The sequence below is a fragment of the Amphiura filiformis genome, chromosome 17 (assembly GCF_039555335.1).
Source record: "Amphiura filiformis chromosome 17, Afil_fr2py, whole genome shotgun sequence".
NCBI lineage: Eukaryota > Metazoa > Echinodermata > Ophiuroidea > Amphilepidida > Amphiuridae > Amphiura > Amphiura filiformis.
Genome location: NC_092644.1, coordinates 59,656,778 through 59,900,452, shown reverse-complemented (window position 1 = coordinate 59,900,452; position 243,675 = coordinate 59,656,778). Strand labels below are relative to the sequence as shown.

The 243,675-nt window shown below is 36.4% G+C and overlaps 2 protein-coding genes across 2 annotated transcripts; one reads left to right on the top strand and one right to left on the bottom strand.

Annotated features, from left to right (window-relative positions):
- Positions 1 to 2,371: 2,371 nt before the first annotated feature.
- Positions 2,372 to 181,266, top strand: LOC140138079 (scavenger receptor cysteine-rich domain-containing protein DMBT1-like). Its single transcript, XM_072159951.1, has 20 exons — positions 2,372 to 2,983; positions 160,549 to 160,610; positions 162,008 to 162,275; positions 168,106 to 168,185; positions 168,642 to 168,909; positions 169,707 to 169,863; positions 170,297 to 170,481; positions 170,668 to 170,775; positions 171,311 to 171,526; positions 171,900 to 172,041; positions 172,205 to 172,395; positions 172,693 to 173,028; positions 173,153 to 173,509; positions 173,933 to 174,268; positions 174,563 to 174,692; positions 175,990 to 176,222; positions 176,863 to 177,198; positions 177,770 to 177,914; positions 179,752 to 179,957; positions 180,535 to 181,266. Exons 1-20 carry the CDS (start codon positions 2,917 to 2,919, stop codon positions 181,014 to 181,016), a joined length of 4,305 nt encoding a protein of 1,434 aa, XP_072016052.1. The 5' UTR covers positions 2,372 to 2,916; the 3' UTR covers positions 181,017 to 181,266.
- Positions 181,267 to 195,474: 14,208 nt separating this feature from the next.
- LOC140138078 (glutamine synthetase-like) lies at positions 195,475 to 205,010 on the bottom strand. The gene is made up of 6 exons (XM_072159949.1): positions 204,670 to 205,010; positions 201,701 to 201,862; positions 199,319 to 199,465; positions 198,265 to 198,592; positions 197,217 to 197,397; positions 195,475 to 195,767 (listed from the first exon to the last, which is right to left on the bottom strand). Exons 1-6 carry the CDS (start codon positions 204,836 to 204,838, stop codon positions 195,651 to 195,653), a joined length of 1,104 nt encoding a protein of 367 aa, XP_072016050.1. The 5' UTR covers positions 204,839 to 205,010; the 3' UTR covers positions 195,475 to 195,650.
- Between the last annotated feature and the right edge of the window lie 38,665 nt (positions 205,011 to 243,675).

The following is a 243,675-nucleotide window of genomic DNA, read 5'->3' as shown; positions in this document are numbered from 1 at the left end:
ATGTATATATTACATGTAGGCTAAAAACTGAGTAGGTGGGGCATCTGCAAATGTTCGTACCTCCCTGATATGTAAGTGACAAATAACAGCAAAAAATTGGCCTCTTTTAGCCTTGAATTCAAATTAGTAGAGTATCGAGTATAGTATATGAACGATTTGAAATTATCCGGGGAAATTAATAGAAGACATGATATATGCTCTGTTAATGCTAAAATGTATGAAGGACGAATGGAGTTAAAGGATCTCATTTATTACTTCTCAAAATAAAACAAACAAGAACCAGAAATTGGGCTATGAAGTCGGAAGTATCATATTAAAATATAGGCCTAGGCCTAATAAATAACGTTCAAGCTCAGAGCTGCCGGCTGATTTCAAACTTGCAATGAGGGTCTGCAAACTTCAGGGCAATGACATAACGCCATCTATTGAAACCATGCACAGTGCACTACTCCAAAGCAGCAACAGATGTTTGGTATGATTTGTAATAGTTTTCATCAATTATATTTGTAGCTCTGATATGAGTGCATACTGCTTGTTTGCATGCAGTGGAAGCCCGGGAGTGGAAGTGCGCATATAAATGATTACCACCCAAATTAACATAATAACAATACACATGAGTCTACACAGACGATTGAAAAATGTATCATTTGGGTCATCAATATTTTTATATTATGTTGTGGTACTTATAAAACTGAAACATAGGATGTTTTATTGCTCATTAATAGTGATCAGTCGTGCAGTCGTGCCAGTTCCGCTTTTGATCAAATTGTAGCACATGACAAAATAAGAATTTATAGTTATATATTTGTGAAGTATAATTATGTATAATTATGTTGGCTTGGTTACCGCAAGTGATAAGACCAAAAGTTATTTAGATATATATATTTCTGACTTATGGAAACACATGAAATATGACTGCCACAGGTTCACATTTTTTTGGCACAAATCCCCTCATTTCTTGAACTTTATGCTTTACGAACCGCGAAAGCCGCATAAGGTTATATAGGCCTGGGCGATGCATGGAAATACGACGATGAACTATTTGTTCGTGTGGCATCTGAAAAGACTGCTCTAAAATCACTGAAATTTACCAAATTATATAGCCAAAAAAGTACATTTCGGGTTTTGATGCTTCGAAATGGTATATTTTCCCTCATTACATATGACATTAACTTGTAGGGGAAAGTGGGGTAATGCCGGACTGTGGGGAATCCCGGACACGTCGATTGCAGCTAAACGTAGAAGGGTGGCACTATAATACTACCTTAGGGTATTAGCTACCTCAAGGTGTACCTCACGTGTACTACTACCAGCGCTTTAGGTTTCGTCTTTCTTTGTGAAAATTACGAAAAAACAGAAATTGTCATTTTTTTGACTTTTTATCTGGAAAGTGATTTATTAGCTGGGTGACAGTTAATGCGACAAGGGACACAGATTAAGTATGGATGAAAATTATGTTTGATACTTGATTGTTAGCTGGATGTATGAATTCTGGTATCTTAAAAATGGATTAGTAGAACAAGCACTGAAAAAATAAATCGAGACCGTGAGGGGTAATCCCGGACACACGTGCGTCTCTATACAGATGGGGTAATGCCGGACACTTGTTATTTCGAAAATATAGACAACAACAACAGCCCCCATAGTTGTATGCTTGAGGTAACAGAAGTACCTAATACATTCAGGGGATTATCATCCTACTCCACTTTCCCTCTTAGCAACAATCATGTGTCCGGGAATACCCCGTGTCCGGCATTACCCCATCATTTTTTTCCATTTTGTTTTTTAATTATAACTTATTAACTATAGATGTTGAGTTATTAAAAACTGGTTGCTAGTTAAAACATTACTCCTTCTTTGCATTGATACGATTTTCACTGATGAACTTTATTTAATCTTGTACCTGTGTAGCCTTAACGAAAGGTGCCCGGGATTACCCCACTCTCCCCTAATATTACCAAAATTCATCCGCACGGGCACGGCATCGGTTTGTAGTAAATATTCGCCCTAATTGTAACTTTCAGCTTCGAGGGCGCGTGTCATTTCACTCATTTTAAGGTGTTTACGGTTCAGTGCGATAAAACAAGAAAAGTTTCAGGTCAACCTATGTTGAGTTTTTGATCATTTGGCATCTAAATCATTTAGCTTCTGAATATGAGAAAATTCCGCCCGAAATTAGCAAAGTTTCTCCTTGTGCAATATACATGATAGATAATTAGTGGTACTGAACCATAAGCCCCGTGGTCCAGCTTTGGTTCGCGCACCGCCCTTGTTCCTACTTCTTGGTTCAAACACCACTGAACGTAAAATGAAATGCGAAATTTTAGAGAAATAGAAAACAATGTGACTATCTATTTAAGACCATCAATGTCAATATTGTCTCCATTTATGGCACCAAATTCGATTGCACATCAGTTTCTTTCATGACTAAGAGTGTACACAGTAAGTCACTGTCAACGGCGACCTCGTTATTCTCCTGTGTTTGCTGTCTTTCATTATGGGCATCATGGTCATGTCACTTTTCTCCAAACGTATTGTCAAATAATTTAACTTGTAATATAATATTGGCATACAATATGAGACCAAGCTTTTTTCACACAAATGGGCTGGTTTGTCTAATAAGCGTGGCGCGCTAACATACCATGCCATCACACAATTACCAAGCTAATGGATGGACAGTTGTCCGCATGCACGGCTCGCTATTTCAAACGTACGGATTCACTCAGTGGTTTGGCATTCATGCATCAGTCAGGATGAGATACTGTGATGAGCTATAACTACAGGCTATAAAATTCGTCGGTCTACTTGAAAGATACTAGTGGAATTGCAGTTTTTGTTTGTTTCTTTGTTTTCTTCATGAACTATTCCGTGAAATATCTGCCTTAAACAGAATATTGTATCATTCTTGTTGCCAAGATGGGCTTACACCTTTTTTGGACCATCATATCAGTTTCCTGTCTTCTGACACGTATTATGGCACAAGGTAAGACAGTTTCTCCTCTGATTTAAGTTTTAATGTTTTTATATTATATTTGCTTATTTGGCGAGGAACAATATTTGCCCAGAGTGCAGACTTTGCCATTAATAAATTTCCGCCAATGTTATACGTTTACTAGAAGAACCACTAGGATTACTATAGTTACAATAGATGAGGTGACCTATGATGTCACATGTTTACATTCAGACCGCCCTCTGTTGATTCAAAGCAGGCAAAATAACACAGAAGTGTCTATGACAGACTACATAAATCTCTTTAAAACTCAACTTTTAAAAACCTTTGAAGTTTTGTGTGATATTATGTATATAGCTTGATGCATTTATAAACAAGATTGATACCATTTTTTGTATTATTTGCTTTGAAACCAAAGTTAATGAATAAAAATCAACTTCTTCCATGTAAACTATAGTGTTTTTTGCCTGACAATTTTGATCACAGACCAACAGAGGGCGTATCAAATGTAAACACATGTCACCTCATCTCAATGGGAAATATCTTTCTTTAGCAAACTATATTAGTTTGAGACGCTAAAAAATTAATTCCGTAAAAAGCTCGCGTGCGAACTGAAGGCCTATAAAAATCAAAAATATCACACTAAAAGACACAATTTGATGCTTAATTTTAACACCAGGATTTGTAAAAAAAATGTATATCCAAGCACCAAGTATATATCCTATTGTCATGATTGTTGTGATTTCAATGGGTGAAAACGAAAGAAGTTCCTCAGAGCGATTTGAATTAGAAATAAGAGTTAGAAGTTAGAAGTTTTTTCTTTTTAAAACACCGACTTACACACGTTAATAACATTAAAGCAAAGCAAAAGTAACATATATGTGTGTATTAATGAAGCTATATATTATTGATAAAGGTGATTGAAATTGCTGAAACGTAAAACTTCTTTCATCCCTAAGAAACGTTATCATCTGGAGGATTATTGGCAATAAGATTTATCACCGTTACCTGAGGGGCACATCAGTACATAGGCACCTCATATACCAGGTAATGGTGAAACCAGCCTAGCTGAACCTATGAATAATTTAGATATATAGATAGACTGTATCACATTCGACGTAGCCAACAACCATTAGAAATTATTTAGACACCACAGAGCGCTCAGCAGGTTGGTATATGTATAATAGAAAAGTCAGCCGTCTACCTTTGTGAGTGTTTGTGACACCACACTGACTATATGCATTAGTTTTAATTCCCATGAAATAATTGTATGTTTCCTGATGCAAACCGGGGATGCAAGAGATCTCGTTGTTTAAAAATAGTGCAAAGTGTCAATTTAACAAATCTAATGTCATGAATATGGTCTGTATGAGTATCTTAATGTAAAAAAAATGGCAAATAAATGTTTATAATTCAGGATAATAACACGTACAACATCTTACCTACTTTACCTACATAAACAGGAATTTTAACCTGTTCAAAAACTAAAACACACAAAATTAAGACACAATTGCGCATAAAGAGACGTTATGCATATACGTATATTCAGCAAGTCATCAAAGCAAAGTAGACTTTCCAGTACATGGATTTACTCGCAAAAATAACTCGGATGCAGTCATACACACACAATAAGTTAGATTTTGCCAAACTATTTTGAAATTTAGGCACAATTATTATTATCATTGTTAATATTTACTTGACAAACACACACCCACATACTGCTCAGATATATAGATATATCATTGATGTGCAGGAATTAATACACCTCCTGTACATATTCAGCAAACATGAAAGCGAAGTAGACTTTCCCGTTCTTGGATATACTCACAAAAATAACTTGTTGCGCGTATGTGTGATGCAATCATGTACAATGAATGGGATATTGTTGGAAAATCAATTTCGAGATATAAGGCTAAAACCAGCATGCCAGTTCTTTTGTTTTAGATATTATACACTATAAACGTTCACATCTCAGAAAGAAATGAGTCGATATTTAGTATTTACCACGTATGAATTAACAAGTGGATATTGAATGTGAACGACATCAATTATTTCGCTTAATCGCGCAAAGTTTAAAGGTTTTATAATAGTGTTCATTAAAATTCACCTCTGTCATATATAGAATGACAAATGAGACTGTATGAGAGAGTAAAGTTGACGCTGTATTTTGAGTACTTAGGAGAAAAGTGTATATCATCCATACTCAAATGCAAACCCCAGAAATGTGCGGCAACATATGATCTTCCAGAGATGCACTATATGCTATTATGTATAACATTGATGTACTTTGCCGCAAGGCTTAACAGAAAATGAGCAAACGACAGCAAGATGTGAATTTTTGCTTCCATAGAGACTTTCCTGATATAATTTACTGTTCCCTAGATAGTATCGGCACTTTATGAACCTCCCATTCACAATGGTAATTAACAGCTGAACTAGATTGCACAGCGAGCAAGGTGTGACATAGAGATTGAACTTAATGCTTCAAGATGTGAATGTGACTGATGATGTCATTCATTTCAAACATTCCTTATAATGCTTCCTTATAATTTCACTTTATTTTTATGCATTTTCTAACCCGCACATATAGTATAGTGAGGAAATATATAAAATCAACGAATTCACTAGAACTGTGTTAAGTAATTACACTTTTAAGCACCTTTTTTTCACGGTTGTTACTTTATGAACATTTTTCAATACTAAACATGTATAGAGTATATTGAGTACCGGTATTATTGAAAGTTTGTTTACGCAATCTGAGTATTTGGTTAAATGTAAGTTAAGCCTTTTTACGTGGTTACAAAGTGATAGCTAGAATGTGTTTAATTACTAAACACATTATTTGGACTATTAAAATGACTTAGTAACAGTATGATGATGCTAGGCCCCTTGTTCCGATTCTTGAGGCATCCCGGTCCCGTCTGCTGACTTTCCTGCGTTTACAAGGACGTGAAACACAATCTTATATAAAGTCATGCAAGATACCCAAGTATCACGCAATCGGTATAGACATGACACGTGCTAGTTCAAGATGCGACTGTATACTACAAATTGATGTCTTGCGAGCGTCACGTCACTTGAATATCAATTAACTATAGACAGAGAAGAGTACAAGGGAATTAAAAAGCAATGAACTACTCCCTCCAATATTTCGTCGCTCTGAATTATTTAGTTTATTAAATAATTATTGCTGTGAATGCTGTCGCGGGAAGGCGTAGATTCAATTCAGATTTAAGTCTGAAAGTCAGTGTAACATAAAGTACATTTTATTACCTTGTTCACTGTCTTCGATGTGCAACCCCAATACAACTGACGTACGTGTAGGCCTATACATACACATTCGTGCGATTATTATGATACATTTTGTCATGTCCAAGCGAGGAACATAGTCGCAAAATGAATGAGAAAAGAGTTGTTCTATAGGCTTCAAATAATGTAGATTTTCCAGTCACCGGATAAACTCCCAAAAATATGCAAGGTCTATATTTAAAATATATAATGTTCTTTACATTTATCAACACCAAAAACTATTTTGCTGTTTTTATGAGAAGAAGCTGCACATACATACTTTCAAACTCATCCCACCCCTACACACCCCACAGCACCCCCACAGGCACTCACCCCACCCACACACCCCCACCCCAGTCCACACCTTACTCACATCAGTCACGTGCACTCCACACAAAAATACATACCCGGTACCCTCTTACACACGCTCCGACATTTCAATATTACAAAATGGGCTTAACTTGCCAACATGTCCAACACACGTTCCGACATTTCAGCATTACTATTGAGCTTAAACTTGTCCGAAACGCTAAAAGATTCATACATGAGACATCTAAAAGTATGTCGTTCAACAAGCACGTACGTAAGGTAGACTTTCCTGTCACTTGAATTACCATGACAACATCGAGATAATCAGGGCCAAAGCTCATTGTTATTTATTATAAAAGGACATTTTCTCGTGATGTTAAATTATTTACCTGTATAATTTTATTCTTAATATTTCATTTATTTTTTTATTCCTTTCAAATGTGTCTAAAACATTGAGACTATATAAAGTCTTTATTTTACCTTTGCGTTGAAAATCACACTTTGCCTGTGTCTATCACTTGTCTAGTATCACTGTTAAAGTGTGTCTTTTGAGAGTGTTTGCTAGAAAAAATCTGACGTTGAAGTTGATGGTATTTATTCCCAAGCGTATATAATTTACTAAGAAGATACTTGTTGAATCCCCAGTTAGGTTAGGAACAACCAATATATAGGGCATATCAACCACTTTTAATCAATATTTACTGTATACCTTGCCATCAAAATTGACTTCAACTTCTTATCCTCCTACTCTTCCTAAGTATAAGTGGATTGTTTTACTACATGCATCAAGTGACCGTGTGTTGTTTCAATACATGCATCAAGTGACCGTGCTATCCGGACAGCTTTACAGGTGATCTTCCAATGATATCAAAGAAGAAATTGAGATGGATAAAAGTAATTTCAAGCTTCTTGAAAAATTATCTGATTAACTCGGCTTCACATTACATATGTCTTACACTTTATCTCATTATATCTACTTCCGAAAGTGTAACGTTACCCTGGCAAACTACTGTTATTACACGACACGACAGCCTGTCTTCCTTACTTAGAGTATGTTTTGTACTATAGAAAACGGGTTATATATCTCACCAAATAGTACGAATTGTTTTAACGTTGTTGTCAATCAAAATATTGTTCTGTTTGCTTGTTAAAATAAACCCGATTAATTCTATTATTTTCTGCAATTTTGCTTCACATACACACAAAACAACATCTTTCTCTCTCACACACACACCCACAGTGTGACCCACTAACCCACCCCGGCCCACCCCTCACACCCACACACCCCCATACCCCCGCACACGTATACATCATCCACCCCCTCTCTCCTCCCTTCTCCACCCCACAGACAAGCCATTTGAAGGGTCAAAATAAGTAAATACACAATACCTGTACCAGCGGACAATATTTACACCTCAAGCAAAGTCAGCGTTGTTTCATAGTCTTGTCACACACCCCTACTTGTATTTTATATGATGACTTTGAAAGTGAGCGTATATTTGTGCTTCAACTCAAACCATTAACTCACAGCTTGCTCATGTATTTGTTAGCATATTGCACTTATGTGTGATGGACCATTCTCCCTGGATTTTACTATGGAAGGAGCAATAGCGTTCTTGTGCGATTTTTGACAGACCCGAAAGAGTGAAGGCAAACACTCTTTTGAATGATAAAAGGGGGAAAGCGATCATTGGCGCAAAAACATCCACCTGTCTAGAAATTACTAGAATCTTGAGCCTCAATTTGAAATACAGCGCCTTTCCAATCAAACCAAGCAATAGATTCATACGATTGGGGAATACAAATAAATAACACATATCGACGGCACATATCAAAATGATGATAATGTACATTGTATAGAGGAATCGAAATTGGTCAGCGTCATCTAGATTCATGGTAACTTATATGAAATTTTGTTTCCCGAATGATCCCAAGTCAAGCAATGAAACTATTTCGAAGAGGCTATTACCATGATTACATGTCAACATGCGTAAAGCAAATACTCATGAAAAGAGGCAAATCTGTCTAATTTGGTGATGATGATGTTTATCGATGGCTCTAAGTTTTGGTAAAATCACCTGAAAATTATTATACTACTATACTTGATTCAGATAACACTTGTAAGGGTTACCCTTCAGAAAAAGTAGCACATATTAAAATATCATAATCTACGTTTCTAACCATTCAAAATTTGCTCACAAATTCTAAAAAATTCAAATATGGCCTATAATTATTGATCATGTGATCGAAACCGTGTAAGGAGACCTGCTCCATCGAGTAAATACTCACACTACTTAATATAAATGTATAAAGGAGATAGATGGAGCTGCGTGTTTAGTTTTATGCATTAGATTTCGACTCCTAAAACACCGATAGAAGGTCATGTGGCCAAGTGCCTTAAAACACGATCCTCAAACATTGAAGCCTCTTACATGGTTAACTAGTAAGTCAATTGTGGGGGTGAGAGTGGGTAATCAGTGGATGTAGGTGTCTCGTAAAGTGGTTAGGTAAAATAGAACATGACACTATCATTACGGTAGGTAATATGATCCGGCTAGTGCCGATAGGTTAGCTGTACAATTCAATTCAAATCAGAGGAAGATCTTCGATCATGATATATTACTATTGGACACAGTTATATATGATTAGGTGCATATATTTTACCAGTGAGTTAAAAGCTTGGTAAGATGAGAATATGAGCTGTAAAAATCATTACAACATTATCAATGATATAGACAATTTTGCATTATCTGTCGATTACAAACAGCGGAAGTCCAGGTTGAAATACCCTAGCATGCAAAACTCAACTTCAACAACTGTCACTGTCCAGTAATGTCCCTCCTACTATTTATTTTTGCTTTGGTCATTTATCGGACAAATCAATGCATCAAACTATATGTGATACTCAAATTGGTTTTCGTTTAGACAGAAATCAAGAAATGTTATTGCAAACTACGGCCTTATTTCTTGAAGCGCTTTTATGAAAAATACCGTCTGTCTCTCTCGTGATGATTAGAATAACATGATATTATTTGAAGTGCACTGTTGCCTTTCTTTAGATGGAAAAGTATACATTTCATATGACAATGAAGGATGTCATTGAGTATGTCCGTTCCGTAATATCAATATCTTTAATGTTTTTAGCTTGTACTTCATTGTTCAAAAGTCACCAAAATCTGCTATACATCAACGAAGTATTATACTGTTTAACTTAAAATCCTCTGGATCTACATTGAATATCATGGTACGTAACTGAATTACATTTTGATCATGCCGATTGTGGACTGTGGTTATTAAATTTTGGGAAAAGTTTACAATCTTCGCAAAGAAAATACAAAATGGGGTACCTATCTGTGCAAGGTATACATGATAGGCAACGGCTAATACGAGCGTAAGGGGTTAAACAGAAAGGGTACATCAAGTCATATCCTTCGAATATGACCCAAATAAAATATTGAATAACTAAACAAATATCATATGCCCATTTCCACACATATTTCATGTTCTTTACACGCACAAATCGTACTTATTTGAAACTAAAGTTCTCTCAATTTATGCATAAATTGAGTGAACTGTATACTTTCCCATAAAAAAGGTAACAGAGCGCTTCAAATAATATCATGTTATTCTAATCATCAGGAGAGAGACAGACGGGATTTTTCATAAAGCGCTTCAAGAAAAAAGGCCGTAGTTTGCAATAACATTTCTTGAATTCTGTCTAAACGAAAACCAATTTGAGTATCACATATAGTTGAAGTTTGATGCATTAATTTGTCCGAGAAATGACCAAAGCAAAAAATAAATACAGTAGGAGGGACAATCCAGTTCAGTGACAGCTATTGACTTTGAGTTTTGCATGAGGCCTACGGGTATTTCAACCTGGACTTCCGTTCCGCTGTTCGTAATACATCGACAAATAATGCAAAATTGTCTATATTGTTGTAATGATGTTTACAGCTCACATTTTCATCTTACCAAGCTTTTAACTCACTGATAAAATAAATAACATCACATATAACTGCGTCCAATAGTAATTTATCATGATCGAATATCTTCCTTTGAATCGAATCGTACAGCTAACCTATCGGATGGTAGTGGTATGTTCTATTTTACCTAACCACTTTACGAGACACCTTCATCCACTGATTACCCACTCTCACACCCACAATTGACTTACCAGTTAACCATGTAAGAGGCTTCAATGTTTGAGGATCGTGTTTTAAGGCACTTGGCCACATGATCTTCTATCGGTGTTTGAGGAGTCTAACAAGTAGATGAAGGGCATGTTTTACTTGAATTCTAACCAAAAACGCTTAGTGATTCTATTCAAAGATGGATGCTATTTAAGTGAACACCTTTCGACATTTTCACTAATGACACCCCTTTTTATATGTTAATTGTGTGTCATTATAAGACAAAGTGACAACTAAATAACAGAGTGGAATCGGCATTTTTTCGTAAAATCACTGCTTCCCTTTTCTAAAAACATATCACGTTTGAAGTTCATCTTCATGCAAATCGTCCTGACAAAAATCCAATAATTTAAGTCTTATTTGCTGGTGGTGATTTTGTTCGTTGCGTTAGTTTACTTTGTGAGATCAAGAAGAGTCCTTTGAGTGCTATACAGCGGTATGTACAGTACCTTAGAGCAGCGTATAACATGTATAACGTTAATCAATATCCCACTAATGGAGTAAGAAACGACAATCCGATGAGCCAGTGTGTTGGTCGTTGAAACACAAGAGACGATCTTAACATATGAATGGGATTGGTTTCAATGTGACACAAAGTCAGCTGTATGGGAGATTCTTTCTATCTACACGATAAACAACCACCTTCACCCACCTTGACCAATAATGAGCATTATTATGTTTTGATGGATCCAAGTTGTGATAATATTGGATCCAAAACATAATAATGATAAAATTGATGCTTTACGCCCAATATTTATTGGTCTCGCTATGAGTTGTAAAATATTGGACTCGACTACGTCTCGTCCAATATTTTAAAACTCATAGCTCGACCAATAAATATGGGCTCAACCGATCCAATTTTATATCATATTTAGACTCTGTAAGTGCATTTTTGTTCAATCAATGGTTTTATAGTTGGGTATATTAACAAATGCGTTTCAAATATGAGTTACTGATCCACACATTATTTTGGTAATATATAATTACATCATGGCGAGTACAATTCACTGTATATTATAATGAGACACATTTTGTCTGTATCTATTATAAGGCAATACACACTATAGCGGAAACAAAGCAGAGAAGTGAAGATATTATGAGTGCAAATAACACCCACAAAAACTACGCAAAGCTGTAAGAAAGTCACCAATTGAAAGACACTTGCCAAATCATCAAGCATTATATATGTGGGCAACAGAGAATATTGATTAAATTTGATACTCCTTTGAGGTTTGACTTCTTATTTAAATGTTCAGTTTTATTATTTCTTGTCTTTTTCCCCTTTCTTTAAAACAGTTTCTGTTAAAGGTCGACGTAAACTGGGTTTCGAGATTTCATTTATTTCACTTTCTTGTTTTCCATTTCCTCCAAAATTTTTTCTAGTTTGTGTAAGAATAGACGTTCAGACCATCTTAACTTTGATTTTCATTTGTTGTCACATATAATTACTAATTTGCGAAGCTCGCCAACAATGTCTACAGTTGAATTCGTTTTTGCGTCCACAGTAATTTACCAGTTCACCGATTCTCATTGTCATCAGTGAAATAATCGTAATCAGTTACACTGATTCTGGAAAGTTACACAAGTAATGAAATATTCATACTACATGTAGCAGTTTGCTTTATATTCACCGTTATTGCGTTCTTTCCTCACCTAACATGTAAATCGACCAGTAATCTGTAAATGCCTTTTAAGAAATCATTAGATGCCGATAGATTTCCACCAGATAAGACATGTCCATCAGACTTTACATTACAAGGCGACATTATAGCACGGTTGTTTGCCGTAATCCCTATCTAAAGCACAAGAATATTGTTTGTGTATAAACCCTTATCAAGGTGAATTACCACTAAGTTAAAAATGAAATATATAAGAATAAGGAATAAGGCATACAGCTAATAATTCCTACGATATTGCATTGCAATGTTGGTGATAGCAAACAATGTAAAACAGTTTGAAATCACTATCATGAATATAATTATTTCGAGATGGAAATCCGCTGCTTTTTCTCAATATAGGTCTACAGAATCATTGCTACACTGTAAAAAAATCTTGTAAATTTTACAGCAAAAGTGTGTGCAGCCAATCTGCCAACAAAACCCTGTAAAATTTACAGTATCCTGTAAAAATGAACACACTCAAAATGCTGTAAAATAGGTATATTTGGCGAGTTATTTTAGAGCTTGAGAATGTGTTTTAGGATAAAAAATGCTGACTGACTTCAAAAGTCCACCCTTCCCATAGAACAGTTTTTTTACATCGCCTAACTGTAAAATTTACAGTTTCATGTCAAGAAAATACAGTTGAAACCTGTAAAATTCATCTTTTTTACAGGATACTGTAAATTTTACAGGTTTTGGTTGGCAGATTGGCTGCACACACTTTTACTGTAAAATTTATTCACGTGATATTTAGTACTTAATCGTATAAGTGACCATTCTTACAGTGTAGTGATAATATTGATATTGCTTAAACGTTGAATTATAATTCCAATTTTAATTTCAGCTTTGATAGGCCTAGATAATTTAAACTACAAAATACAGTATTTGCCTGTTTTTATCAATTACAGCCAAATACTGTCAATAATTAGCCTTTTTTTACAGTATTTTACTGGAAATTTCACTGTTATTTTTTACAGTGTAGTAACGTTCCTTCCCACAGTATCACGATTTACGGCATCTTACCCTTCATTGCCTGAGTATCCACGATTTTAACAGCTACATTGGAACTCATCAACGGACAAGTTCTGATTTCAAACCAAACAATCTTATCTGCTCACGTAATAGTCTTTTTTGATCAACGTGTACGTAATTGTAGACAAAACAAGTGACAGCCGTTAGTAGGCTATAAGACTAACTGAAATATATTGCGGCGCCGAGTGTGAGATAACTCGGCAATCGATCTAGTGATAATCCACAGAGAAACACTGGTGATCTCTTGCAGGAAGGCTTCATATATATGATTACACATCCTATGGGTGACTACCAAACTACTTTATGTGCAACGTAATGTTCACAAGTACTACAATGTATGCGCAAATGCGCAATACATTTGATGATCATCAGCAACTAGTGTTACTTATATCTCAAGAACCACTGTACTAAAACTGGGAATATTTCAATTTATTTTGACAGTTTTAAGTGCAGTTTCGTTTGAAAAGTGTAAAAGACGGATTTGAATGAAAATAATTTTAAATGAATGGATTTTGTGGCAATGTGAGGTACCTGGCATGGGGAAGGTTATAATGTCTCTAATAGGCACATTATATATACAATCATTCAACCATGGATCCATGGATCCATGTGACTGTTTGCCTCGTATGACCATGAAAAACCGCCAGTTTGAAAATCCCTGAAGAAAAGAACATGTTGTTGAATCATGATTATGAAAACATCGCCGTATTTTTTGTCGGGGAATGGTTGCTTTGGAGTGTTTTGAGAGTATTGGTAAAGTGTGTTTTTAAAGTGTTTTCTGAAAGCATTGATTTTATTTCGTTTGACACGAAAACTGCTATATTACACCCGTCTTTAGTAGAAAACACACGTCAAACTATAATTCCTTTCGATATATGTGAATGAAATATCATATATTGTAACAAGAATATCACACATTTTTCAATTACAATTGTTTGATACAAAATACCAGAATTTCACATTTTCTCTGATAACACATCTCATGCTTTAGATGGAACCCTAAGCACGCAACGTTGCATAAATTGAGAGCACTTTAGGTTCAAATAAATACGATTTGTACGTGTAAAGAACATGTAATATGTATGGAAATGGGCATATGATATTTGTTTAGTTATTCAATATTTTATTTAGGTCATATTCGAAGGATATGACTTGATGTACCCTTTCTGTTTAACCCTTACGCTCGTATTAGCTGTTGCCTATCAGGTATACCTTGTACAGATATGTACCCCATTGTGTATTTGCTTTGCGAAGATTGTAAATTTTTCTCGAAATTTACCTTTCTTGTGTACCATTCAGTATAGACCCAGAGGATCTTAAGTTAAACAGTATAATACTTTGTTGATGTATAGCAGATTTTGGTACAAGCGCAAAACATTAAAGATATTGATATTACGGAACGGACAAACTCAATGACATCCTTCATTGTCCTATGAAATGTATACTTTTCCATCTAAAGAAAGGTAACAGTGCACTTCAAATAATATCATGTTATTCTAATCATCAGGAGAGAGACAGACGCTATTTTTCATAAAAGCGCTTCAAGAAATAAGGCCGTAGTTTGCAATAACATTTCCTGATTTCTGTCTAAACGAAAACCAATTTGAGTATCACATATAGTTGAAGTTTGATGCATTGATTTGTCCGATAAATGACCAAAGCAAAAATAAATACCGTGGGAGGGACACTCCAGGACAGTGACAGTTGTTGAATTTTACATGCTCTCCTGGGGGCATTTCAACCTGGACTTCCTTTCCGCTGTTTGTAATACATCGACAAATAATGCAAAATTGTCTATATTGTTGTAATGATGTTTACAGCTCATATTCTAATCTTACCAAGCTTTTAACTCACTGATAAAATACATAACATCACATATAACTGCGTCCAATAGTAATATACAATGGTCGAATATCGTCCTTTGAATCGAATCGTACAGCTAACCTATCGGCGCTAGCTGGATCATATTACCTACCGTTATGGCAGTGTTATGTTCTATTTTACTTAACCAGCAAAGACACCTACATCCACTGATTACCCACCCTCACACCCACAATTAACCATGTAAGAGGCTTCAATGTTTGAAGATCGTGTTTTAAGGCACTTGGCCACAGGACCTTCTTCTATCGGTGTTTGAAAAATAGAAATCTGATGCATAAAACTAAACACGCAGCTCCATCTATCTCCTTTATACATTTATATTGAGAAGTGCGAGTATTTACTCGATGGAGCAGGTCTCCTGACACGGTTTCGATCACATGATCAATGATAAGGCCACATTTGAATTTAAGACAATATTTGAGCAAATAGTAGTAAATGATTAGAAGACTATGAAATGGTCATATGTCCTATATAATTTTATGAAGATCAAACTTTTTTCTCTTTATATTCAGGTCAAGTAGTGTACTGATGTTCATATATGATTTAACCAAACCCTTGAGCCATCTTTCAACAACATCCGGATTAGACATGTTATCTTCAGTTTATTGCCTCTTTCCTTGAGTATTGCCTAACGCATGTTAACTTGTATAATTGTCTGACTTGGGATCATTCGGCAAGTAAAATGTTACATTTAGTGGCAATGAATTTAAAAACGCTTACCCCCTACTAGTAGTACTACTACATGTACTACCATTCTAACCATTTAAATGGCAGTGTGTGTGTATGTGGGGAGAGGAGGGGTAGGAATGGGTGATGATGGGTAGGGGTGAGAGTATTATGCACTAAACTTAACATACACAATGTTTCAACTTAATTTTCAGGAAAACAGTGTTATTCTAACAAGTAGATGAAGGGCGCATGTTTCACTTGAAATCTAACCAAAATTGAATTTACCAAACGATTAGTGATTCTATTCAAAGATAGATGCTATTTAAGTGAACAATTTTCGCCATTTTTTATATGTTAATTGTGTGTCATTATAAGACAAAGTGACCCATATGACACAACTAAACAACAGATTGAAATCGACATTTTTTCGTAAAATCACTGCTTCCCTTTTCTACAAAACATATCACGTTTGAAGTTCATCTTCATGCAAATCGACCTGACAAAATCCAGTAGTTGATGTCTTATTTGCTGGTGGTGATTTTTGTTCGTTGCGTTAGTTTACTTTGTGAGATCAAGACGAGTCCTTTGAGTGCTATACAGCGGTATGTACAGTACCTTAGAGCAGCGTTGATAACGTTAATCGATATCCCACTAATGGAATAAGAAATGACAATCCGGTGAGCCAGTTTGTTAGTTGTTGAAACACAAGAGGCGATCTTAACATATGAACTGGATTGGTTTCAATAATGGCACTAAGTCAACTGTTTGGGATATTCTTTCTATCTGAACACGCTTAACTGACACTTTGACCAATACGGAGCATATTTGAACTCTATAAGTGCGTTTTTGTTCAATTGATGGGTTTATAGTTTGGAATATTAACCAAATGTGTTTCAAATATACGTTACTGATCAACACATCTCGTGATGTTACTTCATTGCGCGTAACGGGAGCACGGTGGCCGAGCGGAACAGGCTCCGACTCATAATCGGAAGGTCGCGGTTTCGAGCCCCGGCGAAGCCATTGTGTTGTGCCCTTGAGTAAGGTACTTTATCTCGATTACTCCTTTCCACCCAGGTGTATAAATGGATACAGGCATTCTTAAATGCTGGGAAGGTAACATACTCGCTGTGGAGGAGGTGTAGCGATCCCCCTACAGCAACATTACATGGAGGAGTCTGGCCCAATTGCCAATGAAAGAGAGATGGGTACTCCGTTCACTGTTTATATACATGTTCGCATCCTTTACCTTTTTACTTTATTGTGAGTAAAATGCACTACATATGTAATAAAACACGTATGTCTGTATCTAAGAGACAATACAAACCATTAAAGTGCTTTAATTCTCCATACTAATCACATCTTGTAACACAATAGCGCATAAAATGCACATATACATATGAGACACATAATTGACACATTTGTCTGTGTCTATAAGATAATACAAACCATATCGAAAGCAAAGAAGGAAGTGAAGACAATATGCATACAAATAACACCCACGAAAACTACGCAAAGCCGTACGAAAGTCACCAAATTGAAAGACACTTGCCAAATCATATATGTGGGCAACAGAGATTCACTTCGCGAATATTGATTAAATTTGATACTCCTTTGGGGTTTGACTTCTTATTTAACAGTTCAGTGTTATTATTTCTCGTACTTACCCCATTTCTTTAAAACAGTTTTTGTAATGTTGACGTAAACAGGTTTCCGAGGTTTTTAAATCTCTTCTTTCCCCTTTAAAAAAACCTCAAAAACAAAAATGGTTTTTGGTTTCCGTAAGATTAGACGTTCAGACCATCTTAGTTTTGGTTTTCAGTTGTTGTCACATTATGCTAAGCCTATGTGAAGCTCGCCCAAAACTTCGGCTGCAGTTGAATTCATTTTCGCTTCCGCTCTGCTTTTAGTTTCATCACTGATTCTCATTGCCAAACAATCGTAATCCGTTACATTGATTATGAAAACTTATAGTAAGTAATGAAATATTTTTGTATACTGGTTGCTTTATATTAACAGTTATTGCATTCTTTCTTGAAGTCAGAAGTAAATCTACAAGTAATCTGCTAATGCCTTTAAGAAATCATTATGCCTATAGATTACAACCAGATAAGACGTGCCCATCAGACTTTACATTACAAGGCGGCATTTTGGCATGGAGACTTGCTGTAATCATTGTCTAAAACACTAGAATATTGCTTGCGTATAGACCCTTTAATATCAAGTCGAAATACCCCCAAACTAACATTACAATGGAACGAAATATAATTATAAATATAAGTAATAAGACACACAGCTAATAATACCAAGAAAATTGTAATATTAGTCATAGCGAACAACATAAACCAGTTTGAAATCACTGTCATGAATATAATTATCTCGAGATGTAATCCGGGGCTTTCTCCCAATAAGACAGAATCATTGCTTGTTCCTTCCCGTAGTAACAAGATTTACAGGATTTTATCATCCACTGCCTGCGTATCCACGATTTATGAACTACATTGAACCTCATCAACGCACAAGTTCTGATTTCAAACCAAACAATCTGATCTGATCATGTAATAGTCTTTTTGCGGATCAATGTGTACATAATTGTAGACAAAAACAAGTGATAGCAGTCAGTAGGCTATAAGACTAACTGATTTAGTCCTGCGTCGAGTACGAGATAACTCAGCAATCGACCTAGTGATAATCCATGGAGAAAAACTAGTGATCTCTTGCAGGAAGGCTTCGTAATATTTGATTACACATCCTATGGGTGACTTCTAAACTACTTTATGTGCAACGTAATGTTCACACGTACTATGCGCAATAAATTTGAAGATCATGTAATAACAATTTAGTGTTACTTAATTATCTCAAGAACCACTGTACTATTATTGGGAATATTTGTATTAGTTTTGACACATTTAGATGTATTTTGGTTTTGATAAGTGTAAAAGCTGGATTTGAATGAAAATATTTTTTAAATGAATGGACTTTGTGGCAATGTGAGGTACCTGGCATGGGGAAGGTTATAATATCTCTAGTAATAGGCACATATACAAATACAATCATTCAACCATACGGCTGGTTGCCTCGTATGACCATGAAAAACCGCCAGTTTGAAAATCCCAGAAGAAAATAACATGTTGTTGAATCATAGTTGTGAAAACATCTTCGTATTTTTATGTCGGGGAATGGTTGCTTTAGAGTGTTTTGAGAGTATCGGCAAAATGTGTTTTTAGAGTGTTTTCAGCATTGATTTTATTTCGTTTGACACAAAAACTTCAGTGTGTAGAAGAAAGAACACGTCAAACTATGTTATAAATTATAATAGAAAAGATAATGTATAAGATACTTTCTTAAATGTATTTATGATTATATACAGGAAAGAAATAGTATATATCGTAACAAGAATTTCACATACTTTTCAATTACACTTGTTTGATACAAAATAACAGAATTTCACATTGTCACTGATAACACATCTCATGCTTTAGATGGAACCCTTAGCACGCAATGTTGCAACATTGCGTGCTTAGAGTTTCATTTAAAGCATGGGATGTGTTATCAGTGAAAATGTGAAGTTCTATTATCTTTTATTAACCAAGTCTAATTGAAAATACGTGATATTCTTGTTACGATATATTCAATTTCTTTACTCGAAAGAAATGATCCTATACATAATGATATTATAATCTATACAGCATACATGTAGTTCGACGTATGTTTAGTTCTTCTAAACATTGGTGTAATATAGAAGTTTTTGTGTCAACATACGTTAGACAAATACTCAAGGAAAGAGGAAATAAACTGAAGATAACATGTCTAATCCGGATGTTGTTGAAAGATGGCTCAAGGGGTTGGTTAAATCATATGAAAATCAGTGCACTACTTGACCTAAATAAGAGAAAAAAGCTTGATTTCATAAAATTATATAGGACATTATGACAATTTCATAGTCTTCTAATTATTTACTACTAGTTGCTCAAATATTGTCCCAAATTCTAATTATTGATCATGTGATCGAAACCGTGTAAGGAGACCTGCTCCAGCGAGTAAATACTCGCACTACTCAATATAAATGTGTAAACGAGATAGATGGAGATGCGTGTTTAGTTTTATGCATCAGATTTCGACTCCTCATACACCGATAGAAGGTCCTGTGGCCAAGTGCCTTAAAACACGATCCTCAAACATTGAAGCCTCTTACATGGTTAACTGATAAGTCAATTGTGGGGGTGAGAGTGGGTAATCAGTGGATGTAGGTGTCTCGTAAAGTGGTTAGGTAGAATAGAACATAACACTACCATAATGATCCGGCTTGTGCCGATCGGTTAGCCGTACAATTCGATTCCAAGGAAGATCTTCGATCATGATATATTACTATTGGACACAGTTATATGTGATTGGGCTCATTTATTTTATCAGTGAGTTAAAAGCTTGGTAAGATGAGAATATGAGCTGTAGCAATCATTACACCATTATCAATGATATAGACAACTTCGTATTGTTTGTCGATGTGTTACAAACAGCGGAACTACAGGTTGAAATACCCTTAGGAGATCATGCAAACCTCAAATTCGAAAGCTGTCACTGTCCTGGAGTATTCCTCCCACGGTATTTATTTTTGCTTTGGTCATTTCTCGGACAAATCAATGCATCAAACTTCAACTATATATGTGATACTCAAATTGGTTTTCGTTTAGACAGAAATCAAGAAATGTTATTGCAAACTACGGCCTTATTTCTTGAAGCGCTTTTATGAGATATAGAGTCTGTCTCTCTCCTAATGATTAGAATAACATGGTATTGTTTGAAGTGCACTGTTACCTTTCTTTTGATGGAAAAGTATACATTTCATAGGACAATGAAGGATGTCATTGAGTTTGTCCGTTCCGTAATATCAATATCTTTAATGGTTTGCGCTTGTACTTCATTGTTCAAAAGTCACCAAAATCTGCTATACATCAACGAAGTATTATACTGTTTAACTTAAGATCCTCTGGATCTACATTGAATATCATGGTACGTAACTGAATTACATTTTGAACATGCCGATTGTGGACTGTGGTTATTAAATATCGGGAAAAGTTTACAATCTTCGCAAAGAAAATACAAAATGGGGTACCTAACTGTGCAAGGTATACATGATATGCAACGTCTAATACGAGCGTAAAGGGTTAAACAGAAAGGGTACATGAAGTCATATCCTTCGAATATGACCTAAATAAAATATTGAATAACAAAAGTTCTCTCAATTTATGCATAAATTGAGTGAACTATCAAATAAGTGCGATTTGTGCGTGTAAAGAACATGTAATATGTAATATGTATGGAAATGGGCATATGATATTTGTTTAGTTATACAATATTTTATTTAGGTCATATTCGAAGGATATGACTTGATGTACCCTTTCTGATTAACCACTTAAGCTCGTATTAGCCGTTGCCTATCAGGTATACCTTGCACAGATAGGTACCCCATTTTGTATTTTCTTTGCGAAGATTGTAAACCTTTCCCCAAATTTAATAACCACAATCGGGACGATCATGTAATTCAGTTGCGTACCATGATATTCATTGTCCTGTGAAATGTGTACTTTCCCATAAAAAAAGGTAACAGTGCACTACAAATAATATCATGTTATTATAATCATCAGGAGAGAGACAGACGCTATTTTTCATAAAAGCGCTTCAAGAAATAAGGCCGTAGTTTGCAATAACATTTCTTGATTTCTTTTTAAACGAAAACCAATTTGAGTATCACATATAGTTGAAGTTTGATGCATTGATTTGTCCGATAAATGACCAAAGCAAAAATAAATACCGTAGGAGGGACACTCCAGGACAGTGACAGTTGTTGACTTTGAGTTTAACATGATCTCCTAAGGGTATTTCAACCTGGACTTCCGTTCCGCTGTTCGTAATAAATCGACAAATAAAGCAAAATATTGTGTATAATGTTGTAATGATGTTTACAGCTCATATTCTCATCTTACCAAGCTTTTAACTCACTGATAAAATACATAACATCACATATAACTGTGTCCAATAGTAATTCACCATGTCGAATATCTTCCTTTGAATCGAATTGTACAGCTAACCTATCGGCACTAGCGGGAACATATTACTTTCCGTTATGGCAGTGTTATCTTCTATTTTACCTAACCATTTTACGAAACACCTACATCTACTGATTACCCACTCTCACACCCACAATTGACTTACCAGTTAACCATGTAAGAGGCTTCAATGTTTGAGGATCGTGTTTTAAGGCACTTGGCCACATGATCTTCTATCGGTGTTTGAGGAGTCTAACAAGTAGATGAAGGGCATGTTTTACTTGAATTCTAACCAAAATCGAATTTACAAAACGCTTAGTGATTCTATTCAAAGATGGATGCTATTTAAGTGAACACCTTTCGACATTTTCTCTAATAATGACACCCCTTTTTATATGTCAATTGTGTGTCATTATAAGACAAAGTAAACCATATGACACAACTAAATAACAAATTGAAATCGGCATTTTTTCGTAAAATCACTGCTACCCTTTTCTAAAAACACAACGCGTTTGAAATTCATCTTCATGCAAATCAACCTGACAAAAATCAATAATTTATGTCTTATTTGCTGGTGGTGATTTTTGTTCGTTGCGTTAGTTTCAGTGGCGTAACCAGTGGGGTGGCCGGGGGGGGCAAGCTGCCCCCCCCCCCCGGACACAAAAAAACTGGGAAGAAGACCAAAAAATTGGGAAGGGGAAAAGGGGGAAGAAGGAGAGAGAAAAAAGGGGAAAAAGAGGAAGAAGAGAAAGGGAAAGAAGAAAAGGAAAAGAGGGAAAAAGGGGAAGGAGAAGAGAAAAGGGAAGGAGAAGATAAAAGGGAAAGAAAGAGGAATTTGAAATTTGTACTCTGAAACACTGATTTTTTATCTTCTAATATGCCAAAAACCAGGAGCTTCAGGGGTTCCGCCCCCTTCACCCCCGCCGGGGCTTTGCCCCTGGACCCCACCAGGGCCCCTAAGGCGGGCCCCTGGACCCCACCTGTTTAACGCTTCGCGGCAAGCCGCTCGCGACTTTTGGTCAAGAATTGGGAAATTTTTCAAACTTGCCCCCCCCCGGAACGTTAGGTCTGGTTACGCCCCTGGTTAGTTTACTTTGTGAGATCAAGAAGAGTCCTTTGAGTACTATACAGCGGTATGTACAGTACCTTAGAGCAGCGTATAACGTTAATCAATATCCCACTAATGGAGTAAGAAACGACAATCCGATGAGCCAGTTTGTTGGTCGTTGAAACACAAGAGACGATCTTAACATCTGAATGGGATTGGTTTCAATGTGGCAGTCAACTGTTTGGGAGATTCTTTCTATCTACACGATAAACAACCACCTTCACCCACCTTGACCAATAGTGAGCATATTTAGACTCTGTAAGTGCATTTTTGTTCAATCAATGGTTTTATAGTTTGGTATATTAACAAATGCGTTTCAAATATGAGTTACTGATCCACACATTTGGTAATATATAATTACACCATGGCAAGTACAATTCACTATATAATATAATGAGACACATTTTGTCTGTATCTATAAGACAATACACACTATATATAACGGAAACAAAGAAGTGAAGTGAGGATATTATGAGCGCAAATACCCACGAAAACTACGCAAAGCTGTAAGAAAGTCACCAATTGAAAGACACTTGCCAAATCATCAAGCATTATATATGTGGGCAACAGAGATTATTGATTAAATTTGATACTCCTTTGAGGTTTGACTTCTTATTTAAATGTTCAGTTTTATTATTTCTTGTCTTTTTCCCCTTTCTTTAAAACAGTTTCTGTTAAAGGTCGACGTAAACTGGGTTTCGAGATTTCATTTCTTATTTCACTTTCTTGTTTTCCATTCCTCCAAAAATGTTTCTAGTTTGTGTAAGAATAGACGTTCAGACCATCTTAACTTTGATTTTCATTTGTTGTCACATATAATTACTAATTTGCGAATTTCGCCAACAATGTTTACAGTTGAATTTGTTTTTGCGTCCGCAGTAATTTAGTACGTTCACCGATTCCCATTGCCATCAGTGAAATAATCGTCATCCGTTACACTGATTCTGGAAAGTTACACAAGTAATGAAATATTCATACTACATGTAGCAGTTTGCTTTATATTCACCGTTATTGCGTTCTTTCCTCACCTAACATGTAAATCGACCAGTAATCTGTAAATGCCTTTTAAGAAATCATTAGATGCCGATAGATTTCCACCAGATAAGACATGTCCATCAGACTTTACATTACAAGGCGACATTATAGCACGGTTGTTTGCCGTAATCCCTATCTAAAGCACAAGAATATTGTTTGTGTATAAACCCTTATCAAGGTGAATTACCACTAAGTTAAAAATGAAATATATAAAAATAAGGAATAAGGCATACAGCTAATAATTCCTACGATATTGCATTGCAATGTTGGTGATAGCAAACAATGTAAAACAGTTTGAAATCACTATCATGAATATAATTATTTCCGCTGCTTTTTCTCAATATAGGTCTACAGAATCATTGCTACACTGTAAAAAAATCTTGTAAATTTTACAGTAAAAGTGTGTGCAGCCAATCTGCCAACAAAACCCTGTAAAATTTACAGTATCCTGTAAAAGTGAACACACTCAAAATGCTGTAAAATAGGTATATTTGGCGAGTTATTTTAGAGCTTGAGAATGTGTTTAGGATAAAAAATGCTGACTGACTTCAAAAGTCCACCCTTCCCATAGAACAGTTTTTTTACATCGCCTAACTGTAAAATTTACAGTTTCATGTCAAGAAAATACAGTTGAAACCTGTAAAATTCATCTTTTTTACAGGATACTGTAAATGTTACAGGTTTTGGTTGGCAGATTGGCTGCACACACTTTTACTGTAAAATTTAGTCACGTGATATTTAGTACTTAATCGTATAAGTGACCATTCTTACAGTGTAGTGATAATATTGATATTGCTTAAACGTTGAATTATAATTCCAATTTTAATTTCAGCTTTGATAGGCCTAGATAATTTAAACTAAAAAATACAGTATTTGCCTGTTTTTATCAATTACAGCCAAATACTGTCAATAATTAGCCTTTTTTTACAGTATTTTACTGGAAATTTCACTGTTATTTTTTACAGTGTAGTAACGTTCCTTCCCACAGTATCACGATTTACGGCATCTTACCCTTCATTGCCTGAGTATCCACGATTTTAACAGCTACATTGGAACTCATCAACGGACAAGTTATGATTTCAAACCAAACAATCTTATCTGCTCACGTAATAGTCTTTTTTGATCAATGTGTACATAATTGTAGACAAAACAAGTGACAGCCGTTAGTAGGCTATAAGACTAACTGAAATATATTGCGGCGTCGAGTGTGAGATAACTCGGCAATCGACCTAGTGATAATCCATAAAGAAACACTGGTGATCTCTTGCAGGAAGGCTTCATATATATGATTACACATCCTATGGGTGACTACCAAAGTACTTTATGTGCAACGTAATGTTCACAAGTACTATGCGCAAATGCGCAATACATTTGATGATTATCAGCAACTAGTGTTACTTATATCTCAAGAACCACTGTACTAAAACTGGGAATATTTCAATTTATTTTGACAGTTTCAAGTGCAGTTTGGTTTGAAAAGTGTAAAAGACGGATTTGAATGAAAATAATTTTAAATGAATGGATTTTGTGGCAATGTGAGGTACTTGGCATGGGGAAGGTTATAATGTCTCTATAATAGGCACATTATATATACAATCATTCAACCATCCATGTGACTGTTTGCCTCGTATGACCATGAAAAACCGCCAGTTTGAAAATCCCTGAAGAAAAGAACATGTTGTTGAATCATGATTATGAAAACATCGCCGTATTTTTTGTCGGGGAATGGTTGCTTTGGAGTGTTTTGAGAGTATTGGTAAAGTGTGTTTTTAAAGTGTTTTCTGAAAGCATTGATTTTATTTCGTTTGACACGAAAACTGCTATATTACACCCGTCTTTAGTAGAAAACACACGTCAAACTATAATTCCTTTCGATATATGTGAATGAAATATCATATATTGTAACAAGAATATCACACATTTTTCAATTACAATTGTTTGATACAAAATACCAGAATTTCACATTTTCACTGATAACACATCTCATGCTTTAGATGGAACCCGTAGCACGCAACGTTGCATAAATTGAGAGCACTTTAGTTTCAAATAAATACGATTTGTACGTGTAAAGAACTTGTAATATGTATGGAAATGGGCATATGATATTTGTTTAGTTATTCAATATTTTATTTAGGTCATATTCGAAGGATATGACTTGATGTACCCTTTCTGTTTAACCCCTTACGCTCGTATTAGCCGTTGCCTATCAGGTATACCTTGTACAGATATGTACCCCATTGTGTATTTGCTTTGCGAAGATTGTAAATTTTTCTCGAAATTTACCTTTCTTGTGTACCATTCAGTATAGACCCAGAGGATCTTAAGTTAAACAGTATAATACTTTGTTGATGTATAGCAGATTTTGGTACAAGCGCAAAACATTAAAGATATTGATATTACGGAACGGACAAACTCAATGACATCCTTCATTGTCCTATGAAATGTATACTTTTCCATCTAAAGAAAGGTAACAGTGCACTTCAAATAATATCATGTTATTCTAATCATCAGGAGAGAGACAGACGCTATTTTTCATAAAAGCGCTTCAAGAAATAAGGCCGTAGTTTGCAATAACATTTCCTGATTTCTGTCTAAACGAAAACCAATTTGAGTATCACATATAGTTTAAGTTTGATGCATTGATTTGTCCGATAAATGACCAAAGCAAAAATAAATACCGTGGGAGGGACACTCCAGGACAGTGACAGTTGTTGAATTTTACATGCTCTCCTAGGGGTATTTCAACCTGGACTTCCGTTCCGCTGTTTGTAATACATCGACAAATAATGCAAAATTGTCTATATTGTTGTAATGATGTTTACAGCTCATATTCTAATCTTACCAAGCTTTTAACTCACTGATAAAATACATAACATCACATATAACTGCGTCCAATAGTAATATACAATGGTCGAATATCGTCCTTTGAATCGAATCGAATCGTACAGCTAACCTATCGGTGCTAGCTGGATCATATTACCTACCGTTATGGCAGTGTTATGTTCTATTTTACTTAACCAGCAAAGACACCTACATCCACTGATTACCCACCCTCACACCCACAATTGACTTATCAGTTAACCATGTAAGAGGCTTCAATGTTTGAAGATCGTGTTTTAAGGCACTTGGCCACAGGACCTTCTTCTATCGGTGTTTGAGAAATAGAAATCTGATGCATAAAACTAAACACGCAGCTCCATCTATCTCCTTTATACATTTATATTGAGAAGTGCGAGTATTTACTCGATGGAGCAGGTCTCCTGACACGGTTTCGATCACATGATCAATGATAAGGCCACATTTGAATTTAAGACAATATTTGAGCAAATAGTAGTAAATGATTAGAAGACTATGAAATGGTCATATGTCCTATATAATTTTATGAAGATCAAACTTTTTTCTCTTTATATTCAGGTCAAGTAGTGTACTGATGTTCATATATGATTTAACCAAACCCTTGAGACATCTTTCAACAACATCCGCATTAGACATGTTATCTTCAGTTTATTGCCTCTTTCCTTGAGAATTTGCCTAACGCATGTTGACTTGTATAATTGTCTGACTTGGGATCATTCGGCAAGTAAAATGTTACATTTAGTGGCAATGAATTTAAAAACGCCTACCCCCTACTAGTAGTACTACTACATGTACTACCATTCTAACCATTTAAATGGCAGAGTGTGTGTATGTGGGGGGAGGAGGGGGAGGAATGGGTGATGATGGGTAGGGGTGAGAGTATTTGTACCAAAAGTGAAAAACCTGAGTGTTTGATTGGCCTACTTCCTAACTCCTAATATACTAAGTAAATCATCCTATGCACTAAACTTAACATACACAATGTTTCAACTTAATTTTCAGGAAAAACAGTGTTATTCTAACAAGTAGATAAAGGCTAACCAAAATCGAATTTACCAAACGATTAGTGATTCTATTCAAAGATGGATGCTATTTAAGTGAACAATTTTCAACATTTTCTCTAATGACAGCCCTTTTTATATGTTAATTGTATGTCGTTGAAAGAGAAAGTGAACCATATGACACAATTTAAATAACAGAGTGGAATCGGCATTTTTTCGTCAAATCACTGCTTCCCTTTTTTACAAAACATATCACGTTTGAAGTTCATCTTCATGCAAATCGTCCTGACAAAAATCAATAATTTATGTCTTATTTGCTGGTGGTGATTTTTGTTCGTTGCGTTAGTTTACTTTGTGAGATCAAGAAGAGTCCTTGGAGTGCTAATACAGCGGTATGTACAGTACCTTAGAGCAGCGTATAACGTTAATCGATATCCCACTAATGGAATAACAAAACAATCCGGTGAGCCAGTTTGTTAGTTGTTGTAACACAAGAGGCGATCTTAACATATGAACTGGATTGGTTTCAATATGGCACTAAGTCAGCTGTTTGGGAGATTCTTTCTATCTGAACACGCTAAACAGCCACTTTGACCAATACTGAGCATATTTGATCTCTTGAAGTGCGTTTTTGTTCAATTGACGGGTTTTATAGTTTGGAGTTCAAATATACGTTACTGATCAACACATCTCGTGATGTTAATTCATTGCGAGTAACGGGAGCACGGTGGTCGAGCGGAACAGGCTCCGACTCATAATCGGAGAGTATCGGCAAAATGTGTTTTTAGAGTGTTTTCAGCATTGATTTTATTTTGTTTGACACAAAAACTTCAGTGTGTAGAAGAAAGAACACGTCAAACTATGTTATAAATTATAATAGAAAAGATAATGTATAAGATACTTTCTTAAATGTATTTATGATTATGTACAGGAAAGAAATAGTATATATCGTAACAAGAATTTCACATACTTTTCAATTACACTTGTTTGATACAAAATAACAGAATTTCACATTGTCACTGATAACACGTCTCGTGCTTTAGATGGAACCCATAGCACGCAATGTTGCAACATTGCGTGCTTAGAGTTTCATTTAAAGCATGGGATGTGTTATCAGTGAAAATGTGAAGTTCTATTATCTTTTATTAAACAAGTCTAATTGAAAATACGTGATATTCTTGTTACGATATATTCAATTTCTTTACACGAAAGAAATGATCCTATACATAATGATATTATAATCTATACAGCATACATGTAATTCGACGTATGTTTAGTTCTTCTAAACATTGGTGTAATATAGAAGTTTTGTGTCAACATACGTTAGGCAAATACTCAAGGAAAGAGGAAATAAACTGAAGATAACATGTCTAATCAGTGCACTACTTGACCTGAATAAGAGAAAAAAGCTTGATTTCATAAAATTATATAGGACATTATGACAATTTCATAGTCTTCAAATTATTTACCACCAGTTGCTCAAATATTGTCTCAAATTCAAATGTGGCCTAATTATTGATCATGTGATCGAAACCGTGTAAGGAGACCTGCTCCAACGAGTAAATACTCGCACTACTCAATATAAATGTGTAAACGAGATAGATGGAGCTGCGTGTTTAGTTTTATGCATTAGATTTCGACTCCTCAAACACCGATAGAAGGTCCTGTGGCCAAGTGCCTTAAAACACGATCCTCAAACATTGAAGCCTCTTACATGGTTAACTGATAAGTCAATTGTGGGTGTGAGAGTGGGTAATCAGTGGATGTAGGTGTCTCGTAAAGTGGTTAGGTAAAATAGAACATAACACTATCATTACGGTAGGTAATATGATCCGGCTAGTGCCGATAGGTTAGCTGTATATTTCGATTCATGTGAAGATCTTCGATCATGGTAAATTACTATTGGACACAGTTATATGTGATTTTATGTATTTTATCAGTGAGTTAAAAGCTTTGTTTTAAAGATGAGAATATGAGCTGTAGCAATCATTACAACATTATCAACGATACAGACAATTTTCGTATTGTTTGTCGATGTGTTACAAACAGCGGAACTACAGGTTGCAATACCCTTAGGAGATCATGCAAACCTCAAATTCGACAACTGTCACTGTCCTGGAGTATCCTCCCACGGTATTTATTTTTGCTTTGGTCATTTCTCGGACAAATCAATGCATCAAACTGCAACTATATGTGATACTCAAATTGGTTTTCGTTTAGACAGAAATCAGGAAATGTTATTGCAAACTACGGCCTTATTTCTTGAAGCGCTTTTATGAAAAATACCATCTGTCTCTCTCCTGATGATTAAAATAACATGGTATTATTTGAAGTGCACTGTTACCTTTCTTTAGATGGAAAAGTATACATTTCATAGGACAATAAAGGATGTCACTGAGTTTGTCTGTTCCGTAATATCAATATCTTTAATGTTTTGCGCTTGTACTTCATTGTTCAAAAGTCACCAAAATCTGCTATACATCAACAAAGTATTATACGGTTCAACTTAAGATCCTCTGGATCTATACTGAATTTCACGGTGCTCAAGAATTACAGTTTGAAACGATAGTGGTTATTAAATTTCGAGAAATGTTTACAATCTTCGTAAAGAAAATACAAAATGGGGTGCCTATCTGTGCAAGGTATACCTGATAGGCAACGGCTAATAAGAGCGTTAAGGGTTAAACAGAAAGGTACATCAAGTCATATTCTTCGAATATGACCTAAATAAAATATTGAATAACTAAACAAATATCATATGCCCATTTCCATATTACATGTTCTTTACACGTACAAATCGTACTTATTTGAAACTATAGTTCACTCAAATAATGCAACGTTGCGTGCTTAGAGTTTCATTTAAAGCATGGGATGTGTTATCAGTGAAAATGTGAAATTCTATTATCTTTTATTAAACAAGTCTAATTGAAAATACGTGATATTCTTGTTACGATATATTCAATTTCTTTACACGAAAGAAATGATCCTATACATAATGATAATGTATTTGTCTATTATAATCTATACAGCATAGTTTGACGTTTGTTTTCTTCTAAACACTGGCAATACTCTCAAAACACTCTAAAGCAACCATTCCCCGACAAAAAATACGACGATGTTTTCATAATCATGATTCAACAACATGTTATTTTCTTCCGGGATTTTCAAACTGGTGTTTTTTCATGGTCATACGAGGCAACCAGTCGTATGGTTGAATAATTGTATTTGTATATAAATGTGCCTATTAGAGACATCATAACCTTCCCTATGCCAGGTTCCTCACATTGCCACAATATTCATTCATTAAAAAATATTTTCATTCAAGTCCGGCTTTTATACTTTTCAAAAACAAAATTCATTTAAATTTGTTAAAACTAATACAAATATTCCCAGTAATAGTACAGAGGTTCTTGAGATAATAAGTATCACTAAATATTTGTTGATGATCTTCAAATCTATTGCGCATAGCACTTGTGAACATTAAGTTGCACATAAAGTAGTTTGGTAGTCACCCATAAGATGTGTAATCAAATATATGAAGCCTTCCTGCAAGAGATCACTAGTGTTTCTCTATGGATTATCACTAGGTCGATTGCCGAGTTATCTCACACTCGACGCCGGACTAAATCAGTTAGTCTTATAGCCTGCTGACTGCTATTACTTCTTTAAGAAGATGTATTCAATTTATCACGTGTACAAATTGATCTAAAAGACTATTTATACGTGAGCAGATAAGATGTTTTGTTTTAAATCAGAACTTGTCCATTGATGAGTTTCAATGTAGCTGTTAAAAACGTGGATACGCAGGCAATGAATGGTACTGGAAATCGTGTTATGTAGACCTATATTGGGAAAAAGCAGCGGATTTCCATTTCGAAATAATTATATTCATGATATTGATCTGAAACTGTTTTACTTTGTTTGCTATCACCAATATTGCAATCTCATTGGAATTATTATCAGTATGCCTTATTCTTATATATTTCATTTTTAATGTTAACTTAGTGGTATTTCTCTTTGATAAGGGTTTATACACACAAACAATATTGTTGTGCTTTAGATAGGGATTACGACAAGCATCCATGCTAAATGTCGCCTTGTAATGTAAAGTCTGATGGACATGTCTTATCTGGTTGAAATCTATCGGCATCTAATGATTTCTTAAAAGGCATTTACAGATTACTGGTAGATTTACCTGTTGGGTGAGGAAAGAACGCAATAACGGTGAATATAAAGCAAACTGCTACGTGTAGTATGAATATTTCATTACTTGTGTAACTTTCCAGAATCAGTGTAACTGATTACTATTATTTCGCTGATGGCAATGAGAATCGGTGAACTTACTATTACTGCGTATGCAAAAATAAATTGAACTGTAGACATTGTTGGCGAGCTTCGCAAATTAACAATTATACGTGACAGCAAATGAAAGTCAAAGTCAATACTCTTACACAAACTAGAAACCGTATTTTTTGGGCCAAAATGGAAAACAAGAAAGTGAAATAAGAAATTAAAGCTCGAAATGCAGTTTACGTCGACCTTTAACAGAAACTGGTTTATAAAAGGGGAAAACACAAGAAATAATAACACTAATAATAACAAGAAGTCAAACCTCAGATGAGTATCAAATTTAATCAATATTTGCGAAGTGAATCTCTGTTGCCCACATATATAATGCTTGATGATTTGGCAAGTGTTTTTCAATTATGTGACTTCCTTACAGGTTTGCGTAGTTTTCGTGGGTGTTATTTGCACTCATAATATCTTCCCTTCCCTTCTTTGTTTCCGTTATAGTGTGTATTAGCTTGTATTGTCTTATAGATACAGACAAAATGTGTCCATATAGTGAATTGTACTCGCCATGGTGTAATTATATATTACCAAATGTGTGGATCAGTAACTCATATTTGAAACGCATTTGTTAATACACCAAACTATAAAACCATTGATTGAACAAAAATGCACTTACAGTCTAAATATGCTCATTATTGGTCAAGGTGGGTGAAGGTGGTTGTTTATCGTGTAGATAGAAAGAATCTCACAAACAGCTGACCTAGTGCCATATTGAAACCAATCCCATTTATACTGTTAAGATCGCCTCTTGTGCTTCAACGACTAACAAACTGGCTCATGTCATTTCTTACTCCATTAGTGGGATATCGATTAACGTTATCTACGCTGCTCTAAGGTACTGTACATACCGCTGTATTAGCACTCCACGAACTCTTCTTGATCTCACAAAGTAAACTAACACAACGAACAAAAATCATCACCAACAAATAAGACATAAATTATTGATTTTTGTTAGAAAGATTTGCATGAAGATGAATTTCAAACCCGATGTTTTTAGAAAAGGGAAGCAGTGATTTTACGAAAAAATGGCGATTTCAATCTGTTATTTAGTTGTGTCATACGGGTCACTTTGTCTTGTAATGACACACAATTAACATATAAAAAGGCTCTCATCAGAGAAAATGTCACATAGTGTTCACTTAAATAGCATCCATGTTTGAATAGAATCCATCACCATTTCGAACGTAGATAATGCTAAACTCGATTTTGGTTAGGATTCAAGTAAAAATGTCCTTCATCTACTCGTTTAAAAGAATAAGGTTGCCCTTTCCCTTGCAAAATAAGCTTAAACATTGTGTCTCAGTGATAAGGGCAGAGGTTGATATATTAGGGATAAGGAAAACGCATGGTATTTTTACGTTACATCATTGTTGGTTACAAACACACCCCACACACCCACTTCCTATACCCCCATAGACAAAGCCATTTTGATGGTTAGAATAAGAAATTGTAGAGTAAAAACTTTCTGACATGAATATATTTCGAGCAAAATGGGTTTGTGTGTGTTTCTTTTTTAGCCTTGTTAGTTTCAGATCATATTTGATATTATTGTCACATAGGTACTTGTATTTTATATGATGGCTTTGAACGCGAACGTTTATGGATACTTCAACTCAAACCATGCATCAATCACAACTATAACGCACAGCCTGCTGATGCATTTGTTAACATTGGTTTTTCATTGTACTTTAATATAAGTGATGGACCCTTCTACCATAAAAAGCAAAATAGCCATGTCAGGGAATAATGATTTTGTATCCACGAATGTTTCACAATGACATCTATTGTTATAATTTACATTTTTGTGATGGTGTAAGCATTTGGTCTCAGTAAAGGAGCCGAACACAGTAGTTTTACCACATTGTGCAATACCAAATATTGTACTTTGTACACAGTGCCTTTCCAATAAAACCAAGCAATAGAGGTACGTTTGATGAATATAAATAAAATATATTATATCTTATAAACTGGTGGAAATATACAATGTTTGGAGGAGCCGGAAGTGGTCAGCGTTGTCTAGATTCATGGCCACTAAATGTAACATTTTGCTTGCCGAATGATCCCAAGTCAGATAATTACACAAGTCAAGAGGCAATAACATGTCTAATCCGGTTTGATCTTAGAAGTAGGACATATGATAATTTCATAGTCTTCTGATTATTTACTATTACTTGCTCAAATATTGTTTCAAATTCAAATGTGGCCTAATTATTGATCATGTGATCGAAACCGTGTAAGGAGACCTGCATCAGCGAGTAAATACTGACACTACTCAATATAAATGTATAAAGGAGATAGATGGAGCTGCGTGTTTAGTTTTATGCATCAGATTTTGATTTCTCAAACACCGATAGATGTTAAGGTCCTGTAGGCAAGTGCCTTAATACACGATCCTCAAACATTGAAGACTCTTTATGGTTAACTGGTAAGTCAATTGTGGGTGTGAGAGTGGGTAATCAGTGGATGTAGGTGTCTCGTAAAGTGGTTAGGTGAAATAGAACATAACACTGCCATAACGGTAGGTAATATGATCCGGCTAGTGCCGATAGGGTAGCTGTACGATTCGATTCATGTGAAGATATTCGATCATTGTAAATTACTATTGGACGCAGTTATAATGATTATTGATTAGGTGTATCTATTTTATCAGTCAGTGAGTCAATTCAAAGCTTGGTAAGATGGAAATGTGAGCTTCAGAAAACATTCAATCATACATCAAAAGAATCAAAGAAAAAGGAGTGAAAGGAAGAAAGACAAAGAAAGACAAAGAAACAAGGAGAAGAGTGAATGAATGAGGAAAGGAGTCAGTGATTGAGATATACTCTTAAAACGATCACTTTTGAATAGAAACTGGTAAAATTTGCTAGGAAATCCATTCGAATGGGGATATAACAGATTTCTCTTCAAAATGAACACATTTGTCTTCAAAATGAATAAGATATTCTCATCAAAATGACAAGGAACTCATTAAATTTGCTTTGTCATTTAAAAAAATTAATAAGTACTTGTTAACAATGAACAGGTTCTTATCAAGAATGACTACAAAAATGAAATTTGAATAGTTTATCTTCTCCGAGGGGGATATAATAGAACCTTATTAAAATTGAAATGGATAATCTTGTCAAATAATGAGTTGGAGATCTTTTCAATTTAAATAGTTACTCGTTAAAATACTTTCAAAGTGATGATATACCTGAGAAAATGATCAATACATCTCGTCAAAACGAATAGTTTTGGGATCAAAATTAATGAATATTCAGAACAATGAATAGTGTGAAATTAAAGTGCACAGATAGTTAGACCGCAGACAGATATACAAAAAGCAGTATCGATATAAATCTTTGGCCACAACATTATCAATAATATAGACAATTTTGTCGATGTGTTACAAACAGCGGAAGTCCAGGTTGAAATACCCTTAGGAGATCATACAAACCTCAAATTCGACAACTGTCACTGTCCTGGAGTATCCCTCCCACGGTATTTATTTTTGCTTTGGTCATTTATCGGACAAATCAATGCATCAAACTTCAACTATATGTGATACTCAAATTGGTTTTCGTTTAAAAAGAAATCAAGAAATGTTATTGCAAACTACGGCCTTATTTCCTGTAGCGCTTTTATAACAAATACCGTCTGTCTCTCTTCTGATGATTAGAATAACATTATATTAATTAAAGTGCACTGTTACCTTTTGTTATGGAAAGTATTCATTTCATAGGATAATGAAAGATGTTATTGAGTTCGGCCGTTCCGAAATATCAATATCTTTAATGCTTTGCGCCATTGTCCAAAAGTCACTAAAATCTGCTATACATCGGCGAAGTATTAATGTTCTACCCAAGACCCTGTAGACCTATATTGAATATCAATTTGCTCAACTGAATTTAATTTTGATGATGATTTTAAATTTTTGGTCATTGTATTTTGGATCAATTTTCGCAAAGAGACTACAAAATGCTGTACCTATATCTGTGCAAGGTATACCTGATAGGCAACGACTAGTACGAGCTTAAAGGGTTAAACAGAAAGGGTACATCAAGTCATATCCTTCGAATATGACCTAAATAAAATATTGAATAACTGAACAAATATCATATGCCCATTTCCATACATATTACATGTTCTTTACACGTACAAATCGTACTTATTTGAAACTAAAGTTCTCTCAATTTATACAACACTGCGTGCTAAGGGTTTCATCTAAAGCATGGGATGTGTTATCAGTGACAATGTGAAATTCTGTTATTTTGTATCAAACAATTGTAATTGAAAAATATGCGATATTCTTGTTACAATATGTGACACTTCTTTCGCGTATATATATATATATATTTTATATATATATATATATATATATATATATATATATATATATCGAAAGGAATTATAATTTGACGTATGTTTTCTTATAACGACTGGTGTAATATAAAAGTTTTTGTGTCAAACGAAATATAATCAATGCTGAAAACACTCTAAAACACATTTTGCCGATACTCTTAAAGCACTCTAAAGCAACCATTCCCCGACATAAAAATACGACGATGTTTTCATAACTATGATTCAACAACATGTTATTTTCTTCTGGGATTTTCAAACTGGCGGTTTTTCATGGTCATACGAGGCAAACAGTCACATGGATGGTTGAATGATTGTATATATAATGTGCCTATTAGAGACATTATAACCTTTCCCATGCCAGATACCTCACATTGTCACAAAATCCATTCATTTAAAAATATTTTCATTCAAATCCGGCTTTTACACTTTTCAAAACCAAAATTCATCTAAATGTGTCAAAACTAATACAAATATTCCCAGTAATAGTACAGTGGTTCTTGAGATAATAAGTAACACTAAATTGTTGTTGATGATCTTCAAATGTATTGCGCATAGTACTTGTGAACATTACGTTGCATATAAAGTAGTTCGGTAGTCACCCATAGGATGTGTAATCAAATATATGAAGCCTTCCTGCAAGAGATCACTAGTGTTTCTCCATGGATTATCACTAGGTCGATTGCCGAGTTATCTCATACTCGACGCCGGACTAAATCAGTTAGTCTTATAGCCTACTGACTGATATCTCTTGTTTTTGTCTACAATTGATCAAAAAAGACTATTATAATTACATGATCAGATAAGATTGTTTGGTTTGAAATCAGAACTTGGCCGTTGATGAGTTCCAATGTAGTTGATAAATCGTTGACACGCAGGCTGTGGATGACAAAATCCTGTAAATCTTGTTATTACCATGACTACGGGAAGGAGCAAACAATGATTCTGTATTATTGGGAGAAAGATACGGATTACATCTCGAAATAATTATATTCATGACAGTGATTTCAAACTGGTATTTACGTTGTTTGCTATCACTACAGTCTGTCCACTTAGAAGTACAAACCAAATCTGTGGCATCGGGGGTCGATGCTTTGCGTCACACGCGAGCGCGACGCGACGCGTAAAGAGCGTGGTGCACAAATCGCGCAGCAGTTGGCGCGCCAAAGAAGCATTGCACTGAAATTATTATTCTCATACCTCCAGTTTCCGAGGTCTATTTACTTTGTACTTCTATGTGGACAGACTATAATATTACAATTTTCTTGGTATTAATAGCTGTGTGTCTTATTACTTATTCTTATATATTTCGTACTATTGTGATGTTAGTTTGGTGGTATTTCACCTTGATATTAAAGGCTTTATACAGAAACAGTATTCTGTGTTTTAGACAATGATTAAAGCAAGTCTCCGTGCCAAAATGCCGCCTTGTAATTTAAAGTCTATTGGGCATGTATTGCCTGATTGAAATCTATCGGCATCTAATGATTTCTTACAGGCATTAGCAGATTACTTGTAGATTTACTTGTTACTTGAAGAAAGAATGCAATAACTGTAAATATAAAGCAACCAGTATGCATGAATATTTCATTACTTGTAAGTTTTCATAATCAATATAACGTATTACGGTTGTTTCGCTGATGGCAATGAGAATGACACAGTGCAGAAACTAAAAGCAGAGCGGAAGCGAAAATGAATTCAATTGCAGCCGAAGTTTTGGGCGAGCTTCACATAGGCTTCGCATAATGTGACAACATCTGAAAACTAAATCTAAGATGGTCTGAACGTCTAATCTTACGGAAACCAGAAACCATTTTTGTTTTTTGAGTTTTTTTAAAGGGGAAAGAAGAGATTTAAAAACCTCGGAAACCTGTTTACGTCAACCTTATAAAAACTGTTTTAAAGAAATGGGGAAAGTACGAGAAATAATAACACTGAACCGTTAGATAATAAGTCAAACCTCAAAGGAGTATAAAATTTAATCAATATTCGCGAAGTGAATCTCTGTTGCCCACATATATAATGCTTGATGGTTTGGCAAGTGTCTTTCAATTGATGACTTACTCACATCTTTGTGCAGTTTTTATGGGTGTTATTTGTATGCATATTGTCTTCACTTCCCTTCTTTGTTTCCGATATGGTTTGTATTATCTTATAGATATAGACAAATGTGTCAATTATGTGTCTCACATATATGTGCATTGAAAGATGTGTTGATCAGTATGTAGAATTAAAGCACTTTATAGTTTGTATTGTCTCATAGATACAGACATATGTGTTTTATTACATATGTAGTGCATTTTCCGCGCAATGGTGTGACATTACGAGATGTGTTGATCAGTAACTCATATTTGAAACACATTTGGTTAACATAAAATTAACCCTAGCATGTAGATATGTAGGTTGAAAAATGAAAGTCTATATCTATCCTTCAACATCTCAAAATAATTATAATGTATGAAAGAATGGAAATTGGTTAGCGTCATCTAGATTCATGGTCACTAATATGAGATTTTTCTTGCTGAATGATCCCAAGTCAGACAATTAAGCTATTGCAAGTCGAGTCGACATGCATACGGCAAATTTACTCAAGGAAAGAGTCAAGAAACTGGAGATAATAGTCTAATCCGGATGCTGTTTATGGATGGCTCAAGGTATTGGTTAAATCATCTGAAAATCATTGTACTACTTGATTTGGTTAAGATGAAACTTTTGCTTGATCTTAGAATGGCAATTTTATAATCTTCTAATCATTTACTAGTACTACTATTTGCTCAAATATTGTCTCAAATTCAAATATGGCCTAATTATTGATCATGTGATCGAAACCGTGTAAGGAGACCTGCTCCATCGAGTAAATACTTGCACTACTCAATATAAATGTATAAAGGAGATAGATGGAGCTGCGTGTTTAGTTTTATGCATCAGACTCGACTCCTCAAACATCGATAGAAGGTCCTGTGGCCAAGTGCCTTAAAACACGATCCTCAAACATTGAAGACTCTTACATGGTTAACTGGAAAGTCAATTGTGGGTGTGAGAGTGGGTAATCAGTGGATGTAGGTGTCTCGTAAAGTGGTTAGGTAAAATAGAACATAACACTATCATAACGGTAGGTAATATGATCTGGCTAGTGCCGATAGGTTTAGGTGTACGATTCAATTCAAAGGAAGATATTCGATCATGGTAAATTACTGTTGGATACAGTTATATAATTATGATGTTATGTATTTTATCAGTGAGTTAAAGCTAAGTAAGATGAAAATTTTGCAGAAATCATTCAATCATACATGTAAAAATATCGAAGAAATATTGAAGATGAAATAGTTGAAACAAAATAAATAAATAAATGAAAGAGTGAGAAAGAAAGAAAGAACACAGATGAACGAAAGAGAGCGAAAAGAAAAAAGGAATGAAAGAAAGAAAAAGAAAGACAATCAAGTAAAGAGACAACGAGAAGAGTGAATGAATGAGGAAAGGACTAGAGCGAATGATGGAGACAGACATACAAATAGGCAGACAGCTAGATACACACCCACCCAGGCAGACAGACAGACAGACAGACAGACAGATAGAGAAAAGCAGTATAGATATAAATCTTGATCGATGGTCACAACGTTATCAATGATTTAGACAATTTCCTATTGTTTGTCGATGTGTTGCTGTCACTGTCCTGGATGTCCCTCCCAGTCCCACGGTATTTATTTTTGCTTTGGTCATTTATCGGACAAATCAATGCATCAAACTTCAACTATATGTGATACTCAAATTGGTTTTCGTTTAGACAGAAATCAAGAAATGTTATTGCAAACTACGGCCTTATTTCTTGAAGCGCTTTTATGAAAAATACCGTCTGTCTCTCTCGTGATGATTAGAATAACATGGTATTATTTGAAGTGCACTGTTACCTTTCTTTAGATGGAAAAGTATACATTTCATATGACAATGAAGGATGTCATTGAGTTGGTCCGTTCCGTAATATCAATATCTTTAATGTTTTGCGCTTGTACTTCATTGTTCAAAAGTCACCAAAGTCTGCTATACATCAACAAAGTATCATACTGTTTAACTTGAGATCCTCTGGATCTATACTGAATTTCATGGTACGAAAGAAAGGTAAAGTTCGGGAAAAATTTACAATATTCGCAAAGAAAATACAAAATGGGGCCCCTATCTGTGCAAGGTATACCTGATAGGCAACGGCTAATACGAGCGTAAAGGGTTAAACAGAAAGGGTACATCAAGTCATATCCTTCGAATATGACCTAAATAAAATATTGTATAACCAAACAAATATCATATGTGTTGTGTTGTCAGTGAAAATGTGAAATTCTGTTATTTTGTATTTAACAAGCGTCATAAATACATTTATATCGAAAGAAATTATCTTATACATTATCTTTTCTATTATAATTTATAACATAGTTTGTCGTTCGGTTTCATCTAAATACTGGTGTAATATTGAAGTTTTCGTTTCAAACGAAATAAATTCAATGCTTTCCACAAACACTGTAAAAACATACTTTGCCAATACTTTCAAAACACTCTAAAGCAACAATTCTCCGACTAAAATACGACGATGTTTTCATAATCATGATTCAACAACATGTTATTTTCTTCTGGGATTTTCAAACTGGCGGTTTTTCATGGTCATACGAGGCAAACAGTCGTATGGTTGAATGATTGTATTTGTATATAATATGTGCCTATTAGAGACATTATAACCTTCCCCATGCCAAGTACCTCACATTGCCACAAAATCCATTCATTTAAAAATATTTTCATTCAAATCCGGCTTTTACACTTTCAAAACCAAAATACATCTAAATGTGTCCAAACTAATACAAATATTCCCAGTATTAGTACAGTGGTTCTTGAGATAATAAGTAACACTAAATTGTTGTTGATGATCTTCAAATCTATTGTGCATAGTACTTGTGAACATTACGTTGCACATAAAGTAGTTTGGCAGTCACCCATAGGATGTGTAATCAAATATATGAAGCCTTCCTGCAAGAGATCACTAGTGTTTCTCTATGGATTATCACTAGGTCGATTGCCGAGTTATCTCACACTCGACGCCGGACTAAATCAGTTAGTCTTATAGCCTATTATATACTGACTGCTATCACTTGTTTTTGTCTACAATTATGTACAAATTGATATAAAAGACTATTACGTGATCAGATAAGATTGTTTGGTTTGAAATCAGAACTTGTCCGTTGATGAGTTCCAATGTAGTTGATAAATCGTGGATACGCAGGCAGTGGATGATAAAATCCTGTCTTGTTACTATGGGAAGGAACAAGCAATGATTCTGTATTATTGGGAGAAAGCCCCGGATTACATCTCGAAATAATTATATTCATGACAGTGATTTCAAACTGGTATTTACGTTGTTCGCTATCACTAATATTACAATTTTCTTGGTATAATTAGCTGTGTGTCTTATTACTTATTCTTATATATTTCGTACTATTGTAATGTTAGTTTGGCGGCATTTCACCTTGGTATTAACGGGTTTATACACAGACAATATTCTAGTGTTTTAGACAATGATTACAGCAAGTCTCCATGCCAAAATGCCGCCTTGTAATTTAAAGTCTGATTGACTTCTCTGGTTGAAATCCGTCGGCATCTAATGATTTATTTCTTGATTACTGGTAGATTTACTTCTTACTTGAAGAAATAATGCAATAACTGTAATTTAAAGCAACCAGTATACAAGAATATTTCATTATTTAGTATAAGTTTTCATAATATTATGTAACAGATTACGATTGTTTCGCTGATGGCAATGAGAATCGGTGCAGAAACTAAAAGCAGAGTAGAAGTGAAAATGAACTCAACTGCAGCCGAAGTTTTGGGCGAGTTTCACATAGGCTTAGCATAATGTAACAACAACATTACTGAAAACCAAAACTAAGATGGTCTGAACGTCTAATCTTACGGAAATCAGAAACCGTTTTTGTTTTTTGACTCTTTTAAAGGGGAAAGAAGAGATTTAAAAACCTCAGAAACCTGTTTACGTCAACCTTACAAAAACTGTTTTAAAGAAATGGGGAAAGTACGAGAAATAATAACACTGAACCGTTAGATAAGAAGTCAAACCTCAAAGGAGTATCAAATTTAATCAATATTCGCGAAGTGAATCTCTGTTGCCCACATATATATTGCTTGATGATTTGGCAAGTGTCTTTCAATTGATGACTTTCTTACAGCTTTGCACAGTTTTCGTGGGTGTTATTTGTATGCAAACTGTCTTCACTTCCCTTCTTTGTAGTCCGATATGGTTTGTATTATCTACTAGATTCAGACAAATGTGTCAATTATGTGTCTCATATGTATGTGCATTTTACGCACAATGCTGTTACAAGATGACTGTGTTGATCAGTATGTAGAATTAAAGCACTTTATAGTTTGCATTGTCTCATAGATACAGACATACGTATTTGATTACATACGTAGTGTATTTTACGCTCAATGGTGTAACATTACAAGATGTGTTGATCAATAACGCATATTTTTTAACACATTTGGTTAACATTCCAAACTTAAAAACCGCCAATTGAACAAAAACGCACTTATAGAGTTCAAATATGCTCAGTACCGGGGAAGTGGCTGTTTAGCATGTTCAGATAGAAAGAATTATCTCCCAAACAGCTGACTTAGTGCCATATTGAAACCAATCCCATTCATATGTTAAGATCGCCTCTTGTGTTTCAACGACTAACAAACTGGCTCACCGGATTGTCGTTTCTTACTCCATTAGTGGGATATCGATTAACGTTATCTACGCTGCTCTAAGGTGCTGTACATACCGCTGTATAGCACTCAAAGGACTCTTCTTGATCTCTCAAAGTAAACGAACGCATCTAAAAAATCACCACCAGCAAATAAGACATAAATTATTGATTTTTGTCAGCAAGATTTGCATAAGCCATAATGATGACCTTCAAACGTGGTGTAGTTAAAAAAGAAAAAGACAGCAATGATTTAACGACATAATGCCGATTTCAATCTGTTATTTCAGCAGTGTCATGTTTCGCTTTGTCTTACAAATGACTCGAATACAAAGGGGGTCGTAAAAAAGGGTGTTTAAAAGAAGAGTGTTCATTCAAATAGCATCCATCTTTGAATGGAATTTCTCACCGTTTCAAAAATACCTCATTATTGCAAACATTGACTTCTGTTAGAATTCAAGTACATGTCTTTCATCTACTCGTTAGAATAACTTCACTGTCTTCTGTAAATTAAGTTGAAACATTGTGTATTTGAAGTGTAGAGGTTGATAGAGGGGTTTGGAAGTAGGTCAACCAAACACACGTTTGTATTCACATTCCATTAGTGTTGATTACGGCAGGGGACGTACATCAAACAGCTTCGGGTTATTTAAACACTGAAGTTCTAAATCAGAATGTTCTCTTATTATGATAGCAGCAATCGTCGAATGTTCTAGTACTAATGTTTGATTCAGAATATTAAGGTTATACTAACTCTTTCATTACCTTAAGACAAATAAATGTATTGTTATATTATTTTCTGTAAGAAAATGATAGATGTTTTGAATTGAAAAAGGAAACAAAATTCTACTGATATTTTGAAAGCACTTTGTCACGAAAACAAAAGTAATAATATCCTTGCAATTTTAGTGACCTTGTAACTCTTTACTTTTCACGCCGCTACTGCGCGTTTTGACACGCGCAAAAATCATAAGAAATGATAGCCACATTTATACGTCACCTTAGCTGCCTGGATATTGAGCACGAGTGCTAGATATTGCATTGCAAAGGAGCAGTATCAATATTCAGCAGACGATGTTTACATTTATGCATTGGTCGGATTAATTCAATTTTCTACAATTGTGAAATGTGCCATACAGTGTTGTTTATTCAGCCTCCTTTTTTATTTATACCAGTATCGGTAACAACAAAATACCGACCGGGGTATCTCATTTAGATCTTAGCAATTTGCTATTCTAGATCAAATTCATACACCCCTATGGAAGACATAACCATTATTTTCCACACAGAAAGTGTGAATTTAAAATGGAATTATTTGAACGGGTGACTTCAGTTGGATATTAAGGTCATGTCTGTCATAGTGGGTATATGTATTTCAACTGGAATAGCCCAATAAGAATGAATTGCCATTTATCGATTGAAATACTAAAAACATCATCTACTTCAATAACTTCCGTTTCTCAAGGATGAAATGAACATGAAAATACTATACACATCATACTGCACTGTGAATCTTGAATTGAGGTTTATTCTAGACTTGAGACTATTGAAACGTATAATTTAAATATTTTTTGTTCAAATTTTAACCTTAAAAAGGCGAATATTTAGAGTGTATTGACTGCTCACTACCGTTCACTGAAAGGATAACACAACTTAACCATAACCGGGAATACAGCGCAGGATAACATCGTTCTTCTACATACTATGTAAACCCAAATTGAGTTCACATTGTGTAAATTCCACATGGATTGTGTTATTGTAAAAAACATGAGATTGAAATTCCAACGGGAGATAAAAAAAAACCCAACCCACGCAAGACAGGTATCACCATCTACAGCATTAAAAAAACGAATGTTTCAAAAAGACAAACCTTATCTTTTCAAAAGATGATAAGGTAGATAATCTACAACAGAGCATACTGAAAAGATGAATGTAGTTTTTGTCAGATCTGGGAATACATAACACTAGAATACTGAATCGCAATTAATTGAATGTATACAATTGGTTTCGCACTATCTCACTGAAATTAGGTATGTTATAATTAAAAGAAAATATACACGCCTGTTTCTACACGTTGGTTGCTTCATCGTCACATCACACTGTATTTGCGTTTGTTCCGTTTTCTTTGCTTTTGTTCAGTTTTATTTGAGAGTTACTTTCAACTCTATTTCAACATTGTACCATATCCCCTTTTCTCTTGCCATAGTACTACTAGTACTAGTAATGGATTTTTTTTTTCAAAACATTGAGTTACTAGCCTTCTTGGCCTTTTATTTTGGTTATCTCTACCATGGTCACTAGTATGTTCATAACCTATTATTATTTAACATTCATCTTAACATTCAGCGTATTTTATACTCTGTAAATACAGTTTATACGTCAGCCACTCGGAAAGTGATTAGTTTGGAGCTTCCTGTTTTTCTTGCTTAAAAAAGTTGGACCACTGAACAGTTTAGTGGTCAGTATTTAGTCCGACTGTTAGGGACTGGGGTTTAAATTAGTCTCCTCCGCAGCCAGTTTGGTTACGCTCCCTCCACACAAACAGTCTGCCAATGGTCACGAACTGGTCCTTTTTGATTCGCTAACGGTTTTCTGCCGACGTCATCCAGCTTGACGTCAAACAAAGCTTTCAATTGGTCGATTAGACTGTCCCACAGTCTCGGTTCGGTCCGGCCTGGATAATGGAACGATAGGCCTACATAATAGCCTATCAAAATATGCCATAGTCCTTCACTCCCCCATTCTAAATACACAGCGCCCAAAACCAATTCACAGCGCCCAAAACCAATTCCTCTTTCTACACAAATTGATGCCACTACACTAATCACACCTCCTATATTGAACGCTAAATTTCAGTGACCGCTCCCCACGCCGAGACTGTTCCGAAGTGTTAGAGATTTCACTTAAAAAAAATCGTTCAACTAAGCCCGTGATTCTGGTGTCAATTATATGATAGCCCCGCCCCAGTTTCAATTCGAATGATGTGATGCGCTGCGCTGGAGATCGAGTTTGGGACACTTGTAAGGGAACAAACCAAAAGATCGATGACGTCCTATAAACGAAACTAGTTTCGTTTAGGGGGGAGGGGGTAAAAATACTCGATTACGTTTGTACAAAACATCGGTCTAAAGAATGTGTCATTATAATTATTATGTCAAAATTTTCAACATTTCATTATTACGTTTCTGGCAGGGAGGGAGGGGGTCGGCTGAGAAACGAAACTAGTTACGTTTATAAGACGTCATCGATCTTTTGGTTTGTTCCCTAAACAACTGAACGGTATTGAGTTCATCTGGCACGCGTACGCGGTCTGGCGACATGGTATGCGCAAGGCAACAATATTAAGTTCACTGTTCACTGCATAAATAAATCCTATTCATGATGATTTTATTCAGCAAGTTGAAAATATGATGTTTAAGGATGTATTTAAAAAAAAGACTATGCAAAGAAAGTGTTAACATGAAGGTCTTGTTTGCACGTTTTCTCTTCTCATAGTTCTACAGTTTCTCAGGGCTATTAACGTGTTTTATCTGTCATGAAAAGGCCGTAAGCTAGTGTTAAAAAATGCGAGAAAATTACTCTAAGTTTAATGAACATTATGCATAAATTTATACACTAAGTATGGTAAAAGATAAAGTTTTTAGGCCTATCTATGTGTCGATCAGCATTTCTTATTTCTTATTTTAGCCAATATATCAGGATACTCAAAGTACTAAAACGATTTATGCAGCCGTATTATGGCCTTTTTTGGACAATCTCCCTCACTTCAGGGGCTGTGCAATAATTATGAGCTGGGCTATGGGGGATTTCCAAATAGCGTACCAACAATCTCTTGCCCCTCCCGGCCTGCCACAAATCACTTGCCCCCCCCCTCCAGTTTGCATATGTCAAATTTGTGGGATCCCAATTTGCAAATTTTAAAAGGTCTAGATAGGACCTACCTATATTGCGAGTGCAGCAAGCGGGGATTTCCGTGCTGTTTTCCTAAGTCTTATAGCATTTTGTTTCAAAGACGCCCAGGGCCGCAGACAAGGGGGGTGCGTTACCCCGGGTCCGTAAAAAGTGAAGAACACATACTTTACTATGTGGCAGTAAAAGAAAAGATAAGGGACCTCAGGGGCCCGTAAATGGTAAAGAAAAGATACCTTGTAATTAAGGCATATTTTCTTTGCTTTACTATATACGGGCCACCAAAGGTCTCTTTTCTTGTCCATTAGGCCCAAGGTATCTCTTCTTTGCTTTTTACGTGCCCTCTGAGGTCTCTTTTTTTTCTTTTTATGGGTTCCTTAAGGGCTGGGGTATGAACGTTTGGACAGTATTTATTTTGGGACATTAGAGCACATCAGACATATCGAATTGCATTCTGAATACGAAAAATGTCATTCTGATATCAAATAATTTTGATTTTTTGAAATTCGCAATTTAATACACATTTTATGGCAAATCATTAAAATTGATATTTTGATATTTAACAGTACTTGAAGTAAACTTTATAAATCTGATGATTTATACTTAAGGGATCTAAAATGAGCGTTTATTGCGTTTCGACAGTATTTTTTGTAGGACATGAGAGCACCTCAGACCTATCGAATTGCATTCTGAATACGAAGCATGTCTTTCTGATATCAAATAATTTTCATTTTTTGAAAATCACAATATAATACAAATTTTATGACAAATTATAAAAATTTGATAGGCCTATTTTTCAAATTTTTGATATATAACAGTCCTCGAAGTAAATTATATAAATCTAATGACATATTCTTAAAGTGTATGTAGCAGGGAGGAAAAGCCGACGGTCAATTGAAAATTTTGACCTTTCATATTGAAGACATGGATTTTTTTCCCAAAAGACCTATTTTTTTTGGGTGTTTTGGGAAAAAATCCATATCTTCAATACGAAAGGTCAAAATTTTCAATTGATCGTCGGCTTTTCATCCCACCTACATAAAAATTTGATTTTTAACTTTTTCCATTGAAGCGCATGGCTAGCACGCAGAGCACTAAGGTATCTTTTCTTTGCTTACATACTCACTGAGGTCTCTTTTCTTTCCTTTACGGGCCTATGGTATCTTTTCTTTTGCTTTTTACGGGCCCACTACGGTGTCTTTTCTTTGCACGGGTCCATTATAAGGTCTGTTTTCTTTGCTCTTCTTACGCGTACGGCTCATAAAAATCAAACAAATTGCGGGCCCGTAAAAAAAAAAAAAAGCAAAAGAAAAGAGACGTGCATTTAAAAAAACAACCAAGATAGTACGGTGTCTGATCTCCGCCAAACTCCCCCTTTTATAATTCATCTCCCCAAATTTTCAGTTTTCCCCCCCTTTTGCGAAACTGCTTTCCCCTTTTTCAAATATTTCCCCTTTTAACTTTCCCCTTTTCAAATAGTTCCCCTTTTCGACTTTCCCCTTTTCAAATAGTTCCCCCTTTTCGACTTTCCCCTTTTCAAATAGTTCCCCTTTTCGACTTTCCCCTTTTCAAATAGTTCCCCTTTTCGACTTTCCCCTTTTCATATAGTTTCCCCCTTTTCGAATTTCCCCTTTTCATATAGTTCCCCCTTTTTCGAATTTCCCCTTTTCATATAGTTTTCCCTTTTCGAATTTCCCCTTTTCATATAGTTTCCCCTTTTCGAATTTCCCCCTTTTCATATAGTTTCCCCTTTTCGAATTTCCCCCTTTTCATATAGTTCCCCTTTTCGAATTTCCCCTTTTCATATAGTATCCCCTTTTCGAATTTCCCCTTTTCATATAGTTCCCCCTTTTCATATAGTTTCCCCTTTTCGAATTTTCTTTTCACCTTTTACATAATACCATTTTACAGTTTTTCCCCATTAAATAGTTTCTCCCTTATTTTTTATTCCCTTTTTTTTACTCCTTTTTTTATTCCCTTATTTTTTATTCCTTTTTTTTACTCCTTTTTTTTATTCCCCTTTTCACGATGCGTAGGCACGGACCATCTATAGTACCGTGCATTCACGTCCCATGTACTTCGATATTGAAATAGGTCCGGCCTACACGTTGAAAGCACGTGATTGTCTGATACAAATTCTTGAGTTAAATAAAATGAATAAAATGATACTTATTATGTAATTTATGAATTCTATAGGATATAGATCTACATTTAAGAAAAATCATAATCTGAATTATATCATGCAACTAAATAAAGACCCAGGAAAAGGCCAGGAGATTGGAATTCGAATCAATTAGATTGGCTTATTAATCGTTATTATTTTGGACTTGTCTCGACTTTAAAAAGACTAGGCTTAAGGGGTACCGGTACTACACCCTGTCCAATTTGCGCCTATTTTTGCAATTTTCTCAAAAATTATAGCACATTGGTGTAAAGTAAGATATGTATATTATAGGGGCAAGGACTACAACTACTGTACTGAAAATACAGCAACACAAAGCAAGTAGTTATTGATTTATTGATCAAATAATGGTTTTCCCTCATTTTTGACTGTAACTCCACAACTGTTGGCTGTGCTGAAATAAAATTTCCAGTGCAGTAGTTGTAGTCCTTGTCCCTATAATATACATATCTTACTTGTCCCCAATGCGCCATAATTTTTGAGAAAAATGCAAAAATAGGCACAAAATTGGGCAGGGGTGTAGTACGGTACCCCCTTAATTGCTACTTAATTCTTCATCTAACATATAGGGCCTACTAATTCTTTTTGGATTTTTGAGGCGTGCACCACTGACCGAAGTCCCTGGTTCATTTGTCTGGTCAATTGAATATACGCCATATAGCCTTTGATTAGAAAGCACATTTTTATTGTTAACGTGATTGTTGACAAACAAAGAATAGAGAAAATTACTCGGAACTGGCTTAAAAATAAAGTTGCATAAAATCACACAGCCACACTTGTCATAAATATGCAATGCCCATTTTGTCCAGGCCCGTTTTATAAATGTATGCTTTTATTGTCATTTCACTGTTAAGACCGCTTGTTTTAAACTTTGGTGCTAACTTTAGAAAAAACTTTTGAATAATTATATAGCACAAACAATTCTGATTATCTAGGCTTCTGTAACAATGGCAGCCAGTTGCTAGTTGTTTGTTGTCTCTGACATATCCCTGTTTATAGACAAGTTCTTCACAGACTTTCAAACATCATTGCTATGAATTTGAAACAGCATAAATATTTATGCATGCCATTTCACCCGTTTAACATTCTGAACATCATTTGGTTTATCAATCATATCGGATTTGCTCTTTGTACAGCCCCTCTATAAACGTGCATAAAAGTTGACGGATCCCTAACCCATTGAATTTAGCGGCGCTTGCACAACAGGCTATAAATCTACCTACGTTGGTATCCAAATTCATGTAGAACGCCTTTCCAATAATGGATGTAGCGAAATGAGCTCTAGTGAGTGCACGGTACTCTCCAGGGTCCAGGCTTACTGGTAAAGCCTACGCACGGAAAACGGGGAGTACCCAAACAAAAAGGGAGTATTAAAACAAAAAGGGAGTATTATTTAAAAAGGAGAAACTATTTAAAATGGGAACCTATTTGTGAAAAGCGGGGGAAAGTTAAAAGGGATTATTTGTAAAAGGGGAACTATTAATTTTACAAAATGGGTGAAAATAAAAAGGGTATTATTTGTAAAGGGGTAATTCGAAAACGGGGAACTATTTGAAAAGGGGGAAAGTCGAAAAGGGGAACTATTTGAAAAGGGGTAAGTCGAAAAGGGGAACTATTTGAAAAGGGAGAAAGTCGAAAAGGGGGAACTATTTGAAAAGGGGGAAAGTTAAAAGGGGGAAATATTTGAAAAAGGGGGAAAGCAGTTTGAAAAGGGGGGATTCGAAAAGGGGGAAACTATATGAAAAGGGGGAAAGTCGAAAAGGGGGAAACTATTTGAAAAGGGGGAAAGTCGAAAAGGGGGAAACTATTTGAAAAGGGGGTCGAAAAGGGGGAAACTATTTGAAAAGGGGGTAAGTCGAAAAGGGGGAAACTATATGAAAAGGGGGTAAGTCGAAAAGGGGGAACTATATGAAAAGGGGAAATTCGAAAAGGGGGAAACTATATGAAAAGGGGGAAATTCGAAAATGGGGAAACTATATGAAAAGGGGGAAATTCGAAAAGGGGGAACTATTTGAAAAGGGGGAAAGTCGAAAAGGGGGAACGAAAAGGGGAAATTTGAAAAGGGGGAACGATTTTGAAAAGGGGGAAAGTTAAAAAGGGGGAAATAGTTGAAAAGGGGGAAAGCATTTCGCAAAAAGGGGAAAACTAAAAATTTGGGGATATGAATTATAAAAGGGGGAGTTTGGCGGAGATCAGACACCGTAATACAGCCTTTGAAGCACACCCTCTAATAAATATTTCACTTGATTTTCTGTTTGATCATCCTCGATATAATGAAATCTTTGAGAAATCAGGAGAGTGCAGCTTAATCGTGGGAACACTAATTGCACATTTTCGCGCGCTTTGCCCGCATTGTGCCCATCAGTTTATTAGGCCTATTTGATCATTTACCTTTAAAATTGGCAATTTTTCGACGCGCTTCGCACGGAGTTTGTTTCAATACCTATGGTTTCAATAAGTCCAATCTGGGAGCAAAACTCGCTAATTCAAATTGCAAATTTTGACCAACTTAACGATTCATACTTGGATCATTTTAGCTTAAATTGGCTTAAAATTGGCAATTTTTTTTTGCACTTCTGTGTAAGTTGTTAAGAGAAACTTTATTTGGGAGCAAAATGCCACTTTAGAATTGCAAATTTGTGCGCGCTTTGCCATTTGTCTCCTTCAATGTTCATATTTGATTTATTGGCAGCTAAACATGCTACTTTTGCTCCGCTGCAACATTATGTTTAAGGATTTTACACCAACCTCCGTCCCTCACCACTCACGCCACTGTTGCCCGCCCCCCCCAACACACACTGGCAAATATTGAAAGCAGAAGCGAAAATGGCTACTTGTTTATCCACTACGCAGGGGGTGTTTGAGGGGGATGTTCCCCCTCAGAAGTTGCGAAATTGTTCAAAATGAAGGCCCAATTGAAGCCATTTGGTGCATCATTTTTACACTATTTAAATCATTGCTTTACAAGACTTGAGAGTTGAGACTCACAATATTAAAGCATGCATGTATTGGTGTTAAAGTCAGCACAGAGTCCGTCTTAATAATACTGACTTGGTCACAAAATGTGACGACGCGCGACGGGCCCTGAATATTGGCGGGCCGGCAGTAATTTTCACATGCTTTTAGGACGAGGACCCGCCTTCAAGCAATGCCTAAAGTAATTGCAGGCCTATTATAAGACCTACTTCCGATCGACCCGACTGTATGTTTTTTAGGCATAGGCCTACTATACGTGCAATGTTAACTTTTTTCTCTCAGCGGGCACACATGTTTTTGTATTTTTTTTCTATCATGTCTATTTTTAATAATTCTTTTGCCGTCCCTTCTTCTGCCACCCCTGCTTTATTTTATCACGATACTTCTGTAGTTACTATAGAATAAAAACATAATTGATTTTTTTTTTTTTACAATTTTTATTCATAGATAGAATTTTAGGAAACTCCACAAAATGAAGAATCTTGACTCTTTTTTTTTGGTGCAAATTTCCTTCTTCTACGTCCCCATGAAAAGCCAAAAGTATAGCAAGATTCACTTTGTTATAAATGAAGTAAAAGAATATTCTGATTTATGGGCATAATTTGCTTGAAATTTTATTCAAAAATGATTTTTAGATTTATAGTTGGGTACCCTTTTGGGGGTGGGGTGGGGGTATAATTTTCCTTCACCGAAGACTCACTATAACTTCACCGTCCAAAAAGAATTAAAAACAAACAAAAACAAACAAATCAATATTCCTCATATTTTGAATATACTTTCTTTCAATGTTTTTGATATTGTTTGTCAAATGTAATTCCAATCCCACTTCCTTCAAATCCTTCGGGAACTGATCCCATATTACATTCAGCACAAAATTCTTAGCAGTAAAAAAACATACCTAAAACCCAGCCTAAAATAAAATATCTTGCATTTCAATTACTCGGAAAAAATTACTCAATTCTTAAAAGTTTCAAATCACTAATAAATGGTAAAGACACTGTATCACTGTCAAACTCGATCAACATTACGCGTTATGTAAATAAACCACTCGACTTGATTTAGTCCTATTGTCCATATGCGTACATGTGCGCGTGCGGTTTGCAAATGTTTGCTCATTATTTATCAAGGGAAGCTTCTTCCAATATCGCCGCGCCGCCAAGCTGCATTGATTGGTCGGTAATTGTAGTCGCTTACACCACTGCTTACACAAACGGTGAGGCAGTGAGAACACGGACGTGGTATATAGAAAGATTGCGTGACTCCAAATCCGTAAAAGTGAACTTCCAGCAGTTTGTGGGAGCTGGAAGTCAAATTGCCTACAGACTGGGAGGGTCCGTGTATTGGGTTGATTTTTAATGCTATGTAATCTACATTACCAGTCGTTCTCCACGGACCCGAGGGAGGGTCTATTGGTCGATCGGCTACACGGCTACTTTATTATTCATGAGCAAGTTTGACCCGCCATCTCGCCAGCTAGACTGAGGTCAATCAAGTTCCCGTATGCACAGCTCTACGGCTATATACGTGTAGCCAATCAGAAACGGCGTTATAAGTGGCCATTGGCAGACTGTTTGTGTGGAGGGAGCGGAACCAAACTGGCTGCTGTGGAGACTAGGGTTTAAATCCGCCATCCTCGAATCATTGTTAATAACCACCTGTTTCATTCCCCCTTTCCGCTGTCCAGCATGTCCAGTTTTTCCACACCGTCATTTTGTTTTCCTCTTGTGTCTCAATGCGAGAATAATGCCAGTTGTCTACTATACATCCTGCAGAGATCGGAAGGCATACACATAGGAGCTGCAACTAAACCCAATCATTCGTTATTGTGGTCACAATTTGCCATTTATATTCAAATTTGAATAAAGATCCCATAAGTAGGCTATGTTTTTCGTAATCTATAATTAAATGCAGCGAAATGAGCAAAAACAAGCGTAATATTGTTCAACGTTTGTTCCAGTAATCGCGTTCCTGATTGTTGATCGACAAGTGAAAAATATTAAATAAAAAACATTTTAGTAGCCTTGATCGACAAGTGAAAAATATTAAATGAAAAACATATTATACTACAAGCATACTTAGTGTGATTCGATTTCTTCATTGAAGAATGACAAGAGGGACATAACTCCCTGAAGTAATAACCGCTTCAGACATAAGATTTTTACATTTGTGAATAATAATAATAAAAAACATAATTGTTATTAGGTACTTATACTTTATTAACCTATCCATACGCAATAAAGTGATATTCTATTTGATTTTGGACGGAAACTAATAAAATGAGAAAATATCTCCTCGCCATTTCAACATGGTATAACTAGATGTGACAGCCAAATTAATTCCCTTTGCCGCTGCGCTTGTTCGGTCACTTTAGTTTGCATACAATGGTATTTAATGAGGGTCTCGGACGTGATACGAATCCCTTTTCCTGGTTTTGGACTCGGGCACTTATAAATTCGTACTCGTTGTTTTTCCAAGCTGAACAGGTATATAAAACAGATATTGTGTGAAAATAAAGTGGGATACATTTTTTGCTAATTGAACTATTGTGCATTGTGAAAAATGTAGGTATATTCCCAGAACTTGATGTTCAGCGCCTTGTGTTCAACTGTACAATAACCAATTAATTAAATGAGACAAACGTTCTTTGTTGAATGTATTTATGACATTTGCAGGCAGTTAACCATAGTAATTTACTAAATTAAAATTATATTTTAACTACTAGTATTGAATACTCTTTTGTCTTTGTTTTCAACAACGAATGTATATGAGAGATAATTTGGACCATAGGAAATCAAAAGCAAAATCAACACTTTTTTGGGGAATGGGGTTCACTAGTGGAACTTAATGACCGTGTTAGTTTATCTAATGACTCAACACTTGTAGCTGGGCTGCTACTACTGTAACTGTTTAGTTAGGATTATTGTGTTGACTTTTTGTGCCGGATTCATCAAACTGTCAATTATTCACATTTGCGTAAAACTAAAACCATTTACTAACATTTGGAGATGTTTAAGGGGTTTATGCATAATGTAAAGAACCATACATATCGGTTTGCATATTTGGTAAGCATAATAAGAAAAAAATTATTCAAACTATTTATCTGATACATGAAACATGGCCTTGATTAATTTTTTTTAATATTAGGCCTATATTTATAAATATTCAGTATAGCCGAAATTTGTATTTGTGATATTTTAAATTCTTTGCAATCGACCTTCCACGCTTAATTCATCTTAAGCAGTATACAGACTTTTATTGTACGTACAATATTGTATGTACAATATGTACGTTATTTAATCTATTGCCATTCTATTTCCAGTAATGTTTAAGTTCTAACGAATGTTTGATGACGTAAAATCGATAATATATTTCTGCTAGATATTGTATGTAACATATTATCGATTTTTCGTCATCAAACATTCGTTAGAACTTAAACATTACTGGAAATAGAATGGCAATAGATTAAATAACGTACACATTGTACATACAATATTGTACGTACAATACTCGGAGTCTGAAGCGCACTTTACTCTATCATTTGAGTTTATTTGCTTTTGACGAACAAAGCAAGCTCCTTCGTCGTGAGGATAATTAGCCTTTTTATCATTGAATTAAATTAAGCTAATTAAACTAACCATAAGGCCGGGCCATAAAGATCATGAAGCAGAACGCTATTAATGAAATGTACATGACAAAAATAACAATATTACAGTCATTATTTGAATTATTCATATTTATTTCAAACTGAATATTTATCAGGCGTGTAATGTGTTAGACTTTAGAAAAAACATAAATAAATGGATTTCAGTCAACGTCAGCACTTGTAGGTATTGTTCAAAAATGTATATGAGGTGGCCAGTGTGTGTTAGCAATGTTTGTCTTCCTTTTATTTGTGCTCGTTTCACAAATTTGTTTTAGAACAACTTCTAATAAACCCCACTGTTAAATTGCATTCTTTTCATTATATGGACAGAGTCCTCTGAAGTATAAAGGGGAAAAATTCACAATGCGTATGGCATAATGTAGCTTTGTTACTAGATAAAATAAACCTTAGACCCTTGAATGTAGAATAATAAATTTGAAGAGTTTTGGATTACTTGCAGAGTAAGCGTAAAGCGACTCTACTCAATATTTGTTGAGCATAAAAATCCAACAAAGGCTCTTAACTCATGCGTCAGTCAGTCAGGTTTGGAGCGTGTGTGCGAGCTGTAATGACCAGTCTATTTGTTATGACAATAGCAATATTACAAAGTATTAAAGAGGCAAACAAACTAGACAAATACCTAACAAATATATGTGGAAGTCTTTTGTTTTTATCGGTATTGAGCAATGAGATCCACATGGAAAATGACGTTATGAAGTCTGCTGATATCAGACGCTACGTAGCGAAAAGTAGTAGTTCTAAGTTCCGGCATACGGTATTAGATTTAGATATAAATTTCAACTTATTTCAACTAACTGAGAACGTCCGCTTTGTAGTTCACTGACTCTATGACGTTAGAAAGAAACTTTGGAATATACATGTATAGATGACTTCTGCGAAAGCAAGAGTATAAAGCTGCAATTATAATCACAGTTCTTCTTGCATTGCATCAAGACTGAATTTTTAACTGCTGCGCATTGTGCCTATTATGAATACGTAGAATGATAAGACGTCAAATATTGACAGTACTCATATTAAACGGACTGGATGATTTTGATTTGTCCAATTAAAGAAAATGTCAATTGAATAGGCAATATTAGCGTTTTTAGTTCTTAATGAACTGATGTAGGATACCATAAGTATAAGTAAAGAAAGATGTTTTTCTATTAAGTGACTGTAGTGAAATAAAATGTCACAAATGATAGGTGATCGTATTTCATATATAAGGAGGTTAGAGTTCTAAGAAGACTGGAGGCTATCTTTGGGAAGTTTATATACACTGTAGTAGTTTAGTTAACATTAATTTAGGGAATGTACTTCTTCGGTAAAGTAAGTTAACATATTAATGTTAGTATTGACAGTGATTATGTTTCTTCATTGGCGTAACTGTTTACTTTGAATTAATATAAACTTGTTTTCCCTCCTTTTTCGTTTGGAAACAAACCCTTAGATAAACCCCACATTTATTCCGCCAGAATAAATTAAAGAGACAAATTTGGAGTCTGGTGAAGGCGTAAACCCACGTCTGGATGGGGACTGCTCTATAATCCGAAGGTTCTATAATCCGAAGGTTCTTTAGTCCGAAGGTTCGCTAGTCCGAACATGTGTTCATAGCATTCGCTAGTCCGAATTTTAAAAGAGGTTCTCTAGTCCGAAAAATATTTGAAAAGTGGTTCTTTATTCCGACGGTTCTTTATTTCGAAGGTTCTATAGTCCGAATTTTAAAAACGGTTCTCTAGTCCGAATATGAAAATAGGCTCTTTAGTCCGAATTTAAAAAAGGGTTCTATCGTCCGAATATAGAAATAGGCTCTATAGTCCGAATTTTAAAAAGGGTTCTATAGTCCGAATATAGAAACAGTCTCTATAATCCGAATTCAAAAAAGGGTTCTCTAGTCCGACATTGCAAAACGGTTCTATAGTCCGAAACGGATACCGTGTTCTTTAGTCCGAATCAGTAAAAAGGTTCTATAGTCCGATTTTTTAAAACATTAACAATTACTGCGCCCTCCAGCTAGATAATACTAAAGCAGAGTTTAACTAATTTGTTTAAATGACTAAATTTGTTTAAATGTTTAAAAAAAGCCGCAGCATTTACATGACGGGATCGGGATGGCGCTATGAAAATTTGAACTCGACAATACTCGAATACATCGTAGAGTATTACTGGTATATAGTTTTATAATGGAATGAAAAACAGATACAAATTAAGAAAATATCACCAGAATAAAAATGAACGTCAATGTACGCTACGGAAAATATCCAGAGAAACCAACAATGTTGAACTTTAGCGGATTTGCATTTAACAATTGATGATTTGACACGGAAACAAATGATAAAAATAAAATTCGGACTATAGAACCCGTTTACCAATTCGGACTAAAGAACACGGTATCCGTTTCGGACTATAGAACCGTTTTGCAATTTCGGACTAGAGAACCTTTTTTTAAATTCGGATTATAGTGTTACGAGTTGTACTTGACTCAAGGCCAAAATCACCTTTTACCCGAACTCACACGAATGCACAACACAAATACACTGTTTGATTTTAAGCTAACAAATCTAAGTATTTAATTGAAAACAGAGTATGATTGGTACATATAAGAACAATATCGCATATACAATAAAATCACACAATGACAGTTTTACTATATCAGTACTTAACCAGCTGTCTTCTTGTTGGTGATCCTAGAGTTCTTGCAATGTTCTGGACGACTGATGTAATATATCCTTATTCACTTGTCCTGCGAAAATCAGCGAAGTCCATAGTACACTTGCATTTATAAATCCTTGCGTATAAAATCCTCATACGAAAATGATGATGCTTCCTCCAATCTCCTTTGCGCTGCTATCTCCACAAATATATCTCCTTGCGCTGCATTCTCCACAAATATATCTCCTTGCGCTGCTTTCTCCAAAAATGGTGTTTCTTTCACCATTCTCTCTTTCTCCAGGGAACAGGTTTCTTTAACACAGCTCCGCTGTTTTTTGACAGATGCGTGGCCTTCACAAACCCAGCAAACTCCAGCAATTTGACAGAAGAACTTTTAATCCTTTGATGAGGAAGAGCACTTTTGTGTGCTCGCTGTCTTCTTCGTTGCTGTATTAAAATTAGCTCAATTATTGGCTATATAAACTGGTTAAAATGCACTTCTTTTTTTTTTTTTTTTTAGACCATCACACACATGTGGAGTTTCTCCATCTCCCACGGCATTCTGTCCAGTCCCAACAAAAACCTCCAGCTTTTTATATCAGTAGTCATGCAAAAACCCATCATCTATTAATAAACCATTACTTCAATCACATTTTCACAACATTGCTGCAATCTTGGGATTTCCCAAGATTAATTATACACATTCACATTACATCACTTCCTGGGGGGTTTCCTGATGGTGCAATAATGAACTAGGGCTTTCCAAGTTCCAAACATAGCTCTGACTTTGTTTACAATAATTTGGGGAATTCCAAAATACAAGGGGTTTCCCATCTCATGAAATACTTTCAGCTTGTAAACAAAGTTAAATAATTAAATTAAATTAAATTACTCAGGGCACATCACACCTCCCCTTAAAAGAAGAAAGTTCGAATGTAATGAAAACTTTCTTAAATGTTTTCTTCTTTTACATCAACTTCAACATATTATCAACTTTGAGTATTTAACTCATCATACACAGTGACTACTTGTCACATACAACTTCCTTTTAAAGGAAATTTTTGTTTGTCAGGTTTTATGCAATTCTGGACAGGGCATCAGCCATTACATTGTCTTTTCCCTTAATATGTTTGATGTCCAGATTGTACTCTTGCAAGGTCAAACCCCACCTCACCAGTCTTTGGTTTTTGTTCTTCATCCTGTTGATGAAGGTGAGGGGATTGTGATCTGTGAAAACAAGCACAGGGTATACTGTGGTACCCAAATACACATCAAAATGTAGCAATGCTAATAGCAATGCTAGACACTCCTTTTCAATTGTGGAGTAATTTCTCTGGTGCTTGTTGAATTTCCTTGAAAAGTAACAAATGGGGTGATCTATTTGATCTTCACCCTCTTGCATCACAACACCTCCACAGCCTATGTCACTGGCATCAACAGTCAACTTGAACTGCTTCTGAAAATCAGGTGCAGTAAGCACTGGTGAACTCATGAGTATAGATTTGACTTTGTGAAAAGCATTTTCACACTGTTCTGACCAAATGAATTTTGTATCTTTCTTTAACAAACCAGTCAAAGGACTTGCTATCTCTGAAAAGTTTGGACAGAACTTTCTATAATAGCCAACCATTCCTAGAAATCTCATGAGTGCCTTCTTGTTTACAGGTGTGGGGTATTGCTCAATTGCTTCAACTTTGGCTTTGATAGGTTTCACCTGACCTTGACCTACAACATATCCTAAGTATGTGACTGTGGCATGGCAAAACTCACTTTTTACCAGATTGACTGTCAATTGTACTTCAGACAGCTTCTCAAACAATTGATGGAGTTGTTCCATGTGTTGTTCCCAAGTTTGACTGTAAACAATCAAATCATCTACATACGCTTCACATCCCTCTATGTCTGCCACAATTTGGTTCACCATTCTCTGAAATGTTGCTGGCGCATTTTTCAACCCGAATGGCATAACTTTGTATTGGTAAAGACCAAATGGTGTACAAAAAGCAGAAATCTCTTTGGCACGGTCTGTGAGTGGAACCTGCCAGTACCCTTTCAAAAGATCAAATTTGCTAACAAATTTTGCATTCCCAATTTTGTCTATGCAATCATCAATTCTTGGAATTGGGTACGAGTCTGTCTTTGAATGAACATTTGCAGCTCTCATGTCTGCGACCAATCGGTATGAACCATCAGGCTTGGGAACAAGTATACACGGTGAACTCCATTCACTACTACTTGGTTCTATGATATCATTGTCTAGCATATAATTGATCTCATTTTTGAGATGTTCCATTTTCAATGGATTGACTCTGTAAGGATGCTGCTTGATTGGTTTTGTATCACCAACATCTACATCATGAAATGCAGCATTTGTTCTACTTGGCGTATCAGGAAATATATTGTCAAATTTGTGAATCAAATTTGCAATTTGACTTTGTTGATCTTGAGAAAGATGACCTAACTTTGAGTCCAAATTAGTGAGCACATCAGAATTGTTCAATTTTACATTATACTCTTTGTGCTCTAGCTCTTTATCCTGGTCATATGTGACATCAGAATTGTCATCTTTACTCTTGTCTACATTGGTGATTTTGTCTACATCGGCATGTTTGTCTACATTATCAGCATGTTTTACTGTACACACAGGTTTTGGAATGCCACTGTCACTTCTTTCAACATACTCTTTGAGCATATTTATGTGGCATAACTGCCTGCTCTTGCGTCTACCAGGAGTCTTGATAATATAATCTACTTCACCCACTTTTGACTCTACTTCACATGGGCCATGATATCTGGCTTGTAATGGGTGTCCTGGAATTGGAAACAGTACTAGAACTTTGTCACCTGGTTTGAACACTCTCTCTTTGGCATGTTTATCATACCATTGTTTCATTTTGGCCTGACCCTGTTTCAAGTTTTCTTTGGCAATATCAGTTACTCTGTTAAGCCTATGCTTAAAATTGGAGACATAATCCAACAAATTGATATCTGATTTCTCATTGAGCCACTTTTCTTTCAACAACTTTAAGGGCCCGCGCACTGTGTGTCCAAACACTAACTCAAAAGGACTAAATCCCAAAGTTTCCTGAACAGCTTCCCTAGCAGCAAACACCAACAAGTGCACTCCCTCATCCCAGTCCCTCTGAAATTCCAAACAGTATGTTCTGATCATGTTTTTCAATGTTTGGTGGAACCTTTCTAGTGCACCTTGTGATTCTGGATGGTAAGCACTTGAGGTATACTGTTCTATACCTAATTGATACATGACCTGCTGAAATACTCCAGAAGTAAAGTTTGATCCTTGGTCTGACTGTATGGACTTGGGGAGCCCCACAAATGTGAAGAACTTGGTTAAAGCTTTCACTATGGTCACTGCTTTAATATTTCTCAATGGTATGGCTTCAGGAAAGCGTGTTGACGCGCACATAATTGTCAGAAGGTATTGATTACCTGACTTAGTCTTTGGTAGGGGCCTACACAATCAATAATAACCCTACTAAATGGTTCATCAAAGGCTGGAATTGGCTTTAATGGAGCAGGAGGTATTTTCTGATTTGGCTTCCCTACTACTTGGCATATGTGACATGTTTTGCAATATTCAGAAACATCTTTTGTGAGAGTGGGCCACCAGAAATGTCTCAGAATTCTTTCATGAGTTTTCTTAACACCCAAATGCCCTGCCATTGGACTGTCATGTGCTATGTTAATTACTTCAGTGTGGTATACTTTTGGTACCACAATTTGGTGCACTACCTTCCACTCTTCATCGGCAGGAACATCAAGAGGGCGCCATTTTCTCATTAGCACACCATCTTGTTTGTAAAACAGACAGAATTTTGTTCTGCTTCTTCTAGGGTCAATGCCCTTTGATTGATCTCTTTGAGTTCTGGGTCATTTTGTTGCTCCAGAATTAGCTTGTCATGACTTAATGGGTCTTTCATGTTTTCCCCAATTTGTTCATGCTCAGAGGCTGTGTCATTTTGAGGGGTATTTTTATCCCCTGGAGAAGGAAGTTTATCTTCTTTCTCATTCAACTGTGACACAAATGTGTCTTCCAAATTGTAGCCTAAGTCATCAATTTGGTTGTCCTCAATTGTTTCTAATGAGGCTCTCTTACTCATTGCCCGTGTCACTGCACATGCAGGAAATATCTCCTCTTCCTCACTATTATCATCCTGTAAACAGGGCTTATCTGTAACTATTGGGTCAGGAAACACCATCCCCCCTGCCAAATCATTTCCTAGCAACATGGACACTCCTTTGACTGGCAATTCATGTCTAACTCCTATGGTTACCGGACCAGAAACCAAGTCAGATGTCAAGTTAACTTTGTGGAGAGGTACACTAATTATTTCCATCCCAATACCCTGGATCAAAGCATTACCTGCTGAACTATCCTCATTAAAGGGCAAAGTTCCTTCCAGAATCATAGACCGTGCACAACACGTATCTCGCACAATCTTAATGGGCTTTGGACTACCATTCTCACCAAGTGATACTACTCCCTCTAACACAAATGGTTCAAATTCTTCACACACCTTGTCTGTCTCACCTCCCTTTTGTGGGAATTCTTGTTTCTTGATTTGACTGACTTTTTTCTTTGACTCAAGTGACACTGCACATCCCACAGTATTACTAGCAGTTTGCTGCTGTTTTTGTGCGTCTTGTCTGCCTTTCAAGAAATAACACTGGGTCATCGTATGCCCTGGTCTCTTACAATGAGTACAAGTTACTTTGGCTTTAAATTCAGTCCCAAATTTTGCTTTGTTACCTGAACTCCTGGGGTCCCTCTACCACCAGCACTATGCTGTGAATTAGACTGAGATCTCCTTCTTGTGTACCACCCTGATTTGCTCTAGGTTGGTTATGGCTGAACCTGTTTGAATAACTTCTGTTATGACTAAATTTACTCCCATTCAATTTGTGAGTTAAGCCATAGTCGTCCGCCATTGTCGCCGCTTCATTTAGCGTCTTAATTTTGCTAGCGCTTTCATCCACATGAGTTTTTATGTCAACGTGGACACATTTCTTGAACTCTTCTATAAGAACTAATTGCTTAAGTTGGCCGAAATCATCTTTGACTTCTTTTGACCCAAGCCACCTGTCAAACATTTGTTCTTTTACTCTAGCAAATTCTACATGGGTTTGATCTGCTTGCTTTCTTGAATCTCTGAACTTTTGTCTGTATGCTTCAGGCACCAGTTCATAGGCCTTAAGGACTGCTTGTTTGACTTCTTCATAATTATTACACTTCTCTATTGGTAGAGCTGAGTAAGTTTCCTGGCCTTCCCACAAAACTACTTTGTAACAGTAGGGTCCAATGCTCTGGAGGCCATTTCAAATTTAGTAGCTACCTTTTCAAAATGTTGAAAGTACTCGTCAACTTCTTTCTCTTTGAATTTAGGCACAAGCTTTACATACTTTGTAACATCAAAGCCTGACTTTGACTTTGAGGAGAAACTTGATGAGTATTTGTCACCTAGCTTAGCCAACTTCTCTTGTTCAAACTCAATTTCTTTTTCTTTCAAATGTGCTTCCATTTGAATTTTTGCTAGTTTTCCTTTTCTTCCATTTCTAATTTGTGGTGCTCAAGCGCCATCTTTTCTTGGCGTGCTTTTTCTTCCATTGCTAGTTTTTGTTTTTCAATGTCTAGCCGTTCTTGTTTTTCTTTATTTTCATTCTCTAACTTGATCATTTCCAGTTTTTCTTTTTGGTCCATTTCTATTTTCTTTTGGTCCATTTCCATTTTCCTCAGTTCTAATTGAATTTCCAACTCTTTCAATTTAAATGCTGAGTCCCCACCAATTTCAGTTTCTACGTCAAGTTTCTCTGCCAAATAGGATTCATCAAAATGTCCTCCCCGACCAAAACATCAATCAATGCATTTTTGATTATTTGCTTTCTTGTAGCTTGCTTTACTTTCAAGTTATAATGTTTGGCAAATGCTAATAAATCAGGCTTCTTCAACTCATCAAACTTCTCCCAATTTATAGTTTCAAGAAACTCTTCTGCTTTAAACTCTGCCATACTGTACTTTCACGTTCAAGACTTTAGTAAATTAATGTCAACTTTTTTTTTTTTTTTACAGTGTATTTCCCGGACGACGAGCCCCCAATTTTTGTTACGAGTTGTACTTGACTCAAGGCCAAAATCACCTTTTACCCGAACTCACACGAATGCACAACACAAATACACTGTTTGATTTTAAGCTAACAAATCTAAGTCTTTAATTGAAAACAGAGTATGATTGGTACATATAAGAACAATATCGCATATACAATAAAATCACACAATGACAGTTTTACTATATCAGTACTTAACCAGCTGTCTTCTTGTTGGTGATCCTAGAGTTCTTGCAATGTTCTGGACGACTGATGTAATATATCCTTATTCACTTGTCCTGCGAAAATCAGCGAAGTCCATAGTACACTTGCATTTATAAATCCTTGCGTATAAAATCCTCATACGAAAATGATGATGCTTCCTCCAATCTCCTTTGCGCTGCTATCTCCACAAATATATCTCCTTGCGCTGCATTCTCCACAAATATATCTCCTTGCGCTGCTTTCTCCAAAAATGGTGTTTCTTTCACCATTCTCTCTTTCTCCAGGGAACAGGTTTCTTTAACACAGCTCCGCTGTTTTTGACAGATGCGTGGCCTTCACAAACCCAGCAAACTCCAGCAATTTGACAGAAGAACTTTTAATCCTTTGATGAGGAAGAGCACTTTTGTGTGCTCGCTGTCTTCTTCGTTGCTGTATTAAAATTAGCTCAATTATTGGCTATATAAACTGGTTAAAATGCACTTCTTTTTTTGAAGCACGAAGACCATCACACACATGTGGAGTTTCTCCATCTCCCACGGCATTCTGTCCAGTCCCAACAAAAACCTCCAGCTTTTTATATCAGTAGTCATGCAAAAACCCATCATCTATTAATAAACCATTACTTCAATCACATTTTCACAACATTGCTGCAATCTTGGGATTTCCCAAGATTAATTATACATTCACATTACATCACTTCCTGGGGGTTTCCTGATGGTGCAATAATGAACTGGGGCTTTCCAAGTTCCAAACATAGCTCTGACTTTGTTTACAATAATTTGGGGAATTCCAAAATACAAGGGGTTTCCCATCTCATGAAATACTTTCAGCTTGTAAACAAAGTTAAATAATTAAATTAAATTAAATTACTCAGGGCACATCACAATAGCACCTATTTCTATATTCGGACTAGAGAACCTTTTTTAAAATTCGGACTATAGAGCCTATTTTCATATTCGGACTAGAGAACCGTTTTTAAAATTCGGATTAAAGAACCTCTTTTAATATTCGGATTAGGGAACCTTTTTTAAAATTCGGACTATAGAAACTTCGAAATAAAGAACCGTCGGAATAAAGAACCTTCGTAATAAAGAACCGTCGGATTAAAGAACCTTCGGACTAAAGAACCGTCGGAATAAAGAACCGTCGGACTATAGAGCTTCCACCGTCTGGATGAAGGCGTAAATTATCATCGTAGTGCGCGGATTAGACATATTAAAATAACAAGGTAGACTTTCCTGTTCCCAGATGACCTTGTGAAATAGACCATAAATGATACTCTTGATAGCCATGCGATTTACACAGACAATGTTAAAACGGTCTATACCGTGATGATGTTGACACCATTGTACAAATTGCCAAACTCTGAGATAAAAATAGGCGATATTTTATCTCTTGGTATTACGATTTGAAGGCGAAACTTAATTACCTTGCCAGAAAGCATGTATTAATATGGTCACATGGGTACACCCTATGGAGTAGTTCTATAATGCATGTTAACAACATGTTGCAAACATTTCTTGTTTTCTCTATGTTTTACGCTGACCTGTGTTAATTAAGGTTCCAAGACTTCACTTAAGCACAATGAGAGGTAATTAACTCAACACCTATATTGTAGGGACTTGAACACCTGATTCAGATATGGGCTAGGACAAGCCAATCGTATGGCGATGAAATGATGACAGTTGTTTTACCCTTTTTACAGAGAAAAAAGTTGATAAAAGGAACATGTTTATCATCTTTATTTTTCTATCAAATTAAGGTTCCTTTTGATAACATTATCAGTCACGGTAATTGAATTGTATCAATCATAAGGACTTCTTGAAACAGCATCAGTTGTTGAGAATTTTACAGTTGCGTGTTATACCCATCTAACCCACCTGCTCACCGTAAAGAAGACCCGCAAGCAATGTTGACTGATCATGATGAAGCTACTTACATCATTGGCAATCACTTCGTGGAAAGAATTGAAAATATTTTATAACCTTAAAATCGTGAGTAGAATTTTAAAAGGGTGCGCGTTGATGTATTTGTTTAATGTAGGCTATTGCACAAATCGAAACCGTAATTAGTACATTAATTTACTCAATAAGTGCTACATACACGGCTTTCCTTCCTATTTCTATCGGTGACAATTTCCTGACGTAAGGATAAAATAAACATGCTGTTGACACGAGTCATGAATATGCAATTAATTTATTTCAAAATTGACATTTTTGCTATCAATTTGAAAAATTCTTGCTAAACACAACCCACACTCATACACATAAATTGTACACAATTAATGTACCTCAGATCCAAAACAGATATTTCTGCCTGTTTTACTTTTAACGCTAATTGTCCCCTTTCACTCATCCACACAATTTGTCGATGAGCGACAATTTAGCGCTTTTAAATGAAAAACCAAAAAATGCGATATTGAATTTCAAATTCGTCAAAATCTGATAACATTTTCATAAGTATGTCCCTGGCAAGGAACAGGAACTAGAGACCAGATCGTAAACATCAGGAATATAATTCAGAAGTGCAAAGATCACAGACTACCACTTTATATGTGCTTCATTGACTACAGCAAGGCCTTTGACTGTGTCAGCCATCCCCAATTGTGGAAAACAATGAGAAGGATGGGATTCCTGGTCACATTATTGATCTTATTAGTCAACTATATGAGGACCAGGAATCTGTAGTCAGGACAATTGAGATACCGAATGGTTCAAGATTGGAAGAGGGCTGGGAAAGGGCATATTGTCACCAAAGCGGTTTAACATTTATTTCAAATACATCAAGAGAGAAGCTTTGGACGGGTTTACTGGTGGAGTAAAATTTGGCGATAGCAGTATCACAAATCTACGCTATGCTGATGATACCACACTAATATGCAGCAGTGGAGAGGAACTGCTGGCCTTTTTGAAATGTATCAAGGAAGCCAGTGAGAAAGGCCTTCTTCTAAATGCCAAGAAGACTAAAGTTATGGTTATTGATAGAAATGGAACTGGGGAGGACTTTTTGATACATGGTCAAAAGATCCCGGAGGTTAAACAGTTTGAATACCTGGGTTCAATGATAGACAACAAAGGTGATAGCACATCTGAGATCGAAAAAAGATTAGCCATGGCAAGAACAACAACTCAGAGTATGTCAAAGATCTGGAAGAGGTGTGCTTTATCAATCAACATATTAGACAAACGATGTGAAGAACGGAATGTATGGTGCAACACGTTTGGCTTTTGATAGAAGTGGATGGCATACTCTAGTGAAGACCACAGCAGCGCAATCCTGCGCCATCTGACCCAGAAAGAGTCCCTGACAATTTGTTTTTTCTAGGATCACTCGGTGAAAAAATAATGACTGCCAAGCGGCATTGATATCAAATCAGCAGATTTGACAACCATAATAAAACAGTTATGTGGAAACTGTTACACAATTGTTGCATTTTCTCAAATGTTTGAATTTATACGACCACGGAATGAATTGAAAATGTATTCCTGCAATAAAGTACAATATGCTCTATAAAGCCCCATTAGTACGGGAATGAATATAATTATACTAAAAATTTGATATTAAAATATTACATTTTTATCTCCATATACGTTACGCTTAGAAATTATTTTCCTAAAAAAATGATTGATGAAATGAACATGGAAATGATGAAACTAGGCTAAGATTGTTACTTATCACATCTATTATGCTCATCATCATTTTTGGTTTCTCATTTTCCATTAACAGATTAAAATGTGAAATGTTGTACGTTTCGACTATAAATCACTTTATACAGTTCAAATTGAAATTGGTTCATCATCAATTCCTATTTATTGACAAAATCACATATAATACCAAATCACACAAATGTAATTACGTAAAAGCCACTGAAAAGTAAGACAACACTACGGGAAACCAAAACGTAACAAATATCAAATATGAAGATAGGCTTGAACCACGTGAAATAAAGGAAGAAAAACACGGGATAATTATAATTGTATATCAAAAATTGAAGCTGTGAAAAGGGTATTTTAAATTCTTCATGACCTTATTTTGAATGATGAAATATGCTTTTAACCGAATACAGCAGTTGTAGTCGATAGTGTGGTGCCAATCTCGTTATTTCTACGTAATTTGGAAATGCACGTAATCAGGAGGGTTTTTTTGTATTTTGTTTTTTTGGATTAAGATTAAAGATTGAGTTGGTTTTATAGGCTATTTTCTGTTATCATGGTTATTGTTCCTCTATTAACACGCTGTGGAATTCATACTTCAGTGGCTGACAGGGAGCGATATAGCTCACCAATTAGCAATGTAGTTCGTTAAACTTTTTTTTAAAGAATTTCATTGGTAAAATCTCAATCGCTCGTCTATGCCATACCTGTAAATATACCTTGATAGGAAATATGTTTTGACAACTGGAACATCAATTGCGGTTGAACGATATCGCTTGAATAGCCCAAAGTTCTCATTTCGGAGTCAACAACTACTTTTCTTAATGCCGATGGTAATTGTTAGCAAGATTAGTCGGAAGCGTATTTATGTCATAAATGGGTCTATCAAATGTCTACAAAAATAGCTTGCAAACATAGCGGCAAATGAAAACGGTATCGGGATGATTTGCAGTGTGTAGAATGAAATATCACATTTTAATTTTTATATACTTTTATGCTTGGGTCAAGACATTTGTATCCAAATGTTTACTCGTATTTTAAGAGCAAGTGATAAATACAAATTTGATTTCATTTTACGGCTTTAAACAAATAGACTATCGGCTTCCCTGGCGTTCGCTCAAAGCACTGCAGTACGCACACACCCGCTTAATGACGCGCCTAGACGCGCAAGCGAAATAGCTGCCTCAACGCGTTGACGTCACTGCCACATTAGGGTGAAAATAGTATAAAAACCACGGCACTATTATTATGGTTTTAAGAATTTACCAAACAGTTCAGTTATTTATAATTGGTACAAGTCAACGTTGGGTACAATTACACAGTGTTTTAAAATAATATACTGTAACTGGGTCAGACAAATAAAATCAGAACAACCCTACCCCTATAACCTATAAACAGAAAGTGCAATATTTGAAGCTTAGAAAGTACAATGCAGGTGATGCGAACATTGAAACACATCTCAACAAAACCAACAAAGCGGCCAATGCTACCTTCATGGAAACAAATGCGCATTTTCTATTAACCTCGCTCCTTTCATGCGTGTTAGTCATAGAGACCAATGTTATTATGATCAAAACTCTCGATGTCAACATCAATCATAAAACATATCAGCCACTTAATTATCCTACCTAATACGTTTTTAAAGTCAATGCCATTACCCGAAAAAATGTCACCGGATCGAGACTAAAGGTAATTGCATCTATAATTGCGTCTGTGCGTTGGATCGCCAAAAATGTATTACATATTCTATCATGAAACAGTATTGTTTTATTTGTACTCAGTATCCTAAATATTTTATTTTAATGATAATAAATAATCATGGAATCACAATTAGGCGTGTCTGTACATGTACATCATCAAAATGGCATTTCAATATATTATTATTATAATCATTATTATTATTATTATTATTATTATTATTATTATTATTATTATTATTATTATTATTATTATTATTATTAAAAAAGGCAATATTGTTAACACATAATTCATATCCAAATGGTGCACCTGTCCCCTTATACATTACAACAAGCAAGCACATACAAGCCTTAACGTGAATGCATTTTTATAGATTATGACTTATCAAAGTAGAATTTATCACCAATCACCACGCCTCAAAATTAATGCAATGATTCGCTTGGCGTGGCTGTCATCTGCCGCTGTTGAAGAGTAACGATACAGTCGCTATTATATAAATATGCTATTCCGTTAAAAATGTACGATTTAACTGTACTCAATTGCTCTTCAATAAAGAAAACATGGATATGTTTTTCAATAAGTTAAATAACCTATTACTTGATAAAAAATATGTACTTGTTTGAACCCAAACACAATACTGTCAAATTGAAATACTGTGTAAACACAATTAAATCACCACCGTTAGGTTCTTTTTTACATATAGCAGTAAGAAACAAGTTTCCCTTGCAATAGAGCATATATTGCTAATGTATTATGAAATAATACTTAAAGACTACTTAGTTGAATCGTTTGTTGAATCCCTTCAAGATCAAGGCAAAGAACAAACTACGGTACTTAAGCTGTCATAAGGTGCTATATACGAGGTACTTCATGATATTGACGATGATTCTAGTTCGATTGAAATAATAAATAATTGATGTTTTACTACAAACACTATCTGCTTAGCTTTATTTGCTGCCTGGTTGGCTCCATTGTTTAATATTGTATAATCACAAAAATGGACCTGATTAAAAACATAGCATCCTGTCGCCATGTAGATTGCTTTTGGCAGATTTGCTGTAATATGTTATCATTTAAGACATCAAAATCTTGAAGTGTATCTTTTTTTTTGGAAATATACAAATAAGCTACATGCATGTGAAACCTTTTAGGATTTCTTTAAAATGTTACAGAGCTACGTATAATAGTTTGCTGAAAATCAGGACAGGTTACAAAACTGAAAAGGTTTCAACCTACTTTTGCTCTGTTTTTACAACATCTGTATACTTTATGAATTGATAACTAAGGCAATAAATGCAGATAAGGATATATCGACGAATTTCAAATAGATTCATCTCTCTGTAAAATAGGTTAATGATTTTAAATGAATTCTGATTTATTACATTTTATGTATACAGTAACAGTAATTGGTTGTCATTGTTAAAACTTGATTTGAAATAATGCAATATTCTCCTCGGACACCAGTATATTATGCAAATCCACATTTGATGGGAAATAGTTATTGCAGAAAAAAGTTCAATTTTTCTTATGGTACAAAGTTGGACAAGGGACAAAACCAGAAAGGGGTAAAATCCACAGAGCAACAACATGGGACGACAACAAGATCAGTAACACTAACAGAGAATGAAACAAATAAAGAAACAAAACAATACTCCATTCAACAGGTAGCAAAACAACAATAGCAATAACGACAAAACCCCTTTAGAACAATACAGTAATTTTTTTAATGAATAAATTGATTGACGTCCACACTTCTTGTTATTGTTGTACAAATTTAGCACAAGTTAGTCACTGTGTGTCAGCAATGCGTATCTGCTTGTATTTTGCCGTTTCACAAACTTGGTTCGGGACAACGTCTAATCAGGCTCATGTCAAATTGGATTCTTTTTATTATATGGACAAAAGTCCTCAGAAGTGATCAAAATAATGTTAAAATTCACAATGCGTATAGCATATGCAGCTTTATTACTAGACTAAATAAACCCTAGACCCTTACATGTAGAATAATTAATTTGAAGAGTTTTAGATTACTTGCAGGGTAAGCGTAAAGCGAATCTACTTCAAATTTTTGTGAGCATAACAAATCCAAACAAGGGTTCTTATTAACGCTTTCGTCAGTCACATAGGTTTGGAGCGTGTGTGCGAGATGAACTCGCTCTTTGCTAATGACCAGTCTACTCGTAATGACAATAGCAATATTACAAAGTGGATCAGAGCTCTGAAAGTGGACATTTAAAAGGGCAAACATACTATAAGGTTGTATGAATGATTCGCTCCAGGAGCTGGATTGGAAGTTACTGCAAACAAGGAGAACATGCAGGAGATTAACCACATACACTCTAGAAAGCCGTCACTAGTCAGTCACCTATCCTCACCTGTTTGAAACCTGCTTCAGCCCACCCCGCATCCGTTACCGGCATACAAATTCTCAAGCTTTTGCAATATCAATAGCTACAAAACACTGCTATATAAGAACTCCCGTTTTTGAGAACAATTAGAGGTTTGAAATCTATTCCAATATCTGTGGTATTCCAGACAACATAGCCCCCCTCCATTCCAACATTTCCACACAGCTGAAACCACATATCCTGGAAAGGATCTGTGCTGTAACAAACCACCTGTACAAGCAATACTAACTTCGGAACTCCTGAGCGCTTGACTCCCGCAAAGAACGTTGGCCAAAAGTCAAAACTAACAATACCTGATAATATATCTGGATGTCTTTTGTTTTCATCGCTATAAAATAAAGAATTCCAGAAATTTAAATTGAACTGACGAAGTCTGACGCAACGCATAGCAAATTGCATAAAGCAGTAATTCTAACTTCACATGTACGGTGTCAGCTATAAAATCATGGATATCAACTTCTGAATAACTGCATGAGAATATTCATTCCTCGTCTATGATTGCCTTTGTAGTTCAATGACTCTATATCGTTAAAAAGAATCTTCGGAATACAGATGACTTCTACGGAGCTTAATTATAAAACTGCGATTAAATATCATGATTTTTTTTGCGTCGAGACTGATGGACTGAGCTTTTGACTGCAGCACATTGCTCCCATTATGAATACACAGAATGATAAGACGTCAAATATTGACAGTACTCATATAAAACGGACTGGGTGATTTTGATTTGTTCAATTAAAGAAAATGTCAGTTGAATAAGCAATATTGTAGTTCTGAATAAACTAATGAAGGCTTCCACAAGTACAAGTAAAGAAAGATGTTTTTCCATTAAGTGGCTGTAATGAAATAAATGTCACAAATTATAGGTGATCGTATTTCATATATAAGGAGGTTAGAAGTTCTACGAAGACCGGAGCTATCTTTGGGAAGTTTACATACACTGTTGTACTACATATAGTTTACATTCATTTAGGCACGTACTTCTTCAGTAAAGTAAGTTAATATAGTAGTTGTCTTTTTTAAAGTTTTATATTTGTTGTTTCATGACAGGTACTGACAGTAATTCTATTTCTTACCGTTATCCTCGTAATTGTTTACCTTGAATTACAAGAAAATTGATTTCCTTCTTTTTCCATTTGAAACAAACCTTCAGCCCACAATAATCCTGCCAGATAAATCAAAGAGCAAACACAACGTTGGAGTCTAGATGAATGCGTAAACCCACTATTTAAATTATCGTCGTAGTGCGCAGATTAAACATAGTTTTTGTATACACGTGCCTTTTAAAATAACAATATAGACTTTCCTGTTCCTGGATGACCTTGCGAAATAGATCGTAATATACTTTTGATAGTCATACGATACACACAAACACTTTTAACCCGGTTTCGCTATGTATGGCGCAGAAAGTTATACAATAATATTTTCGTAAATCAAATCCTACTTTGAATGTTATAAAGACATACGATAGGTTTCAAGTTGTTATTTTACATGAATTGCATTTCACAATTATACGTATTGAAATTCTCGACCTCTTCAAGTTTTACGAGGAGTGTTATTTTACCCAGTTTGTTGATATATTTTATTCTAAAGCTTGTAATTGTACCAGTGAAGTATCATCTTTAATTAATGAATCATCTGACAATTATGATGCACAGAAAAACAATCTTGAAGTAAGAGCCAAAAGGCCATATCATGGATTAGCACACATATTGGGTCTAGTGATGGCAATTACAGGTCTAAACGTAACATCAAATTGTTGTTATCTGTAAAACCTTGCGAATAATTATATTCCTGTAGAACTTAATGCATATTTTCTTGTGTTTGTGATTTGAATGTTATATGTCTGCGTCAATCAAGTAAGCAAATAAGCTATCACATAATTCGTCGTACATGCCTGTGGCTTTCCTTATGTCATTTCAATACACAGTGGCCGAAAGCTGTGGCATAATGATGTTGATGCCATTGTGCAAATTGCCAAACTCTCAGATAAAAAATAGGCGATATTTTATCTCTTGGTGTTACGATTTGAAGGAGAAACTTAATTACCTTGCCAGGAAGCATGTATTAATATGGTCACATGGGTATACCCTGTGGAGAAGATCTGTAATGCATGTTGGCAACAAGTTGCAAACATTTCTTAATTTTCTTTGCGCTTTACACTGACCTGCTCCACTTTACATCAGTAGTAGAGCGATTTGCAAGTTTGATAAATTATAAATTTTGTCTGAAGCAAATGAGATGACAAAGGGCAAATTTTGACTATACAGTTTGAAAATAAAGCTGCAAGTCAGAGAAAGTCGTGGAGTGATTTGGTGGTGCGCCCTCTGAAGTTACATATTATGTTGAAAAGGATTCTGGGAAGTGTTAGGTATCTTCTCTGAATATTGCTATGTTATCACAAGATCTAATGATGTTTTTTTTCCTTTTTTTTTTCCATAATTTTGTGATTCTACCAACCAATTCGATCAATCATCCAGGTATGTATACATTGTACATTATTAGTTGAAATCCATACACCCCTATGGAAGACATGACCTTAGTCTCTCACACAGGGGGTGTAAATTTCAAATGGAGTCACCCAATGCAGGTAACCCCATTTGAAATTCACACTCCCTGTGTGGAAAATTACAGTCATGTCTTCCATAGGGGGTGTAAGGTATTTTGCAGATATAATCTAATAATCCCATTACTTAAATCCAGAACAAAATGTATGTAGATGATTCTCTTATTACATGCACATTAATTACTGCTAATTTTAACGAGGTTTCATTGCGCATATTTTCAAAAATTGTGAATTACTTTCACATGCCTGGCAAATTGACTATCATGGAATGTAGAAGGTGTTTTAAATGATCCAAAGCTTACATTTAAGTTGACAAAGTAGATACCGGACAAAATGTGCGCAATTCTCAAATTAATTAATTAATTAATCAATTAATTATGCAAATGGAGCCTGGTTCTTGTATATTTTCGCAAAATTTTGTCTTACCAAAATGTTCAGAAAATCGGGTTGCTCTACTTCCAATTTGTCTAGAAATTTGAGAATGCCAGTCATATGTATCAGAAGCAACTTAATACAACATGCTATCTTCAGTAGATAGCGGTGTTGATAACCCATACAGCATGCTATCGTCAGTAGATAGCAGTGATTTTAACCCATGCAACATGCTATCTGCAGAACCCATACAGCATGCTATCTTCAGTAGATAGCAGTGTTGATAACCCATACAGCATGCTATCTTCAGTATATATTAGTTTTGATAACCCCATACAGCATGCATTTGGAACATGCATGTATTCACCTTCAGTGTTTATAACCCATACAACATGGTATCATCAGTAGTTAGTTAAGTTATTCTAATCATCGAAGAATTGATCAAAGGAGCGTGCTTAACATCTTTATTCTTCTTGTAATAATTTTCCTTAATTGGTCTGCGTTAGAAAAAAATCTCATTTTTCTAATAGTATTGGGGGCTAAAGAGTGTCAATTAAGTTATTGCGGAGTTTTGTATTGAAGGAAAGTTGCAATCATCTCTGCCATGCATACCGTTGTTTTTGTACCATTGAGAAAGTAAAAGTAAGATGTTTTCATCATGAGACTACATACACCTTGACAGAGTTTTCTGCTCAACACTAAAATGCTTTCCATTTTATTCTATTGGTGATAATTTAATAACGTGAGGACACAATAACAACATTTGAGACTATTCTTGCTACCAGTTAAATTCACACAAATCGAAAAACAACCCACACACATAAATCGTGCACAATTAATGTACCTTAGACCGACGACAAATATTACTGCCTGTTTTCCCTTTAACACTAATTTCCTCTTTCACTCATCCACAACATTTGTCGACGAGAGAGCATTTAGAGCTTTTGAATAGAAGACCATAATAACGGGATATTGAATTTCAAATCCGTCCTGAAAATCCGATAACATTTTCATAAGTATGTCCATGACAGCGTGTTTTGTTTAAGATCACTCGGTGGACAAATAATGTCAGTCCAGCTGAGTTAATATTTATCAAATCAGCAGATTGGAAAATGAAAAATATCACAAAATTGTTACATTTTTTGGAGAATTTTTAATATGTAAAACATGGATAAGTTGACAACGTATTCATGCAATAAAGTACAAGGTATGTTCAAAGTACAAAGCTTAATATTAAGAGAATATTTCTCAGATTTTACCATTTTGGCTAAACTAATTGCCGTCTGTTAAAATGGACGCCTGTCAAATACAATTTATCTGTTGCCGACACCATCATTTGATTGTGTCCACGCCAGTACCGACTGAAACCGTTTAAAAGTGTTTGTATAGATGGGTATGATGAAAGAGTCGTCTGCGGTATATTTTGTGAGGAAATCCAGGGACAGCAAAGTCTACCTTGTTACTTGAAAAATGTAAGGATGGTGGTGTTATTTTATACTAAATTTAATCTCAAATCTCAAATCGTACTAGTTAAAGAGTAGATACATTATCTTAAACATTTACTGCCATTACATACTGAGTTTAAACTTTAGCATATGATGTAGTCTTATTGAATTGTAACCCAAAACGCTCCATACATGTCTTGTCTTTTAACACCAAAACGGCAATATAATTTTTCTAAGCGGTAATCATTTTGTGGGGAATAATCATTTGATAATTCAGAGAAACCAATAGCTTGTAACAAGGGCCTGTGTATTCGCGCTGGGTCATCAGTTCGTTTGGATAAAAACATAGTTACTGCGTAATGTGAGTTGGAAATAGGATGGGCGATATTTGCTGTACAATTAGTCAATCAACAACAACAACAATAACAACAACAACAACAACCAGGCAGATATATTCCTATTTTTATTTTTTTCCGAGCAATTTACATCCATAATCAGCAATATCATCTCCCCCGTGTGCCCACGGACCAGACATAAATGCCAATATCAATATCTTATCGCTGCATCCGCTCACATGAGAGATTGTTATCCTTTACAAATATGAAATGAATATGGCAATGATGTAAAATAGGCGAAGGTTGTTACTTATCATCATCATTATCTATATATTATGTTCAGCATCAGGCATCAGTTTTGTCCCTCATTTTCCATTCAAAGATTAAATTGTGGAATAGTGCTCGTTTGAACCATAAATCACTTTATTGCTCAAATTGGAACTGGGGCATATCATTAATTCCAAGTTATCGACGTACATATAAATAACAAATAACGCACACATAATTACCTAAAGCCAATAAACAATAAGACAACATTCCCATGTTACCCCATCATATATCAAATATAAATATGTGATTGAACCACGTGCAAAATAAAATATAAAAGAACCCGGTGATTAAAATCGAAGATCAAAAATTGAAGCGGTGAAAATGGGTATTTTAACTTCATGACCTATTTTTGATCAAAGAAACATGCTTCCAACCGAACACTCACGGGTATAGTTATTAGCCATTCCATTTGGCTGAGATTCTTGCAATATACGGTGGTTAATATAATGATACCAATCTCATTAATATCTACGTATCGTGGAAATCCACGCAATCAGGAACAGTTTTTGGTTTCTTTATTTTTTCAAACATTTCAGAAGATTGAGCATTGCGTTTGTTTTATAGTGTATTTTCCCCGGGTATTTTCTGTTTTCTGTTCTCAAACACGTTGTCAAATTTATACTTCAGCTGCTGACAAAGAGCGATTTATCCTACCAATTAGCAGTATAGTTCGTTCAACTTCAAGAGCAATATAATATGCCAATCTATTTCATTCGTCAAATCTCAATCGCTCTCGTCACTAGTATACATGTAGTGTAAATTTACCTTGATGAGAAATATGCTTTGACAATTGGAACATCAATTGCGGTAGAACGATATCGCTTGAATAGCCCAAAGTTCTCATTTCGGAGTCAACAACTAGTTTTCTGCCGATGGTAAATGTTAACGAGATTTTACGAAAACATATTTATGTCATTACTGGTCTATCAAATGTCGACAAAAATTACAAGCAAACATAGCGGCAAAAGAAAACGATATAATATATTTTGCGGGAAATAATATTTGCATTTTGAACAATGATATTTCACTTTTTATATACACTCAACTTTTTCCATTAACTACTTATTACCTGATTTCTGTGACACCTTCGATAACACGATTTGTGCTGAACTTTATCTTATCTACATCTATAAGTATCGTGTTTGTGTACTTAGAATAATCATGATAGTAAAAATATATAGCATAAATTTGCGAAACATTTCTTGAGTATTTTTTCTGTTTGTTAAATCTTTTTAATGATGGATATCTTTTACACTGACAAAATGTTGGGTAAGTTTTCCCCAACGTTGGCCCAACTATGGACACTTCAAATGTTGGGTAAAAACCATTGCAAATAACACTAATGATTTTACCCAACAGTTCAGATTAACATATAGTTATCAAAACGTTGGGTAAAATTACAGTGTTTTAACAGTGTACTGTAGATAGGTCGTCAGACAAACAAATCAGAACAAACCTACCCCTATGACCTAATGAACAGAAAGTGCAATATTTGGAGCCTCGAAAGTACAATGCAGGTGATGCGAACATTAACCTTGAAACACATCTCAGCAAAACCAACAAAACGGTCAATACTACCTTCATGGAAACAAATGCGCATTTTCTATTAACCTCGCTCCTTTCATGCGTGTTTAGTCATAGAGACCAATGTTATTATGATCAAAACTCTCGATGGCAACATCAATCATAAAACATATCAGCCACTTAATTATCCTACCTAATACCATGAATACGTTTTTAAAGTCAATGCCATTACCCGAGTATACGTAATGTGATTCATTTGAAATAATGTCACCGGATCGAGAAAGGTAATTGCATCTATAATTGCGTATGTGCGTTGGATCGCCAAGAATTCATTACATTATCATGAAAGAGTATTGTTTTATTTGTACTACTAGTATCCTAAATATTTTATTTTATAAGGAATAATCACAGAATCACAATTAGGCGTGTCTGTGCATGTACATCATCAAAATGGCATTTCCAATATTTTTCCAAAATTCATATCCAAATGGTGCACCTGTCCCCTTACATTACAACAAGCAAGCACATATATGCATTTTTGTTTATAGATTATGACTTATCAAAGTAAAATTTATCCCCAATATCAGAAGTCACCACGCCTCAAAACTAATGCAACGATTCGCTTGGCGTGGCTGTCACCTGTCGTTATTGAATAGCAATGATACAGTTGCTATTAAATATGCTATTCCGTGAAAATCAACAATTTAACTGTACTCAATTGCTCTTCAACAAAGAAAACATGGACCTGTTCTTCAATAAGTTAAATAATCTATTACTTTTCAAGTTTGAACCCAAACACAATACTGTCAAATTGAAATGCTGTGTAAACACAACTAAATCACCACCGTTAGGTTCTTTTTTACATTTAGCAGTGAGAAACAAGTTTCCTTTGCAATAGAGCATATATTGCTAATGCATTATGAAATAATACTTAAAGAGTACTTAGTTGAATCGTTTGTTGAATCACTTCAAGATCAAGGCAAAGAACAAACTACCGTTCTTAAGCTGTCATAAGTTGCTATATACGAGGTACTTCATGATAATGACGATTGAAATAATAAATAATTGATGTTTTACTACAAACACTATCTGCTTAGCTTTATTTTGCTGACTGGCTCCATTGTTTCATATTATATAATCATAAAAATGGACCAGATTAAAAAATATAGCATCCTGTCGCCAGATTTGGCTTTTGGCTATAGACAGATTTGCTGTAATATGTTATCATTTAAGACATCACAATCTTGAAGTGTATTTTGTTATTGTTTTTATTTTAACACATTGATTAATATAATATTATAGGTCCATTGAAAATATACAAATGAGCTACATACATGCAAAACCTTTTGGGATTTCTTTAAAATGTTACAGAGGTATTTAGTTTGCCTGTTCTGGATATCAGGACATGTTACAAAACTGAAGAGGTTTCAACCTACTTTGCTCTGTTGTTACATCTACTATAAAATGAATTGATAACTAAGGCAATAAATGCAAATAAGAATATGAATTTCAAATAAATTCACATCTCTGTTAAATAGGTTAATGATTTAAAATAAATTCTGATTATTACATTTTATGTATACAGTAACAGTAATTTATTGTCATTGTTAAACTTATCAAAGATTTGAAATAATGCAATATAATAACTCATCGGACACCAGTATCGTATGCAAATCCACATTTGATGGGAAATAGTTATCATGGTTATTGCAGAAAAAGGTTCTATTTGTCTTATGGTACAAAGTTGGACTGACAAAGGACAAACCCATAGATGGGTAAAATCCACTGAACAACGACATGGGACAACAACAAGCCAATAGAGAATAGAGTAATAGAGAAGGAAACAAATAAACAAACCAAAATTCAATTCAACAGACAGCAAAACAACAATGGCAAAAACGGCAAAACTCCATAAGATAAGAACAATACATTATTTTTTTTTGGTTATTGTAATACAAATTTAGCACAAGGTGGCCACTGTGTGTTAGCAATGTGTATCTGCTTGTATTTTGTATCCGTTTCACAAACTTGGTTCGGGACAACGTCTAATTAGCCTCACTGTCAAATTAGATTCTTTTTATTATGTGGACAAAAGTCCTCAGAAGTGATCAAAATAATGTGAAAATTCACAATGCGTATGGCATATGCAGGTTTATTACAAGACTAAATAAACCCTAGACCCTTACATGTAGAATAATAAATTTGAAGAGTTTTAGATTACTTGAAGTAAGCGTAAAGCGAATCTACTTCAAATTTTTGTGAGCATAACAAATCCAAACAAGGGTTCTTAACTCATTCATCAGTCACACATGTTTGGAGCGTGTGTGTGAGGTGAACTCGCTCTATGCTAATGACCAGTCTACTCGTAATGACAATAGCAATATTACAAATTGGACATTTATAAAGGCAAACAAACTACCAGGTTGTAGGACTGATTCGCTCCAGGAGTTAGATTGGAAGTTACTTCAAACAAGGAGAAAATGCAGAAGATTAATCACACTCCAGAAAGCCGTCAATAGTCACCTGCTGGAAACCGTCTTTAGCCATAACCATTCTCAAGCTTTTGCAACATTAGCAGCTACAAACGACTGCTATAAGAACTCTTTTTTTCTGAGAGCAATGAGAGTTTTGAACTCTATTCTGATTATTCCAGGCAACACAGCCAACATCAAAGAGCCCAACGTTTCAAAACAGCAGTAACAAGCCACCAGCCTGTACAAGCACGTCTAACTTCGAAGTAACATGCGAACATCTTTCCTGACCACTTGACTCCTGCAAGGAACGTTGGCCAGTTTTCGTCAAAATAAAACATAACAAATACCTAATAAAATATCTAGATGTCTTCTGTTTTCATCGTCATATAATATTGAGATCCACGTAGAAATTGAACTGACGAAGTTGCAAAAAGCAGTACTTCTAACTTCACGTGTTAGCTATAAAATCGTGGATATCAACTTCTGAATAACTGAGAACATTCACTCATCTTCTATGATTGCTTTTGTAGTTCAATGACTTTATATCGTTAAAAAGAATCTTCGGAATATAGATGACTTCTATGAAGCTTAATTATAAAACTGCGATTAAATATCATGATTTCTTTCTTTGCGTCGAGACTGAGCTTTTGACTGCTGCGCATTGCTCCCATTATGAATACGTAGAATGATAAGACGTCAAATATTGACAGTACTCATATTGAACGAACTGGATGATTTTGATTTGTCCAATTAAAGAAAATGTCAATTGAATAAGCAATATTGTAGTTCTGAATAAACTGATGAAGGATACCATAAGTACACGTAAAGAAAGATGTTTTTCCATTAAGTAACTGTAATGAAATAAAATGTCACAAATGATAGGTGATCGTATTTCATATATAAGGAGGTTAGAAGTTCTACGAAGACTGGAGGCTATCTTTGGGAAGTTTACATACACAGTTGTATTACATACAGTTTACATCCATTTAGGCACGTACTTCTTCAGTAAAGTAAGTTAGTATTATTAGTTGTCTTTTTTAAAAGTTTTATATCTGCAGTTTCGTGACAGGTATTGACAGTGATTGTATTTCTTACCGCGTTATCCTCGTAATTGTTTACCTTGAATTACAAGACAATTGATTTCCCTTTTTTTTTCCATTTGGAAACAAACCCTTCAGCCCACAATAATTCTGCCAGATAAATCAAAGAGCAAACACAACTTTGGAGTCTAGATGAAGGCGTAAACCCACTATTTAAATTATCGTCGTAGTGCGCAGATTAAACATAGTTTTTGTATACACGTGCCTTTTAAAATAACAAGATAGACTTTCCTGTTCCTGGATGACCTTGCAAAATAGATCGTAATATACTCTTGATAGTCATACGATACACACAAACACTTTTAACCCGGTTTCGCTATGTATGGCGCAGAAAGTTATACAATAATATTTTTGTAAATCAAATCCTACTTTGAATGTTATAAAGACATACAGGTAGGTGTCAAGTTGTTATTTTACATGAATTGCATTTCGCAATTATACGTATTGAAATTCTCGACCTCTTCAAGTTTTACGAGGAGTGTTATTTTACCCAGTTTGTTGATATATTTTATTCTAAAGCTTGTAATTGTACCAGTGAAGTATCATCTTTAATTAATGAATCATCTGACAATTATGATGCACAGAAATAAATCTCGAAGTAAGAGCAAAAGGCCATATCATGGATTAGGCCACAATTTGGGTTTAGTAACAGCAATTACAGGTTTAAACGTAACATCAAATTGTTATGTTATCTGTAAAAACCTTGCGAATAATCATATTCCTGTAGAACTTCATGTATATTTTTCTGTGTTTGTGATTTGAAATGTTATATGTCTGCTTCAATCAAGTACGCAAATAAGCTATCACATAATTCGTCGTACATGCTTTCCTTATGTCATTTCAATACACAACGGCCGAAAGCCATGGCATGATGATGTTGACGCCATTGTACAAATTGCCAAACTCTCAGATAAAAATAGGCGATATTTTATCTCTTGGTATTACGATTTGAAGGAGAAACTTAATTATGTTGCCAGGAAGCATGTATTAATATGGTCACATGGGTATACCCTTGTGGAGAAGATTTGTAATGCATGTTGGCAACAAGTTGCAAACATTTCTTATTTTCTCTATGTTTTACACTGACCTGCTCCACTTTACATCAGTAGTAGAGCAATTTGCAAGTTTGATAAATTACAAATTTTGTCTGAAGCAAATGAGATGACAATGGGCAAATCTTAACTATACACTTTGAAAATAAAGCTGCAACAAGCTCAAATAAGCGGTGGACTATTTTAACCGAATTTCACTGGTACATAAATCATGGAGTGATTTGGTGGTGCGCCCTCTGAAGTTACATATTATGTTGCAAAGGATTCTGGGAAGTGTCAGGTATCTTCTCTGAATATTGCTATGTTATCAAAAGATCTAATGATGTTATATTTTTCCTTTTCTTTTCCATAATTTTGTGATTCTACCAACCAATTGGATCAATCATCCAGGTATGTATACATTGTACATTAAGTAGCATATACAAGGTGCTGTTCAAGTTGAAATCCATACACCCCTATGGAAGACATGACCTTAGTCTCTCACACAGGAGGTGTAAATTTCAAATGGAGTCACCCAATTCAGGTAACCCCATTTGAAATTCACACTCCCTGTGTGGAAGATTACAATCATGACTCCCATGCATTATTTTCCAGATATAATATTATAATCCCAATACTTAAATCCAGAACAAAATTTATGTAGATGATTCACTAAATATTAATTACTGCTAATTTTAACGAGGTTTCATTGGGCACATTTTCAAAAATTGTGAATTACTGTCACATGCCTGGCAAATTGACTACACTATCATAGAATGTAGGAGGTGTTTTGAATTATCCAAAGCTTACATTTAAGTTAACAAAGTAGATTATCAAATTAATTAATGAATTTATCAATTAATTATGCAAATGCAGCCCGGTTCTTGTATATTTTCGCAAAATTTTGTCTTACCAAAATGTTCGGAAAATCGGGTTGCTCTACTTCCAATTTGTCTAGAAATTTGAGAATGCCAGTCATGTATCAGAAGCAACTTAATACAACATGCTATCTTCAGTAGATAGTAGTGTTGTTAACTCATACAGCATGCTATCTTCAGTAGATAGCAGTGTTTTTAACCCATGCAACATGCTATCTGCAGAAAACAGCGGTGTTGATAACCCATACAGCATGCTATCTTCAGTAGATAGCAGTGTTGATAACCCATACAGCATGCTATCTTCAGTAGATAGCAGTTTCTTCAGTAGATATAAGTTTTGATAACCCCATACAGCATGCATTTGGAACTTGCATGTATTCACCTTCAGTGTTTATAACCCATACAACATGGTATCATCAGTAGTTAGTTTAAGTTATTCTAATCATCGAAGAATTGATAAAAGGAGCGTGCTTAACATCTTTATTCTTCTTGTAATAATTGTCCTGATTTGGTCTGCGTTAGAAAAAAAATCTCATTTTTCTAATAGTATTGGGGGCTAAAGAGTGTCAATTAAGTTATTGCGGAGTTTTGTATCGAAGGAAAGTTGCAATTATCTCTGCCATGCATACCGTGTTTTTTTTTTGTACCATTGAGAAAGTAAAAGTAAGAGGTTTTCATCGTGAGATTACATACACCTTGACAGAGTTTTCTGCTCAACACTAAAATGCTTTCCATTTTATTCTATTGGTGACAATTTAATAACGTGAGGACACAATAACAACATTTGAGACTATTCTTGCTACCAGTTAAATTCACACAAATCGAAAAACAACCCATCGTGCACAATGAATGTACCTTAGACCGACGACAAATATTACTGCCTGTTTTCCCTTTAACACTAATTTCCTCTTTCACTCATCCACAACATTTGTCGACGAGAGACCATTTAGAGCTTTTGAATAGAAGACCATAATAACGGGATATTGAATTTCAAATCCGTCCTGAAAATCCGATAACATTTTTATAAGTATGTCCATGACAGCGTGTTTTGTTTAAGTTCACTCGGTGGACAAATAATGCCAGCCCAGCTGCGTTAATATTTATCAAATCAGCAGATTTGAAAATGAAAAATATCACAAAATTGTTACATTTTTTTCCGAGAATTTTTAATTTGTAAGAACATGGATAAGTTGACAACGTATTCATGCAATAAAGTACAAGGTATTTTTAAAGCTTAACATTAAGAGAATATTTATCAGATTTTACTTTTTTTTTTGGCTAAACTAATTGCCGTCTGTTAAAATGGACGCCTGTCAAATACAATTGATCTGTTGCTAACACCATAATTTGATTGTATCTACGCCAGTACCTAGTGAAACCTTTTAGAAGTGTTTGTATAGATGGGTAAGTTGAAAGAGTCGTCTGCGGTATATTTTGTGAGGAAATCCAGGGACAGAAAAGTCTACCTTGTTACTTGAGACATGAACCCAGGGAATTAATATTTAGGTCACCCCATAAAAGTAACGCATTTTCGATATTTAGGAGGGCCTTTTTTTTACAAACATTATGTGCCAACTTGGCCTGATTTTGCAATTGACTCAAAGTTTCGGCAACCATAATTCATGTAGAGCGACTTAGAAACATTTTCAAAATGTAAGGATGATGGTGTTATTTTATACTAAATTTAAAAGGACCATTCTCAAATCGTACTAGTTAAAGAGAAGATACATTATCTTAAACATTTACTGCCATTACATACTGAGTTTAAATTTTAGCTTATGCTGTAGTCTTATTGAATTGTAACTCAAAACGCTCCATACATGTCTTGTCTTTTAACACCAAAACGGCAATATAATTTTTCTAAGCGGTAATCATTTTGTGGGGAATAATCATTTGATAATTCAGAGAAACCAATAGCTTGGGCCTGTGTAATCGCGCTGGGTCATCAGTTCGTTTGGATAAAAACATAGTTACTGCGTAATGTGAGTTGGAAATAGGATATGGGCGATATTTGCTGTACAATTAGTCAATCAACAACAACAACAACAATAACAACAACAAAAACCAGGCAGATCTTGTCCTATTTTTATTTTTTCCGAGCAATTTACATCCATAATCAGCAATATCATCTCCCCCGTGTGCCCACGGACCAGACATAAATGCCAATATCAATATCTTATCACTGCATCCGCTCACATGAGAGATTGTTATCCTTAATAAAATATGAAATGAATATGGCAATGATGTAAAATAGGCGAAGGTTGTTACTTATCATCATCATCATTATCTATATATTATGTTCAGCATCAGCTTTGTCCTTCATTTTCCATTCAAGGATTAAATTGCGGAATGGTGCTCGTTTCAACTTAAATCATTTTATTACTCAAATTGGAACTGGCCCATATCATTAATTTCATTTTATTGACAAAATTACGTGCATATAATAACAAATAACGCACATATAATTACCTAAAAAGCCAATAAAAAATAAGACAACATTACCATGTTACCCATGATATCATATATCAAATACAAATATGTGATTGAACCACGTGCGAAATAAAAATAACAGAACCTGGTGATTAAAATCGGAGATCGAAAATTGAAGCGGTGAAAATGGGTATTTTAACTTCATGACCTATTTTTGATCAAAGAAACATGCTTCCAACCGAGCACTCACAGGTATATGTATAAGCCATTGCATTTGAAAGAGATTCTTGCAATATACAGTGATTAATATAATGATACCATTCTCATTAATATCTACGTATCGTGGAAATCCACGCAATCAGGAACAGTTTTTGGTTTCTTTATTTTTCAAACATTTCAGAAGATTGAGCATTGGGTTTGTTTTATAGTGTATTTTCCCCGGGTATTTTCTGTTTTCTGTTCTCAAATACGTTGTCAAATTTATACTTCAGCTGCTGACAAAGAGCGATTTATCCTACCAATTAGCAGTATAGTTCGTTCAACTTCAAGAGCAATATAATGTGACAATCCATTTCATTCGTCAAATCTCAATCGCTCATGTCACTAGTGTACCTGTAGTGTAAATTTACCTTGATGGGAAATATGCTTTGACAATTGGAACATCAATTGCGGTAGAACGATATCACTTGAATAGCCCAAAGTTCTCATTTCGGAGTCAACAACTAGTTTTCTGCCGATGGTAAATGTTAACGAGATTTTACGAAAGCATATTTATGTCATTACTGGGTCTAGCAAAAATTACGAGCAAACATAGCGGCAAATGAAAACGGTATAATATATTTGCGGGAAATAATATTTGCATTTTGAACAATGATCTTTCACATTTTATATACACTCAACCTTTTTCATTAACTACTTATTACCTGGTTTCTGTGACACTTTCGATAACACAATTTGTGCTGAACTTTATCTTATCTACATCTATAAGTAGTGTGTTTGTGTATTTAGATAAGAATATAGCATAAATTTGCGAAACCTTTCTTGAGTATTTTTTCTGGTTTTTTGTTAAATCTTTTTAATGATGAATATCTTTTACACTGAAAAAATGTTGGGTAACTTTTCCCCAACGTTGGGCCAACTATGGACAACTCAAATCGTCGGGTGCATCACATACTGGTCTATCTTGAATTTTTGACTTTTTTGAGAAAATTGGTATATAGTTCTTTTTTACGGAGCTCTTCAAATACAACAAATTACAGACCTCAATTATTCCTAGATAATTAGTTATAAAATGTTTAATTTAAACTATCTATGATTTTTTCAAAATACGTATTTTCACATACTGATCTATCTCGAAAAAACACGCATTTCTAGAAAATCGCAATTGAAAATCTTCGTATTAAGTTTACCTTTCTATAATTTAATTAGACTACGGATTTTCATGAAAGTGGTTTTAAATTAAAGCATATACTAAGCAGATTTATTTAAGGTGGAATCTTTAATTATATTTACGTATGTAATATTGCTTAAAACTACACTTAAGTTATAGTTCTGTATGTGAAATCGTTAATTTCCCGATATCGTATTGAAAGTGCATTACATACTGGTCTATCTCGAGATAGACCAGTATGTGATGCGTCTAAAGTCACATCAATGTTCGCGAAATCGAGATAGCCCCCAAGATAGACCAGTATGAAACGAATTTTAAATACGATATCGGGAAATTAACTATTTCACATACAGAACTACAACTTTAGTGTAGTTTTAAGCAATACTGCATAAATAAATATAATTCAAAATTCCACTTAAATAAATTTGTTAAGTATATGCTTTAATTTAAAACCACTTTCATTAAAATCCATAGTCTAATTAAATTATAGAAAGGTTAACTTAATACGAAGATTTTCAATTGCGATTTTCTCGAAATGCGTGTTTTTCGAGATAGACCAGTATGTGATGCGTCCGACGAAATGTTGGGGAAAAACCATTGCAAATAACACAAACGAGTTTACCCAACAGTTCAGATTTACTTGTAGTTGTCAAAACGTTGTCAAATCAGAACAACCCTACCCTATAACCTATTAAACAGAAAGTGTAATATTTGAAGCCTAGAAAGTACAATGCAGGTGATGCGAACACATCTCAACAAAACCAACAAAGCGGCCAATGCTACCTTCATGGAAACAAATGCGCATTTTCTATTAACCTCGCTCCTTTCATGCGTGTTAGTCAAAGAGACCAATGTTATTATGATCAAAACTCTCGATGGCAACATCAATCATAAAACATATCAGCCACTTCATTATCCTACCTAATACGTTTTTAAAGTCAATGCCATTATGTACCCGAGTATACGTAATATGATTCATTTGTAAAAATGTCACCGGATCGAGAAAGGTAATTGCATCCGATCTATAATTGTGCATGTGCTTTGGATCGCCAAAAATGCATTAACACGCAATCAAGACACAAGGAGGCTGATATGAGGTATTTCGAGTTCCGACTTTAATACCGTTCTTAATCTCAGTGATATATCGCTTAATTGTGCACGACCCGACAAGCGATAATACATACGATACAATATTTGGCCGATGAGGCCTATCATAAAACTCTCGTGAGGCAAACAAGGTCAGGCAAAGGGCCTTCCGTAAGATGCCAATATTAGGCAGATGAGGCCTATAATAAAATTAATCATATATTTAAAAACAGATATTAGGCAAATGAGGCCTACAATAAAACTATCATATGTGTAAAACAACTATTAGGCAAATGAGGCCTATAATACAAATATCATATATGCAAGACAAGGTCAGGCAAAGGGGCCTGCCCGTAAACAGCCGCAAGGTAAAGGAGGCCTATTGGCTTTTTTTCTGTTAAAATAGGCCTGCCCTGGGGCGGGGGCCAACCAGGGCACAACCACATAAAACGGGCTTGGGCGGGTGGGAATTGAAAATTCGTTAGAGCGACCCAAACGGTCGGAACTCAAAAACACTTGTGCCACGCACACACGAGTATTACAAGCATGCTTGCCTACGTGTTAATCGGGTCTTAACGGTCACTGCGCATGCGCCCCCGTTAAGGCCTTTTAACACGCAATCAAGACACAAGGAGGCTGATATGAGGTATTTCGAGTTCCGACTTTAATACCGTTCTTAATCTCAGTGATATATCGCTTAATTGTGCACGACCCGACAAGCGATAATACATACGATACAATATTTGGCCGATGAGGCCTATAATAAAACTCTCGTGAGGCAAACAAGGTCAGGCAAAGGGGCCTTACCGTAAGATGCCAATATTAGGCAGATGAGGCCTATAATAAAATTAATCATATATTTAAAAACAGATATTAGGCAAATGAGGCCTACAATAAAACTATCATATGTGTAAAACAACTATTAGGCAAATGAGGCCTATAATACAAATATCATATATGCAAGACAAGGTCAGGTAAAGGGGCCTGCCCGTAAACAGCCGCAAGGTAAAGGAGGCCTATTGGCTTTTTTTCTGTTAAAATAGGCCTGCCCTGGGGCGGGGGCCAACCAGAGCAACGCGAGGGCCAACCGGAGCAACGCGAGGGCCAACCGGAGCGCCGCGAAGGGCCAACAGCGGCAGGTCTGTTCTGACTAATAATATACCGATGCATCATGGTCTTGGTAAAAGTAGCGTATTGCACGCTCGAAAGTGTCCAGCATCAAATTGTAACCCGAAGGGGACAGATGAAGGATCCCTTCATATTGGGCTATGTCGTTAGGATTAATGTTACCATGCCTTATGAAGCGCAGGCCTTGGGTGTGCAGCATGCTGCCCATCTCGCCGTTCACCTTTCGCCTCTTTCTGTCTGTCGCCTTCTGATCGCCGACCCAATTTTGATAAAAACGCCTGGGCAGCATCTCAGAAAAGATGACAATAGAGTTGAAAAGCCTCTCGTGGCATAGTGTTATGGCATCTGTGTGTTTATGATACATGCCCATACGGCTAGTGGAATCAAAGTCATTTGTTCCTAAATGGATGATCACCATATAGGGCAGTTGCCCGTGCTTTGCCAGCGCCGTCGTTATTAGGTTGTCGAGGTCTGCTAGGCAAGAGCCGCCTTTCCCTTCAAATTGAACCGATAAGCCCAAATCATCGAGATTCAGGTTGTAGCCCCCTGCCCGGTTTTTGGCTGCAATCTCTCCTAATGTGGCTGTCGCCTAGAATCCAGAGTGATGAGGCTTGGTGCGGGGCTGAAATCGCGAGAAAATTTAAGAAACACTACATAAGCTAAGTAGCGGCTTAAACAAGGTAAAATAAGCAAATAAGCGAAGGGAAAAATTAAAAAGGGAACAGGGAACTCTGCTCCCGAATGCTAGTGATTGCCTATGCACGATACGGGGATTCGTATATAAGTTTTGAAGGCTGTAGAGCGCCATCTACCCATTTCCTGAATTTTGATATCTGGGACGCCTTGCATGGCTGCTGTTGTCGCGGCTCCTATCCTAAAAGAATGGGATCCAAAATATCCTGGGATATTTGCAAAACTTATGGCCTTGTGCAGTACCGCGTTAAATTGAGTCCTCGTGATTGGCGATATGTCATAATGGCAGAACAGGGGGGCTGCGCCTGCAGGACGAATATCAATGTATCGCCGCATTGCTTCTACGGGGCATATCGCGTGGTCGACCTGGCCTGGGATTGCGATTAATTGCGGAGGACCATTTTGGTTATTTTTTGAATGGCGCAACGAAACCTGCAATGCCTGTAGACTATTTTCTTGACGCAGCTGAACGTCGGTCACCAATAAGGTGTCCTGATTTGCACTGTTGCAATCCGCGGTAATTTCGCTGACCCGCATAAATCCAAAAAATGCTAACGTAAATGCAGCGTGATAAACGCACGCCTCGTATGTGTTAGTGCAGACGTGGGGGAGCGCGTGCGTAATTTTCTTAAGCATATCTAATGTGATTGGTTGCCTAACGTCAGCACCCTTGCCTGTTTTGCGAGAGAACCCATCGAGCATTCGCCTAATAATAAATTTTTCCGTGGGATCTTGCCAGTCGTGTAACTTGTGAAAATAGCCTATTGCGGCTACGTATGTTACCGCTGTTGCTGGGGCATATTTATTAGCAGACAGAAAGGCGATGAATAATGCCAAATCGTCTAAGGGAACTGGGTATTCATCCGCCAGCCCATGTGACAGTCTGAAATGCTGCAGGCATTTCACCCCGACGTCGTAGGTTTTAGCAGTGTTTTTGGACCTGGCTGCTTCTAAAAGTAGGGATACCTCCGGCGTCAAGTATTCCAAGCAATCGCTGGCGGCTGTGTGCCCTCCTTGTCGGCCCCTGGGGCTAATGCCCAGAATCTCTGCGTCTGAAAACGGGATAAAGAATCGGCGATTGAGTTTTCAACCCCTGGTACGTGAGTAGCTTTAAACAAAATGTTATGCGTTAAGCATTGGAGGACTAGAGATCGGACTAGCGACATGATAAAAGGACATTTTGAGGTCTGATTGTTAATGATGCCGACCACAGCCTTGTTATCAGTTAAGAACTCTACTTTCTTGCTAGCCATTGATTCGCCCCAGCTTGTGACCGCTGCTACTATGGGGTAAAGTTCAAGGAATGCAATCGACAAATTGGCGGCCAAAATGTCCTCCGACCACTTGTCTTGCAACCAGTGGCCTTGGAAATAAGCCCCATATCCTATGCCGCCGGATGCATCCGTAAACAATTGCATATCGCTGCTTGATATAACGTTGCCTCCCAAGAACAGTGACACCCCATTGTACTGTGCTAAGAACGTCTGCCACATGGCGAGGTCTTTCTTTGCCCCAATTCCAACTCGAATCAATTCTGAAGCTTTCGAAACGCCTTTTGTTAAATCGATGAGCCTTCTGATAAAGGGGCGCCCCGGGCGTATTGCCCTTGTTACGAAATTAAGGGACCCTATCAGAGATTGAATGGACTGAAGGGATCGTGTTTCAGCCTTTAGGGTTGCATTGATTAGGGTCTTCAGAGCTTTAAGCTTCTCAGCTGACACCTTGACTTCTTGCGTGACAGTATTTATCTCTAAACCCAGGAAGGTAATAACGGGAGAGGGTCCCTCTGTTTTTTCCGCAGCTAGTGGAACTCCCAACACTGAACAGATCCGTTGGAAGCTGGTTAGCAGGGCACCGCATTTCCTGCTAGCAGGTGGCCCAGCAAAAAAGAAGTCGTCCAAATAGTGCAGCACATCGTTGGACTTGGTAACTTCTTTAGTCTTAAACTCCAGAAAAGTAGAGAACATTTCGAATAGCGAACAACTCACCGCAGCGCCCATTGGAAGGGATTTGTCAAAATAGAACCTGCCTTCAAACTGAAAACCCAAGAGCTCAAAATCGTCGGGATGGACTGGCAGCAACCTAAAAGCTGACTTTATGTCGCATTTGGCAAGTAACGCCCCTTGTCCATGGTCAGCTGCCAGCTGAACCGCCTTATCGAAAGTAGTGTACTGAACCGTGCAACATTCTCGGGGGATACCGTCATTGATTGATTTACCTGCTGGGTATGAGAGGTGATGAATTAATCGAAATTCCCTGGGGCTTTTTTTTCGGAACAAGACCGATTGGAGAACATTGGAGCCTGGGCAGAGGGCGCTCGGCAAAGGGGCCGGCAATCCTCCCTGCTCCGATTTCTTTAGCCAATTTCATGCGGACGGCAGGACTATTTCGGGAAGCTGATGGTAAACAATTAGAGTCTCTTGGTACTCGCGGACCCTTGTAGTTGAGTCTAAAGCCCTGTGAGAACCCCGTTCCTAAAATGTCTGTTGCTATCTTATTGGGGTATGCCGAAAGCCAATGGAGAAGGATATGCGTTTTAATTGGAGTTGGCGCCAGCGCGTGCAACCTTTGCGGGGGGTCTATTGATGGGTTTGTTGATGACGTCTTTCCTCTCGCAGTAACTTGTGGAATGGTCTTTTTTTTTTTTTTTTGCGCAACTATTTTGTAGCTGGTAGCATTTTCCCCGCGGATGCCCTGGTTTGTTACAGTGTTGACATTTGTGCGCGTATGAACACGCGCTCTCGGTTTTTGGGCATTTTCCTGCGTTATATGCGAAGCATGGGCGGCTTTGGGAACGAAAATTACGCTGGGAAGTCTGCCTTAATGTTGAGGTCGGCGCAAATTTTGTGCCTAAGCTAGGGCTGTTTTGGAGCAACATTTTTGCGTATAACTCCATGTCTATAGTGCTCCATGCAAACTGGGGGTTACGCGCTAATTTCTTTCTGAAGTCGTGGTCGTATTTCAGCCACGCTGTATTTGGCATCTTCTGCGCAAACTCGCGGATATTAGCTGCGTACTTGATCAGCTCTTGCGCGCGGCCTGGATGTCTTTCCAGAAAAACGCTGGCGAAAATCAAGAAGGCATTCGTCCAGGCAAAAATGCCCTTTATTTCTTTTCCGGGTTCCTCGGTCGTTTGGGCAATGATGTTTTGGCCTTGTGCCGAAAACGACCAGCGCTGTTGCTGGCTAGCTCGTACAGGGTGCTCGGAGACCAGCAGCGCACCAAGGTCTACGAACTCGCCCTTCCAAATTTTATCTTTCACTGTGGCTGAAACATTGCAACCTAGCGGATCGCATACGCTTATTAAGGTAGCTTGAGGTGACGCTGCCGCAAGGGCTACACCCATCACCTGCGGCTGGGCCTGAAAAGCAGTGGTTGTAATCTGATTGGGTGCTTGTGGCTGGGCCTGAAAAGCAGTGGCTGTGGTCTGACTGTTTGCCTGTGGCTGCGCCTGAAAAGCAGAGGCGGTGGTTTGATTGAGTGCCGCAGAGGCCTGGTGAAAATTAACGGGTGTTGGAGGAAAGGGAGATGAAAATGTTGTGGAAGGAGGCAGTGACGTATTTGCTAATAAATTGAATGGGATGAAGCCATGCGCTAAACCCGAATTTTGTTCTCCCGAGGACGTACCTGGAGCAACTTGGTGTACTGCCTCTGGCTGAGCCACAGCTTGCCCTAGGCCATTTACACCCTGTGCCTCGACCTCTTGCGTGGGATGATCTTGGCGCTGCCCCGTCTGTTTCTTAGTCTTTGCACTGCTGGCTCTCTTCTTTGGTTGCGTCTTGGGCTGTGCGCCGCCGGCTCTCCTTTTCTTTGGCGGCATTGTTAAGTAATGGAATAACCTGGCCTTGGCTATAAGTCCCAGATCTCGCTTTCCTGACTTGGCCGATGGTAGCACTTTCTCAAAGATATCCCAAAGTTTCGATCCGAAGCCGACTGAAAGAAGTAGCAGCACTTTCTCGAAGATATTCACAAGTTTTGATCCGAACGCCTGCAAAAAGTTTATCCGGGCTTCGATGTGACTCGAACCAGTGATTCGTAATTTCCTTTATCCAATTTAATTCAATAGAATAGAATAGAGTACAATTGAACTAGTTTGAAATGAAGAGTCGTAATTGAAAATTCGTTAGCGACCCAAACGGTCGGAACTCAAAAACACTTGTGCCACGCACACACGAGTATTACAAGCATGCTTGCCTACGTGTTAATCGGGTCTTAACGGTCACTGCGCATGCGCCCCCCGTTAAGGCCTTTTAAATATTTATGAAAAAGTTTTGTTTAGTAGTAAATTATTATCACATATATAAAAAGGATAATAAAGACCCAAGAGACAGAGTAAAAAGGACGTATTTTGCATTACATAATTGCGTCTGTGGTTTAGATCGCCAAAATGCATTACATATTTTATTAAACATGCATTATTTAATTTGTCATTGGTATCCTAATTTCTAATATTTTGATTAAAAAGGCGATGTTGTTAACACAAAATTCATATCCAATTGTTGCACCTGCCCCTTATACATTACAACAAGCAAGCACATACAAACCTTAACGTGAATGCATTTTTATAGATTATGACTTATCAAAGTAGAATTTATCACCAATATCAGAAGTCACCACGCCTCAAACTAATGCAATGATTCGCTTGGTATGGCTGTCACCTGCCACTGATGAGGAGCATTGGTGATACATTGGCTATGATTTTAAAAGTGGTACTATATTTACGATGATGTTATTAAATATTAATGGTTTAGCTAAACTCAATATTATTGCTCTGGAATATTTGTCAAATTCAATAAAAACATTATCTTTAAGTAACAAGGGAAACTTGGATCTATTTCCAATGTTTTCCAATGAAAAGTTAAATAATCTATTACTTATTAAGTACTTAACTGATATTCCCCTTTTAACAACCCAAAGATAATATTGTGAAATTGAAATACTGTGCAAACACAATTAATACTTGTTTATATAGCATTGAAAAACAAGTTGCTATTGCTAATGTATTATAAAATAATACTTAAAGAGTACTTAGTTGAATCGTTTGCTGAATCCCTTCAAGATCAAGGCAAAGAACAAACTACTTAAGCTGTCATAAGTTGCTATATACGAGGTACTTCATCATAATGATGATGATTCTAGTTCGATTGAAATAATAAATAATTGATTTTTTTTACTGCAAACACTATTTGCTTAGCTTTATTTCCTGGCTAACAGTGTTTCATATTATATCATTATAAGAATGGACCAGATTAGAAAATAGAATCCTGTCGCCAGATTGCTTTTGGCTATAGACAGATTAAATACGTCGTTATCACTTAAGACATCAACATCTTGAAGCCTTTTTTACATAATTGATCATTTGAAGATTGCAATATAGCTTATTAAATTTTATACGTTATGAATTCGCAAAATTGCCTTTTTAACATTCTTCCCTGTCTTAAAAATATAAAGTATATTTACAAGTAGGTTCTGATGTTACGTAAATATAATAGCATTTTTTTTACTATTAAAATAGTATTTTACATTATGGTTCATTGAAAATATATGAGTGAGCTACATACATTGGAAACCTTTTGGGATTTCTTTTAAATTTTACATTGTTTTCCTGTTTTGGAAATCAGGACATGTTACAAAATTGAAGAGGTTGCAACCTACTTTACTCTGTTGTTACAATAGATAAACTGTGTGTTGTTTACTTGAAGGCAATGAACGTATATGAATTACAATAACAATATATTAATGAATTTCAAAATTAATTCAGATTCGCTCTGTTAAAATAGGTTAATGGTTTTAAATGGATTCTGATTTATTCGATTTTATATACAGTAATAAAAATTTATTGTTATAGTTAAAGTTACACTCTAAATTTCAAGGATTTAAAATAAATCCCAAGAGATTGTGATTAGGGACCAAGCAAGTATTAGGTTTAAAATTAAATCTTTAAGATTTAAAATTCAAATCGAAAAGATGAATTTTAAATCTTAAATTGATTGGTCCCTAATTGCAACCGCAAGGGTTTATTTTGAAATCCTTGTAGTTTAGAATGTATCAGAAACAATCATACATGTGACATAATAGAATATTCGTCTCGGACGCCAGCATGCAAATTCTCTTTTTGATGGAAAACAGCAATTTCTACTTATTTTATGGTACGGGATATAAGTGTAAAATATATAATCACATCACACAAACATAAAACTGTAAAGGGCAAACTTTATGGACTAACAACAACGTACAACAACAAGAAGACATTATTAGTAAGAGAAAGGGGAAAACCAAGCAAACAAATAAACAAAACAATTCAACCCAAACTGGATACAGGAATAGCAATAACAATAAACTCCATCATAATCGCAAATTCTACGATTTATCTGGTTTGTGAAAAACTGCAAGCAAAAGCCAGAAAACAAAACGCAAAATATCATCTTAAATGAAATAACACAGCAACAACAACAAACAAGCAGCCAACAGTAAAATAACAACACCAATAACAACTCGACACAACCTGAAGAACAATGCATAATTCAGACTATCATCTCCTAATGGACGAAAATTATTCATAATCGTGGTTCTTAATAGTATTTCATCTTATAATATGAATGATTGATTAGTGAAACCTGTAGCTAGCTGAATTAAAGTGATGTGTAGAATGTTACAAACTAGGTTGTTCTGAAAACTGAGAATGCCATGCGTCATTGCAATCACCAATGTCTTCTCAGACATGTAGGTAGTTTTTTTTATTCGTGAAAGATGGGTATCAGAGTCTGATGGGTATGATGAAACGAAATCAGAAAATGAAACTGTACGCTTCTAAAGGTGGGTTTTATGTTTGTTTTTGTTTCGTTTTTATGATTTTGTTTTAAATACACCACAGACTTATACACGGAATTTAGTCTAAGCGTAATTCATAAGGTGCGGTGGTTCTTGAAAGGAGGCCATGATGTAAAACCTTTTACTTTGTTACTTTGGGTATGTTTGGAACTCATGTTTGGATCTGATCTGCGCCAAAAAGGCTATTGTTGAAATGAAGTGATTAATTCTGTTATCCATTATAGACAACCAAGCTGTGGTTTAGATGAAATGGCCCTATCTATATGTATGTATGAGAAACGATAGAAACAGTTGGGAACGGATAATTTGAATATATATTGTACTGTGCCTGCTATAGTGTGAAACGGGTATCGTGTTCAAATGACAAATTGCACCTTGCAACAAGTTTACTAGCTTGTACTGTTGTTTGAATTCAACAGATAGTATGGTAATTAAATATTGTATCGTTTCCGAGATCCAATTACCGTGTCATTGACACGTCTCTTTTTCTATCGCTCGTTTGCTTTTTCTCTTTGCCTCTCTCTAGATCATCCCCGAGCTTGCTCTTAGACTCTCTGTCTCTTTCATCCTTTCTCTTAATTTCATTGTTTCTGTCTGTCTTCGTTTAGTCTTTACGGTGAACATGGTGATGTTTATAGACTACAGAAGAAAACTAGGTTCGCATTTGTGCGCAAACGTTCATATTTATTAGTGACGGTTATCTAAATTTATTTTGTTTCTATCCGTCTCTATCCGTTGGTATGTTTGTCTTTCTCTGTCTGTCTGGTAGTCGGTTGTATGTATCTCTCTTCATCCATCCCCCTCTCTCACTCTCACTCTCTATATCCCTCTCTTTCCATCTATTCCTCTGTTTCTCTCCCTTTCTCTATTTCTCCCCTCGCTCTACCTCACTCTCTGGTCTGATCTGAGAATTGTTTTGTTGAAATTATCTTCCCTCGAAATACACTGCGGACGCTTTAACGTTGTTATATATTACAAACTGTGTCCACTTGATCTCTTTGGCCGGGTTAGCCGGTGTGTAGTCGATGCACAAAAATTGCCCGTAAGCGTCAATATTTAGAAGTCTCAATTGCCCAAGTTTGTCTTTAAAGCCATGTAACTGGATACAAATGCAAAATAATAGACAAACACATCCCTACTTGTTTCCCTGCTTGCAAAATAATAATCCACTTCTACCGCATATTGTTTTTAACTGAATTTAAAAGGGCATTTTACATAAGACATTGACCAGTCTGTCGTATATGTAATTTGCGATTTGCATATCATACGACAAGTTTTGAATGATCAAATAGCTTGTTAAGATTGTATCGTGTTTGTATGAGCACTTGTTTATCACTTTTGCTTTAGTTTGCTTGTCTATCAATTTGGCGAGACATGTATTTTTGGCTTATTTTTCAGGTCACTTTCGAACCATTTGCATTTTTCTTTTAAACACAAAAGGGGTTTGAAAATAATAAGAAACAAACATCTTCGAGGATTTAAAAGAACACGAACTTCATGAAGAATGATCTTGTCCTTATCTATGCGATAATGGAGCTGCGTGGTGTAGGGGTGGGGTGTATGACATCGGTAGGTGTCTGGGGTGAAAGGAAAGGAAATAAATAAGATAAATATACAAATATATATATATATTGGTTTATATTTTTTCTTGCGGATACATCCAAGGACGAGAAAGTATACCTTGTTTAATTGCTTTCAGAGCATTACAGTATATAGTTTTCCAAACCTTTACAAGCAACCGAATTTTTGCCTGACTTACTTCTCGCGACCCACAAGCTATTGTAGTGGTAGAAACTCGCAGATATCCAGGGGTAGGAGACGGGTGAGACCAAAGTTTAAGTCATCCTGCTTACAGACTTTACAAATGAAAATGAATCATTTTGCAATGTTGACTTATAAAATAAGATGCAGCTTGACCTAAAATTACTTGTTCCGAAGGTGCTTACTGCTAAATCGCACGTAGCGCGAGAATATTGTGAATTCAGGTACAAGATGCAGCTTTAGAAAACGCGATTTATCGTCGGAGTTGTTATATTTTCGTTGATGTTTACGTTTATAATGCTATCTTTATGATTTTCTTTCGTAAGGGTTTTGTTCGCGACACGTTTTTAAATGGCCCGCGACCCACAAACGGGTCGAAATCGCTGATACAGGTGCATGTCCCAAACACGAATTCTATGTGCACGTGATGTGCACGGGCAGCACGAGCTACGTGAGTGTGTATATGTCACGTGGGTTATGTAAGGGGGGTGTGTATTATTAGGTGTGCTCTTGTATGTGTTAAAAGGAATTTCCTTGCATATTACAAACACGAACTACCAAACAACATGCACAAAATGATGATAGCGATAGTTTTGGAAGGAGGTCCGGTAACAGGTAAAACGGCATTAGCGGCTCAATTGTTCAGTTACAAACCGTCAAGGTTGAATAGCCTTAGGGCGATATGCAAATATATTTGGTATTCGCACTATGCATTATGCAAAGATACGACTGAGGTATTTACCAACGGTTGATGCAAGGTTATAGGTGCTCCTGAATATTTTATGTGAAAGTGCTGTGTATAGGTATTTGTTAGCGATGATCTGCAGTGTTTCGGTAATAGCTAATTACTCATTCACTTTGGATCTCTATACATCATTCGAGTATAAAGAAATTTGCGTATTAAAGTAAACAAAATAAAAGATGCTTCTTTAAAAATCAAAAATCTATTTTGTCAGAATCACAGTGTAAAAATTGATAGATTTAGATCAATTTAATCTGGATATGTCAACAAATCATGGTCGGCATTTCATCCCATCATTTGTTCAACCGTTGACTTTCTTTCATGGTGATTTAATGATGTATTTTATGGTATTACATTGAGATTTCTATGTGGCTTTGCACACTGCATTAGTGCATATATTGTGAAATGAATCAAGTCATTTCGCTTCAGGCAAATTGGACTGAGCTGATTTCAATTTCAAATTGATAGAAATAAGAGGGCGGCAATGTTTGCCAAGCTCTATATTTAAACCTCCAAGCTACATAAAACATCTGTTATGAAATCGATAATTATCAAATGCTGTCTTGCGGATTTCAACTAACATTTACTTTGAAAATTGGATTACTTTCATTTTTCAAATACCTGTTTGCTAACTTTCATACAGGTTTCCGATTCCCATGTCATAATTATCAAAGTATAGTTATAATTTTAAATCTTATTTGGTAATATACGAACTGCTTCACTAAAGAATATACGTATTCTTTTAAGAGTTCGTGAATCCATCAAGTATGAGTATGGGAACATAATGTCCTACAAATATGAAACTAAAGTTACAAACGAGAAAATCATATTATGGTTCTTAGATAATTATCACTATTTTGCTAGAGATGTTAAGATGCGATCAGCTCATATATAATCAAAGATATCCCCGTAGGAGATACGTCTTAGATGTGAATATTTTTGTTCTGTTACTAACAGTGTTAGTAAGTAGACATCACATCTTGACAAAATTGCGAAAAATGCTAATTAATTAAATCGAATATTATTTGATGAGGATTGGTGCCAACGACTTAACAAGGAAAATTGTGCTTCGGATTTGTGTGATATGAGCTAGAACAACATGCATAAACTCAGTCAATAACTTGGTTTAGTACCCAACTTGGTTCAGCACCCAACTACATTACTACAAGTATATATTACAAAGGCGGTTCCGTGTAAAGTTTCATTTTAGCGAAAAAGAAAGAAAAAAGATGTGTATCAGAAAAACTATCGGAAATTTTGTCGCTGTTTCAATATGTCACAAGAGAACGATGTTGTTTATATAAAGCAGTTGGACCTTACTGGTGATATCATTCAAAAAGCCAAAAGGAAGAAACAATACCATTTCGACCCAGGTCTGCACCCTTCTTTATCTGCCTGGAAACAAACTTATCTCTCTCAAGTTTGGTGAAATTGCTACTTAACCTCCCTAATTGTAAAGAATTAGAAATGACTCAACGACCTTGAAATCTGTAAGCCATATTTGTAAATGCGTTCATTTGACAGAAAATGTGTTATTCCCAACGTAAACTATATTCAAAAGAGTAATGGTATTCCAAAAAAAGGCATATTGCAATAACTTTGGAACGATGTAACTTTTGGAATAATTCAACAGATGTCTGGAATGACAAATTAAATGATGCCTACGACTCTCTCCATTGAGGGTAATATTATGAATAGAATCAGCAGACAGCTTTACCTCAAAGGCATCGGTCTTTTAAAAAGAGACATGAATAGCTCTCGGAGGCGTTGAAGCAGTAAATGCCTTCAATGCTTGGTGTTCAATGAAATAACAACTTTCATCGTAAAAAATTACAAGGCAAATCCAATGTCAATAAATTGTATGGGATGACTGCTTGCTCAAGTCAGGGTAACCTATTGGGCATCTTCATGAAGTTCAGACATCAATGAATCAAATGAATTTTGTGATTAAAATTTGAAAGAAAATGAATACAGCCTCTCATATGCCTCGAGTCCTCTCAGAGCGCAGTCGAACGTGTCGAGTTTTCTTCTGGGGTCTGAGAACGAACAAAGTCAGCCGATTGCGGAATCGTAAACAGGTTAGAATACCAGAACATCTTTTTCATTCAGAGTACAAGACGTTGTTTTGATAAATGCATTGATTGTAAAATGATCGGACCATTTATTTGTTCATACATTTAAAAAGGATGAGATCCGCAGGGTAATAAGTGATCATGAGGTAATGAGACAGAAGTAATCGTAGAACTACTTTTCATGCTTCCATGCTTTCGTGTGACGCGACTTTAAAATATTATGTGCATTTTAATTACTATTTATTTTCGTTTCCCATATTGCTGAATTAATCTGGTGTTATTGTATATCAGAAATACTATGAATAAGCTAGCATAAATGATTATCAAGGTCCCACTCATCAGAGTTCTTTTTTCATTGACAGCAAAATGTGAATCAAATAAATTTTAATACTATTTATGTTCGTTTCCCACATTATTGCTTAATTAAATCTGTTGTTATTGTATATCTCTCTCGCACAAATGCTATGAATAAGCTAGCATAAATGAATTCCAAGGTCCTCTCATCATAGTTTGCTTTCATTTACAGCAAAATGTGAATGAAATAAATAAATGGAGTTTCAGTAGTGTACCATTAACCTAAAGGCGTCCTGAAAAGTCGTCACCTGTACGTCTAGATGTAAACAATCATGTCTTGTTGGCATTTTAGTTGAGATAAACTAGTTTGTTTCCATGAAGTGCAGAACCAGCAGCCACGGGGGCCAGTGCCCATCCACACTTTTTCGACCGAGGGGCCTGGCTCCCACTTTAATCAAACTCATAATGTATCCCATGTCTGGTTGAACATAAATAATATGTTATTGAAGTAACTTTGAAGTACCTACAGGTTAGAAAGTTCAAATCACATCATTCAGACAAAAAAAGAAAGACATATTATTTTGGAAGACTTCAAGGTCGTTCGGAACACAAGATCCAAAGAGTTTGAAGTTGCGTACATTTTAACCTTTTTGGAAGAAATTTACAAAATTATATCTGAAAACGTACTTCATTTCCAAAATATTGAAAGTTAAACAAACTGAAGTAGGTATCCGGTGAAACTGTCCTACATACACGGTCGCATTGCAGTCACGCGACTGTTTATTTGACAATTAAGGTTAATGTAACAACTCCCAAACGCCTGATACTGTGACTTAAAGTTGAATGAAGGTTCATTGTTCTGAATTAAATCACCTCAATTAAATGGAAAGAATACCGACAAGGAGGTGTCCTGAATTTATCCTTTGCTAATTGTGCTCTACTCACGTACAACAAATTGTCACACAATATCAAACTTCATCTATACTATTGTCTCTCACAAATTGAAATTCAGACAAACCACGGTATCTTTATCAATTGTTTTCTGGTTACTACAATGGGTTGACAAGAGTTAAAACTGGCACGGTCGTAGCGTCTATCGCCATGTCATTATTTTGAAAGCTGACACAGTTAATGAATTCCGACAGTATTGATAAATCCACGCTCACAACTCTAATACAGCGTATGTGGTTACCTAGTGCAGTGTTACCAACATTGCAATACTCGGCAATTCCTAGTAATTCCTAGTATAGCTTGTTAGATCTAGAGAAGGGAGAGCAAAACAGTTATAAACCGCCAATTAAGATATGAAGCAGGCATAGAAGCATCACATGGTCCGTTTTCTAGAGGTAGTGCGTCTTTTCTTTGAAGTTTGGATACGACCTGAATGAACAGCAACTATAGTTGGTGACACAGTCGACGATTTCATATTGTTTCCATATTAAATACATGGAAATCTCATCATCTTTTTTAAAATCAAAATGACAGTTAAATCAAATCGACCGATCACTGTTTTCTTTCCTTTATTTCGTCACATTTTGAAGACCTCATAGGGTCTGGTAGAAAGCAGGATGGATATTGTGTTTTACCTCACAATGTTAAGGTTGCTTCAAAACAAGCAATACGTAAATCCCCTTGTACGATAAGGGAAACAACAAATCATGTTAAACATTTTCAATCAAATTACACTTCCTTTTGATAACATTTATTACGGTTAATTGTATCAAAATAAGGACCTCATGAAACAGCATCTGTTGTTGAGTAGTTTACATGTGCGTGATACCGTAAAGAAGACCCGTAAGCAATGTTGACTGATCATGATGAAGCTACTTAAATCATTGGCACTCACTTCGTGGATAGAATTCAAAATATTAGATAACCTTACATCTTGAGCAGAATGTTAAGAGGTGTGCGTTGGAGGCTGTCTGTGAGTTTTTTCTAATGTAGGCTCAATGCACAAATCGAAACCATAATTAATACATTAATTTACTCGATAAGTGCTACGTACACGGCTTTCCTTTTTATTCTATTGGTGACTATTTATTTAATGACGTAAGGATAAAATAAATATGATGACACGTGAATACGCGATTAATAGATGAATTTTTTGAAATCAATTGGGAAAATTCTTGCTGATGGTACTAGAAATTAGTAATTGTGACTATTTCTTGTTACCACTTGTATTCACACTACTGAAAAACAGCACACAATCATACACATAAATTGTACACAATTAATGCACCCCTGATCTACGACAAATATTACTGCCTGTTAACACTAATTTCCTCTTTCACTCTCATTTTATCCACACAATGCGCAGATGAGAGACCATTTGGTGCTTTTAATAACGTGATATTGAATTTCAAATTCGTCCTGAAAATCTGATAACATATTCATAATTTTGTCCCGGGCAGCGTGTTTTGTCACTCGGTGAAATAAAATGTCCGCCCTTACGTTAGCATATTTGAAAGTAAAAATATCACAAAACTGTGTTAAAATTTTTAACCTCATTGAATCATGTTTGTGAGATAATCCAGAAGCCCTAATATGAATGAAATTTTTTGGCTAAACTAATTGCCGTCTGTTAAAATGGACGCCTGTCAAATACAATTTATCTGTTGCTGACACCATAAATTTGATTGTATCCACGCAAGTACCTAGTGAAACCTTTTTAGAAGTGTTTATATAGATGGTAAGTTTGAGTCGTCTGCGGTATATTTTGTGAGCAAATTCAGGGACAGGAAAGTGAAGTCTACCTTGTTACTTGTAACACATTGCCAATATTTAGGTAACAATGTGTCAACTTGGCCTGATTTTGCAATTGACTTCAAGTGCCGGCGACCGTGATTCGTGTTCAGTGACCGAGACATTCTCAAAGGGATGATTGTTTTATTTTATATTAAATTTAAAATTATCAATCTGACGTTGTAATAATTAACGTTTACTAGTACTCTCTTTACATGGTGAAGTTAGCATCTGCTCCAAACGCTCAAAATCTGTCTTGTTGTTTTACCAAAACGGCAAGCCAATTTTTGTTTCTATGCTATCTATGCATGAGTCCACCTGACGGATTTATTAACCTTGCAAAAAATATATAATGAATATAGCAATGATATATCTAGGGTAGACTAAGGTTGTTACTTATCATCACCATCTATTATTATATAAATGGCATTGGCTCATCATTTCAATTTTATTGACAAAATAACACAAATATTATAATACCAAATTACATACATATAATTATGTTTGGATTAAAATCCACTGAAAAGTAAAACAACACTACCAGGAAACCCAAACGTAACAAATATCAAATATGAACACAGGCTTGAACTACGTGAAATAAAGGAAGAGAAATACCAGATTATTAAAATCGTATGTCAAAAGTGAAGCGGTTAGAATTCTTCCTGACCTATTTTTGATCAACCGAATACTCACGGGTACCGGGTATGGTTATTAGCAAACACATTTCGAAGAGCTTATTGTAATATGCACTCGATAGTATTATGATCCCAATTTCATTCATTTCTACATATTTTGGAAATCCAAGCAATCAAGAGGTGGTTTATGTTGCTTTTTTCAAATATTTCAGAAGATTGAGCATTGAGTTTGTTTGATTGTCTATTTTTAATATCTTACCTCAAACACGTAGTCATTTTATACTTCAGCCGCTGACAGAGAGCGATGTAGTTTACTAGCAGTTTTGTTCGTTCAAATTCAAGAGCAACACATGACAATATATTTCATAAGTCAAATCTCAATCGCTCGTCACTAGTGTACCTGTAGTGTAAATTTACCTTGATGAGAAATATGCTTTGACAATTGGAACATCAATTGCGGTAGAACGATATCACTTGAATAGCCCAAAGTTCTCATTTCGGAGTCAACAGCTAGTTTTCTGCCGATGGTAAATGTTAACGAGATTTTACGAAAGCATATTTATGTCATAACTGGATCAATCAACTGTCTATAAAAAGTGCATGTAAAATAGCGGCAAATGAAAGCGGTATAATATTTTGGCGGGATGATATTTGCATTGTGAACAATGAAATTGTATTTTCTATATTCTTTATGTCTGGGCCAAAACAGATGGTATTGGTATTAGAGTCATGCGGTAGCATGACCAGCAAGTTTTAAAAAAAACGACTGATAAAGAAGAATAAACAGATGCACCGCAAGACTATATTTACACGAAACAAAACGCTATTGTTCTAAGATATTTTTCGCTGGGTACAAAATATATCTAAAACCATGCTAAATCTTACTTACTGTCCAAAGTGTAATATTTTAATAACTCATTAATTCAAAAAGTTACACCAATCTTACAGTCAATCCGATTGTTTGATAATAAACAAACATTCTTGCTTTATTTCACGAGGTATTTCATAGCCAAAATTAGTGGCAAATCATAGATAAATCATACTGATATCCAGAATCTTTCGACACTGCTACAGCCATACATGGCTGTCACTATCGCACTACTTTGTGAGATTCACATTCAAAATATACCCTAGCATTTTCCTGGATACCCTACATACAAATTCTGGATCCCATTCTCCAAAAAATCAAGTTTTTCACAATTCTTTTATTCTTTCCGGACCACAGCATATATTCATATTAATAAATACTCCACTTTCACACGTCGTTTATATCGGAACGTCCCCGTGGCGAAGTGGTTAAGGCCGTGGACTTCTGATCCATTTTGTAAAATTTTGCTCAAGTTCGAAACTTCCCACCACTTTTTTTTAAATGTTTTATTAACCAATTTATTGTCATAAATCAAAAATAACACCATTTCGAACATCCATTGCTATTGTGATATTATATTTTTTTCATCAAACAAACATGTTTGATATTTTATTCACATTTAGGCCTAGGCCTGGGCCCTAATTTCACCCTCCAGATTAGTCACGATTATCGCACTTTCAGTTTCCCACGCGTTTGAACGGGAATTGGATTGCGAACTTTTTCGATGTCTAGTGAGCAAATTTTTCAATATTTTGAGAAAATGATGTCAAATTTTCTATTCTGTATTGTTTGGTAATAATGTCTTTTGCCAATAGTATGTTTAAAGTTGTAATTTTGTGTTTTTGATCGCAAAGATCGGATATTTTCGTTCCCGATTCGAATTCTGAACCCTTCGCAAGGGTGCCGATTTCGGCAGAACTTTGACGATAATTTTGCCTTTTTGACACTAAAATGCTTTCGATCCTTAATTTTGTTTCAACCGAGTCTTAAATTAGCAAGCACAATACGGTTGGTACCACTTTTATATACATTGATGAAATTTTAAAGATTTTTTTTCAAGTTTCTAACCGGCGCAAATCGTTAAGTGTGTATTTCCCATTGACATCCAAAATGGCGTAAGCCAGTCCTCAATATACATAGGTACGGCGTATATAGGACTGGCAAGCGAGTCTACTCCAGATGCTATCGCCATGCCTGACTATCATGACATCTTCGTCATTTAAAACACATTTATCAGTGGCTCTGCAGCTCAGACTGAAATTATTTTTGGAATAAATATTATAAATTGTCACAACAACTGCCGCTGAATATTGATATCTAACTAGATTTCCCCACAGGGCTATAAAGAACCACAAACCGCGAAATTTGGATATATACTTGATTGCCCCGCAGGGCTATAAAGAATTACACACCACGAAATATGGATATCCAACAAGCTTAAACTATAAATTAGCTCTCGATAGAGGGCAGGGCTTGATAAGGGAAATTAAAATCACAAACCGCGAAAGATCGCCGACAACCGCCGCTAAATAGGGATATCGAACTAGAATTTGCCCCGCAGGGCTACAAAGACCCACAAACCGCGAAATTTGGATATCCAACCAGATTGCCCGCAGGCCTATCGATTATAAAGAACCACAGACCGCGAAATATGCATATCCAACAAATTAAGACCACAAACCGCGAAAGATCAACAACAACTGCCGCTCAATATTGATATCCAACTAGATTGCCCCGGCTATAAAGAACCACAAACCGCGAAATTTGGATATCCAACTATATTGCCCCGCAGGGCTACAAAGAATCACACTCCACGAAATATGGATATCCAACAAGCTTAAACTATAAATTAGCTCCCGATAGAGGTCAGGGCTTGAAAAGGGAAATTAAAATCACAAAAACCGCGAAAGATCGCCGACAACCGCCGCTTAATAGGGATGCCCAACTAGATTGCCCCGCAGGGCTACAAAGAACCACAAACCGCGAAATTTGGATATCTTGCCTACTCGGGGCATTTAGACGCTTCCGTAGTATAGGCTTAAATATATGCGCATTTACCAGTTCCGACTTGAAGTAGGCCTATATCGGACTTACTCTCTGCGTCTCTCTGGCATTGTCAACATTGGGTGTGTGTTGTTCATATTTACATTTTCTTTACATATTTACGTTGCCTTGATTAATTAAAATATATTAAAATGTATATTGATCATTGTGTACGCCTCTTAACATTACAGTCACGCGTAACGAGCAAGTTTTAAAAATAAACGACTGATAAAGTTTTGTTTAATTATTTATTGTCATGAATCAAGAATTGCAACTTCAAACATTTATTTTTCGTTTTATTCGTTTTATGGAGCACTTCCTAACCTGATGACTTTCCAAGCTTGGAACTGCTTGGCTACATTCATAAAAAGAAAAGAAATCTACCCAAAAAACGTTGACAACGTAAAGAAATCAGCAAGTTTAAAAAACCCACCTCGGCTCACTTTTTGAAACTTGGTCCCATTTTAATTTTGAACACCAATCATGCCAATAGCAAATCAGTGTTTTTATTTTATTTCAACAGAACACAGCGTTTCCAACAAGATTACAAGCCTACTTGTTATTCGTTTAATTGAATCATTAATCATGATTATTATAAAACAAAACACAATGGGGATATATTGGCTTACCATGCAAGAACAAGATTATAACCTTTCAGGTCGTTCCAGAAAACTTACAAATTAATATCGCTTCTGTACATTAAAGATACATAACACTTCTGGAAATGTTTGAAATGTATATAAATATGATAAAGTTTAAATTAGTACCTTTACAAATGGGACCAAGTTGCAAAAAGTGAGCCGAGGTGGGTTTTTAAACTTGCTGATTTCTTTACGTTGTCAACGTTTTTTGGTAGATTCATATATTTACTCGTATTTTTAAGTAAAGAAAAAGTGATCAATACAAATTTGATTTCATTTTTTTTTGGCTTTAAACAAACAGACTAAAACCATGTCACTATTATTGACGCACTGCACGGTTTTGCCTATGACCTGTCCCAAAAGTTATATAAAAGTACAGACAAATATGAGAAAGTATACACCAAGGAATAAAACCTTTTAAAATACAGTATGCCAACTGAATCTAAGAACACCTGCAGGAATATATTCAACCTTTATTTCTATTTAACTACTTGTTACCTGTTTTCTGTGACACTTTCGATAACACGATTTGGGCTGAACTTTATCTTATCTTCATCTGTAAGTAGAGTGTTTGTGTATTTAGAATAATCATGATCGTAAGAGTATACATCATAAATTCGCGAATCCTTTCTTGGGCATCTTTCTGTTTTTCATCTTTTTAATAATGAGTATCTTTCACACTGATAAAACGGTGGGTAAGATTTCCCAAACGTTGGGACAATTATGGACTTCTCAAAGGTTGGGTAAAAAACCATTGCAAATAGCACAAACGAGTTTACCCAACAGTTCAGATTAACATACAGTTGTCACAACGTTGGGTCAAATTACATACTGTTTTAACAGTGTACTGTAACACATGTCAGACAAATAAAATCAGATCAAGCCTACCCCTATAACCTATAAACGGAAAATTGCAATATTTGAAGCCTAGAAAGTACAATGCAAGTGATGCGAATATTTGAAACACATCTCAACAAAACCAACAAAACGGTCAATGCTACCTTCATGGAAACATATGCGCAATTTCTATTAACCTCGCTCCTTTCATGCGTGTTAGTCATAGAGACCAATGTTATTATGATCAAAACTCACGATGGCAACATCAATCATAAAACATATCAGCCACTTAATTATCCTACATAATACGTTTTTAAAGTCAATGCCATTATGTACCTGAGAACGTAATGGGATTCATTTGAAATAATGTCACCGGATCGAGAAGGTAATTGCATACCTAATTGTGTCTGTGCTTTGGATCGACAAAAATGCATTACTTATATTTTTTAATGCAAAGGTGTTGTTTTATTTGTAAGCAAATAATTTGAAATGATAAAAAAAGAACCAAAGAGTCACAAACATAAGTGCGCATTGCTTTGGATCGTCAAATGTGCATATTTTATATCCATATCTTACTAAATATATATAACCGAAAAACAAGAACCACTGGGTGAAACTGAGGCGTGTTATTGCGTACATATGTACTTAACTGATATTCGCTTTTTTACAACTCAAGGACAATATCATCAGATTGAAACACTGTGCAAACACAATTAATCAGGACAGGTGGGTACATTTTTACATACAGCATTGAAAAACAAAAAACAAGTTTCCTTTGCAATAGAACACACTGCTAATGAATTATGAAATAATACTTAAAGAGTACTTAGTTGAATCGTTTGCTGAATCCCTTCAAGATCAAGGCAAAGAACAAACTACTTAAGCTATCATAAGTTGCTATATACGAGGTACTTCATGATAATGACGATGATTCTAGTTCGATTGAAATAATAAATAATTGATGTTTTAGTGCAAACACTATGTGCTTATTTGCTGGCTTACTCTATTGTTAAAAATTGACCAGATTAAAAACATAGAATCCTGCCGCCAGATTGCTATTGGCAATAGACAGATTTAATATGTTGCTATCATTTATGACATCAAAATCTTGAAGCTAGTATCTTGGCTTTTTTTGCATACTGATCACTTCTAGACCGAAATAGACCTGACAGTACAGTGTTCCTTTGATTTTTTCAACATTGTCTTCGTGTTGGCTTGATCTGGTCTCAAGAATATAAAGTACATTTACAAGTAGGTTATGATGTTAGGTACATAACAGAGTAGCATTTCAAATGTTATTTTACAACAACGACAATACAAATGAGTTACGTATACACGTACATAACAAAACCTTTGGGATTTCTTTAAAATGTTATAGGGCTAGAGTTGTTTTCTTGTTCTGGAAATCAGAACATGGAACAAAACTGGAGAGGTTTCAACCTACTTTGTTCATGTTGTTACAATAACTATTGTAAAACATCAACAAACGTTTTGCTATCGGGATGAAATACTGAATGTTTAAGACAGGTAAATAACAATAGAAATATATTAATGAATTTCAAATTAATTCAGATTAGCTCAGTAAAATAGGTTAATGGTTTTAAATAAATTCTGATTTATTCTATGTATATAAAGAGTTATACTAAATGTAATTTATTGTCACACTTAAAATTATCAAAAACTTTATCAAAGATCTGATAATGCAATAGTATGTAAATTCATATTTGATGGAAATACTTACTGCAGAAAAGCAATTTCTACCTGATTTATGGTACATATAGGAAATAAAGTGTTATGGGTAGACTGGGTATTGTTGGTCGAAGCAACCATAAAAATCTATTTTCATTATCTAAATCAATATATTATTGAAAAATAACACTTTCATGTTTTGCAAAAGTTCATTCTACAAATCATATACCATGAAAACTTGTTTGATTTGTTGTTGTTAATGAGTTATGTACGTTTTACGAAAGTGTTGTTGTTTCAGCCCTTTTTGCAATATAACTCAAGAACCACAGAATCTCCAAAAGTATAGCTAGCTGTGATCTTTGAATTCTTCTACACACTCGCTATGAAATGATCAATGCAATGTTTGCCAAAAATCACTACCATTCGCAAACAGAATTGGGGTGACGACAGGCATAAACAATAGAAGGGCAAACACCACGGACCAACAACATATGGGATGAAAGCAAGATAGAAACAAACAAATAAGTAAACAAACAATCAAATAATACAAAACTCAACTCAGTTTGAAGCAACAAACAGTCAGACAACAACGTACAGCAATAACGACAAACCTGAAAAAGAAGATAAGAAATGAAGAACAATGCAGAATTCCTTATTCATAATCGTAGATTTAACATCTGTACATCTGTAAGCACTACAGTATGTCCACATAGAAGTACAAGCCAAATCTGTGGCATCGGGGGTCGATGCTTTGCGTCACACACACTGCGTGTTAAAAAAACACGGCGCGTAAAGAGCGTGGTGCGCTCGGCAAGTACAAATCGCGCAGCAGTTAGCGCGCCAAAGAAGCACTTACATACGCATTGCATTGAAATAATTATTATCATACCTTTCCAAGGTCTATTTACTTTGTACTTCTATGTGGACAGACTGTAGTCTTAAAACAAAGCACAAAACAACTCAGCTAATATAAATAGAGCAACAATAGCAACAACAGACAAGCAACCAATCAACAAAACCAATATCAAGTCGACACAGCCCGAAAAGAATATAAGAACAATGCATAATTCAGAACATGATCTCCTAATGGATGAAAATGATTCATATAAATCGTGGTTCATCTCTAGTATCTCATCTTATAACATGAATGATTGATTCATGAACCTGTAGCTAGCTGAATTAATTATAGGTTAATAAATGCGTATCACTTGTTGTGATAGACAGTTGACTCAATAATGGACACGCACTGAGATGTTAATGCGCCCAAGGAACGAGCCCCGCAGGGTGTGTATTGGACGCATACACATTCAGCGCATGTGCAGTGCAAGTTCACTATCAACAAACAGACAAATGATACGCAGTTATCTATTTCTGCAATCTCTGCTACTTTTTATAACAAACAAAATATTAAAAATGGCGGAAAATTTGACCAACCTTCAAGAAGAATGAATCTGTCTTGCAAGGCGCGAACACAGTACGAGAGACTGCACGAGAGTGCAACAATATTTATGCACTCCGCATATTTTTCTTACGGCTTTTCTGATTGGCCAATGTGGTTCTAAGAGTATATGAAAGTGATGTACTCTGTGGTATTGAATGTTACAAAATAAGTTGTTATGAAAATTGAGAATGTCATACGTTCATAATTACAATAACTAATAATTGTCAGACATGTAGTTCTTTTATTCTTAGAAGAGGAGTATGATGAAATCAGACTGGAAACTACGATGTACGTGGGTTTTATGTTTTTGTGTTTATTTTTCACATGGAAGTAAGGATGAAAAGTTAAACATGGATTCTATTTTAGGTAATATTTCACCTCAACAGGTGTGGTGACTCTTGACCTAACGTGAAGATGTATAAAGCCCTTTGTACTTTTTGCATGTTTGGGACTCAAGAATAGTAAATTCGTAATATTGTACACAATTACGCGTGCAGTTCTCTGTAATCTCTGAAAGAAAAGTCTACTTTCAAAGATTTTATCATAACGCTGTCAAAAAAAAGCTGCAAACCTGGGCGTCAACATCGAAGAGAGTTTCGTCCTTCACGGAGAGGACGTTTAGCCATCGATCTTGTGCACTTACTACTGCCCAAGTTTTCTTGGTGATGTTTGGCCAGTCACCATCATCAAGGAAAGGGTGTGGCCCTGCTCTCCTTGGAAGAATGGTTCTAGTATCCATATAAGCAGCAAAGCGAAATGGCCCTATCTATATATATGTATGTATGGGAAACGATAGAAACAGTTGGGAACGGATAATCTGAATATATATTTTACTGTGCCTGTTATAGTGTGAAACGGGTATCATGTTTAAATGACAAATTACACCCTGCAACAAGCTTACTAGCTTGTACTGTTGTTTGAATTCAACAGATAGCATTGTAATTAAATATTGTAACGTCTCCGAGATCCAATTACCGTGTCATTGACACGTCTCTTTTACGACTCTCTATCGCTCTTTTCCCTGTCTCTACATCGTTCTAGAGCTTGCTCTACTTTCATTATCTTTCGTCTTTTCTTTTCATTTGCGTGGGCCTCTCTCTGTCTTCACGGTGGTATTTACAGAAAAAAGTAGGAAAGTATATGCACACATACGTTGATATTTATGAATATCTCTGTCTGTCAATTCTGTTTGTCTTTATCTGTCTGTTTTTGTCTGTTTGTCTTTGTCTGCTGGTCGGTCGTATGTCTCTCTTTCACTCTCTTCATCTATCCCTCTCTCTTCCCCCCACCCCATTGACTCTACTTCATTTCTTCCTCTCCCTCTCTCTCATTCACTCTCTAGTCTCTGAGAATTGTTTTTCTAAAATAACCATCCTTCTAAATACACTGCGGACGCTTTAACTTTGTTATATATTACAAACCGTGGCCACTTGATCTCTTTGGCCGGGTTAGCCGGTGTGTAGTCGATGCACAAAAATTGCCCGTAAGCGTCAATATTTAGAAGTCTCAATTGCCCAAGTTTGTCTTTAAAGCCATGTAACTGGATACAAATGCAAAATAATAGACAAACACATCCATACTTGTTTCCCTGCTTGCAAAATAATAATCCACTTCTATCGCATATTGTTTTTAAATGAATTTAAAAGGGCATTTTACATAAGACATTGACCAGCCTGTCGTATATGCAATGTGCGATTTGCATATCATACGATAAGTTTTGAATGATCAAATAGCTTGTTAAGATTGTATCGTGTTTGTATGAGCACTTGTTTATCACTTTTGCTTTAGTTTGCTTGTTTATCAATTTGGCGATGCATGTATTTTTAGCGTGTTTTTCAGATCACTTTCGAAACATTTGCATTTTTCTTCCAGACACAAAAGGGCTTTGAAAATAATAAGAAAACATCTTCGAGGGATTAAAAGAACACGAACCGCATGAAGAATTATCTTGTCCTTGTCTATGTAATGTCTAATGTAGATGCGCGGTGTATGGGTGGGGTGTATGACACCGGTATGTGTCTGGGGGTGAAAGAAAGGGAAATACGTAAGATAAATATACATATATATTTTTCTTGCGGATACATCTAAGGGAAAGTATACCTTGTTTAATTGCTTACAGAGCATTACAAAATAGTTAAGTAATTCCCAAACTTTTACAAGCGACCCAATTGGTGCCTGATTTACTTGTCGCGACCCACAAGCTATTGTAGTGGTAGAAACTCGCAGATATCCAGGGGTAGGAGACGGGTGAGACCAAAGTTTAAGTCATCCTGCTTACAGACTTTACAAATGAAAATGAATCATTTCGCAATGTTGACTTATACAATAAGATGCAGCTTGACCTAAAATTACTTGTTCCGAAGGTGCTTACTGCTAAATCGCACGTAGCGCGAGAATATTGTGAATTCAGGTACAAGATGCAGCTTTAGAAAACGCGATTTATCGTCGGAGTTGTTATATTTTCGTTGATGTTTACGTTTATAATGCTATCTTTATGATTTTCTTTCGTAAGGGTTTTGTTCGCGACACGTTTTTAAATGGCCCGCGACCCACAAACGTGTCGAAATCGCTGATACAGGTGCATGTCCCAAACACGAATTCTATGTGCACGTGATGTGCAAGGGCAGCACGGGCTACGTGAGTGTGTATATGTCACGTGGGTTATGTAAGGGGGGTGTGTATTATTAGGTGTGCTCTTGTATGTGTTGAAAGGAATTTCCTTGCATATTACAAACACGAACTACCAAACAACATGCACAAAATGATGATAGCGATAGTTTTGGAAGGAGGTCCGGTAACAGGTAAAACGGCATTAGCGGCTCAATTGTTCAGTTACAAACCGTCAAGGTTGAATAGCCTTAGGGCCATATGCAAATATATTTGGTATTCGCACTATGCATTATGCGAGTATAAAGAAATTTGCGTATTAAAGTAAACAAAATAAAAGATGCTTCTTTAAAAATCAAAAATCTATTTTGTCAGAATCACAGTGTGAAAATTGATAGATTTAGATCAATTTAATCTGGATATGTCAACAAATCATGGTCGGCATTTCATCCCATCATTTCGTCAACCGTTGACTTTCTTTCATGGGGATTTAATGATGTATTTTATGGTATTACATTGAGATTTCTATGTGGCTTTGCACACTGCATTAGTGCATATATTGTGAAATGAATCAAGTCATTTCGCTTCAGGCAAATTGGACTGAGCTGACTTCAATTTCAAATTGATAGAAATAAGAGGGCGGCAATGTTTGCCAAGCTCTATATTTAAACCTCCAAGCTACATAAAACATCTGTTATGAAATCGATAATTATCAAATGCTGTCTTGCGGATTTCAACTAACATTTACTTTGAAAATTGGATTACTTTCATTTTTCAAATACATGTTTGCTAACTTTCATACAGGTTTCCGATTTCCATGTCATAATTATCAAAGTATAGTTATAATTTTAAATCTTATTTGGTAATATACGAACTGCTTCACTAAAGAATATACGTATTCTTTTAAGAGTTCGTGAATCCATCAAGTATGAGTATGGGAACATAATGTCCTACAAATATGAAACTAAAGTTACTAATGAGAAAATCATATTATGGTTCTTAGATAATTATCACTATTTTGCTAGAGATGTTAAGATGCGATCAGCTCATATATAATCAAAGATATCCCCGTAGGAGATACGTCTTAGATGTGAATATTTTTGTTCTGTTACTAACAGTGTTAGTAAATAGACATCACATCTTGACAAAATTGCGAAAAATGCTAATTAATTAAATCGAATATTATTTGATGAGGATTGGTGCCAACGACTTAACAAGGAAAATTGTGCTTCGGATTTGTGTGATATGAGCTAGAACAACATGCATAAACTCAGTCAATAACTTGGTTTAGTACCCAACTTGGTTCAGCACCCAACTACATTACTACAAGTATATATTACAAAGGCGGTTCCGTGTAAAGTTTCATTTTTAGCGAAAAAAGAAAGAAAAAAAGATGTGTATCAGAAAAAACTATCGGAAATTTTGTCGCTGTTTCAATATGTCACAAGAGAACGATGTTGTTTATATAAAGCAGTTGGACCTTACTGGTGATATCATTCGAAAAGCCAAAAGGAAGAAACAATACCATTTCGACCCAGGTCTGCACCCTTCTTTATCTGCCGGGAAACAAACTTATCTCTCTCAAGTTTGGTGAAATTGCTACTTAACCTCCTTAATTGTAAAGAATTAGAAATGACTCAACGACCTTAAAATCTGTAAGCCATATTTGTAAATGCGTTCATTTGACAGAAAATGTGTTAATCCCAACGTAAACTATATTCAAAAGAGTAATGGTATTCCAAAAGAAGGCATATTGCAATAACTTTGGAACGATGTAACTTTTGGAATAATTCAACAGAGTCTGGACTCTCTCCATTGAGGGTAATATTATAAATAGAATCAGCAGACAGCTTTACCTCAAAGGCATCGGTCTTTTAAAAAGAGACATGAATAGCTCTCGGAGGCGTTGAAGCAGTAAATGCCTTCAATGCTTGGTGTTCAATGAAATAACAACTTTCATCGTAAAAAATTACAAGGCAAATCCAATGTCAATAAATTGTATGGGATGACTGCTTGCTCAAGTCAGGGTAGCCTATTGGGCATCTTCATGAAGTTCAGACATCAATGAATCAAATGAATTTTGTGATTAAAATTTGAAAGAAAATGAATACAGCCTCTCATATGCCTTGAGTCCTCTCAGAGCGCAGTCGAACGTGTCGAGTTTTCTTATGGGGTCTGAGAACGAACAAAGTCAGCCGATTGCGGAATCGTAAACAGGGTAGAATACCAGAACATCTTTTTCATTCAGAGTACAAGACGTTGTTTTGATAAATGCATTGATTGTAAAATGATCGGACTATTTATTTGTTCACACATTTAAAAAGGATGAAATCCACAGGGTAATAAGTGATCATGAGGTAATGAGACAGAAGTAATCGTAGAACTACTTTTCATGCTTCCATGCTTTCGCGTGACGCGACTTTAAAATATTATGTGCATTTTAATACTATTTATGTTCGTTATCTGTTGTTATTGTATATCTATCTCGCATAAATACTATGAATAAGCTAGCATAAATGAATTTCAAGGTCCTCTCATCATGTGAATGAAATAAATAAATGCAGTTTCAGTAGTGTGCCATTAATCTAAAGGCGTCCTGAAAAGTCGTCACCTATACGTCAAGATGTAAACAAATAAATATATCGAATGCCCGTCGACGAGAAACGGCACGTTTTATTTATGGCACGGATTCAGAATCATGTCTTGTTGGTATTTTAGTTGAGATAAACTAGTTTGTTTCCCTAAAGTGCAGTTTTGGCTCTATTTGATCGATCTTGTTAAAAGTTGTGTCTGTAACACATCGATCTCTGGTAACGAAGAAGCGGGTAAGAAATAAGATTGAAGTCACAATTTTGAGTTTAGAAAGTGTGGACAAGGCATTCATATTTTAATACTTTGCAAATTAAATGATTGTCTTGTAATTGTGTATGAGGAAATGGTATATCTGAAATGTGTCGCGCGTTCGTTTTTGTAAAATTGTAATAGTGGGCTTTTTCTATTCATTATGTCTTCCAACGCTTTAAGGAAAATGAAATAACAGAATAGGATCTCCACACTCTAGCTTTGATCGGCTGGAATTTTGTACTGTTGTATTGCATTGGCGGCAGAACTAGGAGCCACGGGGCCAGTGCCCACCACACACTTTTTTGACCGAGGGTGCATGGTCCCCACTTTTATCAAACCCTTAATGTGTCACATGTCTAAAGAATCAGTTTTCAATTCCAGGCCCTGAAAAAATGATGCACCAAATGGCTTCAATTGGACCTTCATTTTGCAGTTTTCTGAACAAATCCCCTTTCGCGTTTGCTTTGGATACCCAACAATATAATGTTAAAAGCATTATACAATTAATGATAGTGAGAACTTGACCACAAATAGCTTTAATTCGGCTTTAATAGTACCATAATGTTCAACCATATGGCTTCAATTTGGCCTTCATTAAAAAAAATTTCTTACTTCTCAGGGAGCACATCCCCTATCAGACTCCCCCTTTCAAAATAATTCTGTCGCCGGTGTTACGTTGTTTTATATTGAGTCCTAATATCTAACAACAATACGTAATATTCTATATACGACGTATGTCTGTTCTTGAAGTAACTTTGAAGTACCTTTGAAGGTTAGAAAGTTCAAATCACATCATTCAGACAAAATAAGAAAGACAAGTAACTTCAGTCGTGTTCGATTTTGAACTTTTCACAAGTTTTGTGACACATTATTTTGGCCTTACTTCAAGGTCGCTTGGAACACAAGATCCAACGAGTTTGAAGTCGCGTACTTTTTAACCTTTTTGGAAGAAATTTACAAAATTATATCGAGTACTTCATTTCCAAAATATTAAAAGTTAAACAACCTAGAGTAGGTATCCGGTGAAACTGTCTTACATACACGGTCGCATTGCAGTCATGCGACTGTTTATTTGACAATATAGTTAAAGTAACAGCTCCCAAACGCCTGATACTGTGACTTAAAGTTGAATGAAGGCTCATTGGTCTGAATTAAATCACCTGAGTTAATTGGAAACAATACCGAGATGGAGGTGTCCTGAATCTATCCATTTCTAATTATGCTCTACTCACGTACAACAAATTGTCACACAATATCAAACTTCATCTATACTATTGTCTCTCACAAATTGAAATTCAGACAAACCGCGGTATCTTTATCAATTCTGGTAACTACAATGGGTTAACAAGAGTTAAAATGGGCACGGTCGGAGCGTCTATCACCATGTCATTATTTTGAAAGCTGACACAGTTAATGAATTCTGACAGTATTGATGAATCCACGCTCACATCACTAATACAGCGTATGTGGTTACCTTGTATAGATGCAGACTTACCAACATTGCAATACTCTGCAATTCCTAGTAATTGCTAGTATAGCTTGTTAGATGTAGAGAAGGGAGAGCAAAACAGTTATAAACCGTCAATTAAGATATAAAGCAGGCATAGAAGCATTATATGGTCCGTTTCCTAGAGGTAGCGGGGTTTTCTGTGAGGTTAAAAAAACCCACAAAAAACCGACCAAACTTAACGGCCACTATAGTTGATGACAAAGTCCACTATTGCATATTGTTCCTTGTTCCCATATTAAATATATGAAAATCTCATCGCAAATCATCATCTTGAGTTTTAAATCAAATCGACTGATCATTGTTTTCTTTCCTTTATTTCGTCACATTAACCATATCTTGAAGACCTCATAAGGTCTGGTACAAGGCAGAATAAATAACATTGTGTTTAACCTCGCAATGTAAAGGGTTGCTTACAAATACAAGCAATATGGAAATCGCCTTGTTCGATAAGTGAAACAACAAATCGTGTTGAAATATTTTCAATTAAATTACACTTCCTTTTGATAACATTTATCAAGGTAATGGAATTGTATCAATCATAAGCACTTCTTGAAACAGCATCTGTTGTTGAGTATTTTACAGTTGCGTGATATACCCATCCAACCCACCTGTTCGCCGTAAAGAAGACCCGCAAGCAATGTTGACTGATCATGATGAAGCTACTTAAATCATTGGCACTCACTTCGTGGATAGAATTCAAAATATTAAATCTTGAACGGAATGTCAAAAGAGGTGTGCGTTGGAGGCGGTCTGTGATTTTTTTCTAATGTAGGCTATTACACATATCGAAAACGTAATTAGTACATGAATTTACTCGATAAGTGCTACATGCACGGCATTTTTTTCAATTGATGACTATAAATATCTAATGATGTCAGGATAAAATAAACATGATGACACGTGGATAAGCGATAAATATATTGAATTTTTTGCAATCAATTAGGAAAATTCTTGCTAAAGGTATTAGAAATTAGTAATTGTGAATATTTCTTGCTACCACTTGTATTCACACTACTGAAAAACAGCACATTATCAAACGCGTAAATTGCACAAAATTAATGTACCTCAGATCCACGACAAATATTACTGCCTGTTTTCCCTTTAACACTAATTTCCTCTTTCACTCTCATTTTGTCCACACAATTCGTCGATGAGAGACCATTTAGTGCTTTTCATAATAACGTATATTGAATTTCAAACTCGTCCAGAAATTCTGATAACATTTTCATAATTTTGTCCCTTACAGCGTGTTTTGTCTAGCATAACTCAGTGAAAATAAAATGTCCGCCCAGCTACGGACAACAAAATTGTGTTTAATTTTTAAGCCCATTGAATCATGTATGTGAGATGATCCAGAAGCTCTAATATGAAGACATTTTTTCAGATTTTACACAAATTTTGGTTACACTAATTGCCGTCTGCTAAAATGGACGCCTGTCAAATACAATTGATCTGTTGCTGACACCATAATTTGATTATGCGGTGGTATATTTGTGAGAAAATCCAGGGACAACAAAATCTACTTTGTTACTTGAGAAATGAACGCTGAGAATAAATGTTCACCCCAATGAATGTAACACATTTCCGATATTTAGGTACGCTTCTTTTTGGGGCGCCCTCTACGGAGGCGTCCCACAATATAGGCATGTACTTGTGAGTAGCTTCTAATTTCAGTCTTACTAGATTTACTCCGCAATTGTTGTGCTATTTTGCTAAAATTATGCCCTTGCTCAGAAATAAATCCACAATATGCTTGGATTTGATTTTATTATTGTTTTCTGTTATGCACAGGATAAAATGGTGTGCGTATATTCTTTGTTTAAAAGACAAAATTAATGGATTTGTAAAACACCAAATAAATCGAGACCTTTGACCTTTGTAACCACTTTGACCTTTGTAACCAGTTTACCGCCTCTTAGAACCCGATAGACGGTGACCAACACTATGGATTACAATAGCCTAATCTGAATGGCATAGTCCAATAAGCTCAAATAAACAATCATAGTGCAAAATTTGACCTAACTTGCAGAGTATGAGTTTTTGTACCCAAAGTTTCAAAGTCAGGCATCTTATCAAGATCAAGATAGTGATAGTGACATAACAATTAACACGCTTATCTTATCAAGGTCTTATCTATCTGCATGGGGTAATTGGAAATTATGGTGTAGCCTATTTGTTTTAAGGATGAAACAACTGGCTCCTTTTGCATGGAAATTAGAACAAATTACTATACAAGCTGTATCAAAAGTTTGGTACCCAGCAGTTTTGATAGTAATTCAAAAGCCTGGTTCTTCCAAATGCAATATCGGTCCCCTTAAAAGATAAAATGATCAGACCATACATCTTTTGTGACTGTTTATGACATTAATCAACAAATTATGCGGATCCTAGATGTGTCGAGGATGTTATGTTTATGAACAAAACGTTACGTTTGTATTTTCAACATTGTTAATCATTGCTACGTGTATGTTAACAAATGAAAGTTCTGTAATTATTTTAATTCTTCAATGCTAAGTTAGTAAGTATTCTTTTGGATATCATCAAATTGTAAATCTCTAGTCAGATTTTCAGTGTGTTAACAACTATGTATCAAAGATGTTACGTTCATGTACAAAACATTAACGTTCTTATCTTGTAAACATTGTATACCCATATATATAGCTACTTTTGAAGAATGAATGTTCTGTAATTGTCTTTTATCCTTCATCTCTATTAGATTTTCAGTGTATTAGCAAGTAGATGATGTATATGTATCACAGACGTTATGATGTATATGTATCACAGACGTTATACATTCATAAAAACTTTTCTTTTGGTCAACACAGGGGTAGATCCTCTTCTATACTATCCATCATATACCCCCCTGCATAACGAAATTCAACAATATTCAATATCCAAAGCAATATCATCACTACAATATGCCCCAAAATTGAACTCCCCACCCCACATAATCGCAAATTGACACGACAGCTTCATTCCAATTCAATTTATTTCATCCAAAACGGTCCTGTGATACACCTTCCCCAATCAAACACATTTGTCTTGCATTTGATCATCTTCTACTCTTCCCTAGAAAAAATCATTATGATACCAAATCCCGGGACCAAATCTAAACACCATGCCATGGAATTCACCATATCACGTCCAAGCTCACATAATTTGGGCGCCCCATTCCTTTTTTAAAGGAATTTTTATTTTAACATTGTGTCAACTTGGCCTGATTTTGCCAAATGACTTCAAGTGTCGGCGACCACATGATTCATGTTCATCGACAATGATTATGAATATTTTGAAAAACGAATCTTTGCATCACTTGAACCAGGCTGTGCATCATTGGCGTTGGGTCATTCGTTTGGATAAAAGTACATTGTCTGTGTAATGTAGGTGGGAAACCCAGTGGGAAATAGGTTATGGGTAATATGTGACGTGTCATGTCAAAAGGAGACACTTTTGGGCAGGTTATGAATTTTGAGGTTTTTACATATCTTAAATATAGAGATATTTTGCTCCCCAACGCCGTTTTCCCCAATGAAATCGGACATTCCTAAGCGAAGATATTGAGTTATTATAAAGTTATGGTATTATAAAATTGGAAATTGAGATATCTGTATTTAAAATATTATTGACAATGTTGAGAGTAGGATTTAACTTGAAAAATGTCTCAAAAAATACAAGATGCCAGTTATATTTCGGTCTGAAACTATCAGACAATTTTTAACATTAATAACATCACAAATTCGCAACAAACCCAAATTATGAAAAAATCACCCAACGGCAGATTTTTGGCTATATCTCCATTTACGATCCTGCCCAAAAGTGTCTCCTTTTGACATGACACGTCACATATATGGGACAGATGTATCGCACAACTAGTCAATAAACAACAGCAATGAGACAGAGCTTTACCTACTTTCGTTTTGGTCGAGCAATGTACAGTCATAATCGCCAATAGCATCTCGTACAATTTCACGGACCAGACAAAAGTGTCTCTATCAATATTGTATGCTATCTCTGTATGAGTCCACCTGACGGATTATTTCCCTTGGAAAAAATATATAATGAATATGGCAATGATATATCTAGGGTAGATTAAGGTAGTTCCTTATCATCACCATCTATTATGTCTCAAATGGTATTGGCTCATCATTTCAATTCCAATATATTGACAAAATAACACAAATAATTACATACATATAATTACGTTTGGATTAAAATCCACTGAAAAGTAAAACAACACTACCAGGAAACCCAAACGTAACAAATATCAAATATGAAAATAGGCTTGAACCAGGTGAAATAAAGGTGGGGGGGATGCCAGATGATTAAAATCGTATCAAAAGTGAAGCGGTTAAAATTCTTCATGACCTATTTTTGATCAAAGAAACATGCTTCCAACCGAATACTCACGGGTATACTTTTAGTAGTTATTAGCAAACACATTTCGAAGAGCTTATTGTAATATACAGTCGATAGTATTGGGATACCAATTTCATTCATTTCTACATATTTTGGAAATCCAAGCAATCAGGAGGCGTTTTTATGTTGCTTTTTTTTCAAATATTTCAGAAGATTGAGCATTGAGTTTGTTTTATAGTCTGTGTTTTGTTATCTTGCCTCAAACACGTTGTCGATTTTATACTTCAGTCGTTGACAGAGCGCGATGATTTACTAATTAGCAGTTTTGTTCGTTTAAATTCAAGAGCAACACATGACAACATATTTCATAAGTCAAATCTCAATCGCTCGTCACTAGTGTATCTGTAGTATAAATTTACCTTGATGGGAAATATGTTTTGACAATTGGAACATCAATTGCGATAGAACGACATCACTTGAATAGGCCAAAGTTCTCATTTCGGAGTTAACAACTACTTTTATGAATGCCGACGGTAAATGTTCAACGAATGTATATTTATGTCATAACTGGATCAATCAAATGTCTATAAAAAGTACATGGAAAAATAGCGGCAGATGAAAGCGGTATAATGTTTTGACGGGATGATATTTGCATTGTGAACAATGAAATTTTATTTTTTATATACTTTATGCCTGGGCCAAAACAGATGGTATTGGTATTCATATATTTACTCGTATTTTAAGTAAAGAAAAAGTGACCAATACAAATTTGATTTCATTTTTTGGCTTTAAACAAATAGACTAAAACCATGTCACTATTATTGACGCACTGCACGGTTTTGCCTATGACCTGTCCCAAAAGTTATATAAAAGTACAAACAAATATGAGAAAGTATACACCAAGGAATAAAACCTTTTAAAATACAGTATGTCAACTGAATCTAAGAACACCTGCAGGAATATACTCAACCTTTATTTCTATTTAACTACTTGTTACCTGTTTTCTCTGATACTTTCGATAACACGATTTGTGCTGAACTTTATCTTATCTGTATCTGTAAGTAGAGTGTTTGTGTATTTAGAATAATCATGATTGTAAGAGTATACAGCAGACCTTTCTTGGGTATCTTTCTGTTTTTCCTCTTTTTAATAATGAGTATCTTTCACACTGATAAAACGGTGGGTAAGATTTCCCCAACGTTGAGCCAATTATGGACACCTCAAGGGTTGGGTAAAAAAACCATTGCAAATAGCACAAACTAGTTTACCCAACAGTTCAGATTAACTTGTAGTTGTCACAACGCTGGGTCAAATTACACACTGTTTTAACAGTGTACTGTGTACTGTCAGACAAATAAAATCAAAACAACCCTACCCCTATAACCTGTTAAACAGAAAGTGCAATATTTGAAGCCTAGAAAGTGCAATGCAGGTGATGCGAACATTTAAACCTTGAAACACATCTCAACAAAACCACCAAAGCGGTCAAATTATGCTACCTTCATGGAAACAAAAGCGAACATTCTATCAGCCTCGCTCCTTTCATGCATGTAAGTCAGAGGACCAATGTTATTATAATCAAAACTCTCGATGGCAACATCAATCATAAAACACATCAGCCACTTCATTAACCTACCTAATACGTTTTTAAAGTCAATGCCATTATGTACCTGAGTACGTAATGGGATTCATTTGAAATAATGTCACCGGATCGAGAAGGTAATTGCATACCTAACTGTGCCTGTGCTTAAATGAAAAAGTGTTGTTTTATTTGTAAATAGATAGATTGAAATGATAAAAAAGAACCAAAGAGCCACAAACATAAGTGCGCATTGCTTTGGATCGTCAAATATATATATATTTTATATCCATATCTTACCTACCAAATATTACCGAAAAACAAGAACCACTGGGTGAAATTTATAGGCGTGTTATTGGGTACATAATTTGGTTATTCCAGTTGAAATTCACGAATCCCATATGAAAGACATGACCTTAATTTCCCACACAGGGGGTGTAGATTTTAAATATAACCACTTATTCAGGTAACTCCATTTCAAACTCACACTCCTCCCTGTAATGCCATGACTACTATACGGCAATAACCCATTGTGTCTGTACCGTGGATCGTCAAAATGCATTGTGCAAAAGTATTGTTTTATTTGTACTCAGTATCCTAAATATTAATTTTAATGAAAATAAAGAATCATGGAATCACAATTAGGCGTGTCTGTACATGTACATCATCAAAATGGAAAAAAGCCAAATTGCATTTCGATTTTTAAAGATTTAAATAGGTGAGGTTGTCAACATAAAATTCATATCCAATTGTTGCGCCTGCCCCATACATTACAACAAGCAAGCACATACAACCCATATTTTTGTATAGATGACTTATCAAAGTAGAATTTATCACCAATATCATAAGTCACCACGCCTCAAAAGTAATGCAATGATTCGCTTGGCGTGGCTGTCACCTGTCACTGTTGAAGTATAATACATTGGCTATTATATTTACGATTTTGTCATTAAACATTTAAAATATCAATGGTTTAGCGTAAATCAGTTGCTTCAACTATACATTACATAGTCTATTACTTTAAAACAAAATATGAACTTAACTGATATTCGCTTTTTTACAACTCAACGACAATATCATCAGATTGAAATACTGTGCAAACACAATTAATCAGAACAGGTGGGTACATTTTTACATACAGCATTGAAAAACAAAAAACAAGTTTCCTTTTCAATGGGGCACACATTGCTAATGCATTATGAAATAATACTTAAAACGTACTTAGTTAAAATCGTTTGCTGATTCCCCTCAAGATCAAGGCAAAGAACAAACTACTTAAGCTATCATAAGTTGCTATATACGAGGTACTTCATGATAATGACGATGACTCTAGTTCGATTGAAAAAATAAATAATTGATGTTTTAGTGCAAACACTATGTGCTTATTTGCTGGCTTACTCTATTGTTAAAAATGGACCAGATTAAAAACATAGAATCCTCTCGCCAGATTGCTATTGGCAATAGACAGATTTAATATGTTGCTATCATTTATGACATCAAAATCTTGAAGCTAGTATCTTAGCTTTTTTGGCATACTGATCACTTCTAGACCGAAATAGACCTGACAGTGTTCCTTTGAATTTTTTAACATTGTCTTCGTGTTGGATTGATCTGGTCTCAAGAATATAAAGTAGATTTGCAAGTAGGTTATGATGTCAGGTACATAACAGAGTAGCATTTCAAATGTTATTTTACAACAACGACAAAGCTTCTACAAATGAGTTACGTATACACGTACAAAACCTTTGGGATTTTTTTAAAATGTTATAAGGGCTAGAGCTGTTTTCTTGTTCTGGAAATCAGGACATGGAACAAAACTGGAGAGGTTTCAACCTACTTTGTTCATGTTGTTACAATAACTATTGTAAAACATCAACAAACGTTTTGCTATCGGGATAAAATACTGAATATCTAAGACAGGTGAATTACAATAAAAATATATTAATGAATTTCAAATTAATTCATATTAGCTCTGTAAAATAGGTTAATGGTTTTAAATGAATTCTGATTTATTCTATGTATATAAAGAGTTATACTAATTTATTGTCACACTTAAACTTATCAAAAACCTTTTGAAAGAACACATAATGCAATATTCGTCCCGGACGCCAGTATGCGAATTCACATTTGATGGAAATACTTACTGCAGAAAAGCAATTTCTACCTGATTTATGGTACATACAGGAAATAAAGTTTTAAGGGTAGACTGGGTATTGTTGGTCGAAGCAACCTAAAAATCGATTTTTATTATCTAGATCAATATATTATTGAAAATTAACACCTTGATGTTTTGAAAAAGTTAGTTCTACAAATCGTATACTTTGCAAACTTGCTTAATTTATTGCTGTTAATAAGTTATGTACATTTTACAAAAGTGTTGTTGTTTCAGCCCTCTTTACAACGTAACTCAAGAACCGCAGCACCTATAAAAGTATATCTGTGATATTTTAATTGAGCAATGTAGTTTTTGCCAAAGCTCACTACCATTCGTAAGATGCTGTGAACTACCAAATCACAACAGTTTAAAATAATTAATAACCTTAAGGGTAGACTGGGTGTTGTTGGTCGAAGCAATCATAAAAATCGATTTTCATTATCTAAATTCATATATTATTGCTGAAAAATAACACTTTCATGTTTTACAATTTAAATCTTCCTTAAAAACACATTTGTTTACTCTAGCATTTTGTGACAATTGATTTATCTCATGTTTTACTTTGTTCATTTATATCACATGCATAAATTGTTATAGGTTGTATTGTGTAGGTATTGTTTGTTATTTGTTTATTCATGTTTTAAGCGCTAAGGGACTTCGGTGTAAAGCGCTATATAAGAGTCGTATTATTATTATTATTATTATTATTATTATTAAAAACTTGCTTGATTTGTTGTTGTTAATGAGTTATGTACGTTTTACAAAAGTGTTGTTGTTTCAGCCCTCTTTACAACATAACTCAAGAACCAAAAGACCTACAAAAGTATATATGTGATATTTGAATGATTCATAATCGCGATTCATCTCTAGTATGTCATCTTATAACATTGAATGAATTGTAGGTTAATAAATGCGTATCACTTGTTGAGAAAGATATTGGACTCAATAATGGACATGCGCCCAATGTACGAGCCCCGCAGGGTGTGTATTGGACGCATACACGTTCAGCGCATGTGCATTATTGTGTGCAAGTTCACTCTCAACAAACAGACACATGATACGCAGTTATCTATTTCTGCAATCTCTGCTATTTTTTGTAACAAACAACATATTAAAAATGGTGGAAAATTTGACCAACCTTCAAGAAGAATGAATCCGTCTTGCAAGGCGCGAACACAGTACGAGAGACTGCACGCGAGTGCAATTATGCAATATTTATGCACTCCGCATATTTTTCTTACGGCTTTTCTGATTGGCCAATGTGGTTCTAAGAGTGTATGGAAGTGATGTAATCTGTGGTATTGAATGTTACAAAATAAGTTGTTAAGAAAATTGAGAATGTCATACGTTCATTGCAATAACTAATACTTGTCAGACATGTAGTTCTTTTATTCTTAGAAGAGGAGTGTGATGAAATCAGACTGGAAACTACGATGTACGTGGGTTTTCTGTTTTTGTGTTTAGTTTTCACATAGAAATAAGATTGAAAAGTTAAACATGGATTCTATTTTAAGTTATATTTCACCTTGACAGGTGTGGTGGTTCTTGAACTAATGTGAAGATGTATAAAACCCTTGTTTGGGACTCAAGAATCGTAAATTCGTAATGTTGTACAAAATTACGCGTGCAATTTTCTATATTCTTTGAAAGAAAAGTCTACTTTCAAAGATTTTGTCATAACGCTATCAAAATAAGCTGCAAACCTGAGCGTCACCCTATTTAAAATAATTGTGAGGTGGTGATTTGCTTTTAGGTGGTTTTAGGAGTAAAACCACCTAAAACAGCGCCACCAACGTCACGCTTCGACAGGAAGCAGACGAGGAGGACTGGGAGAATTGGTCAGTCGATTTGAGAAAGTGCTACGATGTAGCACGAAACGTCATTGTTAGGTATGTTTAACATCATTTGACCAAATAATCAATTGGATTTGTTTGCATGAAATTTTATAAATGATATCTACTGACAATCCTGATGAACTTGTTTACGGGTCCTTCGAAGAGAGTTTCGTCCTTCACGGAGAGGACGATTAGCCATCGATCTTGTGCGCTTACTACTCCCCAAGTTTTCTTGGTGATGTTTGGCCAGTCACCATTATCAAGGTCTGGCCCTGCTCTCCTTGGAAGAATGGTTCTAGTATCCATATAAGCAGCAAAGCGAAATGGCCCTATCTATATGTATGTATACGATAGAAACAGTTGGGAACGGATAATCTGAATATATATTGTACTGCGCCTGTTAGAGTGTGAAACGGGTATCGTCTTCAAATGACAAATTGCACCTTGCAACAAGCTTACTAGCTTGTACTGTTGTTTGAATTCAACAGATAGCATTGTAATTAAATATTGTAACGTCTCCGAGATCCAATTACCGTGTCATTGGCACGTCTCTTTTACGACTCTCTATCGCTCTTTTCCCTGTCTCCAGATCGTTCTCGAGCTTGCTCTACTTTCATTATCTTTCGTCTTTTCTTTTCATTTCAATTTTTTCTCTCTCTTTTCATTTTCTTGGGCCTCTCTCTCTGTCTTCACGGTGGTATTTATAGACAAAAGTAGGAAAGTATATGCGCACGTACGTTGATATTTATGAATGTGTCTGTCTGTCAATTGTGTATGTCTTTATCTGTCTGTTTTTGTCTGTTTGTCTTTGTCTGCTGGTCGGTCGTTTGTCTCTCTTTCTCTCTCTTCATCTATCCCTATCTCTCTCTCCTATTGACTCCATTTTATTTCCTCCTCTCCCTCTCTCTCTCATTCACTCTCTAGTCTCTGAGAATTGTTTTTCTAAAATAATCATCCTTCTAAATACACTGCGGACGCTTTAACTTTGTTATATATTACAAACAGTGTCCACTTGATCTCTTTGGCCGGGTTAGCCGGTGTGTAGTCGATGCACAAAAATTGCCCGTAAGCGTCAATATTTAGAAGTCTCAATTGCCCAAGTTTGTCTTTAAAGCCATGTAACTGGATACAAATGCAAAATAATAGACAAACACATCCATACTTGTTTCCCTGCTTGCAAAATAATAATCCACTTCTACCGCATATTGTTTTAACTGAATTTAAAAGGGAATTTTACATAAGACATTGACCAGCCTGTTGTATATGTAATTTGTGATTTGCATATCATACGACAAGTTTTGAATGATCAAATAGCGTGTTAAGATTGTATCGTGTTTGTATGAGCACTTGTTTATCACTTTTGCTTTAGTTTGCTTGTCTATCAAATTGGTGAGGTATGTGTTTCGAAATTATTCTGCTTTTTTTATCTGTATTTCTCACTTCAAATCAGATAGCTTTCAAAGCATATGCATATCTCTTTTTAGAACCAAAAACGTTTTGAAAATAACTTATCTTCGAGTGTTTGTTTTCCAGGACTGAGAGCGTGCGAGTAATGAATGGGTGTAGATGCACGGGGACAATTCTGTTCTTTCGATTATGTGGTTTAATATGTAAACTCATCATCTAATGCATTTTTATTCATGAATGTTTTTGCAGTAATTGCTGTAATTTATTTGTAAATACTGTAAATGATTTTCATTATTATTTTATTATTATCAAAATTACGCAAATTTGGCCTTTGGGTCACGATGTGAATTTTTAATAAAATAGATTTGAAAAACCTGAAGCTCCATGGAAGCATGGGGATGGTCATATTCTTTTAATTATGTGCTTTAATATTATGTAAACTCGTGAAATGAAGTTTTTGTTAGTGAATACTTTTGCAATAAATGTTGTAATTTATTTTATAAATACTGAAAATGATTTTCTTTATTACTTTAAAATAAAATAAAGGAATGTGGCCTCTAGGCCAAGATGTGAATTTCTAATAAAATGTATTTGGATTATTATCTTGTCCTCATGTATGGTCATGTATAATGTCATGCATGAGCGTAGCGGGGTGGGTAGGTGGGGTTGTGCGTGTGTCTATGGAGAAAGTATAAAATACCTGTTTTACATGTAATTGCTTATTTGTTAATGTGTATGTTATGTTTGTGTACCTGTGATGTTTATTTGGGTGTAATGTGTGAAAAGGAATTTCCTTGCATATTACAAACACGAACTACCAAACAACATGCACAAAATGGCGATAGCGATATTTTTGGAAGAGGTCCGGTAACAGGTAAAACGGCATTAGCGACTCAGGTGCTACTGAATTAAATACTAGTATGTACCATTGATGTGCACTGGTATTTGTTCGCGAGGATTTACATTAATTATTTTTTAATTACTCATACACCTTCACATTGCAGTTTACATCACTATCAGCCGTTACTGTTAGTAGTGTTTGTGACATTTCTTATATTTTGTTAATAGTTTATGAAAAATAATATAATATAGAAGATACGATCTGTTTTTAAAGTATTTTTACCCTTACCAATGAAAAAAAGTATATATTTCATACAAAAAATCCCATTGACATCCGGTTGTATCGTACTGTGGGCGTGATATGTCAACAAATCATGGTCGGAATTTCATCCCATCATTTCGTTAACCGTTGACTTTCTTTCATGGTGATTTAATGATGTATGTTAGAGTATTACATTGAGATTTCTATGGAGCTTTCCATATTGCATATATTGTGAAATGAATCAAGTCATTTCGCTTCAGGCATATTGGACTGAGCTGACTTCAATTTCAAATTGATAGAAATAAGAGGACGGCAATGTTTGCCAAGCTCTATATTTAAACCTCCAAGCTACATAAAACATCTGTTATGAAATCGATAATTATCAAATGCTATCTTGTGGATTTCAACTAACATTTACTTTGAAAATTGGATTACTTTCATTTTTCAAATACCTGTTTGCTAACTTTCATACAGGTTTCCGATTTCCATGTCATTATCGAAGAATAGTTATAATTTTAAATCTTGCTTGGCACAAACTGCTTCACTTAAGAATTTAAAATCTGTATTCTTTTAGGAGTTCCATCAGGTATGAGTATGGGAACATAATGTCTTACAAATGTGAAACTCAAGTTACAAATGAGAAAATTATATTATGATTCTAATCTTAGATGCTTATCACAATTTCGCTAGAGATATTGAGATGGGATTAGCTCATATATAATCAAAGATATACCCATAGGAGATATTGGATATGAACATTTTTGTTCTGTGATGGTGAGTAGACATCGGGACAATACTACGAAAAATGCTAATTAATTAAATCGAATGTAGTTTGATGAGGATTGGTGCCAACGACTGAACTAGGAAGATTGTGCTTCGGATTTTTTGTGATATGAGCTAAAACAGACATAAACTCAACCAAGACCTTGGTACAGCATCTAACTTAAGCATCCAAATTTGTTCAGCACCAACTTTTACAAAAGAAGTACAGTTTCGTTTAGCGACAAAAAAAAGAAAGAAAAAAAAGAAGATATGTATCACTAATATTGATACAATTAGAATTGTTTCGCAGTTCCAATTTGACACAAAAGTAATGTTGTTTATGAAGCAGGTGAAACTCACTGGTGATAAAATAAGAAACAATATTACCACACCACCTGGTCCCAGGTCTGGACCCGTTCTTGATCTGCCCTGAAAACAAACTTTTCTCACTGAAGTTTGGTGAAATTGAGACTAGAGTTATGTTCACCGATATAAGGTCGGTACCCAGACTTGGGAAGGAATAGGATTGAGAGTGCTTAGCCTCAAGTCACAAGTACTTCTGAATGAGTATCTTCTCGAGTAAGACACTGTAATTCAACATGATTATAAGTACGAATACAGAACCTTTTAATTGCATAGAATTAGTGCGAAATGACTCAACGACCTTGAAGTCTATAAGCCATATCTGTAAACTCATTAGAAGGTTCGTTATTGCCAACGTAAATCATGTTCTAAAGAATTATGGTATTCCAAAAGGAGATATGTTGCAATAACTTTGGAACGATATAAAGTTTGGAATATTTCAACAGATGTCTAGAATGACAAGTTTATCAATCTAAATGATGCCTCCGATTCTCTCGATTGAGGGTAATATTATATATAGATAGAATCACCAGACAGCTTTACCTCAAATAGGCATCGGTTAAGAAAAGAGACAGACGTGAATCGCTCTAGGAGGCGTTGAAGCAGTAAATGCCTTCAATACTTAGTGTTCAATGAAATAACAACATTCATCGTAAGAATTACAAGGCAAATCCAATGTCAATAAATTGTATGGGATGACTGCTTGCTCAAGTCAGAGTAGCCTATTGGGCAACTCCGTGAAGTTCAGACATCAATGAATCAAATGAATTTTATGATCAAAATTTGAAAGAAAATGAATACATCCTCTCATATGCCTCAAGTCCTCTCAAAGCGCAGTCGAACGTGTCGAGTTTTCTTATGGGGTCTGAAAACGAGAAACGACTGGCGATTGCGAAATCGTAAACAGGATAGAATACCAGAACATCTTTTTCTTTTTTTGATAACGCCGTTGATTGTAAAATGATCGGACATTTTATTTGTTGTTCACACATTTTTAAAAACAGTCGATCCACAGAGTAATTAAACGCTCATAAGGTAATGAGACAGAAGTAAACGTAATACCGTACCACTTTCCATGCTTTCGTGTGATTGGTGGTCGGTGATTAAAATATTATGTTAATATTATTTCTGTTCATTTCTCACATTGCTTACAATCTGATGTTATTATAGGTTTGTAGGTGTCTGTCTGTCTCACATAAATACTACGAATAAGCTAGCATAAATAAATCCCAAGGTCCTACTCATCAGAGTTTATTTCATTTTATCCAGCAAAATGTGAATCAAATAAATAAATGCAGTTTCAGTAGTGTACCATTAATCTTAAGGCGTCCTGAAAAGTCGTCACCTATACGTCAAGATGTAAACAAATAAACATATCGAATACCCGCCGACGAGAAACAGCACGTTTTATTTATGGCACGGATTCAGAATCATGTCTTGTTGGCATTTTAGTTGAGATAAACTAGTTTGTTTCTCTAAAGTGCAGTTTTGGCTCTATTTGATCGATCTTGTTAAAAGTTGTGGCTGTAAGAAATCGATATCTGGTAGCGAAGGACAGGAGTAGACAAAATATACCAAGTGTAAATGTAACTTAAATTATGTTGATATGTTATCGAGCAAACTAGAGTTCGTAGGACTGTCTTCCAATTATTGTGCATGAGGATATGGTATATCTCGAATGTGCCGCGCGTTTGTTTTGTAAAATTGTAATAGTGACCTTTTTTTATTCATTGTTTCCTTCAACTTTTTATGAAAATACCTCTGAAATAACAGAATAAGATCTCCACATTCTAGCTTTGATCAGCTCGAATTTCTTCAAATTTGTAACAAAAATGCAATGTATACTATACATGTCAGTTTCTTGAAGAAGCTTTTAAAGGTTAAGAAAAGTTCAAATCACATCATTCAGACAAGAAAGAAGAAAGAAAGGTAACATAAGCCGTGTTGGATTTTGAACTCTATACAAGTTTCGTGACAGACTATTTTGGCCTTATTTCAAGGTCGTTTGGAGCATACGATTTAAAGAGTTATCAGTCGCATGCATATTAAGCTTTTTTGAAAGAAATTAACAAAAATATTTCTGGAAACGTATTTCATTCCCAAAATTATGAACAAAGTTAACAAATTAAAGTAGATCTCATGTGAAGCTGTCCTACGTACACTGTCACCTGCAAACCACACGACAGTTTGTTTTGAGGTTAAAGTTAATTTAACAGTTTCCAAAAGTCGAATGTTTTCCATTGATATTAAAAACGTACAAACATCCCAAGATAAACTGACATCGCAATGACGTCATAATTGCCCCAAACCTCGTAAATCACTGATTGGGTACAAATCACAAATTCTTATAATGTCCATTGAACAAGAAATGTCTTACACAAGAATTTGAAGCACCTGGACCTTTTAAGAACAACATCCACAACCGAAATTGTACGCTAAAATGAACGCAACGATGTGCGGACAATTACATAGAGGCGTTTGGCGCTTTGGGTGCATCGACACCATTCATTGGAGGTTAATCAAAACGGATGCTGAAAATTAAAGCAAGCACAAATTAAAGCAGGTTACCGGTCAGAGCACTAGAAATGAATACTGTTAAATGTTCATTTTGTTCATTCGCCTTCCCTTTGTTTCGTCACCTTAGCCAGATCTTGAACACCTTGTTGAGCTGGCATTTCAACAAGTATTACACCAAAAATCAGTTTGAATTCCTCCGACTTATCCGCCTTCCACATATCCACACAAAATGATTATTCATTTACTAGTAGTGGCACCACGTAATGACAACCAGTTTATTGCTAATTTATTATTTTTTATATTGAAAAGCAGCAATTTTTAACTAACAAAAATATTTTTCATACATCACTCATGTAACTAAATGTGTTCTAGTTAACTGTTAACACAGAGATATGTTATACTAAAACACATCGTTTGCAGAGAGTAAACGCATGTAGTTCCTGGTTTGCGTCCAATGTGTATTTTACAGCATTTAATATGGACAACTCTGCTCCACCTGAAGTAACGCGCCCTGTTATATAAAAAATGCACCCTAATATACAATGCAAAGAAAATTTAAAACGGAACTAAAATGCACCGTAAATGATTTCGTTTTTAATTTAAATATATGCTTATTTACTCAAGGTTACATAAATTTACTAATGGTTGAAAGGTAGACTTTATACATGGCCGTCAATTGTGCTTTTATCAAATTTATTACACATTTGGAAAGTGGGTCAGACGCATGGTTCACCTTACGTAAGTGTTATACAAACATACGTGTAGTGCATGCTCTTTACTTTGAATGTGTGTCTGTCTAAGTAGATTTTACCCAATATGGTATGTGTTACGTGTGGAGGACGGTGTGTGTTGTGGAGAGTTGGTGTGGGGTGGGGGTGTAACGGTCGATGTATTTGTGTGTAGGGTGCTTTTGGGGGGGGGGGGGTTATGTTGCGGTGTATTTGTAAGTGTGTAGTGGAAATTAATACTATCAAACAAAATATTTTAATTAGCTTTCTGTACGGAGGTCCGTAGTAAGGAAAATCGACATTAGCATACAAATTGTTTAGTTGTGCATGGTGAGTACTTTATAACGAATATCATAAGAAAAATTATGAAAATATAGAAAGATACCTGCTATATGTATTTGCGGTGTGTCATGTGTGGGGTTTAGGGGGTGGGGTATGTGCGAGGGGGGGGGGGGTGTGGGGAGAGAGGGGGGTATGTGTGAAGGGTGTTAAATGGGTTGTGTAACTAACTGTACATGCTATTTTGAGCTATTGTGTGATGTCAATAAGAGAAGCAATGCAGTTTTTTTCATCGATTGTTTGCGAGAAATTATAGGAAAAACTATGTTATGGTCCCATACAAGTATAATATTCAATCTTGTGATTTCATTTGCCTTTGCGTTTTAATGTGTTTCTTAGTTTGTATATATGTGTGTATTTACATCAAAAGACTCAGTTTTGCTTTAAAAACATCATAAAGTACTTGCAGTGCACAAAGGGAGACAACTAGTAGCGCATTACATCAATGTGAAAAATTAAACGAGTTGCATGAAACGTATCAGTGAGTAGGATGGTAAGGATATTCATACGTACCCATTTTGTCCCTCATAGCCATGCTCAGTTTACAACGTAACGACAGGAAAACCAACTGTAACCAATATAAAAATAGAAAAAGAAAATTAAACAAACACAATAATAATTGAAAGAAGGGAATACATAGAAGCAACCAATATAAAATGATAGTAAATGAAGATGATATATTAAAGTGCATTTTGAAATACGAAAATGACATGTCTTCGACTAACATAAACATGACAAAGATAATACAAAAACAAGAAAAAATACACACGCCAAAAAATCGACAAGATACTGTGATTATGTAGCGAAAAATATAATAATAGCTGCGGTAGACAACAAATGAATTACAAAATATACAATGTTACATTATTGATATATTGATGAACATAAAAAGACAACATCCATGTATTACTTCATTGTTGTTACATTTTCATTACGTTTCGCTTCTGCGACCTTTTAGGGCTGCATTGTGTTTTCTCTTTATAGAATGTTACATTGAAAACATTGAACAGTAATATGAGTCATCCTCTCATATTTTACCTGCCTTGGTAGTCAGTAATTTAAAAGTACATAACTCTAATAGGTGTAAATTGAATTGTGTAATGAAATGCACAGGCTAGCATCTAGGGTGCTCGTGAGAAAGGGATTAATACATGTCACACACTTGACATATCTTTTGCATGCAAAGGTGAGTACGCAAGAGTCCAAAGTCGTGACATCTTTTGTCACATGACAGCGCATGTCGTGCGTAATCACGCAGAGGCCCTGATAGGATGTTTACGATCTGCCAACCAATGGCTCAGAAACGGGTCGTTTAAAGCCATATTGTAACATTTGCTGAGGAGGACATCCTCAAGGTTTTTCCATTTTTTTACTACATTACAATGTTCTTTATTAAACTAACATATACCCTGCAAAAATCAAGACTTTGGGTGCTGTAGTTTTGTCAAAGTCCGATATTTCGAATAAAGCGCAGTCTTCAACTAATTAAAAAACAAAACAAAAAAAGAACAAAAAACAAAAAAAACACCACTATACACTATTGGATGTACGCAAATATTTAATGTTGATGGTATTTTTTGCCTTTTGTGATTTTCTCAACAATGGTTGATTGAACATGTAATATACGGTTCCATATAATATTCATGAGTCATGGTCATGATGGATGTTCCTTTTAGAAATATTTTCATTATCATTTCTATACATCTCGCCAAAATAGCTTCGTTACATTAACCCTGCCAAAGCTGCTACAAGGTCTTGATCCAGTTAGATTCACTTTATGTATTTACAATTTAATGTTGAATTCCTTGCCTTGTCATCAATAATGAATCCAGGTCAAAGAGATTGAATACAAATTACTCTGGATTTGTCTGTCAGGTAAGTAAGGATTGTAGCCTTTTGTCCTTGAAATGTCGGCACTCATTCCTACACAGTCAATTATAAGTATGCAATTTCAAGAGTATTATTTATATTGTTTGATTCAACAGCGCGGTAGCGCTGAATAGTATTAAAACAAAAGGCAGATACCTTTGCATAATTCACAATGGCCGTTGGAAGCAGTTACCTATGCATAATTTACAATGGCCGTTGATGAGTATTCATCAACTGAATATTTGAACTAAATGTGTAGTTTTTCCTAGCTCCGGATCATCCTACATATGAGTTTTATTGTGAGCTAATTTCTGTTTAATATATTTCGCTTTTATATAATACCTACAAGCCTAGCACACACATACATACCCCACAGACACCCGCCCCCTTACATTCACCACCCCCATACGCCCAACAAATATAAAGACGATACCTTTGCATAATGTAGCCTATACAATGGATGTTGCAAATTGAGCAATTTCATTTGTACTGTTGTTCTTCCCTGCTCCGGTGCTTCATGTAAAAATGGCAGTTTCAATCTGTTAGGCACTTTGCTTATTAGCTGACGTAACAAATGGCGCTTTAAACTCATCCCCACACAGCACAAACACGCACCCACTCTACCCACCCCAGCTGATTTTATCTAACAATTGGTCCTTTCGTCACATCAGCGGAGCAGACTAATTTGATCTGCATACGAATAAGTGCCCAAATCAGTTGATAATAAGTCACTTCTTGAATTGTCACCATAATTAATTAATCAGAGCATAATGATTAATTTAGGGTTCATAAAACACTTCTAGATTGCCTGATTAGTGAAAATGTGTTGCATTACAACAAGTAAAAGAGGTTATAATGCAACAAAAATTGATTTATATTTTATTCATGATGTTCTGCCAATCTAGGTCACAGATCTTTTAGTTTTAAAGACGCATCAAAAATGGAAGAAGATAAAGACAGTAATAATTATTAATAAAAAATGCAATATGTCGTTTTTTAGTGGTTTCCTATTCGACGCAGAAAAGTCATTATAGAGTTGATATCATCATGATAAAATCATTATGTTGCAGATACGGCGTTATTACAATGTTAGATAAACACAATGCATATTGACTTACCTGTCAAAACCCACACGAGAAAGAAACAGTAGCATTAATTCTACAATATAATTATATTATCATATCAGTATAATTGGCAAAACACTTCATGATATTTTTCACGAATATTTCATATATCCATGAGTATATTTTTTATTACTTTCTGATTGTTATTCGCCAAATTTGGTATATTTTAGAGTCAAGTTTTAAAATTCCCAGCACACACATAAAAAAGCGAGCTATCTTGTTGCACAATATACGATTAGTTTCATGTGTCAACGCACACAGAAATAGTGTCCACTCATAAATACGCAAACACAGACTCACAGACACTCCGACAAATCCCATCACATACACGAACGCAACTCACATACACCCCTCCCCTCCGAACAGATTAATAGAGGTTAGAATTCACAGCCAGTGTTAGTATGTAGGCCCTACCACCTGAACAATTGCACTGCTAATGTCGTTTTTCCTTTCCCCGGGCCTCCTTGATTTGGTGGTTTATACTTTATACGAAAATAAAAACCCTATTCTATGTGGTTTTCGCAAATATTTTCAAAATCTGGGTCGGTCGGGCCCGAAGACCATACATTATATTTTTCGTGAACTAAACATTCACATAGACCCTACAACAGCACACGCTTGAAAGTGTTTATTTTGTGTATGATTAACAAAAGGCGTTCTACCATATTGATCAACTTAATGTTAATGCCGTTTTTGCTTGCTCTTGACCTCCTAGTAGAAACATTGCTGAGAATATTGTTTGGTAGAAACATTGCTGATAATATTGTTTGGTAGAAACATTGCTGAGAATATTGTTTGTAAAAAAATAATTTCTTTAATGTAAAACGTCAATTGCAATGTTCATAAAAACGAAAACACCCCACTTTAATGATTTCAAAAATTTACCTTTAAACCGTGCAGCATCAAGAAAGAGTGAAGTCAGTGTGCATCGTCTTGACGATACATAATACTTTCAATACTATTGTTTATATGAAAGAAGCTCCGGCTATTTTGCTTAGTAATTGCCTTGTTAAAGTTTTATGAGTAAGAATGGTAAACAACGTTCTCACATTCTCATTTAGGACATGTCATTGAAATTGCAAACCACGGGGACGATACCGCTGGCCTTGTTTAGTTTCAGTTACCAACGCTGCTATACGAGTACATTTTAAATACAACAACTACGGACGGAAGGATGTATAATTGAAGACCGAATTAAAAAGGCTAGTTTGCGTATGACGTCCTGTCAACCAGACCAAAATGCCGTACTGCGCAGGTCAGCAACTAATCACACCGCGCCTTTGCCCTGACGTCACACACAAACTAGTCTTTTTAATTCGATCTTCAATTATATAGCTGTGTAGCTTTGTAGCTTTGTATCAATTAAAGAATTACATGTTAAATAAAGTGAAATACATGGTCATTGTATGCTATAGGTAGAAAAAAATATCCATCATGTACAAAAACATTATGTTAACGATGCACAGAATGTCATCCTCTCTTTTCGTTTTGAGACAGTGATAATTGACTGTTTTAATTTCCCTTCGAGAAGTTAATTATTTACATAAAAAGATATTAAAAAGCTTAGTTAAGTTACTGGGAAAATGTAATCTACTTTCTGTGCAATTAAAACTGATCAATTAAACTAGAAAATAAACTGTAACGTTGCAAAATCGCGTTCTTGTAAAATAAGAAGTACACTGCATATTCTACTGCGTACTGACATCTCTCATTGTTTTACTCAATTATTTCATATTTCTTTGTGGAACGACCATTTAAAATATAGAACACGATAACCAGTAAGAAACACACGTTAAAAGGCAAAACACACTTTTCAAATTGTTGGATACAATATTCTCATTTCAGGTCAATTAACAAAGAGGTCAAATTTAACCTTAAATACGGTGGGTGCCTCAATTATTGCCTCATACCTATGCATTGCTTGAAACCAACCTAAACACGTACGTGCTACATGGGTGACAATCTCATTTGGTAGTTCACACCCTTATGAAACTTGACAGCATTGATGACTACACGGCTCACAAACCTAATAATACTACGACTCATCAATTACTGCAACGAATTGCCAATGCACACACAATTCATACCCTGTCTATTAATGTTACGGTATGAACAAAATAAGGGCGGTACGCGGTGAGTCTTTCAGATTGCGAACCATCAATTAAGATGACAAACCCTCTGTATATAGAGAAGATATTTAAAGCCAATTTCCGTGAGTGAAGTGGTTTGTAGAGTTTGCTCTAGCCTCTATTTCATAAATTTTTAATTTAGCAATGCAACGTGATTAGTTAATATGTATGCGATGTCGATCGCGGTAAATTAAGAGGATTGTGTTAGATTGTTTTATAACTGGACTCGAGATATATTGCATGGTTGATTTGACAACCAATTTTCGCTTGGGGATTTAAACAGAAACGTGGGGATATGACACTTTCTTTCATTTTGTTCTTCTTAAAACTAAAATAAAAATTCTCTAACTGGGGTTTCTATGATCCCTTTGTTTTAAATGTATGTCGATTACTGTGTTTGAAATATATATCAAAACATGAAGTAGATGTTGAAGCGCAATTTGCGCACGATTTTTTGTTCGATTTTATTTTGAAAATTATCCATTTTTATCTTTCTGTTATGATATTTTTTGATGTTTGCCTAATTGTGCAAAAATGGCCTAGGGTTAAAAATACCCTAGAATACTAAAACACTTCTATTCATCTGTGAGTTTCAGGACACGTAGTTCTAGAAGAAAAAAGAAGAAACCCAAAAAGAGACCGATTGTCCAATCTGCTTCAAACAAAACAGACATGTTTGAACAGTGTTGTTCATTGTCCACATGCTAGATTTAATAACACTTGTCTAGAATATTTGTAAAATTCAAGACTGTATCTTTTCGAGCCCCTTAATCTTTTATACATGAAACACGCTACTATGGCTATCCCAATAGATTTCCAGATTTAAAAGGAAGTGGGCTTAAGAAAGGCTACTGTCATGACTATCATCAACATCAAAGTATTATGTAATTCAATGAGAATAGATGAGGCGGATTTCAGCAAACATGACAAATTCTAATTTTGCGGCAGAGGCCAAAATCGCAGTTTATACATTTAAATATACTTTAATATCTACCCTTATACGTTTTATAAAGACCTACATTCAAATTGGAAAACTGACGATAAACTGTGGTTTAAAGTAGATTTTGAGACGCGTATCGCTTCCGAAAATTTTCCAGTTTGCGCCAAAAATTTGGCTTCTATTTCTTTCTTGTATACTTTCAAATATGATATATTTTTACCTGCTTTTACTTGCATGAATAACATCATTCTCTTTTACATTTATGCTATATTTAATATAGAAGTTATGAATTGAGTTATATGTCAGGTATAATGATGTGTGAAGTAACTTTACCTGCCCGTTTATCCTATATCGTATGTATTTTGTCAGATTAGGGTACCATTTGAAATGATATAATTTTGTAACTGTAAACTTGGCAGGTGTGATTGAGGTGGGGTAATTTTTCTCCTCATGATATGGAAATTGATGTGATACCAAAATCTAAAGTGTATACTGGATTACATCTACAGCATTTCCTTATTTCTGGTAATATCTGTTAGCATCCCTGTCATGAAACAAATTGGTAAAACAATGTAGAAACCATTCAAACAACTATGTCCTTCCAAATTGCGCGTCTTAAAGGAGGATTTCGTGATCCTAGCATCCTCTTTTTATGACATTTTTCAGTAGATATCCACGAAAAAAGCTTATTTCCAAAATTTCAGTTGATTCCGATTTTGCGTTTGCGAGTTATGCATGATTATGTGTATTACACTGCTCCATAGACAATGTGTTGTAATTTCGTTCTGGTGCACCAGAACGAAATTCAAATTTAACGATATTTTTGGTAAACGAATTAATCTGCAAGAAATATTTGGTACATAAACATTTTGTAGCCAGAGGTATCCAGTGGTGTAAAAATCTCAACTTTTTTTGGGAAAAGTGGGGGGATGAGGCTGTGGATCACGAAATGCCCCTTTAATTCACTGGTTATGCGTTGTTTGAACGGGTGAACATGAACCGGATTACTTGATTAAAGTGAGCCGTCATTAAGCATAAGTGAATGAAGGCCTACAGGTAGTTCAACAATGTTCAAATAAGATCTTCCTTAAATACTGATATCCGGAACTGAAACACACACGTTGAAATGTGTGTAGAGGGCTAGTAACACTACACTGGTTAAATCGCATACCCTAATTACATCTCGTTCGTATTTACACTGACAACAAGACACACCTTTCGCTTCGGTAAAGGTTAAAAAGGAGCATTTTGGAGACATTCATTGGGTGAAAACATAGAAAACATTGTTAAAAAGACTCCTTTTACAAGCCTCAATCAGAGTGTGATACATACGTGTTACCTGATACGAGACACTTTATCCGCTTCATTTGCATAATGATCAAATAACCTTCTTCTTTCTGAGTCAGCTGTTTTTCATTTGTTCAAATTCTTTTAAACTCAATATGAAATATGTTTTCAATCGGACGTACTAACATGCCTTGAACTAGACGGGTTGTTCTTGAGATAGTCCTTCTTTTTTTGGCGGGAAACGTCACGGACCTGAGATTTATGTTGACCACGTACAAGTATCAAGTATGGGCTAAGATGTGGCAGGGTCGTCCAGTTATTTTTCACGAAACTTTTGATATGGATGTACAAATGAAGAAAACACTTCAAAAGTGCATTACTGTTTGCGTGTTTCTCATAAAATGTATGACTTGGATAATACCAGTCCTTTTTAGATGGGTTACACCTTACTCAACCTTATATCTTTATGTCATGATACTTCTTGATATTCGCCTAATTGTGCAAAAATGGTATAGGGTTAACAAATTAATACTCTAGAATATTAAAACACTTCTATTCATCTGTGAGTTTCAGGACACGTAGTTTTAGCAGAAAAAAGGAAGAAAACAAAAAAGAGATCGATTGTCCAATCTGCTTCAAACAAAACAGACAAGTTTGAACAGTCTTTTTCATTGTCCACATTTTAAATTCAATGACACTTGTCTGGAACATTTGTTCAATTCAAGACTGTATCTTTGCGAGCCCCTTAATCTTTTATCCATGAAACACGCTTGTGTGGCTATCCCAATAGATTTTCAGAACAACTTTAAAAGGAAGTTAGCTTAAGAAAGGCTACTGTCATGACTATTATCAACATCAAAGTATTATGTGATTCAATGGAAATAGATGAGGCGGATTTCAGCAAACATTACAAATACGAAGTTTGTGGCAGAGGCCAAAATCAACAGTTTTTGCATAACAACTATATACCTTGATATTTAGTTTTTCACGTATTAAATAGACCTACACTCAAATTGGTGAAACTGACGATAGATTGTGACGTAAAGTGGATTCTGTGACGCGTATCATTTCCGAAATTTTTCCAGTTTGCACCAACAATTTTGGCTTCTATTTCTTTCTTGTATACTTTAAAAGAAAATATATTTTTACATTTATGCTATATTTCATAGAAGTTATGAATTGAGTTATATATGTCAGGTATAATGATGTGTGAAGTAACTTAACCTGCCCGTTTATCCTATCTCATATGTATTTTGTCAGATTAGGGTACCATTTGAAATGATATAATTTTGCAACTGTAAACTTGGCAAGTGTGATTGAGGTGGTGTAATTTTTCTCCTAATGATATGGAAATTGATGTGATACCAAATTCTAGAGTGTATACTGGATTACATCTACAGCATTTTCTTATTTCTGGTCATATCTGTTGGAATTCCTGACATTAGACAAATTAGCAAAACACTGCAGACACTGCAAACATGTTTGAATAGTGTTGTTCATTGTCCACATGTTAGATTTAATAACACTTGTCTAGAACATTTTGTTAATTTCAAGACTGTATCTTTTCGAGCCCCTTAATCTTTTATCCATGAAACACGCTACTATGGCTATCCCAATAGATTTTCAGAACAACTTTTAAAGTAAGTGGGCTTAAGAAAGGCTACTGTCATGACTGTCATCAACATCAAAGTATTATGTGATTCAATGGAAATAGATGAGTAGGATTTCAGCAAACATGACAACACAAATTTTGCGGCAGAGGCCAAATTCGACAGTTTTTGCACAACAACTACCTTGATATCTACCCTTTCATGTATTAAATAGACCTCAAATTGGTAAAACTGACGATAAATTGTGGTGCAAAGTGGATAAAAAAACATTTCTGTGACGCGTATCACTTTCGACAATTTTCCAGTTTGCACCAATAGAGGCCGTCAGCCTTTCGCCATCTTGTGGGTACAAATGATCTGTGTGTTCATGCGTCGGACACTACGCGCAGGGCGCAGCTTGCCACGCAACTGTTATCGCGCCTCAACGCGGTGATTTTGCTGCTCACGCATGGAGATCGAACGACCATCACAGCGTGTACCCACAAGATGGCGGCATATGACGTCACGCTGACGGCCTCTATTTTGGCTTCTAGGGTAGCTGCAGGTAATATGGGACAGCAGGTAATATAACACCTGTTTTCATTTTAACAAAAAGTAGCTTAGAGAAGGTAAACACTTTAAGTTGATTTGTTAAGTGTTTAGAGACATCAATTGTGCTTCTAGAAATGCAGTTTTGGAGTCTGTGTATCAAATTCTTGGAAATCAATGCCAAAAAGAGTGAAATTGCCCAAAACATTATGTCGTTTTTTTGGCCTGATATAAAATCAATGACGTCACATTTTATGATTGTGTATCCAAAAACTCTAGTACTGAGGGGGCATTTGTCATTTTTTATGATCTTTAGGTGATGGGTTAAGCTTATCAGCAGGTAAAATTCCACTGACAAGTGGCACTTTCCTTTATAAATGATTATTTTCTCTGATTTTCAACTGAATGGGTGCAGGTAATATGGGACACATAGGAAATTGTGTGCATTGTCAATGCGAAAAGCAAAACTATTTAGAAAATTGAATTTTCTTGTAGAAATTTGCATTTAACATTCAAAATCATGTAACAAAAATGTTTTTAGAACAAAAGAGTGATTTTCTGAACTTTTGATTTTCACCATAGAGATAACACAGTGTCCCATATTACCTGCACATGCAGGTAATATGGGACACTTGACGATGAAGTCATTTTGACGTCATAGCGTCCAAACAAACATAAAAACAAGGTAACATTGCCTGTTTTATTAATCTTAAAGGACAGGTTGTTCATCATAACAATCTCTTGTGGGCATATCTTCTTTAGTTTTTATGCAAATAAGCTAAACGTCCTTAATGATCCTATATTCCCTGCAGGTACCCTATTTCTTTCTTGTATACTTTCAAATAAAGTATATTTTTACATTTATGCTATATTTAATATAGAAGTTATGAATTGAGTTATATGTCAGGTGTAATGATGTGTGAAGTAACTTTACCTGCCCGTTTATCCTATCTCATATGTATTTTGTCAGATTAGGGTACCAGTTGAAATGATATAATTTTGTAACTGTAAACTTGGCAGATGTGATTGAGGTGGTTTAAGTTTCCTCCTCCTGATATGCAAATCGATGTGATACCAAAACCTAAAGTGTATACTGGATTGCATCTACAGCATTTTCTTATTCCTGGTAATATCTTTTAGAATTCCTGACATTAGACAAATTGGCAAAGTACTGCAGACACTACAGAAACTATTCAAACAACTATATCCTATCGAATTGCGCGTCTTAATTCACTGGTTATGCGTTGTTTGAACGGGTGAACACGAACCGGATTACTTGATTAAAGTGAGCCGTCATTAAGCATAAGTGAACGAAGGCCTACAGGTAGTTCAACAATGTTCAAATAAGATCTTCCTTAAAATACTGACATCCGGAACAGAAACACGCTAAAATGTGTGTAGAGTGCTAGTAACACTACACTGGTTAAATCGCATACCCTAATTACATCTCGTTCGTATTTACACTGACAACAAGACACACCCTGTGCTTCGGTAAAGGTTAAAAAGTAGCATTTTGGAGACATTTATTGGGTGAAAACATTGAAAACATTGTTAAAAAGACTCCTTTTACAAGCCTCAATCAAAGTGTGATACATACGTGTTACCTGATACGAGACACTTTATCCGCTTCATTTGCATAATGATCAAATAACCTTCTCCGTTCTGCAGGAGTCAGGTTTTTCATTTGTTCAAATTCATTTTAAATCAATATGAAATATGTTTTTAACGACATACTAACATGAATTGAACTAGACGGGTTGTTCTTGAGATGGTCCTTCTTTTCCCCCTCTGTTTTGGCGGGAAACGTGACCTGAGTTTTATGTTGACCACGTACGAGTATCAAGTATGGGCTAAGATGTGACAAGGCCGTCCAGTTATTTTTCACGAAACCTTTGATATGGACTTTCAAAATGAAGAAAACACTTCAAAAGTGCATTACTGTTTGCGTGTTTCTCATAAAATGTATGACTTAGATAATATCAGTCCTTTTTTAGATGGGTTACACCTTAATCAACCTTATATCTTTATGTCATGATACTTCTTGATATTCGCCTAATTGTTCAAAAATGGTATAGGGTTAACAAATACTCTACAATATTAAAACACTTCTATCCATCAGTGAGTTTCAGGACACGTACAGGGTGTCCCAGAATGATCTGTGCCGGGAAAGATGGAATTTTTTAGGTATGAAGGGCATGTTGAATGGTCATATTGTTTTGCATTTTAAGTTCTACATATAGCTAGCTTTCTCAGATTTTTTAGTTTTTAAAAATTGAACGTTTCTATTAGAAGTTATAGAAGATTGTGTAAAAATGGTGAATTCTAAGTTTTGACAACGCAACCTATTTTGAAAATCCGTAACATTACTAACCGTTCAGCACAAAGTTATTTGGAAAAAGTTATGCAGGTATTTTAGTTGTGCCCTGTTCATATTTCCACTAAATAGCCGATATCTATCTATTATTTATGACGTTACGAAGCAATCATTATATGGAATTAAGGATTTGTGGCCTAATCCCATTCTCTCTTTGGCGGTAGTTTTAAATATAGTTATTGTGGTGTGAGGTCCATGTCATTTGAAATGCTTGCAGAGATCGAACTGGTTGTGGTACAGAAAAGTCGGCTCCTCAATTTACTGTACAGCAGCGTGGATTTCTTTCAAAAACTTACTGGCAAACCGGCAGCTATGTTGAGACGCAAAGAAGATTCATTAGACGATAGTGTATAACGTAAAGAGGTTTGACGAGCACGGAACTGTCAGGAATCGGCAGAGTGAAGCTTCAGGTGCTTGTAAGACTGCAAGAACTAGAGCGAACATTGCAGCTGTCCGGCAAGCTTTAAGGCGGGCTTTAAGGCGCAACCCCAACAGTAGTTGTCGTCGAAATGCTGTGCCAAACATCCCACGTTCTTCATTTAATCGTATCGTGCCATTTTTCAAAGGTATCCGAGTCGTTTTTCATCGATTTTACATTATTGCATGCCACGCCAAAACAAATAAAAGTAGCGTGCTGAAATTAACAGAATAAGTAGGAGACATATCCAACATTATAATGCTGGTATCAAAAATAGATACACTGCCCGCCTTCTATTTTTAGTTATTTTTGCAAACACGGTACAAATCATTCTGGGACACCCTGTAGTTTTAGAAGAAAAAAGGAAGAAAACAAAAAAGAGACAGATTGTCCAATCTGCTTCAAACAAAACAGACATGATCACTGAATATATTCATCAGGTTTGTAGATATGCATTAAGGAAAATTTTCATTGAAACAAAACCAAATAATTTACTCACTATTGACGGTTTCGCCTATCATGGTCGACATGCATCATCAGAATGATGATGGATGATCCTTACTTCCGGTAGGACGAATCCCGACTGTAGAGGGTGTATTTACAGCCAGGAGAGGATCATACACATGACTCAGGTAGGATAGGATCTTCCGGAAGACGAGGATAAGAAACTAGAAGAAGAAAAGATCAGGCAGGCGCTCGGGCGCTGTGGCTACCCCGGCTGGTCATTTAAGAAAGTGAAAGACAAAATGGGTAACAAACAGATCAAGCCTAACATCAAGAAAGACAGTACTAGTAATCCCACTAAGGGTTTTGTGGTGATCCCGTACGTGGAGGGACTCGCTGACAAAGCCAATAGGATCTTCCGGAAGCACGGAATAGCCACTGACATGAAGCCCAACACTACGCTCCGCAAAATGCTAGTTCATCCCAAAGACAAAATAGATCCTCTCAACACTACTGACTGCGTTTATGAAATACCATGTGCTAACTGCAATCACTCTTATGTTGGTGAAACGGGACGAAAATTTGACACACGCCTAAAAGAGCACCAAAAAGAAACGGACAGGGTGTCAAAAACCAAAGCTAATTACATCCGGCAAACCCGTAAACAATCCACAAGTGAGCAGTCTAAGTCAGCTATAACAGACCATGCAATACAACAAAACCATATCATCAATTGGGACAATGCTAAAGTTCTATGCAAGGAGTGTGATACTAACGCAAGACATGTCAAAGAATCAATATGGATCAGGAGAAGAGGAACCAACGTCATGAACAGAGACGAGGAGGCCCACTACCTGAGTCACGTGTATGATCCTCTCCTGGCTGTAAATACACCCTCTACAGTCGGGATTCGTCCTACCGGAAGTAAGGATCATCCATCATCATTCTGATGATGCCTGTCGACCATGATAGGCGAAACCCTCAATAGTGAGTAAATTATTTGGTTTTGTTTCAATTCTCAACTTGGCAGGTGAGATTGAGGTGGTGTAATTTTTCTCCTCATGATATGGAAATTGATGCGATACCAAAACCTAAAGTGTGTACTGGATTGTGTCTATAACATTTTTTTATTTCTAGTCAGATCTGTTAAAATCAAGTTCCTGTCATGGGGATAACTTGGCAAAGCACTGTAGAAACCATTCAAACAACTACTTTCAAATTGCGCGTCTTTTAAAATTTTAAAATTAAAATTCACTGGTTTATGCGTTGTTTGAACGGGTGAACACCAACCGGATTACTTGATTCAAGTGAGCCGTCATTAAGCATAAGTGAATGAAGGCCTACAGGTAGTTCAACAATGTTCAAATAAGATCTTGCTTAAATACTGACATCCGGTACTGAAACACGCTGAAATGTGTGTAGAGTGCTAGTAACACTACACTGGTTAAATCGCATATCCTAATTACATCTCGTTCGTATTTACACTGACAACAAGACACACCTTGCGCTTCGGTAAAGGTTAAAAAGTAGCATTTTGGAGACATTCATTGGGTGAAAACATATAAAACATTGACAAAAAGACTCCTTTTACAAGCCTCAATCAAAGTGTGATACATACGTGTTACCTGATACGAGACACTTTATCCATTTCATTTGCATAATGATCAAATAACCTTCTCCGTTCTGCACGGAGTCAGCTGTTTTTCATTTGTTCAAATTCTTTTAAAATCAATATGAAATAATTATGTTTTCAATCGGACGTACTAACATGCCTTGAACTAGACGGTTTGTTCTTGAGATAGTCCTTCTTTTTTTGGCGGGAAACGTGACCTGAGATTTATGTTGACCACGTACAAGTATCAAGTATGGGCTAAGATGTAACAGGGTCGTCCAGTTATTTTTCACGAAACCTTTGATATGGATGTACAAATGAAGAAAACACTTCAAAAGTGCATTACTGTTTGCGTGTTTCTCATAAAATGTATGACTTGGGTAATATCAGTCCTTTTTAGATGGGTTACACCTTAATCAACCTTATATCTTTATGTCATGATACTTCTTGATATTCGCCTAATTGTGCAAAAATGGTATATGGTTAACAAATACTCTAGAATATTAAAACATTTCTATTCATCTGTGACTTTCAGGACACATGGTTTTAGAAGAAAAAAGGAAGAAAACAAAAAAGAGACCGATTGTCCAATCTGCTTCAAACAAAACAGACATGTTTGAACAGTGTTGTTCATTGTCCACATGTTAAATTCAATAACAATTGTCTGGAACATTTGTAAAATTCATGACTACTGTATCTTTTCGAGCCCCTTAATCTTTTATCCATGAAACACGCTACTATAGCTATCCCAATAGATTTTCAGAATAACTTTAAAAAGAAGTGGGCTTAAGAAAGGCTACTGTCATGACTATCATCAACATCAAAGTATTATGTGATTCAATGGCAATAGATGAGGCGGATTTCAGCAAACATGTCAAATACAAATTTGCGGCAGAGGCCAAAATCGACCGTTTTTGAATAACAACTATCTTGATATCGAACTTTACCTACTTTTTGCTGTTTTTGTCCCCCTCAGCGTACCGTCTGTCTGTATTTTACTTGTTTCCCCACATCAAGTTGGTGTACCTTGCTCTTTTTCTTTTCACTTGATATCTACCCTGGTTCAGGTATTATATAGACCTACACTTAAATTGGTGAAACTGACAATAAATTGTGGTGCAAAGTAGATTTTGTGACGCGTATCACTTCCGAAATTTATCCAGTTTGCACCAAGAAGTTTGGCTTCTATTTCTTTCTTGTATTGTTTCAAACAAAATATATTTTTACATTTATGCTATGTTAAAATAAACCATATGAATTGAGTTATATGCTAGGTATAATGATGTGTGAAGTAACTTTACCTGCCCGTTTATCCTATCTCGTATGTATTTTGTCAGATTAGGGAACCATTTGAAATGATATAATTTTGTAACTGTAAACTTGGCAGGTGTGATTGAGGTGGTGTAATTTTTCTCCTCATGATATGGAAATTGATGTGATACCAAAACCTAAAGTACTTACTGGATTACATCTACAGCATTTTCTTATTTCTGGTCATATCTGTTAGAATCCCCGTCATGAAACAAATTGGCAAAGCAATGCAGAAACCATTCAAACAACTACCGTATATCCTTTCAAATTGCGCGTCTTAATTCATTGGTTATGCGTTATGCGTTATTTGAACGGGTGAACACGAACCGGATTACTTGATTAAAGTGAGCCGTCATTAAGCATAAGTGAATGAAGGCCTACAGGTAGTTCAACAATGTTCAAATAAGATCTTCCTTAAATACTGACATCCGGAACTGAAACACGCTGAAATGTGTGTAGAGTGCTAGTAACACTACACTGGTTAAATCGCATACCCTAATTACATCTCGTTCGTATTTACACTGACAACAAGACACACCCTGCGCTTCGATAAAGGTTAAAAAGTAGTATTTTGGAGACATTCATTGGGTGAAAACATAGAAAACATTGTTAAAAAAGACTCCTTTTACAAGCCTCAATCAAAGTGTGATACATACGTGTTACCTGACACGAGACACTTTATCCATTTCATTTGCATAATGATCAAATAACCTTCTCCGTTCTGCACGAAGTCAGCTGTTTTTCATTTGTTCAAATTCATTTTAAATCAATATGAAATATGTTTTTAACGACGTACTAACATGAATTGAACTAGACGGGTTGTTCTTGAGATGGTCCTTCTTTCCCCCCTCTGTTTTGGTGGGAAACGTGACCTAAGTTTTATGTTGACCACGTACGAGTATCAAGTATGGGCTAAGATGTGACAAGGCCGTCCAGTTATTTTTCACGAAACCTTTGATATGGATTTACAAAATGAAGAAAACACTTCAAAAGTGCATTACTGTTTGCGTGTTTCTCATAAAATGTATGACTTATATAGATAATATCAGTCCTTTTTTAGATGGGTTACACCTTAATCAACCTTATATCTTTATGTCATGATACTTCTTGATATTCGCCTAATTGTGCAAAAATGTTATAGGGTTAACAAATACTCTAGAATATTAAAACACTTCTATTCATCAGTGAGTTTCAGGACACGTAGTTTTAGAAGAAGAAAGGAAGAAAACAAAAAAGAGACAGATTGTCCAATCTGCTTCAAACAAACCAGACATGATCACTGAATAGATTCATCAGGTTTGTAGATATACATTAAGGAAAAGTTTCATTAAACAAAACCAAATAATTTACTCACTATTGACGGTTTCGCCTATCATGGTCGACAGGCATCATCAGAATGATGATGGATAATCCTTACTTCCGGTAGGACGAATCCCGACTGTAGAGGGTGTATTTACAGCCAGGAGAGGATCATACACATGACTCAGGTAGGATATGATCTTCCGGAAGACGAGGATAAGAAACTAGAAGAAGAAAAGATCAGGCAGGCGCTCGGGAGCTGTGGCTACCCCGGCTGGTCATTTAAGAAAGTGAAAGACAAAATGGCTAACAAACAGATCAAGCCTAACATCAGAAAGACAGTACTAGTAATCCCACTAAGGGGTTGTGTGGTGATCCCGTACGTGGAGGGACTCGCTGACAAAGCCAATAGGATCTTCCGGAAGCACGGAATAGTCACTGCCATGAAGCCCAACACTACGCTCCGCAAAATGCTAGTTCATCCCAAAGACAAAATAGATCCTCTCAACACTACTGACTGCGTTTATGAAATACCATGCGCTAACTGCAATCACTCTTATGTTGGTGAAACGGGACGAAAATTTGAGACACGCCTAAAAGAGCACCAAAAAGAAACGGACAGGGTGTCAAAAACCAAAGCTAATTACACCCGGCAAACCCGTAAACAATCCACAAGTGAGCAGTCTAAGTCAGCTATAACAGACCATACAATACAACAAAACCATATCATCAATTGGGACAATGCTAAAGTTCTATGCAAGGAGTGTGATACTAACGCAAGACATGTCAAAGAATCAATATGGATCAGGAGAAGAGGAACCAACGTCATGAACAGAGACGAGGGGCCCACTACCTGAGTCACGTGTATGATCCTCTCCTGGCTGTAAATACACCCTCTACAGTCGGGATTCGTCCTACCGGAAGTAAGGATCATCCATCATCATTCTGATGATGCCTGTCGACCATGATAGGCGAAACCGTCAATAGTGAGTAAATTATTTGGTTTTGTTTCAATGAAAATTTTCCTTAAAACAGACATGTTTGAACAGTGTTGTTCATTGTCCACATGCTAGATTTAATAACAATTGTCTAGAACATTTGATAAATTCAAGACTGTATCCTTTCGAGCCCCTTAATCTTTTATCCATGAAACACGCTACTATCATGGGTATCCCAATAGATTTTCAGAACAACTTTAAATTGAAGTGGGCGTAAGAAAGGCTACTGTCATGATATCATCAACATCAAATGGCAATAGATGAGGCGGATTTCAGTAAACATGTCAAATACAAATTTTGCGGCAGAGGCCAAAATCGACAGTTTTTGAATAACAACTACCTTGATATCGAACTTTACCTACATTTTGCTGCTTTTGTCCCCCTCAGCGTACCGTCTAGTCTGTATTTTACTTGTTTCCCCACATCAAGTTGGTGCACCTTGCTATTTTTCTTTCCACTTGATATCTACCCTTTCACGAATTATATAGACCAACACTCAAATTGGTGAAACTGACGATAAATTGTGGTGTAAAGTGGATTTTGTGACGCGTATCACTTCCGAAATTTATCCAGATTGCACCAACAATTTTGGCTTCTATTTCTTTCTTGTATTGTTTCAAATAAAATATATTTTTACATTTATGTTATATTAAAAAAACCATATAAATTGAGTTATATGTCAGGTATAATGGTGTGTGAAGTAATTTTACCTGCTTGTTTATCCTATCTCGTATGTATTTTGTCAGATTAGGGTACCATTTGAAATGATATAATTTTGTAACTGTAAACTTGGCAGGTGTGATTGAGGTGGTGTAATTTTTCTCCTCAAGATATGGAAATTGATGTGATACCAAAACCTAAAGTGTATACTCTATTATGTCAGCATTTTTGTTTATTTCTGGTCATATCTGTTGGAATTCCTGACATTAGACAAATTGGCAAAGCAATGCAGAAACCATTGAAACAACTGCCGGTATATCCTTTCAAATTGCGCGTCTTAATTCACTGGTTATGCGTTGTTTGAACGGGTGAACACGAACCGGCCTGCTTGATTAAAGTGAGCCGTCATTAAGCATAAGTGAATGAAGGCCTACAGGTAGTTCAACAATGTTCAAATAAGATCTTCCTTAAATACTGATATCCGGAACTGAAACACGTTGAAATGTGTGTAGAGTGCTAGTAATACTACACTGGTTAAATCGCATACCCTAATTACATCCCGTTCGTATTTACACTGACAACAAGACACACCCTGCGCTTCGGTAAAGGTTAAAAAGTAGCATTTTGGAGACATTTATTGGGTGAAAACATTGTTAAAAAGACTCCTTTTACAAGCCTCAATCAAAGTGTGATACATACGTCTTACCTGATACGAGATACTTTATCCATTTCATTTGCATAATGATCAAATAACCTTCTCCGTTCTGCACGGAGTCAGCTGTTTTTCAATTGTTCAATTCTTTTAAAATCAATATGAAATATGTTTTCAATGACGTACTAACATGCCTTGAACTGGATGAGTTGTTTTTGAGATAGCCTTTCTTTTTTATTTTGGCGGGAAACGTGACTTGAGTTTTATGTTGACCACGTACAAGTATTAAGTATGGGCTAAGATGTCGTCCAGTTATTTTTCACGAAACCTTTGATATGGATGTACAAATGAAGAAAACACTTCAAAAGTGCATTACTGTTTGCGTGTTTCTCATAAAATATATGACATGGATAATATCAGTACTTTTTTAGATGGGTTACACTTCAAGCATTTTTTTAACACCGTGTTATGTATAGAACTAAGTCTTATGGAGCTAAATTTGAGGGGAATTTATTTAGATTTATATTGTATTTGCTCATCAAAAAATTCCTTGCAGTTTTCAAAGTAAAAGTTAAAATTCAAAAAAGTTTAAAACATAGCTTATGTCAAACGATTTAAGGTAAGCTTCAATAACATCAAAGTAATAAAATGATTCGTGTGCGCAAGTCAGTGGGATGGTATGGGTTTGACTTCATATCCGGTTTTAATAATTTAAGTTTCAGGCTCAATATCAAGTCCAATATGGAATTACATAACCGAGGTTGGATCAATTAGCCCGGATTATATTGCACTAACCATAAGAACACTATTTTGTAGCCGAAGACTACAGTGGAAATGTTTTAGTACCATTGTGATATAGCTACTATGTGTCAGTTTATTTTTTGTTCATTTATTATCTTTTATATCTTAAACAATCTGCCACCTGATATATAGCATTCAACAACTTTTCCTATACCTTTGTACAGGAGCCAACCGTTGTTAATCCGTGATGAACCAACACTTTTACTGTAGCGTATACGCGAACGCGAGCGAGACTACGCGTTACGCGAGAGCGCGTAAAATTCGTCATGCCTGGAACCTTTGTGCGTATGCCAGCTTACAAGTTGAATTCAGTATTTATCAGGAAGCGGCTAAACATTGCCATTTTATTCTGTAGTTTTATTGCTGATATCAAAAGAGAAATCATCGAAGTTTTTGTAAGGCTGAGTGGCAATGATTAACTGACATTCCTCGTAAAATAATCGTGAATTATACGATTTTTAGCTTCTTTTCGTTGTTGAAAGGGATTCAATCATGTTTCACCGTTGTTCATCACCGATTAACAACGATGCGTCCGCGTCGTCTGAGTGGTTTACTTCGCGAGGGCAGCTTTAGCTGCCCGAGTAGACTGCGCTGCATTCCTTTTTTTTTTTTTTTTGATAAACAATTCATACGTTTCCATGCATGAAACCATTTAAAATCTATGACGAAACACATCACATCTCCAGTGACTGCCCTGCCCAGAGAAAAACATGGATATCTGAGCTGTTGAATCAGAACAGGAATGATGAGTTTTCCATGGTCAGCTCAGAGAGATTAATTTAGAGAATGATAAATTAAACTGGTCTACTACAGTAGACTACTGCCCGAGCGAAGTAAACCACGCAGACGCGCCTAATTACAGTTTCCCTCACATTATTTCAGATTAATAAAGTGGCTCAGTTCAAATTTAACGTTGTAATGCATAACAATGGCTAATCCAAAAATGTTCGCAAATTCGTTACGAGGTGTGATTGACAGGCCAGTAGACAATTAACGATACCAAACCGGCTAGGCGTTTTGATATCGTATCAGATCTTATGTTCAAGTTCCAAAACGTGAGCAGATACTGATCACATAAAGGAAACCCAAAGGGATACAATGGATATTGACAACGATATGGACTAAATTACAGATTTGATGAAAGAGCTACTTACGAAAATAAATCAAAGATGCCATGAGCTTGTATTGACCAATTTGAAATAATTCATCTTTTAATTATTATAAACAATAAGGTAGCTAATGTAAAGCATCAGAAATACCGAGTAATGCGTTCATAATGTGAGTTGACTGACAGGTGTGGTCAATTTGGTTTTCATCAATACATAAATGAGTTCCCTCTGTTACTATGACAAAACCATGTTGTAACATAATCATTTTGATAATGATAAACGCTCCCTCAAGAAAATGGATGGAATTCCTTCATTTATACCGCTCATTCAATGTACAAAATGTTTTTCACCTTAAAAGTTTAGGATTGGGGTTAGGAAATAGGTGGGGTTATGATTAAGATTAGGATTTAGGTTGGACGCTATTGCATGTATAGATACAGAAAGCAAAGAGCCTGGCAGAAAGTAAATTTCGATTTCTGTGTATTCTACCTACGTATGAGTCCAAAGCCCATAGGATGTTCCAGCAATTACATGAACCCTCAAACATCTATGTATATCTTACACATACTTCTTGATTTCAATCCTACTGACGTCGTTTGTGTATTTTTCTACAAGAGCGTGCTGAAATGTAACCCTGACTATTAGCTCATGTTATAGAGCTTACTCTTAGCATACTTGTTTATGTCTCCAATATCTATTACGGTAGAACTACACCACCCTGATGAACTAAGTTTTTCGGAACTAAATAAGGGGAAATGTTGGTGTTTTTTCGTCAAAAACCATTTTGCATATTGAAGAAAATGTGATATATGAGCTATTTCAGTCGAAAAGTTTGGAATTTGGAATTTTGAAAACCAAATGATGAAATTTTTGCGTCTCTTATGTTAAGTTATTATGTTTCATTAAATCGCAGAGTGTGGCTTTAATTTACATGATCAGTGTCTGTATTTAGTATAATAACTCGAGTGTTTTCATTTCTTTTTCCTTCAGATGGATCGCTTCGTCTAGTTGGTGGTGGTGCATATGCTGGTCGCGTGGAGATATATTATAATGTGAGTAGCGTTATATAATATGCATGCCCAAAAGTTAATCGTGGTACAAATTTCAGCGTCTTGCTGCCAAATTTATGTCTCCAAAGCAATTGATTTAATACTCAAATTCATTTTTATTCAAATGTTCATGCCAAATTTCAGCACAAGATAAGGTTAATGATTTCCTTTTTTGTTTTGCCCTTTCTGCTCACGTAAGCCTAAAATAATAACAGGTTAATATTACTGTTTCCACGATCCTTTTTCTCTAGGAATGTCAACCACATGCAGCATGATTAATGTTAAAGTATCATTTAATATTTTTTTTCTGGGCAATTTGCTTTCTTATTTTAGCAATGTGCACTTTTTCCCGCGCAAATCGTAGGACCCTGGGGATTTGTAGCAAGATTGTCTAACAAGTTCAAGTACCTTGAAATAATATTTTTACAAGATTTCAAGGTTATTTCAATATAATTATATAGTCATGCTTCTTCACTTGTTGCTGTTAACGATCCGATCCAAGAGAGAAAGTATAGAAGAACGATCCATGGTGCTGAATAGTAGTATCACAATAATATAAGATAAAGATTTCTAGAATTGTATATACAAAGTAATATAAGATAAATATTTGTGTAAAGCTTAAGTAGTTCTAGATAAAACAAGATACAAATTGCTCAATAAGACTTTAAAAACAACGGGTGTTCATAATACAGTTTTAGCGGGACAAGTATAAGCCACCAATTTTCCAATGGGCAGGGTACAATCCATTTGAAGGGTTCTTTTGAGAGCCACCGAATCTTTAGGAAAGAGATACGTACTTCAAGCGACTCCTTCAGCACCGTCATTTCTTAAGAAGACAAGTCTACGTGTGTATCATTGTAATATTCTAGGCAAGGGATATAGTCTCCCTGAATAACGCTTAACAGTCCTGAAGTCCTACAGTCTGTCCACTTAGAAGTACAAACCAAATCTGTGGCATCGGGGGTCGATGCTTTGCGTCACACGCGAGCGCGACGCGACGCGTAAAGAGCGTGGTGCACAAATCATTGCACTGAAATATTTATTCTCATACCTCCAGTTTCCGAGGTCTATTTACTTTGTACTTCTATGTGGACAGACTATAAAGAAGCTAATTTGAAGGGTTCTTTTCAGAGCCACCGAATCTTTAGGAAAGGGATACGTACTTCAAACGACTCTTTCAGCACCGTCATTTCTTAATAAGACAAGTCTACGCGTGTATCATTGTTCAAGGGTAGCCCATAATGTCCTAGGCAAGGGATATAGTCTCCCTGAATAACTCCTAATAGTCTTGAAGTCCTGAAGAAGTCGTGCTAATCTTGACCAAAGCTGCCTTAACATTTTCCAGGTAAGTAGTGGACAACGCTATAATTATCTTTCTTCTTATTATTTGCTATATCTAGGGTGTGTGGGGTACCGTGTGTGATGATGATTGGGGGATAAAATCAGCGAGTGTAGTCTGTCGTCAACTTGGATTCGGAGATGCCATATCCGCACCATCTTCCGCCATATTTGGTGAGGGAGCAGGACCTATTCTACTCGATGATGTTTCCTGTACGGGTACTGAACATATTTTGTTAGAATGCAAATATAATGATTGGTACAGCAACGACTGCGGACACTATGAGGATGCTAGTGTTGTGTGTACGGGGCCTCTTGACCAGGCCAATGGTAAGAATACCATTCTCTCAATTATGTTGATTTGATTTCTGCACTCAATTGCAGAAATTCGGAACCAATGATTTTCTAAAATAATTTGGGTGCTTTTTTAAAAATCGTGGATAGGATTGTAGATATAGAATTGGCAGGCATTAGAATAGAATTGGCAGGCATTAGGAACTCGTTGGAATCAATTGCAGAAATTCGGAACCAATGATTTTCTAAAATAATTTGGGTGCTTTTTAAAAATCGTGGATAGGATTGTAGATATTAGGAACTCGTTGGAAACAGTTTAAAAATCCCTTTTTTCATGATAGTTATAAGTGTGTAATACACGTGCACATAAGCAGATTGTGCAAGAGACTAGTCACTAGTTTTGATACCAATTCAAATAAATGCCTGTGAAGGTTTAGATATTGGGTTTAATAATAAGTAATTGCGCTATATATTCGAGACAATCCAAGTAAAAGTATCAGCTATTTGTTCATGTCTTAAGTGCCTTGCACTCTTAGGCTAAACGCAGTTGACATAAATTTATTCTGAGCTCTGTTGACCATGTATAGGAAAATTCCCGGAGAAAACCAGTATGAAAAGACCTATTTTGAGACCTTAATTTCAAAACTCACGTGGTTTCATATTATCCTGCCTTAGCTCTTGATTGGCGTCATTATCAATACCTTTGTCCGTACCCTTTGTTAGAAACTTAAAACTTGTAGAAAGGCGTTTCGGTTTTCATTTCAGTTTGTTACATAATCGTGTGACCGCAGGAAATCAGGTTTGAAGTTATATTGATTAAAGTACACAAAAGAAGTTTTAAATTTCGCAGTGTAATATTCACGAGCAGAGAAGTCGAACAAGTCAATCTTCATTTGAAAGCGTAATTTAGTTTTCGAAATAAGCCTAGGTTTATTTCCCTGTGAAAAATATAGACCATCGAAATAATCACTAGAGTGATACATACACTATTATACACTACTCTATTCATGTGCATATAGCATGCAAGAGGATCGATAGAAAGCTATGACTTCCAATAATTATAGGCAGTTGACTTTTATGCAAGTTATTTATTACTCGAAACTACTCTCCGACGAATAGCATCATTTATGAACTGACCAACTGATTAAACTTTAGCGCATCGATTCATTATTCTATCCTCGAATGCAAAGGTCTCCCAAAGACATTGATTTATTATTTATTAAATGTATTACTGTAAAATATAATACTTTGTTTATCCCTTATGAATTCTACTAAAAATACCATTCTGAATATCGGTAGTGGGCTATTCCAGTTCACATCAATAATGGAAGTCATGTCCTTTATCTTCCACACAGGGGTGTAGATTTCAAACGGAATCACCCCTTGGGGGTAACCCCATTAAAAATTCACACTCCCTGCGCGAAAGATTAAGGTCACGTTTTCCATAGGTGGCGTATGGATTTCAACTGGAATAGCGCATTAGGGGACTGCTCTATAATCCGACGCTTCTATAATCCGAAGGTTCTTTAGTCCGAAGGTTCGCTAGTCCGAACATGTGTTCATAGCATTCGCTAGTCCGAATTTTAAAAGAGGTTCTTTAGTCCGAAAAAAATTAAAAAGAGGTTCTTTATTCCGACGCTTCTTTATTTCGAAGGTTCTATAGTCCGAATTTTAAAAAAGGTTCCCTGATCCGAATATTAAAAGAGGTCCTTTAATCCGAATTTTAAAAACGGTTCTCTAGTCCGAATATGAAAATAGGCTCTATAGTCCGAATTTTAAAAAGGGTTCTATAGTCCGAATATGGAAATAGGCTCTATAGTCCGAATTTTAAAAAAGCTTCTATAGTCCGAAATTGCAAAACGGTTCTATAGTCCGAAACAGATACCGTGTTCTTTAGTCCGAATTGGTAAACGGGTTCTATAGTCCGAATTTTATTTTCATCATTTGTTTCAGTGTCAAATCATCAATTGTTAAATACATATCCGATGAAGTTCAACATGGTTGCTTTTTCTGGATATTTTCCGCAGCATACATTGACGTTTATCTTTATTCTGATGGTATTTTCATCATTTTTATCTGTTATTCATTTCATTCCGTTATAATATTATAATATACTAGTAAGGGTGGAAGCTCTATAGTCCGACGGTTCTTTATTCCGACGGTTCTTTAGTCCGAAGGTTCTTTAATCCGATGGTTCTTTATTACGAAGGTTCTTTATTCCGACGGTTCTTTATTTCGAAGGTTCTATAGTCCGAATTTAAAAAAAGGTTTCCTAATCCGAATATTTAAAGAGGTCCTTTAATCCGAATTTTAAAACGGTTCTCTAGTCCGAATATGAAAATAGGCTCTATAGTCCGAATGTAAAAAAAAGGTTCTCTAGTCCGAATATAGAAATAGGTTCTCTAATCCGAATTTGAAAAAAGGTTCTCTAGTCCGAAATTGCAAAACGGTTCTATAGTCCGAAACGGATACCGTGTTCTTTAGTCCGAATTGGTAAACGGGTTCTATAGTCCGAATTTTATTTTTATCATTTGTTTCAGTGTCAAATCGTCAATTGTTAAATACAAATCCGCTGCTGTTCAACATTGTTGGTTTCTCTGGATATTTTCTGTAGCGTACATTGACGTTCGCCTTTATTCTGGTGATATTTTCTTAATTTTTATCCGTTTTTCATTCCATTATAATATTATATACTAGTAATACTCTACGATGTATTCGGGCATTGTCGAGTTCAAATTTTCATAGCGCCTTCCCGCCATGTAAGTGCTGCGGCTTTTTCATTTAAACAAATTTTAGTCATTTAAACAAATTAATTTACAGAATAGTTAAAGTATAGTTTTATCTTGGGATTTGGGGGTGCCCGGGGTGTAAACTGTTTCAATGTACGGGTAGTCTTGTGATTAAATCATCATCATTTTCGACCCGTACTCTACCCTGAAAACCCGTTTCTGGCCATTTTTCAATCCGAGGGCCTGCTTTATTCAAAAATTGTGTTATGCAACTTTTTTGGCGATCCAAGTTCATGTGCAGGTCTCAAATATTTATTTAAGCTATAACATGCCTCATCTTTTTCCACAGAAAGGCCAAAATATCTCTAAAAAGACTTTTGTTTTACTGGAATCCATCTACATTACATTGTGATTTGGTGGTGTACGCCCTTTTAGCAGCAGAGTCATCTCGTTTACCATAAACTCTGCTTTAGTCTTATTTAGCTAGAGGTTATGTTAATGTTTTAAAAATTCGGACTATAGAACCTTGTTACTAATTCGGACTAAAGAACACGGTATCCGTTTCGGAATATAGAAACGTTTTGCAATTTCGGACTAGAGAACCCTTTTTTGAATTCGGATTATAGAGCCTCTTTCCGTATTCGGACTATAGAACCCTTTTTAAAATTCGGACTATAGAGCCTATTTCTATATTCGGACTATAGAACCCTTTTAAAATTCGGACTATAGAGACTATTTTCATATTCGGACTACAGAACCGTTTTTAAAATTCGGACTACAGAACCTTCGAAATAAAGAATCGTCGGAATAAAGAACCTCTTTTCAATTCTTTTTCGGACTAGAGAACCTCTTTTAAAATTCGGAATAGCGAATGCTATGAGCACGTGTTCGGACTAGCGAACCTTCGGACTAAAGGACTTTCGGATTATAGAACCTTCGGATTATAGAGCAGTCCCCCTAGTAAGAGACTCAACACTCTACGGTGTATTTGAGCTCTAGTTTTAATAGCGCTATCCTGCGATGCATGTAAATGCTGCGGCTTTTGTCTAAAACAAATTTGTTGACAGAATAGTATGATTTTATCTTGCGATTTGAAGGGGGGCCGTGTAAAATATCCTGGCTGGCTTTTACCAGGGATGCGAGCGGGTATTATAACATGCATGCAATTGGCAATGATGGCGGCTGGCCCTGGGATTGCTAGTCCTTTTTTTGTATTCGTTTTCATTCTGTCTTTCGTTGTTTTTTCTTTCTTTCGTATACCTTTTTCCGAATCGTTCTTCTTTTGTTCGTCGTTTAGTTTGTTCTTTAATTCATTTGTTCATTGTTTCATTCTTGATTTCGTGCGATATTTTTTCATTCCCTTTCCCATTTTGTTTGTTTGTTCTGTATTCAAAATGTAGTATACGTTAATGTTATAAAAATTCGGACTATAGAACCTTTTTACCAATTCGGACTAAAGAACACGGTATCCGTTTCGGACTATAGAACCGTTTTGCAATTTCGGACTATAGGACCCTTTTTTAAATTCGGACTATAGATCTTATTTTCATATTCGGACTATAGAACCCTTTTTAAAATTCGGACTATAGAGCCTATTTTCATATTCGGACTAGAGAACCGTTTTTAAAATTCGGATTAAAGATCCTCTTTTAATATTCGGATTAGGGAACCTTTTTTTAAATTCGGACTATACAACCTTCGAAATAAAGAAGCGTCGGAATAAAGAACCTTCGTAATAAAGAACCGTCGGATTAAAGAACCTTCGGACTAAAGAACCGTCGGAATAAAGAACCTTCGGACTATAGAGCTTCCACCGCGCATTAAAGTGGTATTGATTCCCGGTAATAATTTATCCGCGGATTTGTAATAAGATGTGAGGATTCGGCCATGTTATTTGGCATTTATTCTTCATACGTAGATTTCCGTTTCTGATTGGCTATAGAAGTGGGGCAAAATGACAGAGAATTTATTAAAAGAGATTGACCTCAAATCAACGTAGTGCTCAGTTGTTTCCTTTTAATCGTGTTTTTGAGGTATGCGTCAATTGAATAATTATCACCATTGTTTTAGAACAGGTAGGATATCAAAACAGATTGCATTATAGAATAGGTAGTATACACAGTTACACATTACATAATTTTCAATTCTAGAACTTTACATTAACAACAGCTATCGCACTAATATACACATAAATTATAATATTATTGTTTTAGCTATAAGCTTAGATCTTCTATCTTTATCAAATTTCACATCTTTTTCTGTGGTAATATTTATTCTATAAACTGTATATTTGTGTGAAAATTGAGGGCGCTATTTACGTATATTTTAAATTTAATTTAGCACAATAATATGGGTTATTCCTTTCTTTTCATGATAAAAAGTAGTTTGAAAATTTCCTTGCTATATGTTAGTATACAAATATTAACTGTCTATGAGTGTGATGGTCGAAATATAATCACGAGGTGAAAGATGGATTGTTCCATTCCACGAGCCGGAACGGCGAGTAGAATGGAACAATACATCTTTCACCGAGTGATTATATTTTGACCATTACACGAATTTATGACAGTTAATATTTGTTTTATATCACTCATACATAAATTCTATTACTAAAATACTATTTAAGGTAGGAAATACATTTTTTCATCAACATAACACCACGTTTTGCCGTGATATATTTCACATTTTGGGATCCACCCCATAACTAAATCGGCGAGTCTAAGAGTCAGCGCACGGCTTGGCGCAGGCGCACTACGGCAGGCACTATGATGGTAAAGACTATCACACAGAGAGGCTGATAGTAAAAATGATAAATGGTAATCAACCAATGAACTGTCTAGAATTTATGTATGGGTGATATAATCATTTTTATGATGCTTTAATGACATTATACAAGTGTGTACCTCTTAAGATACAAACAAGATATAAATAGCGCCATCAGTGTTTAACTTTGCTTTAAAATGAATACAGATCTACATGCCATCAAACAACCGTGTATAAGGATAAAACTTTCAAGCGTCAGCAAAAGGAGTAGATATCCTTTCTCGTGTGATTTCAAAATCAGTTGACAAAATACCTATTACTGACAATTTCTACCACGAATAATTCAGTATTATAATTATTGTTTTTCACAACAGAAACAGTATCAGAAACTCTTAACATCAGACTTGTTGACGGCCCGAATGAATCTTCCGGAAGAGTGGAGGTGTTTTATCAGGTAAGTTATTTGCATACCATTATCTTCTTGTAGCTTTTATTTGTAATACCATATTGAACGTTTTCTCTTTGGAGCCAGTGCAGATTGAGGCAATTTGTATCATAAATCGTTCATTTACAACAGTGTGTGATCAAGAATACTAACGCAGTCTTCAACAGCGTAAGGGTATTTGGAGCACCATTCTTGTCACATACCATTTACTTTGCTATATTATGTTTTCTATCATCATAACATTTGAACTTCTCATCATCTTTCATAACATTGTTCGTAAAGTCATAAATTTTATATCTTGTTGAATCATCCGAATTATTGTTTCGAACATAAATTTGTTTTTCAATGAAATGTAATTTATAATAACTTAATATTAATAATTCCAATTTGCGTCAGGACTACATTTGCACCCATTTATATCACAAGTATTATTTACATGCTTCCTATAATTATGTCCATATTTAGGGCGAATGGGGTTCTGTTTGTGACGATCTTTGGGACATATACGACGCCCACGTTGCATGTCGACAGCTTGGATATGGCGAGGCCTTAGACGCACACATGGGAGGGGTATATCCTGCAGGAGAAGGGAATATATTATTAGAGAACCTACAATGTCATGGCTTTGAGAACTCACTGGAAACGTGCGTCCACTCACAATGGCGTACTCATGACTGCGATCATACTGAGGATGCGGGAGTCACATGCAGAGATTCCGAACCCCCTACAGAAGGTAAGACATTCTGCTGTCACTACCGGTCAGAATGTACAAACATCAGCAATTCGTATACGGCGATTATCCTGGTGAAGGTGTGCTAGTACTACATGAAGGGTGAAACTGACGCCTGTACATGGTGTCACTAGTCCCGTAGTCCGACAAGTAGGAACTGTTTGCTTAGTTTCCTGTACCATCTATTTAGACTCTGAACCACAAAAGTCCACTAACCGCGCCGCTCGAAAAAAAAAGTTTGATATCAATTTCAAATCCGTGAGTTGAAGTTGTAACTCTGCTCAGAGTAATGCCACTATTGTAGGACTTTTTTTTGGGCGTCGCGGTTAGTAGACTTTCGTGGTTAAACTTTCTTGAGCGATCAGAGCCTTAGTAGATGATCTGGTAACTATATAAGAAAAAACAGGCCCTACTCGTCAGACTAGATGTCACAACAACTATACATTCAATAACCAGGGGTGTGAGAGGCCACAGACCAAAAACGAGGAAAATCACTAAAAACAGCGTAAAACCAGGGTAAAAACGCCAAATATGGGCTGAAAATAAAAGAAAAACGCCTAAATTTTGGCAAGAAAAAAAGAGGAAATCAGCTGAAAAGAGGAACTCTCACATCCCTGAATAACACGGTGGTTTGTTACTAGTGTAGTTATACCTATTCTCGATTCACTAGAAAGAAAAAATAAAGTGGCCTCCTTATTAACCCTTGTTTAATTAAAGTGAAAGAGTAGTATTTCAGACATTTACATTTACATGTATACCGTGTTTGAGCACTGTCTGATACTCTGTTATTAATTCTACAGGCGATGTACGACTGGTAGATGGCATGACTCGTAATGAAGGCAGAGTAGAGATATATTATAAGGCTCAATGGGGATCTGTATGTGACGATAGCTGGGATATATATGATGCGAATGTCGTCTGCAAACAACTGGGTTACGAGTCGGCTGTACTCGCTAGGTATGATCCTTGCATAATAATCTACGCCTGAAAAACAAAACAAAATACAAACCAATAAGAAGGATAAAATAACAGGCCCATGCAAACAAAGAAACCATAATTGAGAATGTCAATGACGAACAAGAGTTAGATGTTTGAACGTGGACGCGATACGTGAACATGTGACGTCAAATTGAGGTAACTCAAGAGTCCCGATTGGTTGCAGTAGCTGTAGTGATATTAAATTGACGTAGCGCGTTCACGTGCTGCGTCCCCGCTCGTAAATCTAATCATGTCTATATAACTACGCAGTGTATAACCTACGTAAGAGTCAAAAGCTATCACTATCTTTACGAGGTGCAATTTCTACAACTTTGTATCAATAATAATTCTGATAAAATTAATTTGCTACAATATACAATAATTAATTTGCTACAATAATTCACCCCATTAGAATTCAAAGCTTTTATGGGCGAGCACCAGAGGAACAGATTATTTGGCTAGATGAGATCTACTGCACGGGTAGCGAGAATAATCTACTGGATTGCGTAGGTAGTCCATGGGGGAGTCATGATTGCACACACTCTGAGGACGCTGGAGTCGTTTGCCGTCTGACAACGTCAACCATAAATAACACAGGTAATTATTTTGAAAGGTAAGAAGAATGACTTGTGTTACTTGAGCTGAGCTGTTCTTTGAATTGCATCAGTTAAACTTCTTATTACAAACTGCAAAATAATACCCAAGAAAAATTGGGAAAACTATTCTTGGAATTTTAAAGCAATGTAAAATAAATGTAAGTTTACTTTGTTGATTTATTCTTAGATCCTTACCCAGTACGTTTAGTAGATGGAAGCAGACGAGAGGAAGGAAGAGTCGAAGTTTATCACAATGGTCAGTGGGGAACGGTTTGCGACTATGACTGGGATATAGGTTAGTATCTTTGCATTAATATAACCTTCCACCAGACTTTTCCTTATCCTGATGTGAGTACTTCCATTAGTACATAGAACAATATTTCAAATGCTTCACTGCGTTACCTTCCATACCTACCATCCCCACATTATATTACCCGTCAATAGCAAAACTGTGTACAGGTCTTGATCGCTCTCTATATATCGTTCGTGCATACAAAATATTACAATAATATGCCTATCGTCATAAATGCGACAAGACTTTAGAATATCTGCCACCAGCCCAGAAAGGAATATGGTTAAATTGATATTGGAGTTAGGGTTTAAGGTCATAATTAATGTTAGGTTAGGATAAAGATTATGATTAATGGTTTATGGTTAGATAAGAGACATTATTCGTATGGTTAGGCGTTGCGATCACTAGGCCTATTAGTTTCCCCCTTTATAAGCCCATGTTGTATTCACTACTCCGTCTCTATATAGCTTTTGATTAGTGATCCCATGTAGTACTAATACTAGTACTAAATCAACGATTTTTTGTCTCTACATTTCAGAGAATGCAAATGTAGTATGCCGCCAATTAGGGTACGACGGAGCCGTAGCAGTAAAGGGCAATGCATACTTTGGGGAAGGACATGGATACATTATGCTTGACAGGGTGAACTGTAGAGGCAACGAAACGGTATTGGCAGAATGCGTCACTTCAGAATGGTACGATCATAACTGCCATCACAACCAGGATGCTGGTGTCATCTGTGCCACAGAGCCGGGTAAGACAGGATGTATCCACCGAGAGCCGTATGGCAAATCACAATTCAGGTTTAACAGACTATAGAGACATATCGAAGAGAGGCCTTGTTTTCAGGAAATACGTGCGAATATTTATACTTTGCACCAAAGGGGTCCTGTAAAAGGCACGTTTTAAAAATACCTTCGGCCTTTCTGTTGGCCTCTATAACACTCAACATTACCCAATGAATTCATAAACTCTAACTACAAACGTCATCACATAATTCAGTTTATATCTGGTCATGCGACATAATATTTTAACAATGCTAATAAAATAGTTCAAGAATTCATCTGTCAAGACTCCATTTTACGAAAAGCCTTCTTGGTTATAAAACTGTCTTATCCGTTCAACAGGTGAACTAGCTCCAGTTCGACTGGCTGGAGGCGGTGGTCCATTCGAAGGTCGTCTTGAAACCTTTCACAATGGTGCTTGGTCTACTGTTTGTGACGATGAATTTGAGCATTCAGAAGCAAAAGTTGTGTGTGTACAACTAGGGTAAGATTCAATAATCTCAAAAGTTTCACAAAACAAAAAGGAATCCCTTATCCTCAAACACTCCTATATTATGCACCGTGGTGAATAAAAGTTTTCCTTTGAATATTATTCTTGCACTCTCCATGTTGAATAATTTTTCATTACATTTGTGAATGGTTCGTAGGTACAAAACAGGTATGGCAATGGTGGATGGACGCTTTGGAGAAGGCACTGGTCGAATAGCTCTGGATGACGTAAACTGTCGTGGCGATGAGACCTCCTTAGCAGCATGCAGGCATGGTGGTTGGTACGAGCATGACTGCTCACACTCAGAAGATGTAGGAATCATCTGTGACGTCACAACAGGAGATAAATGTACGTTTTCGGGGGAGTTTATAGCCAAATGGGTACAATCAAACCATTGTAAACAAGCAAATGCAAACAATACACCATTCTATTCAACAGCACTAAAACAATAAAAACAAAAGTCGACAGTCTAAATTGTAATGACATTGGGTGCTTTTGAAAAATTTATATGCAATTATTTAAATCATAATGATACGGTTAAATGACTGGGTGTGGTCTTCTAACGAAGAGTATTTCGGTAAACATTGCTTTACGATAGTAATACCGCCGTTGAAGACAATTTCACTTTTTTTTTTTTTTTTACAGCTTCTACATATGTACCTGTCCGACTTCGTGGAGGTAGGGGACCCAATGAAGGTAGAGTTGAAGTGTACCATGATGGTTCTTGGGGTAGCGTATGTGATGATAAATGGGACATAAATGATGCAACTGTTGTTTGTCACCAACTCGGCTTCGACTCCGCATCAGAGGCGGTAATTGGAGGAGTTCAGTTTGCCGGTGGTTTTGGACAAATACTTCTTGATGACTTGGAATGTACTGGTGCTGAATCGTCACTGGGATCATGCTCAAATGGTGGCTGGTATAATCATAATTGCGATCATTCTGAAGATGCGGGAGTGGTGTGTCTTGCAGCATATTCAGGTTAGTAGTTGCCAGATATTCCAATGTTGCATTGTGTCGTTTCTAGTGGTGTGTGCAGAATTTCATATAATGTCCCGCGACTTTTTATACTCACCTCACAAGTTTTGTTGTTTAAACATTACAGTTGGTACCAGTCAAGCTCCTTGGACTTATATGGCTCCAGTGCGACTAGTAGGTGGTGCCACACCCAATGAAGGCAGAGTGGAAGTGAATTACCACGGTGAATGGGGCAGTATATGTGACGATTCATGGGACATAGATGATGGACATGTAATATGTAGACAGCTTGGTTATAATGAAGCAGTTCATGTAAGAACTGATGCTTTCTATGGCCAGGGTACAGGACCCGTCCTTATGGATGATGTCCATTGTGATGGCTGGGAATCGTCGATATCATTATGTACATTCAATGGATGGTATGATAACGACTGTTTGCATAACGAGGATGCGGGCGTGATATGTAGCAACGGCGGATTTGCCGGTAAGAAAATCATCCACATGATGTGGATGCTTCAGATTGTAGTGAGAATATCATCCACATAATGTGCATGCTTTAGGTTGTAGTGAGAAAATCATCCACATAATGCGGTTGCTTCACATTGTAGTGAGAAAATCATCCATATAATGTATATACTTCTAACGGTAGCGCAGAACTATAATAATACGAATTCCCGGTTTCTTTAGCTCATGAATATTAATATAAGAAAAGCAAACAAAGATTAGGAGTCTACCCAATTAGAGTCACCTTTGATATGGTGTAAATGGAATACAAAAAAGAAACGGATGAATTTACTGGTAACGCAAATTGTTGAGGAATATGAGCGGGAAACCGATTTTTTAACTTGCAAAAATTGCAACTAATATGCATTGGTAGTTTAATAGCTTGTCAATTGTCTTTCTACAGGCTATGCACCGGTTCGACTCGTTGATGGTTCCCATCCTTACGAGGGTCGTGTTGAAATTTTTCACGACGGACAATGGGGAACAATATGTGACGATAGTTGGGACATCGGGGACGCAACTGTAGTTTGCAATCAGCTAGGTTATTTCTCGGCAGTCCGTGCTGTGGATGGTGGACAATTCGGCCAGGGAGCAGGAGAGATTATGTTAACTGATGTCAGTTGTTTCGGTTGGGAGCCATCTTTGCTTTCTTGTCCACATTCCCAATTATATCACCACAATTGTGAGCATAGTCAAGATGCAGGTGTCATTTGTTGGCATTTTAATGTGGGCCCAACACGTAAGTTTTATTGAATTTTCCTGCATCTTGTAATGCTAAATGACAATATTTGTGTAAAGGTGACAGCCGATTTGAAGAAGAAAAAGAAGAAGAAGAAGAAGAGATTATTATTATTCATTATTCTAAAGAAGAAAGAAGAAAACTAGGTGAAAAAGAAGCTGAAGCTAAAGGGGAAGAAGAACAAGAAGATGAAGAAGAAAGAAGAGAAGAAGATGATAATGAAGAAGAAGAGGAATTGGACAAAGACGACGTCGAGATTGACAGCTATGTTCACTGTATAACATACAATTTCAGATTCACCAAAGTATGTCTTAGGAACGAGCAGTACGCCATTACCAGTGCGACTGAGAGGTGGTCGTGTTCCTAGTGAGGGCCGAGTTGAGATATTATACAATGGAATATGGGGGACCGTATGTGATGATGGGTAAGCAAGGGGTGCTCCGTTGGCAAGTCAAGAAAAATAAACCACATTAATGGTGTTAAAATAAACAGTATGAAATGCAAGCAGCTAATATTTAATGCAACAATATATCTGAGAAATGGCATTTGTTTGGTCCATTTTGTAATACATGATACGGTTACACTGTTAGCATTGTTAATGACAATTTTCAGACTCGATGTGGTAAAGCAAGCGTAGTATTTTGGTGCATTTTGTGAGGTAATGTGCGATTTATGGTAAAACTGTCTTAGCATTGAAAATAGCATGTTGGAAAGTTTGTTTTGCATTGCAATGCGCGATATGGTCAAACTGTCATTGACAATTTATTGACAATTAAACTAGCATAAGTTAGTGATAGCAGGCCTTATTCAAAATTAGTGATAACGAACCTTATTTAAAATGAGTGATAGCGAGCCTTATTTAAAATTAGTGATATCGTACCTTAGAACTATCGAACCTTATTCTGAATTAGTGATATCGAACCTTAGAAGTAGCAGACCTTTTTTATGTATAGCGAACCCTTTTGTCTATTAGAGATAGCGGGATTCTCATCTCCATAGACTTTACACATAAGTGATAGCGAACCTTAGAGATAGCGAACCTTAGAGATAGCGGTCCTTAGAGATAGATCCATTAATAACCCAATTCCCCCAAATGTCACTTACGACGTTCTTGCACTATCCCGATGGACTGTCATAGCAATGACGGTAGTGTTTTGAAGCTCAGCGAAAAAATGCGTCATATAGTAAAACATTGACAATTTTAGTTTTTAAATTTTGGCTTGCGAGGCAACGCGTAATGAGAGGCAACTCTGAATATGGTAAATTTGTCTTCATCATTGACAATCTATTTTTAAAGTTCATTTTGCGAGATTTAAACCTGTCATAACATTGATAACATTATTATAGACGTTCGTTTTGTAAGGCAATACGCGAAACTGATTTAGCACTGCCCGCAGCATATTGTCTCATGATTTTACATCGGCAATGTTGACAGATTCATATTAAGGTAATGCGTGATAATGGTGAAATGTCTTAGAAATAGCCATTTTTGTGAATAGTAGAGCATTGTCTGTATATCGTTAATAAATCTCAGAGCTGATAGTAAAAGAAGTTGTTGTTATTATTGATATTCATACTTTTTATTTACATAATTCGGAATACAAATTCACATTTTAATAATTATATTGATAACTGTATTATATATTTTGTGGCACATATGTGTTATTACACACAAAGTAAAGCAAGTCACAATAGCACATTTGTCTTTCCTCCACACACAGATGGGACTTGCCAGACGCAGAGGTATTATGTCACCAATTAGGGTACCCAGGTGCAAAAGAACCAAAGCTTGCTGCGTATTACGGCAGGGGTACTGGACCAATCCTTGTCAGTCAAGTAGGATGTCTGGGTTACGAAGAAGAGCTAGATCAGTGTCAACATTCTGAGTGGTATTACCAGTATTGTACTCACTTCGAAGACGCTGGTGTAGCTTGTCAAACTTCATCAGAGAAAGGTATGTAAAGTTATTTGCCGATTCTTGATTAAATTTTTGTTCGGTAGGGTGGCCTATAGCGGTACAGGCTCTGATTGCGGTTTCGAACCCCGGAGGTGGTGCTATCAGTGGCGTAGCCAGTGGGGAGGGGGTGGTCGGGCTCGTCATGGCCGTCGGTTCATGTAAGGCCGTCGGTAGACTGAAGGCGTTGGCGTTTCAAATGCAAAATTTGGGTCAACAAATCACAACTTCCGTCGGCAAAAAATATTTCCGTCGGTACATTTACAAGTTGTGCCCCCTCGGTTCCCAAATCCTGGCTACGCCACTGGGTGCTATCGTATGTTGCCCTTAGATAAGGCTAACACCTATATTGTCTCCCTCCACCCAGATGTTTAAATTCATACTAGCTTATGCTGGGAATGTAAAAAAAAGGAGTGGCGGACCCCACAGCAACATTATTTGTTGTCAGGCCCCAATTCGCTTCGAAAAAGAGACAAACATACATGCACGAAAGTTAACCATTACCCTACTAACTCCCTTTGATACATCATTTTCTTTTGCACCAAAGTTTTTCACATTCACATAATTTGATACTCTTATCAATGTAATGTGCTTTAATAATGTCCAAGTGGAATAATTTCGTTGTTTTATCTCTTTTAAGATCCTCTAAGTGCAGTACGTCTAGTGGATGGATCAGGACTCCATGAAGGTCGAGTGGAAGTATTTGACGAACGAACTAATCAATGGGGGTCAATATGTGACGATGGATGGGGCCTGGATGATGCACAAGTCACTTGTCGGCAATTGGGATTTAATTCAGCAGTCGAAGCAACGACAAACGCTTTCTTTGGTCAAGGAGATGGCCCGATTGTGTTTTCTAGTTTCGAATGTTGGGGATACGAAGCTACTCTTGCAGATTGTGATCATTCGGGATGGCAGGAGCAAATAAGCTGTGACCATGGAGAGGATGCTGGCGTTATTTGCAGCCACGAGTATGGTAATTTTAAATTTGTTTTACATAAAAAGAAAGGTATTTTTAGGAACCCCACGGTTGTTTGATGGCTTGTAGAATTTTAAAGCAAAGATGAACACAGATGGCGCTAATAATCTTTAATCTTGTTTGTATCTTTACAAGTGGTAGATTAAACTTACAATATATGTGAATAGCGCGTTTTATAGCGCCCTCAATTTTCACACAAATATGAAATTTATAGAATAAAAATTAACACAAAAAGGTAGAAAAAGATGAAAAATTGGATAAAGAAAGAATATATTAAAAATATATGTGTTTATTAGTATGATAGCTGTTGGTATTTTCCAGTTCTAGAAATGAAAATTATATAATGTTCTATTCTTAAGGAATCTGTGATGCAGCTTTCGATGAATGAAGTCCTTACTTTCTCCTGTGTAAGGATACGACCAGCGAGTCCATTGACGTTGCTTGAGCTATGAGTACGAATCGGTGACAAGACACCTGACAGTAAAATATCTAAACAATAAATAATAATACAAGTTTATGGAATTCAATCTCAACATTCAAACGCTATTGTTTGATATTACTTTTTAAGGTGAATACAATGGACGCCTTCGCCTAACAAATGGCGCGACAGTTTATGAAGGCAGAGTTGAGGTGTACTTCAATGGTCAATGGGGAACTATATGTGACGATAGCTGGGATATCAATGCTGCTAATGTCGTCTGCAAACAACTTGGGTTAGTAACAGAAAACAATCAATAATGCGGGTTTCATACTTTCCTGCCGCTTGCCGCTTTGCCGTTCTGAAGATGATTTTGCTTCACTGCGCAGTCGCACCAGAAACGCTAGCGGTCAGCGGAAAGCCGATATATCAATCACACCACCGCTTTGTCGCGGCGGTAGCACCTCTGTGAGTTGAATTCAAGTCAACTAGGAGCGGTGCCGCTCTGACGTATGAGAACAAAATACGATTTTGGAGCGGTGCTGAGTAGCAAGAGTGGCTTTCAGAGTCATACCTAGGGTCATACCGCTGCCGCTGCAAGCGGCATGATGAAGCGTCACGCCGCTCAGCGACAAGCGCCAGAAAGTATGAACCCAGTATTAGAAACAGATGTAGATACATGTATCTATTTAATTCTATTACCGTCAAGTGTCAATGCTAAGCTCCATAATCTGATATTCCACATGATATTAAATCAATCCGATAACAAAACTAATTCCAGACGAAATCACATTGTGTACATGAATATTTAACGGAAACGTTAGACTAAGGGAACGTTCATAAATACTTTGGTAGGGGGGGCTGGAAAATTTTGATTTCGGTATGTCAAAACTTTTTGACCCCCCTCTGTCTGTATGTTAAACTTTTAGAACCCCCCTCTTTATGGACTGAAAACTTTTTGACCCCCTGTTGTATACACCCAAACTTTTTACCCCCCCACACACACACACACACCCATCCGCACACATAATGAAGGTATACTTAAAATACTCCGCTCTTGTTTCCACTGTAGGTAATGCTTTATTTTACTAGTAGGCCTATTATGGATTAAACTTATGCAGTTTCAACCTTGTTACAAATTCAAACAAATAGATCTGCAATACACTTATCATTTATCAGTGTCACTCTTAAAGGCCTTTTGTTTATAATAGGCCTAAATTGTCCATAAGTTCAGGACATCATTAAATAAATTGCTTTCAAATAAGGTCACAAAAGTTATTGCATGGATGTATCAGGGGCGTAGCCAGCTTTCTTGAGGGGGGGGGGCAAATAAATTTTTTGGCACAGACGAAAAACAATTGCAGTAATGCAGTTGCTTTACATACATATACCAGAGCTTCCAAAAAATGTGTGACTGGATGTGGGCGCGTAGCGCGACAAATGTTTGTATTTTACACTATTTACGCCCATGATCGGGATGAAAAGGGCTTTATTGGGAGAATGTGCGCGCGTAGCGTGCAAAAATTTTGTATTTTACTTTTTTAACCCCCCCCTTTAGTGGTGTCAAAACTTTCTTGACCCCCCTTTTGCCATGTCAAAACTTTCTTGACCCCCCTTTTGGAAGGTCAAAACTTTTTGACCCCCCCTACAAATTTTCCAGCCCCCCACCAAGGTATTTATGAACGTTCCCTAACATAAGCACAGCAAGATGATTGAAATGTAAGACTAAAACATCAGCACCGCAAAATCACAAAATTGGGAAAAAATATGACAATTGATCCAACCACAAAGGGTAGTTATATTTGTATTTTCGTTAATCTGCAATAGTTGTGTTCAAAAATTGCATACACCCCCTATGGGAGGCAGCCCCGGGACATAGCCTTAATCTTCCACACAGGGTATGTGAATTCCAAACGGGATTACCTGACTGTGTTGGAGATCATGGATCATGTCTTTCATAGGGGTGAACGGATTTCAGCTGGAATAGCCCAATTTATTTCGATCAGCAGGTTTTCAACCATGAAGATATTATGTTAGATGATTTCGTAACATACCAATACAAATCATTTCATTACAGTCAACAATACATTATACAATGCTACAGATAGTAATCAGTGTGTATTACATTACAGATATGGTGCTGCATTAGAGGCCAAGAGTGGTGCCTACTATGGTCAAGGAACTGGTCCGATTCTATTGGATGATTATTTTTGCTATGGCACGGAATTAGAATTAGCTGGTTGTAATCACCCTGAATGGGGGACCAATGACTGTAGCCATGCGGAAGACATAGGGGTAATCTGCTCATTGGCAAGACAAAACATTGGTTATGATGACGGTAAGGGTCACCAGAGTCTATGGGCCCGTTTCACAAAGCCTTACCATCGATCTTATGAGGTTTTGATTGTGAGGAATCAAGTCTTGTGGAATGGGCCATGACCTTAAGTGTTAATTGCAGTAATTTTAATCACAAATAGGACCGAGTAGCAAGACGTTCTTAGCAGTCGATCACTTCGCGCATGCTGCATGCTAACCGCACCTTTTCTCTATGTTTTCAATTTGGCGCTTGGTTTTTGTAACTCGACTATTTGTAGGATTTTCATACTTTCTGTCACGGATATCATCAGATGTTATTACATTCAGCACTGTTTAACTGTTTAAATTATATCAACAAAAAATATCAACAAAACAGCAAAATCTGATTATGCTCGCTGCATGGTACATTTGGACAAGACAGAGACACGTCATAAATTATTTTCCTCGTATTTCGAAAGTACCATAGTTTGAGAATCCCTCAACCCTGACTGTCCCAACTGCCCCCTACCCACATTTTCCTGGTATCATTGGTTTGCATTTGCAAAACGATGACAGTATTTATGTTAGAATACAATAACATCTTTTGTTTTCTCCTGCAGGTGTTTCAGACAGTTCTTTGGTGGGAATTTCAATCGCTGCCATATTTGGTTTTGTCGCTGTTGTAGCTATTATTTCTTACTTCACTCATCTCAGAAAAGCCGTACGTGCCACAGAGTCTGCTCATAAAATGGTGCCTATATCATGCGATGACAATCTTGAATCTGGATATAGTCAAAGTACAAAACAGGATTCGAGTCCGAATCATGTGACAGTCTACACAGTCGTACCTCCAGGTCACGAACCACCTTACCCTCTGCAATCAGGAACACGATATATTTTTCATAACCACCCACCTCCAGCGTACCAGTCGTCTGATGACGTCAGTCATGCGCAATGTCATCATCCCCACCAGATAAATCCATGTGAAACAAAACTTGATGAACACACTCTTGGAGAGGAGTACGCGTCATTGGTGCCTTTGCAACCACCGTCTTATATTCCATCAAATGCACATTGTCAAGGTGATAGTACTAATGAGTGAAAACCTCTAGAACAGGAGGAAGAGGTTGTTTTTAAAACTAGCAGTAGAGGAAGATGCAATGTAAATGCATTGAGTTGAGTTGCTTCAGCGATGAATACCACGGAACACGGGTCCTGACACTTAGCCGTTGGTACCTTAATTAAGTGGCAACTTGGTTGAAAATGAAGAATAATGCTATCGCTCCGGACGATATCGTCATTTGCAGACATGGGCATCATCAACATGGTCAAAACCAAATTCAAGTGCTTCAGAAAATTGATGATATTTGTTGTGGGGGTTTGTGACCCAGTATTAACATGGTTAAAATATAGCCTTCGACTATGTAGACCGTTCCTATAATTGTCACCTTCCTACCGTTGATGTAGTAACATTAATATTACATTGATATCATTATGTTCACCCCATCAACGGCAGGAAGGTGCCAATTATAGGAATGGTCGATAATAACTTATAGCGCTTATATAGCGCCATTACAATAACATGTTTACCGTAGGTAAGAGCGACCGATCTTGTTGCGCCCATTATTTTGGTGCCCAAATAAGTATAGTTGTGATTGTTCCCTAGGAGTCAAATTACCGGGTTTATACCTAACATTGTTTCCCGAGAATGACAAGATGGTGTCGGGGAAATTAAATTTCGGTTAGAGATACTTCTGGAAACTGAAATAATGGAACAAAAGAAAATGGTGTAGGCTACTTTGAAATGTCAAGTTTACCGAACAGCCTTTATCGTGTTTATTTCCATACATATCTAATTAGGCCTTAGTTGTTTACGGTCTATATACTATAGAACAAGCGTGTGAATTTCTGATGTTGGCGAATAACATTTGCCGCAACAAGTGTGTGTCACATCGTCTTAGGGCCAATGACGTTGTATAACACTTTTGGTATTCTGTCATGAAAAAAATATATATAAATGGAAAATGTTTTGGAGGTATTTGTACAATAATTTACGAACTTTGAACGAAAAACAAGGTATCATGCGTCATGTATTATATTCAAATCCCCCGTTCCCGGCAAGTAAGTGCCTTATTTACTCTCGTTGGGTCACCTTCAAAAAGTAAATAAATTCTAAACTATAATGATCAGAATAGGAAAATAAATATTCAAACTGTTCATCTAGACGTCACGGTATTTATCCTGGCTACAGTATCACGTCTCATCCGAGACGCATCGTCAGGCTAAATGGGATGGCGCTGAAATGTTTACCCGTGGCAGAGTTTGAGTGACGTTACGGGAGAGTCGTCGACGAACTTTTTGATGGCTGCGTCATAGCACCTACAGAAAACAGTTCCTCGACGACTGTACCGTAACATCACTCCAACTGTGGCATGGGTCAACATTTGACGGTGCTTCTCGGATGAGGCGTGATAGCCAGCATAAATAGTAAGTCTAGATGAACAGTTTGAATATTTATTTTACTATCTTCCTGGATGATTCAGAATATTCAGATCAGTACCCTAGTATATAGCAGGAATCGTGATGCCTTTGTTACTATGCCTGTACAGTCTTATACTCTTTGCGCAGCATCTGTATTTTTGCTCGAATGTTCATGTACCCAACATGAATATTGTATCCATCGTTCTGATTTTCCGAGTGCAATGTCGATAGTTATTTTGACTCAAATAGCAAATAGGGATATATCTGCAATTTTTAAGAAATCCCACCTGATGAAAGTATCTATACGAGAGATGGTCTCCAAGTTCACAGAACAAGGTATACATTTGTCTTATATAGTCTGTATACCTTCCTAGAGTCAGTAATTTAGATATTGTTTTTATTGGATCTCTAAATGTAATGATAAGAAGATATAAAAGTATACATTTTCAGAAAGAAAATGATGCAATGCAAGGAATCCAGCTATAACCAGATTCCTGAAAAATTAACAGTTTTTGACAAAATCTCAAAATTTGGTTTTACTTTACTGACTCGAGGAAGGTATACGGATTATAGTTGCACTCTTTGCAATACAATATAATACAAGGGATGTTGACTACCTGCTTCTTTTCATTTAAAAAAAAAATTCCTGCAAGCAAGAACAATCCAGACGATTTTCAAATCATAGACGTGACATTTTCCACGGATCACTTTGGTATTTAAAATTGAGCCAGGGACCTTAATAACACAATTTTCTGAGCTCTATTCTTGCAATTCAAAAATGTTGTTGTAGGTTATAGGTCCCTGAATAGTTGCTAGGCACAAATTCTGATGTCGTTATGTTGAAAAAGAGATTGAACGATCACGATTGGGCGTGTAAAATGTACATTTCGCCGTAGAAAAATACCACGTCCATATTTGGAAATCGTCTGGACTGACTGAAGTAGCCTCCCTTCTATCAAGTGTGTTTTTGGCTTTCTGATTGCAAAAACTGGAAAAAAACCCAGAAATTGCGCAATTTAGGGCCTTTAAGAGCTGATATCATCTAAATCAGTTTCGGCGCTCTGATTTGGTCAAATTCGAGGGTCTTGAACTACCCCCATACTCGTAACAGACTTCCCGGTAGTGGTAGATCACTGAGCTTGTTAAATTATTCTTTTGGCAATGTTTGTATGCTTCTTTGGTATGTCGGTCATAACAAGAAAATTTCTTTTAGATTATAACTTGAGTTTCTTATATTGAAGATGAAAGTGCTTATTCATTGTTTACATATTTATGTATAATATCTTACTTCACAGAGAATTCTTTCAGATTATCAATAAATTAGATATAAATATCTTATTTGTATACAATGTGTTACATAAACTTTTGAAATAAAATAATAAACAAATGGAATTATGTCTCTTATTACGTGACAAACGACATAAGCAGATTATATGATAGTGTGGTCTTTGAGTTGAGTGGGAGTCCAAGTATTCACATGTTCAGTGGCATATCAGGGTCAGCCACGCTTTTGGAGGGGAAAAGTTCCAGTGGGCATCATTTTTTTAAAAGAACGATTTCGTCGGGTATTTTTGACAGGGGACAGTCAGTGATGACGGATGTAGATGATCCCGATGTAGATGTCAGAGGGATTGTGCCTTGGTCTGGGCGGACATTTTTATAAATGAGTTTAGAAGAGCAGCACATGGGAGCAGCAACGACACCACTTGCATTACATTCCAGATGTTAAATCTACATCATGAGGAAAAATGAATGGGGCGTTTTTGTTTTAGGGCCATTTTTCTTAACTGGTCTTTACATGTAGCCCTATGGAGAGAATGCCCGTTGAGGACGCTATAACCCCCATTTTAGTAACAAAAATGTCAGTGCTAATTTTCAGAGTATGTAGTATGAACATGTAGAAATATAATCAAGTAGTTGCCTTACCTGCTCTTCTCCGACAAAATACCTCGATGATAACGAAACGGTGCCCCCCCCCCGAATGAGTAGTGATAAGCTTTTGCAAAATGAAGGCCCAATTGAAGCCATTTGGTGGAATATTTTGGCACTATTATTATGTACAATTATTTTTTAATATTCCGAAAATGGGTTAAATGAAAGCCCAAATTGTAGCCATCCGTGGACAAGTTTTCACTATAATCATTGCTTTAAACAGTATAGTGTTGGGTGTCCAAAGCAGACGGGGGATTTGTTTATTCTTACACAGGGGGAGGGGAGGTGGAAAATTTTGCAAAATGAAGGTCACTATAAAAATAACCATGATAATTATTGAGAACAAGAATATTGCAAAATCTTTTGTTGACAGTAATCAGTCCAAGAAGCCTAGAACGACATTCAAGATGTTAATGCTGAAGACCTGCACTCTGTTTTCAACTTCAATGATCAGTTGGTCCTACATAATGTGTACTGATGGTGTTACGAGTCGAACTGACTCAAGACCAAAATCACCTTTTACCCAAATTCACACGAATGCGCAACACAAATACACTGTTTGATTAAGCTAACAAAATCTAAGTCTTTAATTGAAAGTAAAATATGATTGGTACAATATATGACAACAAATGCACATACAAAACAATCACACAATCACAATTTTAACTACTCAGTACTTAACAAGTCTTCTTTTAGGTGATCATAGAGGTCTTGCAATGTTCTGGACGGCTTATGTATATATCATTATTCACTTGTCTTGCGAAAATCAGCGAAGTCCATTGTACACTTGCATTGATATATCCTTGCGTATAAAATCCTTACACAAAAATTGTGCTGCTTTCTCCAAACAATGATTTCTTTGCGCTGCTTTCTCCAAACATTTATCTCATTGTGCTGCATTACCCCCAAAATGGTGCTTCTTTCACCAATCACCCTTTCTCCTGGAAACAAGTTTCTTTTTGCACTGCTCCACTGTATTTGACAGATGTGTTGTTTTATAAACCAGACTCCAGCAAGTCGACAGAAGATCTTTAATCCTTAAAAATAGCACATTATTTGCCATGTAAACTGGTTAAAATGTACCTCCTTTTGAAGCACAATGTCGACCAACACACTCTGTCACATTTACCTCCTGGGAGAATATCCAAAATGATGTCCATTTCACAATCTATTATCAGGGATTCCCCTAATAATACAATAATTATGTGTACCTGGGGTGGTGAATTATAGGGGGGGCAAAGATTTTTGGCAGGTCGAAAAGGGGGGGCAAGCGATTTTTGGCACAGATATTTTGGGCACCGTTTCTATATACGCCCTAAAAAGGTGGAGGAAAACGTTAGGAACACGTTCAAATATGCAAAATTTCCTGCTCGCTGCGCTCGCATTATATGATAAGACAATTTACAATTTAAGGTTTTAAATTCAGGTTCCCCAAAATCTTGCATGTGTAAGGGGGGCAAAGATTTTTGCCATGGCCAGGGGGGCAAGCGATATTTGGCAGACCATTTTGAGAGTCTGAGCACAAATTGGTGTAACTGTGTTCTTTCTTTCTCCCTGATCATTCTGAGCACAAATTGGTGTAGCTGTGTTCTTTCTCTCTCCCTGATCTTACTGAACATAAATGGGTGTAACTGTGTTCTTTCTTTCTCCCTGATCATTCCGAGCACAAATATGTGTAACTGTGTTCTTTCTTTCTCCCTGATCATTCTGAGCACTAATTGGTGTAGCTGTATTCTTTCTTTCTCCCTGATCATTCTGAGCACAAATGGGTGTAACTGTGTTCTTTCTTTCTCCCTGATCATTCTGATATGAGCACAAATTGGTGTAGCTGTGTTCTTTCTCTCTCCTTGATCAGTCTGAGCACAAATTGGTGTAACTGTGTTCTTTCTTTCTCCCTGATCAGTCTGAGCACAAATGGGTGTAACTGTGTTCTTTCTCTCTCCTTGATCAGTCTGAGCACAAATTGGTGTAACTGTGTTCTTTCTTTCTCCCTGATCGTCCGAGCACAAATTGGTGTAACTGTGTTCTTTCTTTCTCCCTGATCGTCCGAGCACAAATTGGTGTAACTGTGTTCTTTCTTTCTCCCTGATCATCAAGAGCACAAATGGATGTAACTGTGTTCTTTCTTTCTCCCTGATCATCTGAACACAAATGGGTGTAACTGTGTTCTTTCTTTCTCCCTGATCAGTCCGAGCACAAATTGGTGTAACTGTGTTCTTTCTTTCTCCCTGATCATCAAGAGCACAAATGGGTGTAACTGTGTTCTTTCTTTCTCCCTGATCAGTCTGAGCACAAATGGGTGTAACTGTGTTCTTTCTCTCTTTCATTCTGAACATAAATGGGGGAAAGAAAGATCCACATACTAAAGAACTCGCACAAAAGATAGAAGCAGTGCAGAACAGAAGCGCAAGATTTGTATGTAGTGACTACGAAAGGCTGAGTAGTGTAACATCAATGAAAGAAAGTCTAGACTGGCACCTGTTAGAAACTCGCAGGAAAGCTACAAGAGTCACCATCTTTCACCAATCGCTAACAGGTCACCTCGCCATTCCACTGGAAAACATCGTGCACCCAGTCCGACGCTCATCCAGACATAGCAAATAATTCATACAATTTCAAACATCCAAGAACTGCCTGAAATACTCATTTATACCACGTACCACTGTTGACTGGAACAATAATTTACCTCCAACTATAACATCTACTCCGGAAAGAAAAAGTTTAAAGAAGAAGTACTACAGCATTACACAAGAAAAGCAACCAACAACTAAGAACAGCAGCCTAGCACCACTGCTTGTTTGACCCCTTTCAGGGGCGTTAGGCAGTATCCAACCAGAACCAGAACCAGAAGAACACAGTTTACCCCGCCCCCCCCCCACACACACACACACTTTATGCTCAGAATGGTGAGGGCGAGAGAAAGAATACATTTACACCCACTTGTGCTTAGAATGATAAAGGAAAAAGAACGAACAAAGTTATACCCATTTATGCTCAGAATGATCTGAGAAAAAAAATTCAGTTATGCATGCATCCATTTCAGTTATGCATGCATCCATTTTACGTTTCAAGTCATACGTATACAGACATCAATTTTTTCAAATAATGTCACAACACTCTGCAGGCCTAAATGCTAACTATTTAACTTGATCTTCAGTAGAAAAAGTCACAAGACATACCGTTATTTGCTCGAATTTGGAACCCGATGTCTATTACCATGATTAGGCTCCTGCATTGATTTACATGATGAGTATTAAAATTGAAATTGGCCCTACTATCTCTAGAACACAGACCATTTATGCTCACAATGATCAGAAAAAGAGAAAGAACACAGTTACTTCCATTTATGTTCAGAATGAAAGAGAGAAAGAACACAGATACACCCATTTGTGTTCAGAATGATTAGGGAGAAAGAAAGAGCACAATTACACCCATTTGTCCTCAGAAAGATCGAACACAGATACATCAATTCATGTTGAGAATAATCAGAGAGAGATACACAGATACACCTATTTCTACTCCGAATGATCAGAGATAGAAAGAACACAGCTCAGGGTGATGAGAGAAAGAACACAGTTACACCCATTTATACTATACAAGGATAAAGAAAGAAAGAACACCACAGTCACCACAATTCATGTTCAGTATGATCAGGGCAAGAGAAAGAACACAGTTATACCAATTTATGTTTAGAATGATCAGGGAGAGAGAAAGAACACAGTTACACCCGTTTATACTATAATCAAGGAGAAAGAAAGAACACAGTTTACCCCCCCCAACTGTGCATAGCTCAGACTGATCAGGGAGAGAGAAAGAGCATAGTTGCGCCCATTTGTGCTCAGACTGACCAGGGGGAAAGAAAGAACACAGTTACACCCATTTGTGCTCAGAATGATCAGGGAGAAAGAAAGAACACAGTTACACCCATTTGTGCTTAGACTGATCAGGGGAAAGAAAGAACACAGTTACACCCATTTGTGCTCTTGATGATCAGGGAGAAAGAAAGAACACAGTTACACCCATTTGTGTTCAGAATGATCAGGGAGAAAGAAAGAACACAGTTACATCCATTTGTGCTCTTGATGATCAGGGAGAAAGAAAGAACACAGTTACACCAATTTGTGCTCGGACGATCAGGGAGAAAGAAAGAACACAGTAACACCCACTTGTGCTCAGACTGATCAGGGAGAAAGAAAGAACACAGTTACATCCATTTGTGCTCAGAATGATCAGGGAGCACAGTTACACCCATTTGTGCTCAGACTGACCAGGGTGAAAGAAAGAGCACAGTTACGCCCATTTGTGCTTAGAATAATCAGGGAGAAAGAAAGAACACAGTTACACCCATTTGTGCTCAGAATAATCAGGGAGAAAGAAAGAACACAGTTACACCCATTTATGCTCAGAATGATCAGGGAGAAAGAAAGAACACAGTTACACCAATTTGTGCTCAGAATGATCAGGGCGAGAGAAAGAACACAGTTACACCCATTTATGCTCAGACTGATCAGGGAGAAAGAAAGAACACAGTTACACCCATTTGTGCCCAGACTGATCAGGGAAAAAGAAAGAACACAGTTACACCCATTTGTGCTCAGACTGATCAGGGAGAAAGAAAGAACACAGTTACACCAATTTGTGCTCAGACTGATCAGGGAGAAAGAAAGAACACAGTTACACCCATATGTGCTCAGACTGATCAGGGGAAAGAAAGAACACAGTTACACCCATTTGTGCTCAGACTGATCAGGGAGAAAGAAAGAACACAGTTACACCCATTTGTGCTCAGACTGATCAGGGAGAAAGAAAGAACACAGTTACACCCATATGTGCTCAGACTGATCATGGAAAAGAAAGAACACAGTTACACCCATTTGTGCTCAGACTGATCAGGGAGAAAGAAAGAACACAGTTACACCAATTTGTGCTCAGACTGATCAGGGGAAAGAAAGAACACAGTTACACCCGTTTGTGCTCAGAATGATCAGGGAGAAAGAAAGTACACAGTTACGCCCATTTGTGCTCAGACTGATCAGGGAGAAAGAAAGAACACAGTTACACCAATTTGTGCTCAGACTGATCAGGGGAAAGAAAGAACACAGTTACACCCATTTGTGCTCAGACTGATCAGGGAGAAAGAAAGAACACAGTTACACCCATTTGTGCTCAGACTGATCAGGGAGAAAGAAAGAACACAGTTACACCCATATGTGCTCAGACTGATCATGGAAAAAGAAAGAACACAGTTACACCCATTTGTGCTCAGACTGATCAGGGAGAAAGAAAGAACACAGTTACACCAATTTGTGCTCAGACTGATCAGGGGAAAGAAAGAACACAGTTACACCCGTTTGTGCTCAGAATGATCAGGGAGAAAGAAAGTACACAGTTACGCCCATTTGTGCTCAGAATGATCAGGGAGAAAGAAAGAACACAGTTACACCCATTTGTGCTCAGAATGATCAGGGCGAGAGAAAGAACACAGTTACACCCATCTGTGCTCAGACTGATCAGGGAGAGAGAAAGAACACGGTTACACCCATTTGTGCTCAGACTGATCAGGGAGAAAGAAAGAACACATTTACACCCATTTGTGCTCAGACTGATCAGGGGAAAGAAAGAACACAGTTACACCCATTTGTGCTCAGACTGATCAGGAAGAAAGAAAGAACACATTTACACCCATTTGTGCTCAGACTGATCAGGAAGAAAGAAAGAACACAGTTACACCCATTTGTGTTCACAATGACCACGGAGAGAGAAAGAACACAGTTACACCCATTTGTGCTCATGACGCTGGAACAAATTTTGAAATAAAGCTATTACATTTTTCTATCTGTTGTTTTTTATTTGGTTTTATGTTGCATTGGTGGTGTGTTTTGCTATCAACCACTGATAGCTTAAATTAAATGCGTGTCGGGTTGTCGTATTTGTCTACTGAACGAGATGAATCGGCATTTTACTGAAGATCAAAAATTTCAAGTGCTGCGACATTTTATTTTGGTTTAATTTTAAATTCATGTGCTATTTACTATCTACTATTTACTATCTGCTGAAGATAGCTATAAAAATGCTTGTCATTTTTGTCTCCTGAGCGGGATATTTTAGAATCGAATCAGGCTTACTGGGCTACCGGTGATATATCTACTGAAGATTAAATTGAAATTGCGAACAGTGAAGACTTGCTTTTAACATGTTTATTTTCTGCTTGCTTTAAAGACGTTAGTTTTTACCACCATTATTGGAAATGTCTTTCTCTGCAGAAGACGGCACCATTAATACAGTTTTCAGACAAAATGACAACATCCATTGAATTTTTGAATTATCTTCAGTATATGGGAAAAACACATGGATGCAACATAATTATAAACCTACTATCAAGAGAAAATATTGCAACACTCAGATATTTTAATTTGATCTTCAGTAAATAAATTTTATGAGCACCACTATCACAATTCTAAAAACGTCGATCTATTTCGTCCTGGTGATAAAAATAACAAAAGGTATTAAATTTGAGCTATCTTCAGTAGATAGCAAAAGCGCACAAATTCAACGTGAAAAGACTTGCTCCAAACATGTTTGATGAGCAGAAATATATTGATTAAAATAACCAAAATACTATCGCAATACTTTACAGACCTATTAAGCTCCAGCATTGATTTACAAGGTGAATATTAAACATACCTCAAGAACGGTATACCTTATGACGCTAGAACAAACTTTGAAATAAAACTATTACATTTTTCTATCTGATGTTTTTGTCTGCTGTTGTTGTCGATCATGTTACCAGTGCTATCTTCTGAAGATCAAATTACAATTGTCAAATGTTGCAACATTTTTGTTTTGTTTAGTTTGAATTATGTGTGCTTTTTTTTCTATCTATTGAAGATAGCTCAAATAAAATGCAGGTTATTATTGTTGTCTCCTGAGCGAGATAGTTTGATATTTTAGAATCGAATTAGGTCTACTGGTGCTATATCAGTTCAGTTTAGTTCAGTTTTATACTGAAGATCAAATTGAAATTTCAAGCAGTGAAGACTTGCTTGAACATGTTTATGTTCTGCTTGCTTTAAAAACGTTAATTTGTGACTGCCAGATAGGAAATTTCTTTTTCTTCAGTAGAAAGCACCACTAACACGGTTTTATAATAGTAAGCTATCTCGTTTAGGAGACAAAATAACAATCATCCGAGATTCTGTCGAGCTTGTTCTTTTTAATTCGGACCTTATAAGGTAGAGTTTTAGTGAAAAGTGGACATTCTGGGGGACAGGGGCTCCGCCTGGCTACGGATCACAACATCCTGAATGTTTTTGGACCGAATCTAATAAAAACACATTAAGGGATGTGCAGTCTTATTGAACGAAAATATAGAGAATGGTGCGTATAATAGTAATGCGTAAACACTGGCTGAGAAAATAATATAATGAAACCACTAATTAACATGCAGATATAAACACGTAAAATAGTAAAGAGCTCACCAGCTGCTGCATTAGGTGGGCGGACTTATCAGAATTTGACGACTCATCTGTTACAGTATTTATAATATAGCTTTATGTAAATAATATTTGCGTCAATAATTTGGGTTCAGGACTTAAATTATGTTAGTCAGATGCCATACGGTCCCTGGTCAAAGAAAATTATCATTGAAAATATCACTATTTCTATTTGGGCAAAAATTGCACAATTTGAGATCAATTTTCTGATACCTCCCAGACATCCAATCAAATGAATATTGACAACAGGTGGAGGCCTGGGTATGGATTATGGGGGAGGGACGATTTTTTTTTTTAAATCTGAAAACTTAAACATTTGTCATTGGTATTGCAACCACAAACGGTGGAATTTTCAATTGATTTTTTTTGCTCTGACGAGAACGAAATTACTCCCAAGGATGCATGTACATATTTTGTGGATTTATGCACAGTGTAAAATGGGCTTATTTGCCACTTAGGTTGAACAAAGTATAAGAGGAAAATTTCCATTTCCATTCATCAACCCATCCGCCCACAGTATCCTGTGTTGTACGTTTGAGGCAAAAAAACCCAAATTACGTAAATTTCCACTTTTTGCGGCAATTTTGTGCAAAATTTGTTGATTTTGCCTCCCCTGAAATTCACTTTGCCCCCCCCCCCAAAAAAAAACCCCATTCCTGGTGCCGCCATTGACTCTAATTAAGGGTGACTTGTTAAAACAGTGACTATGTTATAACAACCTTCAAACTTTTGGAAACAATTGAAAAAGGCACAACATATTTAAATTAATGTTATATTTTATTAACAACAAAATTACATGTCTACACATTTTATTTATTAACATTAGCATTATTCAATATGTTAATTATTTTTGATACAAAAATATTCTTTCAGTATTACCAATGCTTTACACAGAAGTGTTGGTTTTGGTGAAGTAACATGATCAGGCTCATGAAGGGACTATATTTAGAAAGATATAAAGCATGCTTTCTGGAGACACTTGGCTTTCAGAACCACAAATTTAAAAGTCTGCTAAAATATATTTGACCAATTTTCTATGTGTAGCTGCTTAAAACCGTGAATAATAAAAACATAAGTTAAAAGTGAGCTGTTGAAAACTGCATATCCAGAAAAATAGCAATCATGTAGCTTTCGATCCTAGCAGGATCTTTATCAAAGGCAAAGGTTTGCCTTTGATAAAGATCCTGCTAGGATCAGAAGCTCAGGCCCCTAAAACTTTGAAATATTAAAAACGAACTGATCAGAAGATAAAAATTTTTATCATAAAAATATCCTACTTATGTATACAGTAGACTCCTGGTAAGATGTCAAACTCTGATATACAATTAGGATAAATATGCAATTGACCTTTTCAGTAATTCCCATAATTCCTTGTGGTTAGACCTCACATGTCATCATCTGACGCCATGCCGACTTGCAATGCGCAGTAACGATGTTCGCTAAATGATGTGACGTGACAGTGTGACATCAAATGATGACATCAGGGGTCAGATGGAAAGGAATTATGGGATTTACCAAAAGGTCAATTGAAAAGTTTGTAAACCACTCTACATGTATCTTCCATTCAATTTTATAACAAAGCTGATAGTGATTATGATAACAAGGCTAATTTTACATCATCAAAACGGTTGTAGGTGCAGAAGGCACGTATGACCTTCTTACATTCAACTGTCTATCATAATTATATAGCACTAGTAAAAAGGCAAATGTGATAGCACTATAAAAAACAAAAAAATTCTTATAACTTGATATTCCTGAGAATGAGATAAAACAAATATTTACATACAATTTAACTTTAAATACAAGAGCACTATATGCTGGGCTTGTGTTGAAACACAATTTGATTTCTCTTGTTTTTTGTAACTCTGCTTTTAAGTGGTGAATGCTAGTATAATATGGTATACAAAGAAATGCATGCACATCAGATAGTGGTCCTCGTTAACATACAATATTGAATGCTATAAACATATTTATTACATACATATCTAAAATGCCACCTGATATCTTACCCTGGCTATCCAATAAATCGCCACTGTTATTTATGGCACCTTGTAAACCTCTTCAATAAATACTGCATTGTCTTAATAAATGTTTGACAAACACAACAAAGTTATGTATTAATTTTTACAAGCCAAATTGGTCATTTCTTTGATCCACCTGTTGCTTTAATTCATTTTTTTACCTCAAAAGTAATACACCAAACGGTTAGTTGCTTACATGAAACAAATGTTTTCCTTGCAATGCCTAGACAAAAGAAACATGTTAGTTTCACCTCCCCCCCCCCCTAGCGCCGCCACTGGTTAGGGTTCCTGTTACGAATGCCACATCGGACACATAGAAAGACAGAAAGACATTTTATAACTAAAACAAAAGTTTTTAAAACAAAATAAATACTACTACCTACTATTGGACACATAATATTAGTACAATAAAATAACTCAAATATTGCTATGGATACACACCACATAAAGTAATTATACATGTACCCCATTCAGTAGTTTTTGAAACTGAAATAGCAAAATTTGATACCTCATGTGTCTTAATATCCCATAATGTATTGCTTTGAATAAAAAAGATGCAGTTTTAAAAGTTTCACTAAAACCCACTGAAAATGTTGCTTTTGTTGCTAGGATGCCTGATGGTCACTGGTAACCGTGGATCATCCTTGACCAGTTAAGTAGAGAATGTAATGGTATACTGGCTTGAGTTTAGTATAACTTTGAATCTACATTTCAAAGAGTCACCATGGCTACAAATTTTGAGCTATCCAGACAAATGAGGTATCAAGATTGCAGAATTAAATTGGGCTCTTTTTGCTATTTCAATTGTCAAATTTGAGTTAATATCTCATAATAAAGAGGGGGGGGGTGATTACTTTTTGTGGCATGATTATAACTAAATACTTACTGCTACACTACATGCATTTTAAAAACAGTAAAGAGTTTGTTAAATAAGCTGCATTAAAAAAGGTAAAGGGGATGAACCTGTATTCACAGACCAGAGTGCCCATCTCTCTTTCAAAGTGATGTAATGTTGCTGTGGGGGCTCCCTATACCTCCCCTTAGTCTGTTGCCTTCCAACATTGAATAAAGCCGGTACCCATTTATACACCTGGATGGGGAGAGGCAATGGCAATGAAGAGCCAGATTGACGCTGCTGGGATCTCAACATTATGAGTCAAAAATTTAAAACTTGTTTACTCATCTGCTGAAGACACTAGTCGAGCAAGTGAAAACATTCCAGGTGAGCAAAACATATAGTGTAGTGTTGAAGTTAAAACTTTAATTCATACTGTTTCCTCATTTTATATATTTCTGTTTGTTTATCTTTTGACTAGAATGGCTGACCATAGATTTGCTTTTTCCCTTTTTGACCTGGTTGGCCTGCTATACTTGCACATGCCTGTTTTTCTCACCTAATTGATTTTTCCCTTGTATGTTCTTATTATCATTCTAATTTCTTTTCATTCTATGCTTGTCACTTTCTTTTGCTGTCTTTCTCATTTAATCTCTTGCAGTGCTAGCTACTAGTGCTACTTGTTTTAACCTTGCAAAAGGGATGTTTTTATGCTCCCGAAACGTCGGTTGTTTTGTCTTTTTAACCCTAAATTTTGGATGTTGTTGTACATATTAAACAGTTTTTAACATTTGTTTCCTCATTGTTTGCACATATTTTTTATTAACAATACACTGATAAAATATGCAATCTTTGGAAAGAGTCTTAGAACATGGTCACTCCGTATTAGACCATGACATGAATACCATCTCCATTAATAGTTCAATATAATAAGATGTGAGAAAGCATTCCAACTTGGTGTGCTTTGAATACATCTACATGTTCCAGTCATCCAAAACGGTTGTTCTGACGATTGCTTCCGTGACACGGTATGGATCACAGTTAGATGAGGGACGACGATCCTCCATGTAACCCTTACCATCTTCACCACACTGCAAAAAATACATATGTGATATTTCTATTTAATTTATAGTTAACTTTGATCACTATATTTGCAACACAAAGCCCACTTTTGGTGGGGTGTGGGTACATAATATTGGTAGCGAGGGTACAAGTGCTTATTAAAGAGGCATGAACAATATTGTTTCTGGGATTTATTTTTCAACAATTTATTTTGCTTGTGATACATGGGAAAGCTTTTTGTGTGTGCTTGTAAAAGATATTGTGTTCAAATACATTTCTGATTGATATTTGAATCTTTTTTTTTGGTATGAGGATCGACATAATAAAGCATGGGTCATCTTAAGAATCATTAATTCTGAAGATCGTAAATCTGAAAATCAACTTTGATGACCACACTTTTAATTTTGCTCTAGGATTAATGAACATTTTTTGCACATACAGTGTAGGACACAGTTAATGGAAATTAATGTATTGATGTCTCAACCTCCACGGTAATACTAAAGTTTATTCCGTTTATAAAAGACGGAAATTATTCGGCTTTGTTACTGCACCTATCAATAAAGTCCCAACTCACGCTCGCATAAATGCACATAAGCATGCACAGGTCACGCATTACACAACACAAAACTAGCGTAAGCATTGCGCCCAACTGTGTGCATGCCATTTTATATCAATACACGGTGTTATGAGTCTTATTTTTTCCGCCTTATATAAACCGAACAAACTTTAGTCTTAATACCCAGGACTGCTGATCCTTTACAGGAAGTCTCCGGCAATCACAACATTATATCTTGTATAAGAAAACTAATTATCACATGGTTTATTTAATGCAATCATATTGATCATAAAAACGAAAGAAAAAAACAACAACAGTAGTTTCTTGTCACACGAATTCCTGGACACCGAAATGGTCTGGTGCAATAACATGCCAGTAATACAATGAAGGCTGAAGACAATTGAGCTCAAATAACCATGACATCATTGCACTAGATAATTTCGGCGTGGAAATTTTGAACATTGCGTGTTGAGATCCAGTTATTTTTGTTTGTTTTTATGGTCAATATGCACCGGCGTGTCCAAGATCTGTTCCTGCGGGGGACTCAGAGGGGCTTTCAGAGTTATGCGGGGGGCTTAATGGCTAAAATCGCCCAAACGGCTGATTTTACATGATAAGGCAGGCATAATGCTGTGATTGCCGGAGACTTCCTTTAATGATTTGCATGCTGGCCAAATAGAATTCAACATGAAAAGTTTTGAGATATTTTTTCAAAATATCAAGAGCTATCTCAAGAACCACTGAACGAATACCGGGCTTAGTTTCTACTCTTTATAATATATTTTTCATGTTGATTCCAAATATGGTCCTTCAAAAGTACAATTCTGAAAATGTTGAATTTTTAAAGAAAATTTGTAACTTGTCATCTGCAGTCAACACCCGCATGGAGAGGGATAACAAGAGTCACTCCACGTGTACCTACCTGTCTTGGTATTCTGATGCTAGCACCACGATTGGCTATACCAGATGAGAAGTCATGTATACTGGATGTTTCATGTTTGCCTGTAAGACGACGGGCATTATCACCACCCTCCTTAGGGTCATACATACGGATGTGGTCCCAATGCTTCTTACTTAGCTTGTCAATGGCAGCTTTGATGTGTCTGCATGAGGAGAAAACCATGAGTTGTGTATTAAAATAATTGGTTTAGGCAAAAAGAACTGTTAAAATCACTTCAAATGCAATTGTATTTACACATACAGTTCAATTTGGTAAAGCCATCTTAATTAAATAGTTTAGACTCAAAGCTTTTCAGAAATTGAAAACCTAATGCACAATGCATTTTGTTTTTTTTCTCTTTCCTGTTTTCCTCATTTTATTTTTCAATTTATATGGATAAGCTTTGGGGCAAATTTGAAAGAGAAAAATATTCAGTTGAGAATGTATGGTGTCACAAAAATAGAGCTAAAAAGAAATTGGCTTCCATGCATTGCATTAGTGGGAAAAACAGGAAAATGCTGTTCTTTGCTGTTACACATTTTACTTAACTACACACACAATATATTGTTTTGCTTTAATTTTCTGGCATCACTTGTTAAAGGACCATTGGTCCTAAATATCGTGTTTTAGTAAACAATTATGTGTTTCTTACAACCAAACTTGTATTGTTCTCACTTACTGCCTACAACTCTATGTATATATTTATAAACAGATTACCAAAGATTTGGTGGATGACCATGCAGATTTCATGACATGGCCATCCGCTGGATAACCTGATTTTTTTCTTAATTTGGACACTACCTCATTAGCCCAAATAGGTGTGAATTGGGATATTTTGCTATTATATATCACTTCAATCATGTTTTAAAACAGTTTAGAAGTGTGAAGAAACTATTTAAAAAACTCCAGGATGTAAAAAAAATGAAAGAAAAAAGTCTTTTTCTAGATCTTTCAAATTAAGTTTGGTCAGACAAGGACAATCAAACATATTTTTTTGACCTTATGTCCTCCATCAAAATGTAATACTTACTGAATACCACCATCATCTCTCATAGCATTTGTGCTGTAATTAGTGTGACAACCAGCTCCGTTCCAATCACCTTCCATGGGTTTGGGGTCAAAGGTCACTACCACACCAAAGTCCTCAGCAACACGCTGCAAGATAAACCTTGCCATCCATAGATGATCTCCCATACTAATTCCTAAGCATGGTCCTACTTGGAACTCCCACTGAGCTGGCATGACCTCAGCATTTGTACCTGCGATCTTCACTCCAGCGTATAAACATGCTCTGTAGTGGGCCTCGACAATGTCACGACCATATACTTTGTTGGCTCCTACGCCACAGTAGTATGGGCCTGAAAGAGGAGACGTTAAGAATATATATAAGTGACAAGCATAAAAGAAATCACATTTCCTGATGGATGTTTCAATGTGCTAATGATTAACAATCCGGAAAAGGGGCAGGGAAAAGTTGCCTAGTTTAAAATCAATGCAAATTGTGTGCATCTTATACATTATGTTAAACACTAAAATTTGTCTTCATTACGACGAAAAAACCAAAGTTTTACAGGCATGACCCACCCAGATTCTACATTTTGGATTTTTGTTTTTGAAAAAAAAATCGGAACATTTTCCAAATATGTTTGTAAAAAAATCAAATTTTTGCCAGATTTTCAATACTTTTGGTGATATTTTTTGGTAATTTTAGCCTCCCAGAAAAAAAAATCCAGACCGACGGACCCTACTTAAAAAGGCCTTTATAAAGGTTTTTTTGGTCACCTTATACAGAATTATTTTAGCACTGACCCTCACTTTCAACGACCTACCACCACTGACTGCATTTTCACGTACAAGATGCAGTGAAATTCTTCATTTTAGGTGTTGAAGACAGACCCATTTTTATTTTAAAAGTTCTGCTGATCCTGCTGGTTCCACCTTGTAATAGAAGGCATCCAACTTGGGTCACGTCCCCATCAGCCAAAAGGATTTCCATCTTGGGCCAGTAATAATGTGTACTTTTATGGTTATAAGTAGCCATGATGACCCAACCATAAGGCTGTTGACTGAACCTTTGTTCTTACCTTGTGGTCCAGGGTATCCCATCTTGGGCCAGCCAAAAGGATGTCCATCTTGGGCCAGTAATGTGTACTCTTGTTCAATACCAAACCATGGCTCGGAATCTTTGGCTCTATCCATTATCTCATTGCACGATTTTCTGTGATTTGTTTCTGCAAAAGTAAAAGAAATTTTTGGTTAAAAAATATCCATAATTTGACCACAATGCATGGGACAATCGAACATTTTGTGTCCAAATAGTTTGCCTATCGAATAATCAATACGTATATAATATGTCAAATGCATGTTTCAGATGACCTGTTCTATAGCCAAACTGCACTCTTTTAGGGGCTGTGTAATATTTATGCGCCTTGGGGGAGGTTGTTTTTGGGGGGGATTTTTTGGCAAGCCAAAAGGGGGAGAGTAAGCAATTTTTAGCAAGCTGAGATGGGGGGGGGGCACATTCATGGGGCACCTTTTTCTGCTGAAAAAAAAGCAATTCGCTTAAGAAAGGGTACGGTGACATTTTCAAAACATGGACATTGTAAAAAAAAGTGTTTGATGAATCAAGTAAAATAAGTGGATATATTAGTCAAAATGCTCATTTTATTACTCAAAATTCTTATTTTGGGGAAAAATGCACAATATACACAGCTTCAGGACCTGTGCATGTTTGCAGTCAAAAGAAATGGTATCTTTGACATATCATTTGTGTTTTAACCAAAATCTGGCATTGTTGCAAGGCAAAAAATTAGTGAAATGGCTAAAAAAGGTTTTTTCCCTCTAAAAAGTTGCAAAATGAGATGCAAAAGGGGATGTTCTCAAAGTTAGCTGATGAGCATGACTACCGGCTGTTACACTGAGTGCATGGGTCAGGCCATTGACACATTTTATCAATTTTAAATTTCACAAGCTGGAATGGTATTAATTAATATACATCATACTGAGCTTTTTCCACAGATTTCTATTCTAGTTTATTCTTCTAGAAAAGCTGAGTTTGGTAAAAACTATAACATTTACATTGAAATGTGCATTGTAATGTTTAGCAACCACCAGATATTTTTTCAAATTATTTTATTAAAGCTAGTATGATCCATGCATATAATACTAGGTCATCGGAAATGTATAGAGCTCATCATTTTAAAAATGATTTAGCCCGTAACATTATTAGACGACAAGGGCCTATACTATGGAACAATATTAGTTTAAATACCAAAAATTCACTTACTCTGACAAGCTTCAAAAATAAGTACAAATCTGAGTTATTATCTCGTTATAAATAATCTCGTTAGTTTGTGTAATGTTTCATCATGTAATTTTAAAATTATTATTACTATTATGTATAATAGGTAATCTTAAACCATAGCCAACATTGTCTGTCTCACGTGTCCTGTCCGGTCTTTGTCTGCACATAATTATGTCCTCATACGTCTTTGATTGTGTTTCGTCCTGAATGTTTAACTTAATATTGTAAAGGGTGGCCAAAAATTGTCAAGCTCTGCTCTGTTTGGTTTCCTACCATATGATTTTGCTTTACTCTGTAAAAATTATTTAAAGGTGAAATAAACTGAAACTGAAACTGAAACTGATATGCACAAGTTGCATGGATAAATTTAGGTTAATTATATTGGTATGGTGATTTTCCACTGGAAATGCAATGGATCACAGATGTTCAGATGTATAATTATTTTTAGTTTTCCTATGGTATGTTGTAAAAATAAGACCTGAAAATAATGTGTGTCCTTGTACATTTTAATATTATTTTCAATTTGATAATTTCAACTCAATATTTTCATCCAATGAAAAAAACAACCACTTGGATTTGTATGGCAAAAGAAATTTAAGTTGACCAGGCAGTCCCAATTCTTTGTCCGCTGAACAATATATTGGATCAATTTTGCATCTCAATACAATGCACTTATTATTGTTCATTCTTAAAAAGGAATTTCCCTCATATGAATAGAATTGTTCATCCAAGGAAAAGGGACATGTGCTTATCACCGAGCGATGCATGCTCTTGCTGCATGATCTGAGTTCTGCTAGATATCAGGGGCTGTATAATTATGTAACCCTGTGATCATAAAAACTTGCAGAATAAAATTTGAATACTCAATTATATATAGTGTCTAGTTAATTACATACAAATGATATCAGGCAAACATGACTGGGTCTCAAACACTACTTTTCTTCTCATTCTTAAACAGATCACCTGTAAAAATCCAGCGGCGATGCCATGGAAGGCAACCCCCAGTTAGCACTCTTGCCCCCCCCTTAAAAAAAAAAAAAAAAATTTCCACTTTTTGCAGCAATTTTGTGCAAAATTGGTTGATTTTGCTCCCCCATGAAATTCACTTTTCTCCTCATATTCACCATTAAATTTGAATAAATAAAGACAGGGGATGCTTTACCTGCAGGTCTCTGGTCATATTTGTAGACTTCACATAACACCAATTTGTTATCTCCTCTTCTGAAGGGATCATCAAACATGGCTGCTGGTCTCAGGTACATATCACTGTTGCTACCCTCTGCTTGGTAGGTACTTGACCCATCATAGTTCCATTCTGGGATTTCTGTTCAGGATAAACAAAGTAAATAATTTATATTGCAATTTGTTGCAAACTTTCAGAGGTGCATTTTCTTTTTACAAATATTGACAAAATGTCAAAGTTATTCATTGTAGGGGAAAGTTAGGCCCTACAGGGTTTCAGCATGGTTTCAACTAATTTTGCAATATCTTGACTAATATTCCAGGTTCAGAAAAGGTGCTGTAAGTTCTGGAGTCTTCTGGAGATATAAGTGACTTGCTTTATGATACTTTCATCCATTTATCAAAAGAAATGCATACAATTGCCATGCATTAAAAAATATATACATGTACATGACTGACCTAGATCAAATTGTTGTATTTTCACCCCCTCCCCCCAGTATACTTCTTGGGTCAAGTTATCACTAGGATGATTGGTGACCCAATTCTAATTCAATTTGTAGCCAAGATAACATCAGGCATCACAGTATCACATGCTGCTAGTCGACCTAGCAAAAACATTGCAGATGAGCTAAACATAATTTAGTTTAGATATGTCATGATATTCAATTGCAATTTTATGATATTATAAATCAATTGCAATTTTATGATAATCAAATGTAATGTTATGATAATCAATTGCAATTGTATGATAATCAATGCAATTTTATGATAATCAATTGTAATTTTATGATAATCAATTGCAATTTTATGATAATCAATTGCAATTTTATGATAATCAACTGTAATTTTTATGATAATTAATTGCAATTTATAATTTATCAGCAAAAAATGTCAAAATATTTACTCAAATATTATGAACTAATATCATTCTACAAATTATCTGAATGCTAATGGAATGAATATACTTGTATGTCAATTATTTTCAATTTACCACACTTTTTAAAACAAAACACAGACTAGTGTAAGTTCTCTGCAGAATGAATATCATAAATTTATAATTCTTTTCATTTTTTTCAATTCAAAATGTTCCATAATTATAGGCCTACATGCATATCATGCATCAGAATATATGAAAAGGTGATGATAAAATTTAATTGTCCATTACTCAAAACCTATCGATATTACCATATTATATAAAGCTCTAGATGTATGTCATGATACAATTGAAAGTATATTATGTGTGTGTGTGGGGGGGCTTTTCTTCATTGTGAAAAAACAAATTCACAACACTGATTGACATAGACATACCTTAGATGCCATACATTCACCTTCTTCTGAGATGATAATAGTGTGGCAGGGTTTGGGGGGCTTTTTTGTCCATTAAAAACCCAATTTGCTTAGTTCCTGCTTAAAGGACTATATTTGTCTATATGCTTTTTCGCCAGCGTTAGCTGGCTATCTAATTCGGAGATCGTCTTTGTTTACTAAAGAGATTACGGGGTACTAGCATTGGTTTGAATTCCTTTGCGGAACTTTTTATGGTGAAAATATATAATAGACCTGTTATTGGATCTGTAAGAACAAGAAAGTATGTTTTGCCGCTTCAACGAATGAAAACGAGTGAGAATTTCAAAAGTTATGGGGTGAAGGAAATATGACATTAAAAGTTCATGCCAGGCCTATAATAGTTTCCACAGCATATCAACGAAATAAAATTATAGAATCCTTGTTATCAGGCGTTCTTAGATTTACATTTGCAGACCTCCTGGAGATCAGCACAGCATGAGATGTGAGTGTATTGATGATAACATGATTAAAACCTTTATGGACGTAAAAGTCAAAGTAAAAATATCCTATATCCTGTATCGTTTTATGGATAAAAATGACTCAAAATGTCATTTATGAAATAACATCAGTTTTGTCTTTTCAACGGGAAAAATTCGATGCAATTTCAGGGCCTATTTTTGATATGAGTATAATTTATATACATGTAGGCCTATTATAATTGAACAATATCAGTCTTTATACATTTTATAATGTGCTATATTAAGTATAAATTGCGAATTAATATAAAATTAATGTGCATGTATAAGTAGGATGGCAGTTTTTAGCCAATTAACTAAAAACTGCATTTCTTTATATTAATAATGAGCTAAGGGTAGCCTAAAAGGCAGAAAAGACAAAAAGACAGAACAATTTGGAGTAATTAATTGACAGGAAGTTATAGGAGTTGTTTGGTTTGCTGTTTCTGTGTGCATGTTCTCATCATTGATGGTTTGGTGGACTGTCATGAAACATGATGGATCATAAAAAAGGGTGATCCTAAAAATGCCACCACCTTTACAAGGCATCTTCTGCATTGAAGCTGGCTTTCCCTTTAGAGGGAATTTTTATTAATATCTGCGATACTGATGTAGGCTATAAAATAAAACTTATATTGACACAAAAACCACTCGAAGTGTAGCATTACTGGTACACAAAGAAGAACACACAATACAGGACATGCATGCACACACAATAATATCACAAGAGAAAAGTACAGTTTTCAATGACAAATGTTCAATATTTTCTGCATTGAACAATTAAATGATCACAATGTGCATGCAGACAAGACGTGATATACCATTATTATGCAGTTTGTCTGCGATCTAGAGTGAATAAATTAAGTATCAACTATCATGCACACATGTATAAGTAATAGTACATTGTAGTCCTAGTATATCACAAGAGAAAAGTACAAAAGTTTTCAATGACAATGTTATTTTCTGCATTGAACAATTAAGGATCACAATGTGCATGTAGACAAGACGTGATATACCATTATTATGCGATTTGAGTGAATTAAGTATCATGCATACATAGTCCTACGTATAGAAATCACTGACTGGAGTATTTGATGAGAGAAACAAGAAATTATTGTGTAAAATACAAAATATATACTTGTCTTACCTGTTATAGATTTTGGTACAAAGTCTAATGTTTTTGTTTTACATCTCATGTCTTCTCCTGACCCATCCAACCACACATACATAACCTGGCATTTTCCTTGCATTCCTGGTGACAACTCCATATACCTGTCCAATACACTCTTATCGGTTCTAGCAGAATAATCAGCCATCTTGGTTCACTAGTGTCTTGTTTTCAGTCGAGAAGAAAAATTAACGCAGTATAATGATACTTTCAATCAAATATTATTTGTCCGTTTGTTTCCCCGCCACAGGTGTGTATACTCTCTCATATGATGTAACCTCCTCGCTTGCCTGAACACTTTATAGTGAATCACTCAATGATCATGGTGATCAATAATATCAGCAGCTGGTCACATGGTGGAAACACAGCTGTAGTGTTGAATATTCATTAGTCTGTGACCTTACATAGGAAAACTGTCAGCAGAGAACTGTAGAGTTGCCACAAAAGTGGCTTATACACACAATTAGGCTGTATTTAGATGACCTGTCATGGGGGAGGGCTGGGGACTTATATAATATTACGTGCCTCCTAAAATGGGTCTGTTTTTCAAGACTGTAGGCATAAATCTCTTGACATGGGCTGACATAGTTTTGAAAAATACCAGGGTCTCAGGGTCTGTGTTTTTATAATACATTTATATTCAAAAATATTACATAAAGAAATGACATACTTGTACCAGGTACTGTTTGTACTTTAGAGATATTATATAATATTATATAAGCAGGATAATGGACCTTTTTAAAGCCACAACAACTGAGAGTGTCCTTTGAAAACTATCTTTGATTCAATTTGAACAGCTTTTGATGAACACATATTCAAATTTCTAATTCTTTCCCTAGAAAATATGTTCCAGATATAAGCCCTATTTCATGTTTCATGCCGGGGTTTCATGTTATCATATTTTTATTCTCTTGTATTTTACCAATGTAGATGTGTCACCCTGCATTAATTGGGACCACTTGTCCAGTTTTTGTTTGTCCCTCCTATTCGTTCTTGTGGATTCTTGCGGATGCTCACTATGGACTGGATTTGCTAAGGTTGAACTCACATTACATGAAAATAGAACAAGAATGCTATATTGTAAAAAGATAAAAATAATAATAATAATTATTTAATAATAATAATAAATTAATATAAATACCAAATGTGCACTGGTACAAATGTGTGCTGTCATGCAGACAGGCATCATGCGAGTAAAACGTGCGTTGCATGACACTGACCTGACTATTCATGCATAATTACAATGATTCATAAAATTACCTGCGCAATAATATTATGGTTCAACTATTAGTATTAGCTGCAGCTGCCAACTGCTGCTCGGAGTGCATTATTTGACATCATCTGGCACCGTTTATGATGAGCAGGAAATTCATAACATTTTATTTCTTTATATAACTTTGAATTCAAATTATTCATCAATTTGAATGATTTCCAATTCTGTGTCCTTTTCAGGACGTTGACATTTTTATTTGTCTACTTCATATAGTTACTGCCTCCTAAACATTGTGCAGATGCAAAGCTGCAGCCAAGAGAGTGCGACTCACCCCCCCCCCTGCAAATCTGAAAAAATGTCCACTTTTTTCTGTAAAAATAATGAAAATCTTCCCTTTTTTGAAGGAAAGGTCGTTTTTTTTTGGGGGGGAGGGTTTAAAAAAAAACATTGAAATCGGCAGGCCCTTTTTTTCCATTATATTTTATCAACGATGATTCACCCAACAGAATTACACATACTTAAAGAATATAAAGAACTTTTAGTAGCTTTTGTTGAAATATCTCATATTACATGATAAGTGTTGCATGTAATATCATGAGTATTGCCTATACTTTATTTTTTTTAAAAATGGCAGGAGTGGGACCTGGGACACGGGACCTGGGAGTGGGAATCGATTCTGAAACCTGAAGTTTGACAATTTCTATTTCCCCTTGGATTTACTTTTTTAACAGAATTGCAAAATCACAGGCAAAATTATGCTTATGCTTTGTTTGGAGCAAATGTCTTACTAGTAAACAAAATAAGCTGGCAATGCCCTTTTCAAAACTTGGCAACCCTTTCCAGGTCAAGTTCAACTAGCTTTACCAAGAAGGACTTTCCTCACTCACGTTCTGTGTCACACTCAACTGTGATAACCCAACTTGATATGTGTCACATAAGTTGGTTCAAAATGCCCAGGACAGATAATTGTAAAGGTGATGAGCAGAGATCATTAGTTACCGGCTGTGACCATACCCTACTTGGTATGTGTCACATAAGTTGGTTCAAAATGCCCAGGACAGCTAGATAATTGTAAACGGTGATGAGCAGAGATCATTAGTTACACGCTGAGACCATACTTGATATAGGTCATGAAAAAGTGCCTCAAGCTGGCAAAGTTGATTTCCAGATTAAGACAAATTAGCTTTCACAATATCAAGAAATTAATAAGGTCAGATCAGATATTGAAGTATAACTTCATTAGGCGGAAGCACCATATTTAGCTTAAGCTTTGGATATTTAATTATTTTCTTTATTTTTCACCTGGGAAGTCAGGTGGAAAATAAAAAGCTAACATTAAATACGGCACCTCCGCCTAATGTTTAAAATGATAGCTTGATTACATGGGATGTACTGTAAAAATGTCTATTTTGTCAAAAGGTACCAAGAGGTATAAAGTGTACTAGTAATAATTTATATAACCCTTGAAAAATTATTTTATTACATCTTCAAAACTATAGACTTACATGGTACACACACATTTTGTACTAAGGAAGCTATATAAATGATAAATGCAAATTTCCATGTATTTGTGGGGAGAGTTTTATTTGAGTGAGGCACGTTTTCACTATTGGTAGGCGTCAACCCCCCCCCCCCCAAAAAAACCCAGATCACATTGTTTAGGATATAACACAAACACATACAATCAATTTCCTCCTTCCCCCTTATACGTGACTTACATGATTGTGATACGTGACTAACATGATTGTGATTATGTGATTCAGTCCCGGGGATGTGAGCTCGGTGTATTGTTTACAAGTGTATAAAGTGACAGTTGTCAGCTCAAACTGACTTGATCTCATCATAGTCATAACCTATTTCTATGAATTTGATATAGTCTTTAGTACAATCGACCCTAAACCTTTCAGGGAATGAAGGAAATATTAATTACAACAAGAGGTGATTGCCCGGGTGATTGATATTAAGCTTGTAGCCTAAGTTTTTAGAAAATCAAACACAATTAACATAACCAGCAATTTCTTGTTTGGGATTGAGTAAATTTCAGTTTTTTTCCCAAAATCCACCACAAAAATCAGACTTATAAATAGACTGTCATTTATGTCAATTCTTCATCTTGAATACTGTGAAAAAATATGTGTGTAAAAAGCCTGTCCCACAGTTTGATAAAAAATTAAGTAAAACACAAACTTAAAAAAAATCTTCTACATTAGGGTTTCAACTTGGGAAGGGCTTTGTTTGAGATAAATTAGTAAATAAAGATGGCCTACGAGAATAATGATAAATGAAATTCTCAGTGTATACCAAACTTGCCATTGCAAAAGGTCCGATATGGCATGCACAGCTACTTACATATTCATAAGTCGCATTTAAATCATGGAAGTAGGCATGTTTAATTTATTTGAATTTCTTCAGCCAGGGTAGCTCCTTCAATGTCCAAACACTAATTATCTAAAAGCATGGTAATGCACAGATCCTGTTCTTTACCTTTATTGTGTTATTTGTGGAATGGAAAAAAAAGTTTCGGGGAAAAGAAAGTGAAAGTGACCTCATTGTTGTAAGATAAGGACTGTAGTGAAATTGGTTAAGTGCTAGTGCCGGTCAGTCAAATCAGCACTGGGCCATTGCATGCTATGTTAGATCTTTCATTTTTCTTTTTTTTTTGGATGTAATTATATGGGAAAACCAATCTACATTGAGCCATTCCAGAACATTTCACACACAGACAATGGGATTTCCACACCTTTACCCTCACAACTGCATGGGAATTTGCCACATGGATTCCTATCATACACACACACCCAAAAAAATGGGATTTCCCACACCTCTACCCCTCAAATTTGCATTTGCCATGTGGATTCCCATCATGAAAATACTAAAAGAAATACATTCAATATTCAAGAAAGGATGATATTGATCATTCCTATAGCTTTGTGTGGATTTTTAAATCCAGATTCCCCTAAATTTTTGGCTGGGAAATCCCACTGTAATATTATGGGCACCTTGTTAGGAAATACCAGTTTTGTGAAATCAGCAGTGGGAAATTAACTTTGTGTCATTGGGAAGGGAAGGAATACTGAATGGCCACAAATGTTTCAGTACAACATAAATAACTGGCTGCTACACTCTCAATTAAAACAACAGGTATTTTCAATAACACATAGTCATTTAATAATAAATCTTATCACAATCCTGTCAAGATTGGAAAATTGTTGATTTTGATTATTACAAAAATAATTGCAGTAGAAATAGTGTTGTTATTGACAATGAAAGTTTACAATAATTCTTAGGTGAAAATATGATGATAAGCTTACCTTCAGATTCAATTTGAATGAGATTACAATTGATACTGAATCAAATCTTTTTCTTGTTTAAAATGAACTAAATTCATTCTTGTACCATGAAACATCCTGATTTTAATGCATACAGGCCCATTTCATTATGTCTATATTTCATTATTATAATTGAATATATTTTTATGTTAATCATTTTAATACAATTTTATATGCAAAGGCAAAAAAAAAAAAAAAAAAAGAAGAAAATTAATAAAAAAGTTTGTTACATGTAGGCTGCAGGGATTGTTTTCTGGGCTCATCACCCGATGTCATTTTCTGATTTGAGATATCCAGCTTACATATGATTATGACAGTTTTCATGTCAACACACTGAGCTGTAATTGTTGTGCAATTCAACAGGTACCAGAACAACTCAATTTGCATACAATACTTAGGCCGAGTAAAAAAAAATACATGTTTCTCGTCCGCGCCCTCCTCCTTTTTTGAAAATTTTTCAAATTTCTTTTTATTTTGTAAACTTTCAGTTATAACTTGTTGAAAAAGATGTTTCAGAAGTTGAAACTTATTTACGGCTTTGTTAAATCATAATACATCATTTAGAGTTTTGTGATCACTAGAGGGGCCTTCCTCTCAAAACAATAAAATAAAAAGGGCCTCCTCATTTTTCTCAGATATCAATCTGTATGTCGAATACCCCAAATATGGTGCCAAATACAGGTATTTAGTGTCGTTTTCCAATAAAAAATAGAAAATAAAAAGCCCCTCATCCTCCTAATTTTTAAAAACCCGGACGAGAAACATATTTTTATTTTTACTTGGCCTTATCTTGATTCCAGAAAAAATACAGCACTAACTTTATTGGATTATTATTGCCAAATGATACATAGCTCTATCCTAATCCTTTTGTAGGAACCAATAGGCAATATAAATCAAATGAATATCTGCCCAATTTAAAATATGGGCTCAAAATATGTGTTTATATCTTTTGTAACTAATTTTCAAAATTAGTGTGACAGCCTTGCCACGATTGAAACTTGTCCACCCCATAAAACGTTTTTGGTACAGTCTTGTGAACTTTGACAAACGAGTTGCTTTAAGCTGCTTTACCGTGAAGGTGAAAGAACTCCAGCTCAGGTCTATTATTGGTATAGATAACAATCTTTATTCAGGGTATTTCATTCAGTTTACAAAAACTGGTCTCCCATGAGACCCTGATATAATTAATAATTAAATAATATAAGATTTTAACAAGTTTAACATAGGACAGGGTGGGTTTTTTTCGTCGCCTTATGGTTCATTTTACTACAAATTTACAAAAATATTCAAATTTGACTTTTATTGCCACTTAGTACTAACTAAAGGATTAGGATTTTATGTTTCATTTGGCAAAACAGGATATTTGTTTTTAATCCCCAAAAATAGTGCTGTATTTTTCTAGAATAGGGAATAGATATGAATAGTTACTTACATGCATTTCTGTAACATATGGCTATGCTAATGAAGCTATTTTAATTTAGAACACTGAACTCACTTTCAAGCATACATATGGAATGAATTTTGTGCATTAATTATGCAGAGGTAATAACAATATCAATAAAATGTCACAGTCTTTTTCAAACAATATAGAACATATCAGTCTAGTTTATCCTGCCCACTAATTTATCTTATCCTGTAAATAGATTTAAAAAAATCTATTTACATCCTTAAATCAATTAACGTCTTTAAAATACTTCATAGCAGTGTTATGGGGTACTCAGTACAAATTACCATAGGGGGCGTGCCGCAAACATAGGTAGAATTTTCAGCCTTTTGGTATGCCAATAACCCTTTTTTCTAGCCCAATTGATATGGATGGTTCCTGGTTTATTTTCAAATTCTCTTGAATTTTTGAAATTTAATTCGGCGGAAAATTATAAGGACTAAGACAATTTGGTGTTAAATTTGGCTGAAAATGTTGACTTTTGTTATATTAATGCAATGGGTCAAATTCCTTGAAAATTGGTATGTTGATGGTCCACTTTCATATTCTCAGCAGCACACCCCAACCCAAACTAAACTTGAGTATCCCCCCCCCCTCGGTTTATAAACACTGCTATGAAGTATTTTAAAGGTATTTGTAAGTTGGGTACATATCATGTCCACTAACCCTGTAGGAAACAGGCAAGATAATTATTGTCATGAAGAAAATAAATTATTGTACAGCCCTTACATAGAATTAACATCTGAAAGAATAAAAATTAATTAAATCAAAAACTACCTTTTCATTATAATAGGAGTGCAAAATGCACAAAATGATCTCATAATTTAACAGATCTAAACTCCCAGTTACATAAGAGGTTCTGGGGCTTGAATATTGATGATTCAAAGAATGATTTTTCAAAACAAAAATAAATGAGATAAATTTTGAGTCTCTCATTAGGCCAAAAATATGTTTGATTGTCCTCATCTGACCAACCATAATCTGAAAAAAAGTGTTTTTTTACTGTACGAGAATACAGACACTATGAAATACAATAAGATATGCACAAATTGTTCTACTGTAAATATTTACAATTATATTCATGACAAGGTGATACCGAATCTGAAAGGTTCATTCCACCTCATGCCCTGGGCATTAATAGAGAGCTTGCGATTTCCAACGTACATATCATACACCCGTGCATCTATTCAAAATCACTCTCATGGGATTTTGAATAGATACACAGCGTATGATACATACGTTTGGAAATCACAAGCTCTCAACTGTCTTTCTTACAATGCCTGTACTTAAACATGATACAAATCATCTGAGTAACCTATCAAAATAGAATTTTAGATTTACATAATAGTACTCTTCAGTCCTACTGAATATTTTTATTCTATACACAATATAGAGTTATTAATCCGCTATCTTATAAGGCTCACTGATTATGAGCTGATCAACCAATCAAAATAGTTCTTAATAGAGGCCAATATAGTTTGGCAGGTAGTGACCATAGCACAAACTTACCCTTATAATAAAGTGTGGAGTTTCAGAGGATAACAATACCCCTGCATCCATTCTGCCAAAATATTGACCATTTCACTCAAAATCCATTGTGAATTTTTAGAAAGTACCAGATGGGTTTTACATATTGTTGCTGGGATGTCAAAACCTTGTATTTCAAATGACAAAATATGGATTAATGGCTGTCATACTGTGAGGATGTGTGTTGTGTTAGCTGGGACAAACTACCATTAATTTGACCAAACATGGATGTGATATCAACTGTTATATTTATCAGTGATTTCAATATCTGTTTGTGGATATAATAATCTGTGAAATTTGACTCTAGCAGTTGGAATTTTGACTATTTTCATGTGTTTTCTAATTGTATTTGAACATCGCGCCACTATGTTTCCTGCACAGCATGGCCACGCTACCAGTACCAGTGCATTGTTTGGCACATAGTACACAGCCACCCGCCTGAACACGCTGTACGAAATGCTGACCAAGAACATGCAAACGAGATTCCATGGGCTAGAATGACAACTGTGTAAGGTAAATGAGGACATCAAGACCATTAAACACAATGTTTCAGAATTGGATAGCGGCCTAAAACATGTTGATGCCAAAATGCATGAAATAAATGAGAATATCGTCCCTAAGCTGGAAAGAGACCTGTTGGCCAAAATTGAGGATCTGAACAAGAGCAAATTTCAAGCTGAACTTTACAGTAAGAAATCAAAATTGCTATTCTTCAACATACCCCAATCCTTGAATGAAGACCCGGAACTTGCTCTGCAAAGTATTTTGGACAACACCCCATCAAACAGGCTGATATCCTGTTTGCCAAACGTTCACATCGCGGGGTTTACAGTTTTGATCCTTGAACACAGAAGAGAATCAATACTTGAATGTTTCATATTACTAGTAATTAAAGCTATATATTTTAACATTTGCTGAGGAGGATGCCCTTAATATTTTTTCAGGTAATGCACAACATCAATTAAAGTCATTTTTATATAATTTTAATTTTTATTATGTTCTTTATTCCTATTTAATGGCGTTCTCAACTATCTTTGCAGGAGGATCCATAAGTCTTATTGGGAAGAAGACCAACATAGGTAAGACTGCATGCACAGATTTTTATGCAGATGTAGATATTGTTACTAAAAACAATAATATATCCTACAAGCTGATTACACCACTAAGAGGATCTTTTTGTCGCCTCTTTAGTGTGCGTACCATCGTGATCGAAATCTCTGCGATGAGATGGTTACATCATCAATCACCAAGCCTACAGACAGCCAAAAAGAAGGCAGAACATCACCTTGACATCATAGATCATGCTGTAACACTTGCAAACACATAACATCTACTGATACTATCAGTCTACAATTTGAGACCATTTTGATTAATATTGGAGGATGTTTTCTGCCATTTTGTTTGTGTATTTTTGTATGGAATTTAACCTAGCAACTGCGGACGTTATATCTAATATACTGATAGAGGTCGTACTTCGCAAATACATTATACATGCATTGTGATGGTCGTTTGCAGACCGGACCTCCAGAAATCGAGGACGGTCCCCCATTCCAGAGTGGTCCGTGGTTTGAATGTAAAGTGCGAGTGTTTGTCCTCGTTTGCTGGCAAACACCAACACTTCAAATTCACAAGTTTGTGTGTATAGTGCCTAAATGTGATTTGTTTATCATTTACTCTAACATGTATGCCACAAACGCGATTCATATTATTCTCTGTTTTATAGATTTCATGCTGCAAAGGAACATTTCATCTCAACTGAAAAGATACTAGAGATTGAACAACGCTGCAACACATCAGAAGCTATTGCTGAACTGAGGAATTTGCTACCAAGATTCTTTGACAGTAGTTGGAGCGAAAGGCAGCTCAAAGCTACGTATCGCAAAGAATTCCACGCAGTGTTAAACCCACAGAAAACTAATACTGGATGGAACATTGATCCATTCAACCTTCACGATGTCCTCCAATTCGTATATTTCTATCTCCCTCCTACGCAATGGTGGCGGGTTTATGGGTATGCCAGAGTGGTTGGGAAAAGGAAGTCTACTGTCATCGGCATTGGTCCTATTAACAACGAAGTTGCCCTATGCGGTTCAGGGTTCCAGAGTACTGAGGAATTCTGGAAACAGTCGTGCTTCTACTTCGGAGACAATAGAGTTAACATTGAAGCTAATCTTGGTTACAAAGGCGGGAAGTTGGGTTCATGGGTGTCCTCAATGCAAACAGAAAAGAAGCATCAAGTGTTCTTAAGTATCAAGCATCAAGTGCCCCCAATGCTGAATGAAGAAAATACCGCATCAGCTATTTTTTATCACGGAGGTCCAAGACGAGATAAGAAAATGCCAGAAACTTGTCAAGTTAACTGTCTATCTGAAGTTGGACGTAGGGGACGATGTGGCAAACCGTCTCAAGTTGACAGAGGCCATCATCAGTCATCACCTACCTCCAGAGCAACGAGATTACTGAGTCAGAAGACAAAGGTATGGATGTGCTTCTAAGTATGCAAAAGGAAATAGAGGGCATGCTGCACCCCACCGACAATGAGCAGCCGAAGGTGGACACCGCGCAAGAACAACTACAAAAGATCCTCCAAGCCCATCAAGCCCAAGTAGCGGCCTTGGAGGCTGCGTTCAAGGAGAAAATGACGGTGATGGAAAAGCAATTGTCTAATAGTTCTACCAGCAGTCCCCACACCAAAGAGTGGCAAGCTGCCTTGGACCTGGCCACTGCAATGAAGGGCAGGGATTTTACAATTCAGGGACAGATTGGGAAGCCAGGCCAGGCAGACAAACTGACTTTCCACAGCTTGGCGAGGCAGATTGAGGAAGGCGTCATCAAGGGGTATAAATCGGAGGAAGTAATCACCACTGTCATCAGAGCAGTTGGGCATGGATTGCCACTCCGCGAGCTGTTGGAGGGGAAGACCAACTTGACACTTCCACGACTGCGAAGAATACTTCGCAGTCACTTCAATGAGAAGGATATACCCTGACCTCATATCAGGAATTAATATATATAACTGTAGCCACACAAAATCCCAAAGAAACCCCACAGGGGTACATGATCCGACTTATGAATATCAGGCAGCGGGTTCTTTTCACATCAAAGGAAGACCAGTCTCCCTCCTACGCAATGGTGGCGGGTTTATATGGGGATGCCAGAGTGGTTGGGAAAAGGAAGTCTACTGTCATCGGCATTGGTCCTATTAACAACAAAGTTGCCCTACGTGGTTCAGGGTTCCAGAGTACTGAGGAATTCTGGAAACAGTCATGCTTCTAATTCGGAGACAATGAGTTAAAACTAGTTAATTGAAGCTAATCTTGGTTACAAAGGCGGGAAGTTGGGCTCATGGGTGTCCTCGATGCAAACAGAAAAAAACCATCAAGTGTTCTTAAGCAGCGATTCGGTTTTTACCGATACCATGGTTGGTGGCCGTGTTGGTCCAATGACGGCAGATGGGTTTAACATATTCATGACACAATCAAAGGAGGATTGCAAAGCTTATTGCCCCCAAACTGGACGACGGTCAAGTCTTAACCTCAAAATAAACACAACCCACACCGACAGTATTCTAGACATCCCAACGGAATATTACGGGGTGTGTATACTGCATGCTACTGCACAAGTTGCTGAGCATTTGGTGAGACTCGTAGCTGAAGACATATGATTGAAGCTTAAATGAAATTTCAGTCCTTAATTAATACAGGGATGACGTTAAAAAGTGAAAAATATTGTCACGCCTGGTAGAAAACACTGCTTAAAAAAGTTGATTTTTACGTGCTTTTCAATGGAGAAGTCTGGCCTAAACATGATGATGGTGATGCAGGAAAACAATTCTTCGTGAAGAAAGTGTTATGTGTCGTTGTAAAAGAACCCAAACATTCACATCTCTGAGTTTAGTTTCGAGCCGGAACACAGAAAAAAATCAATACTTGAATGTTAGTGAAAAAAATTAGAGCTCTAATAGATTCTGCGCTGAACATGCTGAATGAAGAAAATACCGCATCAGCTATTTTTTCTCACGGAGGTCCAAGACGAGATAAGAAAATGCCAGAAACTTGTCAAGTTAACTGTCTATCTTAAGTTGGACGTAGGGGACAATGTGATACAGGCCATCGTCAGTCATCACCTACCTCCAGAGCAACGAGATTACTAAAGGTATGGATGTGCTTCTAAGTATGCAAAAGGAAATAGAGGGCATGCTGCACCCCACCGACAATGAGCAGCTGAAGGTGGACACCGCGCAAGAACAACTACAAAAGATCCTCCAAGCCCATCAAGCTCAAGTAGCGGCCTTGGAGGCTGCGTTCAAGGAGAAAATGACGGTGATGGAAAAGCAATTGTCTAATAGTTCTACCAGCAGTCCCCACACCAAAGCTGCCTTGGACCTGGCCACTGCAATGAAGCGCAGGGATTTTAAAATTCAGGGACAGATTGGGAAGCCAGGCCAGGCAGACAAACTCACCTTCCACAGTTTGGCGAGGCAGATTGAGGAAGGCGTCAGCAAGGGGTACAAATCGGAGGAAGTAATCACCGCTGTCATCAGAGCAGTTGGGCATGGATTGCCACTCCGCGAGCTGTTGGAGGGGAAGACCAACTTGACACTTCCACGACTGCGAAGAATACTTCGCAGTCACTTCAATGAGAAGGATGCCCTGACCTCATATCAGGAATTAACTGTAGCCACACAAAATCCCAAAGAAACCCCACAGGGGTACATGATCCGACTTATGAATATCAGGCAGTAGGTTCTTTTCACATCAAAGGAAGACCAGTCACCAGTGAAATATGATGGGGCATTGGTCCAAAGCACCTTCCTTCTCGCTCTCCAGACTGGACTTGATGACAATATAAAGGCGGAAATGAAACCATTTCTGGACGATCCGAAGACTTCAGACGAAGATTTGTTGGAGGCCCTGAATCGGGCGGTCAATCTTGAAGAGAAGAGGGTCCAGAAACGATGGAAGGTGCGAGTACAGGAGGTGAGGACTTCGGAGCATCAGGATGAATCAAGATCCAGCCAGAGTGAGAGTGCTCCAACAAAGGCAACCAAGCGAGATAAAGATATTGCCGCCCTTGCTGCTGGGTTTGAAGAACTGAAGGCTATGGTAGTGTCCATTCAACAAAGGCAAATACTCTAACATGTATGCCACAAACGCAATTCATATTATTCTTTGTTTTATAGATTTCATGCTGCAAAGGAACATTTCATCTCAACCAAAAAGATACTAGAGATTGAACAACGCTGCAACACATCAAAAGCTATTGCTGAACTGAGGAATTTGCTACCAAGATTCTTCGACAGTAGTTGGAGCGAAAGGCAGCTCAAAGCTACGTATCGCAAAGAATTCCACGCAGTGTTAAACCCACAGAAAACTAATACTGGATGGAACATTGATCCATTCAACCTTCACGATGTCCTCCAATTCGTATATTTCTATCTCCCTCCTACGCAATGGTGGCGGGTTTATGGGGATGCCAGAGTGGTTGGGAAAAGGAAGTCTACTGTCATCGGCATTGGTCCTATTAACAACGAAGTTGCCCTACATGATTCAGGGTTCCAGAGTACTGAGGAATTCTGGAAACAGTCATGCTTCTACTTCGGAGACAATAGAGTTAACATTGAAGCTAATCTTGGTTACAAAGGCGGGAAGTTGGGCTCATGGGTGTCCTCGATGCAAACAGAAAAGAAGCATCAAGTGTTCTTAAGCAGTGATTCAGTTTTTACCGATACCGTGGTTGGTGGCCGTGTTGGTCCAATGACGGCAGATGGGTTTAACATATTCATGACACAATCAAAGGAGGATTACAAAGCTTATTGCCCCCAAACTGGACGACGGTCAAGTCTTAACCTCAAAATAAACAGAACCCACACCGACAGTATTCTAGACATCCCAACGGAACATTACGGGGTGTGTATACTGCATGCTACTGCATGTAATAATAGTTGATATCACGTCCATGTTTGGTGAGACTCGTAGCTGAAGACATATGATTGAAGCTTAAATGAAATTTCAGTCCTTAATTAATACAGGGATGATGTTAAAAAGTGAAAAATATTGTCACGCCTGGTAGAAAAAGGTTCATTTTTACGTGCTTTTCAATGGAGAAGTCTGGCCTAAACATGATGATGCTGATGCAGAAAAACAATTCTTTGTCAAGAAATTGTTATGTGTCATTGTAAAAGAACCCAAACGTTCACACAGCGGGGTTTACAGTTTTGAGCCTTGAACACAGAAAAGAATCAATACCTGAATGTTAGTGAAGATTCCAAAAGCCATCTGTTGTTGAAATTTGTCATCTGTTGTGGAAAGTGAAATTTTATGTGCTTGATCACACAAGAACATTCTAAGAATCATTGTAGAATGACCTGTATATGGAAATCCAAGGATCTTAAAGGCCTATCATATCAAATATTATTAGTTTAATAATACTAGTAATTACAACTATATTTTAACATTTGGTGAGGAGGATGATGCCCTCAATATTTCTTTTAAATCTGCTTTTACAAGATTTTAATGTAATTTAGTAAACTAACATACCCAAAAATCCTACAAATGCATCTATTTCATTAAACAAGAGCACCAATGGCGCTGTGGCTCTACGCTTTTTTTGTGGGAAAGCAATTGTTCTTGGAGTCGAATGCGCAACAGGTTGGTAGCTGTATGGAAAGGTTGGGTAGGTCGGCCAATTTTTTAAACCTTCAGTTTGAAAAAATTCCTCACAAATATTCAATACGGTCCTTGAAACTTCGATCACGGGGTCAATCTTCCTCCGCCGCATTATTATTTTTTGCCGCATTATTATTAGTTGCAAAATCTGAAAATAATTCATTATTGTGCAAATTACCATACGACAGATTTTAGTAATTTGACCTCAGGTGACCCCTGGCTGACTCCGAAATGAGCTTCCCAAAATTTGACTCTAAATGTTGACTGTACGCACCAAGTTTCATGCACATACGACAGTTTTTAGTAATTTGACCTCAGATGACCCCTGGATGACCCCAAAATATTTGGTTCTAAATGTTGACTGTACCATACCTTTTGAAAACTAGAAATAGGGACACTTGATGGGCGGAGCGAGCGAAGCGAGTGTAGCGCTTTCGCGACTCGGACGGGGGTCCAGGGGCCCGCTTAAGGGCCCCTGGTGGGGTTCGAGGGGGTGAAGCCCCCCGAAGCCAGAGGGTTTCTACACATTTTACACTACAGGAGACACCATTTCTGAGGGGAAATTACATTTAAACGGATTAAAAAATAAGGTTATTTTGAGAAAACAAGCCCAGATAACATCCTTGAAGAATACATGCAATCTTCTTCAAGGCTGTTATCTTGACTTGTTTTCTCAAAATTATACCGTAACATATGAAAATTAGGTACCTAAGCCCAGGCAATGTTAGCAGATTTAGCACCCCAAGTGACCACTTTTGACATAAAAACTTGTTTTACACTTTTTTGAAAAAATGCTTCCTTCATCCTAAAAAAAGTGGTTTCAAATGTTCTATTTCCTATACTTTTGTACATGAGAGACATTCTTCAAAGTTCTTTTTTTGCCTAATAACATGGCCTACGTGGCTGAAATTGATATATATATAATGCATAATATAAAATGATGATTCAACAAATTTTTGACCCCCCCTCTCTTTTTTTTTTTTTTCAAAAAATATTTTTTTAAAAAGCAAGTTATAGGCCTAAATTACTTGCTATTCAAGGTTGGAAACCAAAGAAATACTGCTACTAAAAAAAAAAAATTGCCAAAATATTTTTACAAAGTTGGATAAAGTTGTACATTTTAATTACTTTTGCTTCTACTGAACAGCTAGCAATGTATACTAATTCAATGTGTCCCTGACTGTTCAATAGAAGCAAAAGTAATCAAAATGTACAACTTTATCCAACTTTGTAAAAAAAAAGTTGCAGTATTTCAATGGTTTCCAACCTTCAATAACAAGTAATTTTACCCTATAACTTGATTTTTTTGGCCAAATTATTATTTTTTGAAAATTAAAAAAAAAATTTTTTTAAATTTTTATAGAAAATCGGGACATCCCGATTTTATGACGTTTTCGGGGGTCTAAAATCGGGATGTCCCGCCAAAATCGGGACACTTGGCAGGTATGCTGTACCCACCAAGTTTCATGCCCATACGACAGTTTTTGCTAATTTGACTTCAGATGACCCCTGGATGACCTCTGGTGACCGTGACCCACTAACCAATACAAACTTGTTCTGTACGACCCCACAAAATTAGGCTCCAAATGTTGGCCGTACCCACCAATGCCCATACAACATTTTTAGCAATTTTACCTCAGATGACCCCTGGGTGACACCGGTTGATCCTGAAATGACCTTCCAAAAATTTGACTCCAAATGTTGACTGTACCCACCAAGTTTCATGCCCATATGACAGTTTTTGCTAATTTTACCTCAGATGACCCTAGATGACCTCAGGTGTCCTTGACCCACTAACCAATACAAACTTGTTCTGCCTGGGGTCAAGATGCACCCACCAAGTTCGAGGAACATGCGACCCCACAAAATTTGGCTCCAAATGTTGACTGTATCCAGTTTCATGTTCATACAACAGTTTTTAGTAATATGACCTCAGATGACCCCTGGGTGACCCCAAAATGACCTTCCCAAAATTTTGATTCCAAATGTTGACTGTACCCACCAAGTTTCATGTCCATACGACAGTTTTTAGTAATTTGACCTCAGATGACCCCTGATGACCCCAAAATGACCTTCCCAAAATTTGACTCCAAATGTTGACTGTACCCACCAAGTTTCATGCCCATACGACAGTGTTTAGTAATTTGACCTCAGATGACCCCTAGGTGACCCCGGATGACCTCAAAATGACCTTCCCAAAATTTGACTCCAATGGTTGACTGTACCCACCTAGTTTCATGGCCATACGACACTTTTTAGTATCTTCCCAAAATTTGACTTTAAATGTTGACTGTACCCACCAAGTTTCATGCCCATACGAGTTTTTAGTAATTTGACCTCAGATGACCCTGGGTGACCCGGATGACCTTCCCAAAATTTGACTCCAAATGTTGACTGTAACCAGTTTCATGCCCCTACAACAGTTTTTGCAAATTTGACCTCAGATGACCTCAGGTGACCTTGACCCGCTAACCAATACAAACTTATGCTGGGGTCAAGATGCACCTAGTACCAGGGATCTATACGATGATTTTGTTTTTTGGGTGGATCACCGCATTCTACACATAAAATACACGTAACCCACACACAACGCAATTGAATAACAGACCGGTACTGCACAGTGCCGCTGGTTACCAGTTGTTCTCATTTATGTAATCAGCAATCGGAGCCTACAAAATCTGGTGCATTTATAGTGTACGGTACTAACATGTGATATCGGGAATTGACACAAATTTTACGGTAACAAAATCAGTCATAGGCCTACCCAGAAAGGATAAAATTCGTATGTGACATGGTGTACTAAAGATGCATCCACCCACCAAGTTTGAGGAACATGCTTCCCCTACTATGCTAGTCTGAGGTGCTCTGGCGAAAACACTCCGATCGCCATGCAATCTAAGTTTTGTAGGCCAGTGGGACAACGGAATCACTACGTGAACGAGCTACTACTACAATAGTCTCTGAGAAAAGAGGCAGACACAGACAAACAAACAGATAGTGAATTAAATAGTGATGCATCAGTTGAGTTGTAGCAACTACAAATTTCGAACGTTTGTCAGGGGGTCAAACCCCCACCATTTATATTTTCCCCACACTTTTTAGACAGACACCTTTTTGATCAAAAATTGAACCCCCACCCTTATGCAGTGTTTGTGACCAAAGCTTACAGCATTTAATTCGGAAGACTGAACATCGTCGGCGCTATCGCCGTTTCATACAGTCACTTCCGGGTCCATTTTAGCACTATCTGCGCCATCAATCCATTTCAGAATCCGAATTGATGCAGAATTTATCCTCATCTATCAAACACTCATGATTTTCTTATTCATCTGAAACATCTTTCAAAAGATACGACTTTAGATTGTTTACAGCATTACTTTATCAAATTCGGAAGACTGAACATCGGTAGCGCCGTTTCATACAGTCACTTCCGGGTCCATTTTATCATTATCTGCGCCATCAATCCATTTCAGAATCCGAATTGATGCAGAATTTATCCTCATCTATCAAACACTCCTGATTTTCTTATTCATCTGAAACATTTGCGACATATTACATGTTGGCAAAACTGCATCACTGCAACTGCATCGAAAAGATACGACTTTAGATTGTTTATCATAAACACATGGGCAAATTGTAAAGGGCTGAGATACCTGTGAGATCCTGAATACATGAAAACGTGAGTCTATACTCTCTACACGGCCGCTGTGGTTCGGATCGCTCCACTTCTAGTGTGAGCGAGCGCGCCAAAGCGGCTGATGTAGAGACTGAAAATTATATTCATTCATAAAACTCACGGTAGCGTCGATTCTTCTACGGGTGACGTCAGTATGAATTGAAAACATCAGCAAATTAATTTTTGACATTTTCTTTCCAGATTTATGAAGAAAATATGAATGTTTTTCAACAGATCATCAAATTACTTTATTATATTTTTTTTCAATTGGTAGCGTTACCCACACGCTTTATAATTATATATTGCTCCCACGCTTTTTAGAAACCCACCCTTTATTCCGCAAAATTGTAATTTTTACAGATTTTCAGAATTCCCAATCCACGCTGTAGAAAGCGTGCCAGACAAACAATGATAATGAATAGCCAGATGTGACCTTCGCTGTCGAGACGTTGTTTTCAGGGTTGTCAAACCCGCGATTTGGTAACCCAATTAGGCGACTTTTGAAGATTTTCCCCGGGACAATTTCCTGCCCCATAGAATGCAAAGGGTAAAGAAAAAAATTGGGCGACTTTTCGATTATTTGACCTGCGATTCGGGCTGAATTTGTTTGGCAACCCTGGTTATTTAGCGTTAATTTAACTAAATTACTACGCCGCTGGTCTCTAAATATTTTGAAGTGTTGTCCCATGGTAACAAAACTCCCGAGAACTCAATAAACAATCTGGACAAAGGAATCATCCAATCACGTTTCTATCCATGTGAGATCACCGCAAAAATTCATGATAAAAGGTCACTTTCCCAAAGAAAAATAGTGCAATCCGTCAATTCCCGCCATGATCTCACAACTTAAATTACTCAGACCAAAATAATCTCTAGCGCATACAGGGAACCAAGCAAAACGATAGAAATGACTTGTTTCTCATGACGACTTTTGACTTTTCTCACTTCAAAATAAGTACTTTCCCCACCCCAAATTCACTTCTAAAGGAGTGCAATCGATTGCTAAATAACTAAGCAAACCTTGGAACGTAATTTCAAAGCCAAATATCATAAACAAAAGAAACCTTAGCATAAAAAGCAAGAGCAAGAACGCAAGTGGCCAAAATATGTAGCAAAAATACAGTCCTCACTGACTGCAATGACTCAGGCTCACCTAGCTACGCTAAGAGCCAAAAAATTACAGTTGTGAAAACAAAATAACAAAATGCACAACATCAAATGTCTCACAAAATTGAAGTCATTTTACAGTATATAATTTTGATTTTTATTATGTTCTGTATTCCTATCTAATAGCTCTCTTATCTATCTTTGCAAGAAGATCCATAGGTCCTTGTGGGAAGAAAGCCAACAAGACTGCATGCACAAATTTGAGTTATGTAGATGTAGATATTGTTACCAAAAACAATAACATCCTACAGCCTGATAACACCACCAACTGTCAAGTTTTCTGGACAGATATTATCATTTCAGTGGGTTTAATAATGATGAAGTTTTTGCTTCTTCTCTTTGGCAAATAAAACCAAACTCACGCTCAACAACTGTCTATGTTAACCAAGATATATTTACTGAAGTAACATCAGAGCTCACAACTCTGTATGGTGACCCAACACCTAAAGGAAACAATGGCCAGATATACAAATGCAACATGGCCCATGATGATGATATCCCTGCTATACGGTAACTATTACCAGCTACACTACTTCAGTCTTTCATATACAAGGGAGCCTACATAAGATATGGGTGGACACTAATCAATTGCAATTGAACAGAAACTATCTGCTCAAAATGAACCTAAAACTTTGGAACAATCAAGTGCACAAGATCTATCATTTGATGCAGATCAGCCATCATGTCCTCCACCTACCACTTCAACCCCTATACACAGGAAACCTACAACTACACGTCCCTACCATCCATCAACATATATTCAGTTCAACATGATGGCTGCCAAATTGGCCCTTCAGTTTGTGCTAGAGCAACACAAACTCCTGCATTACGTTCCAGACTCCTTTACTTTCCAAAACTGATTAACAGGCGAATAGCTTGAATTCGACGGTAATCAAACTTTCCCTCAGTCATCATTTACACCTTCCTGTCAATCAAAAATATGTATAACACCAATTATTTAGACAAAAAAAATCAGTTAATAGGGTGTGGTGTGATCTAATTAAGTTAGCATAATAACTAGCTGTAAAAACTAGCCCACCATGACAAATAAGGAAAATAGAGAAACCTGGAACGTAATGTGTTCAACTAGATGAGACCCCAAAGAAGGATGTCATATCATCTTTGACATCTAAAGTTGAAGACTACAAGATACAGCTGACCCGATTCCAAGAAGTATGCAGTAACTTTGCACACCTTACATCAGCATAGTGTGAATTGAGTGATCATAACTGCATCCTGGAAACTAAACTCTCCAGCCTCAGCAATATTCAGCAATTCTATATGTACAAGAATTGTTGAACAACGATTCTACAGAGGAAAGAGAACGCAAAAGTCTATCACAAAGGTGGTGCCCGATTAAAAATGTAAAGAAGCTAGTTGCAGACTCCAAAGAAACATTACCTGTAATTGTCATCCTCCAAGCTTGGACAAATAACACTATGCGACCGCTGATGAAAGCCACAAAGATGCAGCAGAACTGATCAACACCACTTTGGTGAAATTCCCAACAGCTCATGTGATCATCTCAGATGTTCTGCCAAGACTATGTCCGTTGCATAAGAATAATATGCCAAATCGTGTTGCCTATGAACTCTACAATATGTTTGCCAGGAACTCAATGAACAGCCCCAATGTCATATTTGTAGATAATGCCACATCTTTTGTGACACTGACAGGAGATATTTTACAGGACCTATACTGGGATGATGTGCATCTGAATTAAGTTAAAGGGGTACTACACCCCTGGCCAATTTTGTGCCTATTTTTGCATTTTTCTCAAAAGGTATAGCGCATTGGTGGCAAGTAAGATATGTATATTATAGGGGCAAGGACTACAACTACTGCACTGAAAATTCAGCAACTCAACTCAAGTCAAGTAGTTATTGATTTATTGATCAAATATTGATTTTCCCTCATTTTTAACTGTAACTCCACAACTGTTGTTTGTGTTGATATAAAATTTCCAGTGCAGTAGTTGTAGTCCTTGCCCCTGTAATATACATATCTTACTTGTCACCAATGCGCTATAATTTTTGAGAAAAATGCAAAAATAGGCACAAAATTGGGCAGGGTGTAGACCCCTTAAGGTAGACTTGTAATCAACCTACGCAAGGCTGTCACTTCTGTTTTTCCTTGTTGGAGCCCTCACTTCCCAAAGACTTAGACTCATACATAAACAAAAAATGTTACAGAAAGTATTTCTGTCACCCCCAAAAAATGTGTTCATCCACATGAAACTGCTGCGTTAGATGCAAACAGTGTAAATGATATTAATGATACATGTAATGATGAAGAAGTTACGGATGATAATGTATAGGTGGGCGCGGACATCCGGGTGCTTAGCAACACATTGAACACATTGAGCTAAATTCTCTAGCAATAAGTCAGTCAAAATATAAACATTCCATGCACGCACTCAGTGTAGGCGTCACACACATGATGCGCAGTAGGCGCAATGTGCAGTGGCCTTTATAATTGATTTGCGCATATTGTTTTCTCCGGGATTTGATTAGGTGCCATGTATAGACCCCCAGAGGACAAGGGCACCAAAGGACTTATATTTAGAGCTATAGACCCCACAGCAACTATCACTGTTTATACCTCCACTGCCACCATTAACGCCCCAAAACAACAAGATGTGTGTCCCAACCAACTGCAAGTGCACCAACAGTATCCACATCGAAGTATGGAAGAGACGATGATATGCGTGTTGGGAAATTTCTAAAGAGTAGCATTTACTAGACGTCTCGCTTTGGTTTCACAAGCCTCAGTTGATTCTCGCTTTACATTATTAGTCCATGCCAGTACCTACATGAACCTATCATTCAATGGATTTAATAATGATGAAATATACAGTGGAGCAAAGTGGGAAGTTGTCCCAAGAACTTTTTCTACAACTATATTTGTAGATAAAGACTACCTTCATGAAGTGCTTTACCATTTAGGTGCCATGTATGGACCCCCAGAGGACAAGGGCATCAAAGGACTTATATTATACAAATATTGACTGCTATGAGGGGCATGGTTAAGATTATAGGCCCAAGGTGATCTCAAAACCATGCTATGACCCGAGGCGCAGCCGATGGTCATAGCATGGTTTTGATATCACTGCGGGCCTATAATCTTAACCATGTCCCGAATATAGCAGTCAATATTTGTTTTATATACCGAATGGATACGCAGATGCTGCGATTGCGCAGTTTGATCGGGACGCATGTGACCGGTCCATAGTTCAATTCCATGGACTGGTCCATAGTTCATTTTGCGGGCATAGTTAATTCAATGACTGCACTTTCAACCAATCAGATGACAGGAATCTATATATGAGGTATATAATAAGAGCTATAGACCCCACAGCAACTATCTCTGTTTATACCTCCACTGCCACCATCAATTTCCAAGGAACTAATCACAATGCCTGGACAGAATCCATTCTACCAGAAATTGAAGAGAGAATGGATGAGGATAAACATCAACTAAAAGGTGACCGCAGTGATCATGATGACCCCAGGCAAACATGTTCCTGTTAATTCACCAAAGCCAAGGCCTTCTACTTCTAAATCAACCCTAAGACCAACAAGACGACCGACAAAAAGAAAAAGTACAATTGTTGGACACAATGGCTACTTCAAAATAAAGCATACCATTACATTCCTGACAATAAACTGAAGATGTCCATATAAAATCAAAGTAGTAATCCAATGTAAAAACAGCAAAATTAAAGGAAGTGTCCGGCAATCACAACATTATGTCTTATATGTTAGAAAAATAATTATCAAGCACGAATCACATGGTTTTATTTAAAACAAAGTCATATTAACCATAAAAGCGGATAAAAGCAGCCATCTCTCAACACGCGATATTCAAAATTCCCGCGCCGAAATTGTCAAGAGCAATGACGTCCTAATAATTCAATGAAGCCTGACGACATTTGAGCACAAATAACCATGACGCCACTGCTCTAGAAAATTTCGCGCCGGGAATTTTGAATATCGCGTGTTGAAAGATTGCTGTTTTTATTCGCTTTTATGGTTAATGTGAGTTTGTTTTAAATAAAACCATGTGATTCGTGCTTGATAATTATTTTTCTAACATATAGGACATAATGTTGTGATTGCCGGACACTTCCTTTAAGTGAAATAGTGGGAGCTCAAAAGATCTGTGTACACTAGTGTTGCCAGTAAGTTGTACAGATCTTTGATCACCGGCATGACGTAGCTCCGCCCTTGGCTATATATTGTAAATAATGATGTTTCAGTTAATACTTTTATGAATGTGGGTATGAACAAGATCAATGATGTTATGTTGTTCTAAACAAACTTGCCAAGAGAGACATCGGACGATTGCCATCAAATCATGTGAGGTCTAATATACTGATGGAAGCTACAATCCCGAAAAATGTGTTAATTCCTATGTTCTTCTTAGCATAGTGCGCACACTATGAGTCACTGGAAACTAAGAATTATAATAGTGTTGTCTCAATGTTCATCTTAAGCATGCCCCCTCCCCTTTCCCCACCAAACAATGTTGGGAGAAGATATGGTGAAGATAAGCATATTGGGCATGCCAACATTGTACGGGGGTAGAAGGGGGACCATTTCCAATAAGGCCTTAAAAGTGTTCAAACAAATATTTCTAAGATTGTAGGTTATTGGCTTATTTGTAAGTGGCAGAGGAAATGAAGAAAGGAGCAGATAGATCTTGAGAATGTCTGTCCTTGGTAATGCAATACAATGTGATGTAATAGAGTGTCGTTCAAATTTGGGAACAAAGTAAGGCTCATTAAAACACACTTTTGTCAAAAACAGGTAATTAACCCATAATCCCATACTGAAGATGTGTCAGTGCTGCTGAAAGACGAGATGTAATGGATTGACTGTATTGTCAACCACCCAGACTGTCCTTCAGTTTGCCTAACACCTGCACATTGTGGCTAACAGCATGGAGGAGGTTTGACCAGATGTAATGGACTGACTGTATTGTTAACCACCCAGACTGTCCCTCAGTTTGCCTAACACCTGCAGTCCTACACATTGTGGCTAACACTCAGCATGGAGGCGGTTTGTGACTAAAGCTTAAGCTCTGATACAAATATGGAAGGACCCAGGAATCCAGCGGGCCATGCCAGGTGACAGCATCAAGAAAAAGATGGTCTAGGAACAGATATAGCCCAAGCTGAATATAATTGGATTTCCTAGTCAGAGTGTAAACCAAATTAAAGGGAAGATGAAAACCGGAAGAAACAATATACGCAAGGTTATTTTGAGTTACATTGCAGCATTTTTCTTCATCGCAAGGATGGACAATGAGAGCAGCCCGGAAGACTGTGTACTGCACGTAAAACATATGTAAGTCTCTTTAGCTTCATAATACTTTTCACAAATTGTTACCGACAATTGTAGAGGCTAATCCTGCCATAACAGTGCATCTATAAAGACACATTGTACAAGAACAATGCATGGATCAATGCTGCTGAGGTATACTGATTTTCTTACTCCAGTTTAAGGGATCTAAAATGAGCGTTTATTAACGTTTGACAGTATTTTTGTGGGACATGAGAGCACCTCAGACCTATCGAATTGCATTCTGAATACTGAAGCATGTCTTTCTGATATCAAATAATTTTCATTTTTGAAAATCACAATATAATACAAATTTTATGACAAATTATAAAATTTGATATTTTTCAAATTTTGATATATAACAGTCCTCGAAGTAAATTATATAAATCTAATGATATATTCTTAAAGTGTATGTAGCAGGGACGAAAAGCCGACGGTCAATTGAAAATTTTGACCTTTCATATTGAAGATATGGATTTTTTTCCCAAAAAGACCTATTTTTTTTGGTGTTTTGGTAAAAAAATCCATATCTTCAATCCGAAAGGTTAAAATTTTCAATTGATCGTCGGCTTTTCATCCCTCCTACATTCACTTTAAGTATAAATCATCAGATTTATCAAGTTTACTTCAAGTACTGTTAAATATCAAAAATATCAATTTTTAATGATTTGCCATAAAATGTGTATTAAATTGCGAATTTCAAAAAATGAAAATTATTTGATATCAGAAGGCCATTCTTCGTATTCAGAATGCAATTCAATATGTCTGATGTACTCCAATGTCCCACAATAAATACTGTCCAAACGTTCATACCCCAGCCCGTAATTGATTAAATTGAGAGTGGAATCATCAGTAAGAGATATTATCAAGGTGATTCTACCAGGCAAAGCTACCTAGAGAGAGAGAGAAAGCTATCCCAGTCTCTTGTTAACCAAAGAAAAACACTTCTTGGTTATTACCAAGAACAAGCTGCTACATTTTAAGTATCAATTCTTACATTTTCCTTATAATACTATTTTGTATGTTTTCTGGGCACTGAAGGGCAAGTTGACCTAACCGCCACAGTAAATGATTGGCCATCCTACTTAGACATGATGGCAAAAGATGGTGTGTGGACAGACCACACCATACTGACAGCATTAGCGGTTATGTTAAAACATGACATTTTAGTTATCACCAGCTCTCCACAAGGTGGTGACCATGACCAACTGTGGATAGTTGGCATACCCAGCTTCAGTGGCTTCAGCTTGATTGGGCATGAGTGGGAACAATATCTGAGCCTCAGTAAGATATTTTGATTATTATTTTTCAATTTTATGTACTGCATTGTATTTTGACAAAAAATGACAGAAGTGATGATAGTTGAATGCTGTAAAGGCCAGTTTATTGTTGGTATATTGCACATAATGTGACCCAGTGCCACTAAATGAGGCTCTTTGAGCCTGAGGGGAGTATGAAAATTAAGATTACAATTCATTGCATACACAGATCCCTACCACAAACTGACTTCATCAAGACAAGAGAAGAGTAATGGAGACACCTCAAATGTTTGCCAATGTGACAAGACCCCTGCCAATTTCTGATGTCCAAGCAGATAAGGGTGAAATAAACAACAGAGGAGATAATGGTGCAGAGAACCCAGCAGATGGTGATGAAGTAAACAACAGAGCAGATGCAAAGGGAATTTATCACTTGTAAGTGACTTGTTCAACCGAATAAAATCAGGTTGGGTAATAGGTATGTGCAGTTGCAATTGGCATGCACAGACTGTGGACAACATAAACTGACTTTCAATAGGAGTTCCAAGTTCAAAGACACCAAGAGAAATGCGATTTCCTTTGCAGTTAGTTTAGCTTTCCATATAAGTGGTCATTCACACAGGGGATTATGACATGTTCTAAACCATGGACTTTTTGAACAATTACAGATCACCATCTTCAGGACATTTTGAAACCGGCATTTCCTCACATGCAGGCTATGCACAGTCCGTGTACTATCTGCTGTCATTTTTGGAGCCCGGAAATATGAACCAAAGTCGTCAAACGGTGACATCACCATGGATTTGGAATGGCAACAGTTACACATCACCATCTTCAGGACATTTTGAAACCTGCATTTCCTCACATGCAGGCTATGCACAGTCCGTGTACTATCTGCTGTCATTTTTGGAGCCCGGATATGAACCCAAGTCGTCAAACGGTGACATCACCATGGATTTGGAATGGCAACAGTTACAGATCACCATCGTCAGGACATTTTGAAACCTGCATTTCCTCACATGCAGGCTATGCACAGTCCGTGTGCTATCTGCTGTCATTTATGGAGCCCGGATATGAACCCAAGTCGTCAAACGGTGACATCACCATGGATTTGGAATGCCAACAGTTACAGATCACCATCTTCAGGACATTTTGAAACCTGCATTTCCTCACATGCAGGCTATCTTAGATGAAATTTGCAATGAAGCCAAAGAGAAAGATCCTACAAAGGGCTGAGGTATATGCGAAAAAAAGATCTCACTGAACTTGGAAGAATCAGCATCTTGCCAGTTGAAAAGAACATCAAGTCCTTCTTCTTTGAGCTCTTTGAATAGACAGCCAGTCATTATTGGCAGATTTGTCAGTGCCTTTGTAATTTTCCAGTTCAATCAATCCATGACTTTTACCATGCATGCAATGATGTCCATATTTCAAAATTATATCCTCTAGGTAGTCTTTGATTAGAACAGTCATATTTCCAGAAAAGTTTCCACGATACTGATAGCAACCATCAGATGTGGTAACACCATGATTCCAACTCCCATCTGCAAAGGCATTTCATGAACACAATCCTGAAGACCCAGGCAATAACAATCATCATGTAATGTTGTGTGAAGGCCATGTTGGCAGGGCGCATGCAAATTCACTGTACAAAGTGGCAAGTGTAAAAATTGTGACAATGGCATATATTAATTTACACAAGGAAACAGCCAAATGCCACTGTCTGAATTCAAAACACAGCCAAATTTGTGCTTGTCTTACCCTATCATTTCTACGCCAAGCAAAGATTAACCATTTCTGTTTCCTGCAACAGAGTGATAATAACTCAAAAAAGCTATAGGGAAAATATGCATACACTAGGAGTAGGAGAACACCATTAAATCGGTGAACATGAATAAGAAAGAGGGTCCTGCAAATTCCACTCTCTGAGAGTATGCAACTGCAAGGGGCTGAAGAATGTGAAGATCCAAACCAACCTACTAAATGCAACGGTAAACCTTATATATCTAAGGTGACCCTCACATATGTCCCCTTCTACTCTATAAAATTGAATGCAAAAAGAGAGATGATGCAGCTGGTCATTCATGAAGAAGTCATTCATGTTTGTCCCACAGACAGGACAAACATACCAAGTGCTAGTACCTGTAGAAATCAAACTCATTCGCTGCCCTAGCTGATGAAGTGCCTGAGGATACAGAGACTATCTCATCTTCCCCCAGCTTATCCCTAATGACTATAAGCCTCCAACTCCAACCCCAGTCTTTGAATGTACCCACATCACTACCAACATTCTCAAATGTAACATCCTCATCTCCAAAATCTACCAAGACAAAGTAACCCACAATCTGACATGCCATGGACAAAGCATCAACCCAACCCCAAATCATAATCTTCAGCAACTCGTTGTGTAGCAGAATCAATGAACAGAGATTTTATCATGGGAGAACTACTCAACTTCTTTGCCAAGTCTGTTGCATCAATTGCAGATGTTCAAAGACTAGTTGAGGAATGTAGCTATGATGACCCCAAATATGTTCCTACAAGCTTGGACAAACAGTGCTACTAGGGAAACTGCTGAAAAGTGTGACATTCAAGCCAGTGCTCTTGTAAATACAACTCTGCAAAAGTTCCTGGATGCCCAAATCATACTCTCTAGTACCATTCCTAGGAGGAGAGATACCAATGTTGTGATCTCTCAACTAAATAGGAAATTTGAAATTAACTGTAGAAACAGCACCAGAAGCATCTTTGTGGACCATATTTCTTCATTTGTGGATGTCAATGGACAAATTCGTAGAGACTTGTAAAACTACTAATCAATCTGAGAGCAATTGACTCTGTGAGCCCTTTTCCACTTTACAATCATCAACCAAACACATAAGAAAGAATAGCCAAGGAATGTTTTGGAGTAGTTTTTGACAGATATGGCTGACAGAGATAAGTAGAGAAAGAAGATATCAACATCACCGTTTATAGTCAACAAGCAGATGGGCCAAGATGGCGGATCGAGTACAACACGGGGCAGTGATATTGAGGACAGCGACGATAGCGAGATGTCTATCTATGAAAGGCCCAAATCCCCGGTAATTACACCAACTGCGGAGGATTTAAAGACTATGACAATGGACCAAAAATTAGATTTTTTGGTGAAAAAGATTTGCACAATGGATACGAAGCTGAAGCGGTTGGACACATTCAAACATAAATTAACTACCATTGAAACACAAGTGGAAGACTTTACCGAATGTGTGACTGAAACAGAGAAGAACTACCAAGAATTTAAGAACACTATTGAAGACCACTCGAATAGATTGAGGCGAAATAACGTAATCTTTTATGGTCTGCCGGAGGGCTCAGAAGGTCAAAGCAATAGTGGAAAATGCTTCGAACTTATCAAGTCAATTATGGTAGACCACACGGGTATACAAGAAGCAGCAAGCTGGGAGATGGAAAGGGCGCACCGCACCCCATCAAATGCCAAAGATGTTTGTAAACAAGTGGTCTGGAACAATAAATTTATCTACAACAGAGTGAGTTTACATCAAGATCTCTTTGAACAAGTTCAAATAAGTTTACAAAACCATGGGCAGTTACCCTACCATTTACTTACAAATTTCAAATGGATAAATATGAATAATAGGCAAGAGTTTCACCAAGGCGGATGTTAACAACATGTCCTGGCATATAAAATGGTCTTGGCTTGAAAGAAATCTAGATGAAGGCAGATGTAAGCTGCCCAACATTGTGAAGAATAGATGAGTTGACCGTGACGTCAGAGCATAAACTAAAACATTATGCACACGCATACTGCCAGGCAAAACAACAACCACACCATCACTTCGCTACACTCGGTCCAAATCGGCTGAAAATGAAGCCAAAACCAGATATTGTTGCTGGTATGAGTGCAAAGAATCGTCAGGGATATGAGAAGAGGCTTCAAACGGTATTGGGAAAGCTGCCAGACCCATATGCAACAGCTAAAGACCCATATTAGTAGAGGTGGGAACGAAGCAGATGATGGCTGCCAAGGAAGGGTAGGAGGAATTGAAGAGGGAATTAGGCTGTCTTAAGTTTGATTCTTGCACTCTGCAATGAAATTCTACTAACCTTTATGTATTCTTTTCTCTTATTGATTCTGTACAGGCATGAAACTAGCCACACCTGCTGCCACCACATCTTCAACCAGCATGCCATCTTCCAACGTCACTATCAGCACTCCTTCAACTACAGACACTCCTTCAACTTCTACAATTACAAGTAGCACTTCTTCCACTGCCACCACTACTTCAACCTCAAGTAATGAAACATATGCACAAGTACTGAAAATAGCAGGTGCTCACAAAGAAAAGAGGTACCAGGATGCCCTCGAATCGATACAGCATGAGCTTTGTATTAAGAAGAAGAATATTGATGTATGCTTGGAATTTGAGCCAGACAATCCTATGGACGTAAATGCCATCATGGCCAAGGCCTGTGCGAATGGCAACTGGACTGATCTTGGAACAACCCCAAAGCTTAAAATAAGAAAAGTCACAAAGGCCATAATAAACAATAAATTGACTAAGGTAATATTTGAAAGGCCACCATACAGCAAGGCCATTAGAGATAATTTACCCTGTCACTTAGATGGTAAAATGGGAAGGTGATTCTTACCAGGGTTGTATCCAGGTTTATTTGGAGGGGTATGCTTAGGAAGTAAACAACATAACAATTTGATTGAATTCATGATGTAGCATTAACCAAGTTGTTCATTACAAATTTACAGTGTTGAAGACTCAATCAGATCTCCTTCAGCATGTGAGGTGCCATGTATGCAAATCAGTTCTGGCAATTCCTGAAGGAATTCTAAAAAAGTGTAAAATAGATTCTCAATTTTTTCTCTGACACTTTATTTGGCCTAAGTCGTTCATTTTGTTCTTACATTATTACAGACACTGAAGTTGCTAATGTTGAGGAGACATTGACCCTCCTTCCAGCTTGTGACGACACAGCCAGTTGCAGTTCTTAGACAACAGTATTCCATGGAAAGAAACAGTCAGACATGTCAGTAGATGATCCCCCAATTGCTGTTCATATGCCTACAACATCTACTCCAATACGTGAGACAAATGCTGGTGAATTAAATGTACCCATTGGCTCATTTTCCCACCTCAAACAAGAAGTCTGACGAGATATTTGCATTATTTTAGAGAGCAGTAGAGCTTCTGGAACTTGCTGGACTGAATGTTGTTTCAGTTACATGCGACAGTGCTTCGACAAATAGGCGCTTTTTTGATCTACACAAGGAAGCTGACCCAGAGCAGCAACAACCAATCCACAAGACCCCAAACCCATACAAAAGAGACAGAGAGATTTATTTGATGGCTGACCCTCCTCACTTAGTGAAGTGTGTGCGTAATGCGTGGGAAAGTAAAACCAGAGCATTGTGGATGTATGTTCATTCTTTCAATCACTGCAAGAAATTAAAACAAAATTTGACAGCACATGTTTCTTTTATGTTGATAGTGTATTTAATATACATGTAAAAGTATACATGGATTTTGTTTCCTATTGATGGCTTCAAAACTAGAATACATCCAATTCTGTATAGCTATAAGGTGTACATGATTAGACAATTGGCAAGTTTGTTCTTCCTCTGTATGTAGTTAATAACAATAAGTTTTTAGTAAGCACATATCCTGCAATCTGAATGACAAGGAAAGTGGGGAAATTTACTACTTCGGCAAACTTACCAAACACTTTCTACATTCATAATACTAAGTTTACAGGTGAAGAACACCTCTGTAATGAAAAGAAATACATAACTATATGCAGATCCTGTGTCTTTTTTACCTAAAGTTCCACTTTTTAAATTTGAATTATTCATTCATTTGTTTTTTGATTTTGTTTGTTCTTTCAGAATGGTGGACCTATATCATGGAGGGTAGGGTTGTCCAGAAAATCATATTTGTTAGGAAACCTCGCCTAGTGAAGTTTTTCCCATTATACTATTCATATTAAGTCTATAAACACTTTTTACAAAATTTTTGCAAGTTATCCTGAGGTCCCTCAAAGCCCCTAAACATTTGAACCCAAGGTTGCCGAATTCGGCAGGCTTTACAATGTGTTAACACACAGGTCCAATTATGAAACTGACGTTATTACAGGTAAACTAAGTAGTATGCTCTCTAAATGTAAAAGAGTGAAAACACACTGTCCAAAAGAGTGAGAAGAGTGAAAATCACTCCAAAAAGAGTGAAAATTACTCTAAAAAGAGTGAAAATCACTCCAAAAAGAGTGAAAATCACTCCAAATGAGTGAAAATTAGTCCAATTTCCACTCAATCACGGAGCCATATTAGTTTATATGGCTCCTTCATAGAGTGGAAATTGGATTTTCACTCTTTTGGAGTGATTTGCCTAGGTTTTAACTTTGCTTGCCTTTTGCTATTATGAGCATTTGATAATACAAACTGAAACATTGTGCATCTTACAAATCTCAAATTTTGATATAGACCCCTTAAAATTGCTTGTAAGTACTAAGGTTGCCTTGTAAAAAATTGTAACTCAGCATAGAAAGCAGATACAAACAGGGAAATCACACCAAACTGCAAATCTTGATGAACTGACATAACTGTAGCAATGTAGCTATAGTGTATCACTGCTCATTTGCTTTTTGTCAGCACAAGATGACTACTAGAAGTGGTAAACAGATACGCACGGAAGTCCCTACCAAGAGTACAGTTGCTGATGATCCGGTGCCGGTCACTCCGAAGAGGCCCGTTACAAGAACATTAACTGACTTTTGGCTGATAGGACATCCATCAGCTTCAATAACAGGAGCCAAGTTGCCAGACTGCAGACAGGTCATGAAATATGTACTGTATCTCAGGAGTGACCCAGATAACATTAAAAACAAAGTAAAACATTGCATACGATGTGGTCGACAGCGTTATTGTTTTTTGGAATATGGCACGGATCAAAACAAAATACAGACAGAACTGCATGTTTGATGTGATGAAAATGTGGAATGAGTGGCAAAAGTTAATGAAAAACAAAGGGCGACCATCAGATCCGGGTAACAGGCGAGCAAACTTTGTAGCACGGTTGGACACTCTTTTCGATATTGGTGCACCTGACGCCATCGCTGAAATAATGAAATCAAGACTTCTGTCACCCAAGAAGAAACAGGATGATATTGATTTTTATTTAGATCAGCAACAGGAAAGGAGGGCTAGTATGGATGGGCATGATAAAGTATTTCAAACAAAGGCTGAAATACTCCTTGCGAGACAGGTACAAGAATCAAGAATTAAAGAAAGAGAACAGAAGAGGTTAGAAATGTCAAGGATAGAGATGGTAAAGGGAGCTGCTTCTTTATCAGGCCTAGATACAGATGTACAATTGCCAGAAGACGACGACTCTATGGAAATTGATCCTGACTTTAAGGTTAACTTACTGGATGAGAAGCAGCCAGAAAGGGAGCTTGTATGCCTCAACTTACCTAAGAAAGTTATGCAGTGTGATGAAATAACAAGTGCTGTAGATCGCCTTAAACTATCTGACAATCAGACTACAATGATCGTATCAGCAGTAATAAAAAGCAGCTGGACGGAAGTCTGGATGATTTTGACATATCAAGATCCACAACTCGTCGAAGTCGAATGTGCAATCGACAAAAGCTAGCTGAAGATGTCATAAACACGTTTAGGCAGAATCCACCCCTCTTTGGTGCACTACATTGGGATGGCAAGCTTTTGAAAGATATGTTAGGAGACAGCTATGAACGGCTTGCAGTTCTTCTGTCGGGGGAACCAGAATACAAGGAGGGAAAGTTACTTGGTGTGCCGACACTTGTTAATTCCAAAGGAAAGACACAAGCAGATGCTACATATGATCTCCTTGAAGTTTGGGAAATGTCAGACAGAGTTGCGGCATTAGTATTTGATACGACAGCCAGCAACAGTGGCATACACAAAGGAGCTGCCAAGCTTATTGAAGAACGTATGGGTAAAAAGCTGTTGTATCTCTAGCATGTCGCCACCATATTTTAGAACTTGTTGTCGGTGTTGTCTGGAAACTTTTGTTTGGTGCTATCCTTGGCCCAGAAAATAAACTGTTTGCACAATTCAAAGCGGCTTGGTCAGATGTGGACAAAGAAGTTCCAATACAAATACTGCCTGTTATTTATTTCTTGTTGTTGCAGGTTAGAAATGAGGTTGTCAAGGACTTTACTGCTCTGCTTACCTGTCAAGATTCAGCTACTTTCCCGCGTGATGACTACCGCGAGTGTGTGGAGAATACGCTAATCATCTTGGGTGAAACTCCTCCACGTGGCATCCATTTCCTCAAGCCAGGCGCCATTCATCAAGCCCGCTGGATGGCCAACAACATCTATGCTGGAAAGATGTACATGTTTTCCAAGGCAATGCTATATGATGATTGTATGGTGGCAAATGTGATGCGTATGAACAAGTTTCTGGCACTTTTCTTCACTCCAGCATGGATGAAAGCCAGCAATGGTGCTGATGCTCCAATAAACGATCTTCAGCTCATCCACGATATGATGGAATTTCGCAGAGTTGATGAGGAAGTTGCAGACATTGTCATTCAGAAACTTGGTAACTACAGGTGGTACCTCTCAGAAGAAGTCGTTCCATTTGCAATGTTCAGTAAGAGTCAGAAGATGACCGACAGCTTGAAACAACAAATGGCTGCTCGGCTGTTGGCGACACCAGTGCCTGAAAACTTACGCCTCGGTAAGCCTCTCTTCCGCAAAGTTGCTCGTGACACAACGTTGGCAGATTTGATTGGTCCCGAATCCCACTCATTGTTCCGCATTCTGAATGTAACCACGGATTGGCTTGCTAAACCAGTCGAGCAATGGTCGCCAGATCCTGCATTTTGTGCTGCTGAACAATTTGTTCGTACAGTGAAAGTTGTAAACGATGCAGCCGAGCGTGGAGTCAAGTTAATATCCGACTTTGCCACAATAATTACCACTGATCCTCAGCAAAGATCTTGGTTGCAGGGTGTTGAACACCACAGGAAGCAGTGCCCCAGTTTTGATAAGAAGACACTTGATATGACACTGTGAAGCACCACAAAATATATAGGCCAATAACAGTCACCACTCATAAAATATTGAGTTGTATAAGTACTTCCTCTTCTAGGACATTACAAAGTAAGCAGGTTGGTACAGATTCATAGGCACATACTTTTATTCACTCTCAAAATATAAAAGAGAAAAACTCACTATCCAAAAGGGTGAAAAGAGTAAAAAATCACTTCAAAAGAGTGAAAATCCAATTTCCACTTTATCAAGGAGCCATATAAACTAATATGGAAATTGGACTAATTTTTACTCTTTTGGAGTGATTTTCACTCTTTCTGGAGTGATTTTCACTCTTTTTAGAGTGATTTTAACTCTTTTTAGAGTAATTTTCACTCTTTTTGGAGTGATTTTCACTCTTCTCACTCTTTTGGACAGTGTGTTTTTCACTCTTTTACATTTAGAGAGCATACTACTTGTTTACCTGTAATAACGCCAGTTTCATAATTGGACCTGTGTGTTAACACATTGTAAAGCCTGCCGAATTCGGCAACCTTGGGTTCAAATGATTAGGGCTTTGAGGGACCTCAGGATAACTTGCAAAAATTTTGTAAAAAGTGTTTATAGACTTAATATGAATAGTATAATGGGAAAAACTTCACTAGGCGAGGTTTCCTAACAAATATGATTTTCTGGACAACCCTAATGGAGGGTGATCAAAGACCTGTAGAGGCCAAAATACAATCAGCTGCCAGTGACACAAAAGGACACAAACAAAACTTCAACAGTAATAAAAAGGAGTGTTATCATTGCGGTTTGAAAGATTACCCCCATGAAAGTATGTGCCTGGCGGTAGGCAAAATCTGTAGGTGCTCACAAAGAAAAGAAGTACCAGGATGCCCTCAAATCGATACGGCACGAGCTTTGTATTAAGAAGAAGAATATTGATGTATGCTTGGAATTTGAGCCAGACAATCCTATGGACGTAAATGCCATCGTGGCCAAGGCCTGTGCGAATGGCAAATGGCCAGATCTGGGAACAATCCCAAAGCTTAAAATAAGAAAAGTCACTGAGGCCATAATAAATAATAAATTGACTAAAGTTAAATTTGAAAGACCACCATACAGCGAGGCCGTTAGAGATGGGATTTACCCCGTCACCTTAACATGTTCTCTGGTATTGATCAAGATGGGAAAATGGGACGGTGATCCTTCCCATTACGTATATAATGAAGATTTGTCAGATTTGCATTTACATAGTTCTTTTGCAACAACAAGCAACTTCTTCAACTACAAGTGCTTCCTTCTTCTGGCACATTATGACCTGCTACTGGTAACGGATTTTGTTTGTTTGTTTGAAGGTTGAAATCATGTTGAAATAGTAAACAAGGCAGCTATGATTATTATTTGTTTATGGCTATGCTTTAAAAAAGGCTGACTGACCCTTATATCTATATGTTACGGCAAACAAACATATATTTTTATGCCTAACTAATTACATCTCTGCAGTGAACAGGCTTAAGTAGAAAAAAATTGGTTAATGCTGAAAACAAAATTTCTCGGATTTCTTGTACAAAAATTATAATGTAACCAGTGGCATACCCAGGTTTGATTGGTGGAGGGTATGCTTAGGAAGTAAACAACATAACAACTTGATTGAATTCATGATGTAGCATTAACCAAGTTGTTCATTACAAATTTACAGTGTTGAAGACTCAATCAGAGATCTCCTTCGGCATGTGAGGTGCCATGTATGCAAATCAGTTCTGGCACTTCCTGGAGGAAATGAAGACTTAAAACAGTTAATAGGGTCAGCGCTGTCACTGAATCTTTAATGTCTGAATGGACATAATTTCTCTTGGCTGTTCCAGCCATTATTGGGGAGTGGGAGAGAAGCAGTGCCAGCTGGGAACATCTTGATACCTGCTGCCATTTTGTTCAGTGGCAATAACTTTGGGTAATAGTGTGCGCTGTTCCAATTGCACCCAATATGGGAACACTTTGCGGCCAGCGTGGAAGAGACACAAGATGGCCCAAAAATACATTGACAAGCGAATTGCTGCACAGAGCCATGTTACTATAGGTAGCCTTTCTGAAATGGAAGCAAAAAACAGGAAGTATGCTAAGATGCAGAAAAGACTAAATGCTAAAGTGCGCAATCTCAGCAAAAAATTAAGTCAGGCCATTCAAAAAGAGGGGGAATTAATTGATCCAGAGATGTCACAGACACTTCTCAATACAATGGATGCACATGAAGGCCAAGTCGCAGAAAGGTTTGCTAAAAACTCATGGCAGGCTGTTCTGGGAAGAACAAATGAAGGCAGCCAAGCTGAAGGACAAGCGCGAACATCGTTGGCACCCAATGATAATCAAATGGGCATTGAACTTAAGAATGGCATCTGGAAAACTTACAAGACCAAGACTTACAGGCTTGAATTTCCTAGAGCTTCTCCATGATACCACACTTAAGCAGTACCTGCATTGGACCAAACCTACAGCTGGGTTTAGGTTGGAAGCGCTAGAGCAAATGTTAACGCGGCTGTGTACTCTAGCCATTGTTTCTTTCTCAAAATTAAGTTTTTATGATATGTTTGTACCTTGTTATGTTTTTTATAAATACAAGGAATGAAAATCCAGATTTGTAAACTCCAACTGCAATATTTTAAGGATTTTATTTCACTATTCCACTCGTGTTTGAAATTGAAAAGGAAAGAAAATCTTTGTTGTACCAGCAAGGTACACGCCAAGCAACAACTCATCGCGTTGCGTATCGCGCAATTTGTTAACGCTTTAAATACGCTGACGACACGCTGACGCTTATCTGCATGCGCGGCGCATCTTATGGAAACACCACGGAAGCACTGATTTCACAAAAACCTAGTGGTCAAATGGCTCCGCTTTTAGCTGATAAAATGTGGGGTTTTTCAAGTTCTTTCCCCCGATTTAAATATCAAGTTATGAATGGATTTCGCTCAAACTTCTCAAGGGGCTGTGGATTTACCCGATGTTCACGTAATATAAGTTACAAAAACGAAAACTGTCGCATTCTCCTGTGAGATTCGATGAAAGTGCAAAATGTGACCACTTTAAACTTCAACGGCCATTATTTCAATGTTCATTTTCTTGGTAAAATGACGATTTAGGTACACGATAACTCAATAAATACAGCATCTATAGGTAAGCAAATATGATCATCGTAAAAAGCATGATCGACTCAAGAAACGGTTTTCTCATTTTTTTATATTTTGGTCTATTTCCGAGATTGACATGCGCAATTTGAAGCCTTATCAGAAACACGTAGCAATTGTTCATGATGAAATGAAAATCGAATCAGATTTGGTGTTCAGGAAAGACACTGGGGAACTCGTAGGGTTCACCGATCTTGGTGACACACAGAACACTCCAAGGCATTACGAATCAGTAATGACCAAAAATACCAAACCTGAAGAGGACATGGCAAAGTATATGCGTGTGTTTATGATTTGTGGTCTTTTCCTTAATGTTCTGTACACATTGGCTCATTTTCCCACCTCAAACACGAAGTCTGACGAGATATTTGCATTATTTTGGAGAGCAGTAGAGCTTCTGGAACTTGCTGGACTGAATGTTGTTTCAGTTACATGCGATGGTGGCACGGTGCACAAAATTATCAATAAATTAACTAAAATAATTAATAAAATCTAGATTGTACAAAATCAGAATCATAACAATAACATGTCAGTCAAAAGACTCAATGTACATTTTATGTCGCCAGATAGCCAAGAATGCCGTGAACTAATGGAATGGATAAAAACGCACTTGTGGTGGGCAGTAGCCAGTTGGGGGGGGGGGGGTGCAGAGGAGATGCTCGAAAGGTGGTTGTCCACAACACACCAACAACTATAACTGGGGTTATGGAAAGTTCCAAAAATGTGAACATGACCCATTAAATGAGCAGGAGGAGGAGGAGGAAGTCAAGTGGCTTTAAACGAAGTACTGGATGACACTAGGTTGAAGAACGATATAAAGAAACTGAATCTGTTCAGAGAGAAGAGGGTCACATACCAACGCATTCACCAGCATCTTCAAAAACATTATAGGGATAAGTTTTCATATGGAACTGTTGTGCAATTGTGTGCGTGCCACAATAAGAGGCGAGTATCTGCTAAACGCTATAAAGGTGTCGCTCAAGTAACATGTAGAAGAGCCAGGAAAGCTTGGAACATTCGCCTTAATCCAGACAGCCACTGGAGCAATTCACTGTATAGAGATTTGGACAAACTTCAGTTGAAAGATGGGCTGAACAGGTTTGTACTAAATCGAGACGATGCTGCCTGTTTCCGCCTTGATA

Excerpts from the sequence above, each read along its gene's own strand:
- LOC140138079 (XM_072159951.1), top strand. The coding sequence starts at position 2,917 with ATGGGCTTACACCTTTTTTGGACCATCATATCAGTTTCCTGTCTTCTG. Across the intron at positions 172,042-172,204 it reads GTTGTGTGTGTACAACTAGG|GTACAAAACAGGTATGGCAA; the intron begins GTAAGATTCAAT and ends AATGGTTCGTAG. Across the intron at positions 177,199-177,769 it reads TATTTGCAGCCACGAGTATG|GTGAATACAATGGACGCCTT; the intron begins GTAATTTTAAAT and ends TTACTTTTTAAG.
- LOC140138078 (XM_072159949.1), bottom strand. The coding sequence starts at position 204,838 with ATGGCTGATTATTCTGCTAGAACCGATAAGAGTGTATTGGACAGGTAT. Across the intron at positions 199,466-201,700 it reads ATATGACCAGAGACCTGCAG|AAACAAATCACAGAAAATCG; the intron begins GTAAAGCATCCC and ends TTACTTTTGCAG. Across the intron at positions 197,398-198,264 it reads AGAGATGATGGTGGTATTCA|ACACATCAAAGCTGCCATTG; the intron begins GTAAGTATTACA and ends CTCCTCATGCAG.